The sequence below is a fragment of the Mytilus trossulus genome, chromosome 1, assembly GCF_036588685.1.
Source record: "Mytilus trossulus isolate FHL-02 chromosome 1, PNRI_Mtr1.1.1.hap1, whole genome shotgun sequence".
Classification (NCBI taxonomy): domain Eukaryota; kingdom Metazoa; phylum Mollusca; class Bivalvia; order Mytilida; family Mytilidae; genus Mytilus; species Mytilus trossulus.
In genome coordinates this window covers 63291704-63535462 of record NC_086373.1, presented here as the reverse complement: position 1 = coordinate 63535462, position 243759 = coordinate 63291704, and the positions used below count along the sequence as shown (strand labels likewise).

The window sequence follows — 243759 nt, the reverse complement described above, 5'->3', positions numbered from 1 at the left end:
ATGTATGTATGTATGTATGTATGTATGTATGTATGTATGTATGTATGTATGCATGTATGTATGTATGTATGTATGTATGTATGTATGTATGTATGTATGTATGTATGTATGTATGTATGTATGTATGTATGTATGTATGTATGTATGTATGTCCGTCTTTAACGTAACCTCGCCGCCCAGGAAAAACCATCAAAAAACTTTATTAAAGAAAATTGATATGGAAACGTGTGTTTGGAGCAAGTACAAGGCACGCCTCGGGACATTGATGCCAAACTCCATCACAAGAAAAAACAGCAAAATAATATACAATATCAAATATCATGAAACATTGAAGTTTAGTGTTGAACGTCTGCGGCAAGAATGATTTTCAAACCCAAGAAAAATTAAAACCCGCTTTCACCTCATTAACATAAGAATACTTATTGACACAATACAAATGATTGGTCCACGTATCCACGTGTACAACTACACATAACAAAAACCCGCCAAAAAATATATACCGTTCTTATAAAACGTTCCTTTTAGACATATAATACATAATGTATTATATGTCTCTGATTTATCATATGTTAAATTAATATAATGTTAAATTATTTTTGAAATGTGTTAATTATATAATGAGTTGTTTTGTTTTGATGTAAGCCATCAGAGACATATAATACATTGTCGATTATATGTCTCTGATGCCATCTACCCAATTGAGGTATAACTGCATTACTTTCAATATATTTTTTTCAACCCAACGGTGACTAGGGAATAGAAATAAGGTCACTTGGTCTTCTCCCGACCGGCAGTAAAACGCTTGCCAAAGTGGGGCGTCCGTTTGGCTGTGCGGGATGTATCAAGTTCGACGTCACGTCCGGTCAGAATGGAGACGTTAAATCCGATGCCTCGTGTAAAGAGAGTGCTACGTTCTTTGCATGTTAAGAACCCTTGCAACAACTCATTGAGGGATCCGTAGGTGGCCTGTTGCAAGGCAAAATTTTTGTCCCTATCCAAAATACCCTCATTTTCCGGTGGCAGTCCAAATTTCCCCGACCATCATCCTTGACGGCCTCTATTATGACAAGACCTACCTATTGTATTTATTGTGAACTTGTTTCTCGTCCTGAATATGCATGAAATATTTGCCACTGGGTGTTAAGTAACCAACAATCAATCAATCAATAAAATTCATATAGGACACATCTTCCGCTATCCAAGAGTTACAATCCACTCCCGTGAATAGAACGGGACTGGATCGTAAGCCTTGGCTAGCGAAGATGTATAGGACAGGGACTTTTTACATTTCTACTAACGAAAGTATAGAAAGTCCCTGTATAGGACAACCACTCTATTTGCAGGGTCGCAGCATTTAAAAAAAAATATCTTGAGAAACAAATTACCAGATAATACAGTTATGTATAGTACACGTAAATGAGATATAAAGTTAAAAAAAAAACACACAAAACACAACGAGACTACTCTTGTATTTACACTGTACACATCGGACTGAAAATCAATTCCAAACTATGATATAATCTTTAAATGGAAAACTCATAGAAATTCTTTCGGTTACAAAAATTCAGAAAGCGATAGTCTCAATGTTATGGAATAGATAAGTTTCAAGCTCTGGCAATATTAACAAAACACTCTTGATCTGCATGATATTGTTTTTTTAATATTAAAGTAAATAGAATAGAATGTGAAAATGATGTAAACCTACTGGGAGTTACATTCGATTGCAGATTAATTCTTGATAAACATATATATGACATTTGAAATAATGCCTCTCGTCAACTTTATGTTATTCAACGTATCGGTAGATATATGAAAAATCTTGGTTCGTGTGGTTGTCTAACAATTTTTTATTCTTTTATTTTGTATAATTTCAATTATCTTCCAGTCACCTGGCATTCCATGTGAAAAAAAAACTCAGTTAAGATAGGAAAAATCCAAGAGAGAGCCCTGAGATTTGATTATGAGGATTATAATAGCTATGACATATAGAAAATCTTTTACGTAAGTCAAATCTTCTATCTCAAGTCAGAAGAAAACGATCAATAGCTATAGAAACTTTTAAAATTATACACTACATGAGTCTATCATATTTTCATGATTTTATTAAAATAAAAAAAAACACAAATTTGATACAGTTGAACAGCCACAGGTAAGAACAACAAGCTTGTCGTCCATTCTTTTCGCTAAGCATGCGGCTGCAGCATTTTGGTATAAACTATCCCAGAGTTTAAAGAGAGGAAACAATTTTAACCAATTAAAAACTAATTAATACCTGGAATGGTAGTTAATGCCAATGCATGCAATACCTGCAAATAATTAGTTGCTAATCTATGGTATGCGTTGTTGTTTTGTTTTTGCTTATTGTGCTATAACTGCTTATTATGTGTTTTAAGATTCTCTTTATGCTTTTGATATTGATTGTTTACTATAATAATTTTGCAAAGTATGTCACATTTTAACTTCTTCGTGTCATATATATAATATATGTAATGTATGGTATTCTAATAAAATGATTTGTTTTGATTTTGTGGCATTTCTGTGCTGTATGCTTGCTTTGTTTAAAATGTTTTGTTTGTTATAAGACGATGTACAAGCTCAATAGAACTTATGTTGTCTGCATACTGACATCTGTCTTTAAATAGGGTATCACCAGCCCAGTACTCAGTACTTCGGTGTTGAAATGAATATCAATTATGTGGTCATTTTTCCAAATTTCCTGTTTACAAAACTTTAGTTTTTTTCGAAAAACTAAGTATTTTCTTATCCCAGGAATAGATTACCTTAGCCGTATTTGGCACAACTTTTTGGAGTTTTGGATCCTCAATCCTCTTCAACTTCGTACTTGTTTGGCTTGATGAATATTTTGATATGAGCGTCACTGATGAGTCTTGTGTAGACGAAATGCGCGCCTGGCGTACTAAATTCCTGGTACCTTTGATAACTAATTATTATCTAATATGAATAAATTGTGGGCTAAAGAAAGAAAACCAGCAACACGTTAGTTGGAAATGAAAACATATAAAAGCCTACAAACAGTCTATAACAATAGATGAAATTTAGACACAGGACATGTTAAGCTCTTGATCTCACTGAATCTAGTAAAGTTATACCTTTGGTAAGATTGGGTTTGTACTAACTTGAGAAACATGACGAGTGACACACGTTCAGTTGAGTAGGATTTGCTTACCCATCCGGGGCACATGATATCACCTCAGTTAATAGATGGGTTCGTCTTGATTAGTCTGTAGTTTTCTACGTTGTGTCTTGTGTTCTATTATTTATCTGTTTGTCTTTAGAAGTTTTTTAGCCATAGTGTTGTCAGTTTAATTTCGACATATGCGTTTGAATGTCCCTCTGGGATCTCAAGTTCGCCTTTCTTTTATAAATACACCAAACAGTCTACTAATTCTCTACAAGTCAGGGGCCTTTAGAACTTTTTTACAAAACCAATAACGCGTCCATGACCTTAGTCTTTTATTCACTTATGTTGTAATTTAATAATCATAAGTGGCCAACGTACTAATTGGTTGGTAAACATTTCGTTAGAGAGATATAGCTGAACTATATGAAGTGTTAATACCGCAGAAAAATGACACGAAAACGGAAGAGTGTCCACTTAAACATGAGTACCAATAGAAATGTATATATATTGAGTCACTGACATCATTTTGATACTAATATTTGGAAACGTATTTGAAGGGTAAGTATCTTTTTTGTAAAGATATTTGTAAATCAGTTTTCAGTTTTGGAATTACTCAAAAGCAATTATTACTTGACTAAAATGATTATGTGAAGAATAATTTATATTTTAAAGTTTTAGTCTTTTCTGAAATTCAGGAATTGGGTATCAATGCTGAATAGCTTCGTTTATTTTGGCTTTTGTTAACATTAACGATTTTGATTTGAACATCACTGATGAGTCATTTGTATACAAAAAGCGCATCTGGTGCATGTATACAATTTTAACCCTTGTATCTATGACGAGCTATTACTGGCATTTTTCATCTTCAAGTTGTTGTCCATTCGTTTTGATGTGTTTTGTCGTTAGATTTTTTCAATTGATTAGGGACTTTCTGTTTTGAATTTTCCTCGGAGTTCATTATTTTTGTGATTTTACCTTCTGATACTGCATTGCCATTCGTCTGTTTTCCTTTAAATGCCTTTGAGATATTGTCACGGCTGTCGGGTTGCTGTCTCGGTCACATGAAAGGCGTCACCTTTTATTGATATGCATAACTTTTTTTTATGTTGTTTAGTTGTTTGGTTGCTTTTTAAATGACACACACTGTGCATATTATTTTATCAACAACTCAGTTGGTACTGAGACCAGTTTCGACAAACGAAATTGAACAATCATCTACATGAGTTGTTAAGGAGAGAGATCATTAATTTGTAAAAACAAATTGATGCAGTTTAGTATGAAACAGCTGAGCTATTATAAAACATAGCTCATCGAAGGAATATCTAAGATTATATGATTACGGTACTTTGATTGTAAGAAGCTCATATAGCAACATGGTATTCTTGTTTCACGATTTGTCTGAAAAACAACTGACTTTATTGTGACAACAACAAACAAACAACACAGAATTTCAAGAGCCCTATAAACGTGGTCCAGCTTTTAGTTGAAATTATGTCTTGGAACTATCAGAAAATGCAAGTACTCTTAGATCGGGCCTTGCGGCCATAAATTTTTCGAGCACGATTTTTGTACCCAGACTCAAAAATCAACCAATCAAAATGTTGGATTTCATGTTTCGAGCATTATTTTTGTGCTCCGACCACTGAGCAAAGTTTTATGACTTCAATTGCGGGTTTTTTTCCCTTTTATTGGTTGTTTTGTGTTCAGTATTGATCTGATGAATTGAACCTTTTTCAACTATTTTTACTGATTGTATAAAATGTTGTTGGGGTACCTCGATTGGCATCTGTCATTTAAAAACGCCTAAAGGACTATGGGTTATCTCATTATTCGGACACCAAAATGAAACTAACATGATTTCATTGGTTGAATACATTATGATCGTTTTTAACCAATCACAACGGTTTGTTGTACGCTAAAACATTACCAAGGATGCATTAGATTCTGAAACGGTCTAATGTCTTGAAAACCCAATACCTCGTTATCAGCAGCACACAAATATCCAAAGCAGATAGTCGGATTAGTCGAATAAATAGGAACGTTTAATGAGGGGGCATTTGGTCTAGTATGCAAAATACAACATTGTAACATGAGATACCGTGATCTTCTACTGAAATATAATAAAATCCTTTATTATTCTTGAAACATACAGGAACAAGAAGAATGAAGATAACAATTGTTTTAGGATTAGTTTTCCTGGTTTTGGCATCAGATTTGGTGATGGGACGGCCAGCGGAAAGGCAAAAGGTAACTGAAACAGATATGCTTTTGATATGTTCAATCAATACAATCATAATCATCTGAGAGAAGGACTGTGTAGTTGAAGGCGTAGACAAAGGAGAGAGAGAGAGAGAGAGAGAGAGAGAGAGAGACGGGAAAAGAAAACAAGCACCAAAAGGCAGATATTCCTTTGCATGGTTAAAAAATCGAGTTTGGATATGAATATTGTTAAAAAAAAAGAATACTACTAATATGTTGCGTATGTTTATATTATATTGCGACTATTAATGAACTTCGTAATGCGTTGAACTTACACCCATACAAAATGTGATTTATTTCTGTACAATTTGGTTAGAAATCATAACGCTTTATTTTAACTGTTATGTTTTCAGAGATGGGATTTCTTTTCAAGAGCTCGTAATGTCTTTAGTGATTTAGGAGATAAGATAAGGTAAGCCTTTTTTGTTAATAGCAAAAGTGGAATTCTGAATAAAGTCACGAAAATCTTGTAGCTGTATAAATTGTAATCGGTCTTGGCCTCCAATTATTGCGGATATATCAAATCAATATTACCATGCAGCGGCATGAACCTCTCAAATAAGTTGGAGTTTGCATAAAATACATGTTTTTGTACTTATAAACTTATAAATTTTTTCGTTGTAAGGGTTAACACTTTGCCATTTTCATAAATTGTTATTAAAAAAAATATGCAAACGGTTGCCTGATGCGTTTTAAAGACTTCGAAATTAAACAAAACAATCTTGTATTATATAAGGATCTCCAGTTTCTCAAAAAGTGTTTTCATACAATTGCAATAACTTAATGTGTTTTTTTACAGTAAACATTATTTAGAAATTTAGTTGTTATCATAGTATTATGGTAATAAAAAACAGTTCAATGAAAATATTGGGAATAGTTTTCTCGTCCTGACTCTTTTAATCTGAAACCGTTTAATTTGCACTTTCAAGGCATCAAAGTAACATATTTTTTGTTGTTGTATATCATAGAATGATGTAATTCATTTCTGTTTTTAAAGTGACGCCGCGGACGATGTTGGTGAGTTTGCTGGGGGAGTGGCAGACCGAGCCAGAGAAGGCATTGTCCATGCTGTTGGTCATCTAGAGGACTTTGGTGATAAGGCAGGCGACAGAATTGGTGAAGCTGCACAGAATGCCAGAGATGCCATTAACAACTTATAAATGTTTACAATATCCGATTCCATAGACAACTTTCTGTATTTTTGAAATTACATCAGATTAATTAAATATAATGCAATCAGATTGCTCTTATTTCATTACATGTCTAGGCCCTAGAACATTACTTGTTTGTTTCATAGGATAAGAAAAAAAAACTTTTTTGTTGCATGAGCAGAACATATCTTTTTGTTAAATAAGCAGAAAATACTTTTTTTGGTAAAGAAGCAGAAAATACCTTTTTGTTAAATAAGAAGAAAATACTTTTTTGTTAAATAAGTAGAAAATATCTTTTTGTTAAATAAGCAGAAAATACTTTTTTGTTATAAATAAGTAGAAAATATCTTTTTGTTAAATAAGCAGAAAATACCTTTTTGTTAAATAAAAAGAAAATACTTTTTTCGTTAAATGAGCAGAAAATACCTTTTTGATAAATAAGCAGAAAATACTTTTTTGTTTAATAAGCAGAAAACACTTTGTTTGTTAAATAAGCAGAAAAGACTTTTTTGTTAAATAAGCAGAAAATACCTTTTTGTTAAACAAGCAGAAAATACTTTTTTGTTAAATAAGCAGAAAATACTTTTTTGTTAAATAAGCAGAAAATACTTTTTTGTTTAATAAGCAGAAAATACCTTTTTGTTGAATAAGCAGAAAATACCTTTTTGTTAAATAAGCAGAAAATACTTTTTTGTTTTAAAAATAAGCAGAAAACACATTTTTGGTAAATAAGCAGATAATACTTTTTAGTTAAATAAACAGAAAACACATTTTTGTTAAAAAAGCAGAAAATACCTTTTTGTTAAATAAGCAGAAAATATCTTTTGTTAAATAAGCAGAAAATACCTTTTTGTTAAATAAGCAGAAAACACTTTTTTTTAAATAAGCAGAAAATACTTTTTTGTTAAATAAGCAGAAAAGACTTTTTTGTTAAATAAGCAGAAACTACCTTTTTGTTAAATAAGCAGAAAATACCTTTTTGTTAAATAAGCAGAAAATACGTTTTTGTTAAATAAGCAGAAAACACTTTTTTTTAAATAAGCAGAAAATACTTTTTTGTTAAATAAGCAGAAAAATCTTTTTTGTTAAATAAGCAGAAAAATCTTTTTTGTTAAATAAGCAGAAAATACGTGTTGTTACATATGCAAAGCAGACAAAACTTGTTTGTTAATTATGCAGAAACTTTTCTTTTGGTTACATTTGCAAAACTATACACCTTTTGTTACATTTGCAGAAACTAATCTTTCTGTTACATTTGCAAAAACGACTTTTTTTTGTTATATTTGCAGAAAATACTCTTTTTATTACATTTACAGAAAATACTCTTTTTATTACATTTACAGAAAATGCTCTTTTTGTTACATATGCAGAAACTACTCCTTTGTGACATATGCAGAAAACACCTTTTGATACACATGCAGAAATCACTTTTTTTGGTTTCATTTAAGTCAAATATTTTATTGGATATAGAGCATATATTAATAAGAAATAAGGTAATCCAAGTGTACGAAACAAACATGAAATATATAATATGACAAATAATGCAAAAGCAACATAAAGCATAACAAGAGAAAAAAGTTAAATCACAAAATTATTGAACTTCGAGAAAAAATTTAAAAAAAAGAAAGTCCACTATCAAAAGGCAAAATAAAAAGTTCAAACGCATCAAACCAATGGATAACAACTGCCATATTGCTGCTTTGGTACATGCATTTTCTTATATAGAAAATTGTGGACTGAAAATCAAAATTTGGGTAATATTTTAAGTCAAATGATGATTGAAAAACAAAAGTTAAATTATAAACTGTGACATATTTATATCTAAATTCTGTATAAAAAAAAAGGTTAGAAGACATTTCGTGATGGTTTTAGTTTCTTCTGTTACGGTTTAAACAAATTTCTCAGTATATATTTGGTATAAAAAATATGCATTTGAAAACAGAAACTTGAAAAAAAAAGAATTTTGCCAAAACAAGATAAAAGAAGATTTTGCCAAGATGATTTGTTCCCTTCTAAATCTTACAATCATCTTTTTCCTTTACATTTCTTCGACACACCCCTATACAGACGACTATACAAATCATTGATGAGATGGATGAATTGAATAAACGATTTCATGTCCGCTATTTATGCAGTCAAATTCAGTAGCTGAGGAGAGTGGATTCAACAACTGCATGATACGTACATATATTAATTTATCATATGCTAAATGATAATGTTAAATTATTTTTTGAATGAATACTGATGTAATGTGTTATTTTGTATTGGCACTCATGCCACATCTTCCTATATCTATGATTATATTGTGGTTTTTTTTAATATTTAAGTAAATAGAATAGAATGTGAAGATGGTGTAAAGCTACTAGGAGTTACACTAGATTCCAGATTAAATCTTGATAAACATATAAATAAGATAATTGTAAGGATCATTCTCATTCTCATCAACTTAATGCTCATAAACGTATTGGTAGAAATCTGGATATGCTTAGTCCGTGTGGCGTTCTAACAAATTATCATTTCTATATTTTGTCTTATCTCAATTATCACCCAGTCACTGGTTATTTTCATAAGAAGAAAAAAACACTTTAATAAGTTGAAATAAATCCAAGTGAAAGCCTTGAGATTTGTTTATGAGGATTATAATAGCTCTGACATATGCAGATCTTTACGTAAATCAAAACTTCCATCTCTTAAAGTCAGAAGAAAACGATCAATATTGCTTTTAAACTTTTAAAATTATAAACTTAATGACTCAACCATATATTTAGATGATTTGAAAGAAAAATAATGATACAGCTGAACAGACTCAGTTAAGAACAACAAGCTATGACATTATTTTTTTGTCGCTAAGCAGCTGCAAAAATATTTTGGAATGTACTATCCCAGGGTTTTAGAGAAGATCTTTTTAACAATTTTCGGAAATAATTGTTTTCGGGGATGGTAGTTCATGCCAAAACAATGCATGCAAATAATTAATGCTTAGTTTATAGTATTTTTCTGTTCAACGTGCTAAAACTGCATATCAGGGGCGGATTTAGGCGGGGGCGTGGCGGGCGTGCGGCCCCCCCCCCCCTAAAATTTGCAAAGCATGGGTTGACTTCAACATATTTAAGTATCAGAAGAGACCATTCAATCTTTTTTAACATTCAAAGTATATATAAAACAGTCAGTTTCACAGAATCAACGTGATTACTAATCAACTGACCTACGCTTTATCAAAGTTCTATCAATAATTTGAAAGGAATGTGTCAATCGCGGAGCTGCGTTTGATGACAGATATGATAGGTTTTTAGCTGTTAAAGTAAAAACAGCTATAATAAACATTGTGTTTGCGGTTTTTATAATCAATTTGTTTGATAATCGAAGTTCCAAAACATCCCTAAATCACATTCACAATTTCATCATGACACGGTCCATGGCCAACTATTTTCCTCAGTGTAAGCCAGTACGAGTTATCACGCATGATTTTGATTTCTTATCCGTCTGATCAGTCTTTTCTGTGTGTGATATCTTATCAAGACAACATGCTGAGTTTGTAAAGACAATGTTGACACTCGTAAATAATTTGACAACCCTAAGTAAACAATATTATAAATATATGAAATTGTAGCATGCTAGGTTCCGCATGAATACGAGTTGTATAAACTGACTTTATTTCCAAAAGATAAAATTCGATTTTACCGAATATCAAACTGCACATACAAAATAAAAAGTCGAAAAAGGACAAATATGAGATCATGATTACCAAACATATACGAATATGAGACAACGCAGAGTTTGAATACACATACACATACACAAACTCATTGCAACATTTAGATTTTTTATCATGCAAAAGAATAAATTCAGTCTCTGCTCTTACTCTTGTTTTACCTCCCAGAATTGTATGTTCATTAATATTTTCTCTAACTTTTCAGCCATGATTTTTGAGAGATATTTCAAAATTTGCCTTCAACACTAAATGCTTCTATAGTATTTTTACCCGCGATAATGCAGTTTGATTATAAATCACAACGGAAAACACGCTACAGTTCATAAACGTATTGTCCTTTAAATAGCTTTAATTTTGCTATGTGAAAAAAAAAGAAATGTCGTATTAATAGTGAAAAGTATAAATGTAGAGCTAAATTTCCAAATTTCTTTAAAAATGCTTTCAGTAAAGACAAAAAGTTAACGATGTGAAAAGCGTCTTCTATGTAAAATAAATTTGCAGAGTTTGACACTTCTATCACATTCACTGGATACCTATAGAACAATAGACGACAATGTCTCAAATTAGATTGGTTTTTTTTTTAGTTTGGAAGTGGCAAAGTTTTTTCTAAAAAAGATCAAGTTTGCAGGTAATCTTATAATGGACACTCTATCAATACATGTTTCTCATTTTCAACAATATTTATACACGCTTCACATGTTCGTTGATGCATTCTAAATATTACTTCCATGGTTGATGGAAGGATATGTCTCTCACTAACAATAATGATATAGTCTTAGATTACTTTTTTTTTTTTTATAGATATATCAAGCCAATCGAAGCACATACTTCTGATACTAATGAATTTATGTACTGATATTCTCATACTAATCAGCAAATTTTCCCAAAATTTCATTGCATGCCGCCTAAAACCGTAAAGAAAGTCCCACAGAAAAAGTGTAAACAAAAATGTCCGAGTATAATATAAAAAAGGGGGGAAATAATATTACTGATATGTAAAGGAAAGTTTTAACCACGGATACAGTGTTATCTGAAATTCACAACAGGTGATCAAATACTTGATGAAATTTGTGAACTTCACGCAGATATCTTTAGAACATGCTAATTGAAACAACAGGTGTCGCAGGCATCTGTTTTCATGTTTTAACGATTCAAATTATCTCATTCATTCGATAAATAAAAAATTCTGCAAAATTCTGCAAATACATGTACAATATAAATGCAAGAAGATTTGGTATGAGTGCCAATTAGACAGCTCTCCGTAAACTTTACATTAACAGAACAATAATCAAAATAACTTTCATTTTTAATACAATTTTACATGAATCTACAAGTATAAAAAAAAATATATATTTCACGATAGAAACTTCTGAAAGGACGGAGACAAATAAAAAATGATATTTATTTTTTTCTACGCGATTTATTTTTCTAAAAGTTAAGTGGATAAAAGGAGAATGTGCATCAAACAAGCAATAGACTAGTATATATCACATGTACATGTAAGATAGTACAGCGATTTATATTGCCAATCAAAAGCAGTGAAAAGGTATCAAATTGATGAAAGAAAATGTGACGTATAAGATTTCATTCCAAATCCATCTACTACAAAAGATCTTCTGAAAGTGTTACTGCATCTGGAAAATTTAAGATAATGACACTTTTCCTGTTTCATCAAAACTAATTGGTCTTTTTAAAACATGAGAATAATATTTATAAAATATGTATCTATCAATGTCTATTACTTCTATGTAAATCAGATGAACATGTTTAAGTTTCAAAATTGTTGTACGCCTTATTATTTAAAAAATACTTTTTAAAAGATATGCAAGAAAATTGCAAAAAAACAATTCCATTTTAGATGGGATTTCAATTTTTTTGAATACGCTTCACGAAAAACATCCAAAAAGTCTGAGTTAATGTCATAATGAAATATTTTATATAATCAAAAATAAAGAAAACTGACAGCTGGACAAAAATATTATTTTAAATAAAAATTACACTTCAGAATCTATTACTTCACTGAATTTTTAAATTCATGATGTAAAACATTTGATTAAATGTATTTAATATTTTATGTACAAATAGATTTAACTTTGTTTTGTGACCTGTGAGCGATTTGCTTGTTAGGACCATGGAAGTACTATATATATCAATATAATACTTCCATGGACTTAGAATTTTTCTGACAATGACAACAACTCCAGTTTTGGATAAAAAAGGCCCCGATTCATTAAATTTTCTAAAATACCAAATATATACCATTGGAAAGATTATAAAGCAAAGAACATATATTTATGCCAATGAATTTATTTCTAAGAATAGTGAAAGATGTATTCATATATGAAAACTCCTTTGCATACGTTTTTGGTTTTGAATTGTATGAAGTAATAGGGAATGAACCACTTTTTTTAGAATGAAAATGGCCGTAGCTTCTACAATCCCGATTCAATCATAAATTATGTCATTAGAAAGCTAAGAAAATATATTTTCTAATGTGATGCCAATGAAAAAGATTTTTATTTTTGTTTACTGTCAGCTAACCAAAATTAAATGTTTCCTTTAACAATCTATAGTAAATTTATCGATATCGACTGCGATCAAATTTAGCGCATGCGCACTGCGGGTGCTGATAATAGTTGCGTATGCCAGAAAACAGTCGGCAGGTGAGATTCGTAATGAAAGATAGAAATACTGTTTTAAGCGAAAGGTTAGTTTATTAATTTGTATCTCTGGTCTATATTTATTTCTCCCTTGCAACCTAAATATTTAGCCGAATTATGTACCGTATTACCGTATGCTTGGGATCCCAAGTAAATCAAAATATATTCGTAAATGCATTTCATTCTGATTTTAGTTGTTTGTGGCGAACACAGTGAAGTCTGGCACGACCTCCGAAAATCAAAAAAGTAAAAAAACAGATAGTATGAAAGGACAATTAAAAATCGCTGGTAAAAGTAGAACTTTTCGTTTGAAAAATATATTGATTAGGTGAGCAATTGTGATCTGTCTCGTCTCACTTTGCGTCCGTCTGTCCTCCCGTCTATCTGTAGATTGTTGTCAGGTGTGGATTAAGGCTGTTTCAGCTTTAAACTTGAATTCCTCGCTTATTTTAACACACAATAGTTCGAGCTATCTACATTTCACCCCTTAAGAAGAATATTTCAATAATTTTACCTCCGCGAAATTTAAAAATTTGCGCCCCCCCTAACTGAAAATCCTGGATCCGCCCCTGAAAATCATCACAACAAAGAAACGTAAACAAACAATACTGAAATGTGGTATAAGCCCTTTCTTTATATACATAGAAGACATATAAGTAAGTTATCATTAAAATGCATCCAAATCTATCTAACTAAGTTTTGTGAATGGTTTGAGCATGTCACTTATTCTGTATGATCCGTTCTTTTACGCCAATCTAAAAGTGCCTTAATTTATGAGAACGGCAAATAATGGCCTCCACCTAGAGCGTTCCGATCCCAAAAAATTGCCGTATTTGTCCTATTAGAATCGAAATAATTCATGGGGGCTTGAATATATCTAGATTTTACCACGGGTTGTCCCTTTATGCCGATATTTTACCCCTCGCTATCGCTCAGGGTAAAATATTTGTCATAAAGGGACAACCCGTGGTAAAATCACGATATATTCAAGCCCCCATGAATTATTTCTTAAGTAGACTATGTACTAATAGATTGGTAAATATTTCGTTAGAGAGATACAATTGAACTTTATAGTGTTTATGTCCCAGAAAAACGGAAGAGTGTCCACTTAATCATGAGTACCAATAATTATATATTAAGTCACTGACATCATTTTGATACTTAATATTTGAAAGCATATTTAACGGGTAAGTATCTTTTGTTGAAGTTAATTGTATATTTAGTACTTTTCAGCTTAGGAATTACTCAAAAATAATTTTACTTTTATGACTTAAATGATTATATGAAGAATAGCTTATATTTTAAAGTTTTTGTCATTCCGGGAATTGAGTAACAATGCTCTTCAACTGCGTGCCTTAATTTTGTTTTTTTGACGATTTTGATTTAAGCATTACTGATGAGTCATTTGTAGATAAAACGCACATCTGTGCATGTACACAATTGTAATCTTTGTGTCTATGATAAGTGTATTAATGATGTAGATATATAGACCCCGTTGAATTCACGCCAGAAAAAAAAGTTGCCTGGCAAACTGTATCAACACTTGTCTGTTTTCATTTAGATAAAAAAAAAGATGTGGTATGATTGCCAATGAGACAACTCTCCACAAGAGATCAAATGACAAAAACAAATTAACAACTATATGTCACCGTACGTCCTTCAACAATGAGTAAATTGCATATCGCATAGTCGTCTATAAATGGTCCATCGTTGACAAATGCTTTTTGCCACGGCTGTCTGATTGCTGTCTCAATTTACACAAGCGGGATCGCATTTGTTGATATTCATAAGTGTTTGTGGTTTGTTATGTTGTTTGGTTGCTTTTAATTGACACACACATTTGACCAACAACTTAGTTGTTACCGGATTTGTTATTGAGAGTCCTTCTATTTGCCATTTATAGATATAGGAATTAAAATTTCGAAGATGTGGTGTGAGTGCCAAACAGACAACTCTCCATCATATAACAATTCAAAAAGTAAGCCATTATATGTCAATGTACGGCCTTCAACATTGAGCCTTGGCTCACACCGAACAGTAAGCTATAAAGGGCCCCAAAATTGATAGTGTAAAACCATTCAAACAGGAAAACCCAACGGTCTAATCTATATAAGAAAAATCGAGGAACGAGAAACACGTTTTAATGGTACCAAACCTTCTCCCTCTTTCTGAAACAATAGCATATCATTAGTTTACAATAAATTTGGAGCAGTTTTGTGTATGAAACAACTTAACTGCTGCGAAAGTTATTATTATTCCATCATATTCAGATTTATCAACGAACTTACACAATCCAGTTATTAGTTGGAAGTAGGCCTTGAACTATGTATAAGTACATGCAAGTACTCTTAGATCAAGACCAATTTTGATTGTCCAGTTGTGCCTGCATGTAGCCCATGCAGTGGTTTTCATCGGTTGTCGTCAGTCATGATTTGTCTTCGATTTATGTCAATAGCTTTACAAATCTATATATTGAACAGCTGAACAAATATTCTAATGCAATTTAGATGTAACAAATGTTTTCATTGGCTAAAAGTTGCCGTCAAATCCGCAGTTGACCAGGCGTAACTAAGGAGGGACTCGCCATTTTGAATTGATGAATCAACAAATGTTCGATTACTACTATATACTCGAAAATAATACAACACCTACCTCGAATTTATCGTTTTAATTTAATTTTATCCGAATTTGAAGCGTATAGGTAACGTAATAACCTCAAGTTTGTAAGTTTTCATTTGTGTGACGTCACGTTTAGCCATGACGTCTTTGTGCCAAAATCATTCATGAAGTTTCGCGGATTTTTTTTTATTTGACAAATTTAGACATTGTTTCAAGTTTTATCGTATTTTTTCTTTTTGTAATGCATTAGAATCGGAATAACAGTACTGTAGTTGAAGAGTTGCCACCGTCAATTTTGATTTGACGGTCGCAAATCTCCGTTTTACTGTCTCCGCTACGCGTCGCCAGTAAAACTGCATTTGCGACCGTCAAATCTACAATTGACGGTGGCAACTCTTCAACTACAGTACTGTTATTCCTTAAATGTCCCAAGATAGAGTCAAAGCATTGAATTATCGGAGCGATTGTCTGAGTTTTAACATGAATTTTATAATTTGGTCTATAATATGCAAATTTCAACTTGCGATACAGCATTATTATATAACCAGCACAAAGTCCTATAAGATGCCGTGATCTACTTCTGGAATGTAATAAAATCCTTTATAATTATTCTTAAAGCATACAGGAACAAGAAGAATGAAGATAACAATTGTATTAGGATTTGTTCTCCTGGTTTTGGCATCAGATTTGGTAATGGGACGGCCAGCGGAAAGACAAAAGGTAACTGTTACGGGGCGCCGAATGGGACTACTGTAGTTTTGTACTTGAAGTTCAATTTTGTACGGACAAACCCGACTTTTGTTCAACAAAAATTAGTCCAGTTAAACAAAATTTGTAGCGTACTACAAATTTAAATTTTGTCATACAAAATTATCTTTGTTGGACAAAAGTCATTTTTGTCATGATAGAATTCATTTTTGTTACACAGACTTGACTTTTGTTACCTGATTTGAAAATTGGGCGACAAAAGTCAATTTTGTATGCAAATTAGTTTAGTTTGGATTCTGTGAACTAATTTGCATACACAATCGACTTTTGTGACACAAAATCACTTTGTGAGACAAAATTGATAAAATTGTCGTCACAAAATTGAATTTTGTCGTTACAAAATTGAACAAAAATTGACAAAATTGAATTTTAGCGTCACAAAATTTAGCCTTGTGAGACAAAATTGAGTTTTGTTAGACAACATTGACAAAATTGAACTTTGTTGTTACAAAATTGACAAAATTGAACTTTGTTGTTACAAAATTGAAGTTTGTTGTCACAAAATTCACAAAAATGACTATGCGGTATGGGCTTTGCTCATTGTTGAAGGCCGTACGGTGACCTATTGTTGTTAATGTTTGTGTCATTTTGGTATTTGGTGGATAGTTGTCTCATTGGCAATCATACCACATCTTCTTTTTTTATATTGTGTCATATTAGCGATCTCCAGTTTCTCAAAAAGTGTTTTCATACAATTACAATACCTTATTGTTTTTTTTTCTTTTTTTACAGTAAACTCTGTTCACAATATTATCATTAGAATCTTGTTGTTATTATAGTAATAAAAAACAATTCAATGCAAATATTGTGAATAGTTTTCTCATCCTGACTCTTTTAATTTGAAACCGTTCAATTGCACTTTCAAGGCATCAAAGTAAACATAGTTATACTGCAACTAGTTGTGTTTATTTCCTAAATATAGTAACATAACTATATTTTGTGCAATGCCAATTTCATCACGGAACACTTTTTCCACAGTCAGGAATAAAAATAAGTGTGAAATTTGTGTTACAATTTTTAAAATAGCTATGAATTTATTTATTCAAGTTGCAGTATAAAAAACATATTTGGTCAATGTCAGAAAAATGTCAACTTTTTTGTACTCGGAGCAAAACTGGGAAAAGGCTCGGTAGAACCTCGCCCTTCCCCAGTTTCTCAGTCTCATACAAAAATGTTGATATTTTTCTGACATTGACTTAACATTGTATATTTTTAGTGGTTTATCATAGAATGATGTAATTAATTTCTATATTTAAAGTGATTCCGTGGACGTTGATGGTGACTTTGCCGAAGGAGTGGCACGCCAAACCAGAGAAGGCCGCATTCATCATGTTCTTGTTTATCGATATGTCTTTGGTGATAAGGCAGGCGACAGAATTGGTGAAGCTGCACAGAATGCCAGAGATGCAATCAACAACCTATAAATGTTTACAATCCATAGACAACTTTCTGTATTTTTAATGTGACATCAGTTTAATTAAATATAATGCAATCAGATTGCTCTTATTTCATTACATAAAATTGAGAATGGAAATAGGGAATGTGTCAAAGAGACAACAACCCGACCAAAGAAAAAAACAAACAACAACAGAAGGTCACCAACAGGTCTTCAATGTAGCGAGAAATTCCCGCACCCTGAGGCGTCCTAAACAAATACATACTAGTTCAGTGATTATGAACGCCATACTAATTTCCAAATTGTACACAAGAAACTAAAATTAAAATATTACAAGACTAACAAAGGCCAGAGGCTCCTAACTTGGGACAGGCGCAAAAATGCGGCGGGGTTAGACATGTTTGTGAGATCTCTACCCTCCCCCTATACCTCTAGCCAATGTCTAGGCCTAAGAACAATACTTTTTTGTTACATAGGGTAAACAAAAAATACTTTTATTTTACATAATGAGTAGAAACATTTTTTGATTACATATAAAGCAGAACATACCTTTTTGTTAAATAAGCAGAAAATACGTGTTGTTACATAAGCAAAGCAGACAAAACCTTTTTTTGTTACATTTGCAGAAACTACTATTTTTGTTACATTTGCAGAAAATACACTTTTTGTTATATTTGCAGAAAATACTCTTTTTGTTACATTGGCAGACAATCGTTTTGTAACATATGCAGAAACTACTCTTTTTGTTTCATTTGTAGAAAATACACTTTTTGTTACATTTGCAGAAAACACCTTTTGTTACACATGCAGAAATCACTTTTTGTTTTGTTTCATTTAAGTCAAATATTTTATTGGATATAGAGCATATATTAATAAGAAATAACGTAATCCAAGTGTACGAAACAAACATGACATATATATACAATAATGCACAAGCAACATAAAGCATAACAAGAGAAAAAAGTGAAATCACAAAAATATTGAACTTCGAGAAAAAATAAAAAAAAGTCCACTATCAAAAGGCAAAATAAAAAGTTCAAACGCATCAAAGGAATGGATAACAACTGTTATATTCCTGCTTTGGTACATGCATTTTCTTATGTAGAAAATGGTGAATTGAAACTGGTTTTAAAGCTAGCTAAATTTCACAATTGTATGACAGTCTAGACAACTAATGACAATGAATAATGATATACATGAAGTTTATATACAGCGAGGATAAGATATAAATAAACTCATCATGGATATCAGGACTAAATTTAGTATATACGCCAGACGCGCGTTTCGTCTACAAAAGACTCATCGGTGACGCTCGAATCCAAACAAGTTCAAAAGGCCAAATAAAGTACGATTTTGAAGAACATTGAGAACCAAAATTCCTAAAAGTTTTGCCAAATACAGCTAAGGTAATCTATGCCTGAGGTAGAAAAGCCTTAGTATTTCAAAAAGTTCAAAAATTTGTAAACAGTAAATTTATAAATATAACCATATCAATGACAATATAAAGGAGTGCATTTCATCTTCTACTTTATCTCCGCAAGATTTGCAGAATCTTTCCGTTTTTTTTAGTTTACTGTATCTCCAAGTTTCAGTTGCTTATTCTTAATTTTGGTGAAAGGTGATCTCTAAAATTTTGGCTAATCAAACCTTGGGTAATATTTTAAGTCCAATGATGATTGAAAAACAATAGTAAAATTATAAACTGTGACATATTTGCATCTATATTTGGTATAAAAAAAACTAGAGGCTCTAAAGAGCCTGTGTCGCTCACCTTGGTCTATGTGAATATTTAACAAAGGACACAGATGGATTCATGACAAAATTGTGTTTTGGTGATAGTGATGTGCTTGTAGATCTTACTTTACTATAAACATTCTTGCTGCTTACAATTATCTCTTGACCTGATAAACAGTATCACCTCCGGTCAGATTTGTTCTACATGCTTTGGTTTTTGAGTTATAAGCCAAAAACTGCATTTTTACCCTATGTTCTATTTTTAGCCATGTCAACCATCTTGGTTGGTTGACTGAGTCACCGGACACATTTTTTAAAAACTAAATACCCCAATGAGGATTGTGGCCAAGTTTGGTTTAATTTTGCCCACTAGTTTCAGAGGAGAAGATTTTTCTAACTTTTTTTACTATAAAGAGCAATAACTCCTAAAGGGGTCAACTGACCATTTTAATCATGTTGACTTATTTGTAAATCTTACTTAGCTGAACATTATTGCTGTTTACAGTTTATCTCTATCTATAATAATATTCAAGATATTAACCAAAACAGCAAAATTTTCTTACAATTACCAATTCAGGGGCAGCAACCTAACAACCGATTGTCTGATTCATCTGAAAATTTCAGGGCAGACAGATCTTGACCTGATGAACAATTTTACCCTGTCAGTTATAAGCAAAAACTGCATTTACCCCTATGTTCTATTTTTAGCCATGGCGGCCATCTTGGATGGTTGGCCGGGTCACCGGACACATTTTCTTAACTAGATTCCCCAATAATGATTGTGGCCAAGTTTGGTTAAATTTGGCACAGTACAGTAGTTTCAGATGAGAAGATTTTTCTAAAAGATAACTAAGATTTACGAAAAATGGTTAAAAATTGACAATAAAGGGCAATAACTCATAAAGGGGTCAACTGACCTTTTTGGTCATATGACTTATTTGTAAATCTTACTTTGCTGAACATTATTGCTGTTTACAGTTTATCTCTATCTATAATAATATTTCAAGATATTAACCAAAAACAGCAAAATTTCCTTAAAATTACCAATTCAGGAGCAGCAACCTAACAACGGGTTGTCCGATTCATCTGACAATTTCAGGGCAGATAGATCTTGACCTGATGAACAATTTTACTCTGTCAGACTTGCTCTAAATGCTTTGGTTTTTAAGTAATAAGCCAAAAACGGCATTTTACCCCTATGTTCTATTTTAGCCATGGCGGCCATCTTGGATGTTTGGCCGGGTCACTGGACACATTTTTTAAATTAGATACCCCAATGATGATTGTGGCCAAGTTTGATTAAATTTTGACCAATAGTTTCAGAGGAGAAGATTTTTGTAAAGGTTAACGACGACAGACGGACGCCAAGTGATGAGAAAAGCCAGGCCAGGTGAGCTAAAAAGGTAAGAAGACATGTCGTGATTTGTTTAAACCGTAATGCGGCATCTTTATAGATATAGATACTTGATAAAAATTGTTTCGTGTGCATATAATTAGTGTGTGTGTGTCCAGACACAGCTTAAAGTATTTTAAACGAATACACGGAAATTGTAGGATTAAAAACCTTTTTTCTAGAGTTTATATATGTAAATTAAACCGATGCACTCGCAAACTAAATAAAATTTCCGTTGATATCGTTTATGTTTCTTTCTTTATATTTCAAGAATTATATAATCTTTTTTAACAACTAAAACCATATAAAAAAAAATATATAAGAAAGTATTGTGTCAATACATGAAAATTGTTTATTGATTGAATATTTTTTGGACCCAGTGGCAAATAGTTCATGCAATGTTCATTACGAGAGTTAGGTTTTTTTAAACGTTTTATTCTGACAGGATGTGGTTATAACGGTCTTTATATCTCAGGCACTTACTTGTCTCAGAATTTTTTTCCTGGGTTATATTTTTTAAAGTAAAACAATCAACAGACATGATATTTTCCCTTCGCTTGCTTGTATAAAATGCAACATATTACATAGTTTCATGTCTCATGAATAAAGTTTAAATCACAGTTAACAATAAAATAATTAGTCACCAACTTTCCCATTTTAATCACTCGGATTTCCTTTACCCGTTATCCAATTTTGAAACATTTTAGCTTTTGGAGTGTCTGTTTTCTGTTCCATTTGAGGTACCTTTATTGGACCATTTTTTACTTGAAGTTCATTTTGTCTTATTCTATAGTTTTTAAAAATAGCAGAAGTTGTTTTGTTAGAGTCAATGACATTATTCATAGGATTTGAAATATTCCGAAGAATTCTTTGCGATTCCTGAACCCTTCTATGAGTGGCTGTAAATTTTGGCAACGCTTTCTTTGCTTCATTTTCAAAAAATCTTTTAGTATTAACTTGCGTTTTACAGGCGATTCCGGTGACGGGTACGTAAGACTTCGGACGATTCTTCTGTGCATTATTGACTTGTGGCTCTCTGCCACGCCATCTTGATGGTGGTTCGGACATTGCATTTCTCACAGGTTTTCTGTGTTGATTGTGCAACCTTTGGTTACCAAAATTTTGCCAGTTTGCTAGTTTACATGTTAGAGTTCCAATCGGAGGAAGCTTTATATGTTGGCTGGAACCTTCATTGTTTTTTGAAGATCGTTTTTCTGCTTGAAGAGCAGCTATGTCCTCTGCTGTACATGTTGGATAGGGGTCGGTTATCCCAGACTCCGATGGTTCTGTTTCGTGTGCGTTACCACTGAAGGATGCAGGTCGCCATTTCCGTGCAACTGGCGGAAACCGAATTGATGTTGGCCTTTCATTGTAATAACTTAAGATATCTTTCGGCAGTTCTTGTAGGTCTGGGTCTTTTGGTTTAGACTGACCTGGTTTAGGGACTTTCACACGTTTCCTCATTAATGGTAATTCATCATTGTCTGGATCCTGACCAATCGAATGGAGTTTATAAACATAAGCATATGCCATCATGGTTTGGTAGTCTTCTCGCAAAGCATCAACCTGCTTACGGTTGGTCTTTGCAACTTTCTCTATCTCTTTCTGAATGCTTTCAATCTCAGTTGAATTGCGCACACGCACATTTTCATTTCTCTGATACACATCAAACAATCTGTTAAAACTTAATCCAGTCATTTGATTATGCTTCTTTTCCCAGTCTTTCCAATTATAGCGTTTCGATCCTATTTCATCCTCCCGTTTCTTAGGTTTTTGCGGTTTTTGCATCTTTTTCTTGAGTGAAAAATGCTACTTTTAAGGTTTTTTTCACACATAAATCCGTTTTTCTTATATTTGTACTATAAAAGTAAAAACTAGCTTCAATTGTTAACTTCTTTTTTTTAAGTGAAAAGAAGTAATTATCCTGTGTACTGTTGTACATAGCTACTACTAATTACTTTAAATAACTTTTGAAGTAACCCTGTTTTGTAATTTGATTAGACAACTTTTTAAATAAACTATTGCTTTTAAATAATTGTGACTGTCTATTTATACACAGGCGTAAGACAATTAAGCAGCTCACATTCATTAAAGGTGTCCTTCATTTTAAAAAGTTAAAATTAATTAGATTCTATTAACAACATACGAGCGGAGAATTCGGTGGTAACACATTTGTGGCACAGTCACGTTTTAATTCTTTGTGCATTTCCGACCGAAACAACTTGTAGACACACTATAGATAGTTCATTTGCCTATTATTATTAGTCTTATTGTTTTCTAATTAGTAGTCTAAGTTCCACATTTAAGGAAATGCTTATACTAAAGACAGGAATATGACAGTCCTTTTCCATTCGTTTGGTGTGTTTGAGCTTTTGATTTTGACATTTGATAAGAGACTTTCCATTTTGGTCTTGCCTTCGAGTTCGGTATATTTGTTATTTTACTTTTTCTAATGTAAAGTGAAGGCTGCATTTGAAAGCTATTTTTCACTAAAAAAAGTATTTTAGCTCACCTAGGACACATGGGAGCTTATGCCATCACTTGGCGTCCGTCATCGTCCGTCGTCTGTCGTCGTCATCACTGTCGTCGTAAACTTTCAAAAATCTTCTCTTCTGAAACTCCTGAGCCAAATACCTTCAAACTTTAACAAATATTCCTTAGTTTATCTTGTTTATAAATTGTAACCGAGGTTTTAATCCATGGACAAACATGGCCACCATGGCTAAAAATAGAACATGGGGTCAAATGCAGTTCAGTTTTGGCTTATATCTCAAAACCCAAAGCTTTCAGAGCAAATCTGATATGTGGTAAGTTGTTAAATTGGTAAAATCTATCGGCCCTGAATTTATCAGACGAATCGAACAACCCACAGAATTTGTAGTTTTAACAAAATTTTGCAGTTTTTTGTTATTATCTAGAATATTATTTTAGATAGATATAAACTGTAAGCAGCAATAATGTTCAGCAAAGTAATATCTACAAAAAATTTAATCTGACCAAAATTGTCAATTGATCCCTTAGGGAGTAATTGCCCTTTAAAGACAATTTTACACAATTTGTCCATCAAGTTTGCTTACATTTAAAAATCTTCTCCTCTGAAATACAGGTGAGCGATTCAGGATCTTGAAAGCCTCTTGATTGTTATCTTTAACACCCTGAAAAAGGAGGGGGAGAATCTTGGACAATATAAAGGTCAATTTTAATTGGAATGTTTTGAATTAACAGCAAATGTCCTTGTGTGGGTTGGAAGGCGTCTTTCCACTTTCCCTTTTCTTTTGAAAGTTTATTGTTTAAAATTCAGACATTTTTGTATTAGTGGAAGTTGATATTGACTAATTAATTAGATGTAATCTAGCTGGAAAAATATTTAAACTGGTTTATTGTTCATTTTGCAGAAGGCGAGGTAAAGCCATTTGTAAAAACATTCGAATGTACAAATCGTGACAATTTACAGGCTATTATCGCCTAGTAATGATTGTACGTTACATAAAATGGAAAAAAAGTTCCAATAAATAATTAAAAAAAAAACAACAAAAAAACCAACCACAACAACAACTAGCATTTAAACAACTTTTAGTATGCTGTAAATATACACATATTAAAACAAATTGTGCTTCATAGCATATGTTATTTAGTTAACATTAAGATAACCGTACAACAGCGACATACTAGAATAATTCTGATGCTTTTTATAACATACAAGGATAAATATATATGAATACATGGAAATATTTTTAACGTTAATGAATCATTACCCAAACGAAAAAACAACACACAGACATTTGGAGGGTAAATTGACTTGTATGCAGGCAAAAAAATCCTTTAAAAAAACAAGAGCAGATATTGGTTTTGAATTTGATAGGACAATTCCGTTTTAGCGCGTGACCCTCTTAAATTTTCGGTTTTATTGATATTTTGGAAGTATTTATGAAAAGCATTTCTCTTTAAAGTAAAGCTCTTTGTAAGAACCAGGCAGAGTGCGATATATGAGGGTTTCAGAATTTTCTATAACTTGTCTGGCAGTAGCATTACTTGAATACTGCTAAAAAATAAATTTGAGTGGGAAAATATGAGTGGCTGCCATGGAAACGGACACTATTTTTTGGTTGTTAAGCATGGCAAAATCTTTCAAAAATTACCTAAATCACCACAATTCAGAGCCTAGTTATGAATATAATCAAACTTTTTTCATTAATTTTCATACATAACATTGATAAAACTTGGTGGAAGCCTAATTTTAGTTAATATTGCATGTCAACCAAATTTGTAAATTTTTTGAAAAAAAAATGTAAAAATGCATATTTTTTACTTTTATGAAATGTGTTTTTTTTTAGAAATTTTCAAATGTTTTCGTGTGTTTTTCAGAAAAGTGCAAATGTGTACAGCTTAGTTAGCACTGCAAGTATTACCAAATTAAATAGAGGAAAATGTATGGGATTTTCTTAAGTTTTATCACCATAGCAATTGAGTTTTCATTGGAAACGGAGTTATTATATCAGTTTAAGAACTTAAATGTCCTTAATTGTTTCAAAACCGATAAGAAAATAAGTAAAAGCTAACGCTTACTTTAAATTACCATCGTCAAGTGTTGTTGACTTCAACGGTAACCAAAAAAAAATGTTGTCTTTATAAGCTGCCCAGAGCTGTCTTCAGAACTTTCTGATTTTTTAACAAGAAGCGTTATTCACGGGGAAGGTCTATTAACAGGACAGAGAAAACCAGGACAGTTATTTTCGATACGTTTTTATCTGTAACTTTTGTTTACTCAACATATTGTTAAAATTTAAATTGTATAATAAAGAACAGGGTTTTTGCTTACAAAATACAAAGTTGTTTTGTAGAAAATATTTCAATTATAAGTAAACTTTTCTCTGCAATTTCAGCCATTTTTTTCATAAAGTTAAACTGTCCTGGCAGATTTTTTTTTAACTTACTTATTATTTATTTTTATATTTTTTACAAATAATGTAAGTAAATACCCACCCTGTTCTTTATTATTCAATTTAAATTTTAACAATATGTTTGAGTAAAACAAAAGTTACAGATAAAAACGTATCGAAAATAACTGTCCTGGTTTTATTTGTCCTGTTTTTAGACCTTCCCTTTATTACGTTGGTTTTCAAACTAGTCCGAGTTTTATTTAAAATTTTAAAAGTGGTCCAAATCGTCACTACATTAGTGCGAAATTTCCTGGTCCGAGTCGTTCTGGTCCGAAATGTTCTCGGTCCACGTAATAACATAAATTCAAACAGACAGACCCGTAACATGATTATTATTATACCTCATTTGGACATCTCCTAGTCCTCTTTTTCAATATCTCATAAAATGATTAATATTTGCAACTAAAATTTACAAGAAATAAAACATACTTTTACTTATCAAATTTATAGTTTTAGATGTGAACTTGAGAACGGAGCACTATACATAATTTAGAATAATTTCCGCGCTAAATTGTTGACAAATGAAAAGTAGACTTGTACTTCATTTATCCTTTATTCTTACCTGTTTGTTAGATTTCATGGAATAGAAAACAAAATCCTCCACTCTTAATATATGTCATAGGTAATTAATTAGAATTCCGTGCATGTCACTGAGGAAGGAAGTTTTTCAGGCTACATTATCACTTTCACTCTACAAGAGCAAGGCATTGTTGTGGTTTGGAAAACTGCGAAAAGTGTTAGGGCAAAGCCTTAATTGATCACACACAGGGGCGGATCCAGCCATTTTAAAAAGGGGGGGGGTTCTAACCTAGGACAAAGGGGGTTCCAATAACATGTTCTCATTCAAATACATTGATCGTCAAAAAAAAGGGGGGGGGGGGGGGGTTCCAACCCCCGGAACCCCCCTCTGGATCCGCTCCTGATACATGTTAATACAACTGAGTGCTTTTTTACCCTATTTAGAAAATATCTTTGATAAAAAGATAAAAGATTTATAGAAAACTTTATTTTGATTCAGCATAAGTACAAGTAAGCAACACAAGCTCTAGGGAGCTTTTGACCGAATATAAAAACATATAAATAACATAAAAACAGTGCATTTTGACATTTGAAACAATCTGTTATACAAAGTTGAAATCTCACATTCATAACATGCAATAAAAATAAGCAACACATTTTCGAATGAAGTAAAAACATGCTAGACCAGAGAGGGAGGGTAGGAGGGGTCCTGATCCCGAATTCCCGGGCTTAAAAACACGAAATCCCGAAATCCCGAAATCCCGGACTTAAAAATATGAAATCCCAAGGTCCCGAAATTTCGAAAAAAGAATTCCCGGATCCAAAAGGATCAATCCCGAAATCCCGAGCTTAAAAACACCCGATCCCGGAGTCCCGATAAAGGTCCTATCCCCCCCCTCACCAGAGCAACCAAAAGCAACATAAATAATTATAACCAGTTCAAGAATTATCTGCAAGCAGAACAGTTAACTTTTCAAACCAATGGAAGATATCAAGAGTGTTGTTTAACCAACAGGCCAGGAATAACAATAAATTGGTGGATTATTCCATTCCTTAGTCCAAAACCTACAAATGTATTACATCTTGAAAGGTTACCGTTATTTCCAACATTTTTTCTGTGGACAGGACATTTTAACACTAATTTAAGTAATTTTATCTATATGTGCACTTTGAGAGTAAGTTTTCTACAGACCTGAGATTCATTTTCAGCATGAAATCTTCATTGACAGCTATATTTGCAGAAATACATAGTCATTCCTTTTTGTTCAGCCTGGGACTTTTGTCACAAAAGGGAAGCATAGCAGTCCTACATTCCCTTGTTGCTGTCTTGGTTGTTGTTGTCCTAAGATATTCACTCTGTGGTTAAATTTTTAAAATTTAATAATTTATTTAACCTTCATGTATATTGGATTTCTACCAAACTTGGACAGTCACACAAGCTTGTTTATAATCATAAGATATTATCCAGAGGTAAAGTTTGTAATTTATAAAAATTAACTTGGTTTTCTGCCAGGTAACATAACATTCACTTGACTCTGTGGTTAATTTTTTTTTATAATTTTAAAAACTTTCTTAAACTATCATGGATTTGTATCAAACTTGGACAATATCTTGTTTCTAATCAAAAGCTAGTATCTATAAATAAATTTTGTTAAAAAGTATTTTCTGTTTTCCGTATATTCAGGGGTTAAAAAATTTTGTTACAGCTAACTAGCCCAGGACTTATTGGCAGCAGGATTTTACTAGCCCTGTTGGAAGAACTGCTAGTCCATCAAAACTGACCTGCTAGCCCTAGCTATATATAGTATGCCTTAAAAATCAAGAGTTTGCTGCATAATACAAAGTGGGTGTCCTTTGTTTTGAAGGAGACATTATACACTGTATTTAAAAAATTTTGTTGATCTGTAATTTATTCTTTGGTGCTTAACCTAACTTACTCAGGAGCCTGTAATTCAGTGGTTGTCGTTTGTTTATGTCATGTATGTGCTACATATTTGTTTTTCATTCATTTTTTTACATAAATGAGGCCGTTAAATTTCTCGTTTGAATTGTTTTACATTGTCATGATTGTCTTATCGGGGCCTTTTATAGCTGACTGTGCGGTATGGGCTTTGCTCATTGTTGAAGGCCGTACGGTGACTACGATGACCTATAGTTGTTAATGTTTGTGTCATTTTGGTCTTTTGTGGATAGTTGTCTCATTGGCAATCATACCACATCTTCTTTTTTTATATTAGTTGTTCCCACATTCAAAGCAGACTTTTTATTTGCGTGCTTGGGGCAACTAACGGCAATATTCACAGAGCATTGTCTGTTTTTTTCCTCAGCAAACAGCCAACCTTGCCAGGGGAATCATTATGTCCCAGTTCTGCCAACTTTTCAGGAAGTGAATGTGTGATTTTTTGGCCAAATTGTAAAGATCAAAGAGAAAAAACAATAGATCAAAGGAAAATGCCGCTAAATAAGCATGAACATGTGTGAGTCTCGCGATTAAGACTTGGCAGCCCTTCTGTCCTGGACACTATAAACATGATAAAAAAATTCCGCGACTTTTCCCTGTCGTATTTAGCATTTTTTGGGGGATGAATTTTCAGCCTCGTTACTCCTTTCTGTTTCATCTACCAATTTTCGTTTTGAAACTGACGAAGTTCCTGGGGTTCCCATACTAAAATATTAAAAAATATTTTGTTGCATGGTTTCCTGCTCAAGAGCTGTGCAACAAGACAGGTCAATACCAATCAATACCTCATACCCCCAAATACCGTTAATTGGAAATCTTGGCAAGATAAGCAATGTACAATACCCCAAGCCATGGTATGAGAAATCGATATTTAAAAGTACGAGAATTGCAATCAACACATGATACCCAGTGATATTGTTTGCCTTAAATAAGGAGAGAATAAAGGCTTTTTCCCCTGGAGAAGAATCCCAATTTGAAAAAAAAAATGGCTTACAATTATTCTCAAAAAGACAATTTTTTTCCCAAACAGTGCTGTCTCAGTAGAAATTGTGCATGAATATAAACTGAAAAACACTCATTTGAACATTTTTCACGCCTAAAATGGCTATATTTGCAGATTTGAGGGTCTATTTATGGATCATCACTGACAAAATGAGGTCTTATTTTAAAGCAGGGTTTGACTCTTGAAAATGGCTCTGTAAATTGAAGTTTCAGTCAAATTCATGGTTAATTTTAAATTTCCCAATTTGATGAAAATGACGCATATTTTCCCAATAAAAAAGGGTAGAGGTAGTTTTGGAAAAAGCCAACAATATCACTGATACCAGGCCACCAGACATGCCAGAGTTATTTGTTCTATTTTTAAAATATGTACAACAGGACCTGTACAAACCAGTTCAAATTCTTGAAATCCCAGATGATTTAATTGAATCGAATTGGCTAACATAGAATAGTGATGAAGGGATTTTTCACTTTCTATTTTGGAAACGTCAAGAATTTTTTGTTACTAGTCCGTCGGGCATATCGGATTACACATTTTAATTGCCCGAGGCGTAAATGATCTAGTCCTGGGCGTCGGGCTAGTGGATTTTTTAACCCCTGATATTACTTGTAGTTAAACTTAATTTTTCTTCCAGTTAACATTACACACAATCTGCAGTTGAAGTTTTTAAAAAACTTATTTCATTATTTGAAAAAAAAACAGAACCCAGTGTCTAGCCTACTTTATAAATATAACAAATTTTTAAATCTTTAACTACAGGCTGTAGGTATTGTTAACTGGAAGATTGGTTCTCAATCATAAACAAGCTTCTGTCCAAGTTTGGTAGAAATCCATGATACTTATAGTTAAAGAAAGTTATTAAAATTTCAAACAATTTGACCACATACTGACAGAGTGAATATTTGTGGACACTGCATATGACACTGATGCTGAGGACAGAATGTAGGATTGCTATGTCTCGCTCTTTTGTCGCAGGCTCGACAATAAATGAATCCATAGTACTTTTGTTGCTTTTAACTTTTTTCAAAATCTATCAAATAAGCTTTTTATGATGTACATGTATGTTCTTGCATAATACATTGATTTCAACATCTTCTCTTTTAGCTAAACATGAAGTTTTTATACTGCTTGGTTGTATTGGTGGTTTTTTGTCAGACCTGTTGCCAAGGAGATAAAGATCATGATGAAGATTTCATTGATCCCTTTGACATGATTAATTTTGATTCTGTCTCAAAGGTTATGATTAATAAGGTACATATACCATAGATAATAATATTTTTATCATTATAGGTTTTTTTGTGTTTTTCTAAGCACCAACAAATGTTTAGAAATAGTGCCACAAATCAACACATGTTAAAAAATAAATAAAAAGGAATACCATGTAATAAGGCCACTTTTAGCTACTAGAATTAGCAAATAAAAGATTTAAAATAAAATTCTTCCCTAGAGAAAACATAAGATTTCAAGGATGCTTATACCAGTTTATATATTTACATTATTGGATAAGACTGTTACTGAGAACAAAAATAAGCTTATCATTAGCAATAGTTAACACTAAGTATAGATTAATAAACCCATTATTGATTTTATGAAGATGGTAGGATGATATTTTAATACTGATTGATTGGATAAAACAGTGGATATCAAAGACACAGTTTAAAGTTTGAAATTATGAATTTGAATTTTCCAGAGTTCTTAGATATATTTTTAAATGAAAAAAGCTGCTATTTTGAATATTTGTAACATATAATTTTTATTTTTATACAACCGCAATTTTTTGCAGTCGTATATATTGGTATGACGTTGACGTCATCCAAAGACACATTGGTTTTTGCACTATAACTTTAGTTTAAGTAAATAGAAATCTATGAAATTTAAGCACAAGGTTTATGAACACAAAAGGAAGGTTGAGATTGATTTTGGGAGTTTGGGTCCCAACAGTTTAGGAATTAGGGGCCAAAACAAGCATTTTTCTTGGTTTTCGCACCACAACTCAAGTTTAAGTATTAAAATGGAAATCTATGAAATTCAAACACAAGGTTTATGACCATAAAAGGAAGGTTGGGATTGATTTGGGGAGTTTTTAACCAAACAGTTTAGGAATAAGGAGCCCAAAGGGTCCCAAATTAAACTGTTTGATTTCATAAAAAATTGAATAATTGGGGTTCTTTGATATTCCGAATCTAACTGTGTATGTAGATTCTTAATTTTTGGTCCTGTTTTTAAATTGGTCTACTTTTAGGTCCAAAGGGTCCAAAATTAAACTTAGATTGATTTTGAAAAAAATTGAATTCTTGGGGTTCTTTGATATGCTGAATCTAAACATGTACTTAGATTTTTGGGAAAAAACGGCTTTCAAGCCATCAATTTCCTAATGTGGTTTGCTAGAGTTCCATGCCCTCACATCTATTATTATGGTTCGATAGTTTGGAAACCCCTCAAAATGTCATCCAAATTCAGAGCTGTATCAAGATTGAATGTTGTGTCCATACTTGCCCCAACTGTTCAGGGTTCTAACTCTGCGGTTGTATAAAGCTGTACCCAGTCCTGCAGAGCATCTGGTTTTTACTTATTACATAAAGGGGATATATAAGCTTTGTTTATGTCCCTTTTGGTCATACAGCACCAAGTATTAAAATATTGGTATCCAGAAAATGACCTTGTGCACACAGTTCTATGTCATAAGTATTATTGTCATTCATGTTGGATTGATAATATACAGTATTCAGATTTTATAATTTATTTATAAAGCTTTGATATAAGAAAATTTTGTAAGTATAAGAAACAGTTTTAATGAGTAATGTTTAGTTGTTTTAACTTTGATCATCATCATTGTATAAAGTTTTATACTGTTAGTGTCACACAAGTCAGTATTTGAATGTAGGACAGAAAGTCACAGGACAAAAAGTCATAATTATTTTTTTCTGATTATTTTCTTTGAATAAAAAACATTTATTTCTACAAAAATATTTTTGTACTATTGTATATAAATCAACTTGGTAAACAAAATATATCAAAAAAATATCAAAGATTATCAAATAATTCTTAAAAAAACAAAATGTCAAAGTGACTATCCTTAACTTTAATATGAGTATATGTAATATTTCAAGATATTTTCTTATGTATTAAAAAAATTGTCAACAAATTCTTAGTGACCTTTTGTCCTACCAAATTTGCAACTTTATGTCCTGTGACCTTCTGTCCTGTGACCTTCTGTCCTGTGACTTTCTGTCCGTTTACCCAGTATTTATGGCTGGATATTGATTGTTTTATTTGTAAATATTATAATTGTTGTAGATGTTTTATGGCAATCAATATGTGACACTTTAATAAATAAATTTATTTATATAATCAGAATTTGAGAGAAACAAATACATTTTATAAAATACTAAAAAATGACTAAATATCTAAGGAAAACCCTATTTGAAAGCGATGTTTAAAATAAATAGTAAAAATTTACTAATTTTAGGAAAACAAAAACAAGGATGTGAAAAACCAAGAAAATAAAGTCACAAAAGATGAAATGATCATGAAAGATGAAAGAATCTCAGAGGAAAAAAAAGTCACAAATGATGAAAAAGTCACGTCAGATAAATCCGCTCAGAGCATCACTCAAGCATCTACAACACAGTCACCACGAGTTACAAACAAAGTTCGGGACGATCAGAAACCACCAGATAGAAATCCTGGTTCTCTCTTGTTCAGACAATTTGTTAAAAAGTTGATTTCATATTTTCAGTCAAAGGTGAGCATGGTTATATTTTGAAGAACAAAAAAGATCTGAAGTAAAAACAGAGATTTAGGCTAATATTCGTCAGTCCATTCAGTCATCTGTCTGTCCCACTTCAGGTTTATTTTTTTGGTCAAGGTAGTTTTTGATGAAGTTGAAGTTCAATCAACTTGAAACTTAGTACACATGTTCTATGATATTACATGTATCTTTTTAATTTTTATGCCAAATTAGTGTTTTGGCCCCAATTTCACGGTCCACTGAGCATAGAAAATGATAGTACTAGTGGGTCATCAGTGTATATGAACACATTCTTCTTAGTTATTATAATAAATGTACTTGAATTTTCTTGTGATAAAATATTTTTTTTTTTGATGATTGATTTTGCAAAGCACATGGTTACTTAGCAAACTTTAATTCACATTAAGAAAATAAAAGTTGTAACTTATAATGTGGACTTCCACATAATATAATACATGCCTAGTTATATATAACAATGTCGTGGTGGCATTTATTAAGTTACCCTGATAACAACAACATATCATTTTACAGGCTCCAGAATCTACACAAGAATATCATGTATGGGTCAAATTATCCAAGGATCAGTATAGTGTTTTACAAACGTTTGCAGATGGCCAGTCAAATATTCATGATGCTCAGGAAATCTTAGTCAGTATGATTACTGATGTAACGAAATCTAATGTTGGGACTGCTGCTAAATTATCCATGTGGTTTGAAGAAAAGACCGGAGCTTCACTTGACAATGTCTTAAAGGTAGAGTAACCATTTTAATGTACAGTGAAACCTGTCCAAACCGAACACCAACAGGACTTTGCGTTTTGTTCGGTTTTCACAGGTGTTCGGATTGTAGAGGTAAATTGAAGTCGACACCAACATAAATTTTGCATTTACTGACAAGGGATAATAGGTGACACAACAGACGATAGTTTATTTTCATGTTGTTTTAGATGTAAATGTAAAAATAAAAGAAGATGAAGATAAATGTTTTGCTACATTTTTGTTTATAAATCAAACGCCACTCCGTCAATCACGCTCGTCGTTGGGAGATGTCCGACGTGGATCGATATTGCTATTTAGAATTATTTTCTAATCCGTTAATTCAATTACCAATTCAGATTCACAGTCACTGTCAAATGACGATTCCGTAGTTGAATTGGGAACTTCATTGTACACACGAGTTCTCGGACTCAACTGGTCATCTGCTGGTTGATACTTTGGCACACAATAACAGTGAAACAACAGCATGGGTCAAGTTTATTCTCGGACTTTATCGTTGCTAAATAACTAACGGAATTCTTCGGGAGTATTTCAATCAAATATATAGGGCATCTAAAGGGAATCCAGCAATCGAAATCCATTGACCTTGTTGTGTTGCACGACTTTTTAATCAAGTGAAAGGCTTTAAAACTATAATTTAATTAAACAGTTTAGCTACAGAATGGCAGTAACGATTTTGTGGCCGTAATAATTTGAGTAAAGTGCATTTAATTGATCTGATGGAAAGTTCCTTTCTGGAGATTATTGGCGATGGGGTAGCTGACCAGTTTAACTTGTTTTTAAAAAAAATCACTTTCTACATGGACACAGACATGCTCATTAGTTTGTACTAACAACTCAGAAGTTCATTAAACCTCAAATACCCTCGGGAATACTCTGTCATCCTGTGTTTGTTTAATTAAATCAAGCAAATCATTAAAAATATTTTATTGTATTGATTGGTAATAATTGATTTTGACAGGTAATTCAGTGGCGGATCCAGAGGGGGGTTCCGGGGGTGCGCACCCCCCCTTTATTTTGCATTTGAATCGGGACGTATGTTTTTTAGGTTAGATTAACGTTAATTGATAAGGAAATTTTGTGGGACTTTGAAAATTGTTCGGTTTAAACTGAAATTCGGTTTTATCAGGGTTCGGTTTACCCAGGTTTCACTGTATTCCTAAAGTCATTGTCAAAGCTCTTATGTTTATATTCATGACCAGTAGACCATAACAAGTAATATAAGTACAATAAAAAAATTGTATCCCAGATACTTATTTGATGTTAAAGTAAGATCTTGGTTGTTTCTGGTGAATTCCACAATTTGTTTAGGCTTTGAATAATATAGATCTTGACACATTGTATGTTTTGAATCATTTAGAACTGCATGTTGACTTTAGAATGACTCTTTTTGTTTTATGTGTTATTGACTGACTGTCTAATGAATTCTTACTTCATCTTCCTATATAAAAATAATGAGATGTGATATGATTGCCAGTGACACAACTATCCACCATTGTTAAATCAAGTGGATGTAAGCAATAAAAGGCAACAGTAGGGTCTTGAACAATGAGAAAAATCTATACTGATTGGTTGGCATTAAAAGACCTGACATGAAAAATACGAAACAATTCAAATGAGAAAACTAATGGCTTAACAAAACAAAATAATTTATGAAAAAAAAATACTGATCATATTATTAATTTGATTATAGTTACATTAATTTGGCTATCATTGATTGAATGGTCCATGGATTTATTTTTCCTGTCCTGTAATTTTAGTTTTTTGACTATTTCAGATGGTAACTATAATGAGTTTAATATCGATGGTACTGTACATGGAGATTGGCTTACATATTTCATGGAGGAGACGAGTTACACAGCTGATAATGCTAGCCTTTGTTATAAGTATACCAATGACTTGGTATGAACTTTATCAGGTAAAATAAACTTTGTAATTGATTGGTTATCACTGTATTTAGTCATCACTTTCACTAAGTGCATTTGATTGTCAAAGCAGCATGAATCATTTTTTCAAGCAACTGTAGGGGACATTTCTTAATTTTCATACACACAACATGCCTCTGGGGAAATAAAAATGGTGGGTTATGTCAATCCATCCATCTTGTAAGTACTCTCACACGTCAAAGTCTTACCAGATTTCTATATAAAAATCTGTACCATAGTTTTATTTCAGCCTTAGCTAACAGTTCTCAAAATTAAGGTAACATAAAAACAGAGAGCTTCCAGTCAATGTACAACTAAGAACCAAAGATTGAATATGAAAAGAAAAGGAAAAGGCCCACTGAGATTGACTTATACATTTGTACTCTAAATTTGACCTCTTTTAGGCTCTTTAATTGTCAAATTTATAGATGAAGTCACATTACTTCAAATTTTATCATACCATATTACATATTATGTTAATTAATTGCAATACATTACATGTTATTTCAATAATTTATGCTATTAAATAATTTATATTATTAAATTAATTAACAATAAATTATATGTTTTTACATTGAATTACAATAAATTACATGTTATTACATTGAATTACAATAAATTACATGTTATTACATTGAATTACAATAAATTACATGTTATTACATTGAATTACAATAAATTACATTAAATACATGTTAATCCATTACATTAAATTACATTTTATTTCATCACATTACAAGACTTCCAGAAATTTAATAACAGGGAGTCTGACAGTTTTCTTTTTATATATTTTTACTGAAAAGGTAGCAATTTAGAAAAAAAAATGAATTTATTGTTTTTATTCAGACAGCTCAGATAAACCAGCAGACTGTAACAATGAAAGAGGCTCCAAAGGAGTGTGTTCAGGATATGGAGAAAGAGGATTGGCTGACATTCTATACACATGCCTTCAAACATATATTTACGTTCCAGGAGGACAACTGTCAGAAGTATTATGAACACATGTTGATTGATCCTCTTCTTAAAGTGACCCCAACAAAGGTCAGGGTTTGGTTAAGATTAACCTATCATTCATATGGCATTGGGTTAAATTGAGAATTTTATAATTTATAAATTCCAAAATTATATGTAAGGGGAGTCGGAAAGTTTTTTTTTCTCAAAAGCACTACCTGTTTAATTTGATTAGAAAATTAAATGTATTATAATAAATTCATTGCATGTGAAAAGTTGTTTGGAATTCATCTACCCAATATTTATTATTAGATGCCTTCAAACCTCTTGCAATTAATTCTTTTATAAGGTGTCTATAAAATGAGATCAAAAATGGGGAATATGTCAAAGAGACAACAACCCGACCAGAGAGCAGACACCAGCTGAAGGTCACCAATGAGTCTTCAATGCAGCAAGAAAATTTCATGCCTGGAAGGTGATCCTCAGCTGGCCTCTATTTAAAATTTAAAATTGTGTTCTAGTTCAGTGAAAAAGGACATCACACTTAACTGCAAAACACATAAACGAACTTAAACAAGACTTACAAAGACCAGAGAGACCTGACTTGGGACAGGTGCCAAACAATTCAGCGGGGTTAAGCATGTTTTATGAGATATCAATCATCCCCCTATAACTCTAACCTATGTAGGATTCAGAAACACATAGCCATACACACCGTAAAACTCAGTTTAAAAGAAGTCTTAAGTTTGATGTCAGAGTAGGTAAGAAAAGAAACTAAGCAAAATTACAGGGAGATTGCCTATAGAATGTTTTATTAAAACACAAACTCTTTTATATTTAACTAGACTATATAATAATAATATTAATCCATTGATAAAGGAATACTTTTCTCTAGCACAGTCTCTAGATTTGACAGGAACTTACTCGTGGTATACATATGCAAAAAATATTGTTGAAGCAGTGATCTGGAAGGTTTTTTTCACTATGGGCCCAGGGCCCCTCAAAAATAAATTCAATGGGCCATTTAAAAAAATAATGGGCCATGTTGTCAAATGAGTGGGCCATTCGAATTGACTTCTGTAAAAAAATAAAAAGTATCATTATTTTCTCATGTTTTGGAAAAGAGGTGTTGGTACAAGTTTACCTTTATGATTTTAAATAATATTGTTCCTGTGATTCTGTAATTTCAATGAAGATACAATAACTTCTTCCAAAACGGACAATATTAAAGATAAACCTTTATTAACAATGTTTAAACTGTTACTGTTGCCTTGGCTTGTTCATGTTCATGTTTTTTTTAACATTAAATTTGGGTCTTCGTCGATACCATACCAATTCCAGACGTTCTGTATTAGAGGACATTTCCGGAATGTCCTCTGCACTTCTTGTAGTATTATTATTACTTCATCAAGATGACAAGAATAACAGTAGAGAGTACCATTAATTGATAGAACAAAACAATAATTCGCTGAAGTCATGTTTACAAAATGTCAAAACGAGCCAAAGACCAAAAAATGACGAGGACAGTTAAGCGCCTTTTATGGAGACAAAAACTATATTCATAAAAAGGCTTCAGGGGTCTTCAATCGAAATAATAGCAAGCTAAACTAAATTAAAAGATTATTATTAGAGTTAAATCTTGTCTGTAATAGCCAAATTTCACAAATGTAAAGTTGTTTATAAAAAATTATATCATGAATGATGGTTAATTGCGTTTTTTGGGTTATCAGTTAAACCGCATGGTTCTATTATTACCATACGAAAACACCCGAGACGTTAATCCGCATGGTTCTATTACCATATGAAAACACCCGAGACGTCCTAATATATAAAGGTGCTCCTATGATTGGAGGAACATTATACAGTTGTGTACACACACATGGCGGCACGGAACACGATCGGAAATCTATTTGACGATATCTAAACGTTTCGAAACGATGTGAAAAATATCGTGCGCCACGTGGGCGCTTACATTTGTCACTCTATGCGCCATTTCTGGTGAATATGCGCTATAGGCGCAGGGCGCACGTCCTTCCCGATCACTGTTGAAGAGACTCATGTTGACCTTAATATTATTTCTACTTTTAAGGACATAACAAGATGTAAATAAAATTTAAAAAAAACCGATATAAAGTTAAAAATGATAAATAGATATGAAGATTTAATTCAAACTAAATTTGAAAATATTGATGATAAAAGTAAGTTTTATCTTTATAAAAACTTAAAAAGATTACAAACTAGAATCTTATCTAAATACATCTAATTCTCAGATAAGGAGATTAATCACTAAATTTAGAATAAGGGATCACTCCCTCTTGATTGAAAAGGAGAGATATTTTAAAATCCCAAGAAAGGAAGGACTTAGCCATAAATGTAAAATACTAGAGGATGAGAAACATTTTTACTCTATTGTGAGTATAATAAAACTCTAAGAAATTACTTTTTTCAACACATATGTACTGAAAATAATAACTAATAATTTAAATGAAAATGAAAAATTCATTATTTACTAAATCCATCAACACCTTTACAAACAAATAAGTTAGGATCCTTTTTGAAAAAGTCATTAGAACTGAGGGCAGGGGAATCTTAAGGGGGTACCTAACACTACAGGGAGATAACTCTGTAAAATCAGCTAAACGTTTTAATTTCCTTGTGTTGAAAAGGGAATATTAAGCTTCTCAATGATTGGTGTTTGTCAAACTGCTATATAACCAGTGTATTTTTTTTCTTATAAAATGGTTCAAAATTTTTGAATTTTTTATATTTTTGTTAAATGTTCAAAGTTAATACTTCATTAAAATTTTATGAAAACTAAATGAGCCAAACTAATTTTAGTGAAAGTGTTGGGTACCACCTTAACAGCTTGTTTGTTGTTATAAACGTTGATGCTGTTTTTATTGTGTATTTTATGTATACATGTATATGTTTATTGTGTTAAAATATGTTGGTCACTAACTATAAAGTTTATACAACAATAAAATATTTGATTTGATTTGATTTGAAAATGATACATAAATTAACAGAGGGTTACTAGCAAATACTGACACGCCAGCTCCAGATCTCAATTAAACTGATATTGAATTTACCATATTGAAAAGTTTTTTTTATTCTGAATAAGAGATGTGTGGTATACTTCAGAAAGTAACAAAACTAAATCCTCCCAAATCTTTGTAGTAAATATTCTGAATAAATTGACTATCCAAGTAATGTTGTTGTTTTTGAATGAAACTTTTCTGACTTTTCACAAGAAATTTGAAAAAAATCCATATTGTTGTGTATTAAAATTTGTATAAAAGATAGGATTTGAGACAGCAACACAAATGAAGCAAAATTCAAAAAGCCTCATTATCTTTAACCAAGTTCATGAAAACTGGTATACGTTACAGAAATGAAATTTCTTGTACTGTTTATTTTTTAGAGTAACAGTTTCATCTTTCAATATTTAAGTTAAAAAAATGAGGCATGTACGTTTACTTATCTAATTTGATGACCTAATGTATATCATATGTATTGCATTTATTAATTTTATCTATTTCCAGGCAATAGCAGTGACATTTGTCAGATTTTTCTTATCTCCCTTGAAGGATATTGGGACAGCATTTAGTGAATTCATGAGAGCATTATTAATTGACTTACCAGTAACTTTATATCCAGTTGCTATAGTTACACTTTCCATGTTCTTTTTCTTGTTTTTGTTTATGTGGTTTGGATACAGCATCAGACTTCCATTTTGGGTGTCCATTGAACCAAGTCCTGTAGTCATGGTAACAGGAGGAGGAACAACAGATAATACTCAGGCAATAGAGGATGTGCAGAAACAGGTCAGATCATTAAATACAAATATTATTAACAAAGTTGGTTAGAAAATATAGATTGCCATGCCTTCATTTGTTTTCCTTCAGTTTGTTTTATACAACCGCAAAAATTGATTTTTTTGTCGTCATGTATTGGTATCACGTTTGCGTCATCTAACTTTAGTAAAAGGTAATTAGAAATCTGTGAAATTTAACACAAGGTTTATGACCACAAAAGGAAGGTTGGGATTGGTTTCGGTCATGACATTTTAGGAATTAGGGGCCGAAAAGGGCCCAAATAAGCATTTTCTTGGTTTTCGCACTATAGCTTTAGTTTAAGTGAATAGAAATCTATGAAATTTTGACATAAGGTTTATGACCACAAAAGAAAGGTTGGGACTGATTTTGGGAGTTGAGGTCCGAACAGTTTAAAAATTGGGGGCTAAAAAGGGGCCCAAATAAGCATTTTTGTTTGTTTTCGCACTATAACTTTAGTATAAGTTAATACAAGTTTATAGAAATCAATGAAATTTAAACACAAGTTTTATGACCATAAAAGGAAGGTTGGGATTGATTTTGGGAGTTTTGGTCCCAACAGTTTAGGAATAATGGGCCAAAAGGGCTCAAAGTTAAACTTTGTTTGATTTCATCAAAAATTAAATAATTGAGGTTTCTTTGATATGCCAAATCTAACTGTGTATGTAGATTCTTAATTTTTGGTCCCGTTTTCAAATTGGTCTACATTAAGGTTCAAAGGGTCCAAAATTAAACTTAGTTTGATTTTAACAAAAATTGAATCCTTGGGGTTCTTTGTTATGCTGAATCTAAACATGTACTTAGATTTTTGATTATGGGCCCAGTTTTCAAGTTGGTCCAAATCAGGATCCAAAATTATCATATTTTAAAAAGTATTGTGCAATAGCAAGAAATTTTCAATTGCATAGTATTCAGCAATAGCAAGAAATCTTAGATTGCACAGGATTGTGCAATAGCAAGAAATTTTCAATAACACAGTATTGCGCAATAGCAAGAAATCTTCAATTGCACATTATTGGGCAATGGCAAGTATTTTCAATTGTACAGTATTGCGCAATGGCAAGAAATATCTAATTGCACAATATTGTGCAATAGCAATAAATTTTCAATATTCTTTGAAAATTTGAGTTATCTTTCTTTGTCCAGAATAGTAATTGAATCAACTTAAATCATTGTTTTATACAATGTTCAATGTATATTCACTTTTACTACCAACTGATAAATTAAAATACCATTCAGCGATAACAAGTATTTTTTTACATTTTAATATTTTATGATTTATTTAAATGAGTAGTTATTGTTAGGGGCCATTAGAAATTTGAATTAGATCAGTTTTGGAATAAGGGAAAGGGGATGTGAATTTTTTTTATGCCCCACCTACGATAGTAGAGGGGCATTATGTTTCCTGGTCTGTGTGTCTGTTCGTCTGTCCGTTCGTCCGTCTGTCCCGCTTCAGGTTAAAGTTTTTGGTCAAGGTAGTTTTTGTTGAAGTTGAAGTCCAATCAACTTGAAACTTAGTACACATGTTCCCTATGATATTATCTTTCTAATTTTAATGCCTAATTATATTTTTTATCCAATTTCAAGGTCCATTGAACATGGAAAATGATAGTGCAATTGGGGCATCCGTGTTCTTTGGACACATTCTTGTTTATTAATATTCAACAGCATAGTGAATTGCTCAAAGACAAAACAAAAAAAATAATTTCATTAGACCGCATTCATTCTGTGTCAGAAACCTATGCTGTGTCAACTTTTTAAACACAATCCGAATTTAGAGCTGAATCCAGCTTAAATGTTGTGTCAATACTTGCCCCAACCGTTCAGGGTTCAACCTTTGCAGTCCTATAAAGCTGCACCCTGTGGAGCATCTGGTTCAATAATATTTAGATGTTACATAGAAAATATAGGATATTCCATATCATAGATGTTGATGTAAACAGCTACAAACAGGAGAAATGATATTATTTCAGTTGTACATTTCATTAGGGACTATCATTTGCTCTTGATTTTTTTTTCATTTTCATAGTACATGTACCTTCTGATATGTGTTTTTTTTTTGTCTCTCAACATATATATATTTTCTAGTAATTCAGCAACCATGTTCGTCAAAGTTTCATAAGATTACTCGCCAAAACGTTAAATACTAAAAATAAATTAAAGACTGAAAGTATAATTATATACATAATATCTTAAATTATGTTATATGAATTTAAGGCGCAATTACTACATAAGTAAGCCGCCTTCCAAAACCAATAACAACAACATATTATTTCAGCGTTAAAATCATGAAAAGTAATAAATATCAAAATGAGGAGACATGGTAGGAAATATAATATTCAAATGAAGTGGATATAAGCAATTATCGGTCGCCCCACTGTCTATATTACTCTGTTCAGCTCTTAATATTATTTCGTATCATGTCTTTGTGACGTCAAATACGTTGACCCGGCCTTAATAACTTTGACCCGGACATATCAGCGACGTCATAATGTTTGAACCGACTTTAATAACTTTGACCCGAACTTATCAAGTCATCTTTTGTGTGCTGGTGAAACAAAAAAACACTTCTGAAACACGCAAATATAGCCCGATATTAAAATCGATTATCAGATTATCTGCATATTGGTATTGTAAAATATCAGCTGCTTGACATTATATGAAGGCTTTTTGATCTCGTTCGCTACGCTCACTCGACAAAAAGCTTCATATCATGTCTCGCAGCTGATATTTTACGATATCAACATGCAGATAACCTGATAATCGGTACTTATCGGCCTGGTGACCCTTTAGCTTTTAACATTGAGAAAAAAATAAGGTAATCTGCAATAAAAGGCCCAGAGATGAAAAATGGGAAATGATTCAAATCAGTAAAATGGCTTAACTTTAAACATAACTACTTACAAAAAAAACCCTGAAATTTGACCGACATGAACCAAACTACATGACTTGGGACAGGCACATAACATCAGCACTATGTTTTTTTGTATGCTAATAGCATGAATATCTTAAAGTATGAAATAGCTCAAAATTTAACATGTTTAACTTGCTCAAACTTATAATTATTTGAATTGTTATTTCAGTTGGAAGCTTTAGTAGGTAGTATAGAAAACTCAGAAACACGCATGGCAGACGAATTAAAAAGAATGGGAGAAATACAAACAAGATCAATAGAATATACGGCTGCTGCCATGACGATTAACGTTCCTCCTCCAACTCTTCCCTCATCTCAGTCAGCTATTGTCTTTAACAGGAGTGACATTAGTTTCGAATCTTCTTCAGAAACTGAGATAAAATCTCCAATTCCGTGTTCTGACGATTCTTTTTCTGTTACTGAGGAAATTGTGGTATGTCAGGGATCAGTGACAAAAGTAATGCAGCCAAGTGGGGTAGCACCAGTAGATAATATTGGTCCTAATTCATGATAATTGTAATTATTGATTATTGATATGATTAATCATTTCATCTAAAATGTCTCATTTTCATCTAGATATCAAATAGAAAGATGTGTTATGTGTATTTATTTATTGTGTGTTTGAGATTATTTCATAATTGGTTCACTCTAGTATTCATGTGTTGTATATTTTTTGTTTCTAATAATTCTACCCATTTCTAGGGGAGACAACTTTGTTGGTTTGGAACTTCTTAAGCAAAAGTATTTTATTTACAGATGGATGCCTTCAATAGAAACAAGTAGCAATTGATAAAGAATATGATTTTTTGTTAGCAACAATGTTTTTGGCAGATATTCTTCAATAATGTGAAAATATATTCCATGTCTGCTTATATGTCTTAAAAGGGCCTCAGTGTCATAGTGGTCTAAGTAGGTGAATTACTGTATAAATAGCGTGTCAACACTGAAGTTTTGAATCCTGCACAGGGCAGGTGCACTCATCATCAATCTTAGTTGACTCGGATTTTCAGTTTTTCTACTGAAGGTTGATTGTTCTCTCTGTGCACTCCAACTCCTTCCACCAAGAAAAACCTACCACCATGTATAGCACAAAAGTGTTGAAATTGGTGTTAAATACCAATCTATTAATATATTATAAACCTGTAACATCGTTACATGACATTATCAGTTCATTTCTGCTGAATGTCAACATTTAATGATAATGTCATGACTACAAATAAAGTGCTTTCCTGAAATCCTACAGTTATACAGACTGTTTTCTTTACCCCTGCAGATATTTTGCTTATATTTTGCTTGTAATTTATATTACATTGTACCCTATGGTTTATGAGACTAATAGTCCAGTCAATCTAGCATAAATTTGACCCTAACCCGAAAGTAATTGCAACAGAAGATTTACAAGTTTTAATCTGAAGTATTATACCCCAAATATACAAGTGAAAAAGTCCCATAAAATATAACTTGAGGAAGACTTAAAAAATCTCCGTTTAAAATTCCTATGGAGATTTGCATTGAAAAGGGAGATAACTCTTGCGAAAAAGGCAGAAATATCAATAAAATTTGATACAAAATTATAACTTTACCGCTTCTATTCATCAGAATGTATTGATTCTTGATTTTTTAGCAGTATTTAGACTATACCAAACAACTGTTATGGTGCATTTATATCTTTTATCAAGCTATAATCTAGATTTCGTAATTCATTAGTTGACCATTAATTGAATTTTTCACCATGTCAAGGTAAAGAATTTCAAATTTATTAAAAACAATTAAGCATGTATTCTTCTTTTTGTGGTTTACAGTTTCTTTAGATAACTATGTTGCTGTAAACATATAATATACAGATATAAACAATACCAAATGTTCACATTATTTTTTCAAAATGATCACAAAGCTTCAAATTTGCAATTTTTTAATGAAAAATGCACGAAAAAAATAAAACTACCCATAACTCTTCGATTTTGTACATTTCATGAGCAGAAGATTATATAATTTAGTCAAATACAAACTTATAACCCCATCAAAGTATCATACTTTACATAAATTTCAAGAAAATCAACCAAAAACTGATAAAAAAGACCCATTTTTGCTAGAGTTATCTCCCCTTCTAATGTTAATTTCCATAGGAAATTTGAAATGTTGATTTTGAGTTTTCCTCAAGTTTGAATTTATGGGACTTTTTTCAGTGTATATAAAGGGTATAATGCTATAGATTAGAACTAAAACATTTTCTGTTGCAATTAGTTTGAGGTGAAATCTTAGTTTGACTATTGAGCAAGTTATAGGTTGTTGTTTTTTTTGACTAATTTTACATGGAATAATGGCTTTGGACTTCAATGAAATGTTTTCCAAGTTAAACATTTACAATATTTAGAATATTTTTACATGATATTTTTTCCTAATAAACCAAGCATAAGCTATAGTCCTTTAGTGAAATTTACCATTAGCTTTATCCTCTTGACTTTTGAAACACAGTACCGGTACATTGTAATTTTTTTCATGTAAAATGTAAATGCAGGGATTTTGTTGTACATTACTATGATTACTTTATGTATTTGTTGATATAGACAATTTCTGATATTTTTATGTATGGGTTAAATAACAAATTTAATATATAGTGGATATTTTTTCTTCTGAATTATTGTGAAATGGAGTTCTTAGTGTGTTTTGGTTAATTGTGTCACTACTTTTTTTTGGGAGAAATAATGGTTAGAAATTTGACCTATTTATAAAATTAAAAGATTCGGAAATCATTATTTAATTGAAAGGAAAACGTAAAACTATCTAAATGTAAAGAAGATTTTAAAAATTTTTGAGGGATATTTTTTACATTAATACATGTAGCTGTAAAATAAAAAATAAATAAGGTTAACATTCTCCTTTTTTGAAAAGATAACATTTTGTTGATTTTCAGTCAAATCCAGTTAAATATTGTTTCACTCTCACCATGTATTATCAGTACACCAGATAAATGTACTAACCAAGCGAGCATGATTGATTTTGACCTTACAAGGTTACCAAGATCTTTGTTTTGCTTTATCAAAATTCCATGTACATTTCTCAACATTTGAAATTCCTGCTCCCAAATAATTTTTGCATCGATTTTTTCCTATTCATAAAACAACTTTTATATTCAAATAAGAACAATTAACTTGTTCATGCACAAATAGTTGTGAAGGTCAACACCCACTTTCAATTTCGATGCAGTTGTTGAGACATTTACATGTTTTATCTGAAAGAAAACTAATACAGGGCAACAGTAATGGTTACCAATCATAAACCTTACTGTGATTACCCATTCCTTAAAACTGTTTGGGTAATAAACGAGTATGAAAATAAAGTTTTTGTGTATGGTGTACAACAACTTAACTATGCACCATACATTAGGATTTGTATAGTCAGCTAAACACCGTACACAACGCTTCTTTAGGGATAAAATATAGAAAATAACATATGTATGAAAGATGTCAATGCTAATTATTGAAACAGCTATACTTATTATACACACACATTGACCTTCTATCAGAAAAGGATTTGAAAAGAATATAGAATTATATCGGATAAGACGAGGGCCAACTTCTTTTACAAGTATTTGCACATGCTTTTAGTAATCCCTCTTGTTTTGGGGAAAAAATGAGACATATCTAATCATCAACCTACGACCTAATCATTTCTTAAAACAGCAATTATGTTCAGATTGAAGAACACATTGATATTATGTGTACAAAACAAAGATTTTTCGTTACTGTGTAAGATGAAAAACGTTCACGCCTGCTTGGTGTGTACCTATATCCGCTGTACGATGATACATGGTGACTCTGAATTGAAAAAATGTATGTAAAAGTTCCCTATGCTGCCAAAATCAGATTCTTATATTAGTGAATGAGTCAGTTATTGATATATGTACATGTATTTGAATGTATTCTTGAGAACAGGATGCTTTTATTGCAGTTCCAGGAAAAAGATAGTGCTTTTTATGTATGTTTGTATGGTTGATAATGTGACAACTATCCACCAAAGACCAAAGGATAATATGTATAGTCAAAGATGGCCTGTAACGAAGATTTTCTATATGTTCCTCCTAACTAGGAGCACCAACGTAATATATGGTCTGAAGAAGCAACACAATGTATTGGAACAGGTTATTGTTAGATTGTCTACCCTGTTTCCCAGATAGGTCCGGACAGGTCTTACCAGATAGTAACCTTACCACTCAAATTAGTTTTTTAAGAAGTGAAATATTATTTAGTCTTGTATATGCTGCCAGAAACAATGGTATTATAAAGATGTACTTTTTTTATTAATCAACTTTGTAAAGTTCATACCTGCCAACTTTTCAAAATGCCCATGGGGGTTTTGCATGCAAGATTGCTGTCATAGTCCTAAAAAACCTTCAAATACATTTTAAAATTGTTTTTGGCTTCTTCATACTTTTATAAGCCTAGAAACATTGTAAAATTAAGTGTTTTGTTTAAAATTGTGGACAAAATTGCTCTTTCAAAATTTTAATTTGGTAGCCTCCATGGGGGATATCCCCCACAAATAGTGACAGTTTGCAGATATGAAAGTTTTTTAGTGTTTTTTCCACTGGAATATAATCCCTGTAGTAGATTCTCTTAATCTATATAAAGATCATTGACCGATCCAGGGGGTTTCTTGGGATTGGAACCCCCCCCTTATTTTTGGCCAATCAATGCATTTGAATGGAGACTAATAGTTGGAACCCCACCTTTTCAAAATGGCTGGATCCGCCAATTTTCAATGAAATATGAGATACTGACTGAATTTTAATAACAGTGATGCCAAAGATCGATATTAGTGAGAAAAAAACATAGTTGTTCACATCCTTGTGCTTTGGTCTGTGGTGGATAATTGTTTCATTGGCAATCATACTGAATCTTATTTTTCTACAAGGTGAACTTGCACAGTTAATGCTAAAATTGATATATTTTTGTTTAATTTCATTTAGTTAAAAATGTTCCATATGCATGTACATGTGTACTTAGTATTGTGCAAATGAACATTTTTTTTTATGTTTTGTTTAGAAAGAAGTGATTGATGAATTTTGTATATTGTATTCACATTTGTTAGTGATAAAAGTTTGCAATTATATATTTGTTTTTCTAACAATGTATACTTTATAATTTTCTGAACAAATGTTTCAGGCTATACATTTTGTAGTAAAATTGTTAACAAAAAGAAAAATGTATTGTCTTATTTTCCTGCCAGTTTATTACAGGGGAAACAATGCCTGTTTTTGATGAAGTACAGAAGAAATGGATATGATGTAGTAATTCACACCACAAAATCCCTACAAGCACTTAAAACCCAGAGCAAAGCCATAGCTCTTTCATTGTTGTTTTTCAACTGAAAGTTAAATTCAGACCTACAGCATTGAGCAAAAGTTGACATCTCTCTGACAGTTCAAGATGGCTGGAAGATATTTCTTTACTATAGGTCTAACACTAAGATGTAGTGTATTAAGTTGCATAAAAGTGAGGATAGGCAAACACAATTTCTAGACATGTTATCAGTTTGACACACACAATTTCTAGACATGTTATCAGATTTACACTTTGATTGAAAGATATTAACTGCAATGAGTACGAGTTATACATAGTCATTATTGTGAATTGAATTAATTCCCTTTGTCTATAAAATCATGAAAGTGAACCTTGGTTTGTCTCAAATTTTGTTTCTTTTAATTTTATAGTTTTTGAAGGTTAGATTTGCCTTGATGGTTAAAGAACAAAATCTACACATTTTATGATGAATGAAATAGAGCAGTATTGACAAGCTACTATTTTCATGCTCTGGTTAAAATCAAAACAAAATTTGGACAAGTTTCTCATATAAACTTCCATCATAAATGTTTTCAATGTGCACACAATCTCATGGAAGTTGATGCATTAATGAAATATTCTTTGAAAATACACTAGATAAATGCAACTATGCACATTTTTAAACCCAGAAAAACTTCACATTGAAAAGATTGGGGATAATAAATCTGATGAATTCATTTCACTGCTTTATTTTGTGTGTATTTCCAAAACACAGGTGGAAAAGTGGTTTAGACATAACTAACCAGACATTGCCTACAATAATTTGATTGCAGTGTATTTATGATTCCCAAAACAAACAAACCCACAAAATATACAGAACTAAAGACTAAATAAATGTAACCCAAGTGAAAATTGCTGCAAGTACATAGGATAGAGGTGAATTGCAACCATATTCTGGAGATTTATTAATTTGTTTTTGTCCTGAATATGCATTAAATATATACCACAGTGGATTAAGCAATCAACAAGCAGTAAATTAATAAATGATGACCAATGTTCCAAATGTTTAGTATCAATATCTTAATTTCTATAACTTATCAGATATTACTTTTCACTTTTCATAATGCAGGAGTCAACATGAATTTCTGTAAAGTCTGATGAGATGGTGTACTCTTCAATGAAAGCAAACTTAAATTTCAGAAAACAAATACAATATTTAGCAGATGACCACTGGATTATAGAATATGACAGTTACAAGACCTGGACCCTCGATCATAAATTTTTGTTTTGTTTCTCAGAGTACAATATTTGTGCTGGAAAAGCCAAATCCAAAATATATTTATTGGTTGATTTTTGGGTCCGATTAGTGTGGATTACTAAAAACTTGCTTTTTCAAGAATATTTGATTTCTTGGTTTTGTCAATCGAGGTATACAAAGCCTATTGAAAATGTTATTCCTTGAACATTTGAACTCATGGTTTACCTATACTCACAAAACCCATGGAAATTGGTATCCAATGAATAATAATGAATCCACAGTGCGATAATTGTGCACATGTATTGTATTGTGACAAGGCCTGGCATGTTGGTCAGTAATCGGGTGCAAAAGTGCTCCAATCATCAAATTAAGTATTTAAATTGATTGACTTCTGTGTTCAATAAATGGGGAATGTGTCCATGGGACACAAATGATGCACCAGGTAGCATATAACTTCATAAAAGGACACAACTCCAGAACTGAACAAACTTTAAAAGCATAAAATTCAGGATAACAGAAAGAAACATGTTTCTTGAATAAACTTTGAACTAATATCTTCCATACAGCTTTGTTTTGTCTCTTTGACACATCCCCCATTTCTATTCTCAACTTAATATTGTATATTCAGATGATCTAAAATAACCAATACTCACTCAGATTTAACACATAAGCATAAAATCAAGGATAAAAGGCATTTGTCATATATCGTTCTCAAACCATACATTTGCCCACAAAAATTGAATGAACCAAAAATATTATCTTGTACATCTTTTCAGTACATTCATTCCTACTGTTAAGTAATACTATCTATCTTCATTTGGAGCTAATGTGTTTAAAGACCTTTTAAGTCAGTTCACCATTTCTAATATCTATCTTTTGCCTTTAATGTGCAATTGAAGCAGCCAAATAAATAATAAGAAGACGATGATTGCATGGTCTCTCTGATATTTTATTAACATCATATATATATATAGAGCCCTCATCACTACAGTTGACACGATACACAACATTACAACACAGACCTCCTGTGTAAAATGATTTTTATATTACAATATTGCCAAATTGTCTTTTGATTGTGAAATGTGTTTGTGGTTTGTAAACATAAAGAAAAAAAAAAGATATGATGATGATGATGATGAGGGCTTCGAAAAATAAACAAAAGAAAAACAATGATTCATCTCCCTTTACATCAATGACGTTCATAAAAATATGTATACGGCAATTTACAAAGCATTGCAGATCTATAAACAATGAGTAATAAATACAAGTTTTGTTCAACAAATATATATATATAAACAAAATCATTTATCATCAGTTAGTGTTGACAGAATTGCATTTGATATGCTTTGTATGTTTTGTTTATTTTTTATATAAAAAAAAATGATTTCATACAAACAAAATGGCGTTGGTCACAACTTAAAGATTTAATGATGCGAATTTGGTCATTTAACTATTCTAACTGTCTGACATGAATTATGATTCTTATGACAAAATGCATAATTTTAATAGCTGCAATTGTATCAACATTAACCTATGATAAATGTAAACAATCATCACATTTCTATGACCTAAAAATAAATAAGAATGGGAGACAACTCTTCAGAGACTTTGCGTAAACTATGGTGCAGTGGATTTCACTGTATGTGGAATTTGACAGAATATTTAAAATTGAAGGTTTTACTGCTAAAAACCCTCAATATGAGGTAGTCTTCTTATGGCATTATTATATTGGGTATGAATTTTTAGGCCTCAATTCTAATAAAACCATTACAAAATGATGTGTTGGAAAGTTTTTTTGACAATTATTATATTTATTAACCGGTATATAGAGATGAACTGTTTCCTGGTTTAACATGAAATTTATCTTTATATTATCAAAATTTGATGTTTGTGGCATATTATCAATTTAGCAGAGATGAAAATCTAGAAAATAATAAATAAGGACATTTTCTAGATTTATAATTTTTTGTATAATAATAACATGAACTGGCAATTTCTCATTTCTTCAACCTTCTAGAAACACAATAAATGCTCGTTAAATTAACATTTTGTTTTCATAATTTGTAGGCAATGTAAAGGCTTTATCATAACTTAACAAATATAAACATCACAAAGCTTCATCAAATATTAATCATAAAAAATTCTGTTCCACAGATTCATTTAAAATTCATCCAAATTATATTTATTGTTTAGCCGAAGTAAAATCAATTTTCTGATATGTTGAAAAGTTTAAACTCCCGCAAATAAACATTTTGAAGATTGGCAGTTTAACTGAATTATGGCAGTTCAACTGGATTATTTGCTATTTTCAAATTGTGCTTGTTTTCAATTCCCAAAGCCTATATGATGCTTGGAAAAATATCAGGGATGACTGTCTTCACAGTTTTTAAACAGCACTACTGCTACAAAAATGGACAACAAAAATTTAATGTCTACATGGTTTTTTCCATAATCAAATATGACACCAAATCTACAGTTACTATGGTAACACAAATGTCATTTGTACATATGCTGTTTATAAAAAATTTAAAAATTCAGAACATTTAACTTCACATGAATGTACAAGTATTGCAAATGTAACTACATGAGACTTTTACTATAAATAAACACGATGCAATTTCATTCTCTCATCTTTTATTCCCTAAATCACAACAACTTTCTTCCTATTTGATGAATGATTTTCATGGTACAAATATAAATACACTCAATATGAAATTCTATTCATACAATCGCACAATGGTTATCTGACACACAAGTTAAGTCATCTGACCAATGTCACATGACCAATGTCACATGGGAGATCTCACATGTGATGACAGTCATATGATCCATGAAGTCATATGTTCAATACATAAATGTAAATATGAAAAATCCTTACAACCTAAACAAAAGAAAACTGCAACCAAGATCAGTACAACTTAATAAATTGTCTTTAGGTCACGTAAAAATGAAAAGGTGAATTATAAACAAGTGAATGTCAAACCCAGAAGTTGATTGGGTGCCCTAAAAGTAAATTAAGGATTTGCATTATTAAAAAAAAGTTAAAGGCTTTAAAGAAATAAAAACATCCTTGTTGAGATTCCTAAACTAGCACAGCTTAAAGTAAAGAACTTAAGTCTTTGGTTTTGAAACAAATATAACAGAAAAAAATATTATGCCAAAATGAGATACCAATATTCAAAATTACAACACATTTTTGAAATTTAATGATTTCATATAAACAATTGTACCAGTTAAGATTAATGACATATTTATGATGTCCCCACATTTGAATCACAACCACAGATCGTTTACAAAAATTGGCTACAATGTTGAACCCACAGATTAAACAAAAATATCAAGAGCTGTGGTTTGGAATAAGAAGTACAGATAGTATAAGATTTCCAAGATAAATATTAAACATCATTAGTAAGAAAGCAGTTTTGGTCAATTGCGAAAACTACAAAAATATGTATCTTATTATTATAATTAGTTTCGTTAAGAGGTCAAATCTATTTCTGATTGTTACATGGACTATTTAAAAAGCTGTTGAAATAAAAATAAGTCAGCTGATTCAGTTGAAGAGCCTTAATCTAACGTTCTGTTTTGACGAACTTTGACCTCAACAGCTGTCATCGGCTGTCAACTTTGATCTCAACATTGAACTATCAAAATGAACATCTGCAGCTTTCACGATGGACTCCAACAGCTATCATGTTTACATCAACAGCTTACATGTTACATATCAAAATTATTTTTAAATAGCCCAGCAACAATCTGAAAAAAAATTTGCACTCAAAAGAAAATGTGTACAAGACTGAGAGGTCTTTGCAAAGAAGGCTGAACAAGAAATAAATATCTTGAAATCTTTTACAAATTCCTGACAGTAAATAAGATTAATAAAGTACAAAATATTCTCTTTCTGTTTAATTACTTTTATCCATGGTGGTTTCCTACATGTGTAAATTTTATGGCCTAAAGTTAAAATTTTCAAAACAAACAATCAGTTAGTGAAAATGATCTAAAAATTCATGATTGTTTTTGCAATGTTATTTGACAAATTTGATTTGAAGCACTAGTTCGTCAAATTTCAAAGCTAATTTCTTTCTCTTAATTAGTTCTCAATTGCATCTGAAATCATGAGAATCTGGACTTACCTTTTCAGAAATGACACCATTAGAATTTGGCCATGATTATCTTTCTTTACACGATTATCTCCCTTTATATTCTTTAGTTCCATTGGGAGGAAACAACACCATGGATAAAGTACAACACAATATAATCTTATAATCAAGTCTACTTGAGGTGCAGATCGGGATAAACCAGGAAAATATCGTACAAGTTAAATGTAAAATAACAATCAAATTGATAATGGAAATAAGGAATGTGTCAAAGAGACAACACACTCACAAAAGGACAGAAACAAATTTTTTTTTTGGTTACGTATGCCCCTCTGAAAACCCTTTTAATCTTAAAATATTTTTCCAGGTAATTTTCTTAGACACTTTAATTAACTAAAAAATTGTCTCCCCTGTTATCTTTTTCTGCTTTAAGTCACTATTCTCCATAAAACATTTGTATTGGGAAGATTGTACTATTTCCCTGGTTTATACCATTTTTAGGATGTGCAAACCTAAGAATAATCTCTAAGCCAAAAGCCAAGTGTGAAGATGGCCATCAAATGGCATATTAGTAAAAAGGAAAGCTGTAAAAAGTGGAAAGACTATCATATAGTAGTTAGAAATATGTTTTAACAAATAGCAATTAATATCTGTGGTTTTATGTCTTGACATCTAATTTCAAAACATTCACACTTTCCAAACTTTTAAGTAATCAGCTGGAAATAATGATTATTTTCTTTTTTTTGCATCATACCCATTTTTTTTTCACATGTCCATCATTTTTACACAAAGCCCATGAAATGAAGGGCTTCATCATCAAAATGGTCATGCAGATTAACAAAAAAGGAAGAAAATGAGTATAAAATTCTGTTAAATCATGTTAATACTAAAGCAAAAGACATAATTAGCTTTCTACAAGCTAAAATGATATAACATAAAGGCAGCTTTGGCTTAATAGACTATTCCTTGTTCAAACAATCCTGATGTACCCTTAAAATAACCTGACAAATTCAATCTTGTCCTCTTTTATGAAACCTTTTACCCTTTGCTTACAATGCAAGATTTGACCAAGATAAGGAGCGAAATAATTCGTAAAAAATGAGTAGTTTTATGAGTTATAAAATGCATTTTTTTTTTCTTGCACCAAGAAATTCAAACAAAAGCACCCTACAAACCATACACCAATGAAATTTGGCAGTTCTGAAAAATATGATTTAATATAAAGTGAATAAAAACAAGGAGAATAGCACTTAAACAAAAGCGTTCATGGTTAGGCACGACAATCAGGCGCTAACGACTAGAAAATAAAATGGTTCAAATAAAAAATTTCCAAATCACAAGAACAGGTGTTAATTTTGACTTATTTGATTTTAAACATGAGTTTTTTTGTTCGTACTGGAATGATGTGTACTAGGCTCCCATCTTTAGTAAAACCATCCAATTATGTAGCAAATGATAAATGGAACAGCACCATAGAGATATCATATTTCCCCCCAACCCAAACACATACAGTTCTGAGAAAGAAATGCATGCTTAACGCGACTGATAAAATGTCATATGTGTACAAAAAAAATTATAAATAACAATTATAATTTACATGACTATTGTTAACAATTCTACGCGAGATTTTTTTTTATCATGGTGCCATAAAGTTATATTCTGGGTGATCGTCTTTTTCAAATCGTTTTGCCTCTTCCTGCATAGATTCTTTTATCTTTAGGATTGCAGCAGATTCATTGTGTTCCTGCAAAGGTACAACAGATCTATCATTGAGGTCCCACACACCTGTCAAATGCACCTTATAGCAGGTTGAATCTAGTGCACCCATCAATAAAACTGTGACCAAATGTGCAAATTTTGATAAAAAAAACAGTGTACTCCCCTACTGATATCTAATTTTTGAATAATTTAAAGTTTTTTTTTGACAGGTATGTGAAAGTTTTAAAAAATTATCACCTGTCTTACTTTGGCATGCTGACAACAAATGATTTCTACAGACGTTAAGTCATGCTATAAAATATACCAGAAGAAAGACAGTATACTGGATGATTTGAAAGTGAGAATTTTCAGATGACTTTGGATTAGGATGAGAGATGTATATTAGTTGGTGCTTCAATTGACATGCTTGACTGACTTGAGAGAAACCAGCACCCTTCTCTTTCTAATCAACTTTCTCTTAGGTGCAGACATGCTCATTTTTGTGATGTAAACATGTGCGATTTGGATCAGCATTCAAAGAACTGACGACCATACAAGAAAACACTGGGCAACAATTTCATGTAATAGGTGTGGATCCAAAACTTCATCTACTAAAAACACCCTCTAATCCACTCCACTCCGTGTTAGTCCACTATGTCATCTTGAATCCACACCTAGCGTTATCCATCAAGATTGTTTGATTATATTCTGTCTTTATTCAGATTAAGCAATATAAGTAAATAAAGAAACTAAATGAGTCAAAAATATAAAAAGAGGAAAAACAAACTTAAAATGACAAGCAATAGTTATGACAGAAAGAAGCTATTTGAGATCTGGCATGCAAAGAGATTAGGTAGCCGTTGGTGAAAATGAAGCATGTATTGTGATGGTTAAAGAGTCATACACACAGACAAAACACCGTATATACAGTAACATACAATAAATAAAACAATATCATCAATTTACAATCAGATTAGTACAAAAGAAAGAAATTCTTTCATCAGATCTATTTTTAGAACGAGATAAGAGCTGTCTGAGCAATGTCGATTGAACTGCGCCTACTACTGGGAATCAAGCCATACCTGCAAATATGGTTGATTTCATTCATTATATGGATTTATATGCAACTGTAGGTGATTTCATCAGATCTGTAAATATGTACATGATAATATTCAACAATCTTTGATGACGTATCTGTGCTTGTCCATAAATTCTGGAAATTCTCTCAATTATTGCTTAAAAACCAGTTCCTGATTATATAAATACAAAATGAAGTGCTTCTACTATTTAAAATGGTTTGATAATTTCCATCTATTGAAAACACCTACAGATGCACACAAGTAAACTGTAGATTGTCCAAATTAAAAAAGTTTGATAAAAACAAGAGAAGGTATTGAATGATTGGTTGATACAAATCACATGACAATCATGTGACTAAAACATTGGAATTATGTCCCACATCATGGTTTTCTTTGAGCATCTTTGTCAATTCAGATCTTTTTTTCACAAACTGATCTGACTTACATTATCTTGGTATGCTAGATTATATGCACCCATATCGCCCGTCCCACTTACAGGAGGTAAATCATCCCGCGGCGTTCCTGGACCATTTACTGGAGAATTTTTCATTCCATCTATATCACCTACAAGGGAAGAAAACATACATCCAACTTGCAATAAAACTCATTTAAATTCAATCCAGAAAAATAACCAACACTTCAGTGAAATTATCATTCGATCTCATCTTTTTAGTAGCTGTCAAAAAAGTCCCATTGTCTTATAAAAGGCTTTTCCAAAAATTCAAAGTGGTGGAGGATGGGCATTACTTAAATCATTTACTCTTGTGTTTTCCTCAGAATAGCTTAATAAAATATACATTTAATAATATCGGTGGCTTGGATCTAAATAGTGCCTCCCATGCCAATATTTTGAAACATTTGTCATTATTTTGTGTGAATAAACAATTGCATTTCGATCAAAACGTTTTTAAACAGAGATGAAAATACTTGCTCAATTTGGGGTTGTTAAATTTCTTTCAAATTTATACCAAATATATTTTTTTGTAGCAAGTGAGTAGAAAAGTTAATTTAATCTTTTCTTACAATGGTCCTTAGGCTATAAATTATCTTGCTTATGTTTTAAACTTGGTTAAAGTTTTCCATTGGGATGATATCTGTGACACTTACCATTCATCACACTCATTTCAGGACCCATCCCTAAGCTACCATCGGGTCCTCCTGGTCCCATCCCTGGAAAATGCTGAAAACACAAAATACTAATATAGAGAGGAGTTTCATTGGATAAGTTGAGACTAATCATAAAAGATATTTACGCACATTGAAGACACTTTGTAGCAGCATATTGTTAAAGAGTAAAGCAGTTATAAATATCTAAATATTAATGAGAAGATCTCAAAATGAGGATATTTTGGCATATTTCTGTTATCGATTTTTTTTCAATATAAGATGTTTAAAGAACTTCAATCTTATTAAAATAAGTTCTCATCACTTGCTCCTCAATTTTTTATATGTCTCCGTGTGAGATCTTAATACACCCAATTGATAACCATGTCTAAGGTCAAAGGAGTAGGTCCAGTAAGACCCCTTTTTGGCCCCAAAATATAGCAGTTTTACAAAATTGTTAAAATGTAAACTTTTAGTTATTTATTTGACAGAAGAATGATTCGGCTACATAAATATGGACTGATTTGTGTTCATCCTTTAAATAGAAATGTAAGTTGTATTTTATGATAATACATAACATATAAAAAGGTTGAGGATGAACCACTTTCATTTGACAAAAAACAATTGAAAAGTGATATTTATCTGCATATTTGATAGATTTTTCATATTTGAGCTTGAATCGGATCGTTTTTAATGACTAAATCAGTTAAAATCTTTGATGTAAACTGATTGATTCAAATGAAATAGACACTTAAGTGTTTAAAAAGTGGTCAAAATCTTTCTTTAGGTGAACCTGAAATTTGAGACCAAAATTGGTCCTTTGCTGTAGCCAATCAACAACGCTGCTTCAAAGTCTTTGGTTATTGAACTGACACGCAGCGACATATAAAAGATCGAGGAGCAAGTGATGAGAACTTATTCTAATAAGATTGAAAGAACTTAGACCAATATGCAAGGCAAAACTCACAAATATAAATACTGATGTCAAATAGTCTAATGCCTTTTGAAATCTTAAGAAATGCCAGTTGCTTTATCTGAGTGCATGTAATTCATGAAAAGTAATGAAGGCTATAATATAAATGCATCTATTCAACTAAATATGAGATAAGGAGGCATCAACAACAGTTTATATAATAACTTAAACTTTGGTGGATAGTTGTCTTATTTGCAATTATACTGCATCTCCTTGTTTTACATGTACTGTAATGAGTTTTATTTTTATATGTACTAATTAGATATAAGATGTGGTAAGAGTACCAATGAGACAACTCTCCATCCAAGTCACAACTTGTAAAAGCAAACCATCATTGTTGAAGGCCGTACAGTGACCTATAGTTGTTAATGTCTGTGTCATTTTGGTCTTTTGTGAATAGTTGTCTAATTGGCAATCATACCACATCTTCTTTTTTATACATTATAGGTCACAGTACCGTCTTCAACACAGAGCTTATAATCAAACAAATGAATGAAAGTAAATCTTACCCCTGGCATGCCTGGCATACCTCCTTTCATCATACTATACATCCCATCACCTGAATTTGTAGAGTCTGAAAGGTAAGAAAAACAATTATCTTACAAAAGTCTTTCTTCTTTCATTTAAGATAAGGGTAAGCATATAAAGATTATATTCAATTCCTATTGTTTCCTTTAACTTTAGCAATTATAAAGCATATACATGATCTGCTTAAAATATAAATTGAAGACCCTTATAAAATCATGTAAATCTACACAATTCTTTCAAGTAATTCTTAATTTCATTCAGTTTAATATCAGAGGGGAAATACTGAGTTACTGAAACGGTTTTTAACTGATATAAAATTAAATGTTTCCACTATTCACTTTCCAAAATTTAACATAAAAGTAATTTAACTTTCTTTATCTACGAGTCAAATAAATTTCTAAATTGCCAAACACCATTAAAAAGTGAATAAAAAAAGAAAAGAGAACTAATTGTAATCTATAGAAGTGTAATCCCTTAACGATATTTTACTTAGAAATTTAAAATAGGACAAACTGACAGCTTGCCAATCATGTTTTTGTAAAATAATTAATTTTTAAGAAATCTAAATTATCAATTCCAAAATTATAATAACAGGAGTTATCTTTCTTATTATAATAAAAGAGTGCTTATATAAAGCTATTTTCATTTAAAACAATCCAAACACTAATACACAATAATAAAAATTCTCTATAGCATTTTTTTTAAATAATTGAATCCACAACACTGAACATCAATACAGGACTTGTGTATCTTTGAAAATCATGTACTATAAATATAGAACCAAATTGTGGTCATATTTGTTTTGAATGCTTAGTAAATGATATCAACTGAATATATATAGATAGCAACAAAATGTTGTTACCTATTACATAATGTAAAGTAAAAAAGAGAAATAAATGAACAAAGTTATGAATTTTTGAATAAAATATCATACTACTATCTGCCTTTATTCACCACATTGCTACATCTCAGAGACTACATCTAATAGAAACATTTCAAATTCTCATCTCAAATGTTTCTAATATCCTTTAAAAATATTCACTAAATATAGGCATCAGTTTAAATAACCATAGAAACAATTTGTGAAAAACATGGTTTCTTTGCCCTGAAGCATCATATAAATATAGTGGTCAAACAAGCACACATTATTTATAAACAATATCACATATTCAATTTGTACAAAGCATATTGGAATAGAAAACCAAATACTATTCATGTTTGTATAACAACCAAGCATTAATAGTGCATGCATAAGGTAAAAGCATATATTATTAGTTTACTTGCTACATAAGTTTTCCTTTCGTTATTTTTTTCTTTTTACTTCCTTCTCCAGCTTATTTACTCTTACAACAATAAAATACAAAGCACATTTAATTTGGTTTCTAATTTCTTGTTTGTAACCCTTTGAAGTAACACTATTTACACAATTTCCCGTTATAACCCTAATTTCAGTAGACATGCAATAAGGGTATTGTGGTTTTTATTCATGCCATGCCAAGTAAAGTCCGACTCCAAACCCAAAAGACAACATAGCACCAAAGTGTTTTGTGAGGCCGCCTTACCTAAACAGAGCATCTTTTGGGGTTCAACATCATCTGAGCATGAGAATAGAGGAAAGAAAATTTATATTTATAGTGACCAAACACTGTACAGTATTTTTATGGAAAACAGAATCATTCTATACTTTCTCCAATATTATTTTGAAATATATGTTTTAACCAAGCTTTTTCAAGTTGATAGTTGACAAAAAGTCACGGGGTACAATCAAAATCACATGATGGATATACACACACCGGAAATTACAGTCGAACTCGCCGCTTAAAAGGTTAGTAGTTGCATTTTCTTGTTTATATCAATTAAATTTTGATTAATAAGTTGGCACACCGAATGTCGGATAGTATGTAGTTTTAAAATACACAATTGTTTTTGCTAGAAAGCGTGCAGTTATTACAAACACATAGACACAGTTATCTGGTGAAATTTTGGAACTGTGTCGAAGTGTTAGCATTAACTGCATGCTTTCCAGCAAGGATAATTGTGTATTTCAAAACTAGATAGTATCCCACATTCGGTGCACTACCTTATTTATTAAATTTTATTGATATAAACAAGTAAATACGAGTACTTACCTTTCAAGCGGTCTGCTCGACTCTTACTTCCGGTGTGTGTATATCCATCACTTGATTTTGATTGTATCCCTTGAAAGTTAAAAGTATAATCTCAATTTTCTTTAATATGAAATCAATAGTTAGTTTTGAGATAGAAATAAGAAAGCTACACATTTCAAATTGAGAAAATCTGTCAATCTAGAGCAAGAAACAGTGTTGCTTCATAACCAGATAACAATACACAATAACATCAGAACAGAAGATAGTCTACATTGAACATTGAATGAATGAAAAACAGGACCAAAGTTTTCCAAACCTGTGGAAGGAGCCCAATAACTTGTGTTAGTATTTCATAAATATACAATATGGGTTATCTTTAAATTGCTTTTTTTTTTTTAGAAATTAGGAAGCAATCAGGCATGACCATCTTTTTTTAATGTTTTTCCATTTGAATTACAACATTTGAATATTGATCATTAATGCTTTTCTGCATTATAAATTTTTAACAACTAAATTTACTTGTAGTACTACTTCAGGCGTGTTTTTTAGGAGTCAAAGCAACACCTTATTTTGTTTGTAACTTTATGAAAATTAAATGCTTTGCTCTTCAGGTTTTTTCTGCTTTGCACAAGAGAAATTGCTAAACTTTAAAATGTCTCAAATCATTTGATCAATATGATCAATTCCCCCCCCCCCCCACACACACACTTTTGTGTAAATTTGAAATTGTTTTAATAACTTATATTTTATTGAAAGTTTGTAAAAGCATCCTAAAATATCAAATAGTTTTGATAACTGAAGTATTATCCTCAAACATGGAATGTTTTCCTCAGGTTAGACATCATGCTTAAGTTAATACAATTAATCATAACAAAAGATTCATGCTATTTTAGTTTTATCAATACAAACAGAATATTTTGCCAGCATAGTTTCTGCCCTTATGATTTTTAACTTGACATTCAGTGTTCCATCCAAGAAGACATTATTTAAAGATAATTCAATCAACAAAGATGAAAGCATCACTGGCAAAACAATCGAGTATTAGTCTTTCTTTTAATAAGAATAGAATATCGTGTCTGTTAATTCGGTTATCTTTCGAGCCATCAGAGGCTGATCTTACTCGACATACTGTTATTCTGATGACATGGTATACAATCAAGTGCAACCGTAGCCCTGAAACTGATGCTGTTTATATATAACAGTTCTGGCCATAATTCTTATATCGTAAGAAACATTCCTCATTAGGTGTGCTAAGCATGGCACTAATAGAATACTGTCCCATGCTACCAGATTTTCATCTTTTTATTTTGTCCCTTTTTTATATTCCTTAATTTAATTTGTCCCTTTTTCGTAAACTTAATATTAGTGCAAATTTAACAGTAATATCTATTTTTATTAGTACAACATGTGATTTGTGCGTTTTATATTTTAGAAGCTTATCAGAATTTTGTCAATAATAATTGTTAAAACTAAACAAAATGTACAACAGCTGTAAAACTCTAAACTATTCTACAGATAAAAAAACAGAAAAAAAAAACTAAAAAGTGAAAACAGTTACAACAAAAATTAGAACACTCAAAAACAAAAATAGGGGGTCATTGGGGTTTTGTTAATTTCCCTGAGAATCCCCCTGGGTGGGGAGAAAAATCTGAGAGCATGGTAATACCCTGCATACTGTCGTTATAGTAATCACCTGGTCTGGAACCCATACGCTGGTGGCTGGCAGGTGAAAATGGTCCTTGTGACCCTAATAAATATACATGTACCATTTAATTGTCAGGTCAACATTTAAATCAACAATTCATAATAAATAGATAAAATAGGCTGTGCAATCATTTAATCATTTCTATATTCAATTGTAAAATTGCACAAGCAGATGTATGTCCATTAATCAGTCAAGTCCTTAGAATATGATTTTTTTTTCTAGACAATAATGTAGTTTTTTTTAAATTCAGGAACTCCAGCAGTCTTTCAGATTTAAAGGGAGCATTAAAATAGAATGTATGTGATATTTCAACTTAATTGTATGTAATCATATTGAATGTCCAAAAATATAAAGCTTCAAATTATATATAATACTTTGCATAATAACAAACTTATACTTCTCTGAGCAAGCAAGAGTGGTAAAAAAATCAAGGGTTATCTCCCATTGACCACTGACAAAATTAAATGTCATTTAGAAACCATATGCAGTATTGTGTTTTTTTGATGATCTTACCCTGTGGACTTGGCATGATAGGTGTACCTGGTGCTCCTGGGCCCTGAAATATACAAATTATTCATTTATACTGTGTTCAAAAATTCAAATATGCCATTTTAATATCACTTTTACATTTTTTTTGAAAAATGATCAACATCTTAACCAAATTTTTAGTGTTAAACAGGTTACTTCAAATTAAATTTTACTATCAGTTTCTCATGTGAAACAATTTTCAGCCTCATGATCAATTAAAATTATTAGACACTGAATCTAATACTAAGGCTCCATGTTGAAGACTGTACTTTGACCTGATAGTAGTTTACTTTTACTTAAGTTGAGATTTTGATGGAGAGATGTCTCATTGGCACTCATACCAAATCTTCTTATATCTATTAAGTGAAGGAGGGTTACTCTTCTGGGATGTAAGCTATCCTTTCAAAATTTAAACACAAGTTACAGTTCTGATAGGAACCCTCCTTAATTCATAGGAAAATTCTACATTGAACTGTAATCATTGAAAAAAATAAAGAGAATACTTACATTATAACTACCCGGTGATGCTGATGAGTAATTTATCTGAAGAAGAAAATATAAGTTTTATTAGGATGGAGTCAATGATAATGTATGCATTTTTGTGCAGCATGTACTGTATAACCAAATAGACATGTTTCTTTCAGACTGTTGTTGATACAAGTCTTTTCTTCTGTACTGAAGTGATATATCTAAATATCATGAATAAAAATAGTGATAGCAGAACAGATATTTTTTGCAACTGAACAATACTGAACTTGGTGTATGTTTCTGGTTTCTTTTTGCAAAAGATTTTGCTCAAACTGGTGCTTGGGTCTATCCTAAACTTGCAGTGAGGTGATAGTTTCTATTGCTTCTGTGCTGCAGGCCTCACTATGACTTTGAGATGAAGAACAGCAATAAAAGTACTGTTCCTGCTTTCCACATTTTTTTTTTCTGCATGTACTGATTTTTTTGTGTCATGGATGAATACGGAATATCCTTCGTTTTTTTGGATTTCCTATTTGAAAAAAATAACAATGAACTAATAAAGATGATCAGTTCCAAGTTAGTTTTTTTTTCTCAAATTTACTACCATTTCACAACAGAACAATTTACATAGCTTCATAGCAACTGATTAATTCAAATAATTTATACAACTGGTCGTGTATAGTGAGTGAGTGCCTGACTATCCTGATCATTTAACAATGTGCTTGAAATACTTACTGATGATGTTGTTGGTGGCCACCGATTTCCTGCTCCACCAGGCCTGAAAAAAATGAAGAAAATTTTAATCAAATATTGTTGAATAAACCTCAATGTTGCAACTAGAGTTATATCCCCTTATCCAATAGTATAAAATGTGATAACCAGTAAGACAACTAAAAGATTTGATAACTAGTTAACTATGTCAGTGGGCTCATTTTCAGTTGAGATAAACATAAATTATGTGAATATCACTGTAGCAAATTCATACCATTGCTAAATGATTAACGCTTCATTTTGAACATTATTTAATAACTGTTGATTTCATTCATGAAACTAAATGTTCATGGATACTTGATTTTTTTGGTTTTAACAAATTTTCTATACAAGTGAAAAGAAATTTGTTAATCTCAATGAACACTCATGTTTGTGGTTAAAATTTGCTGACAAAGTCATAAAATAAGTATCCCTATCTATAAGTCTATCAATAACTAAGAGTGTATAAATGGATGGTTGTTATGACATGAGTACTTACATTGACATTGGTGGCATTCCCCCTGGACCTGGACCATGACATGAGTACTTACATTGACATTGGTGGCATTCCCCTTGGACCTGGACCATGACATGAGTACTTACATTGACATTGGTGGCATTCCCCCTGGACCTGGACCATGACATGAGTACTTACATTGACATTGGTGGCATTCCCCCTGGACCTGGACCATGACATGAGTACTTACATTGACATTGGTGGCATTCCCCCTGGACCTGGACCATGACATGAGTACTTACATTGACATTGGTGGCATTCCCCCTGGACCTGGACCATGACATGAGTACTTACATTGACATTGGTGGCATTCCCCCTGGACCTGGACCATGACATGAGTACTTACATTGACATTGGTGGCATTCCCCCTGGACCTGGACCATGACATGAGTACTTACATTGACATTGGTGGCATTCCTCCTGGACCTGGACCATGACATGAGTACTTACATTGACATTGGTGGCATTCCCCCTGGACCTGGACCATGACATGAGTACTTACATTGACATTGGTGGCATTCCCCCTGGACCTGGACCATGACATGAGTACTTACATTGACATTGGTGGCATTCCCCCTGGACCTGGACCATGACATGAGTACTTACATTGACATTGGTGGCATTCCCCCTGGACCTGGACCATGACATGAGTACTTACATTGACATTGGTGGCATTCCCCCTGGACCTGGACCATGACATGAGTACTTACATTGACATTGGTGGCATTCCCCCTGGACCTGGACCATGACATGAGTACTTACATTGACATTGGTGGCATTCCCCCTGGACCTGGACCATGACATGAGTACTTACATTGACATTGGTGGCATTCCCCCTGGACCTGGACCATGACATGAGTACTTACATTGACATTGGTGGCATTCCTCCTGGACCTGGACCATGACATGAGTACTTACATTGACATTGGTGGCATTCCCCCTGGACCTGGACCATGACATGAGTACTTACATTGACATTGGTGGCATTCCCCCTGGACCTGGACCATGACATGAGTACTTACATTGACATTGGTGGCATTCCCCCTGGACCTGGACCATGACATGAGTACTTACATTGACATTGGTGGCATTCCCCCTGGACCTGGACCAGGTCCCATACTGTTTGGTGGTGGTCCTCTCATTCCATAATTAGGCATTGAATCATACTACAAAACAAAATATACAAATAGTTTTATCTTTTTTTAAATAAAACAATAACTGTTAAGATACATTGTGTCTCTGAATTTTTTTGGTTTCCAAATGAAAATGAAATTTTTACAGGTGTTGTTTCTTAAAAGGCACTTTTGTTCTTGAGTTCCTGAATTCCACAACAGAAGCATGCTCACTGATTGTTCCAAGGGTAAGTGAATGATCAAAGTAGTATAGCCTAGGTATCTATAAAAGTAAGCATCAAGATTATCCAATGGACCATAAATGTTTTATTCTTCTTTGTTTATTTAATTTTTCAAGTGTTTTTATAATGTGTAGAACTTACAGGATTCATTGGACCTGGCATCCGTGACCCAGGATGTCCCATTCGTGGACCCATTGGTCCCATTCCAGGATGACCTATAAAACAAAGATAGAAATATTAAATAGTTAATATAACAAGAATTTTTGTCAATATGCATGGTCTTTGATGAACTGTTGAATTATCAGCTATGAGCTGACTTTTTATGTAGGATCAAACACGTGTTCTGGTGTGCAAACATTGGACTTGTTTGTATGTTCCTTTTTATAATTTACACATCAATAAGCTCTGAATGAAAATGCTTGATCTTTATAATTCTTTATAATTCTTTATCCTTTTTATTTTTTGTTCAAAAACCTGTGTTTAAGTAATATTTGCATGTTTTGGGTGTGTAATGTGAATTCAAGTCTATTGATCTTCATAATGGTTACAAGTGGTTCAGTAAATATGGTCTATAGAAAAATAAACCTGTGATAAAAGTCACTACCAGAAGCCCTGAGCTGTAACCAATCAGATCAAGCATTCCAAATTATGCAAATTATGTTATGCAAATTATGTAAGAATTATTATATGATAGTTAATCATTCATAGAACATTTATATTGCCACTGAAATGTCATTCAGGAAAAAATATCTTGCAGGTTCTCTTGTGTGGTCTTCAATAAAGGGGAGATAACTCTAATCCTTTAACAAATCACTATAATGGATTAGATTTTGTATATATATCTGCAAGTGAATTTCAATTTGTGATTATATATAATAATCTGAAGTACTCTCATATGAAAATGTCCTTAATATGATATCAAACAAACCTTTTCATTGTAAGAATAAAGGAAATTTTATATCTTCAGTAAAAGCTCTTAAAACTGATGGATTTAAACCCCATTATCAAATCCAGTAGCTCAGAATAAATTGGTTTGAAAATTTTACGATAATAAATAGATGGTTTTAAAAAGAGAAAAAAAATTGGCATGTCAAAACGACATGATTTAATCTACAAGAAAATCCCAATAATTTCATTTTGCACTAGTCCTTATATGAAACTAGAAGGAAACCAATTACAGTACTCCGTAGGGGATACCAGGATCTTTTAACATTATTACAAAACTATTCACAGTACTCAATTGAAGTGACAAAACCTATTTTCGCCGTCTGCAGATCAGCTATTTCAAGATAAACTGTGTTTGTTTGACAGATTTGTCATAGATTTGGAATTAAAGTTATAATAATGGGATTTAATACGACCAAGGTGTTTTTCCATTCTTCTTTTTCATTTCCTGTAAGTAACAAGTTAATAACTGATAAAAGAAATTTTTGTTTTTTTCGTAATAGTTATTTGATGAAAATGCAACATATTTTCTTGAGCGAGTCTTATCTTACAGGTAGATTTGTGAGTGTAATTAAATATGATTATAGAACTTTCATCAAGGAAAGCAATCCTGCAAGGCAGAGTAATTTACAGTACAGCTTCATTAACGACAGAATGACAGCCTGAAATGCCATGTAATTATATCAACTGCCATGTCTGTGTGTTCTGCATGCAAGTCATATATACTTATATCTATATCCATAGACAAAACTTAATGGATAGTCCAGATTCACATTATTGGATATTTCAAATAGCCTCAAACAATAGGAGCCAAGGAACTGATGGGAAAAGACAGAAAAGATAGCCCAAATCAAAAGGACACAAGGAACACACTGGGTTTCTTAATTGATTATTTCTCAACATCCAGTAGCAAATATTTTACAGACCCCAAAGAGATATTGTACCACAGTTTATTCAACTGGTAGTGAAATAGAGAGGAGAAATTTTCAACACTCTGGTGGAATAAAGATAGATCAGACAAGAGGTAAAATTGTTAAAAGAATCTCATAAACTTCCTCAAATTTCAGAAACTAGCAAAATTTTTATTTTAGCAAAGCTTAAACTTTAGCATATAAGTCATTTGAATTTAATGAAATAACATTGTAATCCATGTAACACCATCGATAATAATGGGGAAGCTATCTCCTGCTTTTCCAAAACAAGGATGAACAGATTTCTGCTTTTTTCTGATAACTGATCTAATGCAATGTTTTAAACCTCTAAGCCCTACACACTGTGATGAGAGATTGATTGACAGGTGGGAAACTTTACAAAACCTTCTCTACATCTTTTTTGCACATGGTGTAATAATCGTATTTCATCATACAAACTCCAGTTGTATCATTGTAACAGAAAAAGCTTCCATTACTAGGAGAAAATATATCAAACTTCAGATATTGCTGTACAAAATCAACACAACAGTTGTTGATTATCCAAAACTAATCACTGTTGACAGACATAAGCCTTTGAAATCTAAAGCAGAAACTTGTTAAAATCTATTCCACTATCGTTTATCAATTTGGGAAAAAAAATAAAAATGTTTAACTTCAGATATTTATTGCCATTGAGGGAGAAATAATGTATTCCAAGTTTTACAAAATTGTGAATCAGAGAACGTAAAGATAAAACGAATCATTAGGGTCAATACAAGCATTCTCCATTTAAATTGGAAATATGTGTTCAATTTATTACATTATCATATAACAAACAGTCAACAGCTTGTTACACGGAGCCCTCATATCTAAACAAGGATTTCCAATTTACCAGAAGGAAAGTCTACCAGTAAGTATTCTTATTTCATATTTTTCAATTATAGTTTTCACATAAGGATCCTCTTGCGAAGAATATTAAATTATAAAATTTCAAATAGAGAACAAGCCTGTTGATTTATTATAGAAATCTGAGCTTTTTATATTCACCGACTCCCAAAAAAAAATGTGTACATGATGAAGTATTAAATGATATCATTTTCCTAACTTTAGCATTAATACTGCGAAAAACGAAATTCAATATACTACTTGTTATCGTTTCTTCAATAAAATCAAAGAAAAATTTGTAATTTATATTTTCAAGACTTTATAATGAAGCAAAGAGGATTTAATTTTCTTTTTGAACAGTGTATTCTAACAAGACGATCTTAAAAAGACGTGACAATTATATGACATGAAATATCAAACAATAGTATTAAACCCGACTCTTAATGATAAATTTTTCAAAAGCTTTGATATTCATGGACTTTTTCTGTAACCGAGAGACAATCTGCTATCTAAACAATCAACACCAAACTCATTTTAGTATTAATTTTCAAATGGTAGTTAATAGTCCGTGTTCACCAGATACTGCACTGCTTTGAGATATGTCATGTCTCCATTTTCTTAATCTGTTCGTTTAATAAAAACACAAGAAATTCATTGTAACGCAGGATATTACTGAGGATCAGCGGGCTAAACAATCTCTAAACTTAATGACATTGCCTTGGCACAGACAACAAATTTTCATAAGCAATTTTCTACTGTCAACATGCAATTACATTGAAATATCTTCCATCATGGGGGAATAGAGAGTGGATTTTAGTTATGTGATTACTATATTGTTATTGTGAAGGACTGGTATAATTCTTCTTCATTAGACAATATTTACAATGGAATGTTTAACAAGGGAACAATTTCACAGGTAATTTATTTTTATCCCCTTTCCTTTTTCAAATTATTCAATCATTGCATAGACTTCATATAATGATTGAAGATACACATTCATTATAACTTTTGGATAAGTTATGTTTTTTAAGCGCCCACTGCTTCCGTAAAAAAGAATGTGAAAAATTGTCCTTTTGTTGAGAGTGGTGTATAAATTTACAAACTTGTGTTAAACTTGCATCTTGCTCAACTCAGCGAGGATATTTCAGAGTGTAGTGGCACTGGTTTTGACTCTGAACTACAATTTCATTAATAGGGATTTTTAATGTTGTCTGTATCTATATATTTGAGAAAAAAAATTGAAAATGAGCACGGAGTTATAAAGCAAATTTAAATTACGATTTTATGATATTCTAAATATAGTATGGATATAGAATACATGCAAATTATTCACTGTACACGCTGCATTTATACTAGTCAGCTCAAAAAGACCAAGCATGATATTAGTAAATCATCTAAGCTCTGGGAGGAGACAATTTCATGCTTCAATGAATTTACATTATTAATAATACCACAACATATTTGGAAATATTAGAGCGACTTTATTTGACATTAAGAGTTCAATATTGACTGCAGCCAGGAGAACATATTCCATCAATTATCAGATTGAGAAACCATCAAAAGCCTGGAAAATGCAAGGCAATATATTCCACGAGTTGTCAAAAGGAAACCATCAAAAAGTTGGATCGTTCTCAGTAAAACTAATATCCTACTAGAGAAAGATAAGAGATTTTTCTCCTAATTCATCAATCACAGAATCGCTCTCTCCAAGATCATACACTTCTGTTTTCTCAATAAACATATTGATGTTTTTTTGTAGTGGGATAATTTTCTAACCAGATATAAGTATTACCCAGGAGGGTTGCATTTGTGTATCTATTATCGCTCTGTGTTGCTTTCATTAACCACCGTTGTAAATTAAGCATGTCTTCATGTAACTGCCTTGTACATTTCATACATAGTCTTTAGCATGAGTCAAAATCTAAAGGAATATTACTTTACCAACCAATAACAAACATGGCCCTCTCGAGAACTGTAATGACTTTTTTGTTTTTTTTAACAGAAGAGTGGCATTACAAAGAGAGATAACTCAACAAGAAGAATCAGAAGTGGAATGAATAAAACAGAAGAACATTTTAGCAATGGCGGTAAGTATCTGCATGTATAGCAGGGTGTATGATGGGGACTGTTTTCATCGTTAAAACACAACATGATAACCTCTTAAGTCAATTTTAATTCACTTTATAGTATTGGGTTGCTGCCTGATTGACATTAACATGATGTTTTCCTTAATGCCACCTTTAAAATCTAAATTTTAATCATATAACAAGAATTCTCTAAAGCATTCTTCATTTAAAAAAGTAAGATTGGCCCCTAAAACAAATTTATATTTCAATGTTCTTGTAGCTGACACTGTAGAAACTTTTTCAACGAAGAATTTTACTAGTAGTTGCTTAAAATTATTAAGTTACAAAATCCATTAGATCTGACATTCATCTTAAGTCCTAATCTTTTGTATATTGCATATAAATGTCAAACTAATAGGAGTATTTGATTATTTTTCATCATAGTTTTATAATATGTTATTACTAGGAAAGCAGGTTGTGAAAAGAGCATTTCAATTTTTCATTAATTGAACGAAGTCAGGGCGGTACACGAACACACAAAACATTAAAAATTAACAATATTTCTTACATTATGTGAAATTAGAGAGTCTTTCATGAATACATAATAGGTTGGTATTTATTTTTTTAAAGATTTTTATCATTGGACCATATAACAATAATTTTATTTGAGCTTTAGAGAATGTTTACCTATCGTTCAACAGATAGATGTCCTATCCAAAACAGATCCCATTTCTAAGCTATTGTCAGCGATGTAATTTTAGAATGATAAGATTAATGGATAACCAACTTTCAATACTTGCTTGACTCCTCACAGAGTCAATTTTCTTATTCACGTCTTTTTTCCCTACAGATTCTACATTAGAGGACAAACAAGTCAACATTGTGTTTGGACATAAAAACCAATGTCTGACTGTTTTTTTGTAATAAAAATTTGTTTTTATTACATTAATATGGATGTCTATCAGTGCAACATGCAAGTTAGTGAATTTACAAGCCAGCTGGATGACTGAATTATCTCATATTATGATTAAAACGGTAAGAGAATATTTTTTAATAAAACTTCCCAATTTTTAAAAAGCTATTATGCTACGGCTTTTTCCCCCCTTCAGGCTAGCATTATAATACAGACATATCTTTTTTACATCAAATATTTTAATGTGTAATTTAAAACAGCCAGAAGTGTTATATCAAATTCGTAATTGTTTTACGATAAATGGTACAGTTTCAATTTGTGAAAGGCAAAAATACACTGTATTAAAATCCCTTTTTAAAATGGAACATGATCGTAAATTATCTTTTAATAAATCAGCTTTTTAAATTCAATATAGCCAATATTCATTGCATGGGTAAATTACATCGTACTTGCATCAAATGAGATATCAAATAGCCGCAGTAAGTGCTTTGAAATGGTTATCAATCTTAAGTGATACCGACCCAGTGGGATATTGGCTGACTATAACAGACAGGATTTTCATTTCCCTCCATAATCGGAAAAAAACTTTAGAGGATGCTTCAAGCATAGAGGAGCTGAGACATTGGTCTGTTAAAGGTGTTATCAATGATGTTATAGTAATGCATGTTAATTATAGATACCATGTAAATTTATTGGAATTTTGATGGTTTGATAGGACATTAAATAGCTTTGATATGATGCAGTGGTATCAAAAGAAATGAAAACATATAAACATAGGGATGCACCATCAATTTTATAGGATTGTTAACGGAGACACAGGTAGGACATTTTGTATTCGTTCTTTTACTTCACAAGAGATTCTTTACTAATATGTTTAGAAAGTTCAGTGCAAGACCAATTATTACTATCTTAAATTAAATATGCAGCCACTTATGTTTCTATGAATATTTATTTAAATTAGTTTTTCCCCAAACAAATTACACCGAGAGACCCTATAACCAAAGCTTTTAGCCTTAATAAAATTTATTTGAGTTTCATTACAAAAACCATCAATTTTTATTTCACATCTCTGAGATGTTCAAGGCTTTTAAGTAACTTCATGCAGTTTTAATTTAACAACTTTCTTTCATTCAATCTTAATAGTATAATAATGCAAATCTAGCCTATAATTACAATCTTCATAAAATCTTTCCTTTATCCCATCTCCTGAATGTCACATGACATGATCAAAGCCTAGTTGAATTGCACAATGATAAACATTATAAAACTGATTGAAATTGACTATTGTTTTTGTATTTAGACTAATTATACCTGAAGAAGCTATGGTTATGTCACTGTAGGATTGTATAATACAACGTAGATAGGACCTCATCTTAATTACCTCATTTCAAAAATAATTCACCAAACAGCTGCTTCGCCATTAATCATAAAAACATACAATTTCAGTTTTTTTTTCTAATTTGGTTTTGTAATGTTATTACATGTTTGACATGCAGGCTTGTTACATGTGTTTCATTAATTAGTTTCATCATTCAAGATATGGAGGTTGTTCGTAAACACTTAGGGAATTCTGAAAAATAATGGAACTTCAGAATACAAGACTCATATTTCTTATAGATAGGTTTTGAAAAAGCATTAATTTCTGTGCAATGAATAAGAACTTTAAGATGCAGTACTGATTAGGAAAACAGTGCTATTTTGATTTCACCATCATTACGCTATCATAATGCTATACGATTAGGATTAAAAAGGGGGAGTGGGGAAAGGGAAATAAAACATGATGAAATGGCCAAAGTACAAGTACTTCATCTGTACACAACTTTACAATTTAACACCATCTAAATTATATCAAATTTTGTTAACGAAGAAACTGTTTGGCTACAATTATGTATTAAATCAATGACTGTACAGGAACTGCTTGTAGCATGTACAATAAACGTCCACAGTCATCCTCCGTGATTACATAAAGTCAACATGCAAACTCATTATTTCTCCATTTAACAGTAATTACCCATGCCTTTAATCAAGGCAGATCAGAATACAATGATAGGATATCAGGTAGGCTCTCCTATATTTCAAGGGACTAGGCTATCACTTCAAACACACACAAGGTATAATGATATCAAATGGTAAACTTTATATAGAATGATAATATTACATTTTCTCTCTTCCCCTAAAGTAATCAAGTTTTTCATGTTACATGCATGAACTCACTTAATTACGGATAATTTACCACGAAATTTATGATAGTGTATATAAAAGGCTTTTCAAACAAGTTCGAAATCAATTTATTATGTTTTGACATTTGTAATCACAAGGACTTCATTTATTCTAAGAGAAGTATCAAATATTTATACAAACATGCATTTTCCCAGTCTCTCCATTTTCTTTATATTGACAGAACTGTTTGAGTGAAGAGGTGTGCTTAAGAGCCGTACTTTACGAGAGACATGGCCATTGTAGATTATGTAGCTACGAGGATTTTTTGATGAATAAGAATTTCTAATAACACTATAATAAATCTAGCTGAAGGATTTATTCAGACTGTACAGACTAATATTTGGTGCAGATTTTATTATAAATTGGAAGGTTTACATTGTGAATTCACTACAATGCTTATTGATGGGAGATTTACGAAACCACAAAGTACATTTGGCGACATTTTTTCTACATTGATGTCACAGAAGTCAGTGACAAATTGACATAATAAATGTTATTACGATTATTATAATCTTCTCGAAACAAAACCGTTAAACAAACAGGACATAGTTATTACTTCATAATACTATCAGTCATGCTGTACATGTGTTTTTATGCATAGCAAAGGAGTGGGACTGTCTCAGAAACAGAATAGACATCCATATTAATATGCATAGCAAAGGAGTGGGACTGTCTCAGAAACTGAATAGACATCCATATTAATATGCATAGCAAAGGAGTGGGACTGTCTCAGAAACTGAATAGACATCCATATTAATATGCATAGCAAAGGAGTGGGACTGTCTCAGAAACTAAATAGACATCCATATTAATATGCATAGCAAAGGAGTGGGACTGTCTCAGAAACTGAATAGACATCCATATTAATATGCATAGCAAAGGAGTGGGACTGTCTCAGAAACTGAATAGACATCCATATCAATATGCATAGCAAAGGAGTGGGACTGTCTCAGAAACTAAATAGACATCCATATTAATATGCATAGCAAAGGAGTGGGACTGTCTCAGAAACTGAATAGACATCCATATTAATATGCATAGCAAAGGAGTGGGACCATCTGAGAAATTGAATAGACATCAATGTGAAAACGTATTGCAAAGAAGCAGTACAGGTACCTAAAAAGATAAGTAAAAATTCAAACTTCTATCGAAATTTGGATACAAAAGCCACCAAAATACTAACATTTTTGACATTCTATATGAACTCTAGCAGTGAAACAGAGAAGGACACTTCAAGACCTCCATAGGAATTGATATCAAAATTAGGATACAAAAACTACTAGAATACTAACATTTTCAACATTCTGTACAAACCCATTGGCAATGAAAGAGAGTTGGATAATAAAAAGGCTGAATATCTCGTTATAATAACCTGATCATTATAGACCAAGTAAGTTTGATGGACATAAGCAACCAGTTTATCACTACTACTTAAGCTTATTAATTGAGAAATAAAGTAACCAGAATCATAAATGTCTGAACGAAAACCAGTCATCTTTGATGTGCAGTTTTATAGTAGAAAGAAAAAAAGATAAGTTTTGTTTAAGTCAATTTATCTTCATCAAACATTGGGTAAAAGTAATGGGTTATTATAGGCAAACTGTTAGAACTATTTACATTTAGATTGGCTTGTGTATAAGGCTATTTATTTCATCTAATGGATTGTGGGGTCTCTATAATATAAACTATCTTATTTCAAACTCCAATATATAAAGGAGACCGCTTACAACTTTAAAATTCAATCAGGAAAAGAAATATTGGTAAGACTATAGTTTATAATTTAACAAATGTGTTTTGGCAATTCAAACTGAGCTGACACTAACGTTTTATAAAGAAGAGATATTTTTCCAATTTAAAGGCTCAGCAAATATTTTGTAACTCGATCATTACGAAAAAACTAACAATTACTGAAACAGGACATGCAATTATGTCTGCTGGGAGACTTTATTTTGTCTGTTTATTGATAAAGAACTTCGTAAATTGAGTTTCGAGAAGAACAATGTTTCAAAGCAGCTCTTTGAAAACCAAATGACATGAAGATGTTCTCTCATATGGTTTTGGCAACGGTATCAATCAATTCTGTTATCAGCTAGAACTGGCTAAGGATAAGCCCAGGGAGTGAGTTCATTGAAGGGGTACAATTATAAACAAGAATGAGACAAGAAAACAAACTCCTCTGAAATATGAATAAAAGGAAATCATATATACATTAACGAGAGCTGTGAACTAAACAACACAAAAACTTATTTTCTCGCTCAAAATGTTCAAAAACAGCAAACATATTTATTTTCACAAGTACTTTTTTCCATGGTTCTAACAAATTAAGCAAAGAAGCCTATAGAAAATTTGTTATTTGTTGATAATTAGCCTTCAACCACCAAATCAAAGAAGAAAATAAATACTCCAAGAATAATATTGAATGGAAAGTTCCTTGATGATATTAATCATCTTTACAGAAGACATGAAACAGTTCTATTAGCTTCTAAACAGATGTCCATTGTCTATAAACCACCAGACAAACAATTCTGTATATTACTATACTAACAAACTTCTTACATCCCCTTCATCTCTGTATAAACAATCAGTCTACTTTTCATGGATAATAAATGCCCCGTTCTCAATATAATCTTTACAAAAGCTGTTTTCAAAGCTTACATCAGGATAACAAGTTCTCATTAAGGGTATTAAGAAATCCCACTATGTAAAAAACATCACCAACTTGAAACTTTTAAATGTTTATCAGATTTTTATATATACTATAAAAAATTTCCAATGAAGCACTCCTGATTCTCTTAGTTTCTATCATTTGAACAGTAGTTGGAAGTGACATGAACAGCTACAGGGCTTTACCGATCAGGAAACGAGATTCGTTTATTTAAATGTTTTCAACACATTTCAGCTGCAGTTATCAGAGACAAACAAATGGGTTTTAGTTCTAAGGATTTTCAATCACTTTACCGATGATAAGAATGGAGTATTAATGGCATTCTATATAATTGAAATCTTCACTCACAATCCAATGCTACTCTCGTTTGGCATCAAAAACTCTCATATAGGATTTATCTGGTGTTTTTGAAGGCCTATTGAGGCAAGAATAAGACAGATATAAAGAACAGGACTAATTGATTTGCTTCTTGTATTTTATGTCTACAGGAAGAAAGATACTCCATGGAGAGAAGCTAGAAAGTGAAAGTAAAGACTGACAATGGTTAGAATTGGTTCAATTAGGTTGGGAATTTACGAGTGTCAAGTGATGATCACGTCTTGTCATCAATGATATAGTGAGATCATACAACATCAGTGGAATACATCATGACACAGGCAAGTTCACCGTATTGTTTTTCTTTCATTTTCATTTTATCTTATTTTGTAAAAAATAAAATCTTAAATAAGAGAGAAAGGGGAAGAGTGCTGATGACTATCAAAAGTTAATTCAGTGACAATATAAATGCAGAAAAATAAAGTTTAATATGTTCTATTGAATATTTTAACCCTTTGTAAAATATTACTACTGTATAACTCATTTATAATGCTGTATTAAAATCTAATCTTGATATTTACATCACATCTTCTCATTTGCTATAAAACAATTTTCACAAATTCTTGACTAGATTGGTAAAGTTTTAATATTGTAAAATTTTCAAATTGAGAGGATTTTGATTTTGGTCTCTATCCATTGGGTGGTGGTAGCTTAAATTTGTTCATTTGATGCTCAGCTTTAGGTATTGCTAACTTACCTTATCTGTGAATTGAAACTAATCTGTGAATCTAGACTAGAACCTTATCTAGTGCTGGTACTTGATTTATGAACTTACTTAATTATTCCATTATTATGTTCATTTACACCAACCATGGCAGACTAACAATAAGCCATACAGGTTATAAACTTAAACTGTTCAATGCTTTCAACAGCATCTCTGGATAGAACTCCCTTAACCTTACTATTGAGGTGATATGAACTTACCTGGCCGAGAATCCATACTGTTCATTGGAATTTGACCTCCCCCTCCTCCGGGTGGCTACAAAAAATATAATATTTCATTAAATTCAAAACTTCTTTTAGTTTACGAATCTTTGTTATAATTAACCCTGACTCTACCTCACAAAACCTAACCCTAAACCAAGAACATCCCATAACTTAACCTTTATTTATAAACAAATCATAACCTTAAAGTAAAGGGACCCCTATGTAAATGAAAGCTACATTCAGTACAGCATTCTCAATGCAAATTGATACTTTTCAAGTTCCCAACATTTTTTGAAGATCAAAGCATAGCTTTTTTTCTGATGTTGGAAAACTTTTATGCATATTTTATATGTCATAGCAAATATGTAAACAATGATTTTACAGACCAATGAAGGTTCAATATATGCATGTTATATAACATTCATCAAACAAACACGGAATTAACTAATAGATTCTTTTTTTTCTATCAAAAGTCACTTTGAACAATCTGTTTTTTATTGTATGTAATTATGTAATTATTAACTTCAGACAGTATACAGGCAGTGGACTTGAATCAATAGCATGCTATTTCACAGATGTTTATTTCACTAGAATTTGATTACAATCAAATGCCCATAAGAGAATGAACTAGTCCCGGTTAGACTGATAGATATCTCTATTTGGAGTAATTATAGGATGACTGACTGAGTAAGAAATCTCTTGTCAGTAAACCAGACATGTAGCTTTTGATTAACTAGGCTCTCTCCACTAAACTACTGTTTACAAGTTACAACCTCTCGTAAACCATCTTTTGTACTACGCGACTTGGAGAGATCTAGTATTCATGATCAGCTTAGGAAGACTTATTATTTTGCTTTACTCTGTGTACGCCAAATAAGTATTTACAATTTTATGGTTCAGGGAAAGACTTATTTTGATTTACTCTGTGTACTTCAAATAAGTATTTACAATTTACTAGTTGTTAGAAAGTTCAGTCCACTATTAGGACAGTTTTGTGAAAATCCAAGCAGGTTTCATTCTCAATTTTAACAATTTATCTGCTTCCCAAAAAGATCTTAAGTCTTCAGCGGCTTCAAATTCCTTCAACTTTTAAGTTTAGGATATATAAAATACTTACATTAAAATCATTTGGTGGCATCCGCACTGGCCCAGGCCCTCGTGGGCCACCTGGATATCGTGGGGACATAAATGGCTGAAAAGAAAGACAGTAGTTTATAATAAAACAAGCCTAAAATATTAGCATATATGACTTACATTTTTTAAATCATGATTTTTTTTTGCCTCAAAGTTCATAAAGTTTTTAGAAAGTCTCATACCCCTTTTACTTTTTAACTACCTGTTCTGTTAACCTCTTGTGTTTCTTATGCCTTTTTACCACTCTAAACTTTAGGGAGAAATGCAGCTATATTGTTACAAGCCATCATTGATTTGGTGAAAGGTATACTTATAAACTTTTCAGATGAGTTCAGGTTAAAGACAAGAAAGAATAAGGTCAAAAACTGTGGCATAATCTCCTTCCCCCTGCCCCCACCCACCTAAAAATATTTCTACATTTTCTACATAGCAATTCATTCCAAAATTTCTAAGCAAATTAAAGACACATATGAAAAAACACTTTTCAATTTATAGACAGCTGATATGTAGTGTTTTCTCTTCAATCAAAGTAGTTATGATTAATATGATGAAACGACAATCCTAACAACATCTAAAGGTATACAGAAACATGTTTAGCATTCAACACAAATAACACTACATAATACAGGCATGTCGGCGAAGTTTTATCACCTGTGAATGCTTAGAAAAAGTAGCAAAATAGATCCAAATTCTACTCAAGACTGACAAGCAGTATAGAACATTTACTTCTTTTGATTTTTGATGAAGATTACATGTGCACTGTTGGAGTTAAATGAAAAACGTTGCATTCTGCTAACAAAATCTGAGCTCTTTGCTATCTTTTCTTAAGATTGAGCATAAGTGTCTATCATCTATCACCGATATTTCAAATCTTGATAAATTTGAAGTTTTAATTTTGAAGATATTTATTTTTTCCCTGAAAATCCATGCACTTTGATGATATTAATATGAGAAGATTAGATTTTCCTAGAACTTACAGTCCCGATATATGTTAACCCTTTGACATTTTCAACTTAATGAAGAATTTTTGTGATACATCAGACAGACAGAATCTTCTATAGGCATATTAAAATCATTAATTCAAATTTTCTGATCAAATATAATTTTGTTTTTGGATTCTGTCAGCAACTTGAAACACACTCCAATACAATTACAAGCCAAGTCCATGGAATTATGTGAACAAACAAATATTTTTTTAAGGACAACTTTGCCTTCAAGATTTTTCTTTTCGATAAGCTACCGGGCCAGTAAATGCACCAGTTATCTTCTATCAACAGACCATTTATTGAAATATTGTCTGGTACTGCAAGATGATCTTTGGTGAAATTAATATTTTTATTAAGTATAATAGTTGTTGTATTATTAAGTGAAGGGTCCCTTACTTGTAATAGTTCTCACATTATATAATGAAGGTTCACTTACTATAATGGGAATTACATGCTTTGCATGTATAGCTGTAATGAAATCTACACATTTGAAAAGTGCAGTTAGTAAACTCTCTCTAGCTGTAGTTACTTCCCCCCCCCCCCCCCCCCCCCCCCCCCCCCCCCCCCCCCGAAATACCGCAAACAATTACCAATCTATTTATAAGTCTGTTGGGAATCCAAAAACGAAATTAATTCATATTATTCTTATAACCGAACACTTCCCCAATTGAATTACACAAAGAAGCTTTCTGTACAAGTATACAAGTGAATCCATGCTAGGTACAAAAGGAGACTTGATTTATTTCCTTCTGGATTAGATTGAAATTCCACTCTTGCTTTGCATGACATATTAAATTAGTTGACAGGTTCTCATTTTCCATGGATCATATTAGTTAGACAAAGGTAGGTTTTTATTAGTTTTCAACAAATATCAGCTTTAACTCTCTATTCTTTATTATGACCATTAAATGTTCAATATTTGAGAAAACTTCAATCTCTCTTCAAAATAGATTTTAAGAGATCATATTAAACTATGACATTGAAAGCTTTTAGCAAAATCGGAAATTCAATTTCATTTTTTTTACTCACTTGAAAGGCTTAAATCATTTCGTTTGAAAAAGCAATCACTTAAAATGTTCTACAAGAGTCTTAAATGTCTTGCACAAACACATGTTTAAAAGAGGTGTGTATTATGATAAATTATCCAATACGAATCCATAAAAATGTCAAAGTTTTTCAAAAGAGACGTTGAAGTGTACATTTCCAATTTCGTGAAATGATTCTGCTACACATTTAAGAACAGCCAAGCATAAAAAGAAATTTAAATGCAAAGTCGTATTCCACAATGGGCAATTGGCCACTTGAGCCTGTAAAATTAATATTAGTGGGTTGAAAGGCTCTTCAATTTGGGACAAGGATCATCCTCGAAATGATTAATGAACCAACTTCTAAGTAGAGCGAGCGACTTGTGAAGAAAGTTACCCTATCATTACCGAACACCTCAAGTCAGTCACATACCTGGCGCAAGGAAACTAAACAAGTCATTATGTATTTTTAACATGCAACCAGCTTTTCTGTATGTTGATCACATGGAGTTGCCTTTCAAGTTTTTTATCGCTAAACCAGATAAACAAACAAGGAAAATCTATTTTCTCTTGCTTTGATGAATTACATGTAATTTTTCCAAGAGAAATTGGTTTTTGTGCTTAAAATTAATAATGAGTACCTTTGAACATAAACCATATCAGGTTAAAACGTAGATTCATTATGTAGCTAGCCTGAGGGCAATTTATTGTGCAGCATAATAATGGTAGCTAAATTTCATTTCATTTTTACCACAGGATTAACAAACCCAGCTCGGAATTGGTGACAGTATTCATTGGAGAAGGAAAATGTGTCTAAAATTTTCTAAAGAGTGTAATTTCCTTGGAGCTGTGTAATGATGTTTCTATTTGGAATATATATTCAATTATAATATGGAATTTGATTCTACTTGGATCTATATATATATCAGTAATGTAATAATCTGACAAAATGCTTTCAAGGATTACATTCTGAAGATTTAATGAGATAGCACGGCCTTCAGGTAAGACAATTTTTTATTATCCTTTTAATGAAAAAGATGATGGGACAGAAAACCATCAAGTTAATGAGACAACTTATATTCATAAGAAGTATTTTGCATGTACTGACATAAGTATCGTTTTTTTTCTCATCTTAACACCAAAATGTACTAATCAACTGATAAAAATCAGCTTATTGATTACAGTAACTATGTCACCTATGCAAACTATGTATATATATAAATTTTCTAAATTTAAACCTACTCCTACTAGCCAAATTTGTGTCAGGTAGGTATAAAAATAGCCTGTTATATTATACAGATTTTCATCTGAAAGGGCAAACAGCAAAGCAGAAAATCCTGTCACGGTGTCACTGTAAAAACAGTGTTATGGACCTCTTTATTGACCTCCAGCGTAAATTCAGCAATTTTTTTTATTTTTTTGAGAAACGAAGAACTATTCATTAATGCCATAAGTTGACTTATTTATGGTAACTGTTGCTGGATTTTCTATTGTTTGCCACTGTGCAAATCTATTGCTATTTATATAATTGTTACTTAAATAACAAAACCTAATTCATTTGGATGCATCAATAATCTAGATATGTTCACTGTATCCTATCACGAAACTGTCCCACGATAATGCCTTTACCGGTAATAAAAATTTTGATTGGGAAATCCAATTTACCAAATGTGGGTGTATGAAAAAATGGTCCAATCCATCCGAGGTGCAATTTTCATACTTATGCAACAATACTAACAATTTGCAAATCAAAATGTAGATGAATGTTTAAAGCATGCATGCGTTTTCAATCAATATCTTCAGTACAGCTGTACATTGGTTCAGTTACTTAAATTTACATCATCTCTTTTGGCCTCTTTTCACTTTAGACTTGTTTGGGGCTAGTAGCCGCTACACTTTTTGAAGGTCTAATTACATTATAACTATTTTGTCTAAACAAAGCTATAAAACTGTCATAGCTTGACATTTAGCTTAACTTAATGTTACTGAACTGCTTACCAAATACATCTTACTACTTGTTTACAAAGTACCTTAAGTACCTCTCATTAAGATATATAATTACCACTAAACAAAGTCCTGTGGTTAACCTTCTTCATATCATAACAACAACTGGTGAATCCTGAGTGGGGTCCAACCCCAAATATATATCATAACAGAGTTATAATAAAGGGAACCCACTAAATTTGAAGGAATATAATGGACTATGATGAGGCTGGTTTTTAACTACCCACAAGGTTCTTGCAAGGTTCATTATATCAAGGATTTAGACCTTGTTTCTTTCCTATTATTGACATAACCACTGTTTTAGCCAAGCCTTTTGCATTATGCCACCTCATATAAAGGAGTGACAAAAAAAAATCATCTGGGGAGGAGTAGTGTACGTATGCTAAGAGCAGCACAAGTTCCAAATTATCTGTTAACCAGCCCAAGATGAATCCCCCTTTTTTACCCTATTAAATATCTAATATTCAGTATTGCCAATAACATTTTCAATTTATACTCCTAGTATGTCATGTTTCCAAACAGTTTTCTGATAATATTACTCCCTGGAGATTTGTTTAAATTAATTCTACCAAACCCCATCATAAAATTCTATCATTTTTCAACAATTTTATCAATATTTTAAAACATTAGTGTACATAGGGTGCGTTTGACAGCAACATTTGCCTAGAGATATGCATCATATTTAAATGCAGATTTTTCAATTTTCAGCTTTGTTATCGCTTTTTTAAAGCTTTAAATTACACATTTAAGATACTGTAAATTATAATAAACACTTTAATATGTTATATCACAATTCATCAACTGAAATGTCAGTGATAATGAATGGACTGATAAAGACTTCTAATAAGATTAAACATTTCACAAACTCATAGAACTAAGTTTTATGAGCTCTATGTTAAACATAAGAACCAGTGTAGGGTTCTGCCTCTGAATTCTTTTATGTAACTGTTGATTATGAAGATGACAAACGACCTAATGATGGCTCTATAGATCAAAATCATACTTCAAAAGCTTTCATATCCAATCCAGCTGTTGCATAGCTTATTATGATAGATCTTAACCTTTCCAAAGATTTGAAGAAGAAATATTGCTTTACTGATAAATATGTTTATTAATCCAGTTCACCCAGTAAAACTTGGGTTTCATCATCTCTCCTATACTGAATATGCATGAAATATTTGTTACTGGACATTAAGCAACAAGCATCCTTTGATTTCAGGTCACAATTTGCTTCAAAGCTAAATGTACCTCAGAGCAGAAATGTGTTATAGTTTGGCAATTAGTTTCAGAGCAGAAATGTGTAATAGTTTGGCAATTAGTTTTTCTTTAATCATTTTGAACTTTCTGTTTATATAACAGGTTTCCTTAAGGACTTTTGAAATTCTGTTACTGTGTCAATTGTCTTATTCCTTGGATAATCAAGAGTTTTACTCCTGTCTTTATAAAAAAAAATGCACCTCGACAATACATGGTCTGCCATGATTGCAATGATCTTTCCAAAGGGACCAAAAGTAATTTTCCTTCATTATCATTTCCTTTTATAGGCAACAGACTATAAAAGCAACATAAAAGAACCCATCTTATTCAATATGTACCATAAAGTGTCGATCTAATGATATATCTGATTAAGAAGACCCACATTAAAGGATACTTTTTCTCCATTATTCATACATGTTGGAGCCCTATTTGTATTCATCATTATGGAGGGTGGTAAAGGGTTAATTTCTTGCAACGTGTTTTGCCATTTTTATTTCAAGTGCAGTCATGAAAAAGGTTAGTTATTCACAGTGTTTTGTGAAATCAGTAAAAATATCAACGTGCAAGAATTTTTCTATTGTTCATTCATTGTGAAATGGCAATTTTATTTCACGTTCTTGCATGCAGATACCCCCCTTTACGCCCCTCATTATGTCTTGGGTAACTGTTACAAAAGCCTAGTCTTTCTGTATTTTTCAATACTTTTTCTAATTAATTGTCCATGTCATAATTTCTATAATTTACATTCTAACCAACACTATGTTCATGCACCTGACAAAACAAGCTGAATAAATTAACTACTAAATCAATTTTTTTTAAATTTATTTTCAAAATACTATTTTCATATTTCTTTACATACTGAAATTACATCTGCAGTGAATAATTAATATAATTAAAACTCATAATTCAATTTTTGTTGACTTAATCAAAATTTGTTTACCATATATTTTCTAAAAAAACACTATAACATAAACTTGTGTATAAAGCTTTGTAAAAATTTCTGTATACTATATTTGTTCGAATGAACACTCTACATGAAATTTTCACAAGCCTTTTGAAAAGATTTGTGAATATTATCTCAATTAATAACCATTAAGAAATGAAATATTATCCACACTCAAGAGAGCAATGATAAATAATGTCCAAATGTATTATTCATTGTTTTTTATCCTGAGACTGACAAACTCATTATCCAACATTTTTTTTTCAAAAGGAAACTTTTATGATATAAAAATTCTAAGCAGTCTGTAAAAGTGTCTTTTGCAACTTGACCAAGTAAGATTCTTCTAGACTAAACTTAATTCAGTCTTAGTAGGAAAATCTACTTGGTCACCGTCAAGTTGAAAAATTCTGAATATTATAGCCAACGGAATGAAAATGACTTGACCTTTGAGCATAAATTAACTGGAATCTTATTTCAAATTTGGCTGTGCATGTAAATTTCGTGCTAGTCTTAAAAGACGGAATCTAAATCAGCAGATCTGCCAATGTCTAAGACACGTCTGTACTACACATGCTATCTGTATTCTCTCTTGCTTTTCTTGCCTTCACACCTGTTCTTATTTTCCTCCCTAACCATTATCGTTAATTAAATGTTTAAATGTATCGTTTACACCTGGCAATCACTATTTTTTCTCCTTCCAAATTTGACATATATTGTAGATATAAGTGAACTGCAATCGAAGATATTTCCATCAGTCATTAACAACTACATCCAACTTTCAATAATTATTGCCAGCTATTTTACCCATCATCATTTTAACATTTGTTGCATGCGAGTAATTAACGAAAACTCGTAAAAAGTCAATTTACAGGTATAACTCTTAAGTTATCAGGATTGTACAAAACTTATCTTTCAAGATGAGAAAAGATAGCTTGTAATTGTTCATTATCATTGGAATGAAGAGAAGTCTTGATTGACTAACTTTGAAGTCAGCGGTAACAGAAAATATCAATTTTAATCTTTTCATTATAAACAGAAAGAAGCTGAAAACTGTTTTGCTACTAACTCTCTCTCTTTGAATTCAAATTAGTAAACATCACAATTTCTTGATTAAGTTATTTTTTTTGGCAAACTATTTTCTATCTTGTTACAAAATATAGAGTTAATGTGTCAAATTATTTGAATTTCTCAGTCAAGTCCAAATGACTTTATTGTGGGACTTCAGTTACATAGTTTCCATTCCCTTTTATGTAATACAAGCAATTTAAATGACTGAACTAAGTAGGTTAACATAACATATTCAGCTGCATAATTTCTGGAATCTAACCCAGTTAGTAAAGTTATTCAGGTATTAGTTTTCAAAAGGCATTCAGTTTTTCTCTGCACAAACACGACTTGAAAAGTTTCTAAAGTTTCATCTTTCCTAAGCGTAACCAAAAGCAGTTAATATTTCTCCTACGACTTCCTGGAGAGCTAAAACGGAAAGTTTTCTTGTCAGATCTCTAGCAGTTAAATTTTTTTCCCTGTATTCATCAAAAACATTGCAACTCCAACAAAAAACTTTAAAAGTCTTTTAGATTCCTCTTTAGTCTAGCCCATGTAGTAGTTCTGTCAGAGTTGTCTAAGTCAAATGTCTTTTTAAGTGAATCAGTTTTCTATTTGGTCATGTTTGTGTCATCTTCATTTCAGAAATACATGCATTCCTGAATAGACTTTACAAGCCTATCCAAACTTCTTTGACAACTAGAAAGTATTCATTCAAGATTTTCTTTGCTGCATGCATGTAAAGCAGACAAGGTTCATTTTACATAACAAGAGTTAAAATAGTTGTACATAACAAGAGTTAAAATAGTCAAGATTTCTCTCAAGCGGCTTGCCAGTTTAAGCCCCGTCTTTCTTTCTTTCCATAATTGTTCTAGTTAACATCTCTCTCCAATGCAATCAACTGTAGTTGGCCATCTTTATGCAATAGCAATCAGTTTCTGATATATCTCTTATGAGATCTCAAGCTGTTTTACTGTTCTTATTACTACTGTTTGTTATGGCAGAACTATTTCTCTTTCATTTATTTTCAAATCAATATTCATAAAGGTAAAAAAATACATTCTAGATTAGTTCTGCACATGCCCTTTTCAGCTGGAATAATTATTAAAAAAAACTCAATCACAAGTTCAGGCAGACCTCATTTCTTTTTTTAGTATGTTCTTTAAATACAAATCATGCCTCTGTCTTTTGAGATTTAAAAAGATCTGCATCTGAAATCCATGCTGAAGTAACTCTACTAAATTTACAAGATTTATGGCAGCTTTACCAGTTTTGTGGGATATCATTGGCAGAACAGTCAGGCGCAGATCCAGAGGGGGGGTTCGGGGGGTAAGAACCCCCCCTTTTTTGACGATGAAATGCATTTGAATGGGGACATGTTATTTGAACCCCCCCCCTTTGTCCTGGGTTAGGACCCCCCTTTTTAAAATGGCTGGATCCGCCCTGGACTGTTTACAGCTTCATATAACCAAGGAGGTTATATTAGAATATAACCTCCTTGATATAACATACTGTGTTACTAAACCTTTTTTTGTGAGATCCAAAGCAGTATAACATCAAGTGTTGTTTTTATTTTATGCTTCTGTTGCAGCAATAGGGGCTGTAAATGTTACCCTTGCATGTACAATGATACTCTGATGTTAGGAAAATGTCCCCCCCCCCCCCCCCCCCCCATCTTTCAACTGTGAGGCATTGTCCAGACATTTGAAAGCCTTTTTTGAGGTCTTGCAGGGGCAGATATGCTGCAGTGAAGAACCCAAGCAAGTCCTAAAAGGCTACCAAATCCTCAGATTAATCTCAGAAATAATGGTGATCTACTTGCGCTCTATTTCTGGTTTTTGCGTCCTTCACAATACTTCATACTTTTGTGTGATGCAGGGAAGAATTTCTAGTTTTGTGAATAGAATAACATCGTCTTTAATATGATTTTAATGCTTAAGCAACAGTTACTCATTGTGTAACCAGGAGCGGATCCAGCCATTTTAAAAAGAGGGGGGTTCCCAACCCAGAGTAAAGGGGGTTCCAACTATATGCTGCCATTCAAATCCATTGATCGCCAAAAAAAAGGGGGGTTCCACAACCCCCCCCCCCCCTGGATCTGCCACTGGTAACCAATTATTCCTTCATAATACTGTTAAACCAATACAAACACATATTGTTACTTTATCTGACCAAATTCCAACTTATATTCAACATTTGATCGTTGCAAGCAGCTTGATATACTTGTCTTTAAGTGATCTTTGGCAGTATACATTGGTATGACCCTTGTGTGATTTGATGTAATAAACAATCTATCTTTGGGTCATTAAGGAACACCAATTTCGTTAACATTATTTATGTTACAGTATAGATTTTTGCCCTATTTGTTTTTTAGCAGTTCAGCAACTATTTTCCCATATAAATCTTGGGAGAAAAAAATACTTTTAAGTCATGAACATTTCAATGTAACTTTTGATCAATTTCCATAGCAAGATTATTTCTGAAAAGAGCTCTCGGAATCAGTTTCACAAAAAGCATACCACTAAGATTGATCGTAAGTATACTGAATTGATCATGACTTACAACCGATCATAGTAGAAAGCTTTTTTTGTGAAATTGACTTCAGATTCTTATGTTTGGGCAACCACAACTTTTAAAGTGTCTACAGTATGAAAGAACTAGTGCATTGCTTGATTTTCAATAATAGTAGCAAAACATTTATTTTTACGATTATACCAATGAAAAAACGATCATCTGAAAGCAATTTTCTGTTGACAAGACACCTTTATTTTAAATTTCTCTTTCTTTATGCCAATTTCAAATTAAATTGCTTTGTGTGTTTTTACATTACTTTGTTGCATAACCCCAGGCTGACTTGGGAATGTGCAGATTTTATTTACACCAGGTACAGCTTTAAAAGAACTATCAGTTAAGGTTTAAATTCCTTTGAGGTTTTGGATAAAAGCAATCTTTTGAAGATTTTTATGTAGTATGATTGCAGAGTTTTATTATGTAGATAATGATAAAGTCAACATAATATTGCAATTTAACTGATACATTTCTAGGTGCATTGTTCACCCACACAGCATGATATGAGCATAATCAATTACCAGCTCATTTTAGACACTAATGTTCTCAAACTGCCTCTGATAAATTTATATTTAGTACTTTTTCAGAGGCTGAATCTATTCCAAAAGTTACTGAATCACAATTTTTCAAAATAGAGTGGTTGGATGCACGGCTATCACTTTATAAAATGATTTGGTGAACCAAACAATTCAACAAGCCCATTGAATATTGTCTATTATCTGAACTTGTATGGTTGAGTGGATGTGGATTTAACCCAAATTAGGAAGTGTGCATTTTACTTCATAATTGGAAGATATTTGGATGTAAATTTCAATAAACTTGAAAAAACATGTTTTGCTCATTGTCGAGGGCCATACAGTGACCTTTAACTGCTAAAATTTCACACCATTCATACTGATGACAATTATATTCTGTATTCTCTATAACCATCAATTCTTTTTCATTGAATCGTTTGGCAGTTCCATTCTATATTACCCAAGAAAACAGGTATATATATATTGCCAAACAGAAACTTTCTACTTTTCTGTTTTCATTCTTCCAACTATGTCCCTCATGATTGACCTCAAAGTCATGTGCCATTCAAACTTTTGCATTTCTACTTAAATGTAGAAACAAGAGAGAATTCTTCCTTAAACATTATCTGTATACAGTATATAATACAATAATTTATCGTCACAAAGGCTACTGTAATCTTTTGACAGATGAATCTCTTGAGGATTGAAGTAGCCTTTTGTTCTTGACAAGGAGTGAAATGTATACCAAATAGTTCAGCTCAATATCACAGGCACTTGTCTCTGGTAAAAAAAATCTTAGGTATACAAGATTTTTTACAGAGACAAGTGCCTGTGCTCTATGACCTCAACAAATTTGTTATTTTGAAGTATGTGAATTAAATACATTCTGTATATCACTCCTGTGTTATATCTGGTCTTTAGACAGATCTATAAATTTGTTTAAGTTTTGAAGATCAGTCGTAACACTACCAAAATTTGTCAAGATATGCCTTTCACAGAGATGCTTGAAAACTTATGTGCTTTCTTGAATACAACTGTTTCAGATAGCAAAGATTTATTAAAAGTTAAGCTTAAAACATCCGGAAGTGTTACAACAAAATAAAATATGGTTAAATTCCTGCTTCACACGAGTCCAATTGTGTTAATAGGTAGTGTGCCTATATTTGCTAACATCTATGTCAATTAATCACTGGTTGAGAGTTAATATTTTGGAAATCATAAGCATATTCTTATTTTCATACAATCATATCATATAAGACTTCTAATTGAAGCAGGATCTACTCAGTAGGCAAAAAGACATTTTCTAGAGCCCTCAAGCCCTAAGGAAAAGATGGTTTGTTTTTATTTATATTAATAGAAACTTTATTCAGTCGGGAGTTGCAGAACCAAACATTTTTCCATTCCATTATGGCACCTTTTCATAAAACATTTCCCAAATCTTTCAATTTGACATCCAATAATTGATGAATTTGTCACCAGATTTAAGAAACTGACCAAAGTCAATGGTGAAGGAACCACATACCAGTAATAGACTTGATTCAAAACTTTAAAGTTTTCATTGTGCATCATCTGCAAGTAGAACTTGTCATACAAAAACAGCAAATCCAATTACCAAAACCTGACAAATTTTCAGAGAGATAATCAAGATTGCATTAACATGTCATAAACATAGTCTAGGGCTGATGTGTTTTGCAGATGGGATAGTGTGTTAGATTTTTAATGATTACTACTCCATAACTTAATTTGAAAATAATTATTCACTGCAATAACTCATGTTTACGCATTATAAAAAATAATTCTAATATTTTCCAAAATGGCCACCATGGGAATGTCACAATCTTGATAAAAAAAAAATGCTTTGAAAATATCTAGTGAAATGTGAACAGTTATCCTACATCCAGCTGGCTAAGTCTTAGATTCAAGCAAGCTTTAAATCTGGACTTTTTATCTTTTTAACATCCTGCAGCTGTTACACTGCAAGAAATTAAGTGTTAACATTAAAAAGTTAACATCCAATTTGAGCAGAATAATATTTGAACATTGTGTCTGCAAAAAATGGTCAATTCTCTATGCAAGAAAAAAATTACACATCATGAAGTCTCAAATGAGATTCAAAATGTATACAGATATGTCACTGTGATCAATACAGTATTCTGATTCAACAATAATTGAAGTGAATAGATGAATTAAACATGTAAAGTAGCTTGTCAAGAAAACGGAAAGCGTCTAACCAAGCATGTATTGCAAATTAAACTTTCGGCCTCTAATGTATGTGCCATCATTCATCAAAGAAAAATCCAGTCCTGAATCAAAACCCTTGCATCCATAAACATTCTTTCCAATATAACTACACACAGATCCCTTTCAAGTTTCACATCCAATTAATTTTCTTTTCCCTAAGAGCATGGATAAAGTCGTTTTTCAATAAAATATAAAAGAAACCTAGTGTAATATTTATGATATAATAAACCCATATCTTCAGACAACTTTTTTGAAAGAAACTTAATGTTCCTTGGTTGCTATGAATTTTATATATGATGGTTTTGACAAAAAAACACGAAGATTTATTTGTTCTTGATATAAATGTAATTTCTGTCTGTTGTCACATGGTATAGCAATTTACATACAGCTTTCATGATTTGTAATCCTAGCACACATCTAAGCATAAAATGATATTATGAATCTTAATAGAAACTGAAATGATTTGTGGTCAGATTTGTACTGTGCCAGATTTTAGCACTTTATCTGAAACACTCTTCTCATATTGAGTAGTCTGTATCAAATGATCATTTATCTATGTATTTGGCTGACAACCATATTTCTCTATATTAAAATGCAGGCATATTTCTAGAAACACTTTAAAGGGCGAGCTTGAGAATTTTTGTTGTTGTTGAGATTATAAGACATCTATGTGATTTAAAAGAATATCATTAGGGGGAGGGTTGTAGCACACCAGGACTTAAACATTAAACTTTTTATCCAAATGATTTTCTTATTTCTGCTGAAAAAGGAAGATATCTGATCTTTCTCATAAAATAGAAAGTAAAACTAGTAACCCCCTGAACTGCACCAAGTCCAAATGATTGGTGAACATAATCTTAGTCTGAGTATATGACAGTAATTACATTTTGTATGTTTAATTTTCTTGAAGCCTTGACCTTTGACTTCTAAATGATTCATTTATCTTCAGTTGACCTGATGTCTACTCAGACCAAATAACATGTAAACTAATCTGACTTTTTTCTATGGCTTTCATAATTAACCAACTTGACTGACCTTGAATTTTGACTACTAATTAATCAAAATCTTTTTGACTGAACTGTTGATCATAACCTGATTGTGACCTTGAACCAAACTATCTTGTGACCTTGACCTTTCTTGACTACTACATGATTAAAATCTTCATTTCCTTGACTGGACAAATAGGTTATTTACTGTAGGATATTTGTGATTCATTTTTTTCTCTCTCCAAAATTAAGAAAAAGTGTTTTGTTTATTACAGCAAAGAGTTCTGCTGTTAAATATTTACAGTGCTGGTTTACTGAAGATTGTAACTTGTAATCTGGGATTACAAACCCTCAAGCATCTCCAAAGGTCTCTTGTATTCAAGGGAAATCAAATAGTTTGTTCATAACTACCTTACTAAACCTCCGTCATAAACACCAGAATAGACCATAACTAACAATTGCCCTCTTGTACAATTAACTGGTTAACAAAGTTATCAAACACTTTTATTTCAAACACACCTTGCAACCAAACAATAAATGCATGGAAAATTTACTTTTAACAAGAACAAATGAAACATTTTCTGACCAATTTAATAATTCCATTTTCTTCTTCCCTAACAACAAAACTATTTCAAAAGATAATTAATCTCTTTAAATGGCATGCATGCAATATTTAAAACTAATAATGCATTTGTTTGTGATAAACTAACATTTCATAAAACTCAGTAGAATATACACTGTGTTCTGGGCCAATCTCTTAAGGATTTGGTTCAACAATGTGTTGAAAGATTGGTATCCTTCACAAGAAAAAAATCTATTGGATCTTCACTATTTTGACAGCCTTTCCTACGATTTGATGTGGCTTAATGACATTTGATATGGGGAAAAAACTTCTCGGATCATATATCATACTCAAACCGATTTTTTTTCCTTTTTCCAATATACAATTTACACCACAAGGTTATGATCAACATTGAAGGTCAAAACATTCTCTGATTAAAACCCTAAAATTCACCAGTTCACAAAAAAATCATAATTTTATTCATAAATTTAACCTCTCTAAAGGACAGACATATGCAATGGTTAACTCAAAACCTTGAATGGAACACATTTGAGTGCAATTTTGACATTTTTTCTGCCTATGAGAAACCAAATTCTCCTACAATTCCATTATGTTCCCTATCAGTACTACAAGGTCTGTTCTACTTCCAAACTACCAGTTCTTGTGTAATATTCCAACTTGAGTAGGAATGCCAGACAAATACCATTATGATGTTCTAATGACAAAAGCTACTTTCCGATCAAGATTCTGGCCATTTTGTGATCAATTACAGGTAAAAGTTTGACATCTAAGGTTTTAACAACAGGAACTCCATTTCCTTTGTGTTCTCATTATACAATAAAGCTAGAACCATATGCAGATGGGCTGTCATGTAAACTTTAATTGGACAAACTACCTCCTCCACAAAGCTGTATGCATAGTAATTAATTCCTAAATAATCTATAGATATTGGCAAAACAAGCACTTGATGGCAACTGTTATTTGATATCAAGTCTCATGCATTGGTCTAGAGAGCAAAAATTGTGTAACAAGTTGCTTAGTGCTTATTCATATTTCCTGATATGTTTGGGCGTTTGTCAATGACATACAGACTTGAATTTACCTACAGTACAAATAGATATGTAAACTTGAGATGAAAGACTTTTCCTATCAGGCAATAAGAATAAACTTCATCTCCGAGACAAAATTCTAACTATATTTGCAACATAAAGCTTAAGTCTCTTGATGGAGAGCAACTATCACCATCATGTTATAAACCATATTAATCCTATATTTTTCCTTTTCAAACAGTGTGTCTATATGTGGCCTTGATCTAGACCTTGACATTCCCACCTTATTTGAACTAGTCCTTGATATTGACCTTTTGGAACCTGTTAAGGATACTTTGTTCAAGGACTTTGATCAAAGTAATACTCAATGCAAACTTGAGGCCCAAGTAACAAATCTGTCTGACAGAGGCAAATCTAGAGTTGGTCTAATCAAGGTTGGTTTATTTTTTCTGATTTTTGACTGCCTTACCCTCCCTTATATTTTATTATGAAGACTTTCGACTTGACATCATCAGGACATTCTAACTTTGTTTATCAAATTAACATCAACTATACAAAGGACATTCCAAGAAAGTGTCTTAAAATTCTTTCAAGTATTCAGATGAAAATACTAAGTGTTTGTCCTCAACAAACTTCCCTTCCCAGTCATTTTAAATCATGCAACTTCTCAAACTTAATTCTCAATTCAATTCTGTAAATGAACTGACAAATTAACTACCATTCCAAACATGTGCCCACAATGTATGCATATATCTTTTAATGATACCAACCCATCCTTACCAATTCAAAATAATTAACCATTCTCCTCTCAAAATTCAATCATAAGGCATTATGATTGAAATTTGAGAGGAGAATAGATAAATAAAAGTACTCGATAAAATTATTACATAATAATAATATGAAGACTCGACAACAACTTCAGTTCAGAATATCAACTTAAACGTGATGCAGTTAGCTTTAAAGTTGATGGATCTCATTTACAATCATTCAAATATCTGATAGGTTTTTTTTGCTTGACTTAAGTCCTATCATTCAAAAGACAGATAATTCTAGTCAAGATGTCATCTCCATTCATTAATATCAGATTAATAAAATCTTTTGATGTGTTCATACATTTTCATAGGTCTTCCCTTTTATACTGAGAACCTATAGATTTGCCATTAATAGAATTACACAGGTCCAATTATTTTTTCAAATGGATTTTCTTTCAAGTTTTGTGGAAAAAGTTCTGATTACTTTAAATAAAGATTATTTCTTCACTGTCAGAGCTGTTAAATCTGGTAGGATTCTACTTCAAAGAACCTATACAAAAAGTTGTAATTAGTTCATACAACTTAAATCTAAGTGCTACAAAGCAATGCAATGTCTTTTTGATGTAACATCAATTACAAGCCATGTTGTAGTCTCTATAAACGAATACTTGACAAGACCCTGATATCAAACTCCACTAAATGCTATTTTATTACCATTATCATGCATTAATATTTACTCAGTAGTAATATATCTAAGTGAATTTATATGTTGTCTAAGTGTATTTTGAAATCTCAGTTCTCTCTCTATCTATCTACCCTCTATAATTAACAAAACAGTTTCATGTTCACATATTGAAATATAAATTATTACAACCCCATATCAATTCAATTCTGATAAAACCAGCTCATTTTGTCTTGACAGGTCTTCAATTTATAGCTGCCAACAAATATTGTCTGATATTGATGTGTATTGGAGTATTGCCTACTGTAAAAGGTTACATGTTTTGTTTTCAGGTGATATTTTCTGTGTTGGATGTTTTATTATGATCTCATTGACATATAATCCTGCATCTTTTATTTATATGATGTGCCATGGTTGAGATTTTATATTCCAGTATTGTTTCATTTTCTGCTTGAATTCAAATATTCACATCCTATATATTTTTTAATGTGTCATGATTTTAACTAATGTCTATGAACCCTTATAAAGATTGATGGCTTTTAGTGCTACTGTCAGAACGGTCCATCTCAGTTGCTTTGAGAGTGATTTTGAGGAAAAGTCAACATTAGATATAATTGGGTTGAATTTCAGTTTGTAAATTATATGTTTGAATCATAAGATGCACAATTATTCAAAATATTGCTGGAACAAACAGTCTGTTCTTGTGTTGAGGCATCATCTATGTTTTTTATCAGGTCATTTGGATATTAGCTATTTGCTCTACTATGTGTGTGGTTTAAAAGTGCAGATTCTTTTAAAAGAGACTTTCTCAAAGCTTCATGATACAGACAATAAAAGTTTATAAGATATTCATAAGCTATATGAGCATTCATATACATAAAAATATAATTGTTCAAGACATAATAAAACAATATAAGAAACACATTATGATATTTTTTATTTCATTTCATACATTTTCATTATAATCTGTAATAAATAAAATAATAAAACGGAGACGATAAAAAACAATATTGAATCAGAATCCACCAGGAATTAAGACTATTAAATCAGAATCCACCAGAATCCACCAGGAATTAAGACACATTGTGATACATATATCAAGTGAATGGATCAATAATGGGCTAGGAAAACCTTCACAAAATTCTTTACTTTGCAATTAGTGTGAAAGATTTCTCTGTATAAAACCTATTTGGTTGATAAATGAGATCAAAGGATTTTGAATGTACAATAAATAACCAGATGATTCGGTTATTAAAAACCTTCCACTGAATTCTATTGACATTACATGCAAACTTGAGGATAAAAGACTGAAAATTCAATACCACCTGTCAGACTCGATTAGATCAAAAGGCTTAACTTTGTAACAATATAGCTCCTGTGAAATCTTATAGGCAATCTCAATGCATATAATACTTTTCAGATGAGATGAGGGAAATTATTTTCTTATAATTTTTTTATAGGAAATATGAAGAAGATACTTTCTGGAATATGAACAGGATCAACATTCTAGAATGTGAAAAGGATATTTTCTGGGTTCAGTTACAAATAAGAAGAAAAGGTAATTTATTAATCCATATTATAGTATAAGGTTATAATTTTCTTTTTGTTATATACTTGTATATTTATACCCTTGTGGCCAGTCAAATGTTCTTAAACTGAATTTCATGGTAATAATAAATTCAACTGATAAAATATAATAACTTACCTCCCTTCTTAATAATTATTAAGGTATACAGAGTTGCCTCCCCTTTTAAATATGTTATAAGTCAAATAGAGTTATCTCCCATTGTGTTAGAAATGTTAAATTTTAGTAAACTACGACAACAATGATACATTTCCACACAAAGCAAATAGCAATTGTTAAATTTTAAAAGGTTTATGAAAAAGAAAGGAATGAAAAAGTGAAAAAAACAATAAAAATGCTCATAATTAATTATTATTTTTTGTATTTCTTGGTATTTTCAAGTGCATCTTGTTTCCAGTATGGCTGGTGGTATAAGTAAGATGATTTGAATTTGAGAAATATATAATATTAAATTTTGAATAATTAACAAAATAAAATTTAAATCCAAAAAATATAAACATTAACAGATTTGTTTTAAGTGACAGAAAATATAAACAGAATGGTATGACTAATTTTTTTTTCAAGATCTACATAAGGAAAAAGCATGAATAGTAAAATATGGCAGTGAACCGAAGTTGAAGCTTTACAACAAATCAATTTTACAAAATATGAAGTTATTTCAAAATGGTGGTGTGACCAATGACTACAGCTAATTTAGTCTATTATGTATCAACAACCTTCTTGTAGGCAGGTTCAGTGTCAAAGTCAGCAGAAACATCCTAGCTTTAGTGCCTATAAATCCATCTTGGTCATAAGTGAAGATTAAGTCTTTTCTCAAACAGATTCATGTACAAAAACAAAAGAAAATGTAACACACTTGGTCCTTTTCTTAAGGTGGTACCCAACACCTGACCTAAAATTGATTTGGCTCGTTTAATTTTCTTAAAATTTAAAAAGTATTTACTTTGACCCTTTGACAAAAATATAAAAACTTCAATTAATTTGAACCAACCGTTTAATCAGAAAAATTACACTGGTTATATAGCAGTTTGACAAAAACTTATTTTGATCATTGAGAAGCTTAATAATCCCTTTACAACATAACTTCATTAAAACGTTCTGCTGATTTTACAGAGTTATCTCCCTGAAATGTTAGGTACCACCTTAATGAAACAAATAAACTGGATTTCATAAGTGGATCTGATCTTTTATGACAGCATCTGGTACATGTAAACATAGATGTTCCTTGTTCTCATCAAAGTACAATTAAGCCACAAGTCACTCCACATAAGTTCTCAAAGCTGTCATTCTCTTTTGAATTTTTGTAAAATTGATTTGTCGTAAAGCACAACTCCCACTTCGCTGCATGTAAGATGATAGAAGAGGCAACAACAAGATATGACAACACTGATGTATAGAAATGTATACATTGTTGTTTACTCACTTGATTTGGCCCCATCATAGGGGGGTGAGGAGGCTGTGAATGGGGGGACGGCTGTGATGCTGGCGGCTACCAATACAAGGGACCAACATTATTTGATGGTGCTTTAGTGCAAGTTTAGTGCAGTCAATTTTTAGGCAATACAATGTGACATTTTTAATGGAATCAATTAAACTTTTTAATCTAGCCCCTTGATATTTATAAAGCCCAAATTAGTTTCTTATTTAGTATTACTGAAAACTTTCACCATAACCATATTACTTCACACAAACACACACACTTATAAGATAATTGGTATGAAATTATATAAAATTATTATGTTTCAATATCCCAAAACTTACATTTTATTATTTTATTAAACAGGAATCCATGCATTCAGCACAGAACAGAATATTATGGAATTTTGCATACAAAGGGAGTTAACACCATCACAAAAGTTAATACATATAACAAGGAAAGCAGAGTTGTCTCCCATGCCTTTATTATACAGCTTATGTAAATGGGATGTCTTGATGAGAAATGATGAATGAAATTTGTGTATCAAATGTGTTTTATCAACAAAGAATGGAAGAAAAAAAATACTTACAGGGAAAAAACCAGGAGGCATTGGCCCCCCTGGTGGCATTCCATCCTGTGGGGGCATTTGTCCTAACGGACTCTGTGCTGCTGGATTCTGAAAAGATATAAAACAAAACTGTGAGAACATAAAACAGAGGGAAATATTCAAGATGACATATAATATTTGATAAAAGAAATCAACCTGATGTTGAAAATGATGTTATTCATTAAGGAAATAATGTGATTGTTTTAAGCTGTTATCTGAAAATTAAAGAATGAAATGTGTAAATTCTTGATAATGCCATGAAATGTACATCTCAGGAAGGAGTATTTTCATACTGAAAGTAAAAATCATAGAAGGTGACAAATTTAGCAATACCCAGCAATAGCAATAATGCAAATGTCTGAGGAATTCTGTCCATTGAGGAACTTCTCTTTAACAGCAAGAATACATAATAAACAGCTAATGCCACACAAACAAACGGATTTTTGTAATGATCATACCCATACTATTATATTTTTAAAATCACAACCCATTAATCTGGTTGAAAAGAAAATGTTTTGAGAAAATATTCTACCAGTTCCTGTTGATTACAATTTTTATCCACTCAAGATAATTCATTTTTTTAGAAAATCTTACAATTTAGTGTTTGAAAATTGAACTACAAAGACTTAAAGAGTTGATAATTGTTGCAGTATTATGGGTAGTGTGGCAGATTCTCCATTGACGAAATTGAAAATGTCAACTGCCATATCCTATATGGATAGGGTTGGAAATTACTTGCAACAACAACAAAAATCAACCTCAAAACTTATCAGTCAGACCAGAAAAGATTTGAATTCACACAAGTCAAGAAATCTTTTAAATACAATGAATTTTTTCCTGCATCACATAAAAAATCTTATTCCAAATTGTAAATCATCTCCTTATTTCTTTATGACAATAAGTTTCTATCTTGCAAACTTCACAAATAAAATCAATAAAAATGGAAATCATCTTAAACCTTTACATTGCAGACAAAAATGTCTTTATTGTAAGAATTGATAATTGATGACATGACTAAACACTCATTTTGAATCACGCAAATTTTAAGTTTTTGTAAACATTTTGTGAATTTTAAATGTCAGCATAGCTCAGCATAGCCCAGAAAAATGTGGTGGTTTCATTTAAAAGTACAAATTTATAAATAAGTACATGTACTAATATAAAGTTTTTTTTTTTTTACGTACTAATATAAAGTTGGTTTTTTTTTACAATCATTTGGTTTCTATTCTGTTTTAGTTTTCTCTTGAAATATACAGTTGAAAAAATGAAATACAAGCTATGCATCACTGATTGCTTTTATATGCTTAAAATGTGCTTAAATACATTTTTTTCTTTCATAATTGTCTTATTTTGTTAAGAAACTAATCCATTAACTATCCCATTAATAATATTGAACCGATAACCAGAACAATTACTTCCCTTGTTTAAAATTGGAGTTATTCCCCTTTGGTCATTAGCTGACTGATCTAGTATTTGATTTATTCCAATTTTTGGTTTTCTAAAAACTATTTTTAAACTTATAACCCTTTTCTTTCTTTATTAATATTTTTCATTTTTCACTACACACATACAACCATTGGAAAGTCTACATTTCATTAAACCTCTCATTAAATCTTGTATCCTTGTTCATCTTTACTGCTTTCTAGAAATTATGAGTGTCAGAAAATTCTAGAAATGAATGAATAAACCAGAAACAGAATTCCATCACTAAAAACATCCCATAGTTTGGAAAACCCAAACAATGAGTTGACTTACTATTAAATGGTAAAGTTTAAATAACAATATGTACTTGTTATAAAACCAAGTACATCAAAATATTAACAATCATTTTAGGCTGTCCTTTATCTTTTTTTTTAATATTCATATTTCTATATGCAAGTTACATCCTTTGACCCACTGTAGAAATCAATGCCTAACAAGGTTCTATTCTTAAATTGTCAGATTTATTTAAAGAACTAACTATGATAAGGGTCTTATTTGGCCCAATATTCCACTGAACTTTGTACTTTTAATTTTGGAATTCTATTTTAAGATGACATGATATCATATGCCTAAAAAAAATTGCAATAATGCACTATCAGTGCATGAAGTTGTAGATACCCACTTTTTAGCCTTTTCATAAAAATATAGATTTGATCATTTTGAATAAGCTCTAGTTTACTGTCTACATTGTATCAGATTAACAAGTCTTTTAAATTTCAAACTCTAAAATCTTTTATCAATAGCTCAAGTCAATTGACCAATTACATTGAAACTCACAGTACAAATGTACTGGATATCATCTACACGGTTAATGCTACAATTCACAACAGAAACACGCAAGTTCCTTATTCAATGTCAATAACTTGTAGAGTTCAATGGTAAAGTTCTCAGACTAAAAAGGTCTACTTTTGTTTTTTACCGTATAGCATTTATTCTTTTAAAAGAGAAAGTACATGTATATGATTTGTGTGACATTTTCATGACAGAGGAATCAGACAATACAAATTGAGAATGAACTTTCTCAACAGAGTTAAACAGTAAAAGTTCTCAAAAGGACTAGAAAGGCCTACTTTCATTTTTTACTGTATTGCATTTATTTCTTTTAAAGACAAAGTATATGATTTGTGAAATGTTCATGACAGAGGACTATACAAATCGAGAATAAACTGTTCTTAACATGGTAACAGCTGTCGAATACAAGATCAATGTTATTCCACACTATACATATGTCTGATATCCTCATCTGTCTGCATAAGTGTATTAATGATAATAATGAACTCAGTTTTATAAAAAAAAGTCGTGACAAGTACTGTCGTCTATATTTCCTTACTGTCTACAGAAAAAAAACATAGTCATGACAAGGAGTTGTATAAACATATCTTTGAACAAAAGATTCAACACACAGAAAAAATGGTGAAACTTTATTTCCACTAAAACACAAGGCAGACAGAAAAAAAACACAACTGTAAACAAACAATTCAAGAGGCTGTCAAAATGACAGCGAACCAGGTTTTTACAACATTTATTAGTGTCTTGATTAATGAGTGCAATTAAGTGCAAAAGTGAAAATCCTCATTATTGTACTTTACCACAAATTTTGTCATCAGTAACTACATCTCAAACTTTCAATAGCATTGGTACAAAAATTCTTGACTTATTACACAGAAAAACTAAAATCTTCTTTTCCAATCAATCAAGGACCATAACTCCTAAATGACCACAGTGAAAATAGTCTGACATATTGAACCATGATTTTATCATCAGAAACAACATATCAAAGTTTGAAAACATTGGTTGATCCATTTACAATCTATTGCACCAAAACAACATAAGCTGCCTGTATATTAACCAGTCTGCTTTACAACCGCTCTTGTCAGAAAACCTGGTCAACAAAGATTATATACATGTATAGAAAAGTCATTTAGCTCTATTGAAATACTAATACATCAAGTTCTGAGAGTATATTAAAATTTGAAATGTAGCTGTATAGTTCCAATATATGTCACATGAACAGGACACAAGATTAAGGAGGAAGGAATGAAAATTGTAGAGACATATCATGAGCCAAAGTGTATATAGCAATTGTTTCCCTCCAGCAACAAAGAATGGATACCAATGAAAATAAATAAATCCACAGTATTCCAAAATTGGTATCTTGGTCTAAAATCTGTCAGTACGGATTTGACTCCGATTCTGACTGAGCATAATCCTTTTTTGAGAATTGGATCCAGATGTCAATTATCCACCCCTTGCATTTTTTCATATAATTCCTCCTCAGGACTTGATATCTGCAGATTTTTGTTCTGCATATCTGTTGTCAGTGTTGTGTAACTACACAAAACGTGTTGCTGTATAGTCCTAATATTTGAGCAATTATAATTATTAAAAGCAGTATAAAGAAACTAGATGCATATGAACCAAATGAAAACCTCTTGTCCTATGTAAACCCCATTTTATTAGGAGCTGTCCAATAGCATAAGATGTGTAGTTTCTAAATGAAAAGTCTCAAGTCCTTTGTGAAAAAATAATGACAATCAAGAAACAGGTCAATAAAAAGCATACACAAACATTATATAAAAGACACATATTCATTCATGAGTACTACAAATATAATACAACTGGACTGAGCTGGTATAAAAAACAAAACAAGAAGCTGTCAAAATGACAAACAATTAAGAGCAATAATTCATGAATGAAATAATCTTGACTACCTGATTTAGTTAGAAGAAACAACATACTACAAATTGAAAAAGATTGGAGTTATCGAACAGATTTGACATAAAGTTACATATTCAAATAAACAAGGGACCATAACTCCTGATAGAAGAAGTGAAAACTATTTTCATGGAAATACACATCCTTAGTCTACTGTCATCTCAAGTTCTCAAGTTACTACATAGAAACAGATGATGCTGCTAGACTGATGTTGTTCCCTAAATACTATAAGTTGTACCCCAAATACAATAATAACCAGACTTTTAAAAAATATGTGGACAAATTTCATGAAATTAAAAGGGCTATAAGTTTGTCAGTATTATATTGACTTATGCAGAAATGTGAATTTAATGTTTAAACTTAATATTATTTAACTACATGTACATTTTAGCTCAATATCTGCAGGCACTTACAAAAATCTAGCAAGTTTTGACATGTACAACTTTTGTGAATTTTCAAAGTAAAAAGCACCATTATTATGTCATAAAAGTTGAAAGAGTGTGCAATGAACTCTAAGAAAAAAACACATAAAAAATCACCTCTATATTATGTATTATCTGCAGACCTTATACAACTGGAGTTATATCATTTACCAAAAGAACAGAGTGATGGACATGGGTCAAAACATACTGAGTGTCCACTTTGAGGCTACAGGATACACATTTGTTTCACTAGATTTAGATAGCCAGTGTGTTCAATAAATGTTTTCAAATAAAATTTGAAGAATACACAAGTTTTTAAAAAAAGCTAATTTTTCTGCACATTTTTGTCCAAAATATAAATGTTTGAGTTTTCTGTTATCAAAATATAAGACAAAACAGGACATGATTTTTTTTTAGCAGTGACACAAATTATATCAGTTCTTACAGTAAAACCAGTTAAAAGAATTTATAATGATAGAAAATACAACCTGACAACATTTCTATTTTTTGTAACATAAATGTTATGGCATAAATTATTTTCATGATCTAAATATATCTTGGAATTCTTAGCCATTCCCTTTGTTATAATTCATATACAGTCATGTGATTTCAGATAATTCATCCTACAGTGAAACCATTTTCAGCTAACTAGGTTATTCCCGTAGAAGATAGGTAAACATTAGATCTCCAAGATCAGTATTTTTGTTTATAAGAATTACACCACTATATAGATTTAAATTTTGAAGCTTTGACATTTAAACACATACACACAATACCAGCTACTGATAATGCAGGTTTTACTATACCTACAAATAAAATCAAATACTTGGGAGGCTCACAAAGGGAGATTTCTATTCTCTGACAACAGATGATTGTTTGAGTTCTTGGCAAATAGCGATAATTATACAATCAATAAAACAAACAGTGGAGACTGCTTGCAGAAAGACTTTTTAAACATCTATATTGAAATGTATCACTTTGTTACTTAACAGAATATAAAGTTATCAACTTCCTTTTTACTGTAGCTATGATCAGGCCATCCCATTTAATACTAGTGTGTTTCCTTGATATTACGGTCACTTATACATTGTGCCAAATTTTGTGCATTTGAAATTGATACAGGTAAAAAAATAACAGTTCTTGTATTTTAACACCATGAAAGCAGCCAATTACCTTCCTACCTCCAGTAAGTTTTCATAGAGTTGAGAGCAGCAATCAAGTTGTTACATAGATACATTAAAAAAGAATGAAAAACCAAACTCAAGCTAGATTCTGCATTTTCAAATTTCATAAAAAAAGTCTTATTAACCTGTTATAATTATTACTAATTACATAACATAAAGTTTTTCAGAAATAAAATATGGAAAATTAAACTTTCAACAGCTGTTCTATTAAAGAATTCTTCTCATGAAATATCTGAATATATCTAAATAGATGCAGGTATATTTTGTGTTTCTTTTTTTTTTTTATTATATAACCATTAAAACTTGACTAACATTCCAGTAATGACCGATTTCTGTAACTTATATACCATTACAACCAATAAATTATGAAAGAGTTTTTTTATCCAATTTATGAAAAGTTTACAAACTACCCTGCTTTTTGTCCTTATCTGATATTTTTGGATTTATATAAAAACTATGAAATAAGCAAAAGGCTTAAAATCCAAAGTAGATTTTTTTTTATTGAGATTACTTCCCCTTCAACAAAAGTTGATTTAAAAACATTTGATATCAGCATCTTCACCCATCCTGAAAAAAACATTCTTTCAAAAAAAAACAATCACTTAATTTTTTTACCATTTAAATTTATACAATATCAATGATAGGTGAAATAACCTAAATGTTGACCTCATTAAATATCCAATAATCCTGAGGTCATTTCCAATACAACAGGTTTCCGCATGAATTTTAAATCACCTAAAAACCACAATGGTCCATTACCTTAACATCCCATGTAGAGCCCCAATAAAATACCCTACATCCTTACATCAATGATCTTGGCTATTGATTTTGTTGACCCAACCCATGAGTGAAAGTGACAAACAAAACTGTGTAAACATGTTTATGTTCACTCTTTGTTTTGTTCAATAAATCAATATTCTTAATAACAGGGGCCAAATGCAAAAAAGTGTGGATGTTTTCTAGTGCTAACTAGTGCATACCTGGACATATGTACTATAAGCAATGCCTGCTGGTGGTTACATTCATAAGTTTTCTGATGATGTGTCAACAATTGAATGTTTGGGCCTAGGACAAAATCCAACCAAGCATAGAAAGTGGGTCAGAAAATCTCTATTACAAAAACAAACAAAGTTCATGAAAAGTTGCGGTCCAAAGGATTGACCACCACAATTTTGGTGTTTTGCAATAGAAATAATAGTGTCAGAAGACCAGTCGATTTTCTTTAAGGAAGACCAGGAAAAAAAGAATGGTTACAAAATTGACCAACATTCTGAATAATTAACATAACACAGCAAACAAATTTAAGAAGATATTATAAATGTCTTTATAATATAATAAATCAAAGGTTGGAATACACACAGCTTCAGGAAGAAGCAATGGCAATTTTATTAGCATGTGTTTTTAATATCATCTTACACCAGCTCATCAGCATATGAAAAAGAAGCTTGGATTGATAAGAAATAGCATAAAAATAAGAGAAAGACACTGAGAGGGGATATATATATTTAAAACTCAGAAGTCCCAGAGAGACCAACAACATCTTGGTTTGAATTGACAAACAACATTCTTCAAATCACTACAAAATATATTAATGATTCAGAAACAGGTACCCAACAAAAAACCGAAGTGATCTCAGCCTGAGATTCTCAGGTAATCTGGAAGGGTTAACTTATACCGTCATTTGATCATGTTTTTCAATATGATGTAAATATGCCATCTTGGATTGACCTTTCAAATTACCATATCCCACAATGCCATCTTGGATTGACCTTTCAAATTACCATCTCCAACAATGCCATGTTGCAATAACAATCTCCCAAGTGCTACCTTAGAGTTATTATAAGTGTCAAAATATCTTAAATTTGGATCTTTTAAAATATCAGCATCTCCCATAAGGTCCAAAATTAGATTCCATCTCTGCAGGAATCCGAGTAGAAAAATGCAAATACTGACAATAACTGAGATTAAATTATCATAAACAAAAATTAAGTCCCCTGGACCAGGTTACCTTTAAAAAGGTCTAATGTGTTCATCATTTTTCAAAAATTTTGATAAAATTTAACACTTATGCAGCTTATTTCCTTGCAAGAATTCTCAAATGAAATATTTTGAACAAGTATTCTCTTTTTCTCAACTGCTTTATCAAAATAGGTACCAACTAGTGCAACAATTGCTTGCACTCTTCCCCAACCAGTTGACCTACTTTTACAAATTCCATATCAGTGTAAACAAACACTGGGTGAAGATGACATACTTTACAAATGTTATAATCACTGTCAGCAAGTTCTGTGAGGACAATCTATTTCGAACTGCTAGAAAAAAAACATAGTGTGAAGATTTAAGCGATGAAATGATATAATACCACGAAGACGTTTGCAGCTGTAAGATTAACAAAAAAAAACAACATCCAAAACTTTTCAAATGCTAGTGTTAAAGTTACCTCAAAAGTATACAGAATTTATTCATATTCTTTCTTGACTGCCTATAATATTAATTAGTGATATTTTGTGTGACCTTGTACTTGGTATTTGCCTACTTAATATATGGATACATATATGCAAATAAAGATACCATTCATACAGAGCCACCACTAAAATAAGGGGAGACTACCAGTATTACATTAATTATATGATACATGAAGTTTCATGGTCTGATGGATATGGGCAAAACTTTGGGGGATTAAGTCCAGATGGAGATTACACAACTAGTTTAAATATGACAGCAAACACACAACCAGGAAAGACTTATTTGGTTTAGTGTCAATAATCATTACATGTATCTCTACTAAAACCCAAAGATGCAAACGAGAAAGTCAAGCAGTTGCATGTAAAAGTTTAATAAAATCAAAAAAAAACTCAACTGAGTTATAAAACAAAAGTGATTGATTGATTGATTGGTGTTTTAACAAAACTTAAAGGACTATTTACATGTAGTTTTGTGCTATTCTGTAGGAAAACTGACAATCCTTTTCAATTAAGATAGGAGTCCAGAACTTGATTGAAACTTGCTACCTCAGTGTTGACATCCTAGTGGCACAGTAGTTTGACTACTTAGACCACTTGGTCTCTGAGGACCCAACATGTATATGTGTGTTAAAAAGATATATTTGTTCATAGGACACCAAGTATCTAGCAGCATGATCACTGCCAAATCATTTAGTGAAGAGGATAAAGTAGGTCACAGTGTCCTAGATTATGTCTAAATTCTAACTTTCTCAATGAAGTTTATTTTTGGTAATTAAAAATCTGATAAAAAAGCAGCACAGAAAGCTAATGTCAAACCAGAAATGGCCTCTGATATCTGAAGACTGAAAACAATCACAAAGCTAGGATTGGATACTGCAAATCATAAAGATGACAAACCAACTGTTTGGGAATCAAATTCAGCATCTATCTAAATCATGATATCATACTGCCACACAGATACGTGCAATTGAACCAGGTTAGAGAAGGTATGGCCACATCAAATTGCTACAAAAGGTGTGTGAAGTATTCCTGAACTTAGGTAAACCATCATTTAGAAAAAGAAAATGAGAAATATAGATTCTTACACTGCAACAAGTGTATTAAGATATTTTTCCACTCAAGACAGTTCAAATTTACAAAAGCTTGAGACTTGCCGAGCTCTTTAATTTATAAAATTTAACTGTCTAGAGTGGAGAAATATCGTAATACTCAAGTTATAGTGTCAGAATCTGTTTCTCTAATGCTTTTTATCGTTCTTTTTCAAAGATTTTTAGAAACTTGTGCTCTTTAAATGCGACGTCATCAAACATTGTTGCCTTTTTTTATGATGTCACAATAGGAAAATTTAGAAGAAAACAAAACATTTAGACGTCATAATCAAATTTCGACTAATCATTTGCCGAAAACAGATTTTTCACTAGTGATGGAGAAATATTTTTCTCACACCAGTGAGGAAATGTGAAAATAGTACAAAAATTAGAGAAATTAGAATATATCTGATCAGATATGCAAATGTCACCTAGATTGAGTAATGGACAACTCTCAGACAGAATGTACATAAGTTTCAAACTGTTCAACAAACAAAACACATTTTAAACATATGTTACTAGCTGAAATTTGACTAGATCTGAAAACAGGACAGGGTCAAAACTTTTGAAAGTAAGCAAGTACTTCCTGTTAGAACCTCATTAAATACACTTCTGAAACTGGTGTCCCATATACAGCCATCACCATGTTTTCCTGATAGTTGACAAGGACATAGTATAGTCTAGTCTTATTTAAATTAATTAAAGCACTGTACACAAATGATGAATCTTTACAGAAAAAACACAAAAACACCCCTGATGATCTTGAGATCTCCCAAATGCTGAAGCAGTGTCCACTAGTTCTACTACAATGAGAAAACAGTAGCAACTATAATTAAGGCAAAATACTTGTAAATATGGTTATTTTAAATGTCAAATGGACAAAAAATACCACTGATTTTCAACATCAATATTTGAAAACCTTTCCTCTTCTTACAAAACCATCCCTGATCAATAGATGCAACTGAGGTCCACAATTGGGGAGTTAAGTATGATTACATCTGCCACAAATAAAAATCATCACTATCTGACTATCAGGTTTTAGTTTATTCCATTTTTCCCCCAGTTCTTTTACATAAACATCTTTATTGTTTATTTATTTTTCAGTCAAACCATTTTCACTTATTTAAATTAAAGCAAATTAATGCCTTAGAATTATGCAATCAATAATCCTTGGAATGATAAATTTTATAAACCCTTCACGTCTCCCCTAAACACATTATGTACTGGTATACAGAATGAGGCTAACTAAAGGAAATTTTCATTCTTTTTGGTTTAAAATCTATCAAAACTGGCTAATTGAAATTAAATAGATAAATTAAAAACATTTTTGTTTGTTAGCTTAATCTGTAAGTTTTTTTTAATTACTGGCCACCCCAAGTTATTTTCTTGTTTTTAAGATTGTAAACAAAGGTAATGTTTACCATGTGTTTAGTTGTTCCGTATTTTAACTCATAAAATTGGCATGGTGTGGCCTATATCTCTTGTACATTAATTTATACACAGGTATTGTACAGAAACCTTTCCAATGGCCTACTTTCAAGAAGCATTAATCATGTTTAATTTTTAAATACATTTTCATCATCTTTTTTTCAACTCTTACATGCATTAACAATTATATTCCTAATTTTACAAAACAAAAGTTTTATTACAAAGAATTCCTGTAAGAACCCCCAGGGATTCCTCAATTCTATTGATTTATCAAGTGAGTAAAGTTTCTATTCATAGTCCAACTTCAACCTGCTGAAAATCTGTAAACATTCTATTATTCATGCATGTCTACACCAAGGCTGGGACAGGGAGAAGATCCCCAAATTTGGAGCATTAAAATCAATTAGCCTGGTTGGTGTTTACTAATATTATTTACTACATACCATTGTAGTATTGATAAATATTCAGTAAATAACAGATATTTGAATTTTACAATGGTGTCACATATAACCAGTGAAGCATAGCATAGCAAATCTTTTTATCACCTTGTTCGACCCTTACCTTTAAAAAGATTTTTATCATGTATCTAGCCTTCTGTGACAAACAGCTCAGATCATGGAAAATTATTTAGAAATTCCAATAATTAAATGATTTTAAATAATCTATATGGTCCATTTTACTTTTAAAATTAGGGGGAAACTGCAAAATCAATTTTGAAATCAAGTATTTAATATTGAAGTCAACTTCTGGTCAGTTGTGACTGGTCAATGTGGCAAATTTGAAGTGGTCTATAAATGTTGTATATTGGGAAAAAAAATCTTAAGCAAATAGGAAAATAAATATTTTGAGAATTAATCTATGATCACTAATTTGGAAAATACACTGAAAGCTTTTTAAATTCTGGTACATTTATGCTATATTTCACTGTGGTGTATTGAGAACTTCAGATTTCACATCTCTCTTCTTTCAACACAGGAAGGGACAAATTAACCTAACTGTGATAACAACAATTCTTATATTTTAAAGACCCATTAAGACTCCTTAAAATACAGAATGTGGCTAGCAGTTTTGTACCAACATCCAAGAGTTATTCTGGTTTAAACAGAAGTGATTGACCATAATAAAGCTTCACATTGACTTTCACTTTATGAAGATGCTTTTAAATTTCTTTTGTTTGATTGAGCTGGTTCATCAAAGATATCAAACATTTCGAGTTTCCGTTAAGCTGAGCAGTAGTACACTGCATACAAGTAGTAAATGTGAAACAAAATATGTTCTATTGAAATAAAACTAATCTATTGTACTTACGTGTGCCATGCCATTGACACCATACCCTGAATTTACAAAACCCTGAAAAATACAGACAAACGTTTTAGTTACATTAATTGATTGATTGTCGGTTATTTAACATCCGATTTAGTTATATAAGTAACAAAAAAAATTTGTGAATTCCAATATATCATTCTTAAAGAGCCATCACATTTAAATATAAATAGTGAATGTGTCCATGGGACACAGGTGATGGCCATGCTGGCTTCTCATATAAAGTTATAAAGGGACATAACTGAGTCAAAAGAACAGTAAAAGTAACACCATCCAAAACTTGATCTGAGATATGTGGTAATAAGCATTGTGTTAAAGTTTCATAACTTTTGGTTGTGCATATGTTAAAGGCACAGAAACCAGATGTACATACGAACAGACAGATTTACAGAGGAACAAGGGTAACACTTAAAAGACACCTCCGCTGCAGCAAGGGCATAAAAGATTTCACAACAAATATACAGTTCTATGACTTATTTGTGTGCACTGTTCTCTTTCAGTGTGAAATCTGTTCTGTCTTATTTAGCAAGTCTATTATATGAACAAAATATTGTGTGTGCTTATTAAGTAAAATGACCCTTTACTTTGGAACAAATAGTTTGTCATCTTTATAGCCATATGCATATAGATTCAGTTATCATAGGGTGTCTACACTTAATATTTCCTTCATAATATGCATGCTTCTATGTATGGGGCATCCGTCCCTAAGCACAATTTAGGGATTTATCAGAGCTACAGCTGATGTTTGTTAATCTGACATATATATTTCATTAAAGCAAGATAGAAACTTTGGCAAACAGGCACTCACAATGTTGAAGCAGAAAAGGTACAGAGAACAAAGCTCACAAAATGATACCCCAATCCCTTCTATGCATTTTATTATTTATACAAAATAATCAAAGATATTGTATTCAAGGAAATCAAAATTTTACAGCTGTAATACTTTGTATATTTGGACAAGTTGGTGACCTTGACCTGTCAGACATTACAACCTTATTTGTGACTTAATCCATTGGTGGGCAACACTAATACAAAATATCATTTAAAGGTATTTTATAGTTCTGAGGCAGACTGGAATTTGTTTATTTGAAATGATGTTATTGACCTTGCAAACATTCCTTCCTCATTACATCATCTTGCTTATAGCCCTTGTTGCTTGTAAAAATTATTTCATATTATATCCCAGATATCATTTAACATTTTCAAAACAGTCTAAATAACAGTGGTCAAAAGTTATACACAAACAAATTTTGGATAGGTTTGTGACCTGGTATACCCTTCAATAGTAGGTATTTCATATTTGACTTAAATGGTGCAAAAAATATTGTTGAAATATTCCTCAATTCAGTATATCATTCCAAATTTAAGAAAAAGCAAATTCTATTTTTTTCATATAGATGTATTTGGTGTGAATTTCTTCTTATTGAGTGGGAAAAACATACCACACACCCCCCCTTTTTGTCAGTCCAAAACAAAGCCAAATATTCCAATACAAAATATGCATTACTTACTTAGAATATAATTTGTTTAATGAAAGAACAGGCAAATTATCTAACATTCTCCTTTCTATTTAACTTTATTTTGTCAACATGTAGATTCACCACACATGCTTTCTTCTGTTGTAATTATAGAACTCGCAGAAATCGACTAATAAAACATTTAAGTTTAAAATCTAACAATGAAGTCAGCGAGCAATCAGTTAAAAACAAATATTTAAAAGTAGAACAGTTCTCCGATACACATCCTGTATTATATAATACCAAATCTTCTTTGTGTACATACATGTACTAATTCGTGTGCCAACAACAGTGTGATAAGTTTGGGGAAGAAAACAGTTACAGTTAGGACCCTTACACCTTGTTTAGAGAGATGTCACATTCAAATCAATAAACACTACACACAATACCAGTGTGTATAGATTTAAAGCTCAGATATTGATTTTTAGCTTTAGAATATGTGTTACCATCTTTTTTAAACATCAAGGAATAATAACTATCAACAAAGCATGAAATATCATTAAATAATTATTGTTACTTTGTGTAGGTAAAGTTGAGGCTGTACCTCGTGTACCTACATAACAAAGGGGTACAATCCATATATCCACAAATTAGTCTTTAAGTGACTTAATATGTACTTAAATAGTGAAAAGTCCTTTCTAGAATTTTCTCGGACAGGTGTCCTGGTAATCTTTCTGTGTCATTCTTTGTTCTCAAACAATGGAATATATATTTTAGAAATTGCTTGTTGCATTTTTTCAAGTTTATTGGGTGTCCTTTAAGTTTAAATATTAGAAAGCATCAACCCTTAAACAAAACCATTCCCCATTCAAAAAAATATAAGAGTATGCAGGCATTCATCTTGTTGGAGTAGTTCAAATAGAATGCCTTTTCATTCACTTTATTTATTTTCTAAGTCTTTCTTGACTTAAAGACAAATAGTAGGGCTGCACTTTATTTATTTTAAGTCTCTCTTGACTAAAGACAAATTGTAGGGCTCTAATAAATAAATATGGAACCCTAATTTAGTCACATGTTGAAACCTTTCTTCTGACAACATACTGACAGAAGTTCAAAGGCATTGGTTCCTTAAATTTTTTTCTGGACCTACCATTGTTGAAATATGATTTGATTCAGTTTTGAGAAACAGATCACAAGTTTAAAGCTTGAGTATCAGTCGCCCAATTGCCAGGTAATTTTGAAGGTCTTAATGTTTATTGGGATGGCCACTTTCAAACCCTGAAAATCATTTTTAGGAATGTGCATAGCAAAAAGTCCCTTTAAACAATTTATTTCAAAATTTGTTCATAATATTTTTCCAATAAACCTTTATGTTTAGTAACCATGGAAACAATATGTGACGGTGACTGTGGTCAATTATCATTACTTTCAAGCAGAAATAAAATGTTTCATTTTCCAAATAGTTCTGTATCACTTGCTAAATTTGTCATAGATTAAGCGCTGCAGTTATTTATTTACCAGTTGATATTACCTTAGAACTAAATGTAGCTTTCAGTTACTGTGACTACTTTGTGTTTTGGTCTTTACCTTACAGATCTGCTAAATAAAGCTCTCAAAAATCTATTGATTTTTACAGTTTGTTCTTATATTTTACTGTTGCACCACTGTCCTAGGAAGGGGACTGGGGTCTAGACCTGTAATTTAGTTGGTGGCTCATTGCTGTCTTACCAATTTGTTATTTTTTGTTTATAGAAATAGTTATTCTCTTTTGATTAGTTTCACATTTTGTCATGTTAAGGCTTTTTAAACTTCAATATACTGTATGGGTGCTGCTCATTGTTGAAGGCTGAACGGTAACCTTTGTTAACATCCTCATCCTTTAATCTATAGTGGATACTTTATTGGCAATCATACCACATTTCCTTATTTTTTTATAAATAAATTATACTGCATTATATATGATGTTAAGTTCTGTTTAAATGCAGTTTATTTACAGAGAAAACTTTTGGTTATGAGCATACCTGTGGATTATTCTAAAAATAGCAAAGACTTAATTTCATGATTCTAAAAGATGCTTATACAAATAATTATTTTACAGAACTCTGATCACTTATAGCTGCTATGACCTTGATCTTATACATATACATGTATATACTTAGTTATCTCAAAATCAATAGAGGTTCTCCTCCTTTAATGGGGAATTATCCTTAAATTTTGTAATAGATTATGTAAAGTTATAAATATTATTTATTAATGCATGATTCATCAGACTTTATTTGGAATTTCAAAATTGTAATGTCAAGACTATGATTGAACTATTTGAGATCAGTATACTCCACTTGGGCAGTCTGCACAGTAAGACACTAGTCATATGCCCCAGACTAGTCAAATTTCATTTGGACTAGTAAATTAAAAAAACAAACTTTGTTTGGACCAATAAGAAAAATGTCAGAACATTGTTTTCAGACTAGTAGTTGAAAAAGTTTTAGTGCAGACTGCTTGGGCCCAGACTCCCATACTTTAAAGCTTTTCTCCTTTCACAAGCCAATTTTGACATCAAATTACTGTAACCTAAGTTTGTACAAATCATTATTTTAAAACAATATTACAAAACTTAAATTCAAATCAAGTGTAATAGAAATAAGTTTCAATGTAGAACATGTGTAATAATCAACTTTTGCTTATATTACAACTGATACCATTTTATATGGTCTTCATCTATAATCTCAGAAGGTTTTGGGCCTTTTTGGCACATAATTATTTTTTCTCATATTTAGCATACTACATGTATCCAATATGTCCTTTTTTCCCAATGTAACACAGTATTTGTTCCTTAATAATTCAACTCATGAATGTACATTTAATCATCATGTGCAATTCAAGGATTTGAAAAAAGTCCCCTCTAGCAAAAGAATGTTTGGAGTGGGACTTCTAAAAAGTCTTAGCATTAGCCTTAAATGAAGCACCAAAAGGATACCTATTAGCCCCAGGGTCCTCCCTCTAAATCTCATTCTGAATACACTCTAAATTTATGTCACTACGAACAATGTCTTGTGCAGATTTTACCATTTCTTCCAAATAAGGCAGCTAAAGTAAACTTTTTACATGTACACTTCTATCCTTTAAAGGATTATATTTAAAAGGAGTCACTTACAATGTACTCAAATTATTGATTTAATTTTACTCTTAACTTATAAAAAAACAGCATTACAATGTTGCAGATTTAGCTGTGAGTTTTCAACTAATCATTAGTTGAGTTTAATCTATTAATGTTACAGTGACTTGACTGTTAGTGTTGCTCTCCACCAATAATTATTGCAACTCATTCAAAATTTTGACCAAATTGCAATATGTTTTATCAAACCAAATTGTTCAACTAATCAGAATATTGAACAAATTGTTCAGTCAAAATGTGAAAGTGCAAATACTTTTAGAAAGAAAAACTATATGAAAGCTTAGTTTGGACAATTGAATAGCAATTCAAAATAAACATAGAAATGACTATAATATAACTATACAAACTGATAAACTTATTTTGTCGCAACATCATTAAAGTGGAGTCAAAGTCTTACAGGATTGTAAGTATGTTTTATTTTATCACCTTGCACTTTCATGACTTGGCTGTGGTTTTCTACAGCAGTTGGTTCAAATTTCTGACCAGTTGAACAATTTGATTTTATAAAACAAATTGCAATTTGGTCAAAATTTTGAATGAGTTGCAATTAGTGGAGGGCAACACTAACAGTCAAGTCACTGTAATGCAATTCAGATTTTGGAGTTTGAAGGGCCACCTTGCGATCTTTAAAATGTTCAAAATCAACTATTTCAAATTTGCTTAAAAGTGACCTGATGATATGAGTTCATTTTAAAAGTGATCTAGTGACTTAAGAGGGTAGGTAGGTACCTTATAACTAGGCACCAGTTAGGGGGTTACAAAAATAATTATCTCAAACTGCATATATCCATTAAATTTACTGATCAGTTTTATTTTGAAGCAAACTAAATTTAATTTTCAATCTGTATTGTGGACACATTCTAACAACTTGGAATTATAGTACTCTCCATCCTTTGCTCAATCTGTAGTGTCCAACATGTCCCTAATTCCAGTGTGGATGAATCAAACTTTACATCTTAGCTGTTTTGTAAATTACTTTAATCAAGGTTACATGCAACAAGATTGATGAATACTGACTGATTCATTTCTCTGTTTTTTCCCAGTCTACAACTTTTTCTTCAAATCTTAGTGCGTGACTGTAATACATATGTTTCCTAAAAAATCACTTAAATATGTAGGGTGTCACTACCATTTTTTCGTAACAAACAATTTTTTTTCAAGAATTGTTTTAATCAAATTGGTAATATAAAACTTTGTCCTGTTACATGTACCAAGATACTTATAAAATGACCTTAAGACAAGGTCATGAGACATCCTTTTGTCATTGACAACATTTATTTGACATTCAACCATTATCAAAAGTTAGGGATTCAACATCTGGAACCTTAGCAGGGATTGTCTTCAATTATCTCCGTATATTTTTGTTGTCCAACATACAGGGAATTGAGTTTTGAAGCTTTGAAAATAGTGGCAGATCCAGAAATTTCCAAAAGAGGGGGCCCACTGACTTTCTTAGAGAGGGAACGCCCCAGTTATTCCCTATATGAACAACCAAATTTTTCCCACAAAAGGGGGGCCAGGGCCTCGTGAAAACCCCTCTCAATCCATCTCTATAAAACTTTGTTTCCAACTTTTCTAGACTGGTGCATATAAGGCTTGGCATATTGTAATGATAATTTTCAATGTATTCAGACTTTATGTTGACTTATTAATGTCTTGTGGGTTCCTGTTTCACTGATGTATACACCAAATCTATTTTTGTCCATATGAAATCACAATAGACAAATGATCAGGATCCCAACAAGATCCTTTGCAAGTCTGCACTGAGAGCCTCTAGTCTGATTCTCCAGACAAGTATGAATTTTATTCAGCCTAGAAAGCATTTGATAAACTTTGTTTAGACACATAAGAAAGGTAGGAATAGTGTTCTCCCAACTAGCAGTTGGAAAGATTCTGGTGCAAGAGGCACAAATTTCGTAATACATAAATCACAGAGTACCATCACATAGCAGCCTTCCATCAAGGAGAGAATAATCTGATGTGTAATTCATAGATGAGCAAAATAGGACAGCACACCATAGGCCCCTGGTTATAAATACTTACATAATCATGAAATGCTTTGGCTTCACTAGAATGATCACATGTGTCCCTTCGTTCTGGAGCTGCACAATATAAATCCCAAAATACACTGAAATAGAAATGACAATATATCATTTTAAACAAGTTTCAGATTGGTATTGGTATTCGTATCACATATATAACCAATAAAAAATTTATAAATTGTACTTGGATGCTGATCTTTAGGAGCAAGATTTGTCAACACTTCCTAACATGTAAATACATTTTCATTAGCAATATACATTGTATCTGTACTCCAAGTTCCTTATTTCCATAAATAACATCATTGCACCTACAAGTTTTTTTTTCATACTGCAAAACCAATTGATGCATATTTAAAATACAACAAGGGCATTCTTAATCTTCATGCAGGTTGAGAACTTTGAAGTCATTTTTGAAGATCTTTCAGCAACTTTTATGATGAAGAACAAAAATTATGATTATGATTATAATTTATTGAATATTCCTTGGCATTTTACAGGAGTATTGACCTGTGTGCCTTAGTCCAAACATGCACATAAACATGTGATCCAAATGTGTATATATTTGTATATAGTGTTAATAACACACTTTCTTCTAGAATAACCTTCATCAGGCACACGCAAAACTAAAAGTTCAGTAAATTAAAAAATGTGCTTGAAAACATAAAAACTAAAATAGATGAAGTCGTAAGGTCAAAAGGTCAAGGAAGAAGCAACAAAAAAGTTATCACAATTACATTCTTTTTATCTTGGATTTTCAGTAAAAGTATTGAAATATAGAGTAAACAATATAATAACTTGTTCAACATTATGGACTGTTTTGTGAAGAAAGACGAAAATTTGTCATTTTTAAATACACAAGAAAATCCTCCAGCTAGTTGATTTCTAAATATGTTTACTTAGAGAAGAATTATTTTGTCTTTGTGATGACCCATATAGCATACCATTACTGTCATGACTTAGATTTGGCCTTGACAGTAATAGCTGTTGTTTGTTAAGTAACAATGCTTATGGAGCTGGCTTTTTTTAATGACTCATAGAATTATCCAGTGAAAAATAAGGCAGTTTTCACTGTAACTAAGTTTAGGACAGTGTCAGGTTTTACTGCTACGCAAAACCATTGACTATTGCAGATATGCAGGTGTACAAGATTCTGGTTGGTTGACTGAGGAAAACTATAGCAGCTCGAAAATCAATACTATCACAAAATCAATATGTCTTCTTTAACCATCAGTTTCTATGGAAAGCCCTGCAGGCCATAACCACTCAGCCATGTCCCTCATACATAATATATACAAAGTTAAAATTTCAATTCTTCAAACTTTCATAAACCAGACAATGATGTTATGTCCTTGGGGTTAAATATGAAGTGGGACGGTCACTATAGAAGACCTACATTCCTGGACAAAGACTTGAGCCAATTGTGAAAACTTCTACACATGTCTAAAACTCAGAATGAAATTTATGACGCAAACATATTTTTACAAGTAGTTCATTTCATTTGCATCTGAAATACATGTGCAATTTACCTATATACATGTATGTATTAATCTATGAAGACTATACATTGAATCTACAGATTATTAGAAACACAAATTATTATAGTAACTGAAATGTGTATTCTCTGAAAAATACACTTCAGCCAGATGGTCTAGGTAATGGACAACCAAACTCAGCCGGAAAAAAACCCATAAATATCCAATTAAAAATCAGAATCAAGATTTCTTCACAAAAAGATGTTTTCCAGTGTAAATTTATTACCTGATAAATATGCCACCTTTTTGCAAGCACATAATTTGACAACTTTAAAACTAAAACAAAATCCCCAAAATGTGTACATAAATCATGTTTGTTACATCTGTAACTCTTGTGTAATATACATTTTTACATGTTTTAAATTGATTTTTTTTCTGAATCTGGATGTCAGAAAGGTTCTAAAAGGAATGTTTATCTATTAAAAATATCTTGTTTAAAAAGAAAGTGAAGATTTTAAAAAATTTGGGGTATTTATTCAAAATTCTTATCAAAGATCAAAATCCAGTAAAATATATACCTATGCATTGTCTTTTAGTTTTAGGAAAAAATAAATTCAAAGTGGTATCTGTAGGCGACTATAATTAAATGACTCTAGAATGGTCAAATTTAAACCATGAAAATTCAAACTTGGTCTGTCTTTTGTAGTGCATGTAAAGTAAGCATTGTGTATAAGTTTCGTTTCATTTGGTTGAGGCAAACTAAAGTCAACTTTGGGATGTACAGATGGACAAGGGTGAAACTTAATTATCTCCTCTAAGGTGGGGGCATAATAATTTTCACAAACTTTGACATGAAATGCTTGCAAAATTGTAATGAATTGTCTTAGGCTGCAATGCCCAACAGAACTCATTTCAATTTCATAAGTTAGGTACTGTAAACCAACTAATTTTTGCAAATACTTTTTTTCACGTTTTTTTCTTTCTAGTCTACTTTGCAGCGATCTATTATCGCAATTTTCAAATTTACTTGATGTATTTTAATGAGGAAAGACATGTATGAATTTCATTGAAAAATATTCACAACGATTTATATTCCTGTTATATTTCTAAACGCGAAAATCCCTAAAAATAAATCACTCGCGAAAAGAAGATGGTTTACAGTATTGATTTTTTTTAAAGTTTATATTACTTGTAGACTCAATATACAAGTTTCAGTAGGTTTTATCACATTTTTCAATTTTGAACCTGTAAATGAAACACATTCAGGCGAAGTTGGGGATCCATTATTGCATTAAACACTGTAAGCCAACTTATTTTGAGAATATTTTTTAGGAATTAGGCAATTTTTATTCCATGTTTAGGCAATTTAGATTGACTTTGCAGAAATTCAATTTCCCTTTTCTAATTTTCTTACTATGTTTTTATAAGAAACGACCCAACTGTTATATATTTCTGACCTTTTATATCACGTTATTTTTCTACTCGCAAAATTAGTTTGTTTAAAATTACAGCATTTCATTTCCATAAATTTCAGGATTTCATTTTACCTTTTTGCTTCCAACATTTTGTTATTTTTGGCACATTTGAAGAAAACCCAAATCCAGCCCATGATAATATGCACACCTTAAATGTATTTATTAACACCTAGCATGATATAAAAGTTGTACCTTGAAAACATTAGAGGGTTGAAGCCAAATCTATTTTCACTAATCTTTTTTTAATTGTGTGAGGGTGGAGTTATATAATGGGATGGTGGTTATGAACTTAAAGGAAAGGGGTTTAATAAGAGTACAATAGATTTTCTGATGGGACTAATAAGGACAATATTTGACTGACGTACATGTATGGTAAAGACCTGTGAAGTAAGTCAAAACGCTGTGAATTACAAGAAAAACAGTGAAAACATAATGCCAGGAAAATTAACACATTAACAGTATATTTAAACATATATAACTCTATGACATAGTTATCTTAATTTCTTGTCCTTGTTGAAAGCCAGGTACTTTTAGATCAGAAGGCAAAAATAACTCTCTCCATCCCCAGGTTATTGAAGACAAACATTGATTTTGATTTTAAAATCCTTTTCTTATCTATCTGGACTTGATGATTAAAGCATAATTCATTTTTTGTCACTCTCTCTCTCCAAAATTTTGAAGATAAAATATTTGATTTATAATATCCTTTTCTTACTTGTTTTTTAGCATGGGGAAAGGTGAAATATAGGTTTGTAAAATCATTGTATCCTATTTCTTGGGTGCAATATTGTTATTCAAATATTTCTGCTTTTTTTAATATACAATGCAGAAAACTTTGCTGCAAAACTTTGATTTTTGAAGGATGCTGTTTTGTGTATTGTAAAACAAAAATCTGACGCAAATTGTTATGATGTCACTTGTGTTAATGAGCTGATGTTTATGCAGCAAGACGTAGTACTCTGAAAAAGCCAGAGAACTTCCAAAGTTGTTTGTTTTGACATCTTAGGTGGACATTTTACTTGTGTAATTTAAATCAAAACTACCAGTTTTAAAACTTTTCTGCAATTTTGCAAGTGCAAATCATGGTGCAGGCTGCTCGTGTTGGCCCTTCATGTTATACATGAACACTTATACATACAAGGAAATAAGGGGAGGTAACGAGGTAACATTGATAATGCACCAAATAAGCAGGTCCTCATAAGACCAGGGATGACGGTTAATGGAAGGACATATAAATCAGTTATCTTTTATGGTTTCCTTGCATTGATCTGCATGAAAGCCAAAGACCCCTCATTTTCCCACCATTTACTATGGCATGTTTCAAATGAAAACGGTGCCATTGAAGCACATGGGTCAGAAAAGTTCAGCTACATGTATCTTTTATTTGAATATTCAATATATTCTTCTTCCAAGTCCTCTGTTATTGCACATGAGACCAACACCAGGTTATAAATGGATGAAAATATTATTTTAATCTGTAGGGACAGCTTTTATGGTCTTGTGGTACACTGATTGACTCATGTTTGAGAGGTTTTGGGTTCAACTCCTAGCTGAGTCAATGAAATCAAAAGGGCTTTAAAATGGACAGCAGCTGTTGTTTCCTTTCAAATTGCAAGCACCCAGCATTTAAGTAAGACCAAAGACTGGTCAATACGTGATCAGAATAATGTGGGTTAGGGAAGTTGTATGTCTTCCTGTAGACCTTGTAATTTAAAATCTGACTCAGCATGTTGAAAGTCTAGCATAAAACAGCAATACTTCCATATTTTAACATGCTATCAGCTTTAGAATGCCAAAGGGTTTGAATGGGTCCTTCATTTTTGTATTCTTGATTTTTCAGGTAATTTAAAGACATTCTTCTCTATTCGTTATACTTCAGCAACCAATGATTTATAGCATTAGCCCATTATTCTCTATTCTTTTTACCCCATTCAGATCCTCCTGGGCCTTAAATAATATATTGTTTGTTTCCCCAATCCCGACTGACCCTGTAAAAATGGTGCTTCTCATAAAATTTTATTGTCAAAACTAAGTCTAAAATTATTTTATTCATTTCAGATTTTCAGGCTAACAGCATTGTCCGATACCATGATACTATTCAGGCTTTTTAGAAAAAATAAAATTATTTCCCAACCTTCCTACCCGCATCTTGCTTGGCAGGGTCGTGATTGGGGAAACAAACAATATTTTAATTTAGGCCCTGCATAAAATATCTAATATTGCATGCAACCATCAACCAATCTCAAGGTGCACATGTACACTTGTATGGCTCTCACATTAAAAACAAAATGTTAATAATGATAAACACGACTTTGTTTAAAACACTAAAACTTGGCCCACACCATATGATGGATGCAACGTCTCATGGTAAAACATACTAATTCAAGGAAATGTCCCATTCTTCAATTTCAAAATCAAAGAAAAAGGACTGTCATACAGGATTGAGTATAATTTTGAAGACAAAAAAGAATAGACAGTAGTGGTGGTCACAGATGTAACAGAAACTGGAGTAAACATGATGTATGGCTTCTACATTAGAGAAATATTTCAAGGTGCTGGTAATGATGGAATGTTATTACAAATGAATACACAGACCACAATGCAGGTCTCTTTTCCAAATCAAATTTTGTAAATACTCCTGAAATCCCAATATCAGCGGGATCTACACAACTGTCTATTCTTGTCAACTTACAACAGACTATCATTGTTTCCTCAAGACCATACTCCCAAATGGTGTCAAGGGAGAGCCAAAAATTCAGTCCCTGAAATTTTCTCCCTGGAAAGTGGATCGAACCAGGAACTTTTGAGATAGTAGTCCGATGAACTAACCACTACAACATGGCTCTCTTTATACATTTGTACCTACATATGCATGAAATCTGACTCAAGAGAACATTCATTTGCTTTGAGGAGCTTAGTTCTTGCCAACTGTGTTTTAGTTTGTTCTAGTATCACTATCAACGATCTTTCATAGGCTTCCAGATTAGATGACTGCAGAATGCTTATCCTGACTACTCCTATATGTGCCTGTCCAAAAGTCAGGATTTCAGTGGTTCTCCTTGATTTATCTCTGTCATACTCATATTTGTTATCATCAGTTGTAATAACTAATTGGGTGGTTGATAATAAGTTTGAATTCAAGAATGAAATTATAATTCAGTTCCAAGATTAATTGTTTGATTGTTGGTGTTTTAAGTGCCACTTTTTGGGCTTTTTTGTGGCAATCAGTTTTTATAGGTGGAGGGAGCCAGAGCGTCCAGAGAAAACCACCAAACTATGATAGGAAAACTGATCATCCTTGACAATTAAGATTGGAGTCCAGTGAATTCGCACAATCTGGGTTTCAAACTCACAAACTCAGACAGTGTTGACAGTAGTAGAGCTGCTGAACCTCAGTGTTGACCGCTAGTGATTACAGAACTACTTAGACCACTTGGCCACCAAGGCCCCAGCAAGTTCCAAGAATCCCTGCTACAATGTCCATAAGTCAAGTGTGACAGAAAACAAAAGGTTTTAAGTATTTCTCCTGTTGTCTCACACTCAGTACATGATTAGTAGACACTGCTCAAGCATACTTTATTTGTATGTATATAGTTTATCGGGTTCTTTACACATTGCTATTGTGGAATATTAGCTTTGAGCAAAAAATGTGAATCTTTTGTGCAAGTGAGACCAGATAATAAGCAAACAAGCTTCTCAATCTGTCCAGTAGCTGATATCTAAATACATATATCTATATGAACATGTAGAAAACCCTATAATCTGTAATATCATTCTATTACAAGTCTCCCTCCTTTTAAATTTACCCTAGTGAACAAAAGCAAGCTTGATAATGTAACCTAACACATTGTGAGGTCACTGATAATGCTTGCTCATGTCTTGCAGCCTTTTTACAAGAAAAATGGAGTGACAGAGCAGAGTGATATAGAGAAAGGGAAGGACAATAAATGTACTTACCACCACCAGGAATGTAGAAACCCAGGTGGTTCTCCTAATGTTATGTTCTTTTCCCATCGTATCTGAAATTGTTAATAAAAATATTTCAAAATCCTTTTTGATTTGTTGATGATGACATAATCACATTGTCCAATTGTTTTTCCTCATTCAGTCATTGAAGAGTTGATCTTTTTCAGGTTTACAAACATTAATCCATGCCCATTACTTTCATTTACACAAGGAATCATTTGATTGTTGAATAATTTTGAATTCTGGAAAATTGATTAGAAATTTATGATGAAAACTATCCCAACAAAATAAGGTTAGCCATGTGTGCATAACTAAGGTTAATTTTACTTTCACTATCATTTCAGTATGAACTAACTAACCCCTTAACCATGTGTGCATTGCTAACCCTAAAACTTGGGTTGGTTTCATCATTAATTTTTCATCAATTTTCCAGAATTCAAAATTATTGAACAATCAAATGATTCCTTGTTTGTATATCTATTAACTTTTAACCATGAGATAGTGTAATGTACAGTGCAACCTCAGTCCTGACAGCATTCTGATATAATCTCTGAACATAAATTGTATGGATAGAAATTGCTTTTTCGTGTTATTAATAAAAAAAATCACCTAAACATCTTTATGGTCAGCATGAAGGACAGGATATATGTGCTCCAATGATGTACGTCATGGGTGCATTATCTTAATAGGTTTCATCTCAATATCTGAACCTCTATTATATCGAGAGGGTATTTTTCATTGCCATGATTAACTTGGTATACTTTATAAGGCTACTTCAATGCCCTTTATGTCACAAAAGAATAATAAAACAAAGCTGCAGTAATGGCAATGCAAATCAAACTTATACATGTATATATATGCATCTCTAAAGTAAAAGTGTTGATGTAGATCGGTTTGATATTTTGTTGTTGTTTATATATTAAATTATTCATACCTCTGATAAAAACGTCTGTGCACTTTTCTGTGCTCCAACGTGTAACAAATATTCATATACATATAGTGCTAATCTGAAAAAAAAGTAATATTTTATTATTTACAAATTGGGCAGACATTCAGATTCTGTTTCATTCATATGTTTATTGGACACAGGAAGTTGTCTTGAATTCATTGTTTACGTGTTGTGTGCATCGTAAATTTGTACATTTATTGATGTGCCATCATCTCAATCAGTAATTGGAGTCTTAGTCAGTTAGGAAACGTTGTTATTTGTTTAAATCATGAAACATGTATTTGTATTGTTGAAAGTTTAATAACCGGAAGAGCCGTGTATAATACACAGTGAATGGGGCATCCCCCAGTACAGGTGGAAAACGCTCCGCTTCACGGATTCAAATCGAAATTGCGCCCTAATAAAAATCTTATTTGGAACGAAAATGGATGCTTTCCTTCTTAGATATGTTATATATTTATAAAAACTTACTTTTCTCTTGCTTGAGCGTCTGATGGTACCGTTGATCCTTTCCCCTTGGCGTACATGCTGGGAGCTGAACTGTCACGCACCTGTCAAACCATCAAGGACGACACTGACCCCGTAGCTGTGGTAACATCAAGTTGTGCTGTCCAAAGAAGACAGTTGATTAGTCAGTTATTTTTAGAGAATGAGAGGATCTAGAAACTGATCAACTAGAACTAGTGTGTTACAGCGACAAAGAGTTGTTGGCACAAAGCCAAATACAAAAGACGTATATTTTTGTACAAGTTAGCGGCGAGAAAAAAATAATGCGTCAATGAATGTTTACGTATTGTTAATCTAATCGACATCGCTTAAAATTAACTAACATTGTGTGTAAATACACATTAGTTAAAATTCCTTTATTGTATAATATTTTATTTAATTTTCAAAATAATGACTATTTTAGCTTTTTTTTAGTTTCCCCCCTCAAAATTTTTACAAACATAGAAAGTAAATTAATACAATAGCAGTTTAAGACTTCAAACGATCTTTCGGGTAATTTTGTATCATTTTCTACAAAACGTTTTTTTTTTAAACAAAATTTTGAAATGGTCATCTCATAAATGCAACAAAGGTCCCACAGCAGGCTGTTGCAGTTCTATAACCTGGCATTTTCTCCAAAAGTTTCTATTAAATAATATCTTTTAAACCTTATCAAGGATGGTAATTAAAACATAAAATTAAACTTTTCTTCAGCGAATATAAGAATCATTCAACTCTATTAAAAATCGACCAAAACTTTATGAATTTATTATTTAATTCCTGTTGAATTTGTATTATATTTTTGCCCAAAATACAAATTCGAAAAATTCCATTAAACGCTAGTAACCTTTTATTAGTAAAGTTTTTCCTAAATTATTATTTTTTTCCAAAGTAAACAAAAAATGTTATATACGTGGTCAATAATATGTATACAAAAATTTTAAATAATAATGTGATATAGTGTTGACCTATTTGCAGCAAGTTAACTCAATAGATATGGGGATCTAGAAACTCCACAGAAGTCCTGAGGTTTCCTAGGGGTGCACGATTAAAATTATTTTATATATAACCAAGACGTATTTCTGTCTTAAAGCAATTGCACATTTATCAGTATTGAAAACAGTAAAGAATCATCCAATTAAGTTACCTAGATGAAAGTCTACATTAACAAACAATAAAATCAACGTGTTATTCACATTCGGCCTCTCGGTAAATACACACACACTACATCGATCGACCTGTATTTTTTGTGTTCTACGCTTGGATTTTACTCCCACGTAAAAAGACCAGATTTATGTGATGGCGGCAGGTTCAATCTCTGGTGATGAATTTGTTAAGTTAGCACATGATTTCCTTGTTTTGGCTGAAAAGACAAAGGATTCGTGGAAAATGAAAGAAATACCTGTAAGAATAATAAAGTGTCAATACACCTAAACCTGGAAACTCTTTGTCCTATTTTTGGTGGCTGCAACTCCAAGTCTATCTCCAAACTTCCGTTATATTCGTAACACTCTACATTTAACGTACGAGTGTTCTCAGAAATGAATTATTCTGTTTAGGGGTTCCTCAGTGAAAAATTAAAAGAGGGTATTGCAAACAAATCAAGTAATAACAACCTAAAATGGAACCTTTTCAGCAGATTCTTATATATAAAAGTGATTTTTATTAGGCCTTTTAATTTGGTAACCAGACCTTCAAATTGATAATTTACTAAATACATATATGAGGGATAAACGAAGATTTTTTTTAATAAAAGGGATATTTTTTTTTTTTTTAACTTGTATTGACTTTAATTTTCAAATAATACTCAAATAAAAAGTATTAATACTACAAACTAGCAACTTATGGTTTTTAGGCCATGGATATTTTTTTCCATATAAAAAGAAGATATGATTGCCAATGAGACGACTCTCCACAAGAGACCAAAATGACACAGAAATAAACAACTACAAATGTATAGGACACCGTTCAGCCTTCGACATTGGGCAAAGCCCATACCGCACAGTCAGCTTTAAAAGTCTCTGAAATGACAATGTAAAACATTTCAAACAAGAAAACTAACGGCCTTATTTATGTAGTTTTTTATGCTTTATAACCTTGTTAACATAGAATTTGAAATAATATATTGTAAAATTAAAATTTGTATTTCCAACCTGACCTGTTGAATCACCTTGGAACACAAATTATAGCAATCTAAAGTGCATGTTGCAGATCCAGGGACCAAATTAGCTCATCACTTTGCGTCCATTGTCTGTTGTTTTCTTTGGAGCCTCTAGTTTTGATCTTATCATACTTCTTGACCTCAAGATATCATTTTGTTCTTGTGTTTGTCTCTGGCTTGCTGTCTCATTGATGCACATCTCCTGATTTCATAAAATCAAATAATGCTCAAATATTATGGGCCAAGTTCGGATGGAACTCGAGTACTGACTCTAGTTCCATATGAACGGTAAATAATTTTGAAGAGTAGGAACTCTAGATTACCGGAAACACAAGGCCCCTACTCTGAATATGTTTTAATTCAAATTTGATTGGGTCGACGTCATAACATCCGGGATATCGAGTCGATCTCTAGTAACCCTGCCACAACCCAGGGCTCATTGAGTTCTAATGGCGGGAAAGCTATATCCAATCATAACAGGTGTTATATATGACCATGTCAATCCTATCTACTCTAGATATCCATCCGAACTTGGCCTCAAAGATCAGATTTTCTTTGCACTACTCAAAGGGGTCATAAGTAAAACAAAGTCCCCAACATAAACAATATTGGTTGACTGATGCTCATAATTTTGAACCTTTGTTGTAGAGTGATCATGAATTTTGTAGGTCTCCCTGGTTTATCAAGATGAGGAAGAGCAAAATAAATGCTTTTTCTATTTTCCTATGTTTTGTCTTTGCCAAGTCTGTGTAAAGAAAAATCTATTTTATTTATTTTCATTTTAGTAGATTAATAAAAATATTGTGCCTTTTTGGATTAATTCCAATTCTTTTGGCCAGGTACATGATTTATGACGTTTTGATTGCAAATATGATAAAATTGTATATAATTTGGTGTCTTTTTTTCAGGACGAACAGTACTATCTGTCCAAGAAAGAAGTAAAAAAAGTGTCAAGACAACACATTGAGGAAAAGCAGGTTATTAATTCCATCCAAACCATCAAACAGAACCATTAAATATGTGTGGCTGCAATGTACATGTGTAGGTGGAAATAGGTATCAAGTGCTATTAGAGTCCTCCAAATTTCATAGGTTGTTCGTTAGAAATCAGCTATTTGTACCAGTCTATCACGACTGGGTTATACATAATCAGCTCTGTGTATCCGTCTATCACGACTCTGTGTTGTACAATTACTCAAGTTTGCTTTGAAGAATTTTAATTTACTTGAAATACTAGGATTGTGGAAATGGAGCTCTTTTTCAATTTGTTAGATTTTGCATTGTTTTGATTCAGAGTTATGGGACATTAATTCTAAAAAAGAAAAGAAAATCTTTCTTTGATGAGAATTCAAGATTGCTTTTTTGGATTTATACTTTCTCTGCAGAATTTTAATCTTTATGAGATTTCTTATATTTTCAATCCAGGGATTGTACACTTCCACATAATTTTGTGGTTTGATGTAACTTTGGAGTTTGTAAGAAGATCCAAAGATCATATTTTATGGTTTTGTTGGCATTGATTTATGTGATTTTGATATTACAGATATTTTGAATGTCAAAGTTCTGTTCTAGTAGATCAGATGAAAGTAGAATCTTTTAAACTTGGGTTTTAAGAAACAAGGAAACAATAATTTGAGTGGAGCAGTTTCTGAAACAGAAAATATCTTTATTCTTTGATATTCTAACTTCAGGAAATATTTTAATAAAAAGAATAATGCAATACTTTTTTCTTTTTGTGGTGTTTGTTTTATAACACTAAAGGCAAAGCAAGTAGATTTATAAATTGCACAGCTGCAAACTAGAGTTATCTCCCATTAGTATTTTGAAATTTAGAAAAGCATGGAAAGTTTATATCTTATTATTGATAAGTTTACTGTAACTGTGTTTAATCGATATAGGTCTACTATGATATAACTTTTTACAGATTTTCTTGAAATAAAGGACTTTTTGTATAAAATTAAAATGTATCACCAAAAATTTATATCTACTTATTTACAGACTGAAGATTTGACTTCAGTAGATGAGGAAGATGGATGTCAACTAGAATTGAGTTCTACAGAATGTGTGACGTACGAGTACCATGTTGTATACAGCCACAGTTATAATGTTCCTGTTTTATACTTTAATGTGTATCACCAGAGTAAGGTTAAAAACAGTGATCATTTTTGTTGTTGTTCCATTTTCTAGTTAAGATTAAGCCTTGACAGTTGTACATGTTATGACTCAAAATTAGCAATTACATATTTATTCTACAATTTTAACTTTTAATTACAAATATAAAACAAGACTTCTGACATCAGAGAAATACACGAAAATGTTTTGATAACGAGCAGGACACCTTTACAACATATACTAGCCATAAGCTATACTGAAATATTTTAAAATAAATTTTGGTTTTGCAGATGGAAAATTATTAAGTCTTGATGAAGTTTGGTCTGATATCCCAGAATGCTACAGAGACAGATTGTTAGAAGAGCGCTGGAGTTTTATAACACAACAGGTAATAATACATGTTGATAATTTTTAGATGTCAGATTTGCATATTTACGAATTCTCTAATGTGATAACTGATTTACATTTATGGTTGTAGAAACCAAACCTTTAGAGAAAGTCAAAACTTTAAACATTACCCCTCTGTACAGAAAAAAAGAACGATGACTGGTCCTCTTCAAATAAGGGGTGTTGATAAATTTCTAGACTTCAAGAAGTGATAACTCTTTATATATGTATAATAGGTGATGTAAATAAGGAAGCAACCAAATATTACAAACAAAAACAAAATTGTATGCAAAAGCAGCATTGTTTTGTTTTTGTTGTAAAAGCAATGTCTACGATATTATATGTACATTAAAAAAACTGAGGTCATTACGGAACATCTTTTATTCATGCAAAATGTAAAAATAGTGACATATAACTTTCAGGATTAGATTTAGCATATATTAATATGTTAAATTCAAATTTTTTCAGGAACATCCTTTACTTGGTCGTCCATTTTTCATGCTGCATCCATGTCACACTACAGATTTAATGGCACAAGTAACAGCAATACACGATGATGGTCACAGGTATGTCAGTCTTAACAAGTAAATATACATGTATATACTCAACATCAAATTGACCAGAAATTTATTACAAGAAAATTCTTGTTGTCATAAATTCTTAAAAATATACATGATCTGTGATTTTGAATTCTGAATCAAGACCTTCTCGAAAAAAAGAAAGAAAAATGATTTATCTTTCTCACAATTATATCCTTACAATTCTGATTTATTTTGTATGTTGCATATGTTTTTACCTCTATTTGGAGTTATGTGAACCTTCTTGTGTAGATTCTTTCCATTTCAATTTTAAAAGTATGAGAGAAAACTTTATATAATTATGTTTTGATCAACATAAAAAATAAAATTGAGAATGGAAATGGGGAATGTGTCAAAGAGACAACAACCCGACCATAGACAAAAACAACAACAGAAGGTCACCAACAGGTCTTCAATGTAGCAAGAAATTCCCGCACCGGGAGTCCTCCTTTAACTGGCCCCTAATCAAATATATACTAGTTCAGTGATAATGAACTCCATACTAATTTCCAAACTGTACACAAGAAACTAAAATTAAAGTAATACAGTATACATTAGTATTTATGATATCCAATTTTCACAGACTTATAAATAAATTATGTGTTTTTACTGTCTTCTGATTGGCTAAAATTATTAGTTTTATTTTCAATGTTGTCAATTTTGATGGTGACACGCCCACTCTGACGTTGTGTGTACGGTTGTTATTGTTAATATAAATAATATAAAAAGTTCTTTGAGCCTTATTTTTGATAGAAATTTATTTATAATGAATGGCAATAATTTATTTTGATTTCAATAAAATCAAAATAAATAATAGCCATTCATTAAATAAAGAATTAAACGTATGCTGTGATTATATTCTTCAATACAGTGGTTTGTAGTAAATACCTTAAACAAGTAATGTAAGTGATGTTTTAGAGTAAATGAAAGACAAACCAAATAACAAAACATAATAAATAATGTTTATTTAATTTATAATTAGAATGCAAAATATCTGAACTACATACATTAGAAAATTTTAAATGTCCAAATGGTTTGATTGCTTTAGTTTTATTCATCTTATACATGTATGTTCTTTCATCCTAAATTCATACAAAAAAATATCATTGAAATGTGTTTATTTCAGAAACTACCTGCTGAGTTGGTTGTGTGCAGTAGGTCCTGTAGTTGGCTTGAAGATATCCCCACTCTATGGATATGGACATGTCAAACCTGGAGATTAATAACCTTAGTCAGTTGATATATGATATGAGACTCTACAGTGATTCAGTGTCAAAACATAAGAAGTGAACGCATCATAGAGAAATTACCCTGAGGTTTCCAAGAATCTAAAGTTCCAACATGGTTTGCAGTTCCAGATAAAAGCATATACATTTTGTAGTACATTCACAGAAGGCAAATATCGAAAGAAAAAAAAATATTATTAGTAACGAGTACACATCCAATATCATCTAAATGATTACATACAAATTCTGTAAACAACTTCATGTTGGAAAAAGCAAACATCCATTTAAATCTTGACTAGTTGAATATCTCTGATATGTGAAAAACAAGATATCATAACTAACTGGTTTTAAAACATTTCAATCAGACAGAACACGAAATTCATCATATGTCGTATGAAATCATTGAAGTCCTCTGGAACAATCAAAATGACCTCTTGTCAGACAATCTTAAAAGTAAAAGAGAGGATTTTTGGGGACTATGACTCAGAGCTGAAACACATCGGTATAAATGGTTTAAAGACCTCTAAGTTTCAGTACAATCCTTGCCCAACAATGTCCTTGACTACATTACAATTTTTGTTTACCATCCAGTATGTCAGAAAGCTCCTTTTTTGTGATATTTGTCAGGCAATTTAAAAAAGCAAGAGCAGACTAAAACGACACTTAAACTTGCACAGCCAACAAACCTTTGATGGTAAAAAGTGGTTTTAAATTCACTAGATCTGACAATCTTTTAAATCACAACAGACAGACACACAAATGTACAGAACCTCTCCAATACTGCAGTACCAAAACAAACAGTCTGCTGAATAATAAAACAATACTTGTGAACAGATAACGGAATGCATCTGGCTCTGGCCTCAATGAAAATCTTTTGGAAATCAATCATACTCCAGTCAGTGTCAAGTCTTGCCCGACATTGGACTTGATGTTTAACTCAAGGCTAGCACGGTGAAAATCACAGACATGGGAGATTTAAAATTTATCGATAAATTCTAATAGAATATTGAATCTAATCGGAACAATTGTGATATTCATTAACTTTGGTAATGATGGGTTACCTGACCCACCCATGGAGATAAACTGGAATGCAATTATTTAGCGATACACCTTTACCACCATGCAAACCATTTATTAGTATAGAAAGGTAGACACCATGGGCCACATGAAGGCAGCCATCTAGGTTTGCACATAAATAAGCAAGCAACAACATTGCTCCGCACCTGTGTACTTGTAAACTTTGGTTTATTTTGCTTATTGATATTAATAAATATTTATTTTTATCTATGTTTTTGGTTGTAACTTATACACACTCACTTTTAGTAACTCTAATTTAATTAGATTAAACTTCCTTCTGGTAAACTCTTCACAGGACAACTTATCTGCCGAATAAATCATCTGCTGGTTCACCCAACCACTTGTTAACACAACTGCAAATTATATCTACTGGTAGCACACAGAATATTCTTGGTAAGAAATAACCTCGATCATGTCAACCATTGACAAATCACTATATAAGTAGACCAAAAACCCAATGAAACCATTTATACTCGAAAGAAGGTCCATCAAAGGACCAAAATCAGTGGGGCTTTATATTATCATTGGGCACTGTTATTAAGTTGTAACTGCATTTTATTCAATGAAAAACACATAATGTATACAGTTTTCCATCATGGAAACATGGTGTGCAGCCAGGAACAACAAAGTTATCTATTAACATAATCTTGCCAAGCATAAAATTGTTTCTTGAGTGCACACATACTTTGTCAATCTATAAAATTGAGAATGAAAATGTCAAAGAGCAACACCCTGACCAAAGAGCAGACAACAGCTGAATCTAATAAACCCATGTACTTAGAATTTGATGACAAAAAGTTGCTTTAATTTGAACTCACATTTTGATTGAAAAAAATATAATTTCCACATGCAGCTATTTATGAAATAACAATATTTCATTTCATATCTGTGTTCATAGTTCAACAAAGGCATTTAAACAAATTGATGATGACAGTATTAAAAAAAAAAAGTTCCAGTAGTAAAACTTAGATTTCAATGTAACTAGTCAAACATCACTACTCAGTAGATATAGCTGGATATTTTCCCCATTCAAGAACACACAGATTTAGCCAGTTGTCAATATTTAGTGTCGTGTTTATATGTTTGAAGTTGACAATTTTAAAGGGAGACAATCCTAGAAAGTTACAAATATGACAAAAGTAAAACTGAATTATTTCCCTTTTTTCAGATCTTTGTGCAAGATGTCCCTCTTGGTTTAACTTTTCAGGGTGATATTTGATTTTTTATAAATATTTTATTGATTATTCCATGTTTCAAGTATGTCCACTGATGGATACAGATAAAAAAGATTTGACAGTCATGACAGTATTCAAGTCAACCCTTGCTTTAGCTATAAAGTATAAAAACTTTAAACTCAGAGTGAATGTAATGTTAACAGAAAGAAAAAAAATCCATTTATAAGTCAAATATGGACAAACCGGATTTAAAAAAAACAACTTTCTGGATACTATCTTATGATCATAAACAAGCTTCTGTCCAATGACAACGGAATGTAGGATTGCTATGTCTCACTTTTTCGACAAAAAGGTACCAAACTGTGTTAGTATTTAAAACATAACATCAAAATTACTGCAAATAGGGGAAATGAAAATTTCTAAACAAGCAGAGACCATTTAAATTGTGCCAGTTTACAAGTACTTGCTCCTGGGCATATGGTACATTATGGGAGACGAGCCACCAATAGCAACTACTTTCTAATGATATTGTAACTTGTGATTTTGATTTCCATGTACGATACTGCCTGATACAGCAATCCAACAACAATCATTGCCATAGTTATAATTTGATATCTAGAGGACACTATATGACCTTCAACAACGAGAGTGTGGCCACACCATATACTGTCCCAACATGACAAAAAAATCTGCTAATTAAATAGACTGCTTTAAAAACTCAGTGTATCTGACTTGGATCTGGTATTTCGTATTAGATGGCAACAGAAAATTCATGTCCTTGTGACTCCTCATAGTTGGCGTAAATGATTTGTCTGTCATTTTAATGTGTTGACTTTTCATAGTTAGAGTAAATGATTTGTCTTTGTCATTTTAAAGAGTATATAAGATAACATAGGCTAAACTGTCATGAACCATTATGATTGCAGTGATATGAAGCAGTAGAATATGAGATACATTCATTGAAAGTTTTCTTAAGATAAAAACATAGCAAAACAACTATAATTTTTAACATTTACCAAGCTTATGGACACCAAAGGGCCAGCAGTTTTACTTTCTGTCTATAGTTATGAATGAGGCTGAGACAGATATATGTGTATCTTCAAGTTATGAACATTTGAGTTCTAGCCCTTGAAAACCCATAGCCTACAAAACAATGTTCTGAAGTACTTTGGTCACAACAACATACTGTTTTTATTACACTTAAGCAGTGACTATTAAACACAGGCACTTGTCTCAGAACAAAAATTCCTATTAATATTATGCCATATAAGGATTTGAGACAAGTGCCTGTGCTATCAGAGACATATATACATATGTCTCTGGTGCTATTAAACAAAAGTTGTGTGTCATTTTCCAAAAACATCCAGCATTTTTGTCGATGGCATTTACAACTCACAACTGTCTGGAGTCTTCTTGCATTATCATTCAGCAATGCTCAACGTCATTTGTGTAACTATGACTTAAATCACACTTTGGATGTTTTGGTCTTATTTCCATTTCTTATCTGTGATATTTCACTGCAGCACTATCATAAGAACAATGTAAACCAGTGATATTTGGGTAATTGTAACCCTTAATTTCACATACGAGAGTTTGCTTTTAAATATGCAGCTATGTTTATCACATAAACGTTTAACATGTGAACACGTTCAATCACTTAAACATTTTCCCAAAATAATCACACATTGGATGTTGTGCTAAACTCTTGTCTTGTTTCCATTTCTTATCAAAAGGCAAACGTAGACCATTGATATTTTGGTCATTGTGACCTACATTTCACACGTGAGAGACTTTAATTAGAAAGGTTATTCTAAAAAATGTTTAAAATTTTAACAACATTTAATCATTCTTCCAAAATAGTATATATGTTATTCATCAACACTGACTTACAGCTAGTGCAGGCTCGTGTGATGAATTTTGGTCCCCTTTATACCGGCAGATGTCTATGGAAATGTATTTACTTATTGTTAATTTGGTATTACTATAAAAGCAGTGACATATAGTCTCTGTTATGTGATAGCCTTTGCAAGGACTTATCGATTAGTTATATGTCCTTGGTCTTTGTGATTTTTATTTTATTTGTATGATCTTTATTGCAATTGTAGTTTTTTTGTGTCATATTTAGTTGCAATTACTGTGAATTCCTCTATTTTAGGAACAAAAACGTACAAATGTAAACATTCTCAATTATGTTATGTTGACATTTTAATATTAGGACATAATAATGTCTCTGGATTTAGTGATCAGGATACCATTCAGTTTTTACGCTGGGGTTGTCTTGGTATCGGTTTAAATGCTGGTCAGCCGCCTGACTGTACAGGAATCTAACAGTGCAAAAACAACTTTTACTCTCTGTCTTCTGAAACAGCTTCCAGTGATGTCCCACAAATGATTTTTTTATAAGATAACATCTGACCTATTTGATATTCATTAGATTTGAAACGAGTTTTACAAACAAAATGTTAAATAACATAAAAGTTCTAAAAATAAAAATACTTGAAGCATGCAATTTTTCAACCTTGTTTTATATATAGTGTTACAGGCCGTTTGACTAATAGATAGATTCACGAGAAAGTTTAACAAAAAAAAAACCTACGACTAAGATTGAACATAAAGTATACTGAATTGACTTATGGTTAATCCTAGTCGTACGTTTTTTTTTGTGAAACTTACTCCATGTATTATAGTCGTAAGTTATAGCGAGTCTGTTCGATTCAACCTAATCCATTTTTCAGCGAAATTCAAAATTATGTGCAATGGCATTTTGAGGCCTAAAATTGTCTTTCCATGCTACAGCTCAAAATCATCAAAGGAAACATGACTTGTCAATTCTGGCATGATGATCATACAAATGTTGCTTTGTTTAAATTATCTGTTACAATATTTTGAAAAACATTTTGTTCAGGATTGCATTGCTTAGGTCTGATTCCCTGTCATCGTTTGGTTTCCTTTGCTCCGTATATATAAGCTGTTCAATCTTTGTAGTCAAAATTTGCATCATTCTATAAGTAAAATTTGCATCAGGCTAGCCGCTAAGTAAAATTTGTATCTTGACTGTTTTTACCAGAGTCTCTTATCTATCGTCTAAATGAATTTTTCAAATATGCTTAAATACTCGATACTGTTCTAACTCAGTGCAAAAATAGTCTGTAAATTATGGCTCTAGTGAATTTGAAGCAAACCTAGCATACTAGTATTCTGAATATAGTGAAGGATTTGTATAGGAATCATATATAAATCCTTCACATAACATATATTCACAGAATCATCAGTATATCTTGTCTATATCCAGAGATTTTCAACCGTTCAGTGGACATATACATCATGGATATCACTGGCTTCGATTTAAGTCACGGTAAAGAGAATTTATGCCGCAGTTCTTTATCAACCAAGTGTTTTTAGATAAAAGGAGATGTGGTATATTACTATATTAAAGTGCCAATGTAACAACTGTCAATCCAGCTCACAATTTGTAAAAGTAAACCATTATAGGTATAAGTACGGTCTTCAACACGGACCCTTGGCTCATACCGAACAACAAGCTATCATTGACAATGGCCCCAAAATGACTAGTGTAAACCATTCAAATTCTTGCAGTTTTACTGGATTCCATGAAAGTCTACGTTGTTGGTTTTGGCTGGTCTGGGTCTACAATGTCAATACTGATTGTATGCGTATTTTTAACAAAATGCTCTGCATCAGGAACATCATACAGTTTCAGTCTGCGTCATTTTATGTTTCATCAGCATCAGGGTTTTTTTCATAAAAGAACCGTCTATTTTTGTGAAAATGGGGCAGAAATTTTACTCGGAGGTTCAAACTCAATGTTATCGATTGAGAATAATCTGACGTTGATCATTTGATATGAAATTAAATTTAAAATCAGACTGACAACTGAATGCTTGAGGGGTATTAGCATATACATATAAACTGATTATAACATCATAGGGTAAATCTCTTTAAAGTTAGATACACAAACATCAATTGTCAAACCCACGAACAATAAGTGTATTTATTCAACTACTTTGTGTGACAGGAAATTATGCAGACTATAAATATATAAAATAAGAAACTGAAAAAATAATTATAATTGTGCTATAACTATTGCAATATGGTATAAGTATTACGTGTATACCTACATAAAATATAAATAAAATCAGCGATATACGTCTCTGATAAAATATTTTTTATATGCCTTAATGAACTACATGTATCTCTGATTTCCATTTCCAGATTTCGACAAACTTTCAGTTTTCCAATGTATAATTGCATTGTTTTCCTACACATTGTTATGCACATGTACATTATTAAATATTTTACAGAATATTGCACGTATAAAAATATGAGTTACTATGGTAATAGATTCTTCCTCCATCACATAATGTATGGTTACCCTATGAATGCAGAAATTTCCATTCTAGATCTTAGTTCATTGGCAAAAGTCCACACTTCTCCGATGCATGAAAAGTTGGGTTCAACTTCGATAGAAGCAAATGCAATGATCAAAACATCCTGGCAAATGTGGCCGACGAAAAAGTCTGTTTTTGTCCACCCAACAATAGTGTTCTTTGTGACACGAAAGCATATATAACGATTTTCTCCAAAAAATAATCCGAAATGGGACTGTGTTAGTCCTTTGAATTCTGTCCCTAAATATTTAAAAATAGTTGTAGCTTCGTCGGCAGGGATGCTCCTTTCCTTTTCGCTACTTGCCAAACATTTCCCTTTTAAGTCGAAGATTGCAGCCCTTTTAATTTTCCCCTTTCCAATGAAATAGTTCATCATTTCTATCCAGTTCATCCTTGCTGGTTTGGAAGGCGGATTGTCTGGGGTGACAGGCTTTTCTGATTGTTGCACTTCTGCCATGTGAGAAGTCAACCTTTTAAATAGTAATCCTACTTTTTGTTAAAGTTTGTAAACACACCCTAAGTATAGTACGTGTGTGTCAGCTATAGTCATTGAACTGCGAACTGTCAGTACACAAATATGTTGTTATACTTATACACTCCGACAATCATATTCTTTGAGATTTGGTATATTACATCAAAATTCACAGGTGAATGTGGGCCGTGACTGACTTTCACCTGTGTATATGTTAATAACATACCAAAATATACAGGTATGTCGGTTTAATTGGTAAATTATTTATTTGAAAAATCAGAGACATATATATTACAAGAAAAATTTTCACAACAAAGTATCTTGGTTTTTTTTTATGAGAACACTGACATAAAACTGATATCAGTCATTACTGCCTCCTACTATCAATCGGTTGTTCACTCCTCCCCACGTTATTTAAAAGACTAAAACGAACAAGTTAGGATTTCGCCCAAATAAGAACAAAAAAATACTTTTCAGTCTTATTTTAATTCTTTAAATGGGGACAAGCTGCAAGTAGTACCTGTTTAAATTCCCCCCCCCCCCTCCTTCCCACAAAAAAAAAAGATCGTGTCATTTGCATATATTTTACACCATAGAAAATACAGTGTTCATGCAGAGTTTTACTTATGTGTTCGAAAGAAATCGGACTTGAAATAGATGAATCTAACAGGTTACGAATCGACATGCATTCGAATCTAAATGTAGTATATATATATTGTTCCTAAGGGAGTCAGTCTGCTGACAAAGTATTGGCATTTATTATCACGAATGTTGCAGCCAGAAATCAATTTGGATCACAAGGATCACAAGAATTTGTCAACAAATTAGGATATCAAATTATATAGGCCATAACCCAAATAAACAAAATAAACCAGGGTATTAAATTCGAGCCTAATATACCATAACACCTACACGAGACTGGCGACGGGTACCTGTTTTCACGTTTTATAATCAGTTATGAAATCTCAAAGCTAATCGATACATGTATGAATTGTTTTATCGTACCTATGGCAGAGAGATACATGTATTTGCCTGTCTTTGAGCGGATCGATATTATCTATGGTAAAATTTACCACGTCATCATAATATTTTGTAACATTATTGATACAGAGAGAAAAAGAAGATATGGTATGATTGCCAATGAGACATCTCTACACCAGAGACCAAATGGCATAGATATAGTATGTTTCTACTAATGATTAATCAGTGTTGTTTGCTTCATGTCCAGTGGCAAATATATCGTGCATGTTCAGGACAATAACAAGCTAATGTCAGTATTTATAAATGCATTATAAGGTTTGTAAAAATGGTCACTAGAAAGCCTGAAGGGTGAGAAAATGAAGGTTTATTGGGTAGAGACATAAATATAGTCTTGCAACAAGGACCGAACACACATTTGTATCACTGGTTCTGTACATGTAGAGAGCATGCATGTCTCGCTTTCTGTACCCGAGAATAAACGTGGCTACTTAGTTTAAACATATTTATTTATAGTTGATTGGGAAACAAGTTTTGCAACTTATATCAATCCCTTTCCACTTTGCGTGACGAGTGCTGCCTTGTAGCGGCTTTAGCCTGCTCTTTTTCGAAATCTACAAGGATGTCTTTAACGTGCAAGAGATATGACTCTCTCTTAACACGGGTCAGCCATTTATCGTCCCCTTCCGACGGACTATCATCGTTTCCTTAAGACCATACTCGAAAATGGTGTCAAGGGAGAGCCAAAAATTCAGTCCCTGAAATTTTCATCCCAAACGGGAATCGAACCAGGAACCTTTGTGATAGTAGTAACTACTCACCTACAACAATCCCGACATCAAACGACCGCCACACTTTGGCAAGGTTTGTTTTTATTGTTCGTCGAAAGAAGACCAAAAAAATCATATTTCTAATTTTGTTTCGGTTTTCAACAAATCAGCCAGGTGAGTCTTTACAAATCAGAATTTACGGTACTGAGTATGAACAAGATAAAAGGTGGCAATTTGAAAGAAGACAAGAAGGTCTTGTCATAAACTTATGAACGCATACAGAAAAAACAAAATATTGAAATTTTCAAGTATATAAATTATTCGCAATTCACACTTGTCTTAGATTTTCTCATTGAAAACTGACATGCGAAAGGTACCAAACTGATACTTAAACACAGGTCGAAAATGAAATGATAATGCCATGGTAAAAAACGACAAAAAGACAAACAACAGAATACAGAAAAAAAAGTAGAAAACTAAAAAGTGAGCAACACAAACCACACTAAAAACCTGGTGCTCTGAAATTGTAAGCATATTTTTCTCCTCATGTCTTTTGTATAGCACCAACTACGTTGCTTATATATAATATAAATAATATAAAACCCGGTGATGATGTCTTATTCGGTAAGTCAGAGGCGGATTTAAGGAGGGCATCCTTTTGTGGTAAAAAAATGGTTGAATATTCAGGGGGAAGCAGGACAAATCGCCAAACCTTTTCACTTACTCGCCCACTTTAAAAAAAACACCAAACAAACTGGTAAACCAACTCGTCCCACTTTTTAAAAAAATCTGCCAACTTGTGAATAGGGTTAAATCCCGATAATATTACTCCTGCCAACTCGACACACTTAATGAAAAACGGCAATATCTAGATGAAAATATAATGTTCTTGTCTGCCAACTCGTCCCACCTAAATGAAAACTTAGCTTAGGAGGGTAGTTTACCTAGAACCTAATAATGACTTTACGGTTCAGCTATCAAGCAAGCTAACTAAAGATATTAACTTTGCCTACAAACTCAATGCAATCGGCTGTAACATATTTTTTTCAACCTATAATGTGAAATCAAACAGACCTAGAAAAATCTAATTGCACGAGTTTGCAATCTATTTATATCTATGTTTATATCGGGTTATATGACCATTGGCAGTCTTCGGAGGCCACTTATATGATTAATAAGTCCATGCATCGTAATTTTTATTTTTAACCTTTTTTTACAATTTGAATATGTGTTTTAGTATGCTAATGGTCAAATATAAGAATTTGAGTCAAATCGGTCAAAATTGTTAACTGGTGCACCTTTAAAAAAAAACCATAATCTTCATAGAAATACGTAGAAAAGACATGCCGTAACAAGAAATGTCAGTTTTTAAGGGCTGTTAAGAGATTTAAATTCAGGACAACACTAAACCGCTAAGAATGATCTATAATTGTACATGTACTTTATTTATATCTAAAGATTGTACTTGTTTATTACCTGCACCTTGTACAAAAAAGTGCTCAAAATCTGACTTTCATCGTGGTGAACAGCAACAGACACTGTCTAGCACCCAGAAGAAAACTTTCAACACGAATTTAAAAGAAGAATTTGTTTATTTGTTTAGGATTCGAAGAACACTGATCGGAGTTAGCGGGATTTATATGTGAAAAATTGACTAAACCAAACAGCTATAGTCTCATAACTCTGGAAAGGCAATTCAAAAGGGAGCTTTCTTCCATCCATTCATATATTCCATACAAAATTCACGAAATTGATCAAAGCATTCTATAGCTTACAACTAGTGTATGGCATGTGGATGTGTGGAACGAGGAACAATGGTATACCACAATACAATCCGTCTATGGCAGGTGTATAACATCGACTAAAGAACATTATTTGCAATGTTTCAATGCTTAGTCTGTCACTTGAAAAGACCATATACATGAACACAACATTCTCAACACAACATTCTCATATGATTGATGAATGATTTGTTGTTTAACATCCAGTGGCAAATATTACATTATACTTTACAAGCATATCAGAACAAAAACATGTTACCATTGACGGATCCATGGCTTGGCCCTCATTTTTTTTCATTTTTTGGTTTAATTATATGAACATTTCATGTTATAATCTATGGTGTTGTATTTTAAATTACATGAACCCTGCTTTGTTCTAGACCCACATGTCGATTCAGATTTTGAACCTGTAGTTTACAAAGGTAACAGTCCAGTTTAGTTTCAGAAAAGCTGCAATGACAAACTGTTCAAAGAAGCTCAAATCCAATAAAAAAATGAAGCATAATTTCCTGTCGATTTGCACATCTAAATAGTAGATTCTTATTCTCTACAAAGTTTCATAGAGTTCTGTTGTGTGGGTTCAGAGGATTTGCAATGAGAAACTGTCGCAATAGTATATTTAGGCCAAAATTCTTAGCTCAAAGGGCAAAATCCTCGAACTAGAGGCTACAAAGAGCCTGTGTCGCTATCCTAGGTCTCTACATGCATATTTAACAAAGGACACAGATGGATTCATGACAAAATTGTGTTTTGGTGTAGGTGATGTGTTTGTAGTCCTTACTATATTGAACAATCTTGCTTCTTACAATTATCTCTATCTATAATGAAATTGGCCCATAAGTGACAGTGAAAAATTTGTAAAAATTTACAAAAAGGAGTAGGTCCCGTAAGGCTATTTCGGCCTCAAATTTCAGATTCATCTATCGAAAGATTTTGACCACTTTTTAAACACTTAAGTGTCTATTTCATTTGAATCTAGTAGTTTCTGTGAAAGATTTTAACTGATTTAGTCAATAAAAACGATCCGATTCAAGCTCAAATATGAAAAATCTACCAAATATGCCGAAAAATGTCACTTTTCATATGTTTTTTGTCAAAAATGAATGTGGCCGCATCCGTGTTCATCCTTAACCTTTATATATGTTATGTATTGTCATAAAATTCAACTTACATTTCAATACTAAGGATGAACACGAAAACCGTCTAAAATTTAACTAAAATGATAGAATTGTGAAATTTCAGTAATTTTGCATGACTTTATGGTGCTGATACCCGATATATGTGCATTGTATTGTCAAAAACAGCCTATATTTATGTAGCAGAAGCATTCTACTGTCCAATAAATAACTTAAGGTTTACAATTTAACAATTTTGTAAAACTTCTATATTTGGGGCCAAAAAGGTGTCTTACTGGACCTTCTCCTTTACAAAATTTATGATTTTTTTTAAAAATTGACTATAAAGGACAATAAATCCTTAAGGGGTCAATTGATCACTTTTTACACGTTGACTTATTTGTAGATCTTACTTGGCTGTACATTATTGCTGTTTACAGTTTATCTCTATCTATAATAATATTCAAGATAATAACCATAAGCTGTAATTTTTTTCTTAAAATTACCAATTCAAGGGCAGCAGCCCAACAACAAGTTAAAATTTCAGGCCAGATAGATCTTGACCTTATGATTTTCTTTAAACGCTTTGGTTTCAGAAAATATGAGCCAAAAACTTCATTTTACTCTAGATGTACTATTTTTAGCCATATCTTGGTTCACGGGCAGGGTCATCACACATTTTTTAAAACTAGATACCCTAATGATAATTGTGGAAAAGTTTTGTTAAATTTGTCTTTGTAGCTTCAGAGAAGGGTTTTTGTAAAAAATTACAAAAATTTACAAAAAATTGACTATAAAGGGGAATTACTCCTTTTAAAAGGGGTCAATTGAACATTTTGGTCGTTGACTTATTTGTAGATCTTACTTTGCAGAACATTATTGCTTTTCAGTTTATCTCTATCTATAATAATATTCAAGATAATAACAAAAATTGGCAAAATTTCCTTAAAATTACCAATTTAGGGGCAGCAACCCAACATCGGGTTCTCTGATTCATCTAAAAAATTTAGGGCAGATATAATTTGACCTGATGAACAATTTTACCCCATTACAGATTTGCTCTAAATGCTTTGGTTTCAGAGATATAAGCCAAAATCTACATTTTACCCCTATGTTCTATTTTTAGCCATGGCCATATTGATTGGTTGGCCGGGTTACCAGACACATTTAACTAGATACCCTAATGATGATTGTGGCCAAGTTTGGTTTAATTTGGCCCAGTAGTTTCAGAGGAAAAGATTTTTTGTAAAAGTTGACAACAACGACTGATGCAAAGTGATGAGAAAAGCTCACTTGGCCCTTTGGTCCAGGTGAGCTAATAAAAATTGAATCATAATTTCCTGTTGATATGCACATCTACATAGAACATCCTTATCATCTTCAAAGTTTTATAAAATTGCTTGGTTTCAGAGGAAATGTAGTTTGATTGCCAATGAGAATTTTTTTTTAGCAAAGACCAAAAGACATAAAAGTAAGCAACTAGAAGTCAATGCTCATCTTTCAACAATGAGGAAAACCCATATCACATAGCTAGCTATTACTGAACTTGATGTGATAAATGTTAAACCATTCAAATGAGACAAACAGATGGTTTACCCAAAAAACAACAACCACTGAATCATAGGTTTCTGGGATAGATACATCATATTTTTCAAAGTGACCATTATTCACTTTTACTCCTGAAAGTTACATGCTAAGCAGAAAAGCAACATATACCGATACTTATTTTAAAATCTCTGGTTTGACCAGACCAGCGATTAACTCAATACCTCACACACTTGAGGTAAGCCAAGCATGTATCCAGGAGTCTGTCCACCTGTAATAACTATTTGATATGTTGATTGGAACAAACATTTTGAGTGCTACTCAGGAAAGATGAAAATTACTGATTTATATTCTTTTGAAACAAAGGAAATTACATTCTCCCTTCAGGCATTACCTAAAATATCCCTAATAGGATTCACTCTATTAAAAATCCTGGTGAAATGATTAAGTTTAATCTTTCAGGAAAGCTGCAAAAAATCTGGAGGCTTCAATTGAGATATAGACATTGAAAAATTTAAGGTCCAGGAAAGACAAGTGTGGGGGAGTTTATAAAACTAAGCAGGTATATGTTTAAGTTTGAAGGATCAAGGTTAAGAACTGTAAGAGGAGCTCATTACACAAAAAAGGACTTTTGTCTTGCATATCCATCCATCCGTTGCTTTTCACTATAAGCAGGATTTGCAAAAATATATACCCGATAAAAAGATTTTATATCATTAATTAAATAAGTATACTGCAAATTCAGGAATTACAGTTATGTTTTTCTTATTGCAAAAAAAATGTGAGGGGGTTATAATCGCAATAATTTAAACTTGCATTTTGAAAATTTTATGAATTAAACTGGATTTTTCAAAATATCGCAAAAATAAACCAGATGCTCCGCAGGGCGTAGCTTTATACGACCGCAGAGGTTGAACCCTGAACGGTTGGGGCAAGTATGGACACAACATTCAAGCTGGATTCAGCTCTAAATTTGGATTGTGATTTAATGGTTGACACAGCATAGGTTTCTGACACAGAATGAATGTGTTCTAATGATCTTAAAATTTTTGTTTTCTCTTAGAGCAATTCACAATGCTGTTGAATATTAATCCTCTCAAAAAAATGTTTGAAGAAATTTTCTTTTTATTTATGAAATTTCAAATGAGAAAAATTGAACCCAATTTTTAAATCACATCCCCCTTTCCCTTATTCCAATATTCTAATGGAGTTTGCAACAATAACTACTCATTTAAATACATCATAAAATATTAAGATGTAAAAAAACTGCTTGTTATCACTGAATGGTAAAGATTATTCAAATTGATCAGTTGGTAGTAAAAAGTGAATAAACATAGTATATTGTATATAACAAAGATTTAAATTGATTCAGGACAAAGAAAGATAACTCCAATTTAAAAAAATTATTGCAATAAGATATTTCTTACTTACTATTCTGGACAAAGAAAGATAACTCTAATTAAACAAAAATTTGCTATTTCACAATATTGTGAAATTAGATATTTCTTGCCATTGCACAATACATGTACTGTGCAATTGAAAAAGACTTGCTATTGCAAAATACTTAATATAATAATTTTAGATCCTGATTTGGACCAACTTAAAAACTGGGCCCATAATCAAAAATCTAAGTACATGTTTAAATTCAGCATATCAAAGAGACCCAATAATTTATTTTTTGTTAAAATCAAACTTAGTTTAATTTTGGACCCTTTGGACCTTAATGTAGGCCAATTTAAAAATGGGACCAAAAATGAAGAATCTACAGACACAGTTAGATTTGGCATATCAAAGAACCCCATTTATTCAATTTTTGATGAAATCAAATAAAGTTTAAGTTTGGACCCAGATTTGGACCAACTTGAAAACTGGGCCAATAATCAAGAATCTAAGTACATTTTTAGATTCAACATATCAAAGAACCCAACCGATTCATTTTTTGTCAAAATCAAACTAAGTTTAATTTTGGACCCTTTGGACCTTAATGTAGACCAATTTGAAAACATGACCAAAAGTTAAGAATCTACATACACAGTTAGATTCGGCATATCAAAGAACCCCAATTATTCAATTTTGATGAAACCAAACAAAGTTTAATTTTGGACCCTATGGGCCCCTTTTTCCTAAACTGTTGGGACCAATACTCCCAAAATCAATACCAACCTTCCTTTTATGGTCATAAACCTTGTGTTTAAATTTCATAGATTTCTATTTACTTATACTAACGTTATGGTGGGAAAACCAAGAAAAATGCTTATTTGGGTCCCTTTTGGGCCCCTTATTCCTAAACTGTTGGGACCTAAACTCCCAAAATCAATACAAATCTTCCTATTGTGGTCATAAACATTGTGTTTAAATTTCATAGATTTCTATTAACTTAAACTAAAGTTAGAGTGCGAAAACCAAGAAAATGCTTATTTGGGCCCTTTTTGGCCCCTAATTCCTAAAATGTTGGGACCAAAACTCCTAAAATCAATACCAACCTTCCTTTTATGGTCATAAACCTTGTGTTTAAATTTCATAGATTTCTATTCACTTTTACTAAAGTTAGAGTGCGAAAACTAAAAGTATTTGGACGACGACGACGACGACGCAGACGACGACGCCAACGTGATAGCAATATACGATGAAATTTTTTTCAAAATTATAGTGATTTTGTCATATTGTACTAAATCCGATTTTTATACGACCGAAAATTTTTTCAAAATTTGCGGTCGTATAAAAATCAGATTTAGTACAATATGACAAAATCACTATAATAAATGCACACAATAATTTCTGAATTTACAGTATTATTATTTGAAATTAAGATCTTGTACAATTTCCAATTTATTTAAAACAAAGTACAAGCGACTGACAAACAATCTAATGGAGCAAAATGTAAGATCTATTTTTTATCTGACAACAACTAAAAGCAATAAAAACAAAGCAATAAATATTTTATAATTTGTTTACCAGTATCATATAACAGCAGCACATTCATAGAGGTACACATTAAAAATGCTATTAACAAAATACATAACAAATAATAATAACAACACAAGGTAAGTTCATGTTCACATCACCATTAAAAAAATCAACAACAAAAAATCCACAAAAAACTTATAATCATTAAATTTTCCCACAAAAGTACCTCATCTCACAATAGCTATTTTGACATATTGCCTGAGTCATCCAACAATTAGTCTTGTTTTTATCAGCTTTTCACCCATGTTTTACCTATTGACCAACAAAAGGCTCATGAAGTCTTGTAAATATCAAAATGGATTCAAAAACAAAAATACAATGAAGCTCACATTTAAATATTGTCCATAAAAACAAGAAATGTTTTTTGAAAAAATTTACAGAAAAAAGAAGTGAAGAGTACTCAATTAACTAAAATCATACAGCTAATAGTACACAATATTATAAATTAATATTATATTTACAATGGTCATAAGATGTAATTAAATCAAAACCTTCTTACATTGTGGTCCATCTCAATTATGATTTGATATGTGCATTTTGTATCCTATGGTCCGTATCCTGATCAAGAGCCAATCAAAATGATATGTGTCCATTTCAAGGTCGAATAAAACCAATACTGCCAGTGAACTTGTTCAGATGAACATTTTGATGACCAAGATACCCAAGATACCCCAGTTTCAGACAACAACACTGACTGTAATGCATAGAATGATAACGATGATGAATTTCAACACCTGATCTTATTGAAAGATTGTAATTGATTTGGGACTAAAGTTTTATCTTCCTTTTCTATCATCAATAAAGTTGTCCTTAGGAAGAAAAAGAAGGGCAAAAGATATCAGAGGGGCATTCAAACTTTTAGATCAAAAAATCAACTAACCATGTCATGGCTAAAAAAGAAAAAAAGAACTTTAAAGGTTGACTTTGTCTTTCTTGTTTTAAATAATGACAATTCTGTAAATCCTGTTAAGGACATATATATCCACTGCAAGGCAAGATCTCAAGTTAAATTGAAATATATTCATAAAAGCTTAATAAACAAATGAGTAATGTAAAAACCCTCAAAATGTCATAATCACACATTACTCTCAGCAGTGAACCAGTTTTACGCCAAATCTGGTGCCCCTGCAGCAACCATCTGTCTAGATAACCATTCTAATCCATCCTTTAGTCCATTGCCACTATTAGCATCACAAGCCTGTATATGCCAACTACGATTACAACATAACTTAAACAGTCCAAACGATTCTGTTACTTCTTCTATAGAAACACATGGCTGTATATCCTATAGGAAAAAAAGATAAAATCATCATGTTAAGTGTAGACAAACACAATATAAGTACTTGTCCCTAGCAAAACTGATAGCTATTTCTGGTTGGTGTTTTTTTTATATTTGAAAAAGCACAATTGCTGTTACACTGGTTAAAATAACAGAAATTTAGGTGCATTTTAAACCAAATAACTATATGTATTTTTATGTGTATCTATCTGATGAGTTAAGCCTTTTTCAACAGATTTTATAGTTTGTTCTTATATTGTACTGTTACACCACTGTCCGAGATTAGAACTAGGTTTGAGTGCTTAAACACATGTTTAACACACCAAATTCTTTTATTTGAACTTTTGTGAAATGTCCTTTTGTCAATTATACCACATCTTCATACAATCATATACGCAGAACATTGTCTTGAAAAATATAATTATTTGTTGGAGGCATGGGAACAGGTAGAGATTTTATGCTTGCTTTGTTATATATTCTTTAATACTTTAAAACAATGTAATATAGCGTTCTCCTAAGCTCTCCATTTAGTGCCACTTTACTATCATTGTTGGAGACCAAAATATAGATTTTAGTTGTTAGTTTTTACTTGCATATTTGGAATATGGTATCCTGTATTCCAAAATAACATCTTTGCATTTTAAACTGTCAAATGTATTTTACATCATAAATTTTTCTATGTATAAAAGGTACTTTTTAGTAATAAAAAATTGGTTACCTGTTTATTAACAAAAATAAGCAATGAAGCTTCTCTCAGTTCTTTTTCCTGTACTAATTTGGCAAGTTCATTTTGTGCTTCTGCTAGTCGGTCTTTATTATTACTGTCTATCACATATATCACAGCTGAAATTAAACAGACGTAAAACAATTTTTTTCTATACTGTGGATTTATTTATTTTCATGGGTATCAATTTGGATAATTGAGTTCATGGTTTTGCAAATCTCTGTATACAAAGCCTATTGAAAATAAGATAATTGTTGAACATTTAAATTCGTGGTTCACCTGTACCCACAAAACCCCACGAAAATTGGTATCCAATGAAAAATAATGAATCCACAGTACTTTATACCTGTTTCAGTGTATTTTATATCACTTATTAATATAGCAAATTAAAACAAACATGCAAATTTTGAAAACAAGATTATTAAGTTACTAACAAATTCTACAATATATAATTTCTCATCATGTTGTCAGGTAATACATTATCAGTAGTATTGTAGATTTTTATTGATAGTTTTGTATATAAAGTACGTGAATATAAATGAGTAGTGCTTAGATCAACAATTAGAGAACTTTAATATCTTGTTGTAGATAGCAAGATCTTAAGCACACTGTTGTAGCAATGTTTTGATGAAAAATTCAATCAAAAAGCTTTTCTTTTTGTACAAAACAATTTCCCAGTATATTGAAAGAAAGCAAAACGTAGGTGGTCCTAAATGGAGATGTTATGTTGAACATTTCAAAAAATATTTACAAATTAAATTAACACATCACAAATCTAAGGACCTAAAACTCATGATAGTTGTGAGATAGCCAAAAAAATGATTATACATGATCTTCCGATTTGTGCTTTTTCTTTGAAATATTTGATGTCACAAACACATATTTTCATGAAACAATGTCCAATGACACATTTCCCCCCAAATGACACCAGGTCAATTAGGGCAGTTAATTCATAAAAAGGAAATTGGAAATTTGTCAATTACTGGATCAAAAGAAATATCAATAGTTGGTTTTACAGCTTTTTCAACAGGGTTATCTCCCATTGCAGATTTTTGAACAGGTGGATATCTTACATAAAAAATTCTGATATCATTAGCTTTTAAATGGATTAAAGGTACTGAATTTCAAAGTTAACTAGAAAACCAGTGAGAAAATGCATCTGTATTGATGAGGATTACCCCACATAAAAATCGGAGTAATAAATAGATTCTTAAAGTTTCAATGATAACTTATTACTAGTTTTGGACTACTGGATATACTATGTGCAGATAGAGGAACCAATGAACATCTAGATAAACAGACAAAATGATTGCTATAAAAACCAACTTCACTGAGTGGTAGTTAAAAACATTTCAGAAATATAAACTAATTGTTCATCTGACATATTTACATTTCTTTAAGATAACAGTTTCATAAGCACTAGTTATGAATTTATTTACATAAAGAAACACTGATGTTTGTCCCTTTTTTTACCTTGAGTATTGAAGTAATAATGTTTCCACAATGGCCTTATTTTATGTTGTCCTCCAACATCCCAAATTGTAAACTTCAAATTCTTATATTCTATTGTTTCTACATTAAAACCTAAAAGAAAAAGAAATTGCTTTTGTCCATGTTGTTAGATATACATGTATAAGCTCTCTTTTGTAGTGTGCAAAAACAATAGGTTTCTGGTGGGTGTTACAGAATTGAATATATTGTCAATATCTAATACTGTGGATTCATTAATATTCGTTGGATACCAATTTTCGTGGGTTTCGTGGGTACAGGTGAACCACGAATACAAATGTTCAACGAATAACATGGTTTCAATAGGCTTTGTATACAGAGATAAGTACAACCACGAAATCAAATACCCACGAATATGCAAGTTTTCAGCAATCCACGAAAATTGATACCCACGAAAATAAATTCATCCACAGTACAAAGGTATAGGCAAGCAGACTGCAAGAAAAAATAACAAAAAATAATAAAAATGTGCAATAAACAGTTAAAAGAAAACACAATATGTATACACAATTGCATATCACTTTTCATTCTTGTTTCTGCATAAAACTTTACATCATTTTAATGTTATAATCTAATTTGCAATTGTTTCTGCATTCCACCTTTTATTCTTGTTACTGAATACCAGCTTTCATAATCTTTTATTTAATTATGTTCTTTAAATTCAAACTGAGATAAAACTAGAGGCTCTAAAGAGCCTGTGTTGCTCACCTTGGTCTATGTGAATATTAAACAAAGGACACAGATGGATTCATGACAAAATTGTGTTTTGGTGATGGTGATGTGTTTGTAGATCTCACTTTACTAAACATTCTTGCTGCTTACAATTATCTCTATCTATAAGAGTAGTTTCTGTGGAAAATGTTAGTGAATCTACAAATTTTATGAAAGTTGTTAAAAATGGACTATGAAGGACAATAACTTCTTAGGGGGTCAATTGACCATTTTGGTCATGTAGACTTATTTTTAGGTCTTACTTTGCTGTACATTATCTCTATCTATATTAATATTCAAGATAATAACAAAAAACAGCAAAATTTCCTTAAAATTATCAATTCAGGGGCAGCAACCTAACAACTGGTTATCTGATTCATCTGAAAATTCAAGTACAGATAGATCTTGACCTGATCAAAAATTTTACTACCTGTCAGATTTGCTCTTAATGCTTTGGTTTTTGAGTTATAAGCCAAAAACTACATTTTACCCCCATGTTCTATTTTTAGCCATGGCAACCATCTTGGTTTGTTGGTCAGTTACCAAACACATTTTTTAAACCAGATACCCCAATGATGATTATGGCCAAGTTTGGTTTAATTTTGCCTAGCAGTTTCAGAGGAGAAGATTTTTGTAAAAGATTACTAAAATTTACAAACTGTAGGCTCTAAAGAGCCTGTGTCGCTCACCTTGGTCTATGTGAATATTCAACAAAGGACACAGATGGATTCATGACAAAATTGTGTTTTGGTGATGGTGATGTGTTTGTAGATCTTACTTTACTGAACATTCTTGCTGCTTACAATTATCCCTTTCTATAATGATTGGCCAAGTAGTTTTAGTGGAAAATAATAGTAAAAATTTACTAATTTTATGAAAATTGTTAAAAATTGACTATAAAGGGCAATAACTCCAGGGGGGTCAATTGACCATTTTGATCATGTCGACTTATTTTTAGGTCTTACTTTGCTGATCATTTTTGCTGTTTACAGTTTATCTCTATCTATAATAATATTCAAGATAATAACCTAAAATTACCAATTCAGGGGCAGCAACCTAACAACGGAATGTCCAATTCATCTGAAAATATCAGGGCAAATAGATCTTCACCTGATTAACAATTTACCCCTGTCAGATTTGCTCTAAATGCTTTGATTTTAAGTTATAAGCCAAAAACTACATTTTACCCCTTTGTTCTATTTTAAGCCATGGCGGCCATCTTGGTTGCTTTGCCGGGTCAATGGACACATTTTTAAAACTAGATACACTAATAATGATTGTGGCCAAGTTTGGTTAAATTTGGCCCAGTAGTTTCAGTAAATTAACGCCGGACGACGCGGGATGCCAAGTGATGAGAAAAGCTCACTTGGCCCTCTTCTTATTATTAACAGTGCTTAGTGCATCTGCATTTAAAATAGATGTTATCAAGTTAGAAACTATTGGACTATCTTAAACATTCCTTACCTATAGTTGGAATAGTTTGTATAAATTCATTTTGTTTTAATTTAAATAAGATACTAGTTTTTCCAGCATGATCTAAACCAAGGGTTACAACCCTCATCTCTATTTTTGGACCAATATGAACACGGTTATCCTGAAAAATAAAATAAAATGTAAAAATAATCGTTCTATGTCCCTTTTGATTTGTAAACAAAGGTGTATTAAATTTGTCCATGACTAATAAATAAACTGTTACATGTATTTACATTTTTTCCAAAAAATATCTGCTTCTATGTGGTTTACAACTGAAACTTTAAATATAGATTCTACCTCTGTATCGAGTGTGATACGATATTTATCTACACGAGCGTTTTAAATATTTAAAATTTAACTGTCAAGAGTGGATAAATATTGATAACACAAGGTTTTGTGGTAGAATCTGTTTCTCTAATAATTTTCAAACAATTTGCAGGCAAACTTATTATTCCTTCTTTACGAATGATCTGCAAAAAGATGAGTTCTTTCTTTGTGACGTCATCAGACATGGTCGCCTTTTTTCATGCAGTCACAATAGGAAATTCAGAGGAGAACAAACAATTTGACATCATAATCTGATTTTAACCAATAAAAAACTGAGATCAAACGAACCACACGTTGATTAAATTGCTTTATACAATGGGTGCAGAAAGGGATAAATTGACGAAGAATTAGAGAAAATGTTGTACACAATAATGTCATTTCAGTATATCTGTTACAAAATTGTATATATTTACATCAGGAGGGAACAAATTTTGAATCATTTTCTAATATATGTGTGTTGCTTGTTTGACTGTCCTTTTAATACTACCAACAAAATGTTTTTATTTCTGAATCTTGGATTTTGGGTTACTAATCATACAGCATTTACAGGATAATCCTTCAGCAAAACAGCAGAACACGAAGCATCAAAATATTTCCTGTTAAATAAAATATTTACAAATGACAATACACTTTTTATACTTTGAGGACTGAGCAAATCAGGTGAGTGTGTGAGTTGGTATGTTTTATTTTGTTGTATTGTATTATGTTTAGGGGAGGTTAACTTTCTGGTAATAAGACCTGTCACAGCCTGGCTCGGGAATTGGGTAGGCAAATGCTCACATTTATCTGTACTGATACAGGCTCCAAATGCTTCCTTTATACGCCATAACTCATGGTGGTGATCCTTATAAAGGATGCTTATACAGAGACAAGACAAGAATCACTGACCTTTGTAAATGTGATTGGTATAGCAGGATCTAATGGTAATTGTTCTGGAACATCCGAAAACTGTTGTTGTTGTTTCTGTATTGTCTCCAATAAAGTCTTCACGTCTTGTTTTGCTAACAGAATCTTAGCTGCATCCTAAAACAATCAAAGGAATCCTTTTCAAAATTGATTTTAATAACTTCAAGTATTACAAAATGGGAGATAACTAATTTTATCCAGTAGTTTGCCTGTTCGGTTAAATACCTGTTATGAGACTTCTTTTTCATCTCTGCATCTTTTCAATAAAAATATGCTTTAAAACTTGTTCAGACAAAATGTTATGTAAACGTTTTGTTAATAAATACATACTTATATAAGGACAAAAGGATTTTAAATTTTAAATTTTTATCTGTATGTGTTGTATCTATTTTGTAAAGAACATATCCTGTAAGGTTAGTTGTAGTAGAGTTTCCAAATATCATAAAAACAAATTTCCAAGTAATTAAAACTAATACAAAATTATTGCTACAGCTGACAAAATCATATAACCTACTTTACACATTTAATACTATCTATACAAAGTTTCATATTACTGTGGATTCATATATTTTTGTGGGTACCAATTTTCTTGGATTGTGGATACCTTGCATTTTAATGGATATGGATTTGGCAAAATCTGAATATAACTTTCTTTTTTTTTTGTTGAACATTTAAATTCATGGTTCCCACAAAACCCACGAAAAATTTGTATACAACAAATTATAATGAATCCACAGTGTGACCAAAATAATTTCTAGTTTTAATACTATATATTACTTGTTGCAATGTGATTTCACACTGGTGGCACACAGCAGATATTTGAGACAACAAGATTGCCATATCTTCTTGTTGTTGGCGAAGCATGCACAGTTTCTCACGAATATGTGTGTCAACAGTTGTCAGGGCAGCCACTTCCTGTCTGTTTAATGTCTCTCGTAAATCATAAAAATACTGTTTAATTTTTGCCCTTGACTGTTCTGCAGTACCTGGAACCTAAAATTAAAGGCAAGAAAATGAAAATGTTTCCTTTATAGAGAGTTATATTTTAAACATTTGACATTAAACACAAATTATATGAGCCAGTATATAGCGATTACTTTGCACATTCATTCATAAGATAGCTTTCTATATCATAAATAGTGAACATACCTTGACCCTGCTTTCCATTCATGTCACATCTTTAATTTTGTTCAAGTTGTTCGTTCATTGACCACAGGTTTACATAGTGTGTTTTACTTTTACAACACATAGTCTAGATAGGCAATTTGGGAGGATTAGGCTATTGTAAAACTGGTGTAAATAATTCATTAGCTCTGTGAGTCAGTACAACAAACAGCCAGCAATTTAACTTTGAAAATACTACCTATTCTGACATAGCATTATCAAAAAGGTAGTAAATATACAATGCACTGAATATATCTGTCTTTATAATATGTATATACCTACCCTTTGTGTAGAAGAAACTCCATCGGGACTCTGTAATAATTGTACACCACCCTCTATCTGTTGTATAGTAGCACCCAATTTTCTTGCTGAATCAGCAACTTCTTCACCAAAGGATTTGATTTGCTGTACAGCATTTGTTATAGATGTTCTTACATTCTCTGCCTCAGAGTCCAATAGAGAATGCTACAAATTAAAAGTGTTATGAGACTTGAAGTTGCAAACAGTATCTCATCTGGTACATTTTTGTCAGTAGAATTATAGTACTAACCATCAAAAAAGCTGTTCCTTTTTTTATGGTTAGTACGAAGTAGAAAGGACTTCAAAATCTGATGCATAATGAATATCAACTAGAGTTCCCTCTCCTCTCTTTCTGAGTGTTAGGTGAGCCTCACAGTTCAGCCTTGTTTTACATTTAACAATAAATTATTATTATAAAAGACAATGTATGGTTATTTTGCTTAATATTTAAAATACAGTATAAGTTTTATTACCCTATGTTTAACATGTCTACCATAATCTTTACATATATAGCACATCAAAGGATTATTTTTGCAATCTTCTTCTAAACAAGCAAATTCTACTAGATGCATTGGATGATATGGACATTTTGGATTCTCTTTTGGTTTTTCAGATAATGGAACTCTTTTGTGTCTAGCTAATGTTCTTGTGGAATGTGTAAGTTCTGCACACTCTACACATAAGTGTGTACTACAAGTCATACAGTATAACACAGCTGTGTGAAGTTCATTCTCGTCACATGGAATATCCAACTGTAATAAGAAATCATTTTAATATAAATACTTAAAATCTACAACATTTGTTTTTTTTAAGTTTTGTTTTGCATCAAAAAATTAACTGGTGCTTTTTCATAAAAGCATATTTTTAATTAAAATATATTAATAAAAGCATAGATATTATTTTAATGTACTGTACAAAGGGAGATAATTCAGAAATACTATTCACAAGTTGAGGGGTAAATTCAGTAAATAAATATACGTCATCAGGGACCGCCCATTTAGGGGAGAGCTTTCTGTATAACACTGAAGTTATATGCTCTTCTGATTGGCAGATAATGTTTGTAATAAATATTTTTTGGTAGATGGATCAAAACGACAGTTGGAAAAAAAAAAAATGCTGAATGTTCTAATTTTTTTCCCTTCAGGGTTGAAAAGTAATGGGGGGCAGTATAGGAATTCAGTGCGAATCTACATTGTTTGTAAACAAAGCCATGTGAATGCCCAAAAAAGCCGCATGACCCTATGTTTTTATTGTTTCAAAAGATAGGGGTACATTTGTACTTTCATGAATGATACATGAAAGATTTTAATTTCTATTAAAGGTAAATCAGGTATAAATTTATTTCCACACTTAGATTAGCATTAAAGTTAATGGGAGATTTTTTACTGAATTTTCCCCTTGAGCTATCAATGAATGTGTTGAAAGAACTTAATAGAATACAGAATCCATTAAACAGGTATAAATGATTAAAAGCAAAAATATCTGTTCTTGCAAAATATCTATATGTATTTCTATTATAATTAATATAACTATCTCCTAATGTTTCTTTTAAAATATGATAAATTTAATGAACATCATATTTATTACATCAAATTTACTTAGCAACAATGAATTGTTTTACTTATAAATGCTGGTTGTATAAAAGTATGCTTGATTTTCTGCATAATTCTCATTATAAACTCAAACACATCAGTTTAGTATACTACCTCCTTTTCCTTATCTAAATTTTGTTGTGCAAATAGATTAATATTTGATGCATTTTGAGTTGTAAACTGTAATTTCTCTAGCAGTTCAAGCAATGCAAAATTTTTCTTCAATCCCCATACTCCAGAATCACCAATTTCTGTGGGCTGTCTGTCAAATGGACACAGGATAGAAGTGCCATGAACTTGTAATCTGGTCAGACACTGATGACAAACAGTATGGCCACACATCAACAACCGTGGAACCTTGTCTCCTTGGAAACGGAACACATCATCACAAACTCGACATTCAAGTATTGTCTGAAAATAAAATCATATGCATGCCAGTGGTGGATCCAGGATTTTTTATAAGTTGGAGCCCACTCACTGACCTAAGAGGGGGCCCACTCCAGTCACGCTTCAGTGATTCCCTATATAAACAACCAATTTTTTTCCCCAAAAGGGGGGCCCGGGCCCCCTCCCCCCCCCTAAATCCGCCTCTGCATGCAACATTGGAACTATATCAATATGTATACTATCAAACCTACAAAGTATGATTCAAATTAATATTCCGAAGATCAAATCTATACAGTGGTAAGTTGACTGATTGGTTTGGTTTGCAAGTTTGTTTGTACCTGTAGAAAACTTATTTCAAACAGAATAGCACATCCTAATTTTAACATGAATGGTGTTTATTGAGCCCAGAAATTTATATATGATCAGGGTAAACTTATCAATCCCCTTATATTAACTTATTCCAATCATACCACACCTTCTTTTCAATAATTATTCTAGAAGGATACCAATTGAACACTTTAAATAGAGCTAAGAATACTGTTTTTTATTTGTAATATAACTATTGATTTTGTTTTAAGTTAATTAAAATCATACTGATAATTGTTTACAGAAATATACATCCACTTCGTTTATACTTCGTTGGATAGTTGTCTCATTTGCAGTCATACCACACCTTATTATTTTTATATAGCTGCAGACTGAACAGTACCTTTCCAGTAATTTCTTAACATGAACATTTTGGGTAGATCCATCATTATAAAATTGAAATTTGCAAATCTTGTTGGTGCATCAACTGTTTTCATGTGGATTCATTTTTTTCGTGGGTACCAATTTTGGTGCATAGAGGAAAACTTGTATATTTGTGGATATTTTAATTCGTGGTTCTGACAAAGTTCACATGCATTCCTGTAGAAAATTTGCACTTTGTTGAACATTTAAATTCATTGTTTCTTTGTACCCACGAAATCCACGAAAATTGGTATCAAACGAAAAATTAATGAATCCACAGTATTTTAATATTTATGATGTGAACCCTGACAGTCAGACAAATAACATGTTCACGTATGAATATCTAACATTGAATCTCTAGACCAAGTATGTATCACTATCCATATTCTTGGTTGGATGAAATAATTATCACTTCATAATATGTAAAATCTGTATTGTAATAAGTAAAAGTTAGTAGCATACATGTCCAAACAATCCTCCTAAATAACTCATGCGTTGTGCAGAATTGTGTTTTTGGGTAACTTGTTGAATATTTTTCAACATTGATGTTCTTGGATTAGTTTCGGTATTTCAGTAATATTTGTCCTCCTATAATTTTAGAGTGTACATTTTTATTCACAATGGTTGCCGCAGAGAAAACATCTTATCATTGTTTTTCTCTAATTATACAACATAACAGATGTTTCTGTTAAATATTAATATAACCAGAAAAAAAATACATGTACATGTATGTTTCACCACATGATGTCTAAATATCATTATAATACATTTTAGATGCACATTTGAGACTCAAAGTGAAAATAAACCTTAGGCTTTCTAGGAAATGTTACATACATGTAGATATTCAAGTAGTGATAAGGTCTTCTATGCTTTTGGCAGTTGCATGGATCAGACCATTGTCGGATCCAGAAGGGGTGGGGTTCCGTTGGTTGGAACCTCCCCTTTTTTTTGGACGATCAATGCATTTATATGGGAGCATATAGTTGGAATTCCCCCCCCCCCCCCCCCCCCCCTTTTTAAAATGGCTGGATCCGCCCCCTGCAGGCAGAATTCCACTAAGGATTTCATAATCTGTATACATGTATATGTTAACGTATAATTCTAAATTAAAACGGTTTTATTTAACCAATTGCAATGTTTTGTACTTCTCTTTAAGTCTTTACCTTTTAAAACCTTAAGGGTAAACTGACATCTGCTACATTTAAAATTCATTTCAAGAAAATATATGTCAGGTATAAGATAGTTTACTTCAATAAGATAAGGAAAAGGTTACACACCTTTTTCATTTGAATGCTTTTGCATTGGGTTTTATTGTCTTTAAGTTGAACTTAAAAAAAAACTGATATCATGTGCATGCTGTTTAAAAATTTTCTTAAACATGTTAAATGCAATTTTAATCAAGTCTTATTGAAGTTACAACTATTTCCAAAACAGTCAGAGTATTTTAATAAACAACAGAAGAAAATACTTTGTTTGTCTGAAGTTTCTTTGACATAATCTATGACCTGAGTCTCCATTATCAATGCACACACTTTACTTCTTTAAAAATAACGTGTTCATGTCTTTGAATTTCTTTAATCAAATTGGAAAATTAAAGAATTTTAGAAAGTGACTTTTTAAACACCTAGATATCTCTTATTGCAGTCAGGGAAAGCAATAAGACAGATGGAAACGGATGTGACTTTTTTGCCTGTGTTGCCCACAAGACTTGTACAATGTATCTCAACATACAGCTAACTTAATGTCTACATGAGCTACAGAAGCAGTTTTCTGAAGAACACCATGAAGAAATAAAATGTTTGAACTGTCAAATGTCAAGTTTAAAATAAAAAACGTTTTTGTGTAAATCATTGTTTTTACATGTATGATGACCAACTGATTAAAATGCTTGCTTTTTGTTTATAAGTCTTCACAATCTCATCAAAATAAGTTCTCATCACTTGCTCCTCGATTTTTTATATGTCGCCGTGTAAGATCTTAATACACCCGATTGATAACCTTGTCTAAGGTCAAATTTGCTGAACTTTGCTGTAGCCAATCAACGACGCTGCTTCAAAGTCTTTGGTTATTGAACTGGCATAGACGTTATCGTAGTGTCACACGGCGACATATAAAAAATCGAGGAGCAAGTGATGCGAACTTATTTTTATAAGATTGAAGTCTTCAGGGATTAAAATTGAGATCATAAGACAAAAATGTCCATCTGGCCAAAGACATAAAATTGAGAATGGAAATGGGGAATGTGTCAAAGAGACAACAACCCAACCATAGCAAAAACAATAGCAGAAGGTCACCAACAGGTCGTCAATGAAACGAGAAATTCCCACACCCAGAGGCATCCTTCAGCTGGCCCCTAAACAAATATATACACATGTGTATACATTTATATGTCTCTGATCTGGCAAAAATATTTGTTGGAAGCCCTGGAATATACAAAAATTGATAAGTTAGACCCTAACTCACAACATCATTATCCTGCTTGTTGGTGAAACAAGGCAAAACTTGTTTCTATCATTTAAAATTGACAAACACAATCAGAGAAATCGATTATCAGATTTTTTTTTATCATGTATTTATAAATATTGTAAAACCCCAGTTGCTCAACACAATATATTGTCCTTTGAACTTTTTGGCTTCACTCGATTGACAAAAAACTTCATAATGCAAATTGATGCAATGCAGATCCATATAATCGGTACAGATACATGTACCTGACACTGTCTGAAGAGATTTCCCGTAAATTTTATTTGTACATGGTATGTCTAATAACAAAAACATTGCTGAATTATACCAGCAGTCAGTTCATTTTCCTTGTTAAGATTTTATCAGTGTCTAATCTTATATAGTGCCTTAATCTTAATATTTGGGATGGAAAGTACTTGTATGGGAAACAATGACAAACTTTTATTGTCCTCATTTTAGTCAGTCTAAAATCTATGCATTCAAATAATCAACTGGATCTGATGATATTTGATATCTGAATTACGAACAAATGAAGATCAATGAATCTTTGATGCTTAAAACGAACCCTGTCTGTTGTTTCCTGGTTGTTCATTTCCAATTATTCCAGTCTGTGGTCTCTTGTTTTTATTCCCCAACCATTTGTCCCAGGATAGAAACTAAATTAAATGCTGCATTTTCCGGGTACTATTATTTTGTCGATCATTATAAAAATTGTCTTTGACTCAACAAATTATTTTAGTTGTATATTATTTAAATAAGGACATTTTATTTGTATTTTACAAAACTACTAGAATGTGAAAGACGGAGAAGCTTCCGCATGTAAATTATACAGCTTCCCCATCTTAGCGTTCTCTAAACCGGAAGTAGCTGAAGAAGATGGAAGGGGCAAGAGAGAAAGAACATCTTTTGGCGTTAAAAGGTAATATTTACTAATTATTTTATCATTTAAATGTTTAAATATTGAAGTAAAATACAAACATATAATTTGATTAGCTGTCAGTAGTATTTTTATCCAGTGCTACCCCTGATAATTTGATATGTGACAGTGTATCGTCTGCTTGAGTTGAATATTTTTCCTCTGCTAATGATTTTTACTCCATAGAGCAGATACTGGATACAGTATAAAGAAAACAGTTACTAAAATAAGGCCAGATGCAGAATAACTTGATTGGGAACTACCTCTGAAAATAAATGTAAATGTAAAGATGTCAAACTATTTATAAATGACAAGCATGGTTCTTTAAACAGTTAAATTCACGATGGACAGTCTAGGTATTGGGTCAGTTTGCCCTAATAACGGATAACATGTTCGCCCTGGGTTTGTTCCTCCTGAGTTGGTTCCCCTGAGTTAAACTGGACCCCTGTTGTGTTCACTTATCGCTACACTGACAACAGGTATGGCTTAAATACAGTGGTCAGAATTCTGACCACAGGATTTAATAATTCGATGAAACTAGTACATCATGGACTATGTTTAATTATGTATTATACTGATAGCAAATCAAAGAAAAATTAGCACATTTATTTCCCTACTGAGTTCTTAAGGGAACAAAAGATACCGGCTCAGTGTCAAGAACATGTTAACACGCTCGTTGGTCATTTATCTGCACTACTACCATGGGGTTAATTAACAGATACTTGTTTATTTTGCGGCATTGCAGTATCAACATTTGAGGTCAATTTCCTATTGCTTTAATTGGCCAATTTTATTAGCGAATCGTTGAATTTGTAAGACTTGTCCAATTGATGCCAATGTGGCAAGTATGGACTGTCTGTGAATTCACTTAGTAACAGGTGCTACTGACTGTAAGATAAGCTGGTAGTGGTTGCAAGGATTTGTTTATTGATACAAATCCTTGCTGTTAGATACATGTACAACAACGTTTATGATATTGATACATGTATGTACATGTATATGTCAGTAATACTACAATCATCAGTTATTTTGCCAAATGCCCCTCATTTTAACAGGAACCAATCGATTTTTGAAATGATGACTTTATTTCTGATTATGAATCAGGGTCCATTTGCAGGTTTAACTGGTTTTGGTCTGACATGGTAGTTTTTCATGAAGTTGAATTAGAATCAACATACAACTTTTTTACATGTTCCCTATTATATGATTTTTCTAATATTAATACCAAATTATAGTTTTGACCCAAATTTCACGGTCTGCTGAACATTAAGAATGACACATGAAAAAGAAGATGTGGTGTGATTGCCAATGAGACAACTGTCCACAAGAGACCAAAATGACATGTTCAACTCACATCTGTCTGTCCTGCTTCAGGTTAAAGTTTTTGGTCAAGTTGGTTTTTGAAGAAGTTGAAGTCCAATCTTTTTGAAACTTAATACACATGTTCCCTGTGATATGACCTTTCTAGATTTAATGCCAAATTAGTGTTTTTACCACACATTTCATGGTCCACTGAACATAGAAAATGATAGTGCAAGTGGGGGCGTCGGTGTACAATGGACACATTCTTGTTTATATAGATCTACATGTACTGTTTAAGAATAAAGTGTCATTCTAAAAATGTAAACAGTTTTTTTTTGTGAATTAATACTTTAGAATTTGACGAATTGAATATTGTCATGATGATCAAAGACTAATTCATTTGTTTCCCTTAGACTTGTAAATGAGAGACAGAAGATTCCAAAATTTTTAGGTGTTACAAATGTATATTTGCAAGAAAACATATTTCAATGGGTATTTTTATACATTAGTATTCTGTCCCTAATTGACTATTGCTGTATTATTACGGTTGAATGTTAGAGTAAAGGGATACCAAGATTATCAAAACTAAAAAAGAAGGGCAGCAAGATGCAGATCCTTTATTTATCCCACTAATTCCCCTTATTTAAAGAACTTGGGTAAATGACAGTTGACAATAGAATTAAATACATTTTGTACCATAAATATTTACTTCTATATACATGTATATAAATGAATGTGTATGGAAGCACCTGACCAGTGTACAATGTTCAATGTATTTAAATATTTTTTCTTCTTTTTTTTCTTGATTCTTGATTTTTCACAACATGTACCTCTTAAACAGTTTTATATCTTGATAATAATAATACATTGAACTACTTGACTGTAAATTGACTATGTGTAAATATATCTATTTTGGATAATTGCATGTACAAAAAAAAAGTAATTTGTTTGTAAGATTCTTTGGGTAGATTATTTTATTGTAGCTAACTGTGTTTACCCTTTGTAAATAATTTGGACACCAACTTATGGAGAAAATCTTAAATGGGTGGGGTGGGGAGGGGGTTAAAGTTTTTCTAGAGTTATGCCATTGTTATTGCAAGGTAATTTTCACATAATACTGTATGCCACAACTTGAGTTAGCTTGGATAGATTTACTTGAAGTTTCATATAATTGTTGGAATAAGTGAACATAACACATAGTTTGATTATTGATAATTGAGGGGGGAAAACCAATTGATTACTATGTCATTCCAGAGTTATGGGACTTTGACCATCAGATGAAGAAAATATAATCTTGCAGTTTTTGATTACCTAGCTCCAGAATGCTTGTGTAAGGATTGGTGAAAGTAGAATTTGCTTTGGACTTTGAAACATTTTTAGTTTGTCATTCTGGAATTGAACTTTATAAGTCATATTTGATATTACCGGTATTCCTGTATAAGCTGTATACCTGAATTCTCATCCATTTATTTCAACTTATATTCCAAGTGAATACCATATGAATAAATATTCAATAAAAAATTAAATTAGAAAACTGAAATGGGTTATGACTATTAGGGGTACTCCAAACTTGGGGCAAAAAAATAGTATCCTGTCCACATTTACCTGTGAGTAGGACCTGTAAAATTATTCCAGCTTAAATGTTTTAGTGTTCATCAGCTGTTCTCGTCTCTTACTTACTTCTTTTCTGTCATCCCCTTTAAATTTCTCAAAGATCTTTGCTTCTGAAATTGGACCTCAGTGGCAGAGTGGTGTGAAGTGGTACAACTGCTGTTTAACTAGATGGACATCCCTGAGGTTGTTAGTTTCGAAATTTGCACATGTCAGGTGCCTTTGACTCCAATCTTAAAGGACCTAGATTGTCAGTTTCCTTTCAAAAGATTGGTGGTTTTCACAGGACACTCAGGCTTCCGCCACCAATAAAAACTGACCACATGAAATTATTGTTAAAAGTGGTGTTCAACACCAATCAATCAATCTCTTCTGAAACTGATGGGCAAAATGAAACCATGCATGACCTTACAAGGAAAAATCTTTTTTATTTTCTTAATAACTTGAGTTGTGCATGAACAATGTATATATACATGTAAATCTGACTGTAATATGTACATGCAGAGAGGATTTTTGATTCTCTTCAATTTTACATAGAATTGATGCTGAATTTAGCCAGTTTTAAAGGAAATTTTTCATTGAATGATAAACTTCTATATCCATATCCTATGAGGGTTTGTAATCTTTGTATCTCAGTTTTTCTTTCGTCATAAATTGCATTTTGCAGCTTTCTTAGTTAAATAATACAGACATCAGGGGACCTCTTGTTATCTCAAGGCTAGTTCCTGTTGATGTTAAACAATGCTAATGTACCAGTTGTTCTAAACAGCATGACTATAAGATAGATTTGGTGTCAGGATAGTAATTGTCACAGAACATTAGATAATGGACAAGCTTGGTAGTAAGCTAATGGAAGCTTACAATTATAGATTGTTGTATATCATGTAGAGAAATGTCAGGTCTATTCTCAGATTAGTGTGCTCAGATACTAAACAAAATATTGATTTTGGTTTTTCTTTTCATGATGGATCTTTTAGATTTCTTTGTTTGCTTCTGTTGATAAATCTGTCTTGTCAAATATTGATGTTTATGAAAAACAGTAAATATATTTCACTGAGTTTTATTTGTTGTGTGTTTTGTATCAATGGCAATATTTAAATTGTTCTGTGTTTTTTATAGTATATAAAAAAAATCTTTAGATTTTCTGGAATGCTTGTTTGCTTTACATGAAGTTTTTTTTGTTGAGATGATTTTAAATATTAATAATGAACATGTTGAAACAATCTTATATGTGTTTATTGGTAAATGCGAATAAATTATACATTTTTGTTTTTTTCAATGAAATTTTAATTAATGTCATTGTGATAAGACCCATAAAGGCAAGGATAAAAAAGAAATACATGCATATCTGCACTATTTAGTCAGAATGTTAAATGAGTAAAAGATTTTGCATGCCTATCAACCATATTGTTATTCTACTGTCAAAGACAATTTTCTGTTCATATTTTCGTTTGTTGTATGATACCTGAAGAATGCTTGCATGACAGGTCAGAATATTGTAAATTTTATTTTAGCCTATATTTTTGATATTTGCTGTGTCCAGCCTAGACTTGAAGTTACTACAATTCCCTTTCTATTATTTCTTACTTACTAATTAATATGTTTACTGACAAGTGCCCGCCTACTGATTGCCCTTGGAGAAAGGCTTCCTCCTGCAGTTGTCAGTATAATTGTAATCTCCTAGTTATAGCAGTAAAATTATTAAAGGGGCAAAATTGAAAAAAAAAGAAAAAACATAAAGAGGAAGGGGCATGTAGCAAGTCTATGTCCAGCCCTTTGTATGACTGTTTACTCATTGGTGACTAGACCTTCTGCTGCTCCTGGACTGCTGGACACACATTTGTCAAATATCCTCATGATATATACTCACTTGATGTTCTTTTGCATCTCCTATTTCATTTTCTCTCTAGCTCTAGGTTGATTTTTGAGATGTACTTAATTTAACAGTTTGCCATGACATTGACTTGATGATATATGCACACTAAGTTGCATATGTATATCTGTGTTTCTAATCTACTTATTAGAAGTTTGATGAATCTGTCTCCGAACCCTCACCATAGAATCCTATTGTGCTAGTCTTCACACTTAACCACAAGACCATCAATTACCTTAAGCAATAGTTAAACTTTTTTTTTCTCACTTTATTGATGACCAATTAGTGGCCTTCAGCTTTTTTCTGCTCTTTAGTCAGGTTGTTGTCTCTTTGATTCAATTCCCATTGCCATTCTCAATTTTATATTTGGGTTATTAAATGATGGTAAATTGTACCTGTCTGTTGGGCATGACCCTAACTTTCATGACCTTAATTTCATGGTTCATTGGCCAATGTTTAGATTTTGTGGTTTGATCTGTTTATCAGGTTCTCTTAGGGAGAGGGCCACTATATTTGGTGTATGGAATGACTGTACATTGTAAGTTGTACATGTGTCACTCTGTCAGGCATGGTTCATGGAACATTGGTAATCTTTATTTTAAATGTGATATTTGTAGTTAAACCTCTACAGATTTTCAACATGAATTCTATAATAAGTAAAACAGTCGAAACATTTAGTGTATCCATCTTGAGTCTTGTTATTTTTATTTGGAGATATAAACAGAGAATCTTGAAAAAGGTTTGTTACAAATCATGACAATACCAAATCACTATAATGATTGATACCCTTCTGGGACAAATAATGCCTATAGAAAATCAATATTGCATAATCATGTACTGGTAAATGATTTTTAGGATAATAAAGATTCTCAGTGGGGTATACTATGCCATAATAGAATAAGATCTTTTTTCTGCAGATATCAATTACCTTAAAACTGGCATAGAATAACCAATGTAAAATTTTAAATGAGGATAGCCGTTTGGAAAGAAACTATGAAGAACTTGACACAAATTGGTCTTATAAAATTTACACTTAGATCTTTCAAAAAAATATATGTTACAAAAATTTGTTCTTAAAAAACACTTTAGTTCCTCTAGAGTTATAGAACCTGTTTTTGAAAAGATTGGCATTTCAAATTTTGTATAATGATTTGTTTCCTTTCACTATTTCATATGAAATATTTATGTTTAAAGAAGACATTTACAAGAGAACAAGTATGGAACAGTCAAATGTCATGTGCTTACAGTTTTCTTATAGCAGAACAGCCTATCAGGCGCGTAGCTCCCTATACGCCAACACGCAGTTGCGTGCACATCGGTTCGGCATGCAAAACAAAATATTGCAAAATTAAAAATTTATAAATCAAATTTTACACTATGTTGTCACTTTTTTGATTGATGAAATGTCATTAAATAACGGCATTTGTTTCAAAATAGAAGTTTTATTGGAGATCATGCATGACAAAATTGGACACTGTAACTTCAAGATTTGAATTTGTTATACTCAGTCTAATACATGTAGTTTCGGAGCACATTTTACAGAGTACGGTTTATCTGTTTGGAATGAGATGTACCAATCGGCATTAGCTTTAAACCCTTCGATATCGTTGAAATTATGCCACGGCGATGTGTTCGAGAGACTACAAGAGCCAATCATCCTGCAAACACGCCAAAACAGTATTGGAAAGTCATTTTATTTTGCGTTTATAGACCATATGATAATGGAACTGGAGAGTGGAGTCGCGTCTGGTATTATCAGAAAATCGCTTCTTTGTGCCGTATCTGCTTCCTCGTGTTGTAGGAAATATAACAAACGAACAAATCTCAACATTGTGTGAGACATACGAAACTGACCTGGTATGTAATTTTGACGAATTGAATTGGGAGGTCGCTCGATGGCAAACACGTACGCTGGTTTATAACATCTTGCGAGTGTTACCGTGGTGATCTATCAGTGTACTACGTCAGTTGAAATCAAATGTACGATCAACAATGAACAATGACAGGTTATCATCGCTAGCATTACTGCATATTCAACGATATTTCAGTGTGAATACTGACAAATAAATAGAGAGGCTCGTTTCTGCCTAGACCCGAAGAGCAGATTTTGGACAATTTTGAGTAAATTCTGTATCAGAAAAATGTGTAGTTTATGTTTTCAATTAACCATGATTTACTTTATTCAGAAGCTTTATGAATAGTTTTACATTCATAAATTGTTTATAAGTCCTATCTACATGTAGCTCATCTTTCAACTGTCCTATGACCGAAAGCCGAAAAAAAACATTTTCCTGTATAAAAGGGTCCCAAAAATTTTTCGCCTCGCTCCGCTCGGCTACAGGTGCTTGCACATCATTTCTTTCTAGCTACGCCCCTGCCTATTAATGGCAAGTTAGCAGAAGTATGTTATTCTCTTGCCTTGAAAGACAAAGGGCTTTTATTCTGGGGCCTTAGCTAATACATTTTAGAAGGTAAAAGACCTTTATACTTTTAATCTTGCATATATATCTGAGGCATTATGTTTTCAAATTTTAGCTTGTATTTATTAAGTCATAGCAATGTTCTTGACCTTATTTTCATGGTTCTGCAACAAATTAAATACCTAACTAGTCACTAGGTTTTTTTATGGCCCATTTATGGGCATTATGTTTTCTGGTCTGTGCATCCGTCCATATTTTCACCTGTCCCGCTTCAGGTTTAAGTTTTGGTCAAGGTAGTTTTTGAGGAAGTTGAGGTCCTATCAGCGTGAAACTTAGTCCACATGTCCCCTATGATATGATCTTTCTAATTTTAATGCCAAATTAGAGATTTTACCCCATTTTCAAGGGCCACTGAACATTGAAAATGATAGTGCGGATGGGGCATCTGTGTACTGGGGACACATACTTGTTGCAAGTCCTTTAAGTTAATATGAGCCTATTTGTGTATTACGGGCATTATATTCTGTACCAAGTCAGGAATATGACATTTGTTTGATGTGTTTATTCTTTTGATTTTGCCATTTCATTAGGGACTTTGTTTTATGAATTTTCCTTAGAGTTCAGTATTTTTGTTATTTTACTTTTTATACGACCGCAAATTTTGAAAAAATTTTCGTCGTATATTGCTATCACGTTGGCGTCGTCGTCGTCGTCGTCGTCGTCGTCGTCCGAATACTTTTAGTTTTCGCACTCTAACTTTAGTAAAAGTGAATAGAAATCTATGAAATTTTAACACAAGGTTTATGACCATAAAAGGAAGGCTGGTATTGATTTTGGGAGTTTTGGTCCCAATATTTTAGGAATTAGGGGCCAAAAAGGGCCCAAATAAGCATTTTCTTGGTTTTCGCACTATAACTTTAGTTTAAGTTAATAGAAATCTATGAAATTTTGACACAAGGTTTATAACCACAAAATAAAGGTTGGGATTGATTTTGGGAGTTTTATTTTCAACAGTTTAGGAATAAGGGGCCAAAAAAGGGCCCAAATAAGCATTATTCTTGGTTTTGGCACAATAACTTTAGTTAAAGTAAATAGAAATCAATGAAATTTAAACACAATGTTTATGACCACAAAAGGAAGATTGGTATTGATTTTGGGAGTTTAGGTCCCAACAGTTTAGGAATTAGGGGCCAAAAAGGGACCCAAATAAGCATTTTTCTTGGTTTTCGCACCATAGCGTTAGTTTAAGTAAATAGAAATCTATGAAATTTAAACACAAGGTTTATGACTATAAAAGGAAGGTTGGTATTGATTTTGGAAGTTTTAGTCCCAACAGTTAAGGAAAAAGGGGCCCAAAGGGTCCAAAATTAAACTTTGTTTGATTTCATCAAAATTGAATAATTGGGGTTCTTTAATATGCGGAATCTAACTGTGTATGTAGATTCTTAATTTTTGGTCCCGTTTTCAAATTGGTCTACATTAAGGTCCAAAGGGTCCAAAATTAAACTTAGTTTGATTTTAACAAAAATTGAAACCTTGGGGTTCTTTGATATGCTGAATCTAAAAATGTACTTAGATTTTTGATTATTGGCCCAGTTTTCAAGTTGGCCCAAATCGGGGTCCAAAATTAAACATTGTTTGATTTCATCAAAAATTTAATAATTGGGGTTCTTTAATATGCCAAATCTAACTGTGTATGTAGATTCTTAATTTTTGGTCCAGTTTTAAAATTGGTCTAAATTAAAGTGCAAAGGGTCCAAAATTAAACTAAGTTTGATTTTAACAAAAATTAAATTCTTGGGCCTCTTTGATATGCTGAATCTAAACATGTACTTAGATTTTTGATTATGGGCCCAGTTTTCAAGTTGGTCCAAATCAGGATCTAAAATTATTATATTAAGTATTGTGCAATAGCAAGTCTTTTCAATTGCACAGTATTGTGCAATGGCAAGAAATATCTAATTTCACAATATTGTGAAATAGCAAATTTTTTTTTAATTAAGAGTTATCTTTCTTTGTCCAGTATAGTAAGCAAGAAATATCTGCAAGAATTTTTTTAATTGGAGTTATCTTTCTTTGTCCAGAATCAACTTAAATCTTTGTTATATACAATATACAATGTATATTCACTTTTTACTACCAACTGATAAATTTAAATAATCTTTACCATTCAGTGATAACAAGCAGTTTTTTTACATCATGTATTTAAATGAGTAGTAATTGTTGCAAACTCCATTAGAATATTTTAATTGAAATTAGTTTTGGAATAAGGGAAAGGGGGATGTGAATAAAAAATTGGGTTAAATTTTTCTCATTTGAAATTTCATAAATAAAAAGAAAATTTCTTCAAACATTTTTTTGAGAGGATTAATATTCAACAGCATAGTGAATTGCTCTAAGAGAAAACAAAAATTTTAAGTTCATTTGAATACATTCATTCTGTGTCAGAAACCTATGCTGTGTCAACTATTTAATCACAATCCAAATTTAGAGTGGATTCCAGCTTGAATGTTGTGTCCATACTTGCCCCAACCGTTCAGGGTTCAACCTCTGCGGTCGTATAAAGCTACGCCCTGCGGAGCATCTGGTTTCTGTATATATGGAAATATGTAAAGGAAAACATGTCTGTCTTGACAGTGTTTACCTGACTTGCTTCATTTCAATTTTTATTGGTTAATGTTAAGTTTATATGAATTGGTTTATTTCTCAGATACATACACTATAATATAAGCAGTACTGAGTCAACTACATTTGAAATATGGAATAACTGCCAGAATTGCATGTCTGTCTTGCAGGGTTCACCTTACCTTGACCTCAAACAGTATGGTTTATTGGTAAATTGGTTTTGAAGTACTGCTATAAGCAGTGATCCAGCTATAGTTGGTTTATGAAATGATTGTATCTGTCTAGTGGGGTTCATCTTACCTTGACCTCATTTAATTGATTTGTTCATTCCATGTTCAGTTTTCATGTAAAGGGTTTGTTACCCCATTACTATAAGCAGCAGGTAAACTATACTTGGTTGAAAAAATGATTGTAAGATGTACATGTCTCACTCTGTTTGTAACTAAGGGTTTATCTGACCTCGACCTCTTCTTTGGTCAAGGTTAAGTTATCCTGGATAGGTTTGATTTTCTGATACTTAGAGCAGTAGCCAATACATGTTCATTGTAGGTCAACTATATTTGATGTAAAGCATGATTGTATGGTTTATACATGTATGGTTGTCTGGAAAGATTTATCTGACCTTGACTCCATTATAATTGTTTTTTTGGGTCCATTTTAATTTATCCTGAATATGTTACTGTAAGTTCAGAAATTTTTTAGAGGTTTTTATTATTGCGAAAAATGCGACAGAGTTGTAAACTAAATAATTTAAATTTGCATTTTGTAATATTTTATATGTCAATATGATTGAAACAGGATTTTAATAAGTTTAAAATGACAAAATCACAATAATAAACGCAAGCAATAATTTCTGAATTTACAGTAGTTCTTTTGTTACTGCATGTATAAACAGTGAGTAGGTCAATTATATTTGATGTATATAATGGTTGTATGTACATCTTGAAGGGTTTACATAATTATCTGACCTTGACCTCATTTTAATAGTTCATCATGTTCATTGGCTATTAAATATTTGTGGTTAGGCCAGATACTTAGATACCATAAGCAAAAGATCAACTATATATATATATATACATAACCATTTCTGACCTTGACCTTATTTTAATGTATCTTGATATTTAGTTTATGTGATATCAGCATTTTCAAACCATCATCTGAAAAACTTTCATCAATACCAGAATAATGTATAAAGAACTGTTTGAATTGTTTTACATTGTCTTATCGGGGGCTTTTATATCTGACTATGCGGTATGGGCTTTGCTCATTGTTGAAGGCCATACAGTGACCTATAGTTGTTAATGTTTGTGTCATTTTGGTCTTTTGTGGATAGTTGTCTCATTTGCAATCATACCACATCTTCTTTTTTATATGTACAGAAATACATGGAAACAGCTTCTTTTGAAATTTTGGATTCAGTAATGTTCCCAAGTTGTTACAGATGATTGGTTTTATTCCTATAACATGCAATAAGATATGTTCAACATGCATGCCGCTGAGTAGCTTTCCCTGTACCTCAGTAAATACAGATACAATATAAAAGCATACAATATAGAGTTGCCTTTGAGGTTATACAAGCAATAATCAATCATTCAGATACATGTTCTATATAAATAATACATTGTAGATTGATTGAAACCAATATAGTATGTTGATCTTCTAATCATTGCAGATATAAAACAAAAAAAGTTATAATTTGAGTTTTTCTTTACTATGTTGAGTAAAACTATACAATTAGTACCAGATAACAACTATCACTATAGTACTTGGAACAAATCAAGTAAGAAACAATGTTTTATTTGGTAAAAATCACAGAAAACATGATAGGAAGGAATAAAAACATGGTCAGTCTTTTATGGCATTAGTGGCAACACACCACGGGAATGAACTCTCTATCACATGAGTTCTAAATGCTACAAAACAGTTATTTTTTCACTCATTGATGCTTGTTCATCATCGGTAACTTCTGTCACAAACAATGGCGCTGAGAGAGCAGCCATATTTGCTTGATTCACTATTCCAGATGCAATGCTAAAATGTCTAAATTTTTCTTCTTTTCGGCTCTTACAAAAACTACATAAACTACATTTGATATAATTTAGAATTGACAAAACTACGTACAGTCCTGGTATAGTAAACATTGTCCATATTGGAATAGTTGATGCTAAGTCTGCCGCTGGTTTCTGAAGTGTAAATCGTATAGCTGCCAGTACGATGAGGCAGTTTAAACTAGATGTTTCCAATGCAAGTGATTGACAAAATGATGTTTTTTGCCTGAATATGATTCCTAGAACGTACGCCATGATAAATCCACATAGTGGAAGCAGAAGTGCTGCGAAAAAGGCCCAACCGTCCACAGGATCAAAGACGTACATATTGATATAAACTCCTAGTGTGATATATAGAATAGTTGCTAGCAGTAAGAATGGTTTTATTATCCATGTCATTAATGCGTCTGCTACAACAGGTTTAAACCGGTTTATAACCAATCCAGCGGTGTAGGCGAAAAATATAGATGCCAGCCATATTTCAAAATTATATATTGGAATAATTCTGATTCCCTGATTACTCTGAAAATACTGTCCCAGCACAAAAATCCACAGTGGAGCTGTACCTGAAAGCAGAAAGAATAAAGCTGATTGTAAACATGTAATTAGAAAGAGTCTTGTATGAATACATAAATGAAAACATGTACATGTATTATCAAATTATGAGAATCTTTTGTGTAGTTTTTTAAGCTGTATTTCTTTTGGTTTTCCATGTTAAATGTCTTTTGTACTATTATTTGTCTGTTTGTCTTTTTCTTTTAAGCCATGGTGTTGTCAGTGTGTTTTTTTATTTATGAGTTTGAATGTCTCATGGTTACTTTTGTCCCTCTTTTTGAAGTAATTTGTGAACAAAAGCTGAAATGATGCTATATACCTAAAGGCAAAGATAATTATTTACATAGATCTACATGTAATGCTTGTAATGTCATACTGTAAGGATAACTTTATTTTGCAGAGTTTTTAAATTGAATCAAATCAAGTTCTAAAGGATCAAGCTATATTCTGTAGCTAGCTAGGGGGTCTTTTTTCTGTTACTTTTTTATAACTTAACGAATCTCCCAAGAGAAATATGTTTGTTTAGTACAAAAAACAAAAAATCGTACCAAAATGGCAAAAAGTAATCACTAAAAGTTAATTTCTAGCTTTTGGCATTAGTTTCAATAAATCAACTCTATACATAAAAAGATCCATCCTAACCACTGGGAAATTAAGTCGTATGGATGTGGCTTTTTAATCTTTGGAAAAAATACAAATATAGATATCTTTGAAATGTCAAACCTTTCATGTGCTAGAGGCTTAAGTATTTTACTTTATCAATATATCTCTGACCGTCAAATCTTTCTTTTACTTGCGTCAAATCTAAGTTGTGCTTGCGGCAGGAGTATTTTACTTTATCAATATGTCAGTCTCTGTTGTATAGACCATAAATAAACTTAATTTAATTTGTGGTTCATGCCAGTAAAATGTTATTTTACATTTATTACATTAGTTCTTTGTTTGTATTGATAAATTTTAATCAGACTTTATGAGTCTGTGGTTATAATACAATTGTTGCCTTGCTCAGAAAGATGTAAAAAAAAAAATACAAATTACGTCTCTTTTTTACTTTTTCGTTGTAAAGGCAAGGTATCAAATAACATATTACCATTTTGTATCTGTTAAAGTATAAATAATTAATTATAATGTGTTGAGGTTGGATAAAAAAAAGGTGTGGAAACTCATTGCTTTCTGACATATACAAATGGGAAAAGGGATAAAACTGACAGTTTTTTAAAGAATTCCAGAAGAATCTTTCAGTCTGCTGATCACAATTGTTAATTTCCCCTTGATGAGTTGCTAAAACATATATTGCAAAGTTACTTGTAATGAAATAAAGAGATGATATGTCTAGCAGGTAATTTCAGGCATATCTACTATTAGTGAATAATAGATCTTAAAAGATATTTAACAGTTAATACATCTTGTGCCCTGACATGTTTTTATATAGTTTTTGAAACACAGAACATATGTATTTATATTTAAAAGAATGTGTTAAGGTATGGGGTTTGTTAAATTTCTCATGAAATTAATTCAGTTGTAAGGTCTTTAAAAGTTATCTCCCCTTTTGACTATTTACACTGATACATTATAGTTATGGGACTTTGTTCTCACAAAAATATAAACTTAACACCTTTTTCGTTTGATGGAAAGATAGTCTGAGAATTGATAATACTGTGTTTCCTTTAGATCAGAGCTTTTGAATTTTTGTCAGTTAAGAGTTATAGTACTTTGTGATTGAAAAGTGTCTATCATTTTCAATATAAGATGATTTTATTTTCCTATTGGTATAATACTCTTGATTTTTTTAAATGCTTTGTAGAGATTTTTCTAGATATCTTTCAGTTTTAACATAGTTGTAGGACATCCAGAACATGACCTCTGCAGTGCTGCAAGCATGTATAAATAATACTTGTCAGTGCAGCAAAAGACATAATTATATAGAATATTTGAAAAGAGTTTTTATAATATTGTCAGGTTCCCACTCAATCCTAATGTTAGTTCTGATTGATTTTACTGTGCTATCAATTGATTTAATAAATAATTGGTTTCAATTTTTCAATATTTAAAATTTGGATTGTCTGATACCAATCATCAGCAATGTTGAAAAATTTTACAAATTTATTGATCTTGATATTTGATAATGTTCAGCTTTGATTTTGTTTGTCTTAATGTAAGATTCAATGTATGGCCTTGTTGATGTCAAAATTGTGATGATATATGAATACATAGATGGATGGAGCTCTAGTAAACAATTTGTATCTGTTAGCTAGGCTGGTTTTAAGCTTCTGTCCCTATTGATTAGCAGTAATTGCAGTTTTCAAATCAATGGAGAAAAATTGGTTGGCAGTTTTTGTCCATAATTGGTCTCTTGTAGCAAAACAACTTGTCTCAGGGCCATTACTGAAATACAAAGTAATGAAGTAGTTTTCTGCAAAGAATCATAGATTTTTTTCCACTGCAACTTATGGTGACCTTTCTCCACTTAAAATAGACAGAAAGATTTAACTATGTTTATGAAGCTTTTTAAACGTTTTGAAATTTTGTCGAAAATTTAACACATTTTGAATTAGACTTTCTGGCATTTAATAAAAATTGAAAGATATTGTCAACTTTAACTTTACAAATCCTTTACCCAGAAACTGCAATGTTGACAGAGAATGCACACTCTGTATAGATATGTACTTAATATGGAGGTGCTGATGAAACTTTGCTACTTGAAAAGGGGAAATTCACAATGGGAGTTTCAGCTGCTTGTGCAGTAAAGCACTGGTGGTATTTAAGGAAAAAAAATTGTGCAAAAAGTTTTGTTTGATGGTAATTTTCTTGCTGTGTTGCTCTGTTGTTGCATATTGGTTAACTAGCAACTTGTATTAAAGCTATTTATCTAAATTTTTTATTCATCAATCGCGAAACTGTCATTTTATTTCCTGTTTATCTGTGCACATACAGAGCCCTCCCTTCTCTTTTATTGTCCTCAAGAAGGACAAGGTAAAAGTACTGTTGTCAGTGATGTTGGGTAATTTTTACTGTGAATATTATACTTGTGTTTGTGGATAATTCACTTTGAAATATCTCTATATTCAGTCAGTTTTAAATGAGAGTCAAATTTATTAGAGTGTTCTATATAAATAACTCCACTAGGAATCCCCTAGATTTCACCATGATTTGCATATCACAAGAAAAAGTTATTTTTAATTGGGACACCATGTTTGCACTGTAGAAATGTTATTTTTAACTGAGACACCATGTTTGCACTGTAGAAATGTTATTTTTAACTGAGACACCATGTTTGCACTGTAGAAATGTTATTTTTAACTGAGACACCATGTTTGTACTGTAGAAATCTTTTACTGTTTTTAGCATGAAAGTGAAATATTATCTGGCAATTCTGTGTAATTATAGTGTCAATGTTCTCATCCAATTGATTGTTTTACTTTGCTCAACAAAGATTTATTTAATTTAAAGTTGTATTTTGTAAACATTTCCAATTAGGTCTGATAACACATCTGTTTTTAGAAAACATATTTGCTTAGTAGTTCTTTTTTTAGGAAAGTAATAGAAAATCCATACTTATTTACTATTTGTATGGCCACCACCATCAGTGAAACAGAGAGTCGTTACAGTGACGTTGGTTGTAAAGAGTCCCTTGTGAAATCATGATTAATTGCTGTTATGAGAATAAGTTAAATTTATAATTGGATATTTATTCTATGTAAGGATTGGCGTCAGTTTCCTTAAAGGATGTTATTTAATACACTCCTTAAATTGTTTAAAAAAAAGTAACTGGTGAACAACTGTTGATTGTGTTTTGATTCAAGACAAGACAGTAGACAAAATTGAAATTGAATTGTATTTCCTTTTGTCTTCACATGGTTAAGTTAGTACCCAGTGATCTATTCAGAAGTTTCAAAATATACCAAATATAGCTAATTTCTTAGATAATAACATCTGTTAGGAGGCAGTGGCAGATCCAGATACTTTCATAAAGGGGGGAGAGGCACTGACTGCCCTTAGAGTGGACCTGCTCCAGTCATGCTTGTTGATTCCCCGTAAACTAGTTATCAATCAACTATTTTTTTTTTCCACAAAAGGAGGCCTCCCTGGATTAGCCTATGGAAGACACTATATACAGATATTGAAAAAAACACTGTGTGCAAGTTATTTTAAGGAATGTATTTTTAGCTCACCTGGCCCAAAGGGCCAAGTGAGCTTTTCCCATCACTTGGCGTCCGGCGGCGTCGTCCGTCGTCCGTCGTCGTTAGCTTTTAGAAAAATCTTCTCCTCTGAAACTACTTGGCCACAATCATAATTGGAGTACCTAGTTTAAAAAATGTGTGGCGTGACCCGGTCAACAAACCAAGATGGCCGCCACGGCTAAAAATAGAACATAGGGGTAAAATGCAGTTTTTGGCTTATAACTCAAAAACCAAAGCATTTAGAGCAAATCTGACATGGGGTTTAATTGTTTATCAGGTCAAGATCTATCTGCCCTGAAATTTTCAGACGAATCAGACAACCCTTTGTTTGGTTGCTGCCCCTGAATTGGTAATTTTAAGGAAATTTTGCTGTTTTTGGTTATTATCTTGAATATTATTATAGATAGAGATAAACTGTAAACAGCAATAATGTTCATCAAAGTAAGATTAACAAATAAGTCAACATGACCGAAATGGTCAGTTGACCCCTTTAGGAGTTATTGCCCTTTATAGTCAATTTTTTACCATTTTTCGTAAATCTAAGTTATCTTTTACAAAAATCTTCTCCTCTGAAACTTTTGGGCCAAATTAATCCAAACTTGGCCACAATCATTATTGGGGTATCTAGTTTAAAAAATGTGTGGCGTGAATCGGTCAACCAACCAAGATGGCTGCCATGGCTAAAAATAGAACATAGGGGTAAAATGCAGTTTTTGGCTTATAACTCAAAAACCAAAACATTTAGAGCAAATCTGACAGGGGTTTAATTGTTTATCAGGTCAAGATCTATCTGCCCTGATATTTTCAGACGAATCGGACAACCCTTTGTTGGGTTGCTGCCCCTGAATTGGTAATTTTAAGGAAATTTTGCTGTTTTTTATACGACCGCAAATTTTGAAAAAATTTTCGTCGTATATTGCTATCACGTTGGCGTCGTCGTCGTCGTCGTCGTCGTCGTCGTCGTCGTCCGAATACTTTTAGTTTTCGCACTCTAACTTTAGTAAAAATGAATAGAAATCTATGAAATTTTAACACAAGGTTTATGACCATAAAAGGAAGGCTGGTATTGATTTTGGGAGTTTTGGTCCCAACATTTTAGGAATTAGGGGCCAAAAAGGGCCCAAATAAGCATTTTCTTGGTTTTCGCACTATAACTTTAGTTTAAGTTAATAGAAATCTATGAAATTTTGACACAAGGTTTATAACCACAAAATAAAGGTTGGGATTGATTTTGGGAGTTTTATTTTCAACTGTTTAGGAATAAGGGGCCAAAAAGGGCCCAAATAAGCATTATTCTTGGTTTTCGCACAATAACTTTAGTTAAAGTAAATAGAAATCAATGAAATTTAAACACAATGTTTATGACCACAAAAGGAAGGTTGGTATTGATTTTGGGAGTTTCGGTCCCAACAGTTTAGGAATTAGGGGCCAAAAAGGGACCCAAATAAGCATTTTTCTTGGTTTTCGCACCATAGCGTTAGTATAAGTAAATAGAAATCTATGAAATTTAAACGCAAGGTTTATGACTATAAAAGGAAGGTTGGTATTGATTTTGGAAGTTTTGGTCCCAACAGTTAAGGAAAAAGGGGCCCAAAGGGTCCAAAATTAAACTTTGTTTGATTTCATCAAAATTGAATAATTTGGGTTCTTTAATATGCCGAATCTAACTGTGTATGTAGATTCTTAATTTTTGGTCCCGTTTTCAAATTGGTCTACATTAAGGTCCAAAGGGTCCAAAATTAAACTTAGTTTGATTTTAACAAAAATTGAAACCTTGGGGTTCTTTGATATGCTGAATCTAAAAATGTACTTAGATTTTTGATTATTGGCCCAGTTTTCAAGTTGGCCCAAATCGGGGTCCAAAATTAAACATTGTTTGATTTCATCAAAAATTGAATAATTGGGGTTCTTTGATATGCCAAATCTAACTGTGTATGTAGATTCTTAATTTTTGGTCCTGTTTTAAAATTGGTCTAAATTAAAGTGCAAAGGGTCCAAAATTAAACTAAGTTTGATTTTAACAAAAATTAAATTCTTGGGCCTCTTTGATATGCTGAATCTAAACATGTACTTAGATTTTTGATTATGGGCCCAGTTTTCAAGTTGGTCCAAATCAGGATCTAAAATTATATTATTTATTGTGCAATAGCAAGTCTTTTCAATTGCACAGTATTGTGCAATGGCAAGAAATATCTAATTTCACAATATTGTGAAATAGCAAATTTTTTTTTAATTAAGAGTTATCTTTCTTTGTCCAGTATAGTAAGCAAGAAATATCTGCAAGAATTTTTTTTAATAAGAGTTATCTTTCTTTGTCCATAATCAACTTAAATCTTTGTTATATACAATATACAATGTATATTCACTTTTTACTACCAACTGATAAATTTAAATAATCTTTACCATTCAGTGATAACAAGCAGTTTTTTTACATCATGTATTTAAATGAGTAGTAATTGTTGCAAACTCCATTAGAATATTTTAATTGAAATTAGTTTTGGAATAAGGGAAAGGGGGATGTGAATAAAAAATTGGGTTAAATTTTTCTCATTTGAAATTTCATAAATAAAAAGAAAATTTCTTCAAACATTTTTTTGAGAGGATTAATATTCAACAGCATAGTGAATTGCTCTAAGAGAAAACAAAAATTTTAAGTTCATTTGAATACATTCATTCTGTGTCAGAAACCTATGCTGTGTCAACTATTTAATCACAATCCAAATTTAGAGCGGAATCCAGCTTGAATGTTGTGTCCATACTTGCCCCAACCGTTCAGGGTTCAACCTCTGCGGTCGTATAAAGCTACGCCCTGCGGAGCATCTGGTTGTTATTATCTTGGAATATTATTATAGATAGAGATAAACTGTAAACATCAATAATGTCCAGCAAAGTAGGATTGACAAATAAGTCAACATAACCAAAATGGTCAATTGACCCCCTAAGGAGTAATTGTCCTTTATAGTCAATTTTTAACACTTTTCATAAAATTGGTAAATTTTTATTAACATTTTCCACTGAAACTACTGGGCCAAGTTCATTATAGATAGAGATAATTGTAAGCAGCAAGACAGTTTATTACAGTAAGATTTACAAACACATCACCATCACCAAAACACAATTTTGTCATGAATCCATCTGCTTCCTTTGTTTAATATTCACATAAACCAAGGTGAGCGACACAGGCTCTTAAGAGCCTCTAGTTTCATGTTAAAATGAAATAAAAGATGGTTGTCAAAATTTTAAATGCTGGTACAAAAATGTATTATCAGATAGACATTATTTCCTTGTGTAGAATCAATATATTACATGCTGAGGATGCTTTAGATATAATGATTTAGGTCAATAAATCATGATGTAGGTCAAAATATAATGATGTCCAATACTACTTCTGGTACTTAGTGGTTTGAGTTATAAGGATATCCTAATGTCACATCCTTTGCTGTAGGGAAAATTGTTATAATTTTGGTATACTAATGGTTTTTATATTTTTGCTGACCAAAAACCACTAAACAAATTTTATAAACTGCATGCAACTTTAGAAAATTTTAATTGCTTTTATTAATATTGCAATTGTTGAACTATATTAAATATTTATAAGAATAAATATTGTGAATTCAGAAAAATTTGAATAAAAAAATTGAATTGGAAAGTTTTATTTTTGTGAAACTTATTTCAGTTTTCAATTTTTGCAATAATAACACATAGCAAACATTTCTGAATTTACAGAATTATAGTAATTCAGCAAGGAGAGACATTTGTTATATATCATTTAAGGAATGACTGTAATATTTTTTCTGTCTATTCGAAATAACATAAAAAATTTGGTGCACACTGAATAACGTGCGTAGCAGGTTATTTAACAGTGTGCACCACATTTTTTATGTTATTTCGAATAGACAGAAAAAATATTACAGTAATTTTATATAATTTAATTATAAATTCCATTTTAAACCATAGAAAACCATGAAAAAACGTTGATGAAGTCACGGTCACATGACTAAATTATGTCTATGGGCTCATATCAAAATAATGTCAGCCAATCAGAAGACGAGTTACATCAAAAATTAAATTATATCTTCTTAGAAGTGTTTTTTTCCAAACTACTTTAATTAGTAAGATGAAATTTAAATATATTTTTAGAGTTATGTATAGTTTAATGTATAAGGCATAGGCCAAGTTATGACTCATGATGTCAAGAATTGTATCCAAAAAGTTTGTTTCTTTAAAGTCATCACTGATAGGATAATTAAAATGTTGAACGTGAAAATTATAGATGATAAAATATTCTGTACTGGAACTGTACTCTCCAACTTCCATACATCTTGAAAACTATTAATGTTAGAATCTTACGGTACAAGAAAATCTCCTTAGTATAAATGGTATAATCCTATTTACTTACTTATAAATATTTCATTTCATTTGTAAGATGTAATTAAAAAAATACCATGGGAATCGCACAGTGCAGTATGGGTATTAAATATGTCTAGCATGGTCAGAGAGATAATTAATGATTTATTTGCTATCCTTACTTGACAGTGAAAGTTCTGCTTACTAAGACATGTAGCAAACCCATCATGTTTGGATGGCTGATATTGCTTCATCTTTGTTTTCTGTGTAATGTTTTGTGTACCTTGTTTGTCATCAACTTCAGTTTTGTGTTTTATTTTGGTCATAATGAGTTTTTTTTTACATGGCATAAAATAATAGTTTTACATCGCAATTTAAAAAAAAAGAGAGGTTCACAGCCACTCATTACTTAACAAGCATGGCTATACTGGTGGTCATGTTCATTGTAAGAAGTTTAATACTTACCAAATATGGTTAGGATCGGTGATGAGGTTCATTGCAAATCATAACTTACTAAGCATGGCTTTGATGGTTATAACCCTAAGTGGACTGGGTTAACTTACCAAGCATGGCTATGATATTTATTATCCTCATTAGAACTAAATTAACTTACCAAGCATGGCTATGATGGTTTTGACCCTTATTCGGACAAAGTTAGATAAAATTGAGAATGGAAATGTAAACTTACCAAGCATGGCTTTGATAGTTATAACCCTCATTAGAACTAAGTTAACTTACCAAGCAAGGTTACAATGGTAATGAGATTCATTGTGACATAAGGTAACTTCCCAGGGCTATATATCTTTATTCTCTTAAACCATAGTACAATGGTACAGAGACATATACAAATAAATGAATATAGCATAAATTTTAATTACAAATGTAAAAGTAGAGACATAAAGTGGTTACCCAGGAGATTCTAGGCATTTAATAATAATTCTTAGAAACTATGATGGTTATGACCCTCTTTGGGACTTAATATTAAGGTTAACAAACATGGTTTTGATGATTTTGACCCTCATTGGGACTAATTTTACATCCAAGTATGACTTTAATAGTTATGAGATTTATTGGTACAGGTACAAGTATTAAGATAACTTACCAAGCATGGCTACAATGTTTATGAGACTCATTGTGACGTAAAGTAACTTACCAAGCATGGCTACAATGTTTATGAGACTCATTGTGACGTAAAGTAACTTACCAAGCATGGCTACAATGTTTATGAGACTCATTGTGACGTAAAGTAACTAACCAAGCATGGCTACAATGTTTATGAGACTCATTGTGACGTAAAGTAACTTACCAAGCATGGCTACAATGTTTATGAGACTCATTGTTACAAAAGGTAACTTACCAAGCATGGCTACAATGTTTATGAGACTCATTGTTACAAAAGGTAACTGACCAAGCATGGCTACAATGTTTATGAGTTCCATTGTGACAAAAGGTAACTTACCAAGCATGGCTACAATGTTTATGAGATTCATTATGACGTAAAGTAACTTACCAAGCATGGCTACAATGTTTATGAGATTCATTGTGACAAAAGGTAACTTACCAAGCATGGCTTAAATGTTTATGAGACTCATTGTGACATAAGGTAACTTACCAAGCATGGCTACAATGTTTATGAGTTCCATTGTGACAAAAGGTAACTTACCAAGCATGGCTAAAATGTTTATGAGACTCATTGTGACATAAGGTAACTTACCAAGCATGGCTAAAATGTTTATGAGACTCATTGTGACGTAAAGTAACTTACCAAGCATGGCTACAATGTTTATTAGATTCATTGTGACATAAGGTAACTTACCAAGCATGGCTACAATGTTTATGAGACTCATTGTGACATAAGGTAACTTACCAAGCATGGCTACAATGTTTATGAGATTCATTGTGACACTGAGTGGAAGATCAGATTTACTAACTATCACAGCCACGTGGCCAAACCCACCACCCGGTACACATGCCACACATAACAATCCAAATTGTACATTTCTCTCCAAATTTAGTATTTTGGCAATACCAAAGGCAAGCTGAAAAAAGAAGACATTTTTCATTCTTGTAAAAATAGCAGAAAAAGTTTGTTTTTTTTTGCCCCATTTATGGGCATTATGTTTTCTGGTTTTCTGCGTCTGCTTGTCCATTTTTGCAGCTTCAGGTTAAAGTTTTTGATCAAGATAGTTTTTTATGAAGTTAAAGTCCAATCAACTTGAAACTTAGTATACATGTTCCCTATGATATGATCTTTCTTATGTCAATGCCAAGTTAAATTTTTGACTTCAATTTCACAGTCCACTGAACATAGAAAATTATAGTGCGAGTGGGGCATCGGTGTACTATGGATACATTTTTGTTTTTTCTTGGTGACTAAATGACAAGGATGTAAACAATTTAGGTCACTGCTATTTGGAGGGTCCTAGGGTAGTTCTTTATCATTTGCTGAAATAACTTTAAAGTTTGCATTTTGATGATTATGAAAATTGGTGGCACTGGTACATGTATTTTTATACCCAGGAAATCCACAAAAATAGATATTCAGTGTGTTTTTTCTTTTTAATCTCATAAACCATTATCTTTGTTAACAGTATTCTATAAAAATGAACAAAAAAAACAGATCTTGGTTAATTTGTTTAACCTTTGTTGTTGTTTAATTGAAATTTGTCCAACATTTTTTTTTTAAACAAACCAAGTTTTATCAATAAATATGAAATATAGATGTCGGATGATATCATAACAAATTATAAGAAAATATGGCATTTAGTTTTTACATTCATTCCTTTTACTAAATCAGTTCTATTTTCTGTTACATTATCTTAGAAAATATGTAAACAAATCATGAAATAAATCATAACTTACCACAGGCATAAGTAAGAACTGGCAACAAAATCCTATAAGAAGTGACACAGGATATTTTAGCTGTTTTTTAATACTATCTGTATCCGTCACACATCCTATGCCAAAACTAATCAGAATAGCTACGGCAGCAGCACTACAGTCAAAAACAAAATCCGCTAATTTTTCTGCTCGTACAACTTGCACATTATATTCTGTGGAGGACAATTGTTTAGAATAGCCCGCCTTAGCCATGTCAATGCTCTCAGATTCTAAAAGTGTCAGTAAAAAAGTCACATAGCCAATTTTCATTGCCTCTATTGTAAAGTTATGGTCATTATTCAATTCTACTTGCATAGATATTGTTTCCTGTAGTATCGGTGTGCGTACGAGTCGTTTCCGTCCCTGTACCATGCGATAGGAGACAATACTGGCCACATTGTGGTCCGACGATGTGACGGTGACAAGCAGTGAGGTATTTAGATGGTCATTATTCTGTATTAGATTCCTATTCCCAATACTGTCATTTAGCACATTAGGAAATTGATGGTCGACATTGCAGCTGAAGTTAACAGTCTGATTGGAATTTACCAGCAAATCATTGATTGAAGGTGGGCTGATGTCAAAATGGAACGTTCCATTCAAATCGGAAAAAATGGAATAAGGAGAAGGCTGGAATGTTGTATTTAGATTGATTGAATTTCTGTGGATTATTCTGGTCAGAGAGGATTGAGTTGGAGTGTATAAGTCGGTTTTAATATCAACAATGGAAATAATGGTCTCTGTAATGGTCATGGCATTCATTTTATTGACGAGCACCAGTAAGATGTGTGATGCAAGGAATAAGGAAGGCATGCCTGAGATCTTTGGCATATCAAAACATCCCATTTATATAAAAATCTGTGTTTCTTTAATCTGCTATTGATTTTTGCATAGAATTTGTGTCAGTATTAAATTCATCAATGGAATGAACATAAAAATCACGAAAAAATCGATTACGTTTAAATGTCTTTGATTATGTACAAATTAATTATATCCTAGCAGATGATAAACTATAGCATTGATTTTTCAGGTACTACCTTGCATTTCATACATGTTACATTTCTGTAGCTAGTTTTATATCGGTTATGTTATGACGATAGTAGATTACGTAAATACAAGCTTATTCCATATATATCTGTATATTTCCTGCACACGGTTCCATTAACCTTTATGAATCAGTTCACACAGACTATCTGCTGGTATTAGACAATCAGGCAATGTGTTTCCTGTGATTATAGGTTTATGATGAAATGGCTTTAGTTTTATGATCCTATATCATTATGTTACTATTCTCCAGAGTTACATATTGGCTATTATAGTAACTTGATTCCTTTGGTGTTTATTCTCTGTAGAAAATAGTATATCCATTGATATTTATAGAACTTTAACAATAATGCATAATTTTCATCTTTTTTTGTATCCCTCACTGATCACAGGTAGATGATGTATACTTTTCCAATTTTCTATCCCTTCTGCATTTTTTAAACTTTATTTTAAATTTCCATTCTGTTGTTCCTTCCTCATGTTTAGAATAAAGATGGTATCCAAATACTTTGTTTTTCGCCTTTTCCAAACAAACTTTGCATGGTTTAATGAAGAAGAAAATAATATTTCTGCTGAGTTTTTGTAATTAACAGTATCTATCAATTGAAGACTTTCATGCTGCTATCTATGTTTCTGTGACCTGTAATATATTGATATAAAAAGATTCAATCTCAGAAATTACTATTGAGATGGTTAAGTGATTTTTTTCCCAATCATATTTCCTCGCTTGTAATTGATATTGGCTAAGTTGTTCTGGATTTCCGTGATAAAAATGTAATATATTGGAATAAAATGAGAGAAAAAGGTATCAAATGGCCAATGTGAATAGATTTGTTGTATATTGATCTAGGACTCTTGTGGAGTGTTTTCCCCAAAGAGTGATCTCCCATTAAATGTTAAATGTAATTGCAGTTTTCTCCCCTTGTACCAGGAATTGGATTACTTATCATCTTAGTTTTGAAGGCTTTTATGTTCTTTAAATATTGTAAACATATCCTTAAAATTAGAACCAGAAGTTGTGTACATGAAAAGTACATGACAAGTACATGAACATTTTTAATGTCAAGGTCAGAGTTCAAAGAGCATGGTTTCCAGGTAGAGATGGGAACAAATTTTACAGGAACAATCAAGCTGTCCATTTGCAAAGGATCAAGGGTCAAAATAATTTGTAAAAGGAACATTCCCAAATGTATAAAGTTTTATGATCACAATAAGGAAGATGAGAAACCTTCTTCAGAAACAGAGATTTGTCCTTACTATGCAAAATCAAGATATGCCTGTTAGTATGATTTCAAAGAGGTACCTAAAGTATGTTATTGCTAAATTTTAAAGATGTTTCTAAAGTGTTTTCTAAAAACGAAACCATCATAATCTGTTCCCCCCCTTAAAATTTTGATAAAACAAAACGGATCAAATAGAAAGTCAGCTGCATGTTGCTTTCTCATGAATTTTTTAAGATCAAAATAATAACTTTTTTTTTCTTTCTGTTGATCAATCCAGCATAGACATACTCATGAAGGGGGTTCAAAAGCAAGTCTTGCCAAAATTTTAAAAAATTTAAAGAATGTTAACTGGTTAGATTTAAATAATTTTCATTTGATTCAATTTTAAGAAACAGGTTACTGATATCTGAGTGAAACCTGCATGAGTCAATGTAAAACTAATTTCAAACATTATTGAATGTTCAGAGTCAAGTATGTCAAGGTTTTTTTTAAGCACTTGAAGAATTTTTCTTTTAGCAGAGATGTTCATGTTATCAGTTTTCGTGTACTGTGAGATGGATGCATGGGGTTGTTAAAATCTTGGTAATATCTGTTTATGTGATCTGTCTTTTTTTTAAAAATTATATAGTGAATTCAGAAATTTTTACATTATAATGGACATAATTAGATGATTTGATATATTCATTGTGACTTCAATAATGCCTTTTTTATGCTTTATAAATTTAAAAGGACCCATCAAATTTTCAAAATAATTAAAACATCACAAGAATTTCTGTATTTACAAAACCCATGGTTTTAAGGCATCTACAATACGGTATCCAGCTGCATATGGTATCCAGCTTACCAATTTTTGGCATAACATTCTAAAGCTGTGAGGTGTAATTTTCAATGTTTTTTTTACTACAAACACAATTAAAGAATTATACGACATCTACTTATTTGTATATTTATAACATCAAGGACCCATTGATTATTTTATAATTAACAAAAACTAAGCATGTATTGTAAAATAGTCTGTCGATTGGATATTCTTAAACAATGATTAAATTATCATTTCAAAAACTCTTTTTTCACACTGATCATTTGTGCAAGATGATATAATTACGGTTAATTCATTTATTTTATATATTTTACCATTTTTTATCTCATGCCAAAAATTTGTAACTGCATAGTGTATTGCACAAAGGCAAAAAATTGAATTTAAATTCAAATCATTTAACCCAATTTAAGTTGTTTGACTACAGTTATTCTGTGTCAGAAACCTATTATGTGTCAAATATTTAATTACAATCCAAATTCAGACCTGTATCAAGTGCTAATATTGTGTCCTGCTCCATTTTTGCCATAACTGTTATTGGTTGAACCTCTGCAGTCGTATCCAACTGCACTCAGCAAAGCAGTTAATTGTGCATTGAAATGGTATTTTCCTTAATGTTTGATTCACAGAGTTGCCTAAGTCTGCATACAAGCCTATGGAAAATTTAATGTTGAGTTTTGAATTTGTGGTTTTCCTACACCCATGAATTTAGAAAAGTATTTGTACCCAAAGAATGAAATTTTTGTATACAGTATGCATCTTCTTAAATAAATTTCCTTTGAATATTATTATTTTGGAATTTAAAAAAAAAATCCAGTTTCACAACCCATAAACCTGAAACCGTGTATAAAATCTAACAAAAATCTTTGACGTCATCTATTTACTGTAATATGACTTAAAAATGATGGTACAAGTTTTCATCATTTTTATTCCTTTAAGTATAGCCACTATGATGAAAAGAGGCTTTTCTTCTAATCTTCATTTCCAACTTTTTTTTTAATACACTTTACTAATTGAAATTGTATCTTGAAAGAAGAATTCCTGTGTAAATTTAGTACCTGAGTATTTGTAACAGGAAAGGGGTAAATAATTCTTAGGTGAAAAAACTCTGACCATCTTTAGTTCACTATTTTCATTGTCGCCTACACATCAAGGTCAATGTCTTGCATTTTCTGTATTGCCTACTTGCTTTATTGTCATTTAGTATAATAAAATCATCTGCAACTTCTTCTAATGCAATTGATAGAAACCACCCAATCTTGCTCACATATAATTCTACATAAAGGGAACTGGTGCACTTCTCACCATGCCGCTTAGGCTACAGTAATCAATACATGTAGCCTGTCAACACTGAGATTGTGAAATTAAATCCCACTTGTGATAAGGTGCGTTTGACTTGAATCTTAATTTACTAGGATTGACAGTTTCTCTCCAGGTACTCAAACTTTCCCAACCAATAAAAAAGGGTCCTCCATGATATAACCAATTATATTTATAAAAGTAATGTTGATCACCAACAACAATCAGACTGTGCAAGGGCTGTTTAGCCAGAAAGGTCGTTAAAAGCTTCCATTTGTTGTACAACAATCAGTTGTCTTGATCTATCCTATCTTTGTTGGTCTTTGCCAGGTTTCCAATAGCTATACATATTCGCAATGTGACTTTAAAGGGAATTCTGGAAAGCATGTACAGCCTTTAGCCCCTCCACAGCTTCTCTAGAAATCAACCAAACTTTCAGTCAGGCTTTTCTCATTTGAATTTTTTAGCACCTTGATTTCAGGGGTAACTAAAGCATTGGACTAATAAAATATGCCATTCGATAAATATGTGTTGCAGGTGACATATGTCTTCATGAAAGATTTATTATAACATTGCTTTTAATGATTTTTATCCATTTTGCATGTGAAATTGTATGCCTGTAACCCTCAGTCTAGTTATTCAATACATCACCTGATATAATGAGAAATATGTTATGAGGGTGTATTTAAGGGTTATTTTCGTGCAAAGTGTTTTGTCATTTTTATTTCATGTGCAACTGTGAAAAGGGTTCGTTATTTACCTTGTTTCATGAATTCATTAAAAAGATCAATATACAAGAAATTTTTTATTGTTTGTTCATCGTGAAATGGCTCTTTTATTTCGCATTCTTTCATGAAGATTGTTTTTGTTTTGTATTTTAGTGACAATCCTATTGTTGGGATTTTAGACCAATAAAATTCTTATTCTTATTCTGAAGAAACCCCCCTTTTACGCCCCCCATGTAACAGCAAAGCATTATTTTTTTTACAAAGTTAAGCTAAGTTTGCTTTGTTTACTGCTTCAAGCCACTCCACTATTAGTTTTGTGAATAATTAATCACGTTGAAATCTATAGTCAATGTTAATTGAAATTCCATGTTGACCAAATTGTTTCATTAAAGTAGTTATTGGTAGTTTTGATCCATCATTAATATTGAATAGAATCTCAGATTTAATATTGGATACCAGTCTAAATTTCACACTATATTGATACATCGACAAGACTTTTATCACTATTATGACAGCAGCCAACTCAGCATTAGCAGATTGAAATTTCATAGATTTTTAATTTTTATAAAAAGCTAAATGATTTCTTCAGTATTGCTTTGAATATTAAGAGCAGACTGAAAATGGAGATTTGATATATTTATCAGAGAAACAATAACTGACAGGCTATTATTTGAACTTTTATTTTTAATTATGGAATTTGCATAATTTCTTGTGCTTGAAATTTTTAATAAATTCCATGTTTATTTGGTATTATAATGTTTTAAGCTGTTCATAACACTTTCCATACAATGTATTTTGTATAGATAGTGTTGCGCGCCGCACAGTACATTCTATTGAAAATGTACTATCTTCTTTCTAATAGAAAGTGTTGTGCACAGCACAGAACATTAAAGTATAGAATAAACAGGGAATTTATTAAAAAAAATTCAAACCAAGAAATTATGTAAATTCCATATAAATTGATAATAATTCCAAGTTCAAATAATAGCCTGTTAACTGAGAATGAACAAATTAGAACTAGAACATAAACCACTGATGATTACTGTCTTCGTTATAAGTTTTGCTCATTGTTGGCTGTACAGTGACCCATAGTTGTTAAATTCTACATTATTTGGTCTCTGTTTGAGACTTGTTTCATTGGTAATCAAATCACTTCTTATTTTGATATTCACATTCTTTCCCTTCAATTCATTCAAGATTTTGCAGACTCAGGGGTATTATAAGAGGTTATCGTTTGATATTTGCACTAAAAGTGTATATCTATTTTGGTTAAGTTATGTTGTTTTGTTGCTATCTCATGATGTCAACTAATATCTATTTTTGAATCATACATAATACAACGTCTTGTTATAAGAAAATGTCATATCATAAGTTCAAAAAGTTTGGCAACAACTCACAATAAGAGTTCAGTTAGTAGCTTGTAGCAAAAGAAAAAATGTAACTTTAATGCTTACTTTTTATTCTTTATATCCAACATTCTGAAATGCATAATGTCACGAGCATACCAGATGAAGATTATTCAGAAACACATGTTGTATGCACGAAATTATTTTGTTTGTTTTCATATTTTTGGATCTTGACCTGTGAATACTTAAGTTACAGCCATCATTCATTGTACCATTATATATAGAAAAATAACTTAAGGTATGGGAAACATTTGAAAATGGAAAATTTTGTAAAAACAGAAATAAAAAAGATGCAAATACTTATCTGTAAGAGAATAGCAAACTACCTCAAGTACATGTGTATATTTAATGAATGTGTTTTACTGTACATTCGTGTATGAAAAACATGTATTTTATGAAGGAATGTATCAGATAGTTTTATAATGGAATGAAAGGTTAATATAAAGTCACACAGATTTTTTCTTACCGCAGTTCTTTTCTTGTCATAAGAAGGTAAGGGAGGTAATTATTACCATATTGTTTTGAATGTTTAGGGACAAGCATAAACATAAATGTATCTAGTAATTAGCAGTATGAGAACCAAGCCAAATATTTGTTTTTTCTACTAGCATGTCAAAGGCTGTGTAAACAGTTAACAGCTGGTTATAATCTAAGAAATATACTTATTTTTTATCCACGTTTTGATACAATTCATATGCTTTTCATTTTGCCAAAAAATGACAAAGTTTTCATCACACCATTAGACAGAATTTTCTGTGGTATTATCAATTACTTACATTGTTGTAATCCATTAAGCAAATTGGACACGCTTCAGAATTAAGGATTAATCTTTTACATTGCTTAGACAATTTATAGGTGGTCCCCACTATGAATTACTCTAGGTAGAACTCCCTTATGCACTAATTCAGTGTCCTTGAGGGACTTAAAAAGGGCAAAATAGTTTCTAAAATTCAAGTCTACTGCTCTGTAAATATTTGTTTGTGACTATACCTTTTTTATATGTTTGGTCGGATGGAGAGAAAGAAGGCATGCTAATATGACTCTTGCAAATAAAAAATTATGTATGCAAATAATCCAACAGAGACTAAAGGCAGAGGTTGGAAACAGCAATAGCTCACCGTAAAGCCTTCAACAATGAGCAACACAAATACCAAAGAACTGTCTAAATCACTTCACTTTTGATATATTAGCAGTTTATAATATAAATGATATATTATTAGGAAAACTTTCTGAAATATGATACAATATACAGAGTCTAAAAGAACACTTGTGACGTCTAATTGATCAAGAACTGAGTCTTATTTATGAATTGGTGGAGATATATTCCTCTATCATGTTAATTTACAAATAAATCCCTAATGATTATAAAACAAGTCTCTTAGCAAAATGTTTGCTATACTAATCTGCTACTAATCAAATGCATTAATGAAGTCAATTGTTTACTTTATTATTGTTTAAACATCAAACGCACCCAAAATAAACATTTACTCCTCTTTATTTCAAAAGAAACTACTAGTATAAAAAAATTAGATGTTTAGATTTGTGACTGATTATGATTTTATTATATATTTCAATTATGAAATATTTATTAACCGTTTTGATCAAATTTCTCTTTGAAAACAACTGATGTAGAATAAGATGAATGGATTTATATTAACCAGACATTAAGTGCAGTTGCTGATCATGATGACGTATAGAACACCCCCCCCCCCCCCCCCCTTTATCCTGCATTATGGAAACCCCCAGTTTTAATAATGGCTGCATCTACCCCTGAAGTGTAGGAGATGGAGTTATAATCTAATTATATACATCCTTTGGACTCTCTCATTAATAATCATGCCACACATATTTGGTCACTTTATATACCTGGTATACCATTTTTTGTACTTTCTAGCAAGAATTTTCATAATAGTTGGGCATACCAAATGTATCACTACGCTTTGATAACTGCTCTCTCACAACAACAATATTTTTTTATTTTTTTTTTATTACATTCTTTGAATGAAAAAATTCTTTCCACCTAAATACGATTGTTTATTTGATTTGATAAATAATATTTTTTTCGAATCAATATATAATTAAACACTGGTAGTAACTCGTGAAGAAACATTTTGCCATGTGACAAATTATAGTTGACAAGTATTGGTATTTCTTTGCTATGAGATAATGTTTGTTTCATAAAAGTAATTTAGAATGAATCTAACGTCTAGTTAGTACTGTCACATCTGATATTCTATTGATTTACATGGAGATTGTCTTTAACTACTTAGAACCCTTACACATATACATTAGTGTCATGTAATTAACGGTATGACGCAAGGATTGGAGTAAGATAATTGTAACCTGGGAATACAGCCGTAGACTCACGATCGGTGAATGATCTATAGAATTAACATGATCAAATTGGACTGATACTGAATATAGAAATATTTAATTATATACCACAATCCCCCTTATTAATGGGTATTGAAAATTTTGTACGAAGTTCAACTGAACCAATGTTAGTACACAAAAAAACTATTTGTACTTTTGCAACATTTCAAGTACTTTTAAGAACTTTGTTTTTTGCTCCTGTAAAAACTTTTGGTGGAATAATAACTATATATGTCCAGTCTAACCAATATAGAAAGAGATCCATTATGATTTCTCTATTTGTGTGTCTGTCAGTGAGTGTCAGTGTCCATTCTATATCAGTAGTGTACTGTAAAGTTATAGTCCTATAGATCATTTTTGGACTTGATTTACATGGAGATTGTCTTTAACACTTACACATATACATTAGTGTCATGTAATTAACGGTATGACGCAAGGATTGGAGTAAGATAATTGTAACCTGGGAATACAGCCGTAGACTCACGATCGGTGAATGATCTATAGAATTAACATGATCAAATTGGACTGATACTGAATATAGAAATATTTAATTATATACCACAATCCCCCTTATTAATGGGTATTGAAAATTTTGTACGAAGTTCAACTGAACCAATGTTAGTACACAAAAAAACTATTTGTACTTTTGCAACATTTCAAGTACTTTTAAGAACTTTGTTTTTTGCTCCTGTAAAAACTTTTGGTGGGATAATAACTATATATGTCCAGTCTAACCAATATAGAAAGAGATCCATTATGATTTCTCTATTTGTGTGTCTGTCAGTGAGTGTCAGTGTCCATTCTATATCAGTAGTGTACTGTAAAGTTATAGTCCTATAGATCATTTTTGGACTTGATTTACATGGAGATTGTCTTTAACACTTACACATATACATTAGTGTCATGTAATTAAAGGTATGACACAAGGATTGGAGTAAGATAATTGTAACCTGGGAATACAGCCGTAGACTCACGATCGGTGAATGATCTACATAATTTACATGATCAAATTGGACTGATACTGAATATAGAAATATTTAATTATATACCACAATCCCCCTTATTAATAGGAATTGAAAAGTTTTGTACCAAGTTCACTTGAACTGATGTTTATAATACATGAAAAAAGTATTTGTACTTCTGCAGTATTTCAAGTACTTGAGAACCTGTTTTTTTAAACGCTAATGTTACAGTAACACTTTTGGTGGGACAATGAATTTATATGTCCTATTAATCGATGTTGGAAGGGGATCAATTATGTTTTCTTTGTATGTGTGTCTATCTGTTTGTGTGTTCTATATCAGTAGTTTACAATAAAGTTGTGGTCCCATCTATGTGGTTTATTGCCCAGGAGACAATTCTTCACAAGATACCATGACACAACAGTTAAAAACTATAGGTCACAAATCTTTAACAATGAGCAAAACCCATAGAATAGATTGTCTTTAGAATGTGAAGTGTAAGAATTATGCCAGATAAGATTTTGACCAAGATTTGATATAGATATAGGAAGATGTGGTGTGAGTGCCAATGATAAACTCTCCATCCAAATAACAATTTAAAAATTAAACCATTATAGGTTAAAGTACGGTCTTCAACACGGAGCCTTGGCTCACACCGAACAACAAGCTATAAAGGGCCCCAAAATTACTAGTGTAAAACCATTCAAACGGGAAAACCAACGGTCTAATCTATATAAACAAAACGAGAAACGAGAAACACGTATATATTACATAAACAAACGACAACTACTGTACATCAGATATGTTTCTCTAAATAAGAATATTATGGCTCAGGGGTAATGTATCCTATTGCTACACAATTGTGTTAATGTTTGTGTCACTACACTCCTGTCTCTGTCCTAATATATAATATGGAAGAAAAACGCTCATGTTTAATTGTTTACTGAATCAGTGCAAAAGTATGCAGACTGGCACCTTGAAAATCACTCTCAGGTTTCTGAGAAAACTCCCAAACTTCTCAACAAGTTAAAGATAAACGCTTTAAAAAAAGCATATCACCAGCTACAGCTCATATACTTATATAATATTCATTAACTGAAACTTATATCTCAATCTCATATAAAACATGAAAACAAGTTGTAAGGGTTTGCAGATGAATTGTTATTATGAACAAGGTGTTGAAGACACACATTATCTCAGCTTTATTCGTTTCTTATGTAATTGTTTTGTTTCCAGGTGGTTGTTTTTTTGGTTTCTTTAGATTTAAACACAAATGATTATTAATGATTTTATTTTACATTTACTGTAGTTCAAACATAAATAGCAAATCTAGAGAGAGAAAAAAAATAATACTTATGTTTACATAATCAGAAAATAAAACACTTTACAATAAGATATTTACCAAAATAAACAAATAAACCTGTGATATTCTTATCTTCAGCTGCACAGATAACAATTAGACAAGATATAAAAAAACATCAAGTGGTATATATTAAGATTATATAACAATTTCATCAAAAGTTATCAATTTCAATGTCATATAATTTCCTAAAGAACTGCAGAAACAAATGTAAGTTGCAAGGGAATTTTTGTTTTTAAAAAGGAACAACTGAAACACTTGAAAAGTTAAATTACTATACAATTACTCTTGTGAACTAACGTTTTTTTTTAGTGTGCAATTTGCATTACTATAAATGCAAAGGTTGGTTAAAATTAGTTCTTGGATTATTCAGGGAAGTTGGTCACACTTTTGTGACCCAAAAATGTAGCTATGGTAGTTAAAGATGAATAGTGCATGTATTTGTGGAGAAAAAAAATACATGTGGCACTCACAATAACTTTTAATATCATTAATTTCCCATAGTAGAATAAATAAGTCACTTATTGAGGATTCAGGACTTGCACTTACCTTACTCAATTAGATTGAATTTAATAATGACTCCCAAAATAAAACACATTTAAGATTATTTGATACCAACTTGGTTGTAAAGTGATATGTGTTAACCAATAGCGTGAAGAAATTAGAGTATTCAATTGTACATCAATTATGCTTGTTGAGAGAGAGAAGAACAAGTATGTCACATGAATAAGAGATCAAATCATTATATGTTGACTTACAAATTGAATTAGAATCAAAGACTACAATTTAATAAACATTTTCTTGAAAGAATTGGTAGATTGTTTCTGGCTAAATGTCCAGTGGCAACTGTTTCATGCATATATAACATAAGACATTACTAATATAAGACACATAATAGGTAGGTTCTGTTAGGTTAGAAGAAGATTTTAAGATTAAGCAGGGGCGAATCCAGCCATTTTAAAAAGGGGGGTTCCTAACCCAGGACAAAGGGGGGGTTCTAATTACATGTCCCCATTCAAATGCATTGATCGTCGAAAAAAAAGGGGGGGGGGGGGTTCCAACTGCGCCTGATGTTAAGACATTATATCTATACTGGAAAACAGGGGAAATATTTTACCTTGTAACAGGACATGGATTGACCCCTAACAGAGTTGTGCAAGAGTTCTTTAACATTCAGAGAAATCAGTATTCTCATTACATAAGCATTAGATTTAAAGTAACTAGAAGAGCAGTTAGGCATGAATATTTGAAAACCAAATTTAAAAGTTATTTGCATTTTCCATCTACAAATGCATAGAATGGTAAAATAAGAAAAGTAATGAGAGTTGTAGATTAGATTGAAGCAGTACTAATAAGTCAACTAGAATGTCTTGAAATATACATAAGTGGATGGAGAATAAATTGCTGATTTAAAAAGAATATTTTTATAAAGTTAATTGTATCAATGATTACTTGCAATATTAATAATAACTTAGAGAATTTATAATCTTAACCTGAAGATGACCTTACCTTATTTAATTATGTTTTTAATGAATCCATTTCTAACACTTCTTGTAATATATAAAGAGGTTGCTAGGTTTGAGTATGATACAAACAACAATATTAACCTTGTACAAAAATCCTAATGTACTGTACACCTGTATGCATGGTGCATCTGAGACATACAGATGTTTTCTCTCATTGCAATAATTATAGCACTCGATCTACTGTATCCTTCTCCTAAGATATGGCCTCCCCTCTAGAGTACCTTATCTATATTACTTTATTATTATTTAATTGATTTATACTTGGCAGAAATCATACATAATTATCTCATTATTACAGGGATAAACAACATAAATATACTAGGAGAAGAAGTTTGGCAGATTATCCAATCGATCGATTGATTGGGGAGCGATATAATTATATAAGAAGGGTATTTTGGCGCTTGTGATTCTTAGAGATACTTTTTTCTCTTATTATCGTATAATTAGCTAATTAGGTATATTGTCAATCTAGGTAATATGTTACTATATATATTGACTATTTTTAGTTAAGCATAATCTTAAGTTCTTTTTATGCTCTGAAGAATGTTTGATATTTGATTTTTGCTATAAGTACCATTACTGTTTGCAGTATTTCATATCCTGAAATCTGTTGTTGGAATTTGACTATTAAGAGTATATTATTTTAGAATCTCCTTTTATAGTATCTTTTTTTAATTTACAAGGTTCTTTAGATACATGAAACTGCATCTAAATATAAAAAAAATAATTGTTGTACATAAACTTTTTATTTTGTCAGGACAAAAAATTAGATATACAATACAAATAAGATGTGGTATGATTGCACATAAGAAAACTATCTGCCAAAATTAAAAAAATTACATGTAGATGTAAGCAATTATAGGCCACCAATAATTACAGCCTTCAACAAGAGAAAATCCCATACTGTATAGTCAGTTTTAAAAGGCCATGACATGAAAACTAACAGCCTAATTTGTATGAAAACATCTTCAGAAAAACAAATATAACAGGAACCTGACTGACTTCAGGCTCCTGGCTTGGGACATTTAGCACATAAAGAAATTTATTTTTTGGAGAAAAGTTAATATGTGGTTCCCCTACTGTGGATTCATTATTATTTGTAAGATACCAATTTTTTGTAGTATGTAGCAAGAAATCAAATATCCTTACAGCTAATTTCCTAATGCATGTAGAACAAAACTTTGGTTAGCTTGCTTTCTTTGTTTGTATATTGTACAATCATTAGAATAACACCCAATTAAATTCAAATATGATATATACAGGTAAAACTATGCCTATATAAATTGGTTAAAGATGCCAAGCTTGAATAAACAGTCATACAAACAAAGCAAGCAAGCCAACCAAAGTTTTGTTCTACACGCATTAGGAAATTGGCTGTAATTGACCATTTTTTTCTTGAATCCACAAAATTTTCTACCCTTAATGAAAATTTATAAATTCACAGTATTTCATAGAAAACCGAGAAAAGTTATTACCCTTTGAATAATGTCATTGATAATCTCACGATATTTAATCAAAATTGTATTTGTTTAAAGAACACCTAAATGTTATTGTAAAAAAAAGAATGAATAAATACATATGATAAAAAAGTAATAGTATGACGTTTGTAAAGTCTTTCTAACTTTATCAAAGAAGCACGCTACTTAACAAGTCCATACTTAACAAGTAGTAGAATTGATAAACAGTAAAAACAGAACCTGTGCACTTACTAAGTATATATATACAAAACACCTTCTAAAACGTTTTCAGTGGCTATAACAATTAAAGTCATTAGCATCAAACAAATTTAAAGATGTATATATAGTGACCTCTTATAATTCAATAATATTTGAAAATGAAAAATCAATTTGAGTAATCATACTCACCAAGCTAATCGCATCCAATCTTTCTTGTATATAAAACTACATTTGATTATAACATTGATTTCGTCCAATATCTCATTAAACCCTATCTACATCAAACACTAAATTTCTTACCTGGCGTAGTTTTTCAGGCACGGAAAAAATACTTTCATTCAGTCATGCAAATGGTAGGGGGACCCTGATAATTAATTAAATCAGAATGGATGATGTTTGAGTAAATATCCATGATCAATGTTGATTAGAGCTTACATTGATGTGAAGTGAAGCCTAACCCGAACCTTTCCTACGATTCTTAACCATCAAATAATCTCATTTTTAGATAACTACTGTCAACAAATCGCAAGGGATTCTGAAGTTATCCTTTGAAATAGATTGTGTCACTACCAATGATGTTGTTTCCTTTTCAACGAATTAAATGAATTTTTACCATTTTCCAAACATGAAGTTCTATTGATATAACTTTCACGTAGAGGTTTATATTCTTCATCAAATAAAATTCTATAGTTTAAACTGATGACTTTTATATTTAAATCAATTAACTTTGAATTATCTTAATATGAATTGATTACCTTTAAATGAAAATAGGAAGCAGTTTTCCCAGAAGGCTGAGGCAATTGAATAAACGTTTCTGGTTTTCCATTTGTAACTGTTGATATAGGCTATTTGTTTGAAACAATGCAATCTATATTTTTTTTTGTATTGAATTCAATATATTGAATAACTACTTAGTATTGAGTGATTTCAGGGGGAAAAAATATGTATTGCAAATTTTATAAAAAAAAATAATCTTTTTTTTACTTCCAGTTTCTATATAAGCTTTGATCTTTTTAAACTTAACAAACGATCAATTGTTATTTTAGTTTTTTATAGTGCAGTTTATTAAGCTTTCCTATACAGGAAAAAATGCGATCAATTTGTAAAACTAGGTTGATATATGTTAAATCTATATCAAGACATTCTTGTTGTATTCAGTCAGCGGGATATTGAAAAGAAGTTGTTTTATTAGCCTGGTTTTGTGATAGGAACAATAGAAATTCTCACATAGATTCAATATATTTTTTCTTCACAACAATGAAGTCAGCGATTCTGCCATGCATAATAAGATCTATAACAGCCTTAAATAATCTATCAAACAATTTTGATATTTTTTATGCATAGAATATTGCATTTGTATTTAGAATGCTGTCAGCTGAGATATGAAACAAATCAAAACAGCTGAGTCAGCAATAATATGAGGAGTTTTATAGTGTGTTTTTATTGTCAGATTGTTGTCTTTTTTATATACAATTCATTTTTATAACCTATCAAATATATTTGTGAATTAGTATTGCTGCTATTGCACCAATTTTGCATATATATGAATCATCTTGTTAACTATTTTTACACTTGGAAGATCCAAAATGAAGGGTTCATATAAGTCCAGGTATTGTTTTTGTCAAGCTTGCAACTTTTGTCGCAGAAAGCTAAACATAGGGATAGTGTCCCGCAGCGGCTACGGCGGTGGCTTAAGCTAACTTCTTAAAAGCTGTATTTTTGAAGGTGGAAGACCTGTCTGCTTCATGCTTTGTATATAGATGCATCATGTTATGAAGTTTCTGTCAGTCACATGTCAAATGTCCTTTACCTCATTTTCATGGTTCAGTGACTACTTGAAAAAGAAGTTAAGATGTTTTGTAATGTTAAATTCTCTCTTATTATAAGTAATAGGAAAATTATATTTGGTATGTGCATACCTTGCAAGGTATCCACGAAATATCATTGCCTGATATATTTTGTTTTGGGTTTGGTTTGTGATTTTTGCCTTAGATTCAGATTGGGCAGTTCAAAATCTTGCTGTATGGGCCTCGTACATAAAAAATATATTTTTCTGAAAAATGTATTCTTAAAAAAAAAATGAATTTGACTGTAAGTTTCGTTTTAGAAATTGTTTTACATTTGTCATTTTGGGGCCATTTAGCTGACTTTGTGGTATGGGCTATGCCCATTGTTGAAAACTTGACAGTTGTTCATTTCTGTGTCATTTGATCTCTTGTGAAGAGTTGCATGTCTGATTGACAATCATACCACATCTTCTTTTTTATGTAATTAAGATGTTATTATGATGATCATCATGTTTGAGCAGTTTAGATTCACATTTTCTGTATTTATTGTTCAACACTTGTTTGTTTCCAATTATGAATGTCCTTGTTTTTTATATCGTCATTTGTATGCATGTAAAGTGTCTTTTCCAAAGTTAATCAAGTTGTAAAAAAACTTCATTGACCTGTGCTCATAAATAAAAATCCTGATTTTAGAGTTTTATGAAGCACATATTTTAATTACACATTTACATAGTTCTTTTTTCTAAGGAAAATTATATCGATTTTTTTTTTTATTACAAATTACCTCATTGACTTGAAATAGGTTAAGTACTATAGGAAAACAGATATATACACAACTGACATGTAAATAACACTATTAAAGTTGTTAATGGTGCTTTTCTTTGATAGTTTCTGTTTGAATTCATTCACATCTTTTTCAGCCACAGGAAATGTTAGAGCTTGACATGTGGTATTTAGACACACCAATTGACATTTAAAATTTATGAAATTAAAGTTACAGTCATGTAATTTAACCATATTTATTGATATTGGTTCATTCTATCATTGATTTTGAAAAAGTTGATCACATTGTCAGGAAAAATGGGTTTTTTTTTTTCTAGCCACCTGCAGCACCATGATTTAGAGCTTTAAACATGTATAAGCACTTTGCCTATTGTTCAAAACTGTATTCTGACCTTTTGGTTTTTGAGTTGTCATTTTGTTGGTTGATATATTTACATATATATACAATATCTCCTTTTCCTCACATGGAGGGTTTATGACAAAAATTACCATTTTAATTATTCCATTGAAAAACAAAGTACTGGAGTATTGAACATTGGATGACCTCAAGTTCTGGTAGATGGTCACAAGCAAAAATCCAACTGATAATGCCTTAAGGTGGTACCCAACACTTTCACTAAAATTAATTTGACATAAAATTTTGACAAAGGATTTACTTTGACCTATTGAGAAAAATTTAAAAATTAAAAAAAAAATGAACCATTTTATCAGAAAAATTATACTGGTTATATAGCAGTTTGACAAACACTAATTTTGATCATTGAGAAGCTTATTATTCCCTTAAGAACACAACATAATTCAAACGTTAAGCAGATTTTACAGAGTTATCTCCCTGTAGTGTTAGGTACCACCTTAATGTTCATTTCATTAGTTTCTCTTACTTTTGTCGAAAGTATCTTCATTATTTTTTTTTTTAATTCAGACCATGTCACCAACCCTTTATTTATTACAAGGAGGAGCTAAAAGCCAGGTGAATGATACATACTCGGGTTGAAACAGCTTATGTGGTAGCTTCTGATCAGATGCTAAAAGTAATATGTTACTTAAGTTAAGCCTTACAAAGCCTTAATGCCTCAACTGAAGCACATTTGGATGACGTGCACAAAAGGTTTATTTTTAAAAATAATGTATGCATCAGGTCATCACAATGACCGGCCAATTAGTCTGCAAATTTTTTTTAATTAAAATCTATTTTTTTGAAACAATAATGGAAAGCTGTGAATTATACACAATTTAGTTAAAAAAACCATGTGTTGGTGTATACAAAACACAAAAACTGATAAAAAGTAATTCAATTAAAGATAGGTGTGTCCAATAACTGGGAGTTTTCAGGGGAAGAATTTAAGCTATTTTGTGTACTGGCCAGCTGGACCAGTGAACCGTAAATCTACTGGTCCAGATTTACTGGTCCTAAATAATGACATTCATTCGACTAACACTAATATAAATAATAAAATCCCTGTACAGTGGAATTTGTTTCGCAGGTATTTTTTTGTTGTTAATAAACTGAGATTGTGTTGCAATCAGTGATTTTTATCAACAACTTCTACTTAGGTCTATCAGACTACCATCTAACAAAATCTACTGGTCTCGGACTGCCAAACCATTGCTAATTTCAGCCCCTCGTTTTATTTGGTCATAAAACTTATATTGATAAGGTGCACAACTAATAAGAATGTAAGAATCATATGAAAATTTTCCACAAAGTAAAGAATAAACATTCGATCATACAGATAAATTGCTAACATGAGTCAGGTCAAATATTTTGCAATGTCTTAGAGGATATTCTGAACTTTATGCAACCTCGATTATAGAAAACATTGGCACAGAATAAGGATATTGAGGTTAATGATAATGTCCCTCTCTTCTTTCATATATAATTCTATTAACTGATGTGTCTTTTCTTACTAATTGTCATCATGGTTTTCATTATGAACCATTTTGTAATATTAATTTGTACATTAGTGCCTTTACTGCTACCACATAACAACTGCTATATATATTAATTGTATAAGTACCTTTGTATACAACCATGAAAATATTGGCCATTGTATCAATGTTATATAGATTTAGATACAGGCTTGTTGTCTGTTTTCAGATTTATCCATTCTGTGTCCTTTCCTTCAATTCCCATTCATTCTAAATTGATCCACTTGACATTTGAATAGACCTAGCATTTGTACTTTAAAACTAATGTCCACTCTGTTGACTTAGCTTTTATGGAATATCTTAAGAGTTTCTCTGCTTCCAAAGTTGTGAAATTGGGTACTTTAGGATTTAAGTAGGAATCTTTTTATGATTATCCTGAAGGGAAAATTGTCTTTAACCATGATACCAATAAGTTCATGAAATCTACTTGACTTGAGTACATTAAACTTATGTAGCCAACAGAGGGGGAGGGGTGTTTATATGTACCCCCCTCACTTTTCTGAAAGCAAGTCAAGATTCAGATTGAAATTTGACATTTAATTTCACATCCTCATGACCCTTAATAACCCCCATAATAGGCAACTTGGCTTGTTATAAAATTAAAACTTTGGATATTACACTGGTTCATATAAAAAAAGAAGTCTGTATTTTTATGTAGAAAAAAATCTTATGATCATATTTTGTTTTATTTGCGTAATTGTCTGTTCTGAGTTCATCATATTTTGTTTTATTTGCGTAATGGTCTGTTCATCAAATTTTGAAGACCCTCCCTTACATGGCAATATACTTTATAATGTTGATAACAATAAAAGTCTGATTCATATAAAGCAGATGAGCAACTTGCCTGTTTTTCTTATAATTTCACTATTGAGAAGACTTTTCATTAATACTGGCATTGTTCCATTGTATTCTTTAAAAGATCTATCATCATTGTAACAAATGTTTAACAAATTGTTGACTTTTTCTGTAAACAAATATTGGTTTTTGAATATGACTTTCAGTCTTGATGGAGGTAACATACAAACAATTCAATCTGTCATGTTATTTTTTTGAGATGTTAACCAAGCATATAAGAGAAAAAAAGAAAGACTTATTTTTCGTGAAAGAAAATTTAAGAATTTTGACAGATTGGTTTGTAGACACTTTAGTATGGATTAATTCTTTAAAACTGAAAATAACTCTTTTTTAATGAATTGAAATACTTCTTTTTGAAATAAGTTTCCTTGGTTTTAATTCATAAAGCTGCTAAAATTACAAATGAAAAACTAAATTGTTTAACTTAAATTATACAGTCTACGTTTTATGCATGTTTTATTTTCTCAAATTATTTATGAAATTTTGATTGCTTGTAAAACTTTTAACTACATTTGATTATTGAAAAAATGATATGTATTATTTAATAATTGACTGTTATACTTCCATACAAACAATCAATTTAAAACTTTATGACATCTATAAATGTAACAAATGCATAGAAAAATGCATTTTTTTTCAATTTATATTTATATTTCTTGAAACACAAAAAAAAAATTGTTTAAAATTACTTAAGTAACATGTTGTAGCAGCTCATATTTCTGTATTATTGATGTGTTGTGATAAAACATTATATAATAGTGTTCTATAGATAAAAGTCATGTGCAACCTGTTGTACTAATGTTGATTTTCATATTGTGTAATTTCTAGTTGTTGCAACCTTTGCTCTTTACAGAAAATGAGGTTTAAGGGTGGTAGAATTAGTGTTTCCCTCTACTCTTCAGAGGCGTTTTTCAGGGCCCTGTCCTCTTCTTTTCTGGTGAAAAGTTGGTTGATTATATAGGAAATAACTGAAACATGACTGGAGCTGCCAGACCCCCTTCTTCGGCAGTCAGTGAGCCCCCAACTATGAAAATTACTTGATCTGCCACTGCTCCTTACACACATTCTACATATGTCTTTAATCAGTCTGCACCAAAAACTTTTTCAACTTCTAGTCCAAAGACCAATATTCCGACATTTTTCTTATTGACCTTCCAAACAAAGTTTGGCAAAAACTTACAAGTTTGAATAAATTTTTCTAGTCTGGGGAATCGGACTAGTGGCTAACCGTGCAGATTGCTTTAACACACATCTTTTTCTGCTGACAATTAATTATTGTTATTTTTTTTATGTTTTATACAGTTGGCTTTACTTTTTAAAAAAATTTGTAAGGGTTCCGCGGAACCCAGTGTCTCGCCTACTTTTGCTGTAAATCCCAGGCTCAACAAAAATGAGGAAAAAAATCTATAAAAATATTCCTCTTGATACTATCTTATGATTGTAAGAAGCTTCTGTCCAAGTTTGGTAAAAATCTAGGATAGTTAATGAATCTATTAAATGTTTTGAAAACTTTAACTGCAGACTGTATGTAATGTTAACTGGAAGAAAATCTAAGTCCATTTAAAAGTAAAATATAGAAAAAATGGAGTTATCTTTTTACAAAATTTACTTCTGGATACTATCTTATGATCATAAATAAGCTTTTATCACAGTTTGGTACAAACCCAGGATATTTTAAGAAAGTTAATTAAATTCTAAAAACTTAAACCACAGAGTGAATGTAATGTTTCACCGCAGAAAAACTAAGTCCATTTTAAAGTAAAATATGGAAAAAATGGATTTATTTTTTTACAAAATTTACTTCTGGATACTATCTTATGATCATAAACAAGCTTCTGTCCAGTTTGGTACAAACCAAGGATAGTTTAAGAAAGTTATTAAAATTCTGAAAACTTTAACCACAGAATGAATGTTATGTTTCCCCGCAAAAAAAAAACTAAGTCCATTTATATGTTAAATACGGAAAAAATGGAATTTTTTTTTTACAAAATTTACTTCTGGATACTATCTTATGATCATAAACAAGCTTCTGTCCAAGTTTGGTAGAAATCCAGTATAGTTTAAGAAAGTTATTAAAATTTCAAAAACTTTAACCACAGAGTGAATATTTGTGGACGCCGCCGACGACGACGGAAAGTAGGATCGCTTAGTCTCGCTTTTTCGACTAAAGTCGAAGGCTCGACAAAAATCAAACATATAATTATTATATAATTTTCTGTTGTTGTAAAATTTGGTAAATAACAAACCTATTGTATATATATATTTTATAAGTAAATAAAAATTCAGTATTTGCTTCCAAAAATCAATTAAATGGTAGTTCATGTAATTTAATTCACTATGTATTGAATTAATCCTACAAATTATTTATGCATGGTCTGTTGTTTGATGTGCACTTAAATTTGGATTTTTACAGATTATTGAGATTGAAAACATAATATCATTTATTTATAAATGTCAAATTGTTTGAAACTGCCACAATATTTCAGCAGATATTAGCCCTGTTAATGTAGATGTAACACAAATCATAAACGCTGTTGAACAAGATTATTTTAATAACATTTCAAATCGATATGATTTTTCCTCATTTTAGATTTAGAGATGATGGTGATTTTAGATAGCTTAAAACTAATCGGACGACACATGGCTTATTTTAATGCATTTCAAATTATTTAATTTGAGAATAGAAAAATGGACGAGATAACATTTCTTTAACTGGTTTGATATAATTTGAATTCAGTTTGAGCATTGTGAATTGTCTGATGTTTAGCTGCTGAAATTTTTGCCTAAACTTGGGTTACAATTTAGTAAATTTAAGTCTTGGCAAAACTGCTTTCAAATTTTGCGTAGCATTTTTTTAAAATTGATCTTAATATAATGTTTGATCAGAAATAAGGAAAAGTAAAAGTTTTAAGTACTTTCATACTAATAAAGTGTTGTTTACAACACTAGAATGATATCCTGAACCATTCTTCAAAAAGAATTTTAAAATCTACAGGTCTAAGAACTCAATCTTATGGAAAATTTTAGTTAGACACTGTAGAGATGGTATTTTCAGGCCTGAGAGCAATTTTACAAGCCTAAGACTGCCACAGGGCCAGTGGTTCAGTGTAAAGACTTCTGAACTTAGGGATAGTCCTGTGTAATTTAAGAGTCCTTTGCTAGTGAATGAATGTGAATTAAAGGTCCAAAAGAGCCAATTACACTTTTATCAAATTAAAAGGATTGACAATGTCCTGAATTAAAAGAAAACCAAACAACAAAAAGACTAGCAATAGAATACTAAACACAACCTAGAAAACTCAAATCTGTGTTACATTAACTCCCGAAGAAAAATGGAGGTAATCTCATGTGGTCCTGGCAGATCCTGCTCCACATGTGGTATGTCCTGTTGCTCATGGTTAGGCAGATCCTGCTCCACATGTGGACTGTCCTGTTGCTCATGGGTAGGCAGATCCTGCTCCACATGTGGACTGTCCTGTTGCTTATGGGTAGGCAGATCCTGCTCCACATGTGGACTGTCCTGTTGCTCATGGTTAGGGAGATCCTGCTCCACATGTGGACTGTTCTGTTGCTCATGAGTAGGCAGATCCTGCTCCACATGTGGACTGTCCTGTTGCTCATGGGTAGGTAGATCGTGCTCCACATTGGACTATCCTGGGTAGGCAGATCCTGCTCCACATGTGGACTGTCCTGGGTAGGAAGATCCTGCTCCACATGTGGACTGTCCTGTTGCTCATGGGTGTGCAGATCCTGCTCCACATGTGGACTGTCCTGTTGCTCATGGGTAGGCAGATCCTGCTCCACATGTGGACTGTCCTGTTGGTCATGGGTAGGCAGATCCTGCTCCACATGTGGACTGTCCTGGGTAGGCTGATCCTGCTCCACATGTGGACTGTCCTGGGTAGGCAGATCCTGCTCCACATGTGGACTGTCCTGTTGGTCATGGGTAGGCAGATCCTGCTCCACATGTGGACTGTCCTGTTGCTCATGGGTAGGCAGATCCTGCTCCACATGTGGACTGTCCTGTTGGTCATGGGTAAGCAGATCCTGCTCCACATGTGGACTGTCCTGGGTAGGCAGATCCTGCTCCACATGTGGACTGTCCTGTTGCTCATGGTGGTACAAAACCTGGTAATAAGTCTAAATCAGTAGGTTAAGTTTGAGTTATGGCAGTCAGGAGTGCTTGGTTATAATTTCTGTAATCCTGATATGAAGGTGCATGACTATCAGTAGAAAGAAGTTTGTTTCAGTGATGAACTTTAGTGTTTTGTAATTCAATCTAATATTCATCATGTTTTTTTTTGCTCCCAAAAGTTGTTTTTTTTGTATTTTTTGCTAAAACATTTTATAATCAATGACAAACACATATAATGTCACCACAAATGCAAACACTTTAAAATTTTTGATTTTTTAAAAATTAAATCCACAAAATGTCAAAAATAAATTATAGCTACATAATAAATAAACATCAACTTTTTTTTACATTTTCACATAAAATCACTTATTGTAACAAGTGGAATACACAGAAGTATAAAATAAATATAACATGTACTTATGTCTGGTGAAGATTAGGGTAAATGTGGTAATTATGATTCAGGAAATTATATACAATAAATACATGTATATTGTATGATTTCCCTTGTGTCACAGATGTGACATGCTTTTTAATGCTAATGAATGTATAGATGGCTTTAAAATGTCTGGTGGAAAACAGCTCAAATTGAAAGGTAAAACATTAATTTTATTTTTGCTCAATGTATTGCATTACAATTACTGATTTATATGTGTGTAACCACACTTGTTGACAAACATTTTGTATACATGTGCATAGATAAATTGTCAAGTGGGATGGGAGAGTAATATTACTAAATGTAAATAAACAAGTTCCTGTTCAGATTTTGCAGAAATGTTTTGTTACTTTTCTCTGCTAAAAATATTGGAACCCCCCTTTTTTCACGTAGAGATATGGTCTTCTACATATCAATTTCATGGTTTCCTGTGTTATTTTGATATTAAAACACTTATAATAATATACGCGTAGATTTATTTCAAATCAACTGATTGAGATTTCTTTACCACACTCTATATACAAGAGAGACTTTGCTGACTTATTGTATGCATGGTCTAAATTAAAAGAGGGACGAAAGATACCAAAGGGACAGTCAAACTCATAAATCTAAAACAAACTGACAACGCCATGGCTAAAAATGTAAAAGACAAACAGAAAAACAATAGTACACATGACACAACATAGAAAACTAAAGAATAAACAACACGAACGCCACCAAAAACTAGGGGTGATCTGAGGTGCTCCAGAAGGTATTGTTTAAGTCATCATTTGGTGGCTGTCTATTTACTTGGAAAGGAAAATACTTGCTAAAATAGTACCGGTAGTCAGTTTTTTACTCTACACCTAGACCTCAAAGATATTTTATTATAAATAATTCTAATTCCATACATTTATTTCTATAACTTATCAATTTTACAATTAGAGCTATTACAAATACTAGTACAAAAATTGTACAATAAAAGCAGTATTTGCCACACAGTATTATTCATTTCCAGACTACTCTATATGTTTTGAAATATAAGTGTCATCTTCAAAACTGCAATACCCAGTCTACCTTTTCATGTATGAGCTTACCAAGCGAAGCTTTATAAATTTACCATTGAAAGACATGTAATAATAGAAACTTTTTTTTTTATCTTTTCAGTTATGAGGCTGACTAAGCCTGGCCTGATGGCCTTTCATCCTTTGATCAGTGACAACAGGGACTTGCCTGGTCAGCTGTTCTCTAAACTGAACGATACAGATATAGCCAAACCAATTGGTCTTCCGTACTTTGGTCTTGATGACCTTCTAACCTTGCCGCAAAACTTTGGGTAAGTACTTTGAACTCTCCTAAGCCCTGTACATGATTTTGTTCAACGTATACTAATTTTCAATCTAGAACTTCCATGTGTAACTTGGATTAGTTTAGGGATTACAGTTACAACCAATTTGCTGTAATCCATAATCTTATGTATGTGGATTAATATTAAGAAAGGAAACTCCAATAAGTTATCCTGTATAAAGTGGTTGTCATTTGTTGCTGTATACTGTGGATTCATTTATTTTTGTGGATTCCAATTTTCGTGGATTGCTGAAAACTTGTCTTTTCGTGGATATTTGATTTCGTGATTCTGCCAAAGACTGCACACATCCTAATACAAAATTTGTTATTCGTTGAACATTTAAATTTGTGGTTCACCTGTACCCAGGGAAACCACGAAAGTTGGTATCCAACGAATAATAATGAATTCACAGTAGTATATTTGTTTTTCATTATTTGTTTTTATTTTAAAGCCTATTATAATTTGCCATTTAGGTTTTGCTCTTTGTTGAAGGCCATATGGTGACCTGTAGTTTGTAACTTCTACAGTATTTGGTCTTTGGTTGAGAGTCGTCTCATTGCCAATTAACCTCATTTTCTTATGTTTATAAAATCGAGGATTGGACATAATGGTTATAGGAATAATGTGTTAAGTTCAATTCAAAATGGCAAATAAGGTGCTTCAAAAAAATCAGAGAGAATATTGGAGTACCCTTTCAAACCAGCTCTTTAATATTGATTCATTGTCATAAAGCCATCTAAATTAGTGTGCAAAGCTACAAATACAGTTTGTGAATTTTACAGCTTGAAATTAGATGAAGGTCACACAATCCGTTTAATGCAGATTATTGGCTACATTTAAGTTTAGAAGATAAGTTCCAACATCCCGAAACCCTGCCAGCTGAGACCCAAAATTATTTGATTTTTTTGAAAAAATTATTTTTCACTCAATGATATAAAAGACCTCTGACACATTAATTTTGTGACTACATATAACTCCTGAACTTCCTGTTTTATGTTTTGTATTATCTTGTCTGAATTGTAACACCGAAATAAATCAAAATCTACATTTAAATTGCAAATTAAGTGAAAATTTGAGCAAATAAGGCACCTGTCCTGTATAAAAAAAAAAGGAATAAAAGATATTTTAAAGATATCACGGGACAGTCAGCTTCGAAAATTTATAGAAGGGCTAAACTTATTACTCACATTTGGTGGAAAAGTGGGGAATACAACTTTCATTAAACACGGTCATCGCTGAAACCAAAACTTGACGATTAGAAAGTAGGTTATAATCTATATGATATAGAAATAAGAAGAAATGGTATTATTGTAAATGATGCAACTTAATATCAGAGTTCAGAGATATATTTAAACAACTTAAGTCACAGTGCATCACTCACCAAATGCAAAACCCATACTGTATAGTCATCTACAAAAAGTCCCTATATGACAAGATGAGAGAAATTGAGAAGGCTGTCAGCATAATTAAAAGAAAAAAGAAACTCAGGGTAGTACATTCAAATGCGGGAAAAGTACATATGAACCCTTATAAAAATGAATTGGAAACTTAGAACAAGCTTGAGTGTATCAGTACAAAGTTATTTGAGCTTACTAGTCTAAGGTCACTGTGAATCTATTGCTCGTTAAACAATGTCACAGCTTTCTATTTTTTCGCATATTGTCTAATTAAATGGTATAAATTGATTTTTATTGCATATATTAATATTGGAGTGTATTTATTAATTTTTTGTGTATATTTTAGGAACATTTTCCTTGGAGAGACATTTTCTAGTTATATTAGTGTGCACAACGACAGTATGCATACATGTAAAGAAATAGTACTAAAAGTAGGTTTACTTTACTGTATCACCATTTAATTCTATAAGTGACATAACCTTAGAGAGTCCCCTTTAAGCAGAAAGGAAGAATAAAGAAATATAGTAGCATAAAGACTTTTAAAAGATATGCAAGAACCTAACTGAACACCAAGAATCACTTTAGTTTCAGAATGAGAGGTCAAAGTGCACCTCTCCTGGAGGAATTTATTACTCTCCTTTAAAAAGATACTCTGCCTATGCATCAGTTTGACAAAGGAACATGATAGGATATTATGTACTTATGTAAGTCAGATGCTGATGTCTAGATGTGTTGTTTTGATTCTAAAACCTTATAAAAAAGAAGATGTGGTATGATTGCCAATGAGACAACTATCCACAAAAGACCAAAATGGCACAAACATTAACAACTATAGGTCTGCGTACAGCCTTCAACAAATAACAAAGCCCATACCGCATAGTCAGCTATAAAAGGCCCCGATAAGACAATGTAAAACAATTTAAACAAGAAAACTAACGGCCTTATTTATGTAAAAAAATGAACAAAAAACAAATATGTAACACATAAACAAACGACAACCACTGAATTACAGTTGGCCTATGAGTCACATCGCACTTGCCTAGATGTCAGAGTCAGGGACTTGCAGTAAAAAAACTAAAAGGGAAAGATTGAAGTGAACATACATTGAATTTTACTATTCTGAGTATAGTTAAAAATGAAAAGAACTCTTTATAGATTGAGTGGTGCCCTGGCATTCTCTAGTCCTACCTACATCAAGAATGCTCAAACCCCAAAAAATAGAAGTCAATGATTTATGAATACTTGAAAATTGGAAAGATTGCTAAAGGTACATTTAGTTGTTGTCCATCCATCCATTCATATAATGTTTCCAGAAAAATGAAATTAAACCATAATGATTGAGTTTGGATGGTGTCTAGTTGCTTTAAATGTTATCTATAAAAATTGTGCATGGCCGCTTAATTGGTATCCAACATTGACCACCATCAACTGTATGATAAATTTACTCAAAGATACACATATTAAAAGTACCTTTCTGTCATAAGAACCAAATTAATAATCTCTGACAGTATTTATCTACGAACCCAATAATTACACGATAATAGCTAAGATATGTATTTGATGGTCTACATTATCAGGTGAACACAGTTGGAGTACAATTATTACACCATTTTTTTGTCATCAGGAGATAATGCACTGGGTTTGGCGCTGTTTTTTTGGTTTGCCTGCAAAGAATTTTTTTTAACGATGGAATATAAATTCATCTGTCAGAAGTGCAATCATTGGTGTTTAGATGATAAGAGGGATGTTTCCCCCATATTGTCTTATCATTATCCTTGCATCAACTCCCACAACCTCGACATAATGTTACGCTTGTAGTAATTACCCTACAAAGCATCTACCATTGTTTTACTATCATTACTAGTGTAACTATTTCATAATCCATCCAGAAACCTAAAAACTGATATTTTCAATGACTTCTATACTGCTGTGATGAGAATTGAATGTTGTCAGAATGACATTTAACAGGCATACACAATTTATGATATCTTGAAAAATGGGTTTTTAAAATATTTTTACTATGGTGTAATTATGTTTTTTTTTCACAGGTGATACATCTTTTGTTTTGGGTAATTTGAAAGTTTTGTGTCCTTGAAGGGGTCTAATGTAAATTGGCAACACACAACAAATTATGCTTTATTCCAAAATAATGATGTTTACCTCCCACACTAATTTTCTAACATGCTGCTTTGCTATTCATACCAGTCTTTATGTATTATTTGGAATTTGATGTTTCTCTTTTTATACCCCCTGCTTTAAAAAAAAGTGGGGTAAACCGTTTTACCTCTGTCTGTATGTCCATCCATCCATCTGTCCTTCCGTCTGTCAGTATGACTAATCGTCCCATGAATATTTTTCATCATATCTTTAACATCTACATCAAAAGGATTTCTGAAATTTTGGTTACAGGGTTTATATTAGTCAGCTATACTGTGTATACAGTTTCAGGTTCATCCCTCAACAACTTACTGTTCTCTCAAATTTTCCTGAACCAAATTTTATGATACTTAAAACGACCATTGCTTATTACCACAAAGCACAGATCAAGTTTGAATTTATGTGGCGTCACTTTTTATCGTTCTAGAGTTACTAATAGAAAAATTACTTCAGTTTTCCACAACCAAACGTTATGAATCTTGTTCACAATGCTTTTTACCACAAAATTTGAATTTTGCTGGCGTCAAATTTATCATTCCAGAGTCATACCCCTTTGAAAATAGAAAAATTGCTGAATTTTCATTTTTTCTGTTCTCTCAATTTAGTTTACTTAAGTAAATGTGATGAAACTTATACACAATGCTTATTACAATAGAACTCCAATCATGTAATATTTTGGATAGTGTCACTTTTACTGTTCTAGAATAATGTCTCCTAATAAAGTTAATATGCAAATAGGGGCATCATCTGTATCCCATGGACACCATCTTGCTGAAACATTGTCTTATTATAAAATAGTTTCCAATTCAATCCATAAGCTGATACAGTCAAATCTTCTGTCTTGTCAGTTTTTTTTGGATTTAACTTTTGTATGCCCCACCTAAGAAAGTAGAGGGGCATTATGGTTTTTGGTCTGTGGGTCCTTTTTTTGACCGTTTATCCGTTGTATGTCTGTTTGTCCGTCTGTCAAGCTTCAGGTTAAAGTTTTTGTTCAAGGTAGTTTTTGAAGAATTTGAAGTCCAATCAACTTGAAACTTAGTACATGTTCCCTATGATATAGTCTTTCTAATTTTAATGCCAAATTTGAGTTTTTACCCCAATTTCATGGTCCACTGAACATAGAAAATTATAGTGCGAGTGGGGCATCCCTGTACTATGAACTTATTCTTGTTGAATTTAACTTGGAGTTCTCTGAATTAGTAAGTTATCAGAAATATTTACCATGCCTTATTGAAAGATGGCAAAGAAACATGTCCAATTGGCAAAAAAATGGCAAGGTGATTAACTCTTGATGTTAGTTCATCCTGTGTTACTGTTTTCTAATGAACCATCATCAATATCAATGCACTTGATTTACTCTGTGTGTCTAAAATATGGTACATGAAGAATTTGTCAAAATATGATTGATGAAAGTACTTTTTTTCAATGAATAGCCACAAAATTAGAGAAACAGATTTGCCTAAGCAAGGATTGTTTAGTGTGGTCCAAACCATATAATATCAGCCATATGGCAATGCTATTCAATTACCGGTACCTCTTGCTCCATTTTGACCTCAGACTGAAATTTTCATTTGATAAAAGGAAGAATGCACTGAGTATGGATTTTAATTTAAAATTAACTGTTCTGTATTTAAATATTGTTTATGAGATATTGATGGTTGTGAGTGCAAGTCAAGTTCAGTCAAACAGATTTTTTTATTTGAATATCAAAACTAGTTAGGTGATATAAGATTATTTTGTAAACAATATCATAAAAGATTAGAATAAGCCTCCTTAAAACTTTATCAGGAAATATATATTTCTTATCAAGAAAAGAAAATAAAGTCACCTATTTATTGAAAATTTGGTTAACGGTGAAAAAAAAGGATAAGATTGTGTTCTGCAATTAATTTTATTTTGTCTGGATTGTGCACTACATGCACTTTTAAGAGCAAACAAGGTACTACCATTGTTACATAAAGTCACAACATAGTGAGTAATAGGACATAAAGGGAACATGTGGAGATCATACGATTTGTACATAACATATTTGTAATAAAATACAAAAGAAATTATACATTATCAGTATAATAAAACAGAAGTTACAGTTTTGTAGACATGCTTGTATTTTTGTGGGGTTTTTTTCTTCATTTTTTGCCATGGATATAATAAAGATTCACAACTATACTAATGAGACCAAATGATGTAGATTTTAAGATTTTGAATATCACTTGGGTATCTACCTGGTCTGCCCTCCTTTTTGTTTTACAATGTTTGATATGAATAGAAAGAGATTTGGGTATATATGAGGGTGAGGGAGGTTACGAGGGGTCCTGATCCGGAAAACCTGTGCTTAAAAACACAAAATCCTGAGATCCCGAATTTAAATAAATTTAAATCCTGACATCCTGAAATGCGAAAGAGAATTCCCAGATCCTGAAAGGGTAATTCACAAAATCCCAGGCTTAAAAACACCTGATTCTGGAGTCCCAATAAAGGTCCAATTGCCCCTACCCCATTCCCCCCACCCCCACATATGTCAAAGAGACAGCAACATAAAGACACAAAAAATTAAAGACTTTCAAAAACAATCTTCAACAGTAGATATTTGTCAAACTCTATATCACCCAGTCTATAAAAGTCTTCAACAGTAGATATTTGTCAAACTCTATATCACCCAGTCTACAAAAGTTATAATCATATCATAGATCTACCATCAAAGCAAATATCTCTAAATATTATAAAACCATAATAAATTTGAAAAAAGATGACCACTGACGAAGTTCAAAGTTGAAAAAATTTTGCTTATTCTAGAAATTAATCTAGATTAATTGATTATGACACATTTCTGTGCTGAATGAAAATATCCTTAATCTCTAAACCATAGTTTTCTCATTATTTTTTATTGATCCTAAAGAAAAGAAATATTTATTTACCCTTTCTTTTTATTACAAAATCTTGCCAACATTACAAATTAAACTCAAAATCTGATGTTATAACCATTATCATGTTATGCCAGTATGTTTGATTTACATCCACTTAGTATTGTTAGAAAGGTCAGAAGTAAAGAAAATTCTATTTTACAGGTTGACCTACAGACCAGTTCACAAAGATTGATGTTATCAGGTGCCAATTCAGACCCTGTTGGTGAATTAGGTCCAGACCACAGTATAGATGATGTCATACATCATGAAGTCAAAGAGCTTGGAACTCATATGTAAATATTAAAAGATGAATCATATTCATAGGCAATCAAAACAAATTTTGTGTTACGTTTCAAAGTTATAAGGAACAAAAAAGACCCAAATTTACACATGTATCTAATTATTGTATCAAACATTCATATAAAGCATAATACTGTGTCTGAAGATGCTTTTTATATATAACTGTTCAATTTCTCTATAAAAAAGTGCCGTCATTAGTCATGGTTAAAAGTTGGGTTGTCATGGTTTTCAGTTGGTTTGTCATGGTTAACAGCTGGGTTGTCATAGTTAAAAGTTTGGTTGTCATGGTTAAAAGTTTGGTTCTCATAGTTATTAACTGGTTTGTCATGGTTAAAAGCTGGTGTTTTTTTTCTTGTTAACTTCCAAATAAAAATACATTATTTCATCTGTTACATTTTTTACTATAATTTCATGTTTCAAAAAACTGGCAATTGAAATATATATATATTAGATTTAAAGATCAGTGTGATTTTTTTTATGTTTCAGATTGGTGTGTGCTGTAAGTTACACAACAAATACTGGTGACAAAATGGCTTTCAGAAAATTCTTCAAATTCCAGGTAATCTCTTCAATTGAAGACAAAAATCTATATTTTCTTTGAATGTAACTAAAACCTTTCTTAACACAAGATAATCAGAACAACACAATTGTATACAAAGATATTTCAAAAATTTTAACTTGTATTTAGTCCCCATTCCTTATTCTAATGACTATAAAAAAAAAGGTCTAACCTCTCATCCTATTTAAGCTAAGATTTGCAGGAATGATACAAGTTAGGTCTTCTATACTCATTTGGTTCAAATCAGATGATAAACATTGCTGTCAGATACATGTACTTTCTTTATTTTCTATTGGCAAATTTACAAAATCTCAACTAAAACAACATGCTGATATGTTTTAAATATACAAAACACTGTTTTTACATGTTTAATTTGTGGCAAACATGGCACCATTGATGGCTCATAGTTCCCATCAAACTCTGTGAAAAATAGCATTGAGTCTTCTTCTTGTTTGTAATTCCTTGACCAATTTCTATCCTTAGGAATGGTGTTTGGAAGATCCTCTACAAAAAAAATTCATTTGGTCCTAGTTCTGATCATATGAAAAACATGTTCCTTGATTCTGAAGGTTCTCTTTTCAAAAGTTGGCTTTGCCAGATAACTTTATCTAGCAATTAAGAAGTAAATGTGTGCTAATTGAACAATTCAGGATCTTAAGGTCTCCAATTGATATATGCCAGACATACTTTATTTATTAGAATTTATCAAATCTACAAACAATGGCTCAGTGATCTGTGGACAGTCACATCATGCACTCAAAGAACAGATTTTTATTTTTAAAATGTATATTTGATCTATAGTAATTTTCTCAATAATTTTTCTAACTGCATTCAACATGTTTTGATTCTATATAATGCAGTCATCCCTGTTTGTAGTAAAAGTGTTGTATATATGACCTTTGATAAAAACTTTGTTCAATTTTCTTTTTAAGGTGCTGAAACCATTAGACGTAAAAACAAAGTTTTATAATGCTGAGGTAATGTGTGTGTAATATGTGTTATAACTTAACATTTAGTTTCAACAGGCTTAGATAAAAATTGACATATTAACTGATGCAAAAATTGATTTTAGGGTTAAAATGTGTTCTTGATAGCTTTCAATGTCCTGTTTTATTCAAGCATATTAAGCAACCCCTGTTTTATGCTTGCATTTGTACAAAAATCAGATACATCATTAATAAATCTTGGTTTTCTGTGTTTGATCAATCCCTAAGATAAACATCAGATCTTGACACCTGTCTATGTTTAGATTTAGACAACATATATGGACAATTATAGTGTTGCTGTCAGTAGTAGCACCTAAGACTTGTCACAGAGTATTGAAATGTGTCAGTTACTCTCACTATTAGACAAGTTCATATAGGATTTATTGGCAAATAAATTTACTGGACAAATTAATGGTTGAAGTCTACACAAACAATCTGTATATGGTTTCCTGGTAATAAACTTACTATTTCATACTCCTTGCTTTCTCAGCTAGTATTGTTGACTTAGTCTGGGTATTGCAATGAGATACTTCAAGAAATTATTAGATACAAGAATAAGCGTTGGAGCTGTAAGCTCTAATACTTTTATATCTCATAGACATACTGGTCCACCTGTCTGTGTCCTACCAGTAAGCTCTCTCAGACATACAATTCTAGTCAAATTTTGAAAAATGTATATCAGAGATTTATATCAGCAATATCAACTTTGAAAACTGTCTTGGTGATTAATTTTTTTAGAGGAAGCATGTCCCTTTGAAATATTATTAATAAAGAAAATTTGTAATCGAAGCATTCAAAGGTCTTTATTTCTAGAAATTATAGGTTTGTGTGAGCAAGGTCAACTTGGGCTACTTTGAAAATAATTTTGATAATAAAAAGTAAATGGAAAATTCTATTGTAAGCACTCTGATGCCTAAATTTCCTGCAGGATTATTATGAAAAAGAATTTTTTAAATGGAAAGTTTTTGTCCTTGGACAGAATAAATATGTACATCAACATTCCTGTATTATTTCTATATTAATATTTGGACACTGTAATCATTACACAACCTCTGCTTCACATAATAGGGAGAGGGGTTATAAAGTTTAATTAGGAAAGATAATGTTCCCTTCATCATACCTTTATTTATCTAGGTAGCAGATGATTATAAAACCATATCAATAAAGGTAATCTTTATAAATTGTCTAAATCTTTCCTTCCACCCTCCCCCAACACACACTTAGGTAAAATCTTCCTTATGCAATACATTTTTACCATAATGATACTATTCTTGATTGGTCTGTGCAATAACAACCAGACTGTACAGATACAGATCACAGCACATACTTTGCTAGCGTGATAAAAAATTTGGCTGTTTAAAAAGTTTTCCTTCCCTTGGCCTACCGTACCTTAGTTAAAGACCTAATGCAATACATCTTTCACCGTAATGTCACCATATCTGAGTTACCAGACTGTTCACATACCAAGCACTTCACATGCTTTGCAGGAATTTACTGCTAGTTATATGAATAGCAAAATAATTTGGCTGAATATGTGATATCTTAAGGTCACTTATGTGGTGTTTTAAACAGAGAATCATATAAAACCAATGACCTAGACCCTTCTAGCACATAATATAGTAGAAGAGTGGTAGACATGTACTGTAGCAATGTAGCTATGACTATGAATGCAGGTAGAAGGTTCATATGTTATTATTATACTTTAGTATGTAAGAGTTGCACTGTATGTTTGATACCAGTTTAAATCAATCTCATGGGGACAAGATAATTGATTTGGGCCAGCAGGTTATATTTCTGGTGAATTTAGCACTGCAATGGTTACTGGTACTGTGAATTCAGACATTTGTTCATTCATTAGATTTTTAAAATTGTTGAACAAGATCAAAATTGTGAGATTTATTATTGTGAAAATCAGGTAATTCTGATTACCTACAATTAATGGTGTTAAAATTTAAAACTATGCAAATGCAAAAAAAAAGTATAATTTTTCTGAAACTTATCCTATCGCAATTATTTGCAATACAAACACTTCAGCAGGTAAATTTCAATTTTAAAATTATCTATAGATGATTTTATTTGACCATTTGTAAGAGCTCTACAAAACAAATCAAATGAATTTTGTGTTCTTTGAGATTGGTTTACACAGGTTTTCAAGGTATGTCAAAATGTCTATGTACACTGTTATAGCAAATATAGCAAAAAAACATACAAAATGTTACTTACATGTACAGTAAGTTTTAAATACAAAAGTTGTCTCTTGAAAAGTTTAAACTCAGAAAGGATTTAATAAAAGAATGGTCTTGCTTGAATTTTGATATTTTCAGTATGATTTTCTTAGCCAATAATTTGAATGTAAATGCAGGTTTGTTTGTTTGCATGCTATAGAATTAATAATTTTTGTTTACTAATGAAGGTGTTTGTTTATTGTTTTGTGTTTTGTTTGCCAATGCAGGATTATGTCGTAAGTTTTAACAAGCAATGTCATTGTCGTGCAGTATGCTTTGGTTGATATGTCAAAAAAAATTTCCATGATCAATAACTTCAATCAATTTCTAAAAGGTGGAAATTTTACAAAATGAATTATGAAAATTATTTTATTGTGCTTTTTTTTTTTATTTCTTATGCCGAGATAATTAAAATTACTAAAAAATAAAATATCTAAAAGCTGTGTTATATATACTCTGGAGGGAAAATCTAATATGCTAAAGCTGTGAAATATAGCTGTTTTCTTAATTTCCCAATTATTGGTTTCTAAACAAAACTCAGGAAGACAGAACTGATCGCTTCTAAGAAAGTCAACATATCAAGTCAGCTGTAATATTATTTTTGGCATTCACATAAAAAAATCATATTGCTGAACTGAAATTGAATCGAAATATTGATCATCATAAATGTTGCATTTTCTTTATTAGATATTTGTATTTTTATGTCTATGAGGATGTTATGAAAGCATGGTTATTTATATTGCATGTTAGATCCCTGAATCATCTTATATCTTCTAGTAATTTCATACGTTCAGTCTACCATAAAATTTCACAATGTTAGTTATATCTTTTGATGAGTGGTTTATGCCAAATATTGAAACATTTCTTTTTGTTTATTCATGGAGCAATTTCAGATTTATTAATATGAGTACACAATTCGTCAATGGTAATGAATTGTTAGTCAAATATTAGTTGAAGGCCATACTTATTGGAAAAATGTCTGAAGTCCTTACATATATCTTATGTTTAGTCAGAAGTTTCCATGTGTTGTTGAGATTGAGAATTAGATCCCTATAGCTTTTGATTGGCAAAACATTCCTATTATATATTTCAAGACCACATGCGTTAAATGTAAACAAGATATCAAACAAATGATACAAGTTAACAAATATAAATGTCATTCTGCATATTTTTTTTCGACTGTTTATTAGATACAGCTCCTGACTTGCTTGTTTGACATTTGAAAGAACCTAATCACACCAATGCATCAGTATTTCACAGTCTATCAAGCGTCAATCTCACATAATCCCAGCATAAGCTTCCATGTTCCCATACACAATCTTCCAATTATAACACTTTCCCAGAAAATCTGATGTCATCAACAAAACTTTAATCTTCACCATGTCTGATCTTGTGTTTTACCCCGAGTGACAGGGTAGTTCATTCATAAAATTAACCTTTTCACATGACCTTGAAAAAACACTTGACCTTGTGGTCTATGTAGCTCATCTATAGTAATTAGTAGGTTGTTAACTCTGAGGTCCTTATAGCAGATAAGGATTTCCTGGAACTTCTAGTTTCCACACTAAAAAAGAATAGAATCACAACCATGATAGAACAATGGGCACATTAACACCAACAAATAATCCAACAAAGGTCCTTATAGCAGATACGGATTTCCTGGAACTTCTAGTTTCCACACTAAAAAAGAATAGAATCACAACCATGATAGAACAATGGGCACATTTTCACCAACAAATAATCCAACAAAGGTCCTTATAGCAGATACGGATTTCCTGGAACTTCTAGTTTCCACACTAAAAAAGAATAGAATCACAACCATGATAGAACAATGGGCACATTAACACCAACAAATAATACAACAAAGGTCCTTATAGCAGATAAGGATTTCCTGGAACTTCTAGTTTCCCCACTAACAAAAAAAGGATCACAACCATGATAGAGCCATGGGCACATTAACACCAACAAATAATACAACATAGGTGAGGGAGGGGTCCTGATCCTGAATTCTCAGGCTTAAAAACATGAAATCCCAAAATCCGGAGCTTAAAAACACTCGATCCCGGAGTCCCGCTAAAGGTCCTTTTCCCCCCTCATAGGTGTTGATAAGGAAATTCCTTATGTACAACCTTGAGTTATCAATTACAACTTAGATTCTATTGAATTAATGTAAAGCATTACAAACTCCTCTTAAAATTTGACAGATGTTATATGCATACCTTTTGATATTTCTTACAGTTGAACACTCATTGCAAAATAAATCCTATGCATGTGCAGCATTTTTTTTGCCCCTGCCATAGAGGAGGCTTATCACCACAAAACACAGATCAGTTTTGAATTTTGGTGCCCTCACTTATACTGTTCTATAGTTATACCCCTTACAAATAGAAAAAAGCTGCATTATTAAGTATGTATCAACCAAATGTGAAACTTAAGCATAATGAATTATTACCACAAAACTCAGAAAAAAAGGTACAAATTTGGGCAGTGTCACTTTTACTGTTCTTGAGTTCTGTCCCTTTATAACATTACATGCACATGGGGGGCCCATGGACAGATTCACCATTTATTTACTCAATAGCTGAAGGGTTTTCAAATAGTTTGAGTAATAACTGCAATAAATTCAAGAAAATTAAAAAAATATATACCGGTAGATTTTTGGGACAATTAATATCAACAGTATCTACTACACCTTGCCATTTACTTGAAGATTTAAAAACAAAATGCATAATGAATATAAAGGATCTGGAAAACAATATAAGTCCACCAAACAATGTAGCAAAAAGCCTATTACACATTATAATTTCAAGTTAATACAACATTAAAACAACAGGTCCATTAAACATTTATACAATATTGTAATTATATAAAAAAGAAGATGTGGTATGGTTGCAAATGAGACAACTATCCACAAAAGACCAAAATGGCACAGACATTAACAACTATAGATCACTGTATGGCCTTCAATAATGAGCAAAGCCCATACCGCATAGTCAGCTATAAAAGGCCCGGTAAGACAATGTAAAACAATTCAAACGAGAAAACTAACAGCCTTATTTATGTAAAAAAATGAATGGAAAAAAAAAATTAGCTCATTAAAACAACGGGTCTATCAAACATGGCTATTAAACATTTGAACAACAGGTTCATTATAGATTAGAACAATAGTTTCATATAATATTAAAACAATAGGCTCCTATAATATTAAAACAAGAAGTTCCTAACATTTAACCATAGGTTTGGTAAATATTGAAACTAACAGGTTCATAATATTACAGATTGATTTAACAGTTTTAACAAATTCATTAAATAGTTACAGCAAAGTCATTAAACATTAAAACAACAGGTTCTTTAAACATGAAATTAAATGATTTATTAAACATTTTTACAGCAGCATTTTTATTTTTTTTCAAACAATAATTCATTGAACATGAAAACCTCTAGTTGTTTAAATATTAAAACCAACAAAAGTTATCGCTAGATATGTTAGTTTTAGGGTCTTTTCAAATGTACATTTATTATTTTGATTTTTGATTTTGTTTCTTTTTTTCTGGTAACCTTGTAAATTGTTAAAAAAAAATAGTTGAAAGTAATCTTCAATAATTTAAGGATCGCTGGAAACTGAAAGAAGGGTTTTAAACTCCATACCATTTTTTGCTCATATTATTTGATATGATCAGAAACAAGAACATCAATATAAAAAATCAGTTCCATAATTTTCTTTCCCTATATCTCCTCTGTGATTTATTATTATGCTCTAACCAAAATACCCAGAAGCATGTTGATATGATTAAGCCATTACATAGGAATACTTATATATTGTTTATTGACACATATGTGACCTGATGTTGGGTGATGGGTATATTGCATGTATGTATCTATATTTATGTATGTTGTATATAGCACTATAGACCATCTGGGATTTATAATCTCAGTTGACGTAAATTCTTGACTGTTGTTATCTGAAAACTTGACTGAGTGACACAGGTTGGCTCAAGTCTAGACCAAACGATTGTTCTATCAAAATTTTGTTTATTAGATAGTATTTATTCCTTAATTATTGTTCTTTTAGTGATATACATCTTGGCTGTCATATTTTACAAAATATGTCTGTAGTTTTAAGTATTATTGACAATTTTTAACAGTCCTTCAGCAATGTTATATCCTCACAAAAACAAAGTAAATCATTTTATAAATTTACATATTGCCATAAAGAACGTATACTTTTATGAATGATTTCAAAAATTGCTAATTGTCCCTGTGCTGAGATTGAAAAAGTTAAACAGATTTTCACCCATCTTTGGAATTTCATTTTAAAATTAACAGATTGTAGGAGAAAATATACACCTTTAAGAGTAGACTAGTCTGACAGATACCAAATCTATCTGTGTAGGACTAATCTTACTTCACTAGTAGGGTAGTATACCTTATCTAACAATGACTTCATGGTTCAACTAGCAAGCAAGCTAACCAAAGATATTATCTTTAGCTACATACTCCTTGGAATCTGCTGTATATGTTTTTGCACAATTTCTTTGATTACTGGATTACTGTAGACTGATCTGTCTGGAACAACAGGTTGCAAAGCTCTATGACACGTTAACTGCTTATCTTTGCAGTGTAACAGAAAAAAAAATCATCAAATTATCACCACCATTTTTATTGAGAACAGTTAGCAGTTTCTTTTTTTTCTTCTACTTGCCTAATAAATGATTTAGTGAACTCAAAAGAAACATATGGTTCATTTATAAATTTAGGAGAGTCATTTGATAGTAAAGCTTAATTGTTGCTTTTATAACCAGAAAAATGTGCTTTACATGGCAAGCCTGCCTATTGAATACAAAATAATGCTTTGTGGTTTAAATTCGGGCAATGAATTCTTAAAATTGTTTGCGGTTAATAGGATCAATTTGATATTATGTTTTCATGTCATGCACCTGACACTTTGTACTGTGCTCTGTATCTTTCTATAGACTAAAGTCATTAGGTAGTCTTGTACTTTATCAATATTTACCAATTAGTTTCATTATCTGACATACCAGAAAAACAAAGCAAGATAATTGGTGATGTGAAACGCTGTCTTTACTACACTGAATATTTTTGTAGTTGCATAATGATGGAATAAAAAGGTGCCAATTATTTTCAAAGCAAGAAAAAGATCACATTTTTCATCAATTATTTTACGGCTATAGTACAAAAAAATCGGCAGAAATATGTTATACCCATCAAGTGCAGAGTTTTTATAGTAGGATATTGTGATATGGTTTATAACTCTGGTTATTGTAATGTAAAACAGTGTTAAATGGTTTTAATATAATTGACTTTGCATCAGAAGGTTAAAATTATTTCCTGTATAATAAATAACCGTATTACCATTTTCATCACCCAGTGTTTCGATGAAGACAATAGTGCATTGTTAATTAAAAGATTGGTTTTTCAGTTGGAAATTAGAAAAAATAATGCTATTAACAAATTTTCATTAGTTTAACTGTTTTAAAATTTGTACATTTTTTTTGTATACAATTAGCCTTATCCTCTATAGTACATAAATTAAGATATAAGTTGGTATTTGAAGCTTTTGAAAAATGGGCAATCGGTACTGCTGTCTGTCAGTCTGTTCAAAGCAGTGGCTATTTACATGGTTAACTATTTTTATGCAAGTAGTCAGCTTTATTATAACAAAAGATGATGGCTGTTTTAAGATAACTTTGTAAACACATGGGTAGAGAGCTAAGATAAGATACCAGAACTCAGCATATTTCACTTTTCATTTTAACAAATAACAATTTTTAAATATCTTCTTATGTAATTTTGATAACTTTTGGAACGAATTGCATACGTTTAAAGGAACTCTCAAACAAGGATAAAATTGCATAAAATCACTGCTGGGCAGTTTTCTGTACCTTACATAGAATATAAACACCCTATTCATGCTAAATATGATTTATTATTCCAGCATACCAAAATTATAAAATTTGTGAGAATTCAAGTTCATAGAAATGATAAGAACTTTAATATTTGCCATTGTAATATCTGTTTTTGTATTTTGACAGTCTGATGAGGTGTTTTTAGAAGCTCAGATTCAGAATATAACACCTAACCCTGTCTACATGGAACGTGTTACCTTAGATCCTTCTGCACAGTATAATGCTGAGGAACTCAACACATTGGATGGAAAAGAAGTGTATGTAATTTGTACAAATAAGTTTTCTTTTCCAGACATAAAAATCTGATTTAATTTAACCTGGTCAACTTTGTTATATTTGAGTCAATAGGCTCTTACATAGTCTTGCAGACATGACCAATGTACAAAGTTAGAGGACTAATTCCTGCCAGCATACTAGTTGATCATATTGTATTTGGCTGTTGTTGGTGTTTAGTTTTGTACCTTGTTTAGGATAATAGCCATTATCTTGCCACTATGCCCTCTGAAATCTAAAAAATAGTAAACTAATCAGGACAATTTAGTGCCTAACAAGTCACTTGTTTTACAAAGTTTGACCTAAAATGGCCATTTCTATAAGAGTTTTTGGTCATTGTGGGCATTTTGTTGTTTTTTTTGTTTTTGTGTCTGTTCTTTTGTTTGTCCGCCTGTCCCGATTCAGGTTAAAGGTTTTGATGAAGTTGAAGTCCAATGCATTGAAACTTAGATCACATGTTCCCTATCATATATTCATATTAATTTAATGCCTAATTAGAGTTTTGACATCAATTTCACTGTCCACTCACTATAGAAAATGGTAGTTCAGGTGGAGCATCCATGTACTATGGACACTCTCTTGTTTGGCAGTTTTTGCTGTTTTGCACTAAATGTTTAAGAAATTTAGATGTCCTTATGCCAATAGGTAAGAGAAAATTAGAAAATATAAATACAGATGTATGACAGACTATCTTTTCTTTGGTAGGTGTATGATACTTTTTGATTTTTGAGGTTCCAAAAAGGGTACCTTTTCATACCTTTCTTTGATCATGCTTTTGAAGAGTGGTTGTATCGGACAAAAATTAAGGCTGAGTAAAAAGAACTTATGCTTTAAATGATTCATGTATTGAAACTCGGCTAAGATAAATTCACAACAACGGTGACGTGGTGTACAATAGTTAGTGGTAGCGGGAACTCCTCATGTGCAATTTTTAACACATGCATATATGTTGATTTATCGGCAATAGGAATCACATAGTATATCTTGATATTGTTTGATATAGTTATTGTTACAAAGTAGAAAATGTGGTGCATAGTATTACCACATGTTATGTGGTTATTGTTCATATGTCTCTCTTACATAATAAGTACTATTTTGGGTATAGTTTAAGAGACTTTTATTGGTCAGTCAAAAAAGAATTTCTTTTATGCTTGTTTTATTGTCTAATAGGCTAATTAGGAAGTCTTATTGCCTTGAACTTGCCATATTTGATAACAAGTGCAGTTTTAATATAATAGACATTAAAATTCTTTCATGGTAGGGTGTTTCTAATTATTGAATTATCTTAGTGTTAATAACTATGTGATGATAATTAATTTTATGATATAGCACTAACTTCACTTCAAAGTTCTGTTATTTAGTATTCCATATTAAGATACCTTTATCTAAAAACTTCAACATGTGTTTGTATTCTACTAGTAAGTTTTTGTGTTGCTGTTGGCATTTTCATTGACTACTTGTAATTGCTAGGAAAGGGTAAGGTCAAATTGGTTCATTCACATGGTGCAATGTTAAAACAGCAAATTCCTTGAAAATATTTGTGTTTCCAGTGAAACAGGCTTGCAAAAGAATATAGTCCATTCATATATGCTGTATTGTATCTGTAAAAGTGTTAAAACATAAAAACGTTCACAGTTTTGAGCAAAAAAACAAAAAACAAAAAAAAATCCAGAAGGAACATGGTGTAGCAGGAACAATTCTGCCTAAGATTCGGGGATGCGGACCACAGCTAATTCTAGTTTGTAAACTGATGTGTGTGGAAAACGACTGATGCCAAAGTGAAGAGCTGTAATAAATCTAAGTAAATAAAAACCAAAAACTGAAAACAATATATAATTTAATCAGCAAAGTACAACTGTTATCATGTAAAGCCAAAAGTGTAGAAATGGAGCATTCAATGACTTCAAATTAACCGTACTGAGGAGGCATGTAGCAAATGCTCTAACCTATTTGTGACTGGTTGGAAAGCTTGGCTTTCCTTGGTTGGACTGAATGTCAGTCCTCAGAGGATTCAAAATAAGAATCTAAAACTACTTATATAAAATATATAAATCTCTCACAGAAGGTATCCAAAGAATTTGCAACGATGCAAATATTAAACTTTACAATTAAGATAAATATCTTTAACTAATGATTTTAAGTAGCAAAAGCTATGTTATTTATCAAATATATACTGAATAAACTTCATGTAAATTCGTAAATAAAGAAATATGAAATTTATAGTTTTAAACAAGGGAAATAATTATGACACAATAATCCTAACTGCTACATTCCTCCCCCCTAAGACAAACAATAAATTTCATAAATAAAGTCTGCAAACTAAAATGTCTATCAAATTCATGTATCTGCATCAATACGCACTCAAAATCCAAATGTCAGGATCAAACATTTAATCAAATATACATCAGTCAAAGTTGAAGCACGAGAAAGTTCAAGGAGATCGCAGCACTAGTCAGATAACCTCCTCCTCCCTTTGAAAACAAATGTAAATGAAATAACATTTGAAAATTAATGTACATCAGATTAAATGTCTTTCAAGCAAGGGTCAAACTATCACTTTTAAATAAAAGTCACTATTTAACGCATACACAAACACACATCAGCATCAGGTTCAAAGAATAACGGACGCGACTTGAGGTCTTCTTGGTAAGTATTCTTCAGATTCCATGGTACGGCACATATTGTAGCGGCACATCCAATGTTGAAATCCATGAAAAGTTATACCAGGCAATGTCCACCAATGTTGATCTCACAGTGGCACATTTGACGTGTACCTCCGGGTTCTTTAACTGCACTCCAGCGTTGTTGATAACGGTAACACAGACGTTGTGCCACCGGAGATGGATCGGGTCCATCTATATGCAAGGTTCCCAAAATAAAGTTGGACGATGCCCATCTTAATTGCAAGGTTCTAAATAATGGATTAGATCCATCTGTATGAGCTAGAAGTGTTCCTAACCTCAAGCTTAACTTTCACTCTATTGGTTTCTGCCATGACAAAAGTCAAGAAGTCGGACTCTCATAAACTCCCTAAATACTTAATATTTAGCTAGAGATTACGATCCAGACAAACGAGCAACAACTCATAAAACAAACCAATTCCTACTAAAACTAGCTAACAGTCTACACTTCAAACTAAACAGAAGATCAGCCATAATTCAAGCCAGTATTTAAATGAAAAATAAAACAAGTTGGGATGTGCAACATCCCTCCCTTTGAAAAAGAAAAACCAAACAGCCAAAACTGAGAGGCATGACACCCCTGAGTACATTGAAATAAACCTGAAGTAAAACTATAAATATACAACACAATTTTAAAAACAAATATTAAACCAAGGTTACACAATCTGAACTGCAAAAAATGTGATTTAAATCGTTCTCGGACATCCCGCCTATTTCTGAGAGCTTTACTTGACTATCTGCAGAACTTTCATCTCTGGTATGAACTCTTAAAGACATATTTAGACACTTAGACCTGACATGATCTAACTGATGACATTTAAAACATCTCTTAGGTTTACGTTTCCTTCGTGATCTCAATCGCCTCCTCAATATATTAATTAAAATTTCAAAACTTGTGTGAACATTATTACAACAAACTGAACTTTCGGACTTATCAGTAATCTCAGGATCACCAGAAAAATGAACAGCCTCATATTCCACAGCCAGTGATAAAGCCTCATCTAAACTATGAGGGTGTTTAAAAGTGACAAATTTAGCCATCTCAATATTCAAACATGATGTTAATAAGTCAGTAAAATACAAATCCAAATCGGAAAAATTATCAGGATAAGCCTTATGAGCTAGTATCTTAAAACGCTGACCAAACTCAGAAATTGTTTCATTTTCCTTTAAACTGCAAACTCGCAGTTGAAATTTAAAATATGCCACCCTCTCCTTGGGATTGAACCTCTGAATAAGAACATTTTTCAAGCAGTCATAATCATACAACTGTGGCCTTTTTAAGAAACGTAAAGTAGTTTGAGCATCGCCTCTCAAATTCATTATCAACTGACATGCCATCTCAAATTCATTCCACTGATTCCATAGAGAAACCGTCTCAAAATGAACAAAATAATCAGTAATATCAATGCTGATACCATCAAACAAACAAGGTTTTTCTTCAAACCTAATCATGACTATAAATATACATTTACAAAATGAACCAAACTATGAAAATAAAATACCCCACAAATAACTATTCAAAACTGGTCTGCTGAGGACTGTCATATTCAGTTACAAGTATTGACTCAAATGTCTACTCCATTTCTTATAAATAATTTGGTTCAGTTACAAACCAGAAAAGCTGCTTTAGAATTCCACACCCCACCCGCACTACCAAATGTAGCAGGAACAATTCTGCCTAAGATTCGGGGATGCGGACCACAGCTAATTCTAGTTTGTAAACTGATGTGTGTGGAAAACGACTGATGCCAAAGTGAAGAGCTGTAATAAATCTAAGTAAATAAAAACCAAAAACTGAAAACAATATATAATTTAATCAGCAAAGTACAACTGTTATCATGTAAAGCCAAAAGTGTAGAAATGGAGCATTCAATGACTTCAAATTAACCGTACTGAGGAGGCATGTAGCAAATGCTCTAACCTATTTGTGACTGGTTGGAAAGCTTGGCTTTCCTTGGTTGGACTGAATGTCAGTCCTCAGAGGATTCAAATTAAGAATCTAAAACTACTTATATAAAATATATAAATCTCTCACAGAAGGTATCCAAAGAATTTGCAACGATGCAAATATTAAACTTTACAATTAAGATAAATATCTTTAACTAATGATTTTAAGTAGCAAAAGCTATGTTATTTATCAAATATATACTGAATAAACTTCATGTAAATTCGTAAATAAAGAAATATGAAATTTATAGTTTTAAACAAGGGAAATAATTATGACACAATAATCCTAACTGCTACAATGGTGTGATTTAAAACATCCTGTAAAATTGAAGTGCAAGAGAAAAATTCCCAGCATGCAAGCAAATCATTTGTCACATTTCATTACCGATTTTCAAATTTACAAATAGCTTCATGTTTTACTGTCATCCAGTAAATAAATTGCCTATCAGTAATAGATATGTCATTAGAAATCTCATTGTTGTTATGTACTGTCTAAATCCATGAGGACTGAATGTGGTCGACACTTCTGTTCTTGTGAACCATTCAGTAGATTATTCTCATGTTATTTAATGTGTCATACTAGTGTTTATGATTTCAGACCAGATATGGTGTTCGGTAAAGTAAATTATTTGAATGCCATGGACACCAGACAGTATTTATATTGTCTGACACCTAAACCAGAAGTAATCAAAGAACTGAAAGTACTGAAAGGTGTGACAAATATTGGTAAATTAGATATTGTATGGAAAACTAATATGGGAGAGCGAGGAAGATTACAGACTAGTCAGTTACAGAGAGTGGTAGGTCTCAAAATATTAGTATGGCTAATTACATTTTAGTATTTAATAAAAATGTTTATGACCATGAATATTTTACTGAATTGATATTTTCAACTTCTATATAGGTTATAAGAGTTTATGAAATTAGTAAAATAGTTTCAACCTTTTTGTACTGAAGAAGACTAGCCACTTTTCACTTATACTTTGGTTAAGAGTTTAAGATATAGGTAAAACTGTTTATTACCTTATTGTACTGAAGGGGATCAACATATAGGTAAATTGGTTTTAAACATTTTGTATGCCCAGGCCCAAGCTGAGGAAGCATTTAGTTAACCTTTGCCTAACTGTCCATCTGTCTGTATGTCCTGAAATTGGTTTCAGTTCTCAAACTTCAATTTTCCTTGACCAAATGTTATGAATTTTCAATTTATACGCAAATCTTATAACATTTGAACAATAAAACACAGATCAAGTTCAAATTTTGGTATTGTCTTTTTTACCTTTCCTGAGTTATGCCCCTTTATAATTTGGAAAAATTGCTGAAATTTTATGTTTCCATTCTCTCACTTTAGTTTGCCTCAACCAAATGTTATGAAACTTATACACAATGCCTATTTCCATAAAACAAAGATCAAGTTCAAATTTGGTGGCGTCACTATTACTGTTCTAAATTATGCACCTTTATGAATGGTAAAATTACTGGGATTTTCGTTTCAATTATCTTTTGTTAATGTGCATCAACCAAATGTTATGAAAGTTTTTGTGTCCTGTTTAATTGTTCCTTTTAAAAGTTTTGGATTCACATAAATTCAATGTATAACTTTTGGACTAGTTTGAATCTCGGTCTATTTCTGTAATTTATTCTTACATACTTTTGATTTTTTAACCCTGTTTGCGTACATTGCCTATGTAAATTTTAAAATTGTTTGTATGCACATTGAACGACAAATTAATGTGACATATATAATTTTTCTGACGTCAGACACTCAAATCAATCCATGTGTTCGTAGATAGAAGATATTTTGTGTCCGGTTAAATTGTTCCTTTTAAAATTGTTATATGATGATGACTGATGTACCCATATTTTGACTATTTTATTAATTGTGACTGTTTATTTAACGCATCATGTAAATGTAGCGGAATTTGATGAGACTGTTATTAAAGTGAGAGGGTTAGCGCTATAGAACCAGGTTTAATCCACCAATTTCTACATTTGAAAATGCCTGTACCAAGTCAGGAATATGACAGTTCTTGTCCATTCGTTTTTGATGCGTTTTGTTTTTTGATTTTGCCATGTGATTATGGACTTTCCAAATTGATTTTCCTCTGAGTTCAGTATTTTTGTGATTTTACTTTTTTTATACACAATGATTATTACCATAAAACACATATCAAGTGCATCACTTTTACAATTCTCTAGTAAAGTCTCTTACAATTTTTTTGGCAAGCAGGGGCATCATCTGTGTCCTATAGAAATTTGCTCAATTGATTTAGTTAAGGGGACTCAAACCTTTCACTAATATGTAGGTAAAGGTTTAGGATATATGTAAAAAGGTTTACAACCTTACCTCACTTTTTGCTAATATTTAGGTTAATAGTTAGAAAATAAGTTAAACAGTTTATGAATTATTTTACTGAAGAGGACTCAGCATCTTACACTAACATTTTGATGAAGGGTTGAGGATATTAGTTAAATAGTTTATGACTTGATTACTTTGATGTGACTATGGACACCTTTCAATGATATTTTGGTTTAGGGTTTAGGATATTTTAGGGATTGTTTGGTAAAGATCAGCATAAAGAATATGTTTAGGGTAAGAATTCCAAGGGCAAGCAATAGTGTATAAACAATAAAGCCAAATTTGATCTGGGTCTCATAAAGAAAAAGATTGCCCAAATTCTTCCGGCAGTATATTCAATAAAGTTTCAGAAAGGTAATGAACTCCTGGAAAAAACCTTGAAAAAAAAATGAAAAAATGTCAAATATGTTGATTAATGGGTTCAAATAATATGATTTAGATATACAAAATGATATTATTTGTTTTCCAAATATTTATGGTCAATACTTGTTGTTAAGACCATGGGAATGTCAAGTTTTATCCTTGAGAAGTTATGAGATTGTTCCAGAAGAAAGGAACTGTGATTGATAACAAGCAAAATTCCAATAATTGAACAGATATCATAAAAAATCTTTAATGAGATAAGGATGCCTTTTGAACAAAACCAATAGTTATAACAGAAACCAATATAGGACAAGGAACGAACTCATAAAGATGGATTTTTAATGATTGATCTATGTAATGCCATCTTTTATCAACTTATTGTGTAATCTGGTGGAATTTTTATTAATGGAACAGGTTATTGAGAAAGAAAAAAACTGTTATTTGAGCAATTAATATTGAAACATATTTGCATAGATATAAACAAAACTATCAATTATTTTAATTGGAATGTTTTGAATTCTAGAGTTTATTTTTGATTGACATTGATGTGAAGGTTTCCAAACTTCACACTAGAGATGATTTCTTAATTACGAAAGATGAGTTTTGCTGGAGAATGTATTCTTAAATATTAAAAAAAAAATACTTTATAATTTAGAACAGAATCATTATGAATTCTTTACAATGGGATGGGCTGGATGTAGTCCAATGCCTGGTTTATGGTATGGTGATCGCGAGGAGGGAGGAAAAGGGGATACTTGATTTTAAAAATCAACCTCAGACCTGCAGATTTCAACCAAGATCCCTCAAACTTCAATTCATATGACATCCGCCTGTATTTCAGAAAAGACATGTAATAGTTGCCTCTGAAAATTAGAATTCCTAAAGTAGAACATATACATGTATATCAAATGATAAAATATTTCTCTTTTTTAAAGGCTCCAGGCTATGGTGATATAAGAGTTACTGTGGAAAAGGTTCCCGATACAGTTTTGTTAGAAAATACATTTGAAGTTGTATGTCGAATAACAAACTGCTGGTAATATATTTTTGATTATCAAACATATTGTAAGTGTCACAATTTAGGCATAATAAAAGGCGTTTTCACATTCAACCCTCTTGAACTTCCTGTTAACCATTTGCTTACTACAAGGTATCATCACACTGAGCAATAGGTCACAATTTATCATGTTTTTCTTGGGATAATTTGCAAAAATATGCGTTTTAAAACTACTTTCCTTAGAATACTGGTCCAATTTGAACCAAAGTTTGCTTTGTCTAGTTTCAAAATATATTGAGTATATCCGACTGCCAGTTTAATTGGATTTTTAAGACAAGCTTTTTAAACTTTACTGTCAGTGGTGGATCATTTTCAGATTGTATGCTTTCTTGAATCAATCAATATGCAAAGATTGCATATAGCAAATGCATGAGATAAGTGAAGCAAGTTGATAGACATTCTTATTTTAAACTATGATTTATGTATTTTCAGTGAGAGAACCATGGATTTGACATTAGTACTACAGAACAACCAGAGTACTGGTGTGGTGTGGGTTGGTATATCTGGTAGACAGCTGGGAAAGCTACCTCCTAATGAAAATATGGATCTAAAATTAAATGTCATAGCAACCATTCCAGGTCTACAGGTAAATTTGATAGATTTTAAGGAGGAAATGATGTCAATGGTATCCCATCAAAACACATCTTGTCTTGACATCTAAATACAGAAGAAGTTCTGACTTATATTTCATGCTTCATTTACTCCATATTAGTTTTGTTAGTCATTATGAAAATAAGAAGATGTGGTATTATTTCCAATGAGACCACTATCCACCAAAGTAGATGTGGTATAATTTCCAATGAGACCACTATCCACCGAAGTAGATGTGGTATAATTGCCAATGAGACCACTATCCACCGAAGTAGATGTGGTATAATTTCCAATGAGACCACTATCCACCGAAGTAGATGTGGTATAATTGCCAATGAGACCACTATCCACCAAAGTGTATTTATTGATGATAATGGCTTTGTGGAAGCAAATTGGCAAACAAGAAAAATTTTGAAGATAATATTTTGTTTGACTTTGTAATTATCTTGCTTGTATAATATAATGTTTAAACTACAGAGTCGGACATATTACTCCCTGAACAGCAAATAGGTATGGAACACAATTTGAAATAAACAAATAACAGCTAAAATACAAAAATATGGGTTGCATGTTACTTTCAAAAGGTTTACCAAAAGACATTAATTCACTTTCTAGGTGCTTTAAATTAAGATATCCAAATATTCTCTATTTTCAGACAATATCAGGATTGAGGTTAACAGATAATTTCCTGAAAAGAACTTATGAACATGATGAACTAGCTCAAGTTTTCATATATAATGATTCGAATGTATGATAGAATTGGATATGTGATATTTAGAAAGAACAATTATATTAAAAAATTCCCTTGGACTGAGCTGTCCAATATCCATGTGATTTTTAGGAACTTTATGTTGTGAAGATGTCTGTGATAGTTGTTGTAGTTAATGGCAACTTATTGATCGATATTTAAAGTTCTTTTTAGTCATTTGCTGTAGAGCTTCAGAAACAAGTTGTGAATTAACAGGAATTCCTGTTTAGTTATCTTTATTGCCTGGTTGCATAACACAATGTAATGTAATACTTAAGCCAAAATGAGAGCCATTCATATGGCATCCTTACTATACGGTCATTTCCTATACCAAAACTGATTTCGTATGAACACTTTTATATACTACATATGTATAAAAGAATTTAGATTCTACAAAACATGTTGTTCAGAAATTACGTGTCTTATATTATATTGTATTGAAGTAATTTCAGAGATCAGCAAATTCAAGTTTGTAAACTGTGATATAATAAGATATTGGTATTTATTGTTATGTAAACCTTGAAATACCCCATTGTTCTTAGTAGTATCATTATCATCAGTACACATTGTTGTAATATTCAACACTGGGGGTCTTTTCACAAAACATCTAGTCATGATACAAATTGATTGTGAGTTATACTGAAAAGTTCAGGGCTTGTAAGATTTTTTGCGAAATGAGTCACAGTATGTTAAGCAACCAACAGTCCATCATGTATTAAACAATTCAATATTATTATATAATATTATACCATTCAGATACTTCATAATTTTTTATGCACCACCTACAATAGTAGAGGGACATTATGTTTTCTGGTCTGTGAGTCCGTTGGTTTCATTCATTCATCCGTCTGTCCCGCTTCAGGTTAAAGTTTTTGGTCAAGGTAGTTTTTGATGAAGCTTAAGTCCAATCAACTTGAAACTTGGTACATATGTTCCTTATGATATGATCCTTCTAATTTAAAAGCCAAATTAGACTTTAGACCCCAATTTCACGGTCCATTGAACATAGAATATGAAAGTGTGAGTTTCAGGTTAAAGTTTTTGGTCAAGGTAGTTTTTGATGAAGCTGAAGTCCAATCAACTTGAAACTTAGTACACATGTTCCCTATGATATGATCTTTTTAATTTTAAAGCCAAATTAGATTTTTTACCCAATTTCACGGTCCATTAAACATGGAAAATGATAGTGCAGAGTGGGGCATCCGTGTACTTTGGACACATTCTTGTTAGAAGCAGCAGAGAATGCATGTTTTTTTAAATATTATTCTGTAGATAAATTAAATGATAATAAGGAAAATGAAAAGGTTTTTTTTCAATGACCTTTGAATTTAAATGTGTTATGGTATTGCCTAATTTACTTAAGTTAGATTTTGTTTCTAAAAGAAGCAGACTTAGTGCAATAAACTTTTGTATAATTGTATGAATTATTTATGAAAATGTAAATAAAAAGATTGAATTTTATATTTTTTTTAATATTTTCTAAGTGTAGTGATGCAGTGTTATAAAAGCTAATATAAATAAGAAGATGTGGTATGATGCCAATGAGGCAACTCTTCACAACAGACCAAATGACAGAAATTTTAATTTTAAAACAACTACAGTATAGGTCAAAGTACAGCTTTCAACAATGAGCAAAGTCCATGCCTCATAGTCAGCTATAAAAGGCCCATAAAAGACAAATGTAAAACAATTCTAAAAAAGAGAACTAATGGCCTATTTAATGTATAAAATGAAGGAAAAAAACCGTTTTTGTTTACTTTTTATTATACCCTCACTCTAGTAGTAGGTCCTTTATTGTGTTTGCCTGGCATCTCCCTCAAATCCTTCATTTCTTCAAGTTGAACTGGTTTGGAACAATAAGGCATATTTTCTCCATTGGTGCAGATACTTTTTTACAATAATTTATTTTTGATATACATCAGTATTGGCAAAAGACAATACATGTCCTTGTTAGTCATGCAAGTTTACAAATGGAAAAGTATGACTGATGCTTTCAGTGTGTATGTACTAAAGCAAAAAATTGTCCTATAAAATAATACCCAAAAGGACAAAGATTCAAGATTATTGGTCATTATGTTTTGTTCCTGTCTAAGAAATAATGTCCAGAAAAAGACAGTTTTTTCATATGAATTTTGTCCATTACTGACAATAAGTAATGAAATTTTGTATTTTGAAAGGGAGGTTATCCATAGTAATGTTTTGTCTATTTGGGACAAAAATTCATACACATTTATATTGACTGTCATGGAATTTGATGTCATTAAAGGGAGCTTAAGAAATTAATAATTTGAATAATATCATTACAGGGTTTTATTTCCTTGAATGTGTGACCAGAAAAAAAGTAGCTTCATTTTATTGTTTAGAATTTTAATATAAAATTCTCAATTTTGATATTTAGACTTTAATTCTCTGTGTTTTCTAATTCATTTTATTTTAAATATTAATTTCTATCTACATTTCATATCCAGGACTTAAAATAAAGCTGCTTTTTTCCAGGTCTCACATTCAAGGAACTGTTCATGGTTCAACCTCTGTAATTGTATAAAGCTGGGCCCTGTGGAGCATCTGGTTTAAATTTCTGATCATTACAGAAGTTACTGGACTTTATTCTTTGAAAATGTGGTTATTATTGTCAACTTTGTAATAGATAAACTCCAAACAGCAAAAATGCAGCAAAGTAAGCTCAACAAATAAGTCAAAACATAATCAAAATTATATATCGACCCCATAAGGAGTAATTTTCACAATTTTTTTTGTAAATTTTTGTAATCGTTTACAAAAATCTTGTCCCTTCCAAAACCACAGTAGATACTGGAGAGCAACACAGGTTCACGAGAGCCTCTGGTTAATTCTGAAGGTTACAATGTAAATGTTTGTTCACTTATAGTACTCATGATTAGAATGTTCTGAGTTACAGTTCACTGTGAATTATAGGTAAGACAATACTTGGCCCAAGGCGAATATGTTCTAAACTGATCATTATAAATGTTTGCTTTATTGCAAGGTTTTTTTAAACGTCTAAACTTTGTTTACATAAATTAAAGATCAATAAATCTAAAATGTGATTACAGTTTTAGCAATACATATCATTTGATGAGAAGTAATCACTTTAACATTCTGTCAGTTTCATCTTGGAAACTGTACTCAAGTTGAAAAACAATTCAAGATAGTTCATCTTCATATCAGGTGGATTTTATGGGGCATACCATTCACAGCAAGCTAACCAATATCCAAAAATGGACTTGTCTGCTGTAAGGAGTTGTTAATCCATTTCATAGACTAACCTTTACTAAT

The 243759-nt window shown here is 31.7% G+C and overlaps 7 protein-coding genes and 3 long non-coding RNA genes across 30 annotated transcripts; 7 read left to right on the top strand and 3 right to left on the bottom strand.

Moving 5' to 3' along the window:
- Nucleotides 1-5233: 5233 nt before the first annotated feature.
- Nucleotides 5234-6642, top strand: LOC134709411 (uncharacterized). Its single transcript, XM_063569577.1, has 3 exons — nt 5234-5389; nt 5755-5813; nt 6399-6642. Exons 1-3 carry the CDS (start codon nt 5306-5308, stop codon nt 6559-6561), a joined length of 306 nt encoding a protein of 101 aa, XP_063425647.1. The 5' UTR covers nt 5234-5305; the 3' UTR covers nt 6562-6642.
- Nucleotides 6643-13999: 7357 nt separating this feature from the next.
- Nucleotides 14000-17808, top strand: LOC134709403 (uncharacterized). Its single transcript, XR_010105963.1, has 3 exons — nt 14000-14111; nt 16162-16263; nt 17570-17808. It is a non-coding gene; the product is annotated as an uncharacterized LOC134709403 (long non-coding RNA).
- An 8471-nt stretch (nt 17809-26279) lies between these two features.
- Nucleotides 26280-45653, top strand: LOC134681830 (chloride channel CLIC-like protein 1). The gene is made up of 8 exons (XM_063541471.1): nt 26280-26396; nt 30361-30507; nt 32726-33001; nt 33539-33760; nt 35562-35702; nt 36556-36750; nt 40203-40484; nt 43577-45653. Exons 2-8 carry the CDS (start codon nt 30367-30369, stop codon nt 43916-43918), a joined length of 1599 nt encoding a protein of 532 aa, XP_063397541.1. The 5' UTR covers nt 26280-26396; nt 30361-30366; the 3' UTR covers nt 43919-45653.
- A 5222-nt stretch (nt 45654-50875) lies between these two features.
- Nucleotides 50876-128770, bottom strand: LOC134681724 (single-stranded DNA-binding protein 3-like). Of its 14 annotated transcripts, none has more exons than XM_063541364.1 (21): nt 128655-128770; nt 127238-127373; nt 126752-126824; nt 125809-125870; nt 118906-118990; nt 112216-112257; nt 100106-100192; nt 99523-99588; nt 79884-79958; nt 78764-78818; nt 67001-67074; nt 66580-66671; nt 64974-65016; nt 64278-64313; nt 63756-63798; nt 63204-63284; nt 60992-61024; nt 59411-59475; nt 57932-58004; nt 57270-57388; nt 50876-55791 (listed from the first exon to the last, which is right to left on the bottom strand). In XM_063541364.1, exons 2-21 carry the CDS (start codon nt 127291-127293, stop codon nt 55684-55686), a joined length of 1368 nt encoding a protein of 455 aa, XP_063397434.1. In that variant the 5' UTR covers nt 127294-127373; nt 128655-128770; the 3' UTR covers nt 50876-55683. The 14 variants fall into 14 exon arrangements, with proteins under 14 accessions (XP_063397434.1, XP_063397514.1, XP_063397509.1 ...); XM_063541444.1 differs by lacking the exon at nt 128655-128770 and adding an exon at nt 128400-128499 and having other exon boundaries at nt 50876-56827; nt 57321-57388; XM_063541439.1 differs by lacking the exon at nt 128655-128770 and adding an exon at nt 128400-128499 and having other exon boundaries at nt 50876-53703; nt 57321-57388.
- On the top strand, nt 69966-75516 carry LOC134709395 (uncharacterized). The gene is made up of 4 exons (XR_010105958.1): nt 69966-70516; nt 71603-71687; nt 72517-72701; nt 74981-75516. It is a non-coding gene; the product is annotated as an uncharacterized LOC134709395 (long non-coding RNA).
- LOC134681823 (uncharacterized) lies at nt 82292-100464 on the top strand. The gene is made up of 3 exons (XR_010100703.1): nt 82292-82912; nt 97975-98072; nt 99883-100464. It is a non-coding gene; the product is annotated as an uncharacterized LOC134681823 (long non-coding RNA).
- On the top strand, nt 128346-134998 carry LOC134681812 (ubiquitin-like-conjugating enzyme ATG10). Its single transcript, XM_063541453.1, has 6 exons — nt 128346-128656; nt 130322-130390; nt 131411-131552; nt 131815-131912; nt 132380-132477; nt 133616-134998. Exons 1-6 carry the CDS (start codon nt 128552-128554, stop codon nt 133710-133712), a joined length of 609 nt encoding a protein of 202 aa, XP_063397523.1. The 5' UTR covers nt 128346-128551; the 3' UTR covers nt 133713-134998.
- Nucleotides 134999-149996: 14998 nt separating this feature from the next.
- On the bottom strand, nt 149997-164279 carry LOC134681684 (E3 ubiquitin-protein ligase TRIM23-like). The gene is made up of 10 exons (XM_063541334.1): nt 164134-164279; nt 160104-160400; nt 158871-159149; nt 158380-158562; nt 157711-157926; nt 156916-157050; nt 155692-155821; nt 153481-153591; nt 152002-152126; nt 149997-151289 (listed from the first exon to the last, which is right to left on the bottom strand). Exons 1-10 carry the CDS (start codon nt 164158-164160, stop codon nt 151110-151112), a joined length of 1683 nt encoding a protein of 560 aa, XP_063397404.1. The 5' UTR covers nt 164161-164279; the 3' UTR covers nt 149997-151109.
- A 92-nt stretch (nt 164280-164371) lies between these two features.
- Nucleotides 164372-241926, top strand: LOC134681697 (trafficking protein particle complex subunit 13-like). 3 transcript variants are annotated; one of them, XM_063541347.1, is made up of 12 exons: nt 164372-164487; nt 213809-213977; nt 215733-215817; nt 220609-220739; nt 221233-221305; nt 222238-222282; nt 223426-223458; nt 230570-230700; nt 235946-236147; nt 239005-239105; nt 239559-239712; nt 240373-241926. In XM_063541347.1, exons 1-12 carry the CDS (start codon nt 164445-164447, stop codon nt 240469-240471), a joined length of 1266 nt encoding a protein of 421 aa, XP_063397417.1. In that variant the 5' UTR covers nt 164372-164444; the 3' UTR covers nt 240472-241926. The 3 variants fall into 3 exon arrangements, with proteins under 3 accessions (XP_063397417.1, XP_063397412.1, XP_063397421.1); XM_063541342.1 differs by lacking the exon at nt 164372-164487 and adding an exon at nt 212676-212821; XM_063541351.1 differs by lacking the exons at nt 164372-164487; nt 223426-223458 and adding an exon at nt 212677-212821.
- On the bottom strand, nt 176005-203134 carry LOC134681638 (uncharacterized). 6 transcript variants are annotated; one of them, XM_063541314.1, is made up of 4 exons: nt 203041-203134; nt 188309-190010; nt 187314-187485; nt 176005-176950 (listed from the first exon to the last, which is right to left on the bottom strand). In XM_063541314.1, the coding sequence occupies exons 2-4, from the start codon at nt 189170-189172 to the stop codon at nt 176229-176231; spliced, it is 1758 nt and encodes a 585-aa protein (XP_063397384.1). In that variant the 5' UTR covers nt 189173-190010; nt 203041-203134; the 3' UTR covers nt 176005-176228. The 6 variants fall into 6 exon arrangements, with proteins under 6 accessions (XP_063397384.1, XP_063397364.1, XP_063397395.1 ...); XM_063541294.1 differs by lacking the exon at nt 203041-203134 and adding an exon at nt 201048-201262; XM_063541325.1 differs by lacking the exon at nt 203041-203134 and adding an exon at nt 201048-201259 and having other exon boundaries at nt 176005-176929.
- Nucleotides 241927-243759: the final 1833 nt, after the last annotated feature.

What these genes read in the sequence shown, in the direction of transcription:
- LOC134709411 (XM_063569577.1), top strand. Translation starts at nt 5,306, where the DNA reads ATGAAGATAACAATTGTTTTAGGATTAGTTTTCCTGGTTTTGGCATCA. An exon ending in GGCCAGCGGAAAGGCAAAAG is followed by an intron (nt 5,390 to 5,754) that starts GTAACTGAAACA and finishes TTATGTTTTCAG; the next exon opens with AGATGGGATTTCTTTTCAAG. An exon ending in GATTTAGGAGATAAGATAAG is followed by an intron (nt 5,814 to 6,398) that starts GTAAGCCTTTTT and finishes CTGTTTTTAAAG; the next exon opens with TGACGCCGCGGACGATGTTG.
- LOC134681830 (XM_063541471.1), top strand. Translation starts at nt 30,367, where the DNA reads ATGAAGTTTTTATACTGCTTGGTTGTATTGGTGGTTTTTTGTCAGACC. An exon ending in CACTTGACAATGTCTTAAAG is followed by an intron (nt 33,761 to 35,561) that starts GTAGAGTAACCA and finishes TGACTATTTCAG; the next exon opens with ATGGTAACTATAATGAGTTT. An exon ending in TTAAAGTGACCCCAACAAAG is followed by an intron (nt 36,751 to 40,202) that starts GTCAGGGTTTGG and finishes ATCTATTTCCAG; the next exon opens with GCAATAGCAGTGACATTTGT.
- LOC134681724 (XM_063541364.1), bottom strand. Translation starts at nt 127,293, where the DNA reads ATGTACGCCAAGGGGAAAGGATCAACGGTACCATCAGACGCTCAAGCA. An exon ending in GTGTCAATGGCATGGCACAC is followed by an intron (nt 100,193 to 112,215) that starts GTAAGTACAATA and finishes ATATCTTTTCAG; the next exon opens with AATCCAGCAGCACAGAGTCC. An exon ending in GTATGCCAGGCATGCCAGGG is followed by an intron (nt 58,005 to 59,410) that starts GTAAGATTTACT and finishes TTGTGTTTTCAG; the next exon opens with CATTTTCCAGGGATGGGACC.
- LOC134681812 (XM_063541453.1), top strand. Translation starts at nt 128,552, where the DNA reads ATGGCGGCAGGTTCAATCTCTGGTGATGAATTTGTTAAGTTAGCACAT. An exon ending in AACACATTGAGGAAAAGCAG is followed by an intron (nt 130,391 to 131,410) that starts GTTATTAATTCC and finishes ACTTATTTACAG; the next exon opens with ACTGAAGATTTGACTTCAGT. An exon ending in ATACACGATGATGGTCACAG is followed by an intron (nt 132,478 to 133,615) that starts GTATGTCAGTCT and finishes TGTTTATTTCAG; the next exon opens with AAACTACCTGCTGAGTTGGT.
- LOC134681684 (XM_063541334.1), bottom strand. Translation starts at nt 164,160, where the DNA reads ATGAACAACCAGGAAACAACAGACAGG. An exon ending in ACCAGGAAACAACAGACAGG is followed by an intron (nt 160,401 to 164,133) that starts GTTCGTTTTAAG and finishes TTTTATTTTCAG; the next exon opens with ACAATACTTGAATGTCGAGT. An exon ending in TTATTTTTGTTAATAAACAG is followed by an intron (nt 151,290 to 152,001) that starts GTAACCAATTTT and finishes TTTTTCCTATAG; the next exon opens with GATATACAGCCATGTGTTTC.
- LOC134681638 (XM_063541314.1), bottom strand. Translation starts at nt 189,172, where the DNA reads ATGGGATGTTTTGATATGCCAAAGATCTCAGGCATGCCTTCCTTATTC. An exon ending in AGTTCTTACTTATGCCTGTG is followed by an intron (nt 187,486 to 188,308) that starts GTAAGTTATGAT and finishes TTCTTTTTTCAG; the next exon opens with CTTGCCTTTGGTATTGCCAA. An exon ending in AAACATTGTAGCCATGCTTG is followed by an intron (nt 176,951 to 187,313) that starts GTAAGTTACCTT and finishes GTTTACAATCAG; the next exon opens with CTTTATTCTTTCTGCTTTCA.
- LOC134681697 (XM_063541342.1), top strand. Translation starts at nt 212,752, where the DNA reads ATGCTTTTTAATGCTAATGAATGTATAGATGGCTTTAAAATGTCTGGT. An exon ending in ATAAAACCATATCAATAAAG is followed by an intron (nt 223,459 to 230,569) that starts GTAATCTTTATA and finishes GTATTTTGACAG; the next exon opens with TCTGATGAGGTGTTTTTAGA. An exon ending in TGTCGAATAACAAACTGCTG is followed by an intron (nt 239,106 to 239,558) that starts GTAATATATTTT and finishes ATGTATTTTCAG; the next exon opens with TGAGAGAACCATGGATTTGA.